At 39.2% G+C, this 281,769-nt stretch overlaps 16 protein-coding genes and 1 non-coding gene across 37 annotated transcripts in view; 7 read left to right on the top strand and 10 right to left on the bottom strand.

The window, feature by feature from the left end:
* Window positions 1-2,502: 2,502 nt before the first annotated feature.
* LOC124640211 (DNA-directed RNA polymerase III subunit RPC1) lies at window positions 2,503-19,871 on the top strand. Its single transcript, XM_047177878.1, has 27 exons — window positions 2,503-2,638; window positions 2,834-2,969; window positions 3,370-3,519; window positions 3,806-4,147; window positions 4,951-5,105; window positions 5,504-5,681; window positions 6,073-6,210; window positions 6,599-6,796; window positions 7,196-7,320; window positions 7,846-7,957; window positions 8,298-8,530; window positions 8,828-8,928; window positions 9,661-9,796; window positions 10,235-10,348; window positions 10,804-10,923; window positions 13,317-13,396; window positions 13,740-13,853; window positions 14,387-14,544; window positions 14,925-15,097; window positions 15,475-15,579; window positions 15,853-16,042; window positions 16,550-16,768; window positions 17,148-17,266; window positions 17,520-17,732; window positions 18,006-18,099; window positions 18,348-18,548; window positions 18,813-19,871. Exons 1-27 carry the CDS (start codon window positions 2,595-2,597, stop codon window positions 19,023-19,025), a joined length of 4,161 nt encoding a protein of 1,386 aa, XP_047033834.1. The 5' UTR covers window positions 2,503-2,594; the 3' UTR covers window positions 19,026-19,871.
* A 589-nt stretch (window positions 19,872-20,460) lies between these two features.
* LOC124639997 (retinol dehydrogenase 13-like) lies at window positions 20,461-34,607 on the bottom strand. 2 transcript variants are annotated; one of them, XM_047177550.1, is made up of 8 exons: window positions 34,437-34,607; window positions 24,191-24,274; window positions 23,729-23,855; window positions 23,105-23,241; window positions 22,691-22,847; window positions 22,191-22,359; window positions 21,404-21,608; window positions 20,461-21,018 (listed from the first exon to the last, which is right to left on the bottom strand). In XM_047177550.1, exons 2-8 carry the CDS (start codon window positions 24,262-24,264, stop codon window positions 20,886-20,888), a joined length of 1,002 nt encoding a protein of 333 aa, XP_047033506.1. In that variant the 5' UTR covers window positions 24,265-24,274; window positions 34,437-34,607; the 3' UTR covers window positions 20,461-20,885. The 2 variants fall into 2 exon arrangements, with proteins under 2 accessions (XP_047033506.1, XP_047033507.1); XM_047177551.1 differs by having other exon boundaries at window positions 24,191-24,269; window positions 34,437-34,606.
* On the bottom strand, window positions 27,769-34,427 carry LOC124639996 (patj homolog). Its single transcript, XM_047177549.1, has one exon. The coding sequence runs from the start codon at window positions 34,245-34,247 to the stop codon at window positions 32,238-32,240; it is 2,010 nt and encodes a 669-aa protein (XP_047033505.1). The 5' UTR covers window positions 34,248-34,427; the 3' UTR covers window positions 27,769-32,237.
* Window positions 34,608-42,848: 8,241 nt separating the features above from the next.
* On the top strand, window positions 42,849-78,647 carry LOC124640188 (thyroid transcription factor 1-like). The gene is made up of 6 exons (XM_047177854.1): window positions 42,849-43,123; window positions 49,681-49,874; window positions 65,339-65,487; window positions 68,691-68,786; window positions 76,766-76,852; window positions 78,301-78,647. Exons 1-6 carry the CDS (start codon window positions 42,897-42,899, stop codon window positions 78,538-78,540), a joined length of 993 nt encoding a protein of 330 aa, XP_047033810.1. The 5' UTR covers window positions 42,849-42,896; the 3' UTR covers window positions 78,541-78,647.
* Window positions 78,648-101,477: 22,830 nt separating this feature from the next.
* On the bottom strand, window positions 101,478-122,954 carry LOC124640158 (5'-3' exoribonuclease 2 homolog). Of its 2 annotated transcripts, none has more exons than XM_047177823.1 (17): window positions 122,764-122,954; window positions 121,339-121,578; window positions 120,636-120,865; window positions 120,194-120,300; window positions 119,719-119,877; window positions 118,767-119,074; window positions 118,190-118,387; window positions 117,844-117,930; window positions 117,130-117,293; window positions 116,287-116,455; window positions 115,702-115,791; window positions 114,993-115,149; window positions 113,993-114,188; window positions 113,453-113,643; window positions 112,826-112,951; window positions 103,255-104,111; window positions 101,478-102,260 (listed from the first exon to the last, which is right to left on the bottom strand). In XM_047177823.1, exons 1-16 carry the CDS (start codon window positions 122,836-122,838, stop codon window positions 103,600-103,602), a joined length of 3,009 nt encoding a protein of 1,002 aa, XP_047033779.1. In that variant the 5' UTR covers window positions 122,839-122,954; the 3' UTR covers window positions 101,478-102,260; window positions 103,255-103,599. The 2 variants fall into 2 exon arrangements, with proteins under 2 accessions (XP_047033779.1, XP_047033780.1); XM_047177824.1 differs by lacking the exon at window positions 101,478-102,260 and adding an exon at window positions 119,576-119,624 and having other exon boundaries at window positions 103,581-104,111; window positions 119,768-119,877.
* Window positions 122,955-123,238: 284 nt separating this feature from the next.
* On the top strand, window positions 123,239-133,000 carry LOC124640033 (ribosome-releasing factor 2, mitochondrial). The gene is made up of 14 exons (XM_047177617.1): window positions 123,239-123,448; window positions 123,633-123,761; window positions 124,137-124,274; window positions 124,612-124,800; window positions 125,203-125,390; window positions 125,724-126,044; window positions 127,111-127,200; window positions 127,571-127,760; window positions 127,976-128,131; window positions 128,456-128,678; window positions 130,658-130,775; window positions 131,076-131,171; window positions 131,582-131,728; window positions 132,147-133,000. The coding sequence occupies exons 1-14, from the start codon at window positions 123,322-123,324 to the stop codon at window positions 132,306-132,308; spliced, it is 2,274 nt and encodes a 757-aa protein (XP_047033573.1). The 5' UTR covers window positions 123,239-123,321; the 3' UTR covers window positions 132,309-133,000.
* LOC124640288 (AMP deaminase 2-like) lies at window positions 132,850-142,805 on the bottom strand. Its single transcript, XM_047178001.1, has 17 exons — window positions 142,684-142,805; window positions 141,988-142,150; window positions 141,401-141,602; window positions 140,530-140,637; window positions 140,128-140,211; window positions 139,538-139,739; window positions 138,940-139,065; window positions 138,460-138,658; window positions 137,976-138,107; window positions 137,242-137,405; window positions 136,998-137,121; window positions 136,108-136,274; window positions 135,614-135,734; window positions 134,424-134,597; window positions 133,952-134,062; window positions 133,456-133,593; window positions 132,850-133,029 (listed from the first exon to the last, which is right to left on the bottom strand). The coding sequence occupies exons 1-17, from the start codon at window positions 142,803-142,805 to the stop codon at window positions 133,015-133,017; spliced, it is 2,352 nt and encodes a 783-aa protein (XP_047033957.1). The 3' UTR covers window positions 132,850-133,014.
* Window positions 142,806-143,174: 369 nt separating this feature from the next.
* Window positions 143,175-199,855, bottom strand: LOC124640217 (AMP deaminase 2-like). Of its 9 annotated transcripts, none has more exons than XM_047177893.1 (18): window positions 199,665-199,854; window positions 172,321-172,462; window positions 165,597-165,759; window positions 158,693-158,873; window positions 157,299-157,518; window positions 154,350-154,475; window positions 153,990-154,083; window positions 153,793-153,897; window positions 153,265-153,396; window positions 152,731-152,894; window positions 152,225-152,348; window positions 151,738-151,904; window positions 151,227-151,347; window positions 150,610-150,783; window positions 150,077-150,187; window positions 149,581-149,718; window positions 144,662-144,695; window positions 143,175-144,066 (listed from the first exon to the last, which is right to left on the bottom strand). In XM_047177893.1, the coding sequence occupies exons 1-17, from the start codon at window positions 199,771-199,773 to the stop codon at window positions 144,663-144,665; spliced, it is 2,304 nt and encodes a 767-aa protein (XP_047033849.1). In that variant the 5' UTR covers window positions 199,774-199,854; the 3' UTR covers window positions 143,175-144,066; window position 144,662. The 9 variants fall into 9 exon arrangements, with proteins under 9 accessions (XP_047033849.1, XP_047033847.1, XP_047033846.1 ...); XM_047177891.1 differs by lacking the exons at window positions 144,662-144,695; window positions 199,665-199,854 and adding exons at window positions 176,580-176,759; window positions 180,642-180,781; XM_047177890.1 differs by lacking the exons at window positions 144,662-144,695; window positions 199,665-199,854 and adding exons at window positions 176,580-176,759; window positions 180,638-180,778.
* LOC124640216 lies at window positions 159,100-165,159 on the bottom strand. Its single transcript, XM_047177887.1, has one exon. It carries the CDS (start codon window positions 164,592-164,594, stop codon window positions 159,357-159,359), a length of 5,238 nt encoding a protein of 1,745 aa, XP_047033843.1. The 5' UTR covers window positions 164,595-165,159; the 3' UTR covers window positions 159,100-159,356.
* On the top strand, window positions 181,264-181,352 carry Trnay-gua. The gene is given in 2 exon segments: window positions 181,264-181,300; window positions 181,317-181,352. It is a non-coding gene; the product is annotated as a tRNA-Tyr (tRNA).
* A 4,074-nt stretch (window positions 199,856-203,929) lies between the features above and the next one.
* Window positions 203,930-205,018, bottom strand: LOC124640414 (ATP synthase-coupling factor 6, mitochondrial). Its single transcript, XM_047178183.1, has 3 exons — window positions 204,900-205,018; window positions 204,606-204,751; window positions 203,930-204,169 (listed from the first exon to the last, which is right to left on the bottom strand). Exons 2-3 carry the CDS (start codon window positions 204,749-204,751, stop codon window positions 203,998-204,000), a joined length of 318 nt encoding a protein of 105 aa, XP_047034139.1. The 5' UTR covers window positions 204,900-205,018; the 3' UTR covers window positions 203,930-203,997.
* Window positions 205,019-206,056: 1,038 nt separating this feature from the next.
* On the top strand, window positions 206,057-234,344 carry LOC124640088 (integrator complex subunit 1). Of its 3 annotated transcripts, XM_047177717.1 has the most exons (37): window positions 206,057-206,349; window positions 206,547-206,716; window positions 209,145-209,414; window positions 209,695-209,830; window positions 209,947-210,040; window positions 210,122-210,260; window positions 210,534-210,739; window positions 211,118-211,280; window positions 211,620-211,766; window positions 212,144-212,341; window positions 212,883-213,029; window positions 213,449-213,621; window positions 214,112-214,237; window positions 214,331-214,543; window positions 216,346-216,499; window positions 216,814-217,019; window positions 217,353-217,548; window positions 217,924-217,994; window positions 218,513-218,693; window positions 219,117-219,266; window positions 219,779-219,953; window positions 220,342-220,576; window positions 221,023-221,189; window positions 221,555-221,730; window positions 222,012-222,197; window positions 223,648-223,792; window positions 224,199-224,332; window positions 224,679-224,813; window positions 225,139-225,260; window positions 225,675-225,807; window positions 226,112-226,309; window positions 226,541-226,725; window positions 229,742-229,927; window positions 230,368-230,526; window positions 230,893-231,025; window positions 233,098-233,269; window positions 233,761-234,344. In XM_047177717.1, exons 1-37 carry the CDS (start codon window positions 206,199-206,201, stop codon window positions 233,970-233,972), a joined length of 6,144 nt encoding a protein of 2,047 aa, XP_047033673.1. In that variant the 5' UTR covers window positions 206,057-206,198; the 3' UTR covers window positions 233,973-234,344. The 3 variants fall into 3 exon arrangements, 2 of the variants coding, with proteins under 2 accessions (XP_047033673.1, XP_047033674.1); XR_006985522.1 differs by lacking the exon at window positions 233,761-234,344 and having other exon boundaries at window positions 230,893-232,504; window positions 233,098-233,211; XM_047177718.1 differs by lacking the exon at window positions 214,331-214,543 and having other exon boundaries at window positions 214,112-214,264.
* Window positions 234,336-236,664, bottom strand: LOC124640092 (viral IAP-associated factor homolog). Its single transcript, XM_047177730.1, has 5 exons — window positions 236,507-236,664; window positions 236,288-236,420; window positions 235,717-235,945; window positions 235,156-235,364; window positions 234,336-234,837 (listed from the first exon to the last, which is right to left on the bottom strand). The coding sequence occupies exons 1-5, from the start codon at window positions 236,510-236,512 to the stop codon at window positions 234,725-234,727; spliced, it is 690 nt and encodes a 229-aa protein (XP_047033686.1). The 5' UTR covers window positions 236,513-236,664; the 3' UTR covers window positions 234,336-234,724.
* Window positions 236,665-236,865: 201 nt separating this feature from the next.
* Window positions 236,866-238,465, top strand: LOC124640091 (transcription initiation factor TFIID subunit 7). The gene has a single exon (XM_047177729.1). It carries the CDS (start codon window positions 237,010-237,012, stop codon window positions 238,219-238,221), a length of 1,212 nt encoding a protein of 403 aa, XP_047033685.1. The 5' UTR covers window positions 236,866-237,009; the 3' UTR covers window positions 238,222-238,465.
* Window positions 238,466-238,890: 425 nt separating this feature from the next.
* Window positions 238,891-273,789, top strand: LOC124640089 (atlastin). 9 transcript variants are annotated; one of them, XM_047177720.1, is made up of 14 exons: window positions 238,891-239,131; window positions 255,831-255,884; window positions 260,680-260,715; window positions 265,447-265,670; window positions 266,109-266,255; window positions 266,756-266,911; window positions 267,274-267,423; window positions 267,726-267,864; window positions 268,558-268,742; window positions 269,158-269,379; window positions 270,208-270,422; window positions 270,794-270,860; window positions 271,085-273,619; window positions 273,761-273,789. In XM_047177720.1, exons 1-13 carry the CDS (start codon window positions 239,077-239,079, stop codon window positions 271,208-271,210), a joined length of 1,776 nt encoding a protein of 591 aa, XP_047033676.1. In that variant the 5' UTR covers window positions 238,891-239,076; the 3' UTR covers window positions 271,211-273,619; window positions 273,761-273,789. The 9 variants fall into 9 exon arrangements, with proteins under 9 accessions (XP_047033676.1, XP_047033677.1, XP_047033678.1 ...); XM_047177721.1 differs by having other exon boundaries at window positions 238,892-239,404; XM_047177722.1 differs by lacking the exon at window positions 273,761-273,789 and adding an exon at window positions 239,302-239,404 and having other exon boundaries at window positions 238,892-239,131; window positions 271,085-273,500.
* A 220-nt stretch (window positions 273,790-274,009) lies between these two features.
* On the bottom strand, window positions 274,010-276,145 carry LOC124640093 (acyl-CoA Delta(11) desaturase-like). The gene is made up of 4 exons (XM_047177731.1): window positions 276,015-276,145; window positions 275,524-275,729; window positions 274,758-274,943; window positions 274,010-274,280 (listed from the first exon to the last, which is right to left on the bottom strand). Exons 1-4 carry the CDS (start codon window positions 276,135-276,137, stop codon window positions 274,040-274,042), a joined length of 756 nt encoding a protein of 251 aa, XP_047033687.1. The 5' UTR covers window positions 276,138-276,145; the 3' UTR covers window positions 274,010-274,039.
* Window positions 276,146-279,894: 3,749 nt separating this feature from the next.
* Window positions 279,895-281,769, bottom strand: part of LOC124640366 (atlastin-like) — a 13,347-nt gene continuing 11,472 nt past the window's right edge. The window contains exons 9-11 of the mRNA XM_047178105.1: window positions 281,135-281,349; window positions 280,751-280,817; window positions 279,895-280,550 (exon numbers count right to left, since the gene is read on the bottom strand). Coding sequence (XP_047034061.1) covers window positions 280,512-280,550; window positions 280,751-280,817; window positions 281,135-281,349 — 321 coding nt within the window. The 3' untranslated portion in view covers window positions 279,895-280,511. The remainder of the gene's footprint in view (window positions 280,551-280,750; window positions 280,818-281,134; window positions 281,350-281,769) is intronic.

Raw genomic sequence — 281,769 nt, 5'->3', positions numbered from 1 at the left:
GGAGAAAACGTTAAACTGTAGGTCCCAGCTGTCATTGAAAATCCTTGGCAGTCGTTATGGGTAGTCAGAAACCAGTAAGTGTGACCAGTTTTACCAAGAGGTATTGGATTGAACGGGTAACCGGGTTGTGGAGGTCAGATAGGCAGTCGTTTCTTGTAAAACACCGCTCTTGAAGTTCCACATCAGGTGTTCCAGATCTTCGGTTTTTTTTTAAGTCAATAGAGAGTGCTTATTAGATTGAACAACTTTTGCTAAAACGTCATACCCGTATATGCTACAGAGTAGCTGGGCTCTTGGGGTTCCACATCAGGTGTTCCAGTTCTTCAAATTTATTCTCTCAGCCGAAAATGCTCATCACGTGAAACAATTTTTGCCATGGCACCATTTTTGTATCTCTTTTAGTTTTGTTGGTCTGTTGCAGTTCTGCATCAGGTCTTCAAGTTTCGAAGATAAATTATAACCTATATGTTGATCAGGCTTAATACCGATACAACAAAGAAAAAATCATTGAAATCCGTCCAGTAGTTCCGAAGATTAGCGTGTACAAACAAACCGACATACAGACATACAGACAAACAGACAGAATTTTTTTTTTGGATTTGTGCTCTATTACTGTTTCTAAACCCCACTCAATTTTTTTTTTTATTATGATGTCCTCCTAGCCGATTATCGGCTACGGCGGCTGTTCTCATGTAAGGAGATTAGCCAACTGCGCAGGACATATTATAGTGCACAAGCATTTGCGCAGACACAAGTGCACTCCCTATTCCTTCACTCTCATAGCCCGATGGGACGGCAATCCGACACGACCGGAAAGAGATCAGGCGCAGGACCGACATTTACATGCTCTCCGATGCACGGGTGAATCAATCACCAACTTCCAGGCTTCGGGCTGCTTTGCTTTTTTATTATATTCAATGTACAGACAAAGTTTTTTTACAGATTTATTATATGTATAGATAAGTCTGAAACATACTCTATTAGACATGCGCAAAATGTGTCATTGAAAAGAAATGAATGAAGTAGTTCTTTTCGCTCAACGAAGTAGTCCACTCATTTACTTCAGTACTTCATTTAGTTCACCAAATCTGAACGAGTCAATGAGTCACCCAGCTCTTAGGAATCATAATCGTAGTCTACTCATTTAGTTCAGTAAATCAAAACGAGTCAATCTGTAGTGTAAGGGATAAGTATCGACGAATGAATCACTTGATTTTTTATCTCGATATCTCGATTTTCCTTCATACTTTATACAGGCTTAGGACTATCAACCGTGAAAATATTAATAAACAGAAAATGATGTAGCTTTAAAGTAATTTAGATATATTTTAGTTTAGGTTGGCGTATTTAAAAATCGAAATATGTAGCCGATCCTATCTATGGAAGGATCCTGAACTAGTGAACTAAATGAAGTAGAGACACATTCGAAGGAGTAGTGAAGGAATGATATTTATGTTTATTTTCGGAAGTGAAGTAGTCCATTTCCTTCAATCGTTCGTGAACTACCCATGTCTATACTCTATCTATTTATTACATTTGAAAACAAAAAAAAAAAAAACAAAATTCTTTTTACTAATATCATCATCTCAGTCATATGCAGGGGGAGGACACTCCGTACATTTTGACAGCTAAGTAAACGAAGAGTCGCCACCTTTTATTTGGCCCGGAAACTATTTACTATCTAAAAGATACCTTAAATTACCAACAGATGGCACTACACTATAATCGATTTTGTTTGTTAATATAAAATTATTTATGCAATATTAATTAGAGAAAAGTATGAGGAAAATATTAGACACTTTAAAAAAAGATATAATAGGCGAATAAATTAAATACGGTTTAAAAAAGCACAAATATCAAATTTCATCTAAAAAGACCTGGTGTCAGTATTCCAAGTAACTTAACAAAACCGATCATAATAATATCAATATGGCGGTGTTTTGCATTCCGCATACACGCGTAAATAAAAAGTAATATATAATAATTATTTGTTTTCCTTCGACCTTTTACTATATTAACGATGACATTTTCTATTAGGGTAAGTAGCACCATGTAACTATAACGATAACCAATGTTATAGTTATATGGTGCTACTTACCCTAATAGAAAATGTTATGAATATGATGCATAATTATAATATTTTTATAGCTATAGCTATGTAGGTAGTTCGGGGCCAATTTAGAGAAAGATGGCGCATTGTCAAATTGGGTTGCAAGAATAACACGTGAGTGGGCTCTCTTTTCCCTATATATTACTTTACTCTTTGGTCATATGACATCCACAGCTGAGAATAAGCCATCCCGTTGATATCTAAACGAACCTCTTTTTTCCAAGTCGGATACCAATAGTAGTTTAATATTAACGCTGTTATGGTATTACTTCAAACCGCTGCATTCATAAATGCTCAATGTGGTTTCGATTAGATTTTTCTACTAAATTCTAATTATGAACGCGCAATAACAAATGTCAAACAAATTCCAAGCGGCTCATGACAATGGCTCATGATAACATGGGAAAAAAGCGTTTTATTTAATGGAATATAACAATAGTAACGTTGAATTTATGTTACACGGCTTCCTGTAAATCTATTCAAGATGCCGAAAGAACAATATCGCGAAACTTATGTGGGGAGAAAAATGTAAGTGAGGTTATGTTTACTTCATCATATGGTTTTTTGAACTTTAAATAAACACGTATTTCCAATTAAAATCTAGAAATCCTACTCAACCAATTTAAAATATCCATCATTCACTACACTTAGTGCATGTTTCATTGAATTTAATATATGAGTTTGGTACTTTTTTACATGGTAGTCGTGTGATGATGTTTTCAGTTCTCACGTAACGTTTAACGTGGATAGCGCGTCTGCTATCCAGCAGGCAGCTCACATCCAGGTCATAACCAAGAACCTGTACGCTCAGGATGGACAGCGAGTGCCAGCGACATATGGAGTCCTCGATAGGCGGATGGTATGGAGTTGCAACACTTTGCTTTTATTTTGATGATATCTAGGGTGTATTTAAGTTTAAAATATTAATCAGCTGATAGAGCAATTGATAAAAATGCTGCCCAAAACAATGCTTTATTAAACATTAATCTGAAAATTTACAAATCAACTTATACTTTATTTCTAAGTGGTTTCTGTACCACAGGAAAACATAAGTTTTTTTTCACACCCTGTCTTCTATTTACAATAGGTTTTAGCTACATTAAAGCCACTAATTTAGGCTGGGCATTTCTATGTATAATTATGTATGTATTTTATAATGTTTATTAGTTAACTAGACCCTTAGTACGAGCTCTGCTTAGCTTCTGACTAGAAGACATTCTGTGAATTTGTGAACACATATAATTTTTTTTGTTCCCCAGGGTACAAATCAGAAAGATGCCAACTGTGAGACCTGTGGCCTGGGGCTGGCAGAGTGTGTGGGCCACTACGGGTACATAGAGCTAGCCCTCCCTGTCTTCCATGTTGGCTACTTCAGGTCCATCATCACTATACTGCAGACTATTTGTAAGGTGCGTTTAAAACAAATGATAACAGGTGGAGCCTTTCCTATATTAAAAAACTAGTATTAATTAAGTATTTTTATTTGCAAAGTCTGAAGAATTTTTTGCCTTTGTCTAATCAACAATCTAACCATCATTGCTGAACTTATAACCTTTCAAAACATTTATAACATCTGACAAAATTATGTTGGAGCAACATCTTCTAACCAGCAAAAACATAAGGGTCTGTCTTTCATAAAATGGACCTTCAAACTTCACTTCTTCAAATAAATGACTTTTTACCAAACCCCAACAGGAATGCGCAAAAGTGATGTTAGCGGAACCGCTCAAAAAGTCATTTAGACGCAAATTCATGAACCCTGAACTATCCTACCTACACAAGAAGAACCTCCGTGCTGCTGTCCTCAAAAAGGCTAAGACTTGTACCAAGTGTCCTTACTGTGAAGCTTTGAACGGTATGGTGAAGAAGAGTCCCGCTGGTATTCTGAAGATTATCCATGACAAGTATAGGACTAAGAAGCCAACGGATCCGCTTGTGAAGAGGGTGCTGAGAGACTTTAATGAGGCGAAGGAGTCTAATAAGGAATTGGCCACTATGATTAATAGTGGGCTTATTATTGAGATGAGTCCTGTAGAGGTAAGTTGACAGATATTAAATAAATTAATACCTCTATTGAATAGTTTGTCTGAAAAGAGTCGTGGTGGCCTAGTGGGTAAAGGACCAACCTCAAGTACGAGGGCGCGGGTTCGATCCCAGGTCAGGCAAGTACCAATGCAACTTTTCTAAGTTTGTATGTACTTTCTAAGTATATCTTAGACACCATTGGCTGTGTTTCGGATGGCACGTTAAACTGTAGGTCCCGGCTGTCATTGAACATCCTTGGCAGTCGTTACGGGTAGTCAGAAGCCAGTAAGTCTGACACCAGTCTAACCAAGGGGTATCGGGTTGCCCGGGATACTGGGTTGAGGAGGTCAGATAGGCAGTCGCTTCTTGTAAAGCACTGGTACTCAGCTGAATCCGGTTAGACTGGAAGCCGACCCCAACATGATTGGGAAAAGGCTCGGAGGATGATGATACCTCTATTGAATAGTTTGGTGGATGCTTGGTGGATGATAAAATAACATTATATATATAGTAAAATAGTGTGCTTATCTCAAGTATTTTTAAGAAATCATAGAAGAATTAAATTAGAATGCTTCCACAGGATTTTCAGAACACGCAACAGATTTTTGACTCTTTGAATTTGTGACGCATAGAAAAACAACAAAATCAGCTGGTAGTAAATAGCACTGTTTGATTTGTCACTAGATCCACCAGATTATAAAGAGCGATAGATGCAGTCGTACTAATAGACCTTGAGGTCTACTACCACTTGTCATACAAAATAATCACTCTATTTTATCATTTGCTCCTACCATCGTCTTAACCACTCCTCCCAGGTACTGAACCTGTTCCGTCGCATCCCGGACGAGGACATCCCACTCCTGGGCATGAACGCGAAGCTGACGCGGCCTGAACACTTGATCCTCACGCGGCTGCCGGTGCCGCCGCTCTGCATCCGGCCCAGTGTGGTCTCCGAGATCAAGGCTGGCACGTGAGTTTGGACATCTATACTATCTATACTAATATGATAAAGAAGAAACATTTTTCTTTTGTGTTTCTTTGCTGAGTCCTTGCGAAACCTTTGGCACCCTGTCAAAAATTTAGTAACCTCCCATCGCTGTTTTCTCAGAGCCCACCGCGATTATTTTCGGGGATGTTCTAAACCAGGGTCAGTATTTAGGTTTCCATGTCACTTTGGGGGATGACCACCAAGTAGACCGAAGAAGAAGATATTGTTATATCGGTCTCATATGGTCTCCTAGCGGTGGCGGGAACTCTCTAAATCCGTCATCGAACTTCGGATTACTCTTCCGGATCACATTGTCCAGAAGTGTCCAGAATTTTTTTGACAATATTCTACGAGTTTTGAGGAATCACTCTCCTTTCTAGTAACGAAGACGACTTAACAATGAAGCAGTCAGAGATTCTCCTCATCAACGACGTGATCGCTCGCCACATCGCCAGCGGCGGCAAGAGCGAGCTGGTGCAGGAGGACTGGGACTACCTGCAGCTGCATGCTGCGCTGTACATCAACAGCGAGATGTCTGGCATACCGCTGTCTATGCAGGTATTGTATCATAATCTTCAGCAGTCTTCAAGTCTTTATAAAGACTTGCCATGTGGTCTTGCCATTGCTCAAAAGGGGATTTTAGAACTAGTTTTTAGAGCCGTCCATATGCTGGAACTAGCTGCGCCTACACTCGCGTTCCGTGGAGACTACTCCGCGCAGCCAGATAAAAAGCTTATATCCTATAGCCTATAGAAAGATTTTTTCAAATTAGACCAATTCTTCACCTTCGTAATATTAGTATGGAGATAGAACCAAACCTCAAAAGTAAACAGATCATTAAAAAATGGCTGGCTTTACTGTGTTACACCCATCATCTTGCCACTATTCCAATGTGTCCCCACCAAGTGTTAAAATGTGGTAAAATCATCCTGTTTACCTATTGTTACAGCCCAAGAAACCAGGCCGAGGTCTGGTGCAGCGGCTGAAGGGCAAACAGGGTCGCTTCCGAGGCAACTTGTCGGGGAAGCGAGTGGACTTCTCCAGCAGGACTGTCATCTCACCAGATCCTAACCTGCAGATTCAGGAGGTGAGCTTTTGTATGGATGATTTTGAGTCAGGTTTTTTATGCTGGCGAAATTTTTTATTTTACTACATAGTTACGGCCCGTGGGAACTTTGAGCACCCGGGTAAAAAGAAGTCTTTAGCCTACGATAAACGGGCTTTCTAACACTGAAATATATTTCCAAATCAATCCAGTAGATCGTTTTTAATTTTTTGCAAAATAGCAGTCATAAAAGTACTTTCCTAAAAAGCAGTTTGGAAAGTAAAAACTGCCATCCATGACATCAATACCGTATTTAAATCAATTTGTACATAGACTGCTGCCGTTCTGAACATATCCTGAAAATAACTTAAATTTTTCTTTTTGCCACCTACCTTTTCTTCTTCATCACAAAAATCCTCTCATCACTCAGGTGGGAGTACCAGTCCACGTAGCCAAGATCCTCACATACCCCGAACGGGTGTTCCCGGCGAACCTGCAGTGGCTACGTCAGCTGGTCTGCAACGGACCTGACGTGCATCCGGGGGCTAACTACGTGCAGCAACGGGGGCTGAAACATAAGAAGTACCTCAAATATGGTAATAGGGAGAAGATTGCTCAGGAGTTGAAGGTATGCTGTTGACTTTTTTTTTATAAATTACCAGTTTTTCATTGCTCTCATGGCCATTTACCTCTTAAGGTGAAAATTAATTAGGTAAAAAAAATTGCCTTTACATAGAAATACCTTTTTTTCGTACTTTTAACAGATGCCTTGAAAGGCTCAACCTAACCCTGGTTGAGAGTGCTGCGTGCCAATGTAATTTGACGTGAAAAAGTACTTATTTAATAAGCCTAATTGCCATGAATGATTTTGACTTTGGCCTTGCCTTAAAAATAAAAGTCTAAATTGCACCAACTGAACTTTTGGACTAGTTGTTTTGACTAGTGTCTTGACTAAAGTCCGAAAGATTTAAGATTTTCCCAACTTTGACATCTCATAAAGTAAATATTACTTCTCTGTTGCCATCAGTGCGGTGACATAGTGGAACGCCACCTGGTGGACGGCGACGTGGTGCTGTTCAACCGACAGCCCTCGCTGCACAAGCTGTCCATCATGTGCCACCGCGCCAAGGTGCAGCCGCAGAGGACCTTCAGGTATGTAGGAAAGAAGAAAAAGAGAGAAGAGAGTGAGGGAGCGGTGCAAAGAAAACGATGATCAATGAAGGGGCCAGAGAGTGGATCTACTTGAGTTAGTCAATGAGAGAGGATTCATGTTCATCTGCCTCATCATCTACTTAGCCTTTTCTCAACTATGTTGGGGTCGGGCTCCAGTCTAACCGAATGCAGCTGAGTACCAGTGTGCCTCATGGAGCGACTGCCTATCTGACCTCCTCAACCCTGATAAGATTGGATTTAAGACGTTCAAACTTCTGACTACCCATAATGAGAGATAACGATGCACTTGGTGTTCTACATAATATAAACTTTATAACAAATATTTGCATACCGAATGTAATGGTAGAATGTAAATGGGCCACTTTAGATTTAAGAACATACTCTGTACACCTACATTCTGGTTAATAAAAGACTTTGACTTTTGACTTTAAAGAGAGGAACTTTTCATGACAAGCTGGTCACTCATCCACAGACTCAATATTAATAGTATCGTGTTATCCGCAGGTTCAACGAGTGCGTATGTACTCCGTACAACGCTGACTTCGATGGTGACGAGATGAACATGCATCTGCCGCAGACAGAGGAAGCCAGAGCCGAAGCACTTATTCTTATGGGGGTAAGATTCATTATCCATTATTATTAATAGACCTTCAGGAACTTTAGTAATATGGTAGTTGGCTTTTTGGTAGAAGGAAAGCAACACGAAACTTTTTAGCAAAAATCATTATATGCCTAACCTTGTTGAGCTCTATGTTGGGGTCGGCTTCCAGTCTTACTGGACGTAGCTTACCAACTACTAGACTTATCTATCTTTCTGACCACCTCAACTCAGTTACTCCGGGCAACCCAATACCCTCGTTGATAAGAAGGTAGTCAAACTTATCTGACTTCTAACTACCCGTAGCGTAAGGTCACCAGAAAAAAAACTTTACTGACTAATATTTTTCCATCACCAGAACAAATCAAACCTCGTAACTCCTCGCAACGGAGAACTCCTCATAGCAGCCACCCAGGACTTCATCACCGGCGGGTACCTGATCACCCAGAGGGATTCCTTCTTCACCCGCGACGAGGCTCACCAGCTCGCCACCTGCCTCCTGTCGGGACCTGACACGAATATGAGGATCGATATGCCGACCCCAGCTATACTGAAGCCCAGGATGCTTTGGACTGGGAAGCAGATATTTAGGTAGGGTGTGGTGGAATGTGGTGTTTGTAGAAGTAATTTTGTCAAAAGTGAGAATGCAAAAAAAAGTTTATGATGCATAAGAAGACTGAATTATTTTTTGATAAAAGACCATTTTTTGTACATTCCGGTCCCTATACGCATAAATAAAAAATTGTACTTAGCGTACATCGATTTTTTATGATTTTCAGAATGCGAAACAATTTAGGTGACAGTTAACACTAGAAACGCGCTATTTAAGCTTTTCTAAATGATCACAAATTTACCTATTATGTCTTTAATTCCTCTTATTTGTTACAGTTTAATAATGAAACCTAATAAGAAGTGTGAAGTCAAGGCCAACTTGGAGACTAAAGGCAAGAACTACACTGGTAACGAGGACATGTGTGTGCAGGACTCATGTAAGTGTACCAAACAGCTTATATCGGGTGTGTCGTTCACAATCACATTAAATTCTATCACATATACTTTATGATATTCTATGGCGAATTGTAAAAAAAATAACCTAATCCATTCAGTGGTTTAGCCACAGGAGTCATTTTTCGTTTTTATAATTTACAACATCATGTGTAAAGCAGAGATAAAGTTAGGAGTATCGAATGTTTTGATCAGTTGACAGCTGTCAGTTTTCAAGGGAGAATTACAGTTGTTTGTAATGACTGACTTTTATATGGTGTTTTAATTAAATTTTCTCACATTTTTATTCTATTTACTTTGTTTGAAAAATTCATTTTTTTATTTTTACGTATTTTTCTTTTTTCTTTGTGTTAATGGACATATGTTAACCAGTATATTAACGCATTTCATTTAATGTGATTATGAACGACACACCCGATATATGTGCGAAAACTTACCGTTTATTGCTGCTTTAGTTATTATTTTTTGAGGCGAACTGTTTAATACTTCGATAGACTAACTTTAAAGAAGACAATTTTTGTTTTGTTTAGTAAAGTTTGCTCTCTTGTTTTATATTTATTTATATAGTTTTTTTTCTTAACATTATTTTCTTCTGTACTCTTTCTGTGGGTCTATTTTGTGTCAGTCAATGAGTTTTGTTTCTTTCTTTCTGTTTTAGATAATTATGTATGACGATAGTATTTGAACGTGATATTTATCTTATATTATTTTTGTAGATGTAATAATAAGGAACTCAGAACTCCTGTGCGGGTCCATGGACAAGAGTACTCTAGGGTCTGGCACCAAGAAGAGCATCTTCTACATCCTGCTGCGCGACTGGGGCGAGGAGTATGCCGTCAGAGGCATGTGGAGGTAAACTCCTTGAAAGAATGTTATGCTGTAATCTACTAAATACCTTGGTGCTTAGACAGTTTTCAAGGCAATCTTTGACATAAAATTCTTGGTATTTCTATTGAAATAATTTAAAACAGTTCAAAGTTTAAAACACTGAGCGGGTTTTATCACGTCGATAAACTTATCTTCTTTGGAAAGTAGTATAAACCCACATAGCTATTACAGGTCAGAATTTGACACACCTCAAAGTAGCTGCTAAAGGACTTACAAGAAAGTCTTCTACTTGATGACAGATTGCAAACCCTTTCCAAAAATATGCACATATTCCTAAAAAAGATTTTTTTTATTATTACAAAAAAATCTAACGTTAAAATACTTATACAAAATTTTCTTAAACACCTGTTTAACTTCATAGTCATAACAACATCTGCATAAGTTTTTATGTCTTTACGTCAGGTTAGCGCGCATGGCGTCGTACTACATGATGAACCGCGGCTTCAGCTTCGGCATCATCGACGTCACGCCCGGCAAGAAGCTCATCGACGCCAAGAATAAGCTGCTCGAGTCTGGGTATGTATTCGCTAGTCATCCTCCGAACCTTTTCCCAATCATGTTGGGGTCGTGTTCTAGTCTAAACGGATTCAGCTGAGTACCAGTGCTTTACAAGAAGCGACTGACTGCCCTATCTTACCTCCTCAACCCAGTTACCCGGGCAACCCAATACCCCTTGGTTAGACTGGTGTCAGACTTACTGGCTTCTGACTACCCGTTACCATAATATATCACTCTAAACTCTAAAATAAACAGGTCACTTTTTTGGTTGCTTCTTTGTACCCTAAAGAATCCGAAAATACTGAAAAATTATATACAGACCATATTTTATCTCGGTACGAGCAAAAGTTTCCCCGGAACGCGGGTGAAACCGCGGAAAAATAGCATTGCAAAAATATGTACATAAAACTTTTTTTTTTTTATATAAAAGCGATTGCAAATTTGTTTTAAAAGTGACCAATGACTCTTAACAGGTACTCCAAATGCGATGGCTATATCCTAGAGATGGAGAAGGGTACCCTGCAGTGCCAGCCTGGGTGCACCATGGAAGAGACACTAGAAGCTGTGATGCTCAGTGAGCTGAGTAGTATCAGGTATTTTGTACACATATAATTACTACAATAATCGTTATAATGTTATACATAACGGAGTACATTGCAAAGTATATAATGCTATACAACATGTAACTTAATTAACGCACATCCTGAAATTTGTTTGTTCAGAATCGTTTACTGAATCGATTTATATCATTTTTAATATCCCATACAGCCATTTTTGGTCGCAGATATGATAAAGATGTAACAAGTCGCAACAGTTTCGTAACTGATACGACACAACGTGACTGTGTAGGGATTAGCTTTTACGAGTTGTAACGGTTTAGTAAAAATGTGACGGAAACTAGATTCAGTAACTTTGTGTGGTCGCTGTGTCGATACTTTACAGCTTAATTTGTAACCACACATTTTAGAAACTTTGCGTTTGGTTTGTAACCAGTGTGCAATGTTGACACAATTGTGTTGTAACTGGGTAGTAACATGTGTAGTCGATGTTCCAGAACACTTTAACACTAACTTGCATATATAAAAACATGACGAGAGCCAGTTATTCTCAAACTGTCTATGTTTTCTGCCATTATCAACCATTTAATGAAATTTAAAATGAGTAAACAACCAAAAACCTTACGTAAATTCCGATGGACTTCAACTTTTTACAGAAGAGTAAAAGAAATAAGTACGTCCCAAAATATCTCAAGTACCTAATTGTACTCGTACACAAGTTTTTTTTTTAATACCTAATATTTTTTTCATGATGTGCATTGTTGGTAGGGCACATTGACGGATACCCATTTTATTGAACTTAAAACTTATTATTTTCTAGGCCATTTACAGGAAAACAGTACGGAATTTAGTGGAGGAGCTTAGTGGTATAGTCCCTAGTGCCAAAGTTTCAACTTTCGAGCTCCAAATCGCTGTTTTTTCGTTTTCTCGGCCAAAACAAGACGTCTTCGTCTTTAACTCAAGTACTCGGCACAAGCGATATTAATTCTGATGAGCATCCTTTGGTTAGAACAATGAAAAAAGGCATCTTGACTTGATAAAAACTTTGGGAAACACTGTAACCAAATATTAAGAGAAACCATCTTAAAAATCTAGTAATTTTGTAACAATTTACCGTAACATGTCGACACGTGTCGACACATTATCGTAACTTTGTGACTATTATAGTTGCGACGAGCATATTTTTCATAACAAACATCAAAAATGTTTTTTCATAGTTCATTATTTATCAATTTTATGAGTAAATCTTGCTAAAATAATTTGTATTAGGATTAAAATATTTGATATTGTATTTAAATGGAAGCTTTTAAGCACTCGATGTGCATAATTTTATATTTTTATTTTATTTAACATAAGTTTTTCTTTCGCCAGAATTATGAAAACATGATATTACGGTGGCGCGTTGGAAATATCAACATATTCAAAGAAATTACACAGTAAACTTTTTTTCCCAATAAGATTTGAGCATTATAAACCATATTAATTAATGAAAACTAAAACTTTGTTAACTTACCTTGAGTTCATCAACTCAAGGTAAGTAAACCATCATTATGGGATTTCTTGTATTTTGTATTCGTCGTGTCACTCACGCACGAGCCAACGAAATTGATCGAACGAATGAATGATTGAATGATTAGTGCTAACTCTGGTTAAAATATGGTAACAATGTTACGACACGGCGACGTAAATTAGAAACCAAATGTTACTTGTTTAGTGTCGAGATCTTCCCCATTTTTAGTTGCAGCGACGGCGCTAACACGGAACGTCGACGAGATTATGTTTCGAGATAGATCAGTGTCGACGCTAAGTGTCGAAACGGTTACGTTATGTTCGCAAAAATGGTTATATGGGATAGGTAATTTTTTATCCCAAAAATAATTAAAACTACGGCAATTATTGTCATATTAACCCTGTACAGTCAAAACAAATTCAAATAGACCGTAACTCAAAGTAATAAGACTTCGTGTATTGTCGGCTTTTTCCGTAGTTTCGTTATGTTGTTTCGAGTCTAGCGGCGTCTATATTTGCGTGCGTAGTAGTATGACCAAAAAGTTCTCCAAGAATTGGTATAACTAATTTAGTAAATAACAATGCATATACATGTTAAATTAAAAATTCAGTGTATGTATTATGATTATAACATAATATTCTAATTGGCGTGTTTGAGGGTGTGCGTTAATTACGTTACATGTTGTATATTTAACATAATGTAGCACAAACAGTTACATCAATTAATGACATGGACATGGACCACATTTATTGAAACTGTCGAAACAATAAAGAATTTTACAATGCATGCAGATAAAGACCTTGTTGCATTTGATTGTCATAGTTTTCATGTCATGTACATAGCACATAGCACAGAGTATGTATGTCGTATCATACATTATACATAGTACTATGCTAATACATTATGTGGGTAATTACAGAGAGTTGGCGGCTAAAGCGTGTTTCCGCGAGCTGCACCCTACTAACGCGCCGCTTATAATGGCACAGAGCGGCTCCAAAGGTTTGTCCTATTTTTTTTTAACTCAAACTAAGTAGCTGTTTTCTCCACCCGCGTCCTTTGGAAATTACTTTCATTTACTGGATAAAATATAGCCTGTGTCATCCTGGTATAGTATGGCTTCCCAACAGTGAAATAATTTTTCGAATTCAGTTCAGTGATTTCGGAGTCTATAGAGATGTGGCTATTATTTTATTCGGGTACGCGAAGTAGTTGGTCCGGGGCGCTGGTGAAACCTCAAGGTAAACAACTAGTTGATAGTAATTGATAACAAAAAATTGACTTAGCTAATATTGTTCAAAATATCTATGACTGTGAAGTTATAACATGTAGTGTTTTATCCCAGGTTCGAACATCAACATATCTCAGATGATCGCGTGCGTGGGTCAGCAGGCGCTGAACGGCAAGCGAGTGCCCAACGGCTTCGAAGATCGATCGTTACCTCACTTCGAGAGGCATTGTAAGTTATTCTAGCTGTATAAACTAGCTTGTAGTAATAATAACAAAGGAAACAACAAAACTACTGATAACTTAACTAACTGATTTTCATGAATACTAGAACACCAGGTTTCTATAGAAAAACGCAGCCACATTTGAGGAACTGTTCTATAGAACACTTGTTTATATAGCTAGTAGGTCTCACAACTGCGATTGTTGATTCCATTTGTACTTAACGTTTCCTGCAATATGGGGACGCAAAATAAGATATTTTTTAAGTGGTAAGTACTGAGAATTACTATTTTTAAACCCCTACGGTAACAAAAATGCTGAAATATTTTTTTTTCAAAATCAAAATCAAAAATCATTTGTTCAAACTTGGCTGCAAGACAGCACTTTTTGAACGTCAGGAATTTACAATAGACAGCCCCCAAAACGCCCATCCTTCACCACTTCCTGTGTTTTTGCAGGGAAGAAGTGGCGCAACAAACTCCCCAGCAAACCATGTGTGTCTGTAGGTTAGAAGAACCTTAACCTTTTACTAACTTCTTCCAGCCAAGATCCCAGCGGCGCGTGGTTTCGTAGAGAACAGCTTCTACTCAGGCCTGACGCCCACGGAGTTCTTCTTCCACACCATGGGAGGACGTGAGGGTCTGGTGGACACTGCTGTCAAGACTGCAGAAACGGGGTACCTGCAGCGGAGATTGGTTAAGGTATACTTTTTCTCTTTCTATTGGATGATAAGTCAGCGATTTTTTTTCTTGTGCCGAAATGCGAAAGATTTATTTTTCACTGCCCCTTTGAATTCTAACCAATCTTTCTTGTAGTCTTAGAAATTTAACTGTTTCTCAATCTTGAGAAGACCAAGCCGTTCTCATTTCCATAACATAATTTTTTACATTTTCCAACTTCCATTCCCTGTGAAATCTCAATTCTGACTCCATTTCCCCATAGTGTATTTAATAATACTCTATTTTCTTGAAGACCATTTTTATTTTCATACCGTTTGTCTCATTTTGCCTCCTCCGCCAGCTGCATCAGGTTAGACTGGAAGCTGACCACAGATGATGATGATGTCTGATTTTCCCCCCAGTCTCTAGAAGACCTGGTCCTGCACTACGACATGACAGTCCGCAACGCGATGGGGGAGGTGGTGGAGTTCCGCTACGGCAGCGACGGACTGGACCCCTCCTACATGGAGGGCAAGGACCGCCCCGTGGACCTCGCCAGGGTCCTCGCTGATGTTCGCGCTAAGTATCTGTCCAGGTAACAACATTGTTGATGGTACTCCCTAATATTACAATAGCTGTTTCCCACGATGTCGCCCGAGTCTACAGATAACTACTCTAGCACTGTCACAAATAAATAAAAAATAAATAAAATAAAAGTAGTTTATTTCGTCAACAAGTTTTTACAATATTATTTGGTTTTCGGAACTACCCAGGAAGCATGTAGTAATGCTTATTTGGGTCGTTCCGCTCCTCCTTAGGAACAATGCTCATTGCTGAGATACTTAATTAGATATTAAACCATAAAACAGGCTTCAGAAGTCAATCCAGTTTTCAGAAGTTGACAATCTTGTAAAGAAGCATGTTTTCATATGATATTCAGGGCACTGTTTATAAGCATATATTTTGCCACAGAGATGAAGACCCACTAGACGGTGATGGGATAGTATTAGCAGCTGAAGAAACTCTCGCTTTGGACGACTTCAAGACTTGCACGCAGGAGTTCAAAAATGAATTACTGTAAGTAAACCACTATAATACTACTAATACCAATAATAAAAATTGCCACAAGAAATTTGTACAAAGCACTGAAGTATTTGTAGAATAGAGACTTTAGTATATTGTCTATGCGTCTTCAATTCAGCAATAAAACAAATTTATTTCTTATCAAAACAGTGTAATTTGTTGACTCAATCGATCACGCGACAGTATTTAGAAAATCGGTTAAAAAGATGACAAAACTCACCCTAATTTTACCACTATCTCCATATAAACTTATTTTTATCATTCCAGAACGTTCCTCAAGTCCATAGCGACGAAGGTCCGCAACCTTCGCAGCCGGTACAGCCACTGCGGGCCCATAGTGAAGCAGCTACAGCGGCTGACACTCACACAGCTGGTGCAGTTCCTCCGAGTGTGTCATCACAAGTATCAGAGGAGTGTTATCGAGCCTGGTACTGCGGTTGGTGCGTTGGCTGCACAGGTATGTTGTAGTTATTTCTATTGTAGATGAGTTACAGGCTTTTAGGCGTTTAGTTTCCGTGAAAAATATGAATGTTTTAAATATTTCTCAAATATGTGCAAATATTTTAGTGTACTTGCTGATTTGATACACTTTTAGTCCCCGGTGTCTCAAAGAGGACCTTCTGGACAAGCCTGCTTGGAATACGTAGTTTTAAGAGCATACTAACACTAAGTACATACATAGCTGTAAATCTTCTACATTGTATAAATAAATTATGGCAGAGATTTTATCTCTTGGAAAATAAGGACTTTTTTGTAAAGTTGGGATTTTGGTCTATATTAGTCGGAATGTTCACTTTTTAAAGTAACACTTGACGCGGTATGTCCGTGGATGGGCGACGAATTTCTCCGTGTTTCAACTCTTGTTGGTTCACATTAAATTGTGAACCTTAGATGTGGTTACGTCCGATTCGTAAGAAGTCAGAAATGTGAGATTACCCCTCAATATTCTATCTTCATCCTACAGAGTATAGGGGAGCCCGGTACCCAAATGACCCTGAAAACCTTCCACTTCGCCGGCGTGGCCTCCATGAACATCACGCAAGGTGTTCCTCGCGTCAAGGAGATCATCAACGCCTCCCGCAATATCTCGACTCCCATCATCACGGCTGAGCTGATGCAGCCATTGGATCAGGAGTTTGCCAGAAGAGTGAAGGGGAGAGTGGAGAAGACTACGCTTGGAGAGGTGAGGTTATTTTTTCTTAAAGTGCATATCCGATTGCCTTTGTGGTCAATTGTTTTGTTGGTATAGATAGTATTTAGTTGGTATAGTATAGTATGTACTTTTGATGTTTATATGTGATAAATCAAAGGAGATTTTAGATAATGAATCACTAGGATGTTCGTTAAATAGTATTTCACCAGCTTACCTACGATTAAATACGATCTTTTATTCTATGATACTTTTATTAACTACGATCCAAAAGACGTCGAACTTACTTTCAGCTTTCATTATTATCTTTATTTATGTTTTTGTAAGAAACCTAGAAAATACTAAGCATACATAAATATCATTACATAAAACTGTATACTAAAACATATTTTAAACCTGTGTTATTTGACAGATCACAACATACATAGACGAGGTGTACTTGCCTAACGAATGCTTCCTGCTGATCCGCCTCGACGCCGAGAGGATACGGCTGCTGTGTCTAGAAGTTAACGTCGAGTCCATCGTCTACTCGTGAGTATATAGCAGTTAAACACCGCATGCATAAGAATCTATACACAATGCCACATGTGCACAAGACTTGATGCACAATGTGTCAGTTGAATGTAACGTCTGTACGTAATACGGAGTCTAGTTAATTATGTATTTTAAACTAGTTCCGCCCGTAGTTCAAATAAGGTCTCATTATGAAAACTAACCAAAAATCTCTTTTGAAATAGGTTGCTTAGTTTCAGATTAATTTTCACTCTTACCTCTATTTCTCCAGGATATGCACATCAAAACTGAAAATCAAGCCGGCAAACATCCACATAGTATCGGACTGGGCTATCAAAGTATCAGCTGAGCCCAGCAAGCACGGCGGCTGGCTGAACATGTCGCTGCAGCAGCTCGCGAGGCAGCTGCCCCCTGTCGTCGTCAAGGGGCTGCCGCAGGTGTCCCGGGCTGTTATCGCTTGTGATGACACTGACAGCACTGTCAGGTATGCGCCAGACTTTATGGCGGCTCGCTGCGAACTTCTGAATAGTGAAATCTATGTAATCTTTCAGAAAGGTTGAAGAATCTAAGCGCAAAAAAAATTGGTCGAGTCATTTCAATATACCTAACCAAGAGAACACCTATGGCGTTAAGTACGCCATTATACATAGAGCATAAAGTATAAATAAATACCTCAATTTTTCAATGTTTCAATGTTTTTATTATCTTAAAAGAATGTTATGACATGTCTTGACCCTGGGATAAACTGTATTTTCAGGTACAAGTTATGCGTAGAAGGCGATGGCTTACGTGATGTGATCGCTACTTACGGAGTCGACGGCAGAAAGACCACTTCCAACAATATATTAGAGGTAACATTTTAAAATATAACTGGTTGATTTTTAGACATAGCCTATCAACTTACGACTTACATTGGATGTCAATATATCTAATCTATCTGTTGTTCTGCTTACTTAAGATAGAATTTTGTCATTTACCCATAAATCGGTTTCGTTTACGTTCGAGCTCGAACTGGTATTTTCCGGGAGCTTTGGCTCGCGTTTTCGAAGTTAGGAACCGCTCCTAACAAAGTTTTAAACATCCCATTTTCTGTACCCAGGTGTACCACACACTAGGCATCGAGGCAGCCAAATCCACCATCATAACTGAGATCCAGGCGGTGATGGAAGGTCACGGCATGAGCGTGGACCGGCGCCACGTGGAGCTGCTGGCGGGACAGATGACGGCGCGGGGGGAGGTCCTGGGCATCACGCGCTACGGCCTCGCCAGGATGAAGGAGTCCGTGCTCAACCTGGCCAGTGTGAGTGTGCTGTAGCTTCCTTACCAGCACCATGGAGACAGACAGGTGGAGCTGCTGGCGGGACATGGACTCAGGTGGTTCGGGAAGAATATACCTGGACCTCTTCTCCATGGGACTCCATTTTAGAACCGTGCAACTAGTGTGAAGTTTCATAAGAGCCAGCAAAGGCGTATTTGTAATAATAATATTTGATTTTGATCATGTATATTTATGAACCTATAAATTTTATTTAAATGTACTAACCAAAACTTCTCCATCTTCCAGTTCGAGAAAACCGCCGACCACCTCTTCGACGCAGCCTACTACGGCCAAACGGACTGCATCGAGGGCGTCTCCGAGTCCATCATCCTTGGAGTACCAGCTGCCATCGGCACCGGAGTGCTGCAGCTGATGCACGCGCATCCTCGGCCTGAGCCTATAGTGCATCGGGAACTGCTGTTCGACAGACCAGAGTATCACAGCTCTATATGGGAGTGACCCGAGGCCTCTGGTCCGAGAAGGTCGGCCAGAAAGAAGTGAAGTTCTCGTGGACTCAAATATAGACTTGAAAGGTAGTGGAGTGTTGACTGTTATTGGAGAAAGACAGTTAAATGGTGTCTTTGAACATCCTTGACAGTCGTTACGAGTAGTCAGAAGCCAGTAAGTCTGACACCATTCTAACCACGGGGTATTGGGTTGCCCGGGTAACTGGATTGAGAAGGTCAGATAGGGCAGTTGCTCTTTGTAAAACACTGGTACTCAGCTGCATTCAGTTAGACTGGAAGCCGATCTCTACGTAGTTGGGAAAAGGCTCGGAAGATAATGATGGTTCAATTTGCCCTTGACTTAAATAGACATGAATTTAATAAAAACTATTTAGCTGTCTAAGACAAATAGCGAAGATTCAAAAAAAAGTCGTAGAGTAGCTATTGTAAATCTAAAGCTTGAATTTGAACAGTAATCCTACTTATATTATAAATGTGAAAGTTTGTGAGAATGTATGGATGTATGTTTGTTATTCAATCACGCAAAAACGGTTGGACCGATTTGGTTGAAATTTGGTATGTAGATAGCTGATACCCTGGATTAACACATATGCTACTTTTTATCAACACACCACGCGGGCGAAGCCGCTGGCGGAAGCTAGTTAAGAATATACAGACCCTATAAAGATATTTGGTTAACCTAAGGTTAGATGTAATTTATTTAGAAATAGGCTGAAAGTTCGACTGACCCAGTGTTTTTGTGAATTGAAGTTATGTATAGTGAGTTATTGCGGAATCTGATGTAGCTCTGTTAAGTTATTATTACGTTGTTTTATATTATTATAAATAAATACATTTAGGCGATTATCACACTGCCCCGCATGATGCAGCGTAGGGCGTGGATGCGTTTTTTTCCGTTGTATGGAAATATCTCCGTTTGTATGGAAAACACGCATAGTCCAACACACTGAAAATGCATCCACGCGCGTTCATGCGGATCACGCACATACATGCGGGGAAACACGCACCCCCGCGCGTAGGTGCGGGGCGAGACGCAAGGTATGGCACACTGAATCCCGCATTGCCGCGCGTGATTTTGAATGGGCGTGACGTGTATATTTGAAAATGGAAGCCGCCGTGCGTGGATCTACTAAACGCACCTACGCGCGTGAGTGCGTGAAAAACCCGCACGATGATGCAGATCTGCACTCCCGCAGGAACGCGCGTAGGTGCGTCGACACGCAAGATGCAGCGTGATGCGGGGCAGTGTGAAGATCACCTTACAGAAAATTATTTGTTTTTATTAAGGTTCTTATATATGGTTTTCACTAAGACAGACATGACGTCACACACTAGACCAGTAGCGCACTCTATTGCATCTAAGCTTAACCACGGGAGTGCCTTCAAATATATATCAACCAATGGATGAATTCAATGAAACAAATATATAATTTCTACATTTTATTAACAATAAAATCTATGCACTAAATAACACTATAAATGCTTAGACACACATTGTTTCATTCACTCAACAAAACAGATAATCTTAAAAGAAAACCCACCTTACTGTCATTCAATCTGGCAACACCGATGGTAATCTTGCCATATAAAAAAAGCAATCTACTATTTCTCAGGTTGCTTAAATTATGTTAAAATTACTTGTTCACTGAATTGTTCTGTACAAATAGTACCTAATACGTGAATGCTGAATTCTCAGCTACAAACCGACTTTTGAAGTTAAAATTAAAGGTAAATTGCGAATATTTTTATGGGCTGTAATTAAGTATAGCTTATGGCTTATATAAGCCCATGGCAATTGGAGGCCAAATCTCACGTCAATATTGTTAAAATTCTTCTATTTGAGCAGTATATATCACGCGGCAGTAGCTTTCGCGAGGGCAGCTTTATGTTCATCTAGTTTGGTCCACTTCTCGCTGACCTTCCACATCCAGCCCGCCAGCTCAAAGTCTTGAGCCAGCTTTGATGGCTCCTTCTTTTTCATGTCACTGAAATAAGGATAGATGGAATTGTAATTAGTAATTAGCAACGGTAGAAAGGCCCATTGAATTAGTGCTAACCTATCAGTAGATCTATCTATCTACAAAATGGAATTCAAAACTGACTGGCTTCTACATGAATTTTGCCGGATTCAAGGTAATTTTTTTCTGCTAAAATAGTAGAAACTTTTAACTGGCAATCCCAACTCGACAAACCGACATAAAAAATCATTTATTTCTTCAATGAGTTTTTACAATAGTACTTAGTTGCCAGAACTACCCTGGAAGCATGTAATAATGCAGTATGTAGTATGGTAATATGACTGCATTATTTCCAATTTTAAAATTATTCTATTCCAATTTAAGTCCCCAAATATACCACAGTTATACCCACACATAATAATCTCCCGAGGAGCCCTGCAGGGCAGGATCTAGAGCCGCATGGAGGATGACCTGTCCCCCGATATTGGGGGTCTTCATGAAGGGCCAGAAGAGAGGGTAGACGAAGAAACGCGAGACGCTCTTCATCATAGACATGTGGCGAGTGATGTCTGTGTCTGTCAGGCTCGGGTCTACTGCGATCACTGATACTCCCGTACCTGAGGAGTTGAAGAGAAATATGAAACCGCCTTTTGAAATGATATATGAAATACATAGTCTATATTGGCAACAATTAAGTGTCTCTTGAACACATCTGATAATGGATAAAACTGGTAGGATAAACCAATAACTTATAACTTTTTTTTTTGTATTTATTTTGGTGGCAAATAATCACATGACCCCTTTCCTTTTTGGGTGCAGCGTAAGGTAGTGTCAGACTCTTAAGCTGCCTGTCCACCGGAGCGGAGCTAGGCTGCGGAGTGGAGAAACTGAGAAATATTAACCAATAGGATTGCACAAAATCTCCGCTCCTCAATCCTATTGGTTAATATTTCTCAGTTTCTCCACTCCGCAGCCTAGCTCCGCTCCGGTGGACAGGCAGCCTTACTGACTAAAAACCACCATGTTCTTGAGTTCTTTTGAGTACCAGGGCAGCGTTAACTTGTGTGAATAATCCCGTAGCCCCGGCAATAATCTATATCTGATATGTCAATTGCTTGCTACGTTTTTATGTAAATATAAGTGCGCCCACACAAACATAATAATAAATATGCATAATTAAACGTAAACAGGAGACTCACCTAACGTCTTCCTCCCCAGTTCAGTAGCGAACAGCATAGTAGCGAGCTTGCTCTGCGCGTACGCCGCGTGAGCGTCGTACTTCTTGCTGAAGTTGAGATCCTCCTTGTTGATCTTACCGCCGAAGTGGGCGCTGCCTGATACTATGACTACGCGGCTTGGGGCTGACGCCTGGGGAATATTGATTGCTAATTTTAAAAATATTAATAAAATATTGCTGGAATTGAGCTATTTTTTAATTTGGAAAAAGTCTCATAACCATAAGTTTGTAGGTAGGTATAAAAGTTTTATGTTGATTTAACAGAATTACCAATGTCCAAAGTTAGTGTGTATTTATTGGATAATAAAAATGTATGCGTGAAAATAATCGAGCCAAAACATAATGGCTTTGTGACAGAAATGTGAAGATACCTAACCTTATACAAAAGATCTGCCTATGTACCCAACAGTTCAATATAAGTTAGCACATGTCTTTCACTTACTGTAGCTCCTTAGTGCTCACCTTTAGTGTATCCAGCAGCAAGTTGGTAAGCAGGAAGTGTCCCAGATGGTTGACGCCGAGCTGCGTCTCGAAGCCGTCCTTGGTGACGCTGGCGGGGGGCTCCATTACTCCCGCGTTATTTACTAAAACGTCGAGATAGGGCTCCTCTGACTTGAACCTGGAGACAACATTTTGGGAGTAACAAAATAATAACTAGAGAAAACTAAAGCCTATTAGGTTAGTCAACCTCTAGGCACAAAAATGGTAAAGAGAAGCCTATCATGAAAACCACTCATGCTATCGTTATCCATAAGATAGGGTTTTCAGACCATTTCTTGTGAAGAATACATTCGGAATTTAGCTTCTATGAAAAGTATCTACTGCGCAAAAAAAGCATCACATGGTGATTTTCTCCTGACACAGATGCTATCTTACCTCTCAACAAACTTCCTGATGGACTCAGTGCTGGCGAGGTCGCAGGGTCGGCAGTACACGTACTTGTTGTGCGTCTCCAGCACCAGGTCGCGCCGCACCTCCTCGCACTTCTCCATGTTGCGGCATGCCATGAACACCTGGGAACCACATCCTGGATATCGGTATTTTGCATATATGTACCTGCATATAGTCTAAATTGTGGACGCTAAAAGTAAACACTGATGTGCATGTGTATAGTATGTACCTACCAGTTTTCAGTTTTCATAATTTAAAATGGAACTACTGACCATATCGGAACTTAAAACTTGCTACAGTGGGAACCACAGAATATTGGTGTTGGTATACATGTTTGGTTTGGTGAGGCTGGATAATGCATCTACTGGATTTTTAGGTATAAGTAGCACCAATTCTTATGAAAATTATGACAAGTTCTGATGGCTGAATAAAATCCTTATACATACTTTGCCTTAAATCTTATGTATGATGTGATTAATATAAGCCCTGAGAATAAGTAGGTAATTTCTTTGGTCCCGGATCATTTATTTTTAGTTATTAGGTAGGTACAAAGAACTGCAGAATCAACTGTACAAAGAATCTTAGGTCTAGGGAAAAAGTAGTGTATACCTTAGCGCCTCTCTTGGCGAAGTCCCAGGCAGCCGCCTTGCCGATACCAGAGTTGGCTCCGGTAATGATGACCACCTTGCCGTCCGCTCTCGCGTTGCGGTCATACGGCTGCCCGCCGTAGAAGTCTCTGGAAGATTTCGAGGTATGCGTTAAAGAATTCAGGCCCCAGTTCACAGCACAATTGTCAGTTTTTCTAAAACAACGGTTTACCATATCTTTTCACATTCACAAAGTAAACTGTTGTTTTAAGAAAAACTGACGTCTGTGTTGTCGGCTAACCAAGGAAATGGGAGCAGTGAGCGATTGTTACCTATCTAAACAGTTTGTGCAGTTTTGCTGAAATACACACGATGTTACCATTAACTAGTTATAATAGGTAATCTCTATTAGTGCCATGTTACAAACAAGATTGCCGCGAAATATATATAAGAAATATAAATATCAAAGTGGTATGGTACTTACTTGAACAAACAGATGCCTCCGGCAGTGGCGGCCACGGTGGAGATCATCACCACCGGCAGATTCGGCACCCACATGCTTGCTGTTCTACCACAGATTATATAATAGTTACTACGTAACAGATAAATCACTCCATACAAAAAAGTCCATACCTACTGTTATAAGCACCTACAAGTTCCCCAACTACCTACAAATTCCTAGCTGCGTTATAAAATGAACCTTAAAAGCTCGAGCGCTTGATTGTTATTCCAATGCGATAGCGCACAGTTCAGTGACCGCAACCGTGCCGTGGCCGTGCTTAGGGTTGCTTCTTACAATTTATTAATATTTAAGTAGGAAAACAAAGTTACGCTTATTTTAAGAGAGCCATTTTTAAAACTGAGTTTTTAAATAAAAAGTAATATCAAGAATATTTTTCTTTAGTTAACTATTGTATTGCCTACTAAAATGGAGTATGGGTATATATTACTAACTAAATATTACCTAATACGTAAGCATAGGTAAGTACTTAAGTAAAGCTTTCGTCAAAATCAAAGTCGGTTTCCAACTATTTTTCGAGCACAAGTGCCATACCCCATATGGTACAACTCCGTCGAGTGTGTTGATACATACATACCTAAAATTGGTTTCTGCGTAGCGACACGCGTAATGTTCCGAGTTGTCATTAAGTTGGAACTATACCTACTTACACTCGAGATGTGTTTTGAGCTACAAAACTCACAATACAGTTCATATAACTAAGTAGGTATCTAAAGTAAAATAAGTACCTAATGATCTCTGTTGTTAAAATCATAAAGTAGAAATGTATTAATTTATAAAAAAAAATAGAATTACTAGATAAGTTCATACATATAAAATGTTTCTAAATCTTACAATAGTAGCATATAAACCAACACAACTCAAAATAATCCATCAGTTTGTGAGGTAGCTTAAAAAACCTTATAAAAACCAACAGCATAACATGCCATGAAATAAAAATAATAATATTAGAGCGCGCGCGGCGCGTGTGACTGTTGTGCGCCCTGAGCCGCGTGGGGCTACCGGTAACCCAGCGAGCGGTAGGCATTTATCGCGCGCAAGTACGTCGAGTGACAGAGGCCTGGTTCTACCAAAGATAAAAGATACATTTTCTACGTCTGGTGTATTAAAAGAAGAACAATCACCTAGAAATAACCGAGAAACGTTGTGAAGCTCAGGGTAGACAGTGATGGCCAAGAGATGGTGGGAGGTGGGCCATCTCTTCCTACACTCTATTCATCATACCTGGGTAGTTATGGTTACTTACTTTCCCTATGAACAGTCACATTATGGATGTCATTAAAAGGTTTGCGTACCTGTGTGCGAGTCTACATCATTCGATGAGTTCATATAGTAGTTATTTAATAATTTTCTGAAAACGTTGTACCTACTATGTACAGTGAATTTTTGACAGACATAATCTTCTAATAATATGAATAAGATATGTGTATATATACCTATGTAGACATAGGTAAGTAACTTAGACTAAGTAATGCTGCATTACCACAATTTCGCAGACAAACAGGTCACATTGCGGTCGTGCTAAAGTCCTAAGCTCTGTTATTATATTCCGCCCACAGACACAGCAGTGATTCGCTAAGCCTAGCTTATTTCATAAATGTGTAGGTGGACCTATATCTATAATTGTACCTACTTGTATGATGCAAGTCACTAGGGGACGACTAGGGTTGCCTCATCCAAGACTTTTCGAAAGCACTTTCCCATTTTCGAAAGCATTATTGCTGTCAAAAAAAGTCAAATAATGTATTTCATTTAGGCCTTTACAAGCACTTATGAACCTCTAAAATATAACTAGGTATGTAAGTTTGATTCTAGTTGCCCATTCCAAAAGTAACTTCCTATGGAGAAGAACGGGCAAGAAACTCCATGGTTACTCTTTTTAAAAGGCTGTGTCCTGAGGGTTACAATAGTGGCTTCTATGCCTCATCTGCCTAGCCTTTTTCAAGTCAATCCGCTAATTAGCTATGTATGTACCAGTGTTTTACAAGGAGTGACTGCCTATCTGACCTTGCCAGTGACGGGGTAACCGGATAACTAGTTCTGCTTTAGGTGTCAGACTTTCTAGAATTGCTTTGAATTTGAGAATTGCTACTTCAGTGAGTTACCAAAAATTCTGCTGCTTTTTGATAACTTGTTATGTCAGTCTAATGAAGCGTACCTACATAAGGAGTCAGTCTAATCTAAGGAGCCTCAATGATTACCCTCATTTAAATTACATCTAAGTGTCAGCCCTACGCGCAGTTAGCTTTGTTCACTATTTCGCACAAGTATGACGTAAAAGGTTTACGAGGCAGCTCCAGTTTTATTTCCAATTGTCTCCCTAGCCGCGGCGAGGGGACACACCTTTATAAATTATGCAAGGGAAACATTCACCTTTCTGTCGTATTGTTTTGTAGGTAGGTCGGAGATTTTCTCTGGTCTCTACGTGTTTTGAAAACCTTACCAATTCGATTTTTATTTTCTCTAATATCTTTGTAGGCTATTTATTTATGAAACTGTCTATTTATGTATTACAGGAGGTCAGACAGGTGGATACTCCTTGTAAAACGATGGCACTCAGCTGCATCTGGTTAAACTGGTAGCCGACCCCAACATACCTAGTTGGGAAAAGGCTAGGCAGATGATGATGTATGACACTGTTTTTGAAATTCCACAAATAATAATTTCAGATGTACGGTTTTGTCATGAGATCCTCTAAAGACTTTGTGCGACCCTCTACTTTTCTGCAATTACACAAAACGTTAATAAGATCCCAATTAGAATACGCGATTCCCATCTGGAATCCTTTCTATTCCAAGTATAGTACAAAATTAGAGTTGGTACAGAAGAAATTTTTACGTGCTATGAACTATAAATGTAATCGTTCAAAAATTCCTTACACACAATTGTTAGAACAGTATAATCTCCTAAGTTTAGAACATCGGCGCTTAGTCCTGGTTGCTATGATGTTGCATGGTTTATGTAATAATAGATTTGATTGTACAGAAATCACAAATAAGCTGTGTTATATAGTCCCTAGAACTGTTATCAGACGGGCGGCCCGCGTGCCCCGGTTGTTCCACGTGGATTCATGCCGAACTAACGCCGGGGCCCGAGTACCGCTACGTCTATTAGTGGAGACCTATAACACACACTTCATGGATCTAGATATTTTCTCCCTTCCTAGTAAAAAATTTAGAAGTCTTGCTATAAATATTCTATCACTAAATTATTAAATTCCTGATATAAATTTACTCGATTGAATTACTGATGTAAAACACGTCTTTGTTTCTTAGTTATCCAATTATTAACCCGTGGACAATGGTGTGGGTTATATGTTCACCTATTTATATTGTAAAACTTATAGTTTAAATTTTAACATATAACTGTTTTTTGTCCCCAATAAATAAAATAAATACTGTCAGACTCCGGGAATCGAACTCACGACATTGCAGCTATCGTAAGCATTGCCCCTAGAGACTAACTACCCAATAAAAAATTCTCCATCAAAGTTGGGAGTTTTTGAGTACGGTTGCACCAAGGGAGCAAAATAACAAAACTTATAATTTCTTATTTATATATTTATCCTCTTTATATTACATCTGAGTGTAATGCTAGGTGTGAGTCGTTTATAATACAAGTGCCGTAACTAAACTATGTATTTAATTTATATTATGTTGTTATATTCGCTAAGAATATGTGATTTTGTTTAAGCAAGAAAAAAGAAAATATTGTCAGAAAAATGTACGAGCCTTTATGTTATTTTCAACTACAAATCCGTAACAAGAAATACTCATAATTACTCTCAAAGAAATAAATAGTGAATTACGTTCTCGACATAACAAAATGTTACTTGAACACGCAAACCCGCCTTTACACTGTATTGCAAATAAATCTACCACGCTTAAATGAAAACCACATATTCCTAGATTTGGTAAATTAGACATTTTATATCTATTTCAGTCTGGCTGAACGGAAGATTCGTGGTGTGTTGCAATGTACATGAATGCCATTTTTGAAGATTGCACGCATCAGGAAACTATAGATAATAATATATTTTTTTCAGTTAAATTAAGTTACTAATGTCAATTTAAAATACAAATCTTAGTATAATATTTGAGGTGCACTGCATCATGCTCATATCCATGATGCATGCTTTGGTGATGCTGGGACGCTGCCTTTTCCAGAATGTAAAGTATCGTGTTAAAATCAGTCTTGCTGATGAAAAAAACCTAGAATGTAAGGATCCTTCTGCGTGCGCTCTCTTCTAGTTATCAACATTCGGCTATTGAGGTTCATCTTATTATAAAAATATTACTTTTCGCCCATTACAATGGAGCGCATAACATTATGTGAAGGTGACAAAAATATAAAAATTACAACATTTGTATACTTTATGTGCACTCGATTGTAATCGGCCAAAGATTTATTACAGCAAATGTATTTATATATTTATACATAGATATTATAAATGTACAGTAATGTTTGATTGCTGAGTGGTAGGGTAGGCCTGATTTTCAAAGGTTCATATTCTAAGTTCATAAAATACCTATATTCTATTAGTCCGATAAATCGGCGAACCTCTTAAATTAATTTTATCAAGGCTATCGGATCACGGCTCCCGAAATTAGTAAGATTAAATCTTTAGATGAACTTGATGGACTTTCAGAGACTCAATCATTTTTCTGTCACAAATCGGATTGATTTACCATTTTTTTGCATAATGTAATGACGACTTTTATCATGGAAGGATGGAAGGCAGGCAGGGATTAAGTTAAGCTTTCACTTTTTCAATACCGAAAGATGGAATATAGATGAAAAGTAGATGAAAGTGGCGACGGGTTTCTCTAAGATTGTGGTCACAGTACCAAAAAAGACTCATTAATAAATTAACAGTCTCAAAAGAGATCATGCATCTCACACGTGTGGATATAAATCCCACTACACCTACTGTTTCATCGATACTAAGAAACATCTGAGTATGCGTTATTTCCGACCGTGATAACATTTCATTTTGTTCAAACTGTGTAATCAACATTATTGTGCGACTGGCGGAGTTTACGACTACAGCGAGAACTCGTTAGTTGAGCTCAAACACGCACGCTTTTGCGGGAAAACTAATGTTTTGGAGCATGGTGTGGTGACTACAAGATTTTAATTTGATTTTTTTACTCAATAACTGAATAAAGTCTTTGAATTCCTTTATTCAATTTGGCTGTATCCCATTACATTCCCATATTATCCCTTCATTGAAACACAAGACTTTGTTGGATTTTAAGGAAGAAGAAAACAATACCTGTTACTTGCGAAGTTACCATTATATTCTGCAGTTAGTATATTGGTGTAGTGAGTACATATTTTTGCTCGCAAGTGTAAATAAAACCTTACAGAAATAGGAAATCCTCACGGCACATATTTCAGACAGATTTAAATAATAAATGCGATCTATTTATGGTTCAAGGCGGTGAACACATCACCTTAGATCCGATATTCTTATTATTTATAGTTGTATATCAAAATGTCTGTATGCTTCGATAGAATGAGCGTGCTTTTAAAAATAGCCACAGACGGTTCTGATAAATCAAAATATAATACTGTTTTATTGAATCTAGTGAGTACCTACTAGCCGTTTTCCCGCAGTTACACCCGCGTCCTGTGAGAACTACTGCTGGCACAGGGATAAAATATGTTTCTCCTATATTACTCGGGAAGAAGTAGCTTTCCGACAGTGAATTTTTTTTTATATCGATTCAGCAGTTTCGGAGCCTTTATGGTGCAAACAAAGTAACAAAAAATGTCGCCCATTTATTATACACATTGGTAATATAGAAATATCTATGAACCGTTTCACGATAGCCTTATTGAATCTTTTTTTAGAAAAAAAAATCGGGACTCATTTTTACTGGCCAAAAGTGTAGGTCCATTATTTCAATATTTAAAATCCTACAATTAGTGTTTTGTTCGATTCCTACTAAGTTACTTTTAGGGTTTAGGCAATATGTGAATAGTTTTTTTTTAAGTTTAGGTAAAATGCCTGGTGGTCGAATATTAAAATGGGTTTTTTTTAAAGTAAAAGAAAGTACCTACCTACATATTCTTTTTCAAATAAAAATAAAATTGACTATCAACAGCTCAATGTAAACCCAACATGATCAAATCTAAACTGCAATAAAATATTTACTGTTTTTTTCAGTATCACGACAATTTTGAGATCAAACAAACCAAAATTAAATTCATAAAAAACTTAAACGATTCATTCAATATCGAAATACGTTTGTAGGCCAAAATTGTTAGATGTTTCCACCAAGAATAAAACATCAAAAACATGAATACCAAATTAATATCAACACAAACAAACTTCACTAATTATAGACATGAATATTATTAATAATTTACAGAAACAATAAGACACGCGAAGCCTCATTTCGGTGGCCTATTAATTATTTAGTGATTTGATCGTGTGCATACATTAATGTGAACTGGAAAGCTTAATTATTTATTGTTACGAGAGAGATCAGGCGAAATAAATGAGACATGAAAATATTAAAAATAGGAAAATCCTCTTCTTTTTCAAGTAGGTTAAAACAGAAAATCTTATGCAAAGAAGATAACCAAAACCTCGCCAATTTTTATGTCTGGTATTTTATCAGTCTGAGGAAATGTTGGAATTTAAATCACCATTTTGCAAAAATCAAGCATTGGCTTGATGTGTTCATTGATATTGATACATTTTATTATTTAAAGTAATAGTTTGATATATTCCTCATCCTCCCTAGATCTTTGTGCTATACATTTTCAGTGTTTGCATTGTAATGGAGACTAAAACCTACGACTAACATTCATATCACATGTGCCCGCCTATTTAGTGCGAAATTATTTTTACAAACATACTGAAATTCATACTGGCATTGGTTTCTAAAGACATACCATTCAATTTACAATAAAATTAACGTACAATATTGTAGACGCTTTAAAAATAAATACAAGTATATTATTTATGATTGAAAAAATCTGTTTCATAAATAAATATGATGCTGTATACACTTAGGTTATTGCAAACTATACACAATACTTACAAAATTTTACAAAAAGGCAATAACTCAATTCACAATCAAATCCTTATTGTTTTATATAATTACATATTAATATTATAATACTATTTGATGCAAGTGTTGAGATTCAAATATCCGTATTTACATTACATAATATTTATTTTATATAATTGCTCCCTTAGGTAAATATCTACAAGATACGTGATATTACAATCTAGAGTAAAAAAAGATTGTCCAATACAGGGAACGTTTTGTGTAAAATTATTATAGGTAGGATAGCTGACTGAATGTTTTGAACTCTTGTTGTCCATGGCAAAAAAAGTTGCATTGAACAATAGTACCTACAAGGCATGTCTCTCAAACATATTTAAAACCTTGTTATTGCATTGTAAGTTTGATAAAAATTTCAATAAAAATAAGAACTTTACTTGTGTGTATAACTGTAAAAATGCATAATGTCTTTGTATGAGTCGGCGATTCGGTCACTACTGAGCTCTTCCGAGCTTACGCATACAAAGACAACATGCATGTTTTCCCACATAAGTATGGCTCACCCGTTTTCATGAATTCAAACATTCAACAGCACATACATAACTATTAAAATGTGCATTTAAAATGACATGTGTGTGTCTTACATAATACTATTTATCTAGTAAAGCGTTAATTATTATTGTATCATACGAGTTTGAGCTCTGTTGTGCACTCTTGTGATCATATGTCTACCAACAACCCTTGGAGAGATTCTGACATATATCTTGAGATTTCACCAACTCAATATAATGTACATGTTAAAACGATGCATATCTGATTAAAATCAACATCTAAAAGCTTCTAAAGCTATTTAAATTCGTTAAAAATGAGATAGAGAGCTACACAATATGTCAGATTCTTCCCAGCCAACACACTCTCCGATATGTAGACCCTAAAGCATACAGATATGACTCAACGTGACTAGTACGGTTTTAAAACACATTTAAAGATTAACTCGGCTTTGTGTTCAGTGTTGTGGTACTTTTAGACTTGGTATCTTGTGGGGGCAGTGGCCTTGCTACTCCAACCCTCACAATTCCTCTTGGAGCGCCCTTCAAAGCTTGCACGGCTTGGTCTAGGGTAGCATTTTTAATACTGACTCCATTTACAGACATAACTCGATCACCTGGTGAAATATCACCATGTTTCTCTGCTACTCCACCAGGCACTAAACTACGGACAACTATAACTGTGCCCTGAGGATCTATGGGGTCTTGATAGTCTAAAATGGAGAAACCTAATCCTTGGTCACCTTTGAAAAGCTCCACGATATCTTCTTTGCTCTGCCACATGGCTAAGCCTGATACACACTCCAGAGACCTTGACTTCTTTGAATGTCCGGAGTGATTGGTCAGTGTAGCTGTGCTGGATGTGTTGATAGAAGTGTCAGACTGGGCTTTGACTAGAGTGGTCAAATTGTTCAAGCTGCCAGATATAATCTTCCTTGCCTCAAACCCTTCTCTGTCTGAAGCCAAGTTAATAAGTGGACGGGGACCACTGTCTATGCTACTACGTGCACACACTAATCTCACTCTATTTGGAAGCTTCTTCAAAATATTCACTACTTCCATGTGAGTCAATCCGTGAAGCCTATACTCATTTGCCTCAAGGAGTTCGTCCCCAGCTGAAAGACTGCCTTCCTGGCCTACAGGACCCTCAGGGAGTACAGACCTGATGTAATGATGAGGCCTCACTTCCTGACCTCCCTCTACGTCAACAGTTCCTTCAAGACTGATGCCCAAGCCTTCAAGCTTGCTCACTTCACAAACTAATATTTCTTTGTCAGGCCCTACTTCTCCTTCCCACTTTTTCTTAATTTCTTCTTTATCAACAGCCAATAGTTCATCAAATCTCTTGTCTAACTCCTCCTGTGTAGGCTCTTGTGTCAGTTCTTGTGTATCAACAATTTCCAGAACATTAGAGTCTATAGTAGTGTTAGACTCAGGCTCAGGTTCAATTTCTACAGTACTATTTTCAGCTTGGGAAGGCACTGGGAACCAGGATAAGGTAGTTGCAGACGGTGACGGGGACGTAGGACGCTCCTCATTAAATATAGCTAGCTGAAGGTGCTCAAACTTAGGACCTCTCAGATATCTCTCTAACACTAAGTGCACAGATATGCCTGTGTTTCTTAAAATCTCTACTGCCTGTGGGTTAGTCTTATCCGCTAAAGAGGTTCCATCAACTTCTATTATTCTATCATTAATTCTAATTTTACCACTTTGTTCAGCACTGCTGCCTTCAATAATACTCTTGACAAATATACCGGACAGTTCCTCCTTCTCACACACATAACCAGCTACTGTTATACCCAATCCATACACGTTCTTATTCAAATCCACATGAACTATCTCAATCTCTGGCTGGTTGGGGATCTCCACCGGCACAGTGATTGTGATGGTGGGGGAGATGGTGTCAGATATGATAGGATGGTCAGGTATCTGCTGAGGATTATCACCAATAACACTGACAGCTGCTGCTACTAAGCTGGGCTCAGTAATACCATTTTGAGCATTGATGTAGTCAGTGAAGCACTGAGACAGGTCATACACAGCACCATAGCCAGTCTCGATGAGGTGACGGTCGAGTAATTCGGGGTCACCGAGGATCTTCGTGGGAACAAGCGCCGTGCCGGGTAGTGGCGCTCGCAGGGCCGCGGCGGGGTCGGCGGGGCGTGCGACTAGCAGGCGCACGGCGGGCCCGGCCTGGCGCAGCACGGCCGCCACCTGCTCCGACGTGAAGCCGCGGAGGTTGACGGAGCCCACCTGCAGGACGTGGTCCCCGCTCTGCAGGCGCCCGTCCTTGTCCGCTACGCCGCCCGGGAGCACGTACTTGATGACAACCCCGGTGCTGCGCCCGCCTACCAGATTAAACCCCAGGCCGTTGCCATCATTAGTGAGCTCGACGACTTCAACCTGCGCCCACTCGGTACTCAGCACCATCGCGGTTCTTCTCACCATCAGGGCACTCCCGTCGTTACGTGATGCAGCGAACGCGCGCCGCGCAGAGGTTATGAGCCCCCAGCGCCGACATCACTACGTTTACGTCACGGAAACCGACACAAAACACACGAACGCTCGTAAAATACTCAACGCGGGTCGTTGATAACGTATAAATTCGTAAAATATAATAGTATGACATTTACATACTTGCTGAAATTGGAGACAGCAGAATGTAGCCAGCTGCACGCAGGGGTGACCGACGATTAAATTAAAATTCTACTATTTTGATCTAATGGCTTTTTGTAAAATGAAAGCCATGATTAACTTAATTTCACAATAAATCTTTTTTGTTTTATCAAAATTAAATAACACACAGCTGATTTTATTAAATTTTCTTCTTGTTTACCATAGATATAATATTACTAAACAAGATTGCGCACGCTCAAAATATATATTTACGAAAATGAACTCTATTCTAACGCAATAAGGTACTAAATTGGTTGCATAATACACAGAGGCAAATCCGAGCCGAGAGGGATAGTTCGAACGGAGGCTGTTTGTCTCTTTCTAACACCTTGCCAGCATAAAAAAATGTTGTGATCAAAAGTTTTGTCTTCCCAAAAACAATTGAATCACTTATATTTTTATCTTATTTTAACAATTGTAAGTCAACAAATTAATAACAATCGCATTAATTTATTCGTATTTATTATTAAAACATAAACAACATAAATTTTTATTTTGCTTTTTTTTATTTTCTAGCGGTAACCCTGAACATTCTTGGCGCGTAATCAGCATTTAAAATTTTGTTTATATTTTTTTGTATTAAATCAATTTAAACTATTAAAACGGTGAAAAAGTGTTGCGTTTCTACTTGCAAAAGTGAATCCTATGGTGGTTGCAATATATCGTTCCACAGGTTAGCTAATAATAACATTTTCGTAAACCAAACAACTAGGGTGCCCATGAATTTTTGTAACGAGTCAAAATATGGGTGATGGATTTTAAAACTGTTGTACTATTGTTATAGCTTCCCAAAAAATGAAGAAAGGCGACATAAATGGCTCAGCAGTCTATATATGAAGTAGAAATACAAAAAAAACAGTCTTCACTTCGAATCTTCCTGCTTTTATACTGCTAATTTCCACTAATTATTAAAAGCCTTTATTAGTATCTTAAGGTCACAAACTGCGTAAGTTAAAACTTCAATACTAATCTGTGTTTAATAATCTTAGCAAATTCGGATTTGTCTCACATAGCTTAATCTCATAGTCACCCTATTAGAAAGGGACAGACAGCCTCCGTACTAACTGTTTCACTCGGCTCGTTTTTTGGGTTTATATGCGCAGTCCTGTTTACTAATATTATGTCTATGTTGTTTACACACACATCTTTCAAATTAAACACATTTTTTTTAAGCCATTCGTTCAATTCAAAGAACGAACGAAATCAGTGTAGATTCTAAATTGACATTTGACAGCTGAAGACAAATGACAGCATATTTTTCTCTCCACAGTTCATAGAGGGCACTGTGTGCTACGTGCTACTCGAATAGCAACGACATCTATGGATTCAGAAAAATAGCAGCAGAATAATTATTATTCTACTAGCCAATAGATGGCAGGGTGTACTAGGTTTTGGTTAATTACTAGGAGTAGAATAGAGAAACAGAGGAGGAGATTTAAGTTTGACTTGTAGATGTGAATGCATGATTATATTTATTTTTTATTAAGAAGGTAAGTACATAAATTATACTTACTAATCCCTACAAAACCATACTGATGTCGACAAGTAGATATATCGTATTATGATCGATTGTCTTACGTTTGTCTGAACTTCGAGAGAGAAATAAAATCAATTTTATTTTTCTGTAATTCTAGAATAAGAATGAGAATAGAATTCGACTGTTAGTTGGACAACAAACTATGTGCTTATTTAGTTATCTGGGGAGCGATTCTTTCTAAGTACATCTTAGACACCATTGGCTGTGTTTCGGATGGCACGTTAAACTGTAGGTCCCGGCTGTCATTGAATATCCTTGGCAGTCGTTACGGGTAGTCAGAAGCCAGTAAGTCTGACACCAGTCTAACCAAGGGGTATCCATCGGGTTGCCCGGGTAACCGGGTTGAGGGGGTCAGATAGGCAGTCGCTTCTAGTAAAGCATTGGTACTGAATCCGGTTAGACTGGAAGCCGACCCCAACATGATTGGGAAAAAGGCTCGGAGGATGATGATGGGGAGCGATTCTACTAATTTTACTTAACCGACATTCTTGATTACTTAAGCGATTCACATACATCCGGCTGAGATCCAATCACGACTCAATTACGATTGAAGCGTAGGTGTGTGACATTCCGCTATTTTTTATGGTTCCGTACCCTATTTCCGTTGCCGCACTTTCCGCTATTACAAGAAATACTGAAAACTAGAATAAAATACATATTACGGAACCCTTCGTGAGCGCGTCCGACTCGCACTTGGTCGGTTTTTTTCTTTTAAATAAACGTTTTTATCCGTTTCTGTGATTCAATAATGAATCATATTGTCTGCAAAATATTAACGATTGCAATATGATTGTAGAGCAAACTACCGTATAGACCAAAATCACCAAAATAGCAGACCAATCGCAAACCAATCGAATGTCGTTGGAATACGATTGGTCTTATATTATATAACCATTTTTGCGAACATAACGTAACCGTTTCGACACTTAGCGTCGACACTGATCTATCTCGAAACATAATCTCGTCGACGTTCCGTGTTAGCGCCGTCGCTGCAACTAAAAATGGGGAAGATCTCGACACAATAAACAAGTAACATTTGGTTTCTAATTTACGTCGCCGTGTCGTAACATTGTTACCATATTTTAAGCAGAGTTAGCACTAATCATTCAATCATTCATTCGTTCGATCAATTTCGTTGGCCCGTGCGTGAGTGACACGACGAATACAAAATACAAGAAATCCCATAATGATGGTTTACTTACTTTGAGTTGATGAACTCAAGGCAAGTTAACAAAGTTTTAGTTTTCATTAATTAATATGGTTTATAATGCTCAAATCTTATTGGGAAAAAAAGTTTACTGTGTAATTTCTTTGAATATGTTGATATTTCCAACGCGCCACCGTAATATCATGTTTTCATAATTCTGGCGAAAGAAAAACTTTTGTTAAATAAAATAAAAATATAAAATTATGCACATCGAGTGCTTAAAAGCTTCCATTTAAATACAATATCAAATATTTTAATCCTAATACAAATTATTTTAGCAAGATTTACTCATAAAATTGATAAATAATGAACTATGAAAAAACATTTTTGATGTTTGTTATGAAAAATATGCTCGTCGCAACTAGTCACAAAGTTACGATAATGTGTCGACACGTGTCGACATGTTACGGTAAATTGTTACAAAATTACTAGATTTTTAAGATGGTTTCTCTTAATATTTGGTTACAGTGTTTCCCAAAGTTTTTATCAAGTCAAGATGCCTTTTTTCATTGTTCTAACCAAAGGAGGCTCATCAGAATTAATATCGCTTGTGCCGAGTACTTGAGTTAAAGACGAAGACGTCTTGTTTTGGCCGAGAAAACGAAAAAACAGCGATTTGGAGCTCGAAAGTTGAAACTTTGGCACTAGGGACTATACCACTAAGCTCCTCCACTAAATTCCGTACTGTTTTCCTGTAAATGGCCTAGAAAAGAATAAGTTTTAAGTTCAATAAAATGGGTATCCGTCAATGTGCCCTACCAACAATGCACATCATGAAAAAAATATTAGGTATTATAATAAAAAAAAACTAGTGTACGAGTACAATTAGGTACTTGAGATATTTTGGGACGTACTTATTTCTTTTACTCTTCTGTAAAAAGTTGAAGTCCATCGGAATTTACGTAAGGTTTTTGGTTGTTTACTCATTTTAAATTTCATTAAATGGTTGATAATGGCAGAAAACATAGACAGTTTGAGAATAACTGGCTCTCGTCATGTTTTTATATATGCAAGTTATTGTTAAAGTGTTCTGGAACATCGACTACACATGTTACTACCCAGTTACAACACAATTGTGTCAACATTGCACACTGGTTACAAACCAAACGCAAAGTTTCTAAAATGTGTGGTTACAAATTAAGCTGTAAAGTATCGACACAGCGACCACACAAAGTTACTGAATCTAGTTTCCGTCACATTTTTACTGAACCGTTACAACTCATAAAAGCTAATCCCTACACAGTCACGTTGTGTCGTATCAGTTACGAAACTGTTGCGACTTGTTACATCTTTATCATATCTGCGACCAAAAATGGCTGTATGGGAGTAGCAGAATGCCCGATATGGTTAAAACTGCTATTGCGATCATATTGCGATTCGATTTCTATTCAATTTTGACATTATTAACTTAGGAGAATCGGGCCCCAGGAAGCTTATTGTTCGAGTGTACGTTATTTATATACATAAAGATTTTACCTACGAGGTTAAGCATACAATAGAATTTTTCCGCTCTACTTCGCTTTGGTAGTAGAGTCTGGCCTCTGTTTCAATCTAGTTCACTCAAGGATCAGTGACTGCATCTACGTCATGACCATCCACGGATCAACCTCACCAAGCTCTGCTTACCCTTTGATCGATGGAGACGGACCCGTCTGGCTGTTACGTAGCCACGAGCAATTTTAGATTTAGCTAAGTACCTTGCACCATACAATTGTCGAGCCTTACCTATGTGTAAAGGTCGATTTGATAATATCAAGTAGTAATATTATAAAGATGAAGATTTTGTTTGTTTGAACGCTCTAATCTCAGAAATCTCTCAAAAACAGTGTTTGATAGCTATGTATTTGTCGAGGAAAGCTAAGCATTGGCTCTACCGGATTTACCCGCTTCCCGTGGTAACTACTGCCCTTTCCCGGATAAAATGTAGCCTATGTTAGTAAATAACAATTTTGAAAAAACCCACGACGCGGCGACGGTAAAAATCTTATTGAAAAATACCTCAAAACCCCCGACTTAACCCAATTATTATGTAACTAAATAAGGGTGGGGTAGAAAAACACAATAAACACAATTGTATGAAATATTTATTTAATTATATAACAAGTTAAAAAACGTATACAAGGAATAGCATATGAACACAACAAATTCTTATTACCTACTACTAAGTAAGAATCTTAAAAAGAAAAGACGTATGTACCTTAACAAATATAAACTGAAAACATCTTGAATGCATTGAAATGTAATGACAAATTATGTACCTACTTAGGCAAATCGCTAGACTAGAATGCTTTTTAAATAGAATATCGTTTGTGAAATTGGTAGGTTGACAAGGAAAATGGTAGGTAATAATCGTTAACATTTAAGATTAGGAAAAATATAGACACTGAGGTACCTAAGTAATCATTTTATGAAACATTAAAAATGTAAATTAGTCGATTTTCACACGAGTAGATTAGAGAAGCGCGGAAAATCCGCTAGCGTAAAGTTGGGTCTTGTTATGCCTATGCGTTGTATCTTCGTTGTTATTAATTTGCAAACTTCCTAACCTATAGTCGATCGAAAGTTTGTTCGAGCTCGTAAATTAGTTAATATGAAGATGAGTAGTAACTCATATAGGTACCTACTCATATTCAGCAGGTAGGTACTGTAAAGCAGTTAGAAACTTCTTACTCCATAGATTTTATTTGGTGCCTGGCGGGACAACTATTAAAATGTGTTCTATGTAAAAAGAATAGCATAGCCTAGAGAGCATAGGTTTTTATATTGAAATTGTACGTCTTATAATAATTCGAATAAATCAAGATTTAAAGTTATTTTAATTCAAATATTCCCGAGATCCCGATCCCTAGAGCCCCACGCGCTACCTTCATAATTATGGTGGATACAGGTAAGTAAGGGATGATTTATATTAGGCCGGGCCGTGTCCGGGGCGTGCCGTGTACGTGGCTCGTACGGGGTATGGATGTGAAACGTTACATACATTTTGTATGAAGCCGTTTATATTATACAGTGCATGATCCGTGGCCCGTCCGGGCCATGTGTGACGCTCGTGTTTAGAATTTCGTAAAAACCCGGACACGGCCCGGCCTAATATAAATGAACCCTAATAAAGATCAGATAAAAATTGACAACCGTCGCCGTCGGATCAACTGTCGGCCGACTGTCAATAACAATTTAGGTATGTACCTATAAATAGTAATTATAACCTTTCAGCTTTTTCTCAATTATCAATTCCTGCTGCTTACTTTTTTGATATCCTTTACATACAAAGCAGGTTGAAAGAAATTTATAAAGAAAGAAAATGCATTAAATTGCGTCTCTGGAGACGCATACATATATCTACACAACTAGTCGTTTTGCCGTGGTTTCACCCACAACCCGTGAGAACTACTGCCCGTACTGGGGTAAAATCAACATGTTACTCAGAAAGAGTGCAGCTTTCAAACAGTGAAATAATTTTTCAAATTAGTTTAGCAGTTTTGAGTTCATACAATCATACATTACAAAGAAACAAACAAAAATACAATATTTTCCTCTTTAAGTATATTATTAGTACCTATAGATAAATAAACAGAAATAATATGACATGAGCGACCCCATGCGTTGATTTTTAGCGATAGCCAATACTAAGGAATAAATAAATAAAATACATTTATTTCAGGTAATCATAACCCATGGTGTTACCCACATTGTTATTGTTAATAGCTATACACATTATTTAAATTGACACATATAGGTACAAACTATTGCAATTTATCATAACAAAAAAAAAAAACAATAAAATTACGAAAATGTATGAGACAGATTATCTCCTACGTACCTACTTACTTTACGAAATCCAACCATTTATTTGTTATATCACAGATTGTCTATGTAGATTACCTACTTTTAAACATCATCCTCCGAGCCTTTTTCCCAAACTATGTTGGGGTCGGCTTCCAATCTAACCGGATTCAGCTGAGTACCAGTGCTTTACAAGAAGCGACTGCCTATCTGACCTCCTCAACCCAGTTACCCGGGCAACCCGATACCCCTTGGTTAGACTGGTGTCAGACTTACTGGCTTCTGACTACCCGTAACGACTGCCAACGATGTTCAATGACAGCCGGGACCTACAGTTTAACGTGCCATTCGAAACACAGTCATTGGTGTCTAAGATATACTTAGAAAGTACATACAAACTTAGAAAAGTTGCATTGGTACTTGCCTGACCTGGAATCGAACCCGCGCCCTCATACTCGAGAGGTTGGTTCTTTGCCCACTAGGCCACCACGACTTTTTCCTATATTACCTACTTTTAAACAAGTAAGTATTATTATCTATCTAAAAGTCAGTTTGATGTCTCAAACAAATCAAGAGAAGTTCATACAATTTTGTACCATCCAAAACTTAGGAAATTCTTAATCAAATTTAAGTAACAATCCAAAAAAAAACAGAACAATATTGACCAAGAAGCTGTAAGAATACAATATTTCACAAAATCACTTCGAACATTAAAAATAAAATCCACAGATCAATGTTATTGACTACTACAGCAGCTGCAGTTCGCTACGAATGCTACGGCTACGAGACGAGCGGCTACGACTACGACACGACTACGGAGTGCTACGAAATATGGCTACGCTCGTAGATACGTTAAAAGTCATGTTAAATACCAGATTATAAACTAGTAACTTTGTTAAAAAGCTGATACATTTATCTAACCCTCCTGATTAAGTTAACTATATGTACCAAACTATTGTTAAGTTCCGTACGGTTCATTGGTAAATAAGTTTAAATCAAAACCTTAAAACTAACAGTGGCAAAATGAAAAGGTTAGTCTTCTTAGAGTAAATTTACACTTGCACTAGAACCATAAGAATCAATTAAGGCAACATAACAATGCAAGAAACAGATCTGTTAATTTAAATAGCTAGGTATAGGCTATTGTACCTAGCGTCGAAAAAACGTCAGTATTTTTCTTTTGGTATTGCACTTAATTGATTGATACATACCATAACACACCCTTAAATAAAAAGTTAAGGTTTAGCAAAGTTGGATAATTATAAACTCAATTTGTATAAGCTATTTCAGGAAACAAGCAAGTCAATAACGCTAATTACAATCAATATCAATAAAAATAACACAGAATATAACTCCACGAAACGGTACAGTCAGCAAAATTCTAGGTACCTGGGTACTTATTCATAAGTTAAGAAGTTACCAAGTCATCTAACACTCTTCTTGGTTAAACCCAGTAGCACTAATTTCACAATCATAATCTCATTAAAACATATTACAGTCTTTAAAGAGTTCCTTATTATTCATACGAACTGTGATAATAACTGAAAGTCGTGTATTTGCCGAGCGACACAAAGGTACACATACAAATTCCAAACAGACAACAAACATAAACAATATGGATACATAAGTTGATTGTGACATGTAACCGTGCGCCCCCCTCGCGCGCTCTGCGGGCGCGCGCGCCGCCGACTGCCGGGGCCCGGCCGGGGCCCGCGGCCCGCCCGCCGCCGCCGCGCCAATCCCGGCCCCCGGCGGGCGCCATTCGCGCGCGCGCCGGCCGCGGGGCGGGGCCGCTCGAGTGCCGCAACCCGCGCCGGGGGCTCCGGCCGCCACTCTCGCCCCGAGAGCCACTAGAGGCTGAGCCGTCGAGTGGCGTCGAGTGTCGGCCGGTCGGATGTCCGCGGAGGGCGGCGACTACTCGCCGTGTCCGGCGGAGGCGCTGCCGGAACTGAGCGCTGCCGAGCTGGCGATGAGCCTGTCGCCCAAGTCGGCGCTGCTGCAGCAGAACCTGTCCCAGCTGCAGCTCCAGCACTCCACTCCGTTCTCCGTCACGGATATCCTGTCGCCCATAGAGGAGTACCGCAAGCTGGAGTTGGCGAACAATCCGCCGTCGCCGTACAGGTGCGTGGATCGATCGCCGGGGGGAGGGGAGGACGCGCCCTCCACCCGCTGATTTTTCGAGTGGCGAAGGTCCCGACGAGAGTGCTTGAGCGTCGTTCGTAGTCGAAGGATATAGTTCTGTGACGTTTGTTTGTGCAGGTATGTTGTGATTAGCGGTCAAGTGGTGTGTGTGCGGTCAACGATGTGGTGTAGGCGCGCGCGGCTCCGCTGCTGAGCGATCTCTCGTCTCGCAAGTAACTCCACTCATGAATGATAGTGAACTCCATGTAGCACCCTGCGGGACGCCTGCTTAGACCCTGCACGTTACAGTCATGCTGGTGGAAGACTACCATTATATGTAGGTATATACTCATAGTTTGTCCGTGGCTAATTAATACTCGAGTGTTTGTCAAATAATATCGTGAGTTGCTCTCAGTCACACTTCGTTGAGTTTATGAAACGCTTTTTAGCAAATTGTTTGGGAGAATTCGGTTGATGGTTTTTTTAACTAAAACTTCGTGGCAAGTAAAACAAAATAATACTTTAGTTTTATTAATTTTAAATTAAAATTCAGCACGAACATTAACGACACGGATGACTGCTATCTGCTTATACTATATTTGAATGAATTGGCCATTAATCGTTGCTGGGTCTCGAACCGGTCATGTAATCATCAACGTATCAATTAATGTAACATGGACCTTTAAACGGTTTTGTTTCTTTCAAATCCTACTTACCTATCTATATTAGAATTTATAGTTTTAAATAAAAAAAAAATAAGTAAATTACTAGTATTTAATACTTAGGATAAAAAAGTTACATTTACAAATCTTTGAAGTTAAAGGTAGTTTTTATTTAGGCCTAAAATTATTCAGTCATCAAATCCCAGTCATTGGTAGTGCACTTCGAATTTCACGACTTTAGTAAACAAAAATGTGTACATAGGGTTCTCACTTTATTTTAATATGACCATATTATTTTAATTGATCTTATTTACCTAGATGTCTGCCTGTCCCTGTCTGGTCTTTAAAAACTTGCTCAGTTTATCATGCCTGTCTTTTCCAAGCAATGTGTCCATGGAACTGTTTAAACTCCAATTTGAAAGGTTCTTAACCTTTATTGAATTTTGTGAATTTGTTATTGGTGTTCCTAACCATTCTTTCTGTAAGATAGATTTCTTAAAGTAAAATATAAAAATACAAGTCACTCGTGGTGCTAGTATCACTGCTGTGCTCTTCAATTATTTTGTTAGGAATGCCTTGGTACATAAGTGATCAGTCCTCAATAAACAAACATTGGAACCTATTTAGATTTGAATCATGAAATAAAAGTACTTACTTTTATATATTTTTTTTTTACATTCAAAAATATCCATCTTTTATCATCTGGACGGCAAAAGAAGAGCGTGCGTAGGTACCGGGATTTTCGGGTTCATTTATATAAAATCATTTCTAAAACTTGTGTTTATTTGGTTCGATGGCAGAAGTGACATATTGAATATCAAAACCATAGGTATTATGTATATTATTTTTTATAGAGAACGTAATTCAAATTATTATCCACTCAGAATTAAAAATATTCAACCTCCACAGTAGATATGTAGGTACCTACGTGTAAGATTTTACAATTAGGTATAAATTCGGCAAATCTGAGCAAATATTATTTAGCTTCCCATGCCTGAATTAAATCAATTAAAATAATAATAAAAAAAAAATGATACAGATTGAGGTAAAATTGTTAACGTACAGAACGGTGAAAGTAAAGTCAATGGAAACAACAAGTTAAATCGAACATAAAACCTTTATAATAATCAATTAATACGCACTATTTAAAATAAATAATATTAAAAGAAAACGACTGAAATAATCAACGAAAAATTAATATTAATAAACGAAAAAGCGGGGGCGTGTGACTGTATGTTACTCTCACGCAAGAACTGCTATGGACTTTGAAGAATCTTGGCATTAATAGAAATCAGATGTTATACTACTGAAATAAATCAAAAAGCTAAGTATTTTATATTATTTTATATCCGGGTGCGAGAAGTAATTCATCCGAGACGTGGATAACAAACTCATAGGAACAGATAATTCTGCAATATTTTGGCTTCAGGCTTAAAACATTAACCGTCTTACCACAAAAACTTTTTAACGTCAGTTTAAGACTTGTTTAAAAAAATGTCAAATTATGACGTTGACATATGGTTCATTTTGGAGCCACATTTTTTTTAGACAAGTGTAAAACAGTGGTTAAAGTTTTTGTAGTAAGGCCATAAATATCTATACTACCTTATATTATAAAGCTGAAGAATTTGTATTTGCTTGCTTGAACGCGTAATGTCAGGAACTAATTGTTCAATTTGAAAAATTCTTTCAGTGTTGAGGTTAGTCTGTATATCGAGGAAGGCTACTTCGGAGGACAACAGACTAGTCTTTTGTCTATTAGGGGGCTACTTATATTCGGGTTCTGGGTTTCCATGGGATGCGCGTGAAACCGCTGGAAGAAGCTAGTATTTTATAAAATTATAAATAAAACACTCATTGCGGATCTAGCCCAGGATATAGAGTTTCTGAATTTTAAATCATCGGAACACGAACTTAAACATAGCTTATAGCCAATTCTACTCAGTTAGTTACTTACCTACTAAAATAAAGCTACGTAGATCGATGACGGAGATAAAACATTACGCAAATTTACGTGCAAATCAATATCCGACATATTACCTAATTATTTATTTTTATTAATTGATACGTTGAGTTTCACGTCAGTCATGACGAATTGTATAGTTAATTAAGGAGTGACGTAATTCTAAGCTTTATTTATGTTTTTATGTAAATATTAATATTACCTGTTTGAGGAAGTGTAAAATTGTATTTTAAAATGTTTTTGTGGGCTATTGGAACGAATTTAATTTAATAGCAGTCATGAAATCAGCCGGGATATAAGACGGGAATAATATCTGGAAATTCCATCCATTACTAAAGATTTGATTGTTTACTTATTTGTTTGAATTAATGCTCTGGAATTACTGAACCAATTCGAATAACTCTTTCACTGTAAGGAACCTATAATATACCTACACTATCTGCGCTGAATATTGGCCATGTTTTACCGGGACGCGGGAGAAAACGTGTAGGTAGAACAACCAGTATAAAATACAATTTTAGTTACTATATACTCCCATAAGAAAAACTTACTGCTCTAGCCGTAGAAATAAATATAAGTGTAAGAGCCCCTGAATAAACTGTAGGCCGAAAGTTGGCTCGATGATGTGTTGATTATTTTGAATGTAGGTAATCATGATTCCAATCAAATTTTTCAATCAGTCTATAGATACCTCATCATCATTAATTTAAGAGCCCAGCTCTTGTCGGTGCAGCTCCTTCCATTTACACTTATCTAGCGCCAACTCCTGAACTTCCTTATACGTAACAACCTTCACCTTTTCTTTAACTTGCTTGATGTAGCTATATCTTGGACGACCCCTTCCTCTCTTTCCTTCGACCTTCCCTTCCACGATGTTTTTGATAAAATCGTCGTGACGTATAAGGTGTCCCATCATTTTTCCTCTCCTATTCTCTATATTTTGCAATAAGTAGTTGCCTCTTAGTTCCTACTCTGTTTAGTACATCCTCGTTAGTAACTCTTTCCGTCCAGCTAATTCTCTCCATCCTCCTCCAGCACCACATCTCAAAAGCCTCCAGTCTGCTAATATCCTGCTTAGTTAGCGTCCAAGTTTCACAACCGTATAACGCAATGCTCCAGATGTATGTCCTTATGAAATTTTTGCGAATTTTTTTGTTTATATTAGATCTAAATAAATATTTTTTGCTGTAAAAGGCTTGTTTGGCCATTGCTATTCGGCATCTGATATCAGCGGAACACCGAGAGTCAGATGTTATGTTGCTTCCCAAGTACTTAAAACTTTGAACTTGTTCTATTTCTGTATTATTAATTTTGACGGTCTACCGGCGGTCTAATATAGGTACCTACCGGCGGGATATCTATGTATAGGTAATATGTGCGTTCATAATGCTGGCCATACACGCTACGGTCTACCGGTGAGGTAATCTGCGCAGGTGCCTGCGCAGGTCAACTGAACAATGGTAGCGTTCAAAAAACTGCACAGGTCTATTCCCACACACATTGAGGTCCACCTGCGCAGGCATACCTGCACAGGTGGACCTCTCCGGTAGACCGTAGCGTGTATGGCCGGCATTAGTTACGTAAAGTTCATCATACCGCCTAATTTTGTAGAAACAAATAATCTTTCTGGATGAATGTTTTCTCCATTTCTTTGAAATAGTTAACGCTTTTTTGGGGTGGATTTGCCTGTCTTAATTTAAAGGATGCTTATCCGTCGGCAAGCGTATAAAACTCTATAAGTAGGTAGGTACAACCATTATAAGTTCGTCTAGGTTCTCTGGCACTCTAGAAAGTACTTAATTATGAAACCTAAATATAAAAAAATCCCTATTAGGTAGGTACTTACCTACTTAGAAATTCTTCATCAGATCAGAAAGTATTTTCTAATACACCTTTTAAGCAACAATAACAATAAGTACAATAAGTAAGATTACGAAGCACTTATTTCCTAAAATACGTAGATACCAATTACAGTGAGAAAACAGATTTTCATTACCTACCTAAAAACCATTTCTTAACCGTCTAAAATTCCTAACCTTAAAAAGTAGGTGACTGTACAATTTGACAGGCTGCTGCCGATGAGACAAGCATTAGATTTAGCTTGTTATAAACTAAACATTGCATGAGCGAGTGTTTGTTCTGCCTATGAGTGGTTCACACCTACAGATTTTTCCGCTACTGATAAATAAACACTGCTTAACATGACAAACAGGCGGCCATTATGTTATTTTATGGCGTGGTAACTGGGAAGCGGGAAAGTGATAGTGACGTTCCAAATTTGAACTTTGAAAGGCTTTGGAAAACTGCATTCGAATTTTAATTTGAATTTGAAAGTCTTCTGCGGTTTTGAAGTGTTGTGAGTAAGTAATCAGGGATTACATTGTGTGGTTTGTTGAGAGGTGATTGACCTTTCAGTTTGGTCACAGAACAGAAGAGTACCTAACTATTTCTCTGCTCTGTGGTTTTAGCAAATTGAGTTTTCAGGACGTGCCATTTGAAAACCACAATGCCACGTAGGCATATAGGGTGCTCATTTATGTGCAAAGTTATATTAAATACATTGTTTTAATACCCACTGTGGGATTATTATTACTGTAGGATTTAGCATCTTTTCATCCACCCAACTTACAAATTCTTGAGCGATTAATAAAGTCGGAGGAACCTACTAATTAAATTACCGTCTAACCAATTAAAACTTAAAACACGCTAAATTGAAAGATAACAATCTTAAAATCTAATTAAAATTAACTCCAATTACGCGAGGTACCAACTAAAACGGTTCGCGCCATAATTTCCCGCCCTGTCAAAACTCAATTTGTCAAACCAAACATCGTAATGGCGGCCCTGGGGGTGTACCATAGACAAGGATATATTTGCCGATTAGGATCTTCTTTGTAATCGTTAATGTGTGAATTTTAAGGTTTAAAATGGCTTGTAATTTGTTTTTCTTGGCGCAGGGATGGTTCGATAGGGAGATTAAATTGTGTAAATAGGGATTAGGCAGATAAGCTGTGTATTGTTTGAGTGACGTGTTGGCGCCTCGTCGGGTAACGGTTTAGAGATCTGCGTGTGGCAGATTTGGGTCAAATCTGTTTTGTCTGATTTTAATCTTTTAGATAATTTTGCTGATAAAATAAGACAAGTGTTACCGGAAGAAGGAATTGGATTTTTTGGTTTCTTCGTTTTTGTAGTTTTGACTGTTTTCTTGTGCCCATAGGTCTCTCTAGGTTCTGGCGCCCGGTTCTTGTCCATTTACTAATATTTATTGTCAAGTTTGCTCTGAGTCAAAGGAAATATTTGTTTTTGTTTTGTGGCTTTCGTTAATTTTTAACGGACTTCAAAAAAGAAGGTTATCAATTCGACCGTATTTTTTTTATATGTTTGTAGATGGATCTTTTTTTCAGTGTATTTTCCTTTAGACTAAGATATATCATAATATTTATTCAGTTCAATTTTCTCAGATTTTATTAAGAAGTTATGTGCGATGTGATTTTCTAACTATCCACGTTCATGTTGCTCCCAAAATTGGAAGTCAATGAGGGAGGCCTATATCCAGCAGTGGACATCATGTGGCTTTGATGATGACACAACAAAAGCTTTGAACTATCCAATTAATTACATATTACTTTTGCTAAAATGTCGCACAAGCTTCAAACTTTTTTCCCCCTCGTAGGAGCCTTCGCAAACTGTAGACTAAAATATCGGCTGATAGTTGACCCCATGGTCAGTTCACAGTTTTTTTTGAAAGTTATCTTGAATCCAATCTTTTTCATAAAACTTTATAGTGGCACCGACCTGGTCGTTGTAATATGCGCACTACAATTCATCTTCATCCTTATTTACGTCCTAATCAAACTATCAGTCGACCATTAGTTTGCAGAGTGTGAGGCTCTTACTATCAACACTCCATCTAACATGTTCTACTCTTCCAGATCGAACTCATCAGGCAGCAGCATCAACTCCCCACTGGGGCCGTCCTGTGGGATGGCAGCGAATCCGTACGCAGTGCCCCTGTACGGGGGCGCCCCAGTCCAGGGCTACGGCTGTGCCCCCTCGGACCTGCCCCACTATGGGGACATGCGGGGCGCTGGATGGTACCCCGCGTCTAACGACCCCAGGTTTGCTAGTGAGTCGGCGAGATTTTTTTTTTATATGTGTGGTATTTTTTAAGGTGTTGCCTGATTTTGAATAAGCATAAGATTTAAGTGTAAAAGAATTTTAAGACGGTTCCTTATCGGAATCGTACATAATCTGGGATAAATAGCATTCGGGCAAAGCACTCAGGAATATTGCAGTTTTCTATTAGTGATGTCCATTACCAAATGAACTTTCCATAGGGTGTAGGTAGGTTTTCTCAAGTCTTACTGTTCCGTTCCGTACACATGGTAACTCTATCTTATATCTAGCTACTTCTACGGAGGTCTATGTACCTTGGTAGGAAAATATCTGAATTTATAGTACTTAGGTACCTAGTCTACACACTTTTACACATTGTTCTGCTTCAAATGAAAATAAGTAAAATCTATAATCAGCATTTTTGTGTACCTATCACTTGTTTTCCAAATCTAAAAAGAAGCATTTTCCTTTATTTCTGCAAATTCTGCAACAGTGAGTTTAACAAATGACTGCGTTCTTAAGCCTTGCGACGGTAAAAAGTAAAGAGGACGAATTTCTCTCAAGACTTCTTCTCTTCGTCTTTGATCGTTGCATTTCTTAAGATTATCCACCCTTATGAAGCTTCTTGCTTATAAAGTAAAGAGCTGTAGTTATGATGTGAACCGTTAATTTTACAAATCGTTACGGTTTCAACTCATGAGAATCCTTTGCCTATACCTATGCCTACAGTAAAGGTAATTTAAGCAAAATCTTCATAAACTTAAACAAATAGTACCTATGTCGTCAATGTACACAAAACTCCATTAACAAATAAAAATTACTTCCACACACATAGTAATTCGTATGAACGCATTACAATAAATTGCCGTAATTCAAGATGGCGGACGGGCTGGCGCATGCGTACCGCGATAGCCTACTCGGGCACGTGAGGCGTCGGGTTACAAACGGCAATTTGATGAAACCCGATGCGTTTAGCTAATTCGGTATTTATTGGAGAACTGATACCGATTGTGTCTGTCAAGTGGGGTGCTAGGAAATGTGTTTAGCAATGTGATATTGGTACTTCCTAGTTAATATAACACTTAATAACTAGATACTTAATAGATGTTTAAATAGACCGAAAGTTCTGGTTGAAAGTTAGGTTGATGCAGAATTTAAAGTACCTACCTAAGTATATGCAATTTTTGTTACCTAGGTTTTCTAAGATATCCTTAGGTTAAGAAATTGAGTCACAACTGCTGGCATTATTATCTATAAGTACTCACAGTTGGAATTAGCTATATGGGGACCGAAAAAAAGTGTACGTTAAAACTATATTTAGGCCTAAATCGAGAGCTTTCCTGCTTTAAAATTACCCATCAGCTTACGTAGGTATTAATTTAGTAAATAAACCAAAGATTCCAAAGTCCTTAGCTACTTGATTACCAAAATAAAACTGTCTCAGATTGCGAGTTGGCAGAGCAAACACCATTAACCGACGGTGACAAAAAAGAGAGCTACGTGCTCAGCTACCAACCCACCATCTTAAGCTGAAGATCAACAATTTGTGACAGAGGCGTCAATGCATTAAAATATCCGTTTACCTATTTGGGTGGGTTAGACATAAGGTAAACGCGGGTGAAGTCGTCATGCCCCAATAGTCGTCAATTAATCTAAAAACATTTATTATTTTTTTCTACTGAACTTAAAATGGGCCGGTTTATATGTAAACATATTGTTGATATTATATTGCACAATTGAAATAACAATACGGGGTTTTAACAGTCACGGCTTCTAAGATATGTTATTTTAAACGTGTGTGCCCTAACAAAATCGTTTTTTCGTGAAGTTCAGCTGTCAAAAGTGAAACTCAGCACGTGGTTTTGTGTTTTGATTTACATAAATCCAGTGGGTTCTGTGGTATGTTTCTTTGTTTAATTAGATAGTTAAGTTTATTTGCTAACGATGTAATATGCAATTTGGAATACTTTTAACATAGAAGATATATTTTTTTAATGTGACATCTATTGGTACTTTAAAACTCCGATTTGACCCAAAACCCGTCAATTTTACAATTATTATGACGACTACTGGGACATGCTCAAAAGTTGCACCTAAACTCGTCATAATGAGGATATTTTGTGTTTTACAGTACAAAATGCAAATAAACAGCGAATATCGGGACTTTTACAAAATTGTTAACTGTCTAGAACAAACATATTTAAGATTTAGACTAAATTTGTTCATAAAACTGAGTTTCTTTTAAGCTTTTTCTTAGGGGTAAATTTTACTCTGCTGGTTCTAGATACACGTACACAGTCATGTTATTCAATTCAATTCATATGTTTCTTAATGGTTAAATCCCCTGTTTTCTATAAGTATGCACTTTCTACGAGTGTTTTTTTAGGTATATATTGACCGCTGTAGGCCTCCGCCATTCGATTAGGGGGATTAGGCCATTCGATGGGTACAAGTAACTCTAGCACTAGCCTTTGTTTCTACTACGCTTGGATTACAATTTGTGGCAAGCAAAAATCGACTGTTCTTATAGTTATCGGCACGAATCTTGAGCTCTGACCTTCGCCTGTGAAGAAGTAATTTATTGGGTCCCTTTTGTGGTATGAAGTGAGGCGCGGGGGCGGGTTAAAGCGGTGATTGGCCCGCAGTGCATCGCGTCATAGCCGTCACTCGGGATTGGTTCTTTGCTAATAAATCACTTCTGCGCAGATGTAGGTCAGAGCTCAAGATTCGTGCCGATAACTATACACTATACTTTTTGTTCGAAATAACTGCATGTCGTCACGCGTATTGTACCGCGTCTCCCTAACGTCCCTAACTAGTTTTGACGCAAAAAATATTAAAATCAGTTTTAAAACTAAGATGACATAGCTTCCATCGCTGTCACTTCTTTGCTTGTCGTATTCGATATTGATGGGTAAAGAGTAATCTTAAGTAAGTAATAAATAGTATAATTTTTTTATTTAAAATTGTATGTATTTAGTGATTGCATGATCGTAATTTTAATAGCAGATCATGACTGAAAGAAACTACAAGCAAGAGGGCCTTTGAAAATTCATAAAAGCTGTAAATCAAGGGGCCACACACAACATCAGATGCAGCAAGAAAATTTAAAACGCCCTTTTGAGACAACTTTAATGAAAAGGTGACACAAAACCGACGATTATCCCTGTATAAAATATACTATAGAAATAAACCCAAGGGCAATCCCCGGTTCTGCGCTAAACTATTTAATTGCTAGGTAACTGTGGAGGAAAACTACTTGGGCTATTGCGTTTTGATGTTAGTGGATTAGGATATAGGAAACTATAGGAACTATAGCACCTGGAAAAATATTCGTGGTGGCCTGGTGGGCAAAGAATCAACCTCTCAAGTATGAGGGCGCGGGTTCGATTCCAGGTCAGGCAAGTACCAATGCAACTTTTCTAAGTTTGTATGTACCTATGATACCAATGACTGTGTTTCGGATGGCACGTTAAACTGTAGTTCCCGGCTGTCATTGAACATCCTTGGCAGTCGTTACGGATAGTCAGAAGCCAGTAAGTCTGACACCAGTCTAACCATGGGGTATCGGGTTGCCCGGGTAACTGGGTTGAGGAGGTCAGATAGGCAGTCGCTTCTTGTAAGGCACTGGTACTCAGCTGAATTCGGTTAGACTGGAAGTCGACCCCAACATAGTTGGGAAAAAAGGCTCGAAGGATGATGGTGATGAGGAACTTTTGCACTTGCCGGTGACAATGTATGAAATACATGTTAAAATGGCAGGTGGGGCTCGCCAGCTCAATTACTGGGCCCCCGGGAATCAGTCACTGAATAGAAACCTGAGGGCAATAGGGACATGGGCGGCTGAAGGGTGAGGATACCTCGGCGGACTTTAAACGCAGAGCACGCGCTCCCTGTGGGTCCAGCATCACCGGCCTACTCGCCACTTACCACGAGGCACCTACTCTCCGAGCAGGGCTGCTAACCTTGCTCTAGCGACTCCACTCTGGTCGGCCAATGAGGCAAGCCAAGAGGCGGGAGACCTATCCCTCGTCATGCTTCACTCCGGCAGGCCGGAGATGCACTCGGTATATATAGCCTCGCGGGGTCGCTACTCCCCGTCATCCACCTCAGATGCCCTGCGGGGCTTATTAGATATTATTATTATTGGGTTTGAACGCTTAGTTGTACCTAATCATATATTTTGTTTGATTGATACCTTTAAGACAGTTTGAACTATCTATAGAGATTTTTGCAAATCGTACTAAGCATGTGCTAAGCAGTTCAGAAGTTTTGATGAATGACAACCTTACCTGCATATTTATGAATGTTAGTAATTATTTCGCGGAAAGCTATATAAATGAATGTGGCTTTTATTTTTTGTGAAAACTAATTATTTTATTTTACAATTTAAATATTTTAATAGTAATTTATTTTACTCGTGCTACAATGCACATGACTGCATGGTTATTATGATTAAGAATTACAACATATATTTTATAGACTGATTTTGTGACTGCGTTTGATGGATAGGAATATAAATTAAAATGCAACTATGTATCTGTTTTATTGAATACCTGCTCTTCTAACAGATTATGACCTGCTATTCTAAATAGGGATTTGGTCTTTTATCTATCTACTAACTAATGTTTCAAAGGTACAAGTATGCTTAACAAATTCAAGCACAAAAAAATGTACTTAACTTGAACTTTATGTTCAAGAGCAGAGAGTTCACATTAGCATTAAAAGTTGACGAGTACTGGGAATATTTGACGAGTATCCGTACAAATCAGACGACTATTGGTACAAATCGCCCTTTTTTTACTTTTGCCTTAATAAGTATATAAACCCATTAAAATTATTAAAAAACATTAGTTACTTAGAATAACGAATAAATACTCTATCACGTCATACAAAAATTTTCATTTTCTATTGAATATTTAACACACAGTAGTGCTTCAAAGTCAGTGATTTCCGAAATCCGACGAGTATTGGTACGTTTACCTTACGAATAGTTGATTGATTGGCCGAAATCAGTAGTCAGTTAAATCTCTTCCTTGTGTGTTAGGAGTTTTATAAATGAAGGATATTTTACCAGGAACATCAGGTTCCTGTTTCCCAAGGTCTAAAGTAAGAATTCAGGCAGATGTAGGTATTCAGTATGGTACTATTGTACTTAGTTGCTTGTTAGTAGGTTTGATATGTTTCCTCTGGAATATACCTAAATCAATACCGATGTATGTAATCAATCAATAAGGTAAATGTTACGATACAAACTTTGATAAGTCAATAAATTCTGAAACCTAAAAACCAAATAAGTTCTGAATAGAGTGAACTAAACCAAATCTATTGTCTTCATTGTTACTCATACAACATCATGAGGTTTATTTCGCCTAATTATACTTACTAACGCTTTCGTCACATCTTTTCCATAATCTATGTCTATGGTAATTCGATATGACAACGGGAGCCTGACGCAGGTGCACAGAGTATCCCCGATCATGCACACACTTCTATTTAATTTACTATCATTTGTTTACGTGAACCAACGCCGTTTAAACTCACTGTTTCTCGGGATTCTAACTTCTTTTCATGTTGTTTGGTAACGGTTATGTAGATTATAAAGCTATAGCTTTGTTTATTTTAATGTTATTCTACGAAAAGGTGCTTTAAAGTTCGTTTTTGTGGCTTGCGTAAGATGGTCGATGATTGTTTTGATGCTACTGCGCTTTCATTGGATGGGAATTAGGACTAAAGAGTTACCAAGTGTACCATAGAGTTGGAGGCTGTTCTTTTAATTCTATATAAAAAGAAGTCCTGCAGACTGCGATAGCTCAGTAGGTAAATACGTACAAAAATATATAGTACCACAATTTTCCGCGGGACTTCTTTCGTGAAATGAACTTTAACATCTACTTAGTCAATAAGTTATTTGACAGTTATATAAGCTGAACGAAAAAAAGAACCATGCGTTAAAATTGCGAAACCAGAAAAAAAATATGTTATTTTCTCATTTGGACACAAAATTCATAAAGTTTAAAAGATAGAAGGACCTCAGAGAACGGCATAGAAAGATCCGAATGGTTAAGTTTTACGATGAATGAAACAGTCTATGCAAGCATGATTTTACAACGTGATCTAGCAAAAATGCAATAAGAGTTGAAGTAACCATTCAATAGCCACGGTTGACACTAGACGAAGTACTACAACTAACACAATCACTCTATGTGCAGTCGGTACATACGGCTTGTTTGTTTTATTGGCTATTACTGCAACACGAAGCATGCAAGGCAATTTTAATAAAATGGATTTATATTTTTAGATTGAACGTAATAGTTTCTGGGACTGAAATAGATTTGTGATGGTAGAATATTGTAGTTTATTTGCATGCTAGCTTCCGCCCGCGGCTTCACCTGCGTGGTGTGTTGATAAAAAGCATCCTATTCATTCTAGTACCACCAAGAATATGTGTACAAAGTTACATGATGATCGGTTAAGTTTAAACGGACTTTTGCAATCATAACATTAGTAGGATTGGCTATTTCCCTTTTCCCTGTTTTTATTCTTTAAGTATTTTTATAAACGTTAGAAAAGTTCTTAATCTAATCAAGTCGTTACGAACTTTTCTGCACTTGCTCCACGCACTTCTTTATACGTAGAGGATTCTTGTAAAATGGATTAGGTACTTTATAATCTTAAAGCTAAAACATAATCTACAGAATTTTCGTCTTCTCATAAAACTAATTTCAGTAACTACAAACTACCTTAAGCTCTCAGCTCGCGATCGCAACGGGACACCACTCAACTCAAACTTAGTTGACAATAAGAGCAAAGACAATCTGTAATTTAATCTAAACTCCATGGTAAAGCCAGTAGTTGACGAGAGAAAGTATAAATAGATCTACTGTTTGTTGTTGAGGACTTCACGAAGAACAAAGGATTGGATTTTGAATGATTTGCTTTTGAATAGTGATGAACTTGTATATGTCTGTCTAGTTCTAACTAGGTTTAGTCAGTTACTATAATTCATTGATGACAGTAAAAGACAAAAAAAAAACTACAATTCGAAACTCATCATATTATTTAATTATATAGTGGTAAAATTAAGAAAATAATAGAGATACAATAAGGAATTTATCGATAGGCAAAAATGATTGGTTCACTAAATAAAACATATGATATAAACTTACTTAGATAAAAGTGGGATACGTGGTAATAAAAATATTTACGAAAGATTTCGATATCTTTCCTGGCTTTCCTTTGTTTTCAGTAAAATAATTGAGCGTAGGATCGCGTAACATACAATATAAAACAAAGATGGCGTCGATCTATTTGTTACGCGGAAACCAGGATCGTTCGATATACTATAAGTCGAATATAATTGGCCTATAAATATAATGATTGAATGTTGTTTAAGCTATAGAATCATATTTTGTACATATTCTTATGTAATATTTTTGCCTTTGATTTCTACTAAGTATAAAGGAATAAGTTACTCTCTACTCTACTATTATTGTACCTACTGTACAGGAAAACTGCAAAATAAACAAAGATAACAAGGCGATATTATTATATAACTTTACGTATAATGGCCGTGTCAATCTTCCGACAAAGAAAACTAAACAGTTCCACTTCATTACGTTAGTAAGCCTTTCTTTCCCATGCAATACTACACTGGAATAAAGCTTATTATCTCTCATAATAGACCGAAGAAGCAAAACAATCGAAACAAATCCAACAACTCGTTGAACGAAATTTACAAATAATTTTACACAATAATACAGCACGCTTCCGCTCATACGAGTATAGCTGAGATTAAAACGGTAAACTGTCGAGTGATGTCCAACGGACAAAAAACATCTCCAATACCCACCGAATTATTGTAAAAAAAGATTACCGAAGTGGTCCGAGGAGCGCGCCCTGAGGCACGCCTGTCGCCCGCCGTACCTGTTGTACTAGGGAGCTGTGTAGACAGACAAAATAAGCAATTCCATTTGATCGGGCCCATATTTGCCCACCACTAGAGTCTTGACTGAGTAAACATTAGGCCTCACGTCCGCAAATAGCGTGATGTCGGTGCATTCGAAGGCTTTAGCCGAGTCAGGAGAAATTATTTTACTTTATGTTAATGAATATGGTAATTGGTGCTCGATACTTATGTTCTTGGTTAGTGTGAAAGGTAGTTTGTAAATGTCAAATAAATACAGTAACTTGCGCCTTTACATAATACTCAGAAAGTCAAATACTTGAGCTAAAAATATTTAACTATTCAATGTGAAGAGATGAAGTATTTTGTGAGAGTTTGAGCTAGATGTTGTCTTGTTTCCTTAGTTTAGTTCAAACGACTTATTTATTTGATGCTTTTCTCTTTAACTAAGTTTAAACTTATTAATACCACTTGTATACAAAAAGTCACTTCGCCGTTATAGGTCATGAAGTCAATGATTTTTTTCATTGAGTAAAAGCATTTTATTCACCGCTCTATCAAACGCTAGTGCCAAAGTAAAAAAAATATACGTACCATTTCCAACTGCTCGATCCGCAGTATTTTTCAAGAGTGGCGACATCAAACGTAACCAGTACCCACGGTCAGCGGTAAATTAAAATTGCCGCGGGGAAAAAATAAGTGTGTGACACACTTAGTTTCCATGCAGGCGCGCCTAATGCGGGCCGAGTGGCCGCGTCACCGCCAGCCGGCCGCAGTTTATCTTCCTTAGTGTGGCAACACTGAGGGAAATAGCCGCGGAAATGTTTGCTATTTCATTTCCCGCCATCTTTGTTGGTTTGTTTACTTTTAGAAATGGCGACGATTCCGTTTTTGCTGGACAAGAGATGAGATGTTAATGTTGTGGGTCATTCTATGTTATTTTCTTGGGAATTTCTTTGTATGACAATTTCGTTCCTTCCAGCGTATGCTTTCTATTTACAATTTGACATTTCATTCGTAACAAAATTAGTAAAATATCTTAAGGAAACTCTTGGTAAATGTGAAAAAAGCAATATTCTAATTATTAATGAAGTTTTTATTAGTCTTTATTAATTATTTAAAAAAGTAAGCGCGTGCGTCTGTTCAAACATAAACATCGTTCATTAACAACAATGATTGGCAATCGATTTTGTCAGCCCACTCTGCTTAATTGGGCGTAACGACAAGCAAACATTAAACCGGATCACCAAGTGTCCGAGCGCATCTCGAATCTACCATACTACTAAGATTTTTCTTCCCTGATAACACTGTACCCTGCAGACCAAACAGTCAGCCGAAAAAAAAATCGTTGAAGAAAATTTTAATTCGAATCAAAGTTTTCAGTCGGTCTGATACCGGGTAAATACCTGTTCTTTGTAATGTGCGTATTGCCATTCATCTTGAAACAGATTTATGAGCCCAAACAAATTGTCAGCCAACTAAAAGTCTACAGTGTGCGGTTACTCTAAAAAGTATCTAATACTGCGTCGTTTTCCGATCGGTTTCCCGCGATAAAATCTCCTGTATTTTGACAGCGCACCCGGTTGGGGTTGCAACAATGCTGCTATTATAGTCAATGTTTATCCACGCACAATTTGCTCCCGTTTATTCAGCGCTGGCTACATTTTCTGTGAGGGGGCGATCTGATGCGCACGTATGGCGAATTCTAATGCGATTATTATGAACTGTTCATGTTATAAACTGTTCATGAGGATTATGAGCGTTTTAATGATAGACTGTAGCTTTTGTTGTCTGTTTGAGAGGATCAAGCAGTTCTCATATTTTATCGGGTTGCATACATCTATCACTGCGGTAATGCCTAAACACTAATGGTCTTGGTCTATAATGGGAAGTCATGATGATGAAGTAGGTTCCTACATAATATTTTAATTACCGACCGCTTTATCTATCCGATTGCTTGATTTCTGTTAAGGAAATCTTAGTATTTTTTTTACCTTATTTCTATTCTCATTATAAGGGCCAAGTTCTGAGAACAATTTTTTTTTAATTTACCATGTAAGCAATATTTTTCTTCCCAATTCTGAGAATCAGCAACGAAAATAGATCCGACCATAACACATCTCACAATTTTACTTTCAAATTCACATACACGACCCCTCGCTCGCAAAATCCATTAGTTGTAAGCAAATATTGATCCGAGCGTGACGCAGGCGCACGGGCCGAACGTTGCCGACGGTAGCCGAAGTGGCCCGAGCACGTTCGACTTCATTATGTACGCAGTATACGCCGATTTGAATTCCTAGTGCTTTGACAAACATCACGATAATTGTGATTCACCTAATAAATATTAGGCTTCTAGTTTTTTACTTATTTGTATTGTCAGGCTTAAATGTTTGTTGAAAACGGCAGAAGGATCCTTATTTTTCTATACTTACAATAGGCTCTTCTTAAGTAATTATTCAAGAGCTTTACTATTTGTACGGTAGACGTTTAACATTACCAAAATACTCTTGTGCGCCGGCGCAAGTTCTGCTCACAATAAGTTTCAACTTCATCGTATAATTTAAATTAAGCAGACAGTAATTTATTAAAGAAAATATTGTTCTTAGTATTCTCAGAATTACTTGACAAGTAAAAAAATAAAAATATTGACACCTATATAGAAACCGTCATACATACTAACAGTCTTACCTTACATAACACACACTTGCTATATACTTAAGTCTGAAGGTAGCTCGAAAGCAAACAAAACAAAATCGTCATATGTACCAATAAGGTGTTACCTAATATATTCAAGAAAAGGTCAATTTGTCACGGCTAGAAGATAGACAAACACACAGTTATATACATGTAATTGAAGCTACCTGAATTGTAAGCGGATGTTGGTACAGAAATCAGTAATGATGAAGAACAATTTGTAATGTTCATACATTTACAAGATTATGACGTCATTTTTATGTAAATGGATACATATTTACATGTTGATGGCGTTATAAAAGACAGGTTAAGAGTTAAATAAAATAGAGATGGAATCAATCATGTTAACGAGGCCATCACTAAAAAGGCCTTGCATAAAGGTAGAATGCAATATAATGAAATTGCCATAACGATCGCTCCACTTGATATTTGTCATCAAATAGATCTGGGCACTCGTAACTAAAGTAAAACTTACTAACTCCCAAAATCAGACATAACGAAGACCAAAATCACCCAAAACCAACTGAAAGCAATAATAACTTCACATAAACCGTTCGGCCATTAAAACTTTAGTGAATTTTCAACTAGCAATGTCTAGTTGGTAATTACTTGCGGTCAGCGCCGTCAGACGCACGACCCTCGCCCCGCCGCCGGCAGTTGGGGCCAATTTCACGCCAATCGTGTCATCAAATGCACGCGTTAGACCCAAGTGTCCGTATCATGCAACTATTTGTTTTTCTTCTTACTTTTGGTCGCGAAATGTGATTGTTTTTGTTTTGTGCTAGGTATTTATTAATATACGGTTTATTTTTACGTACATTACCCATTGGAGGATCTGTCTTTAGGTGGATTAATGGCGAAGACAGGAATAACAACTAGCGTAACATTTCCTTAACGAAGCTGAACGGGAATATTTAGTCGAAAAGAATTGAGTAAAATGAAAAATCTGCAATAAATTTTCTACCATTCTAAAATCAAAATTTTAATAGCAGCACCGAAATCGTTCGGCCGTGAAAATAGTTCCATTTACAGCGGTATATTTTAACGCCCCAACCTCCCCCGTCGTGGTCAGTCCCCCGGTTCAATTACCGGGGTATTTGTTGTCAAAATATATGCACATCTCTGGCCGACCCCTGTCAGACACGGAGACATAAGAGTGGATGTATTTTTAGAAAATTATAAGGTTCGCTACCTACATCGGTGCTTGGTGGGTGCCAAAATTGCATCAAATGCTTCCTTTTGCAAGCAATTGTAGTAACTGAACATATTGGTCTAATTTTATAACAAAGCAAAAGTGGTTGGCCCATCAGTCTATCCCAGAAGAAGGACATGCAACCATTTCTTATTGGCTGTCTGTAAAATCACTTATCTACCAAATGGAAGACATTCTATTGAACTGTTCTCCCCTGTTCTATCACCGCTATAACAAAAACTACCAACGGATTGCATCAATTATATTAAAATCTCATCGAACTATCTTGGGATGGCATTGAGAGATGTTTGTAAACATCCTTTTACGTGTCATTTAACGATTCAATTGGAATCTAAAAACGCCCATTCATTCGCCATGATATAACGCTACGTTTCAATTAAACCGAGATGCGCAGATAACAAAATGTCCAGAGGTCCATTGACAAACAAAGGAGGTTTGAAGAGAGCGTGTACGAGCACTTTTTTGGGGTCCCTTATATATTCATGCACCTAGTAAACGTTTTCTGAAGAAGTCTCTTTGACAATGAATGAGAGTATGACGGTAGTAGGTACTGATAGGATAGAGGCATATCATTTAAGGTCATCTATGTTGACACTACTTTTATAGACCACCGTCGCGTCGTAGAGTATTCATTCGTAAAAAAATTGGACATGGATTAAGAAGGCACCGGGAAAAGTCAGATGTAAATTCCTTATATGTAGGTAATTAAATCCTGTTGTAAACGTTATGACTTTGGAATATGATAAAAAGTAGCCAGCTTCTTTAGATGCAGTCCCAATGATAGGCAGGTTTTGTTAATTTGGTCTATTAAAATCGGGCACAGAACCCACAACTGGCAAAACTGATCGATGATCGAAAGATATCTCACAATACCACACACGCACAATAGAGTAAGACAGGATGGGGAGCAATATTTTATTGAAAGACCCTTTCCGTCGAGTGTTGTGTAAATACGCGCCGGATTCGGTGTGTGTAATGTGCCTGATATTGCTGCCAAAATGCTGATGTGCCGACCTTAGCGAATTCGGAGAATGAGCATTGCTTGATGAAAGAATTGGGAATTTATTGTTTTATGTGGAAGAAAATATCCCATATCCAGATAAAGATATACCTATGTCATAGAGAATACAACGATCACCAAATAATGTTCATTATCATTAGCCTATGAAAGCGCTGTTTGCTTATTTAGTTCTCTTAACCGATCTCAAAAAGAGTGGAAGTTCTCATTGAAGTTACTGTGTTAGGGAAATGCATACCTAATTTCCTTAATCCAGTACGTTTCATTATTCGTTTTTCATGAATCTGCAGAGCAAATATTATTCCGCAAAGCTTGATTAAGAGTAGGTACATTAAGTAATGTATGGATGCACTGAACGCAAAATGAAATCTAGCTATGTATTTGATTGTCGCATTTCAATAGATTGTAGGACTAGTCCCTATGCAAGAGGTTATCGACCTACGCGATTAGGTTGCCAATTGTTATAATAACGGATGACAGCAATCAGTTATTTTGGCTGTTGACCCTCGAGGCTTGTTAAAAGTGCTCAAGCAAGTTAATAACGTAACGTGTCAGGACACCTGATATAAGTGTTTATACAGGTATTAAAGCCTCTGAAAATTGCAGATAAAAATTAATAAAACTAGTAGGTTTGCTGTTTTGAAATTAACATTGAAAATAAGAAACTCCGTGTTACACCCGTGTTTCTTTTTCACATATAAGAATTTCAAGTGAAAAATTAATTCAGTTTAATAATTAATAAATTAATTATAAAAAAAAAATAAGTTTAATTTTACCTACTGTCGGTTAGTTGTGCTCGAGAGTCGTGGTGGCCCTAGTGGCCTCTCAAGTATGAGGGCGCGGGTTCGATCCCAGGTCAGGCAAGTACCAATGCAACTTTTCTAAGTTTGTATGTACTTTCTAGGTATATCTTAGACACCATCGACTGGGTTTCGGATGGCACCTTAAACTGTAGGTCCCGACTGTCATTGAACATCCTTGGCAGTCGTTACGGGTAGTAAGTCTGACACCAGTCTAACCAAGGGGAATCGGGTTGCCTGGGTAACTGAGTTGAGGAGGTCAGATAGGCAGTCGCTTCTTGTAAAGTACTGATACTCAGCTGAATCCGGTTAGACTGGAAGCCGACCCCGACATGATTGGGAAAAAGGCTCGGAGGATGATGGTTAGTTGTGCTCTTGCTTGTACAAAACGTATTAAAAGAAAATTATTATTTTAAGTTTCCTTCCACCAAGTGCAATATGTTGCATATTTAAAGTTACCTTATTTACGATGAAAACATTTAAATGTAATTTTATGTTCTCAAAGTGACTAAAATACGTTGCAAAGCTACTAGCGCGGGAAACCACGTCTAGTGTCATTAGGAAAATGGCGGGCGCCAGCTTAAATGTTGCCAGCGCTAAGAGATTAATTTCTACCGCGAGAAAGTATTAATTTTTATTTTCCCGCTACTCCCCTTTTATAATTTGCAAGGATGGATAAAATGTGATTAAAATGATGCAGTTGTTCCGTTTAAGTGTAGCAAACATGTTTTAAATTATGAGCTTTTTATGAATTTTAGACGACGGAAAAAAATATGTAGGTAGGTATATTAATATACGCAGTGTGGCAGAAATTACAAAAATCGTAAGCATGGAACCTTTTTAATTTAGTTAAATACGAGTTTGTATACTTAGTTAGATATGTATTCAGTATTTTCGAACATACGAGTACGTATATAACCTACATGTACAAAACCCGATCTGAACTAAAAATCTTGTGTGCAGTGTTTTCGTTTGCACTTATCCATAAAAAGTAGCTGAAAGCTTAAATCCTTACCGAGTAGAGCTAATCAGCTAATTAATACCAAAGATTTAATGAATTTTAAAGTTTGCCAGAGACAAACGCTTTCAGCTATTGAAGTGGGCGCCATTATGAAAAGCTGCTGAAACCCAATACTCACTTAACTTTAAAAGCTGAAAACCTAATTAATTCTTGTTAATTGAATTCCCGTTATTCTCATTAGGGATTGCATTTTGGCATTTCATAAATGATTTTAATTATTTGATATGTAATATGTGATATAATTGAAATGGTTAGGTACATAATCATTTAATTATGTACATCACAGGTAACATGTCAATGTTCAAAATAACGAATATCAATTGTTATAAAATCGAAATGAGATATCACAATTTTGGGCAAAAACTGATTAGGGCACTGTAGAACTCTTGAAATGTCTTTATGGAATAGGATTTTATATCTATTTACTCTTTATTCATATTTAATCAATGTATAGCTAAACTTATGTCTAAAAGAGGCAATGTTTCTGTGGTATCTATTAAGCGTGGAAAAGCTGCATTATTCCTGAGTGTAGGGTACCTACATTTTATGTGCGTAGACTAAGAACAATATTGGCAAGATAACCTGCCGAAATCATTATTATTGGAGGTCTCAACTATACCTACTAAAGAATCCTACAAAACTGAAATCAATATACCTATTTACTGATTTCTTACTGCTTAATCCGTTGTATGTCGGAGCGCAGATATATGCCAGACACAATTGAATTTCTATTGTTTTATAATCAGCAAAGCATCTGCCAACTTCTATTTCCATACCACCTAGTTAACAAAAGTGTGCGTATCTGAGCGGCTGCTTTAGTTTCCAGGCTGATGACGTCCACGTCCGGCGGGATGGGTCACGTCAACAATATGGGAGGGTTGGCAGCCTGCGCGGGACCTGACTCCAAGCCGATGCAGTTCCCTCTCGCGCAGAGGAGGAAGAGACGGGTGCTGTTTACACAGGCTCAGGTGAGTGTTGCTAGTGGGAAATAATTTTAAGAATGGTAGCGTATAAGGAAAAGATAATGAAATGGTATTCAAAGATATAATTTTACTGTTGATAGTGTTGATATTTAAAATGATGCAGCTGCTAGTCCGTCAATGAGCAATTACTTATGTGACAACTTGTTCCAAAAAGTAGGTAACTAAAAGTCGTCTTGTTTTGGTGATCATTGGCTAGGTAAAACGCTGGTAAATACTTTCGCCGCTGAATGCTTGGCTTCATTGATTGTCGTCATTGAATAATCCAATAAAGCAACATACTAATCAACTACATAGGTACCAGGGTACCAGTGAAAAATCTAACAAGAATCAATCAGTGGTACCTATATGGTTTAATTACTCTGAATTTTCCACATACCTGGGTATTCTATACAAAAAACTTCACCATAAAAATATGAAAAATCGAATCAAATGCCTTCGGTTCTTCTGCTAAGCCTCCGTATTTGTGAGGTGGACCCTCGCGAGGGGAGCGTTATTTGCCGATCATTTTACAAATAAATACCAGTTGGGGGAACTTACCTGTTTAATTCGTAAGCTAAGGCAAGTTATTCACTGTGCGAATGTAATTTAGCGTTTGTGTAAGGTCGAATAATAAAAAAATATACTAACCTTAGAATTGATAGCCTACTTATTTTTAGAAAGTCGGTTTAAAATGCGATCTACTTTTGCAACTATAATAGGTTAAATTAGGGAAACTAATAAAAAAGATAAGAAAGTGGTCTATTGATGTTTATTTCAAAATTAAGTCACGAAGAGAACATTTCAATCTAGCTGAGGAAGTGAAACATAGGAGTACATAAATAAATATAAGAAAATGACAAATCTATGTAAATAAAAATTACAGTTAAATCAACCTATCTCAAAAACTATAAGAGATACTTTGATCAAACCAAAAATCGTTGAAAGAGTTAATTAGCATGCATCACCTCTATTTTTTTTAGAATTTTATACCCCGTAGTTATAAAAATAGAGGGGGGGGGACATACTTTTTACGACTTTGAGAGCTGATATCTCAAAAACCGTTCACTTTAAGAAAAATGTTTTTTAGAAAACTTTATATCATTTTAAAAGACCTTTCCATTGATACCCCACACGGGTATGTACATCGAAAAAAAAAATTTCATCCCTCAGTTACATGTATGGGGGGCCCCACCCCCAATTCTTTTTTTTACTATTTAGTGTCATATTTTTGTAGCGGTTCATACAACACATATTCCCATCAAATTTCATCACTGTAGTACTTATAGTTTCCGAGTAAATCGGCTGTGACAGACGGACAGACGGACAGACGGACATGACGAAACTATAAGGGTTCCGTTTTTGCCATTTTGGCTACGGAACCCTAAAAATAATATAAAAACGAATTGTTGTTCGTTAGTCTGATTAAAACTCGAGAACGGCTTTGCCGATTGAGCTTATTTTGGTTTTAAAATGTTTGTCGTAGTCCAGGGTAGGTCTAAACGGTGAGCAAATAAGGAAAAGGCGGTACGAAGTTCGCCGGGTCAGCTAATATAAACTAAAAATCAGTTCATTTGTATAACAAATCACCTGCGATTCGACCCCCATTGTAAAGACAACAGAGGGATTTAACATCATCGGCCGTCGCACCGTGCACAGTAAGCTTTACAAGGGTGAATTATACCATGAAGCTTGACCCGGGCGCCGCCATGGTGACCGTGCTACTGTGACGGGTCAAATAAACGCGAAATCATATTGCAAGATTGATAAAAAAGGAATTTTTAAATCAGATTATTTTGTCATACATGCATAAATAGGTACATTGCTATAATATGAGCTGTTTTGCACCGGATTATTTTGTCACACATGCACACCCGGGCACCTATGTACATTGCTATAATATTGAGATTTGAGCTCTTTGATTTTTTTTCTAATTGAAACAAAAAAAATGCGGCATTTATTAAATTATTATTTATTTTATTAGATCAATACCCCAAACCCTACATTTGCTTTTGTGCTATATTTTGATTTTATTTTATTCTAATTCAACGTAACGACGGGAAAATTGTTTTGCTCATTTAACAGCACACTGTTGGCTAACATAATATCTAAATACCTACCTACTAATTGGTTTACAGACACATGGAATAATTCAATCAATTTGCATTCATCATTGCCTACATTCCATCACGAGATATTCATTTCCCCTAATCTAACATAACCGATAACTGTCACAAGGCAATTCAAATCTAGAACATTCCAAATCAACGACCCAGCCATACTAATCAAATAATCAATACAATTTAACAGTAACCATTTCACCTTAACCAAGCGAGCGAAGCATCAAAAGCCAACTAGAAGCTAAAGCCAAAATTGCGTTAGCTGCGAGGGCGGGACAGGGCGGGCGGGCTGGGCGGGCGGCCCGCCCTCCGTCACATACCAGCCATCAACCGTGTAATTAATTCTATTTCCACGGAATTTTCAAGCTGCAGTTTGATTTCAATGTTGCTGTATCTGTATGTTTGTGTGTGTGTGTATGTGTGTGTGTGTGTGTGTGAGGTTAGGTAGATGATGTTAGAGGGATATTAAAATGTGATTGGATGCGAAGGATTGTTTTAAATGTTGAGAGCTGTATTTTTCTTTATTTAGAGTTGTAAAATAAAAAAATTTGCAAGGTTTTCTTTTGGATGGGTAATGGGTAGCTAAACCCATTATCCACATACTTTTCAGCATATGCATATTTCGATTTCTAAACGCGATGAAAAAAATGTACATTCAGTACTTTCAAATAAAGGACATTGTGTGAAATAAGGCTCTAATGATAAAATGATACTTTTTTTACTAAGCAGTCCTTCTCCGTGTGAGAGGAGGCCTGTGCCCAGCAGTGGGACGATAAAAAGGCTGTAACAGTAACAATGCTTGTCACGCTCGGTCTGTGATGGGTGATAATTTGTTTCATGACCAAGATGAACATAATTTCATCCTTGTTTCAGAAGGCACGATATGTTGGTTGGTTAGTCTTACAACCAGTCTAACTGAGGTATCCGGCTGCCCATGCTATTGGGTTTAGGACTTAGATATGTAGTCGGTAGTTCTATGTACTCAACTGCAGTTAGACTGGAAGCCAACCTCAGTGTGATTCGCAAAAAGTATAAATTAAACTTTATCCTAGCCCACAGCTAAATAAATAACTAACCCACACCTTGGTCCAGGTATACGAGCTGGAGAGGCGGTTCAAGCAGCAGAAGTACCTGTCAGCGCCCGAGAGGGAACACCTGGCGTCGCTCATACACCTCACGCCCACCCAGGTAAAGTTTTATACTGTAAAAAATACCTAAGGCTTTATGGCTTTTGGGCCAAGATTCATTTTTCGTTGATAGAAGACGGATCACAATCCATACAAAATTGTCCCACGTCCTATAACAAAGTTACAATGTAAAAAAAAGATAAAAATATAAAAAAAAATATGGCATACTCTCTAACTTATTTTTTTTACACTTTCAAATGGAAAAATAGTTATTATGGAAACATCGTTCATATGATTATTTATTTATTTTGCGACAATCGAACGATTGTATTCGTTTTTTGCAGAAAATATAATTATACCTAAATACCTAAAGAAGATAGCAGTTTTCAAAATGATGGCTAATATTTATTTAGCTTAGTTATTTTCAATTTATTTTAGCGACTTTAAAAGAGGCTATTACATACTTTATTCCCATGTTTGAAAATAGGTACAAATTAGTTTAAAAAATAAGAAAATAAACCGCAGCAACACAAAATTTTTCGTCCCCTAAACCAGATTTTACCCACCCTAATTCAAAGGAGGTACTTACAGAGTAACAAACAAGGAAAATTCCCTACCGTAGCACTTATAAATCAAAGCGTTTCAACTAGTGCGGCCGGCTGTGACGACACGGCTTTAACGAGCTGTCTTATGTTGCCAGATTCAAAAATACAAATGCGTGTGGTATATTTTTTTAAGGATTTTAGGAGAAAGTTCGATATTGCGTGGAGCTCAAATCTGAAGAGCTTCAAAGTGATTTTATATACATACCTACAAATTGTATTTGGTAGTATGGATAGGTCTTGCAAACCGTTTGAAGTATTAATCATTCAAAGCTCGCGTCATCAAATCAAATAAACTTTTGAGTTTGTTTGTAGGTATTTTGCATAGTATGTTGGAAAATTACAAAATCAAATATTCGGCATTGTGTGGCGGAAAGTTATGAGCCGTAGCGGCCATTCGATTAAGCAGATTTAAGCTATAAATCAAAGCTAAATACAATAACATGAATAATTCTACAACCACCCTTGTTGCCACAACAACCCTTAAACTTTAACCCATGAAAAGAAAACCACGCAACCTCCTTATGAATTTCCTCTAACCCTAAAAAGCTCACGCCTTCTCATAATTTAGCATGCCCACAAACAGACATACATTATCAGCTACAAATGTCAATGGGGTCCTGTATGGGCGTCACGGCGTGCCACCGACAACCGATCGTAAATCATTTTGTAACCGCGCTCAGAACGCCTCCGGCGATGACCGGAGCGGAGTCAATTACAGAGAACGCCCACGGAACGCGTGTAGCCCTGCGGCCGTGCCCGTTTGAGGGTTAACTGCCGTTTGGCTGAAGTTCGGGGTTGTGGTTCTGTATTGAAGCCGATTGAATTACGTAATGGGTGTTTAAGTGAGCTTATTTGTTTCTGAGGTTGTGCTTGTTCAAACATATAAAATGCTTAGCCGTAGTGTATGCGTCGGAGATATTAATCTCCATGATTGTAGAATTTGTTGTATTGAACGATCAGAGAATTGTACAAGGTATTTTTTTGCGGAATTAATTCTTAATTAGTTTAAGTATCCGATGACGAATATTGTTAAATGTATCTTTGATGTCCTTTACCAGCGTTTGACAACTTATGTACATGAGTAGGTACTTCCGCTTTTGCTATTTACTATGGCAACCTGTAGGCATAATATATCCTAAACACGACTGCGTCTATTATCCTGTAAATTAACGCACAATCGTGCAGCATACAGCAGCAATCAATAACCTAATTAACCTGCGTGCTCCAACAATACAAACTACACGGCCCAATTATAATAACAACGCATTATCTTCGGCTTAACGCGCCGCCATTGTGAACGTTTGACGTTTGTTTTCGCGCCAAACGGCTGGTGTTGACACCGTCAAAATGGAGATTATTCATGGACCTAACCATTGTCGGGGTCGGGAATTTATGAAATTTATATCGTCACGGCCAGAGATTATTGACGCATTGTTGTAAAGGATTTGAATTTTGTGAACGAATGTGGGAAATAGGGCGCGTGCCGCTGACAGTTGTACTAATAATGGCGATGACGTTTTTTTAATGTAAATATTTGGTCAAATATTTCATGGATTGTTCTGATGTGTGACACTCTATTTGTGTTGTGTAATTGTTTCTGATCAAGGGAAACTGTCAGAAAAGAGCCTAAGGGTATGTTTTGCTACTGCCAACTGCAACTGTTAATTCGCTCTTATAACATAATCTATAAGATTGCAAATGCTAGGATGTATACTATCTTAATATCCAGTAACAATTTTGCTATCTGTCTCGTAAAGAAGCAACAATCGCTTCCCTCACTGAGCACGCGGCTAGCAAGAATATAATATCCATTGAAAATTCATTTCGATTTTTTCACACCATCATAATCAACAAAATTAACTACTCCCTTTTAATCGATTCTTTGCTGTTAGTCGTAAAGTGTTTTTTATTTGCACTCAAATCTGCTACTGCTGGACAGTCCGACGGCCCCCGGGAGCTGTCAGACGCACGCCCGACGCGTGCAAGCCGCGTTAAGCGCTGTATTATCTGTATTGAGTTACGACAAGTTCCTGATAATCTTTATGGACTTAGGTGCATTATTTGTGAAGGTATAAGTGTTTTACTGATTTTTTTTCGTACTGAAAATCAGTTTTTCCTTTCTAAATCTATACCTTAAAATTAACGTCAAATCATTTCATCTCATTTAGGCCTATACGAGCACCTGTAAACGTCAACCTTGCTAAATTATAGGTACACACACTACTCAGTACATACTACCTTGGTTTGAATAGGTGATAGACTCAATAGTAGGGGTTAGAGTTCTATAGTTGTACCAGTTACTTAACGAATTAAACCCTCAAATATTGATACGAAGTAAACTTAAATGGAATTTTAGAATTAAGACTTTAAAACTTAACTATCTACAGAAAGCCAAACGCTAAAACCGTGCATATTCATGGCATTTAAATAGCCCAGCAATAAGGACGGTCTCGGCCACAATATCCCAACTGTTTGACGTTCATAAGCAAACAGAGGGCGCATTCGTTCAACTTAAGTAAATTTCGATGTTCGCGCTCACAGCCACCGGGGCTTCTCTCAAATAAACTTTGATTTAATAATGCTAATGGCTATTTTAATGACTGCTATATATTTTGTTTGTTTTTGCGAAATTGCTGTGGTATTATTTTACCTCTTTCTGCTCATACAACAAGCGATTTCTATGATTTGTAATTTGGAGACAGATATTAAGTAATCGCTCCTTAAAAATAACAAAACACGTTCTAAATTTCAAAACCGTCATCGAAACCATGAGACCTACCAAAAAGGTTGGCAACAAAAGCATACAGTCATTGTCTATGGTCACGAACTCTATGGTCTTGTCTCCGGCGGATGCGCGCATGCGGGCGCCCGACACGTTTAATGAGAGGAATGAAATAATGGTGCTTCATGAAACAATAGCTGTCAGCGATGTTCGTTCACTGGCCGATTCGAGTAGCCCCAGGGCCCCGGAAAAATTATAATGTTTTTGTCAGACATCTGTTGATATGGGACCACAAATAATGTAATGTTTAATTTGACTTGGTACTTAAGATCTGAAAAAAATACTACCTCTTGTTGAGCGAAATTACAATTTTTTTTTGTAAGATCCGGTATTAACATATGCATACATATTTACGAACATCAATTAGATATTGTTGCGATTGATTCACCGAAGCTTCTTGCAAAGCTCTTGAAAAAACAGGCATAGGCCAAAGTCGTTCTTTAAATATTTTTTCTTCGATGTACTCTCTTGTGCCCCAATACATGAAGTACTACCGATGGGAACATAAATATTAAAAACGTTGCAGATTTGTCAGAAGCCATTGGATAGAATTGATATTAATTTCAATATGCGCTTAAAAAAGCTAATATGAAATAAATAAAAAAAATCCTGTACCAAGCCGTTTGTTGATATAAAATCATCGATATAAATCAGCTGCAACCTTTCTCTATTGCAATTAAAACATTTCAATTCAGCAAAAAAGTAACCTGGCCACTGAATTGCGGTAACTTCAAAAGATTTTTTTGAAAACCCCAAAGTAGGTGCTTTCAATAAAATAATATTTACATTGAAATCATAATTATCGACCGCTACCTGATGGAAAGCCGTCGGCGAATCCCTCTGAGCTTATAATTTACCAATAATCCCACTCGTGATTTTTTTAATCCATAATCGGCGTGGGATTTCAATAAGCTTCCCGTCAAGCACCCGGAATCATCTGCCTTATTTCGCTTAGTAATTTGTCTGGTTAAATGCAATGGGTTTGGAGTTGCGGATTCCGTATATTTTTTAGTTTGTATATCTCTTAAATCCACATAGATTTTCTGTTTTAAATCTGTATATTTTTATTATTAACCATGTTATGTATCCATGGTTTTGATGTGGATGCTAAAAAGTATAATTTTTGTAGCAAGACTGCAGTTTCAAAATGTGATATTTGACGAACGGTATGTAGTAATGACGTTGAAATACATATTGAAGTTTTATTTTTCTGTCATATCTAACAAGTCAAATCTAACCTGGACCGAAGCTAACAATTGTTTTCTCCGGTCTCCTTACAATTTCTAAAGTTCAATCAAATTGTTGTGATCCTAAAATTGTAAGAGGAACTCTAAGGTCATTATCTACGCTATCATTATATCCGAGTATTACACCAAAAGACCGCGGCCTCAATGCGGCCAACTTGTCAAAACAAATTTGAAAAAAAGTTTTGATTCGTTTCCCGCGTTTAATAACCGCGAAAATTATTGCCTGGCTTTTCGCTCGGGCTGCCAGCACAAAGCAATATATTTAAGATTAAAATTTTATGAATGGCAACGTTTTTGCAAGGTATTGTGAAGGATTACTAGTATCTTAAGCGGATGATACACCTGACACAGCCCTTTGTGGCACAGGTAAGGGGCATTATTTGAATTGTAATGCCCTATTGTAATATTGCGATGTTTGCGTAGGCTCTTAGGGGATCTTTTTGTGATTATTTCGCAAATTATTGATACCGAATTGGACAGAAGGTTTTTTCAGCCGGCCACATTTTGCGAGCATGCGTGTTTATTGAAGTAGGTTTTGAAATATTTTTTGGTATTGACAAACTAGCAATTTGTCAATTTATAATTGAAACTTTTTGAGATATTTATGTTTAGGTATTTTGAAGCCCGGATCACAAGTCGCAAATAAAATAAACGCAACAGAAATACAAACTATTTATTTATTAACTTCAATAACAAAGCATATTTGTCTAATCGCACGGCCGTCAAACTTGACAAGTAACATTTTAAAGCATCGTTATTACGCATACAACTTACAAATATTAATTTGGTGGATTGGAGTGTAAATATGAGCGCACAGTCACGGTCGACGGGCAGGGGTCGGAGTTACATTAAATGATACTTAATGCTTATGTACAGTTCGTATATTACTTACATCGGGGGTTTTATTTATGGAAACGAATATTTGAAAGCCTCAGAGGTAGATTGGGTTCAGTTATTGTTGAATACGTACAGATTTTTATAAAAGTTATGTGAGGTTTTTGGCAATGATAAAATATACCTATCAGTTAAATTGAACAAGAAAATAGGCAACTTGTATGATATTTAAGATTGTGGATCCTCTATTTTCTATGGGTGGTGCTTTTCATATTGGCCTGCAAATAACCTCATTTATAATTCCAAGAATCTGAGACACTTCCTATAGTCTTGTACACAATACATGTTGGAATCAAAAGATTCACTATCACCTGAAAAAATAGTCCACAACAATTTATTTGTAACCAACATTCACTCACGTACTTTTCCGCCATCTTTATTTTGCATCTGTCAAATCTAAGTTCACCGTTAAATTCGAAATTCATCTTTGGAATAAGATTGAAAATGGTTTGTTCAATAGTTTTGTGATTACATGTAGGGTTTTTTGCTCAATATTTTTATAAGTTACTAAATAAATGAAGCTCATTGATGCGCTGTCATGGCGCGGTGTTTACTCAGCGCGCCGTCGGATGCAGAGATTTCTGATACAATAATGTGCGACAGTCATCCATTGTGAAAGCTGCGGGGAATGACAAATCAGTGACACGCCGTACGTATCTAAATGAAGCGATGATGGGAGCGTTTATTTAATAATTCTAACGGTGCCTTGGGTATGAGATGTTTTGTCGAGTATCTATGTCGTTAATCTTATCGTGTGCGTTTTCTATTGAAAATCAACTTTTATGCCTCGGATTTTCTCGCTTCTCTGTTTATTTTAAAAACAAAAAGAAAATTGAATCCTCTTGTCTTTTAAAAGACCAATTAATAAACACACAGCAAACCAAAATACCCAATGTTTGTGCTACTGCTGCCCGTAAAATCCTAAGAATTGATTTACCAACACTCACAGAGCACACTCGAACACGCAACTGAGCCCAAATACCAGCCATTGTCAGCAAACGTTTCAAATATTAAAACGTCAAACTCATCGCTGGAAAAAATCACTGCAGCAAATGAAGAGCTAAACAAACACGAGTGCATCTTTATTTATAATAATTGTCGCTCGATATTCCGAGTCATGGTTCACAGAAACGGAACACCTACGCGAGGATCCATACGTCGTCGTACTATTTCTAAAAACTATACGAATAATTTTCAACCTTATTACACACAGAGAAGGTTTGATTCTGATAGCGACGTTTTTCTGACGAAGGAAAGCCATCGGCGCCAAAATTGACTCGTATTGTAAAGATGACAGCCGGCTGGGTGGCCGCTTTTTCGTTTTAATGAAGGTGATTTTTAATAGCACGAAAATATCTATTCGAATCCGTGAGAATGTCCCCCATAATTACCGAATAACTAAATAATTGAGGAAATACCAAAACGGATTCCAGTAGCCGGTTCCTCGTTAGCATAGCATAATAGAAAAACATTACGCTTGGCGGCTAAGTGGGTGTAAGCTCAAGCACGAAGGCCCTCGGACACACCCGAAATGTCTCATCACTCGACGAGTAACAACAGTCGTTTAGATGTAAAACAAATAAGTGAATGGCGCACTCGGGCGTAGAGTGCGTGCGAGCCAACACCGGGCATTATGCACAAGGAGATTGAAAGAAAGTACTCCACACGAGAGCGTCCAAGCCTCGGCGGAGTGCAATAAGCGACGCCCGCCGACGGGGCCCGTTCATTAACTCTCACCTCCTCCATAAATAACCTAGCGAGCATCATTCCTGAACGCAGCACAAAAGCGCGCGTCACTGCTGCCAACGTTCCCACAACGAAGCACCACAGAGTAAACAGAAAAAACGCTACCAATAAGTGTAGTGGCCAGTATTTAGTAACTATGTAGCAATTTGTTTTTATAACGGATGTTGCAACAATAAAATGGCGCGGAGATACTGTAATGTTTGGTATCGTAACGGGAGGAGGTCTTGGTACAGGGGAGCACACATCCATTTCAAAGAATAAACACGAGGAAACGCTCTCGATGTATAAATAATAAATAAAGTGTACATTTCGCTGCGTCGGGAGCGTGCGTAGACAAAGGCCGGCCGCTCGGTGGGGCAAACAGCGCATGTTTATTCTTTCGTCATTAAGGTGGAGTGTTGACCGGGTCGGGCCTAGCGCTAATTTCAGGGAGGCACTGACTTCGCCTGTTGACTCGTCACGCGTTTGCGATAGGATTAGCGCGGTAATTGCTATCGTTCCCTGAATTATTGCAACGTTTGAACGGCTTAACTGGCCGAATGTTATTGGGGCTGATCTCAAATCAAGGAGGGATATAGGTATGATGACTCAGTATAGGAGTTGTGGTGATGTTACAATATGCCTACGTACAAGTGTGACTCATTGGCATATGTTTGTATGTGTTGACTGTCGTTTATAGTTTTTCTAACTGAATCTCAGTTTTTTATTATTTAAATAAACTTTATGTTTAAATCATGATTTACTATAGCACATCCATTTGTTGCAGGTCAAAATATGGTTTCAAAATCATCGCTACAAATGTAAGAGACAGGCGAAGGAGAAAGCGATGGCGGAACAAAACCAACACAATCAGGTCAGTAATTCCTTTGTTAAATTAATTTGTAGGATTAAGTATAACTTTTCAGTTGCAGCTTAGGATAAGTGAAAATGGTGTGAATTTGGTAAGTTTAGGGGTCTATGAGTCCTCTTTGGGATAAATGTTTGGATTATAATTGGAGGACGCAAATTAAGACTCTGAAGAGACTTTTTGTATAATTTGTATTTCACTAAAGGAAAAAAGGTACATGTTGTGCAAATCACCATTATTTTTTAGTATGAATTTCCGCCCCAACCCTTAAAAAGTTTTTATCATAAAACTCCGCAAAACTGATCTCCCGACGCGAACGTGCGACGTGACTTTATTAATTCAAAATTTTTCACAATGCTAATGAATAATGAATATTAACGTGTAAGCGATAATAATCGTTCGCTGACGTCGCCCAGGGGCCCGGGCCCCTGTTTGCGAAGGCGATAGACTTTGCCCACTCGATAGCAATCTCCCGCTGCGACGCTCAATGGGAAACAAAATACGGGACCCGCACTTTCTAAATCTGGCAACCCCGTGACAATTAGAATTATATTTCGCTGGAAATAGGGTTACCTCAAGGTTCAGTGCAAAAGAATAGCCTTATGAGATATTATCTAAAGCCTATTTAGATTTGCGGATAAAAAACATCTCACAGGACCAGGATGGAGATTTCATAAATGTTGTCATCTAAAACATTAATTTGAGTATTTTCTGTATTTAAACTAGAAAACGTTTTTTAGTTAATAAGAGCATATTATGCCAAACCAAAGCTTTGGCTCCGAATTTTCAACCGCAGTATTATAAATTAAAGCTACTTATCAATTTCCGTGACTTACGCAACAACCAAATACATGAATATTCTTCAAAATATTAGCTATAGTTGCTTAGATTTCCCACAGTACAGCAGTAACCCTGTCTGCAGTACATTGGCTCAATCAGCGTCAGGGGCGGGCGGACCTTCTGATTGTTGGCGCCGCCCGCCCTAATGACGTGCTCGCTTCCATGTTCATTTCATTATTATTTTCATGGTTTAGATTTTTTTAATTAATCTTGGTCTTATTAGGGAATACGGCTTAGAAATTATTTTGTTTATATAATTATTTATTAAGGTAACTATGATCCACATAAGGTTAGAAACAATATAAACTTCGTTAGTAGGCTCGTAAAATACAAATTATTTTATAGATATATCTGTAGTTCTACACCTACGACTCTTTTCATTAAATAAAAAATATTCAAGATGTGATAAATAAGTTTATTGGAATAAACAGTTACTCTATTTAACGATTCAAAGATTTTTAACAGAAATATTGTGTTTTCTATGTGCTATTAATATCGGTATGTGCCATTTTCATTGTACCTACATCTAACTTCTTTTTACCGTGAAGAAGTTTACCCATGTGCATTTGTAAATAATGTAGGTAACTATGACTAATCAATCTCTTCGTCAACAGTCATCATCATCGCCCCGACGAGTAGCAGTTCCCGTCCTGGTGAAGGACGGGAAACCCTGCGGCTCGGGGGAGTCTTCCTCCCCCGCGCACAGTCACTGCGCCACCCCCACGTCGGGGTACTCGGCCCCGCAGCCCTCGCAGGCGGCCTGCAGCAACCCCCTGGTCTCGTCCTACCGCCAGCCGGCGGCCTACCAGCAGCAGTGCTCAGGGTACCTGCCGTTGCAGGGCCGCGCCTGGTAGAAGTTCCCACAGCTTTACCACGAGACAATGTTCAAGGAAGAGATGTATTTCGATTAATTGTCTTTAACTATGGTTCTTTTTTTATTTTTAAATTTTTGTTATTGGCAATATGGTTTTTTTTTTTTTTTAAAAAGTCGTGGTGGCCTAGTGGGTAAAGGACCAATCTCTCAAGTATGAGGGCGCGGGTTCGATCCCAGGTCAGGCAAGTACCAATGCAACTTTTCTAAGTCTGTATGTACTTTCTAAGTATATCTTAGACACCATTGGCTGTGTTTCGGATGGCACGTTAAACTGTAGGTCCCGGCTGTCATTGAACATCCTTGGCAGTCGTTACGGGTAGTCAGAAGCCAGTAAGTCTGACACCAGTCTAACCAAGGGGTATCGGGTTGCCCGGGTAACTGGGTTGAGGAGGTCAGATAGGCAGTCGCTTCTTGTAAAGCACTGGTACTCAGCTGAATCCGGTTAGACTGGAAGCCGACCCCAACATGGTTGGGAAAAAGGCTCGGAGGATGATGATTGGCAATATGGTTTTGTCTGTGCCATATTGCAAACTTACAATTACATTTACTTGAATACAAATTCAAGTGCTGCAGTTTTAAATATTCACCCAGAAATTGGGGTAATTGTTGCTCATTCATTTTTTCATAACTGCTATGTCTATTCTTAATAATTAAACTTTCAGTTTGTTTATCCTCTTTTATGCCAGATGTATTAGCATATTTCGAATATTTACGCTTGATCTTAAAGCCAATCTCCTCTAAGAACACTGTCTCGGGTGAAGCGTCGCTGGCCGCAGCTACAAAAACGAACATTGATTAGAAAAATAGTGAAATTTCGAAAGTGTTAATGTGAAATGTGGACATGTCGGTATTCACCGCAAAACGGGAGGAGGGTAATGTGTAAATATTTAGTGATAGCTTTAGTTAAGCACACGTGAGGATTTGAATTGATTCTTTGTGATATTTTTTTACTGACATACAAAACCGAAGAAAAATATTTTTATTTTTTCAGTAGAATTGTAGTTCTTTTTGAAGGTGTTTTAATAAAAATTTCTTATTTTTCTCTAGATCTCTCTCAGATGTAGTATCAAATATATTTCTGTTCATATTTCGAATGAGTGCTAAACATCCAGTTTCAAGATGTCTCCGTTTTATACGTACAAGCACAATCGTTTTGCTTATACATGTGTAATGAATTTTACGGAGCTTTTCACCATCACATTTTATTTATATTTTAGAGATTGAACTATAAGTTTTAAATAATTTTTCATTTCCCTCTTCTTTTTCTATAGTAGAACTGTAATTTTTTTCATAAAAGCAATAAATAATTAATTTATAATTTTATATGATGGTGAAAAACTCCGAGTCTGTAGGTACATTACTGTAAATAACTGATAAAGAAGTAGATAATTGTTGTGTGAATAGGAAATAATTTAAAAAGAGTCAGTGTTTGCGTGTGTAGATACTATCTAATGTATATAGTTGTGATCGCTCGAGCTATGACGAGCGGGTACGGGAAGCATCCCTTGTGCAATCTCTGTCGTTTTAACTTGGCTGATTCTGAAAAAAAAATACGCATATGTGGTAAAATTTTCACTTTTCTCAGATAATTATCCAAAATCTGTTAAAAATGTTTAAGAAAAATGGAAAATCAACCAGGTTAAAACCTTTCAATTGATCTTTCAAATGGTTATTACTTTTATCACAATAATAATAAAACTATTAAACAACGAATTTATAGCATAAACACATGTATTTTCCATTTAATTGAGATTCAGATTCGTTTTTTTGCTGTCTCCAGTTGCACTAGCACTGTCATTTTTTAAAGTTTAGTAAATGTTTTCGATCACTCTATACTTACTTATAATTTCTTATTTTGTACTTAAATCAATTTTATTTTTTTACTAACAAAATCCTGCGAGTTGCTGCAATGTAAATATTAATTAAAATTATATAGTGGAGATTTTTTATGACAGCGTCGGTAACATCGGCAAGATGGCGGCTCTTCCCGCTCAATCCGACAATGAAATAATAGCAATAAGAATTCAATAAAAAATAGATTAATTCGTCAGTTATAACACAATGGAGTTGTAATTAACGTTTTTCAACTTAATTTATATGTTCTGAGAATTTAGGTCGATGTATAATTTGTAGGTTTAGGGGGAGTTGATAATTATTATAATAATTATAAATAATAGTATTAACGAAAAGGAATTTGTAACTATAATGAAGGAGGAAGGTGTAATGAATTTCGATTTATAAAATTAATAAAATTAATGAGTTTTATTTGGTCTTTCATTCGAGAACTTTCTTCAGGCCCTTTGATCCTCAAGTGGACCTCAAAATGGTGGGGTCAAGCCTTCCGAGAATAGACATTTATATCTAGGTAGAACACTCGTGTCTCAAGTACTCGTTTCAAAGAGAAAATGCTTACTTCGAGATGGTGAAATTTGCATACAAAGGGATAGTGCTTAATTCTTGTCTAACTAAGTACTTTCCGTATTGAAAATATAAAAGAGAGAGGGAACTAAAAAAAGATGGTAGACACCCATTTTTAAAGGATGAACTGAACTGGATACTTCAAGAAGAAATAAACAATTTGAGTGCATTCATACTACCCAAGTACATAGAATTATATATAGGCCAAAACCTGTTCCTACAGTTAAAATATCATTTACCTACTCTTCTTTTTTACTGTCAGCTAAAACAGCAATCTAAGTCAATCACGGCTCTCAAACAATAAAAGTAACAAACGCACACCCCCATTCTAAACGTAAGCTCATTCTTATTGTCTTCAATATTCCCAGATTACGCCATAATCTTTCATAACTCGTATTACAGTTTATTCCGCATGGCAACACCGACTTTGAACGTCAGTCACGGCCCGCCAAAACGAAATAATAACATGGCCGCCCGTGCCTTTGGCTTCACAAGTGAGATTGCGTAATTTGGGAATTGGTGCCTTGAGCTAATTGGTATAGGGTAGATTTTTACTTGTATCAATGTGGGGTTGTAACATTTCGTTGTTGAGGGATCATTTTGATAGAACAAAGGCGGGTTAGGGTACACGTGCGAGTCGTTACGGGCCTCGCTAATAAAACGTTTGGATTAAGTCAAACGTACAGGTGAGGGGCGAAATTGAAAACTATTGGCCTCTCGAACAGATTATGCGAGTATATTGCTAGGATTTGTGTCTCAGGTGACGGGTGGGATGAACATTCTTGTAGCGTTCATAAGGGGCTTATTTTGGGGACTATTTTGTTTTATTGTGCCTTTTACAATCAACAAGATTGTGCTGAGCTGAACAAAACACTAAAAAGCAAAAAAAAAACTATTTTTAGGTGCATCGGCCTAGAATTCGGTGTCTAATGGATGTTACTAAGTTAATTTTGCCACCGACTTCTAGGCCGATGCACCTAAAAATAGTTTTTTTTTGCTTTTTAGTGTTTTGGGAAGTCGGTTTAATTTTTTTGTAAAGTTTTTTATTTAAAGCTTTTCAGTGATACGTATAGTTGTCACTATCCATACAAGTGGGAAGTTCTCATCAATACAAAGAATATAAGTTCAAATACGAGGTATTTTACATATTCAGTTGTCGAGTTCCCTCGACTTTCTCTGGTCTCCATCATCAGGTCAGCTTCAAACCTTCACTGTTGCAAAGGTCTTGTCCATACAAATAATTTAAGCCCAAACACGAGGTAGTTTACATATTCAGTTGTCGAGTTCCCTCGACCCTCTCTGGTTTCCATCATCAGATCAGCTCCAAATCTTCACTGTTGAATAGTGCTTTTAGGCGTACACCTGAGTATCAAGTTTTTACCCTATGTATGCCTACAACTTTCGAAGGTTGCCCTCGATTTCTCAGGGTTTCCATCATCAGATCCTGACCTGATGACTATGGGACCAACTGGCAGCTATTCCGAGTCGAACAAAAAAAGAATCACGTAAATCGGTCCATAAACCTCGGAGTAATCGATGTACATACATAGAAAAAAAAAAAAAAAAAAAACATACCGGCCGAATTGATAACCTCCTCCTTTTTGGGAAGTCGGTTAATAAAATGATTTGTTGTTCTAAAATACTCAGAGAAATTGTTATAGCTTAAAGCCTTCTTACAGATTCTTAGGTACTTAAAATTGGGGGTTTATGCAGTGCGCCTATAAATGCACTGATTAATGAGAATAAATAATGGAACCATCGTTAGGACAGGATGAAAGTAGAAACCCAGTTCCAAGTCGATGTAGATATGTACCTATTAAGAGAGGGAAAGACTAGGTATTTACCTACCTATTCAAATCACAAACCTCGAAATAACAGCAAAAGAAGAAGTGACAGCATCTCCGACAGTATTTCAATATACGTAACAATTTAAAAATTGCCACTGAATGACCACACCATAAACAACATATTGTGTAATTCTTCCTCAAACAAACCAAATTATTTCCGTGTCCGGATGTTCTGGCGATTACAAAGATGGCGGGAGCCGTGATTGTGAGCGCCATCGATCGTCTGATAGGGCACGTGTGTCGGGACCATTGTCACTAGGTACCTACTATGGGAAAGGGTAGATTATCTAATAGTTTAGTTTTTTTAAACAAAGGTTTGTGGGCACGTAGTGTCAAGGTGGCATTTTAAACGCCTCTCTCAGATAGTGATTCTGTCTTTCTGGCTGTCTGATGCGTTTGTAAAGTGCATGGTTTTTTGGATCTGAGAAAGATTCAAAATAAGGATACCACAGGAAACAGCTAATATCCCTAAGTAGGTACTCGTATTTTTCTTTACTCAACTTTATCCTATTGCTGCCTTATTTTCAGGTTTTTAAGTTTTACATAGACTAGGTACATAGTTTGGTCACAAGAAAGCCCCAATGCTGGGATATATACCTATTTAATTATAAATCATTTGGATGCCCAAAAGAACTGAAGAAGAAATAAGAAGAGCCAAAGCTCTGTCTATGTAAGTAGGTATTTCTAGGTAGGGTTGATCATCATAATTCATTAGATAGGGAAAGTGGATGATAATAAGTTCAGATCAATCCACGGGTAATGTGCACAAATACATATACTTCCACAATCTGCGATTTCTCCGACGGCGATATTCTCGACACATATATCGTGGTCGCTTTGGGTGCCAGTAAGATCTATAGAGTGTATTGTCCTACAGAGCAAAAACCTTACGCTTTGGCCTATTTAATATAGGTTAAGATGAAGGCTGTGAAGTGTTCGGGATGAAGTAAATAAATATTTGATAGATAATGACCGTTGATGATAAGTCTTATTAGAATCTAGGTACTATTACTACAGAGTATCTCACAACTTAATGAGTTGTAATTAATAACATCTATAGATCTAGAATACTATCAGCCTATCTACAACCCATCGGAACCCGCAAAAAAAGAAAAACTGCAAAAAAAAAAATCTCCAAGGAAAACAAGCCAGCTCTCCCCTATTTCTCCCTCGCTGAAATTCCTCGTATTTTGCGTAGGTACACGATCTGTAAACAAATTTGTGAATATTATTCGTATTTATGGTGGGCCATGAATACGGGAAGGGGTGAGACACCATTACGCCTTAAGATTTCCATTCATGGGGTTAAGGAGGCCGTCTTACTTTAAATGCATGGGGAGGGTTCTAATAATTGCTGTAATTATTTTGTTCTGGCGTTTTCTTCGGGTTGTGTTTTTATTATTATTATATTTTTCTGACGTATTATGCTCATACAGCCACTGGGATTGGAACTTCTTCTTCAATTTAAGAGCCCAGCTCTTGTCGGTGCAGCTCCTTCCATTTGCGCCTATCTAGCGTCAACTCCTGAACTTGGATTGGAATTGGAACATTATGAGGTATTTCAAATATTAGGTAATAGCTGTATGTAGCCCTGTTACAGATGTAGTGAACCTAATCTATCTGGCTACCGCATACAGATACAAGATACATAGGGACAAGATTTAACATAGAATACTGTAGGACGCTAAGGTATATTAGTGGTCAAATTATTATATAGTATAATGTACTTACGTACTTATGTATACTTACATAAGGAATAATGAAAGGGATGATTACAATTTTATCAGAAGTAAGTATACCTAAAATAATATTTTCCAAAACTCAATAAAGCGTGGTAAGACTTTTTGTGATCTCAACAAAACATTGGCGACGCTATCGTCGGTGGCAGGAGCGCAGCGGAGGTCGAGAGCCTACCCTGACTAATTAGAACAAAAAACGCGGGAAAACACAAGTACGCTTGACAGTGAGTCAGAGACAAAGAGCGCGCAGTTTTCCAACAAAAAGGTTTTATACCCTCCTTGAACAGTGCGCGATAGCCAACTCTTGGGCCGAGGGCGTAAAGTCGAAATTGGGGATCAGGTTTTAACATTGACCGGAACATTTATTTTTCGGGTGATTCGGATTTCAAACGTCTCATCTCCTTTGTTATACATTTGAATGTCGACTCTCGCTCCATGCAAATAAATCCCAACTTTGTTTACCCCGAAGCTGTTTCTACATCATTTATGTGTGTCTAGGGCTGCGTAGAGAAGCGCCATCGCATCGATTGTCTCTGGCACGTTCGGGCAAAGAGGCCACAATCGATAGAGCACGGGCGTGCGTCGTAATGAATTTATTAGGGAACCTAGTATTTTGACGAGGATATTCGTTGCTTTATTTTTATGTGAATACTGAACTGAACTAGGATAAGTCAAGAGCATGGTTTGATGCTGGCTTGAAGTTGTAGCTGGTAGACTCGATGTTTGGGAAATTATATAATCATTAGTATAAAATCATGGCTTAAAATGGTGTAGCCAGTACCTACCTATTTTGTGTCAGTAGGTTCATAACATAGTTATTGTGACTCAAATCAAAGAAGACCCATCTGCTCAGGTGCGGTCCTAAAACTTTAAACTTAAAGTAACAATCGTCATCATTACGCAAAATGTTTAGTCGTCAAAAAATATAAGGTCCCGAATGGTATAATTGTAGGATAGGTTGTTAACCAGATGTTTTTAGATGCTCGACGCTTGGCATCCCGAGTTATTGATATCAATCCAGTGTTAATTACCCGATTTGCCACAAACGATAACTATTCCTAACTAGGTACATTAATATCACCTCCCGGAACTAAGGCCTGTCCCAAACATCCACAGCCACATAACAACAGCACAATGTAGGTACAAACTGTGAACATTTCACACATTGACACGTGTGCCGAGCGTCTGGTGGCGGACCTCGTTATCTCGCCCGCCTGTCTGTCACGACCACCCTGCTTCGAGTTCCTGGTGTGGTTCCGTGCACAATTTAATATATCTACGGTCAATCGTAGTAAAGTTCTCCGAATAGGTCGTATTGCTTTGGTAATGATTGAAGCTGCCACTGCTGCCAGGATGCCTTACATCACTACGTATGTACTATGTACTATGTGAAGCAGTCGAGATAGGCCGCTGGTTCACACTGGATGAAAATGATCCGTGTTAGTAAGTACCTACGTTATAAAGTTTTTAGAATAAAAGCTAGTTTGGTAGCAATGAAATGAAATGAAATCGTTTATTTTTGAACAAGTCTAGCCTTAGGACAAGTCGCGGAAATAAACTAAGTATATCATAATCATTTAAGAATCTACTTATAAAGAAACGTAGATAGACTGCATTTAAATTGCAAGCTAGTTGCAAGACTGCTCGGAGTATACCTATTTTTTTTTTTTTTTTTTTTTTTTTTTTTTTTTTTTTTTTTTAACAGGTGGAAAATCCTCATGGACTACCCTCCACCTGGGGTCGGTGGAGGGGGTGTGCCGGACTCTTACCGGCTAAAAACCCACCCAGTGTTGCCACCAATTACCTTGTGTCGAGGGCACGGGTATCGCCTAAGCATTCTTCCGCACCCCCGACAGGTATTGGCCCGCCAGATGTTTGAAGGCGGGCCCCGTCACCGTAAGTGGCCATCAGCCAGCGGCCACAGTGAACTCAACTAGGAGAGGCGCGCGCAACACTACGCCACCGTCTCGAGGCCTGTTTCTGTTCGGACGACAGACGCCCCTAGTCTGTCGCCCGCAGGCCGCGCCCTATGGTGGCCGGAGATCGGCCACCCTGCGACGCCCACTACGTCTATTGCGGGCGGGGAGAGTGGTACTAGTTTCCCTCTCCCTTTCCGCCGTCTCCTTTGCGACCATCACATCCTCGCAAAAGGAGGCGACGGCGTTCCACCCTTCTTCGCTGCCGACCATGCAGGACACGACAGCCGGCAGCGAAAGACTACCCGCAGCATCTACTGCTGCTGCCAGGTCACGGCGCTGCGTTGCCCATGCTGGGCACTCCACCAACGTGTGCAGCGAGGAGTCCTCGCTGCAGATGCCACAGTGGTGGCATTCGGGCGTAGGCTCCCGGCCTATGCGACACAGGAACTTTCCGAAACACCCGTGTCCGGTAAGAACCTGCGTCAGCCGGAAGCTGAGGGCGCCGTGGCGTCTCTCCAGCCACTCCTTTAGGATGGGCCTTACCGCTGCGATAGTGGCGTGCCCTGCCGTGGGTTGCGCAAGTCGCTGCTCCCATTCCGCAATTACCTCTTGCCGGAGCTCTGCCCTGCGCGCCTCAACTTGCCGAGGCGCGAGGCGCTCACCCCGCCCCACCGCTTCCTCGCGCCATGTATAGAGTGACGCGAGGGCTTTCCCGTCCAGGTCCCATGGTGGGGATCCGGCTAGGAGGCAAGCCGCTTCAAAGGAGATCGTGCGGTATCCCCTTATGGCTCTGATGGCCATCGCTCGCTGAGGTCTTCTTAGCACTGCAAGGTTGCGGGCCGTCAGGGTGTTCGCCCACACTGGCGCGGCGTACAGCGCCATCGCCCGCACGACCCCCATATAGAGCCTCCGGCAGGAGGAGTTGGGCCCCCTTAGGTTGGGCAGCAAGCGTGAGAGCGCCGAAGCCGCGGCCAACAACCGAGGAGCTAGCCGCTGGAAGTGCGCCCCGAAGTCCCATCGACTGTCGAGAACGAGTCCGAGGTATTTCATCGTCGACTCTACAGTGATGGTGAACCCTCCTACCACGATGTTGGACCCCGGAGGTGGCTTCTTCCTCGGCCCATGGAAGCAGAGGGCCTCAGACTTGTGCAAGGCCACCTCGAGGCCAAGACGCCGGATCCTACCCACGACCTGCGCGACACTGGCTGTGGCCCGAATGGCCGCCTGTCGGTACGTCTTCCTACGTGCTGTAACTAGCGTGTCGTCAGCGTAGCATGTCACGCTGACGCCGTGGAGAAGCGCACCGCGCAGGACCCAATCGTAACCAATGTTCCACAGGAGAGGGCCAAGAACCGACCCCTGAGGAACACCGCACGTCATCTCTCGCCGCCCCCAACCTTCTCGACCTGGGTATATGACAGCTCTATCCGATAAATAGGCCCCGATGATGCGAAGGAGGTACCCTGGCACTCCATGATACCGGAGCGCCTCTATGATGGTATTCCAGGGCAGGGTGTTAAACGCGTTGGCGATGTCGAGCGACACGGCCAAGACCACCTCGCCCCGAGCGACTGCTTCCTCCGCCAGGACCCTCACGCGCATGATAGCGTCAACCGTTGAACGCCCCTTTCGGAAACCATACTGGTTCTCCGCCAGATCCGGCCCCTCTCCGGTCATGTGCTGAATAAGGCGGTCGGCGATGATTCGCTCAAAGATTTTGCCCACCTCATTCAGCAACACAATGGGCCTGTAGGCAGATGGTGAGTCTGCGGGGCGTCCCTCCTTCTTGAGCAGGATCAGCTTTCCGATCTTCCACAGGCGGGGAAATTGACCCTGCTCCAGACATGCGCTCAAGAGTCCTGCAAGTCGGGGCCCAAGAGCCTTTATGGCCAGAGCCCATACTCGGCCTGGAATGCCGTCGGGCCCTGGGGCGGTGTTTTTGATGCGAGCGACCGCCACTCTCATCTCTACCCGGGTAACCTCAGGGACGTTGTCGTCGTCGATCTCTGCGTTGCGCATAATCCAAGGCGGAACCATAGCCGGTGGGTTGTGCTCTGGCCTTAGGGGGAAAAGAGCGCCAACCACCTCCTCCAAAAGTTGTGGCTGTAGAGTCTGGGACAGAGGGGGAGCCCACTGGCGCAACTTACCCCTTACCATACGGTAGGGGCGACCCCACGGGTCGCGGTCTAGTGTCGCCAGCAGTTCCCTTTGGGCCTCTGTTTTGGCCTTCCCGATGGCCAGCTGGAGAGCGCTCTTTGCCTCCCTGTAGGCCTCGTAGAGTTCCGCCTCTTCGGCCGTCGCTGTAAAGGGGCGACGGCGTCTTCTTCGGTACCTGGCATACTGGCGTCTCACTTCCACGCACGTGATGCGCAGCTGTGCGATCTCCTGTGACCACCAGTACACCTGGCGTCTGGGTGGTATCGGCTGAACTCGGGGCATGGCACTATCGCAAAGAAGATGGATCAAAATTGCCCCACGTCCTATAACAATGTGACGTATCTCAAAAAAAAGATAAAAATGTTTAAAAAAATATGGCATACACTCTAATTAATTTTTTTTACACCTTCATACGAAAAAAATGCTTTAAAAATTGTTCAGGCGCTGTTATGAAAACATCGTTCATAGGACTATTTATGGACTATTTTATTAAATTATTTTTTTGTTTGATAGGGTATATCTCACAGGTGATCCCATAATCATCAGGTCAGGATCTGATGATGGAAGCCCTGAGAAATCCAGGGCAACTTTTGAAAGTTGTAGGCATGCGCAGGATAAAAACTTGACTATAAGGTGTATGTCTTATAACAATATGCAACAGTAAAGGTTTGGAGGTGACCTGATGATGGAGACGAAAGAAGGTCGAGGGAACTCGACAACCGAATATGTAAAGTACCTCGTGTTTGGGCTCATATTATTTGTATTGAATAGACCTTTGCAACAGTGAAGGTTTTAAGGTGACTTGATGATGGAGACCATAGAAGGGCGAGGTAACTCGACAACTGAATATGTGAACTGCCTCGTGTTTGAGCTTATATTATTCGTATTGATAAGAACTTTCCACTTATGCGGATAGTGATAACTGTGCTTGTCACTGAAAAGCCAAAAAAAAAAAAAACTTTTTACAGAAAAAACTTCCAAAAACACTGAAAAGCAAAAAAAAAGTAGTCTTAGTAGCATCGGCCTAGAAGTCGGTGGGGAAATAAACTTAGGTACATCCATTAGACACCGACTTCTGAGGTAGTTTAAATATTTTGTTGTCGAGTCACCTCGACCTTCTCTGGTCTCCATCGTCGGGTCAGCTCCAAACCTTCACTGTTGCAAAGGTCTATTCAATACAAATAATATGAGCCCAAACACGAGGTACTTTACATATTCGGTTGTCGAGTTCCCTCGACCTTCTTTCGTCTCCATCATCAGGTCAGCTCCAAACCTTTAATGTTGCATATTGTTATAAGACATACACCTTATAGTCAAGTTTTTATCCTGCGCATGCCTACAACTTTCAAAAGTTGCCCTGGATTTCTCAGGGTTTCCATCATCAGATCCTGGCCTGATGATTATGGGACCACCTGTGAGGTATATCGCTATCAAACAAAAAAACAATTTAATAAAATAGTCCATAAATAGTCCTATGAACGATGTTTTCATAACAGCGCCTGAACAATTTTTAAAGCATTTTTTTCGTATGAAGGTGTAAAAAAAATGAATTAGAGAGTATGCCATATTTTTTAAAACATTTTTATCTTTTTTTTGAGATACGTCACATTGTTATAGGACGTGGGGCAATTTTGTATGGATTGTGATCCGTCTTCTTTGCGACATACTCTCCTTAAGCCACTCCGCTTCCTCTTCGATGTTAGCAGGCCTGTCCGGGTGATCCAGCCAGGCCTGTACGATAGCGGCTTCCACGAGAGCGTCTCGGTCCATACGTTTAAGCGCCCAGCGCGGGCCCTCTCCAACGCCTACCGGGTCCGCTTGAACCAGCCCGTTCGAGGTATGAGTGGACATACTGAAACGAATGTACCTATGGTCCGACAGCGTCTCCACCCCCTCCAATACGTGCCAGCCCTGGACACGGCATGCGAGCACAGGACTTGCGAAAGTAAGGTCCACTATTGACCCACCTAACTGTCGCACGCACGTCTGCACGCAGCCCCGGTTCAGGAGTAGTAGGCCTTGTTCGACCGCCCACTCCTCCACTAACTCGCCCCGCACATTAGTAGTCGGGGAGCCCCATGCGGTAGACTTTGCATTGAAGTCCCCAAAAACGAGAGCGGGGCGAGGATGGCTACGGCTCACAATCGTGCCCAACTCTAACATAATCACCTCGAGGTCGGCGAGAGAGAGACTGGGGGCAAAGTAGACCCCCGCAATCAATAATTCGCCCCACACTGCTGTGACATAGCCCCGCCCACGGGTAACGTCTTCAAAGGGCGGGGTGTCCACGGCTACTCTTGTTATGAGCGCCACCGAACCATTGCAGTCACACACCCAGTCATCCCTGGGTGGCACATAATACGGCTCGGAGACGACTGTGACGTCGATCATCCACTCCGCCATGCTCTGGAGCAATAGATCTTGAGCCCTGGCGCAGTGGTTGATATTTGCTTGGAGAAAACTGTGACTGGCCATTATTATGTATCCATGGCAGTTGTGTCCTCCTCAGTAGCCGATGGATCTACCTGCACAGCCGGTGGATGAACCGGCTGTGTTGTAGTTCCTCCTTTCCTTGATTTGGGCCTCGCACAGCGCTTAGCTCCAGTCTGATGGTCGGCTGGTTTTCCGGATGCCGCGCAGAGTACGCAGTGCGGATTAGCAATGCAGGAGGCCGCTTTGTGTTCAGGCTGACCGCAGCGGAAGCACAGTTGGCTGCGATCAACCTCCGAGGTACATTGGACACTCACGTGTCCTTCTTCCAGACATCGGTAGCAACGGAAGGGCTTAGGTGCCAGGAGTGAAACCTGCGCCGATGTCCATCCAACAAGTAGTCGCCTTCCATTATTGATTCTGTTTGCCACAGCAACGGGACATCTGACTACGACCTTCCCGAGACCGGATGGGCCTCTTCGTATCATGCCCGCTTTTATCTGATCCGGTGGGCAGTTTCCAGCCTTTGCTATCGCAGTGGCGACTTCGTCCGGGGTAACTGAGTCATCCAGGCCCAAAATGCGCAGATCTGCGCACTTGGTGGGCCTGGACACTTTAATTATATCTGTGCCTAGTGATGCCCTTAGTTTCTCAGCTAGGGCGTCAGCTCTGGGGCCACTGGTGGCCCCCGAGATTTCCAATTTTCGAGCACCGGTGACCGTTGTTTTGCACCGAATGCCCGAGATGCCGAGGTCACTAAGCGAGATGTTTTCTTTTGCTTTCGCGAGGACTTCGGCATAAGTTAAACCCCGCTCTGCCGCTCCAGGCTGGAGAGTAATGACCACAGCCGTGGAACGGGGAGCACGAGGCCTTGCAGCCTTCTTTTTGGCGGCACCTTTGCGCTCTTTCTTTTTGCCGCCTTTGGGTCCCACCACCGTCCATTCCGCATCCTTTTGCGAGCCCGAATCCTTTTGCGAGCTGCTCGCCGGGTGAATGGCTTGCTTTGGCGGTACTTTTGAGGCAGCCGCAACACCCGACTGTTTAGTCTTCTTTGGTTTTCCTTTTGATGTATAGGAAGGTCCACCAGGGTTTGCAGCAGCTGCCTGTGCCTGATTACCGGCACGGGGCGCTGCTGCTTTTTCCGCGTACGCAGATACTGGAGCTGTTAGCGTGTGTTGGTCAGCAGCAAGGGGAGGACGTAATATCCTGCCTTCCAATACCGAGAACCGTGCATTGAGGCCAGCCATCTCTCGTTGCACGATGCGGGTCAACGTCGTCTCATGTGGTAGCGATTGTGATTGTGGCTGCAGCTCTGGTAAGCCTACCTCCCGTCTGAAGTGCTCGCGGCGGAAGGACACCATCTCCGCTTTGAGCTCCTCATGTTCCTTGCGCAGCTGGTCCATCTGCGCTGCCAATTTCGCATTCTGCATGCGCAGCAGTGCTGTTTCTTCTGTGGTGGTGCGAGACAAAAGGACCTCGGCGCTTTCCAGTATCGAGGCCGCAGCCTCTTTGAGTGCCTTCTTGCACACACCGTTGAGGCCCTTGGAGACTGAGCCAACCCGTTGTATGGCTGCAACTGCGTCAACCATTTTTTGATTTAAATTGGAGGCAGGTAGATCCTCGACTCCTGTAATCAGTTCAGAAGCGGCAGACGCTGACTCCATGAGTCGTGTGACTCTTGCTTCTGACACTTTTTTTGTCAGAGCTGCTATCTGCCGCTCATCCTCCATCTGTTTTTCGGCGGCGACTGCGGCCTTCTCGGCAGCCGCAGCCTCTCGCCGAGCTTGGCCAATACCGACATACTTGCCGGTTGTCACCGGCCTGCCTCTCCTCTTAACTGGTTTGGCACCGGACTTATTGGCCGGCACCGTTACTTCACTCGGGGCCGAATCCGACCCTGAGTCATCGCCTGTTCTCGGGCGCTTGCGCAGACGACTCGAGCTGACGCTAGCTACGCTCGCCATGCTGTATAGGCTGTCACTGTCGGAGTCCGACAACACGCCCACGCTCTCCACAAGTACCAGTGGTACCTTTCCGCCCACACTATCATCGTTTTTGGGTTTTGGTTTTAAAAATTTCTCCATTTAGATCCCACGAACATGAGAGCAACTATAATGTCCATCCCCGGCAGTGGCCTCATACCGGGGCAAGCCTACATACTGTTGGGGGCGGCTGGCCCTAACAGGTGGGAGCGCTATCGACCGTGTCCCCCACGGCCATTCATCCCCTCGCCGCGCTCCCGAAACTTGGGATTAGGTGGTTTTTTTTTCTAAGAGGTGTCCTTCCTCTGGGCCGGGCGGTTAAGCCAAGCCCTCGGCGGCGGCATTAGACATGCCTCCGTCTGCTGTCCGGCCATCCCAGCTCAGCAAACACGCCGAAAGGTTTGCTCATCGTTGAACGAGGAGACAAACGAGCGCCGCTTCGGTGCGCCTGCACCTCTGCGGGTATGGCCGCATCCTTGCCAGGTCCACGAGCGTCGACTTGGCAAGAGCGGCCCCTCCCTGGGTCCCTCTTCGTCTGGCCTCTCCCCTGAACCTTTCCGGCATGAGTGACTCTACCGGCAGAGCTCCAGGATCCTAGAAGCACGCAAGCCCCACCACGACGACAACGTGGAGACACCATCGGTGGGGTCGGAGTATACCTATAGAACAATATAGAATGTATGTAGAATATCCTATCCACATGAATTTGGGACCATTTCAGCAAAATTGCTTTTAGATTAGCAAATACTTAAATAAGTAAGATTCAAACAATAAAATACCACCACGAAGCAACAAAAATGGTTTTTCACTAATCCCACGCATCCCCACAGCCGTCGATGGTTCAGAGATGACTGGGCAAATTGCTCGAATGTTCAATAAACCTCCTTTTATTTTAGTCCATTCTGTTCCAACGTTATTTTGACAACTCTCCACGCGATGACAGGTGGCGTCAGATACTTGATAAAGGTATCTTCATAATGGTTTGAATTATTAAACCAAGCAGATTGTTTGAACAAACCTGGTTCTTGCGAGTTAAGCTTAAAGGTCTGAAGCTTTCCTCAGTTTAATTGGATATCATTAATGAAGAAAACCTAGAACTAAAACTGGAGCAAGAATTGGTAAGTATATAAATAAATTGATGATGAATTATCTCGTTAATTCTTTTTATAATGATTATTTTGCAAATCAAACATAGATACTTAATATGCAAAATATATATATATACTTATATTCCCTTGGAAGAACCCATCTTCCTTTAGTATGGGACGCAACCTGTGTCGATACTCTTGCGCCATCACACCTTCCAAGTTCTGCGTGCTGTGCTGCTGCTGCCGCTGCGGCTGCGGAGAACCTCAAGCGGCGGAAATATAGTGGCCTTGTCGGAAACTATATTTTCGAACCGTTTGGGGTTGAAACCCTCGGGTCGTGGGGTCCGAATGCCCACATTCTATTTAAAGATCTTTCTAGGCGACTGGTTGACGCTTCTCGTGACCAGAAGGCTGGCTATTACCTCGGACAAAGATTCAGCATGGCGATCCAACGAGGTAATGCTGCCAGCCTCTTGGGCACGCTCCCAGTTGACAGCGATGGGGACGAATTTTTTGACGCTTTTTAGTTGTTTGTTTTACTAGGATAGTTTTTGATTTTTATTGTAAATATGTATTGTAAATATTAGTATTGTAATTAATAAAGAACTTTCCTTACCTATACGTAAATTCCGCCACAAAGTTCTAACGAGCAATGAATTCCCATATGCAAAATAATTAACGAACTTCTTTATCGGCCTTGCTAACTCTCCTTGCGTTTTATATCTGTATCAGACGAAGTATTCGTCCTCACGTCAGATTTTTAAAAAATAATGAAAATAGGCTTAATTTAAAGATAGAAATGTCATTTGAAAGAGGTTCCACCCATAGATTCAAAATAGGTTCGCGCCCTGTACATTCCATCGTACATTCTATATCTATGGTACCTACCACCTAAATATTTAAATACTTAGGTATTTCATAACTTCTCATATATTAGGTAGGTAACTTATGAACGCAGCCTTAAATTTTTTAGAGCGCTCATTATAACAATTCATATCATCATTCAAGTTTTAATGAATCTAATTTGAGCGTCAAATTGATGTTTGTTTTGATTCTGTGTTATAGTTCGGCCATTCAGAGAATGCGTTCCTGACACGTCGCGATTGAACTGACGACGTAATAACATTCATTGATTATTGATATAATAATGTTGTTTTAATGCTCCTCAATTGTTAAAACGGTAAACAACCAGCAAAAATATTTTTATCGTAACTGCAACGCCATTGCAAAGTTACGTCGTCAGTTCAATCGCGACGTGTCAGGAACGCATTCTCTGAATGGCCGAACTATAGTATATCAAGAACTTTGTCTATGGTTCGAGAGTCATTATTGGTTTTTGTTGGATTTAACCTTGAACCTTCTCAATTATGTTGCAATTTTCAAATTAATATTTTGTAAGCTCTTCCTATTGTGGATTAACTAATTTAGTAAGAATTCACGGCAAAATGGTAAAATCGATGTAGTTTCTATTAAAAAATAGTTTTATCTTGGTTACAGGTTATGGATGGATATTTTTCGGTAAATAAATCACGCGCAGCATCCATGTGATACAGAATTCTATTTCTGTTTCTTGTAATGTTGTAAGCACCTAGTCTCTAAAATAATTGCTTGGTCCCGAAATCTGCCATTTTTTGATATGGTAGCAAGTTTTTGAGTTTGTGAGGCCAAACTAAAGATCAGCCATGGAATATATAGCCATGGGATAGATATGCTTATATAATACCTACATCGTAGTTTGGTTGGGTTGGTACATTTTCAAATGTTTAGTAGTTTTATACTGGATATATAGTCACGAAGGAAGTCGATTTATTTACGTAGTTGAGTAGCTTAGGTAGGGTTATATGCTATATCAAACAACCTATGTATTTCCTTTAGACTTGCGTAGCGTCCTTGACGTTCGTATTTTACGTACGGCCCTTGATACCTACTCCAAATAAACACAAAGCGAACGGACATAAAGGATTACTTTTAAAGGCAAAGGCACGACTTTCATCCTCTTGAGGGAAAATGGCGCGCGATCTGACAGCTGAGAGGTTTTGGCGCGCTTTCATTTGCACGATTGTTGCCCGCTAATGGCGCGCACCGAAACAATGGGGAAATATCGCGATCTTTGCACACAAAGGACATTACGTTTGATGTCGAACGCTATTGTGGGTACGTATGAATCGGGTTAACGGACGCGATTGGTGTTTTATTTTTTAGGTTGGTTATATGTATTTTCCTGTATGAAAAACATTGCAGAAGTTCCAATGTAATGTGTTATGTGGTTTGTAGGTTCTTGATAAACTTGCACTAGAAAGTATAATAATGATGGAACCACTACCCTTTCAAAATTCTTGAATGATATCAAGTCGAATCAATTTTCATGCCAAAATTATACAGAAAGGAATTCTAAGCTTTAGGTACATCACGCACGGGTTCGATTCCGTTTACGTTTAAACTTGTGTAAACCCTTAGGTATTCGCCCTCGGATTAAGGCTCTGACAAAATATCGATACAAAAATTACAAAATTATCTAGTTTTAAAAGTTCTGCAGTTTCTGTAAAGTTCTACCTACCTACTACTTAGGTAACTATATTATTACTATTGCCGATAACAAACTCAGCTATTATGTTATAGATTTTGGTTTTAATTTAACACAATGAAACTCACACACACATACAAGCCTACATCACACGCACACATTAAACCACCACATAGAATTTATTGAAAAACGCAACGGTGTTCATTGTAGCTCATTACCTACATAAGTACATGCGTTGGCACCTCAGCCACATGCCATAATTGTAGTCCTGCAGCCCCGCTCGATGGCACTTCACGCTACGCCGGGGGAGATTACGAAACAATGGATTTTTTCCAAAATACATAATAATTCACAGCGTCAAACGAGCCAGCTTTTTGTTGGACTTAGAGTTCCGTGTGACGGTAGCTGCTGAAAGTCTGTTAGACAAAGTTTGAAAAGAATTTCCTTTTTTAAACTTTCAGATATTTACTTTTTATTCATATTCACATTTCAGTCAGAAAACAATATAATGAAATAGTTTATACGAGACAAAGAAAATGTGGCATTTGCCTACTCACTACTTACTTAGTAAGAAAAGTTAAAAACGACATACCTAAATGTAGTCACACCATCTAAAGAAGTATTTTCTTTCATGATTCGCTTGTTTAGGCATTCCAAAAACAGAAGCAATTTGATACATTATTACATAATCACTTAGGTACGGAACCCCGATAAATTTTGTCAAAAGTACAGCAACACATGGGTGGATTTTTGAGATTTTTTGGGTCCGTGCTCGAGTGGAGTGCTTGAGCGTCGACCGCTGCGCCGCGCGAATTATTAAAAAGTAAAAAAATAAAAAATATATGACCCTTGAAAGTGAGGTCGCCTGTGAATTATAACATGCCAGCTTACTCCCGGACAAATGATTATTACACATTACAATTTAACATCTGTAATCATGAATAACTAATTTATGTGAAAAACGTTAGATACTTACTAATCTTTCACGGTTGTTACCACCAAAAGAGATTATTTCATTAGAGGTGTCATTTATAGTGTATATAGTCAAAATTTATAAGCATTAACATACATTTCGTTAAGTTTTTCTTAGTAAAGGACTTGCCCAAGCGATATGCGAAGGGTGTTGGAGATTACCTAATTCCTGATGGAAAATGCTGAAGCTGTAAGTAGGTAGGTACCTACAAAAAGATTTGAGCGTGTTTCCTAGTCGGACAGTATAAGGTATTTTTATTGGTATGAACTTGACATCACTTTTTACTCAACACAACAACACTAGTGTTATAATCAGACGAGCAAATCTACAAGATGCTTCAGTGATAAAATCTTTCTAAATATAATACCTACCTACCTAATCTAGTAGCAAATTATTAACCCTGTTAATACTAGGTGTGATTTAACCCACCCATATTATTACAAAGAGGTCTTAAATAAATATCTACTCAAGAACCATTAACAGCTATCAAAATACTCAGAAAGCCCATAAAAACCATATCAGATCATTAATCATTATTATATCTTTTACTAAAACAACTTTGCAAAAACCGGTAGTCGCAAACAAAAGCCGGGAATGAGTTATCTCCCCTCCACGTCTAACCAACCGCACGACAAATGAATTAGGCGAAATAATACGAAAAAAAAAATTACACAATAGCTTTTTCAAACCGGTTGTGGGCGAATTTGTTACTAAAATGTAGCAACATCTGTCTAGAGGGGAGAGCGTTACATCCTTGTTTCTAAACTTGGATTTAATTGCCAACCAATATAGCACCCTAACTTCAAGCTCAAAAGATTGAATTTCGATCAAAGCAATGAAGAACTTAGAACATTCTTTGCCGGCAAGGGTAGAGTTAACGCCATTACTGTCAAATTGTGAGCCAATCGGCGGCGAGTGGGTCCGACCAATCAGCGGGAGCCGCTGTTCGTGTTCCGAATGTAAAATTTGGGGGGAAACTGTACCGTTAAAGTTTTTGTGTTGACTCGGGGAGAATTAATTTGTTTTTGGGTGAATGAATATGGGTTAATGTTAAACGCCTCGTGTTTGTTATTTTATTGCTTGTACTTATTACATTTTAGATACGTTTTCATGTATTTACATGGTTAGTCTTGTAGGCCTAAAAAGGTTATCGAAGAACGGATTTTCTTCACCGTTATTTGTATTGAAGGAAAATAAATAGCGGAGAAAATGTATTTTCTGAAGGGTTCAACCAAAATTTTTCAGTTTTACTACATTGTTAAATCAATGATTGCCTCAACATTGCATACCTATCTAACTGTAGAAATGAAAATTCCTGAAAATATAATGGAAAGTTGTAAAAATTATAAAAAAGATTTCAATATTGATTGATTGAACAAAGCTTGTTCCAGACTATCATCAGTGGCCGTCAATGTCTTTTCCTTCTTATCTCTTCTCCTTCCTCGATACTTTACGTACCTTACCTAATAGGTACCCCTAAGTTCTAAGTTTAAGAGGACCCAGAGATATAGGTAGAGAACTTACCATGATATTAGCAAACTAGAATGTAGAGGGCATCTTCGTCCATTTGAAATGAAAAGATAGGATACCTAAGTAAGCCTATCATATAATTATTCGATGTGTAAATTAGCGCTCATGCAAATAAGCAAAAAAGATTTGTTTCAAGTCATGAGGAGTGCAGTTGCCGTAATAAAACAAAAATTTGCAATCACTCGCTATCCCCAACCATCGGAATGTAACAAATCAGTCCCATATTCCCACATTCTCACACACATCTCACCTGAACCGTAAACCTTACAACTCTGCTCATTTCCCATAAACCCGGCTAAGATCTAGAATGTTCACTTTACCATGAACTAATGGTGTCAAAGGTTTGTCTTTTGTGCGAGTGTGCTAATGGCGCGGGACGCCAGCGTGGCGCCGCCGACCCGCGGCGCTCGCGTGACTCTGTATCGCGACCCGCGGCGCGCGCGCAGCATGCTTCCGAATTCAAAATTCAAATTCCATTTGACAGATGACTTTGATTTCCCAGTCTTGAGAACTTGAGTGGCGTTTCTAAGTCGCCGGAGTGTGAATGAGCAATTCCCAATTTGATGGGAATTTGACGGATCTTGTATTGTGAGGTGCGTTGAGAAGGTCAAGTGGTCGCGATTCGCTTGACTCCGACGCGGACGTGATCGATTGTTCGACGGCTGTGTGAATGTGGTGAGTGCGCAGATTCTGTCAAAAACCATTAGTAGTTTACAGTTCGATGGTTTTCGCGTTTCTTGTTTCATGGGAGTTTTACTTTCTTTTCTACATGAGTTGGCTCTTTCATGCAGTTAGGTATTAATGAAATTAGGTATACATGTCTACATATTACTCATAGAATATAAGTTGTAAGTATACACCTACTATTTACCCACGGTTATGGGATGGATCCTGAGAGATGTCGGCATGTCAGCATCCCTTTTCCCATAAAATATTATCTAAGAAGTCGACTTCCGCATGCAGCAAAATTTTTAATCAACTCATCATCTGGTTGGACCCTTCCTAAATCATGTTAGGTACCTAGGTAATCACCTAATGCTACTGGATAAATGAGTGAAGCCGAAACAGTAGTAAGACCTACTCAAGCAGGTATCTACCTAGTTATCAACTACTAGCTTCTGCCAGCGGTTTCACCCGCATCCCGTGGGAACTACTTCCCGTACCGGGATAAAAAGTAGCCTATACCTTCCTCGATTAATGGGCTATCTAACACTGAAAGAAATTTTCAAATCGGACCAGTAGTTCCTGAGATTAGTGCGTTCAAACAAACAAAGAAACTCTTCGGCTTTATAATATTAGTAGGTAAGTATGGATGTAGTCGAAGTGTTTTGTAAGGACAAATCTAATATGAATATTTTCTTGCAGTATTTCAGCGTTAAAAACTCACAGTGAGACTCACTTACGCACCTAGGTGGGTGCATCGGAGTATTTTTTATCAAAGAATCTTATGAGGAAAATCTTCATATGGAGTAAATGCTAATTTTCTTTACGTGCCCCTTTTTCTTTGTTAACTTTTCAACAATTAGGTAATAAAAAACGAAAACCTCGGACATAATAAAACGCACATTAGCGAACTAAACGCGACGAATTATTTACAGTCCATTACACGCTACCTGGACAAAAAGACCTTAAAAAATCGCCGTTAACTTCATTCATACTTGAAGAGGCTCCTTTCATAGCCTACCTTCGATTGTGAGAAGAATAAAAACTATTGATCGTGCACAAACGCGCGCCACTTGAAAATCTTTTGTCCGCCATATTGGAAAACGTTTTGACATGTGCACTAACGTGTTTTAATTTATTTATGCATTTCATATATAGGTATAAAGGGCTTGCTATGTAACGGCTGCATCGATCGATTTGTGCGGTTAAGACTGTTTTTCAAGGTCTTCGTTTCGTCAATAAATGATTAGCAATTTTCTTAAATGGCACAGAGTTCTGAAATCCTTTCTCTAATGGTCGAGCAAATAGTCTGGATCGTCTAACTTCTTTGTGTTTTACTTGGCTTAGAGTAGGGTCTTAATTTTGCACCTTTAATAGAGAATACCCTTTATCTCACTTGATAGATTTGATAAAATTTGTTACCTAGTTTACACGTACAGCCTTTTTATCGTCCCACTGTTGGACACAGGCCTCCTCTCATACGGAGAAGGATTGAGCATTAATCACAACGCTTGTAAAGTTGTAACCCCTTGCACGCACGTACATCTTGGAAGTCGGCAATATCTTATATGACCCATGCCGTTTTTTAATCTTTCTTAACAATACTTTTAAGTTTATATGAAGGGAGATATAAAACAAACAACAAAATAGAGGTGTAGATATTTTTATTCAATTTCTGCCATAACGCCGAATTCGTTTGTTTTTATACAAAATTAATCTTAACTATTCGTGTCATAGCAATATTGTGAAAATCGAGACACGAGACAAATAATTCCTATTTACGAAAAATCATTGTTTATTTTTACAGTCATTTTACTATTTTAAAGTAATACACTAATTCACATATTATGTCATACAATGTTGGATGCACGGTAGAGTTCCGCCAAGTCCGTAGTTATTTTTGTAGCAACACTACAATAATATATTTTTTATATCATATTTTTGTATTAGGTACTATTAATTGCTCGTATTCTATAACTATTAATGGATAGTTATAAACTTCTATAACATATTAGACAAGGATTTTATGAATGTTAATGAATTTGCAGTCTTAGAGTAGTCATTGCTATGTTGATTTACATTACATATAGTTAATGAGATTGTCAGAAGGCAATATACTCGCTAAGTGCGATACCATTAAAACTGTGATAATTAAAAATGTGATAATCATACTTTGTCACATTGCAAGGATTTAGTAGAAGAGGATATCAACATTTTCACCGAAATAATACTTCTAAATAGAAGTATTCGTTGAAATTTCTATCAACAAACAATTCAATTTTATTAAGTTTTCCATGTAATTTTCTCATTTACAGTCACAATTAACATAAATCAAGCTTCAAATAAAAGAATCAAAAACATTTACATATTTATGAACTAATAAATTTGAATTGGTAGGACACAATATACACGACATAATATTTTTACAATAGGGTTGTTTCCAATTTTCGGAAATCTATTTAGATAGCTTCTAAATAATTTTAAGATCACCCTCTCTTTCATTTTTCGTCTCAAATCTTTTTATTTTTTATGTATTACATGTTTTTCTATTTGTCTTAAAATATTGCTCAGAAAACGCTAGATCACGTGACTGTGACGTCAACGTTGTCTATTCATTCCTTTACATTTTAAAGCACATCTAACTAGAAAAAACTAACATACCAACTAATGGATTTCTTAATTTTAATAATGTATTTTTATAAAATAGCTACAAAAACTATAATATTTTATACATATAGATTATTTTTATACATTTGCACAAAAATAAAATACCTCAAATGTTTTGAGTTGTGTACGCGGAAAAATGAAATGGTGCAAAGAAACGTAAAGTTTGTGTTTATTTATGTTGAGGTTATGTTTGTGTCCGCGTTCGAAAAGATTTGATGCTTTTTCAAAAAACTTAAATTAAATGAATGTCTACAAGGTTTGTGTTGTGCGAGACTGTGGAAATACGACCATTAGTGCTCTAAATAAACTGTTCATCCACGTACCGCTGAATAAAAATCTTGGTTATTGGCAAAGAATTGAGCGACCATAAAAGAGTCTACTCTTGGCAGATTGGAACTATCAGCTTTCATAAATCCTTTCTCCATAATTCTTTAGCAGTTGTATCACTTAAATGCAATTAACACACAGAACTTCACAGAAGCAAATAAACAAAACATTAATTCTGAGGTTATTTCGATATATCTGTCACTGTCAAATACTTATCATTGTCAAATATAGAAAGGATGACGTCATCGGTCTCTTCTCGTCGTTTTTAATGGCGTGACGTCACAGGCTCAAAATTAAAATTTCATAAATTAATTAAAAAATATATGGTCAGTTATAAATAATATATTATAGCTTATCGTGTTTCTAGTTTTGTGAACTTTCGGTGCATTTATTTAATTTTAACTAAATGAATACTAGGAAACAACCCTATTATATAGGTATTTTTTGTGAGAACTTGTCTCAATTTTTACCATTACCACATTCTGTCATTGCTGTCCGCCTCCGTCCGGTAATCGGTGACCGACTTTTTGTAAGAGAAAAGTAAAACACTGAGAGCAATAGTGCAACACTCGTCCTACAAAAAGTTGGTCAGAAAGTACTAAAAATCGGTCCGATTATCTGTCTTACAAAATGTCTGACATGGACGGGCAGCCTTAATCATTATACAGATGTATTTACTCTATCATACAAAATGCTGTCTCTGACAGGTCACAGATATGCGTCTAGAAAATCTTGTTTATTTAACTATTTTTATTATGTAAAAAAAGAACTAATTTTAACGCCACGACCCCCCTTGACTTGAGCCTTGGTACCTTCTGTTGGATCCTGACTGCGGTTGATCACTATTGTACCTATTCCTCGCGTCCCTGGAACCTTGCGTGCTGTAACCCTGGGTCTGCCCATACTTGCCGCTGGAAGAACTGTAACCCTGGGTAGGCTGGCTGGTCTGATGTCCACCGTACTTCTGGTGACCCTGTGACTCGTAACCTCCACTTTGACTCCTGTAACCCGAACCTCCTGAGTTGCCGAATCTGTTCTGGTTGCCGTAACCGTACCCTGACCTGCTTGGACCTTGGTTAGATTGGTTGTAGCCCTGGTTTTGGCTGTAACCTCGGTTGTTCTGGCTGTAGTCTTGGTTGCCCTGGTTGTAGGTGCGCGGGCCGTGGCTGTGGTTGTTGTAACCTCGTCCCTGTTCCTGGCCGCCTGAGGTGAAGCTGCGGCCATGTTCCTGGTTGTTTTGGTACGGTACGTAACCGCTGGGCCGGGGGCCGTATGATTGTGACCGATCTGCAACAAAAGATGTCACTTTAGGTATTTAGGCTGCTTTATTTGTATAGTATCTTTTTTTGGAAAATTTAAAGAGAGGATGTTATGGGTCAAATTAAAAACTTCAAATCCGTTTGAACTTTGTTAAGAGGCGAGCAAATAAAGCCATATTTCCAAATAACCTCGGAGTGAAGCCGTTCTTTATTTTAGAGCTTTAGTGCGGGAATCAAACGCCATCTTTCATCCCGACACTTGCGTGAATATAAACGTTCCCTTTGAGCACAAAAGTCGCGTATTGCGACACTCGTCTAAAAGTCGCAGCGACGCGCCCCGCGCGAATCGCACCTCGAGTGTTTAATCGCTCGCTTTGTCAAGATGTAATGCCAACTCAGATTATGTGGCCCTGGAAGGGAGCTAGGATTTTATCTGATACAGCAAACACCACTACAATGAATAAATCATATATTATAAACCACAATTTGCATATTTTTGGCACAAGTAAATTGTGTAACGGAAGTTTGGTAGTGTATTTCTTGCCATGTTTAACTCACTTCTGTAAGGCTTAATTATTCTGGTATTAAAAACACTACAGTATAATACATTAGCTGTCCATTTCTACAGTAAGAACTCAAATCAAACTGATTTATACAAGAAAAAATATACCCCTAACACATTCTATGACTTTTTGAAACCTATTTAATTTCCCAGCCACATCTAGACACGCAGACTTCATGGCAAACTACAGAGTCGTAATCCTTGCACGTCCAAGTAACTGTGAGCTGTTTGGTACATCAGAAATTTGGCGCGTAAACCGATTGCGCCAAGTGGCTCAGCGTGGCTTCCTGGCTCAGTATCATCTCAAATAGATTACGAATATACTTTATTTGCATTTTGTATTTTTGTGTAATACCTTTGATTCTTTGAGAAGGCATTTGACTGGTTTTAAATCTGCTATGTATGTATGTAGATGTCCTTGAGGAGGTTTTAACCTTTTTGTGCAGTGAAGTGGAAGTTTAAGTGTTAGAGCTAGATGTCAGTTTGTATTGGGTCAATAAATTCTTAGGCCTTGGCCTCATGTCTCAAATATCTAAAAAGGGGATGGATAAAATATAAAGATCATATAAAAAATCTAAAGATTAGATGAGGTTGTCTTACAGCCTAATAAAGCATAGGCAAGTAGTACCAATATTAGTAAGATACATTTCTTACATGAATACTGGAAGCTGGCGTAATTTTTGAGCTTCTGCAATCATCCTCAACTTTAGCGACAAGCAATTGAGCGTACAAGTATTCAGTACAACCGTAATTTGCAAGAGAATAGTCTATTTGTACCTGTCACACGTAGCAGTGAAGGCATTAATAATGGCGGGAGTTGAGAGCGTAACGACGCGCCGCCATTAGCCGGCATTGTTGAGCCCAGTTGGCGCCCAACGTGGGGCACGTACACCACCATTAATTCCAAGTTTATGATTGTGGCTTGTACGTAGAGGGTCAAATTAGTAGTGGCTTTTGTGTGCGCATTATTGGGAAACTTGGGAAGAATCGACGGGCTTTTGGCTTTGACATTTATTTTTATTCGGATGTCTGGAGCAGAGGGAATAAAATTTTTGGTGCTTAAATCACAAACTAATAACACTTTGTGTTACAGGCTACACGCAGTCCATTTCTAAAACAGGAAATACTGTTTTCAAACACCCATTCGTATATTTTAATTACCGATCCTATGAACACGTCTGGCGAAATGTGAGCTATCTTGAAAGACGCTAACACGCTGAAGGCGACAAGACTGTCAAAATTTCCTTTTCAGGAGTTTCACCACGAAATCTTTTCATGCACTCCCGAAAGTTGCAAAGGGCTCGTGACCACTATGTCGTAACTAGCTGGAATATTTTGTGAACCGGGAAAATGCGCTGGAGACAAATTGATTCAAAACATTCTAAGAACTTTGGTGTAGGTGGAATAGAAACATATTTCGATCAGTTTTTGCTTTTTTATACTGATCAGAAAATAAACATATGAACTTAAAATTTGATTTTTCTAAAATAAAATATTCGTTCCAAAGACACTTCAAAAACTTTCAAAAACCCGTACTCATATTTTTGCATAGGTTAGAGTCTACAGAAAATTCAGTGCGAATGTAAGGGCATTCATCGGCAATCAAAAATTGACTATTTCCCAAAAAAACATGTTACACTACAGTGCACAAAACCTTTATGCAGAGCAGTGGTAAAAACTAAAAAATATGAGAGGTAAGAGTGGGTAGCAGACATAATAGGCACCTAATGGTCTCGCGGCGACACATTCAGCTGAGCGAGCGACGTCGCGCGCCCAAATTATAGCACCTTCGCGGAATATCCACAGTAGCTAGTTTTATATGTGTAAATATGAAGGTTTTTATGAAGAATGTTAGGTGTAATTTAAATAGCATATTTTATTTGTTTATTGGTTAATGTCTACCTAACCTATACCTTTTTATAATCTTGTGAATAAAATTGTAAGTATAGTTGGTAAATTTTTGTTGTTTATCTCTCGAAATATTTGAGTTATAGAAGCATATTTTGATTTCCATGTTTTAAGTGTGTTTAATTTAATTTTGAATTTCTGTTAGGGTTTTTCGAAGCCAGATCTTTCATGGTAAAGCTTAAGTTTGATATGCCCTACAATTTTCTTTTATCAATATTTCATCTTTGTCTTCCTTATCTAAGGAAAACTGACCATAAAATCTACCACAAAGTTATATATCCAAAAAAAGATAGCAACATGAAAAAAAAACATTTTTAAAGAACGTGTATTTTTAATAACGTCTTGTCCATTTCTTTTTTATTATTTTGAAGAACGCTGTAGATTGCCAAAGGCTAAGAAATGCCTTTGAGGGGAAGGAACACGAATCTCAAGCGGCCATGACAGTTGACAAGACATCACTCGGGAACATCAAGTGGGGTTGAATATCAACGATTCCGTAGGCATATATTTTCGGAGTCAACTATCTGGATTTCTGTAACTTATCCGTTATTTTGTGATTTGAGATTGAATACAGCTACACTAATATACCTAATAAGGAGGAAACATTATTTGTTTGTTCCTTAAATACTTCGAAACTACTAAACCGATTTGTAATACTTTCACTGGTGTCAAGCTATTCTCTTCCCAAGTAACTGAGCTATACTTTATCACGGTACGGGTTAATCCGCGGGAAAACGACTAGTCATTTTTATGGAACTATTGTCAAAAACTATCTCTAATCGCATATCGACGGATGGATAGGATATAGAAATCCACGGTATTATGATGATATGAAATATCGGTCAATCTTTTTCTAATAATCTTTTGTGTTATTTATACTCGTGGAAAGCTTTGTGTGGCACTATAATCGACCTATTGAAGTTCGGGTATCTTTTGTCCTATCAAATATTGTCTTTAGCTTGCCATCTGTAGACACACAAAATGTAATTGTGAACCTTTAAAAAATATATATTAGATTGCCTTATTCACGCAAATGAATTTCCTTACGTACCCTACATCTTTGGAGAAAAAATATAGAAAACATAGGTATTTTATTATCTACCTATCTACTCAAAAAAACACAAGTAGCGAAATAAAACATTTCACATTTAAAACGCAGCAGCTTTGTTCAACACAAACCTGACAGCTTTACAGGCAACTTTATGACGATAGTCGCGGAAAAAACAAAAATAGTTATTACTGAAATAGGAAACTGACAAGCGCGAGTCGCGATACATCTGTCGGGTTCCGTAGGCCAAACTATCAGTCATGATTTTTTTGTCGGGTTCCGTAAAGCTAGACTATCAGTTTTAGAATGTTTTTTTTCTAGTTTGAGTGTACTCGAATGATCGCTGTTTGATTGGATTTGTTGATGAAACTGTCAGTCTGTATGTTACAAGAGTTGAATAATATTGGTTTCATAATTGTTTTGTTTTATATTTTTGTTGGTCTCAATCTGTAAAGAGTGTGTAAGGGAAATAATATTGAACGTGACGTGTAAGCTTCAGTTGCAAAATTGTTAAGAGGTTCAAAATTACCCAGTCATTTATTTGAGTTGGCATGTCTATTTCTATTTAAAAGCGAAATAGGACTGGCTGAACAGCCAATGTTGGAACATAGAAACCTTCCACTACATTCATACATACAAGATACGAAACCTTTCTTGACAGTCGGACAAAAAGACACATTTAACATTTCCTAAACCACATGAAAAATGACCGCCAAATTTTCTCCACCCCGCGGATCCCCGAAGGTAGCACCGCGCACCAGGTCCCACTTGAGCACGCGCGGCCGCCGCCTCTAATTACCGAGCCGGCGACAATGTGGAGTGGCGCAGACGACTTCGTTTCTATCTACCCTCGCACCCCCCCTGGCCTGTTCCTACCCCCCCTCCATCCAGCCAGAGTCACGTCGTTATGCGTGATGCGTGTCTTACGTCACAGGTTTGTGATTTGCTCTGTGGTTTCAAATTTTTGTATTTTCTTTCGGTGTAAATTTTTTTTGGTGGGAGATTTTGAGATTTTGACGGTGAGTGTAGGGGAGTAATGTCAGGTGGTGTTTGATTTTGATTTTTGGTTTGAAATATGGAGCAGACCCACCACAAATATTGTACAAAAAATGTGGATATTTGGGTCGCCTCCTAAAAATAGAGGTAATTTATGTTGGATACTAGATATGTAGTATCAGTAAAGAAAAAGTTCCTAAAAAATAAACCGTCTTAAGAAAACCTGGACTTTAAAGTCTGAGCCCCGCTGAGCAAGTGTGGTAACGAAAGGTCATTCTTTTTCGGCAAAAGAAGTCTGTACCCTTCAGTGGGATGATAACAAGGCTGACAAAGAACTCAATTGATTGAATAGTACGGAAGACGATCACAAACCTAAGCAACCAGTAAAACAAGATAAAAACACGCACACTATTTATAAACACATCAATCTTAAAATAAAATAACCGTGATCAATTAAAGCTTCCCTTGCTTGGGGTTGATTCATAATTGGGCCGCGTGCACCTCTCTTGTTTCAAACTGACATGCGAAAATCACCCTTACTACCCTTATAATAAGAGTGACTACATGATTTTTTATTTTAAATTAATAGAATTATAATTGGAAGTTTTTTAGAGTGACTTTTGATGGGTTTGTCAGCGTTTGGTGTATTGTGATATTGATGTACTCCTGTAGTTACAAATGGTTTTGGAGTACAACTTGAGTATTATTTCGGAGTTATTATTGTGGGAGGCCTTTTGGTTATTTATTGATCACCATCTAGCAAGCTTCAGTCGATCGCGGTAACTTGCTGTTTCTCTTAAGATTTCAAGAGGAATGTATTTGATCTCGGGTCTTATTAAGAAAGCCAGCCCCACACGCTATTTCATTTTTTTTCGGAAAAGTCATTTTTTAAAATTTATTTGCAGTAAGTACAATTTAAAACAACACCGTATTATTTGAACACTTATTTATCAATAGGTACCTATAACACAAAAATTTGTTCAGCTCTTTTTTAACAAGTTTACAAAACTTAACAAATCTCTTTATTCTTATTGTAAATTCTCGTAGCATTAACATATACCACCAACGAATTAACTGGTCGACAATAGTAACTGATATGCTAGCTAGCAATAAGTGGGCGTATTTGTGTTCCTATTGAAACTTGATATTGACATGCACACCGTTTCAGGTTGGTCTGACGCCGTCCAACACAAGGCGGCGAAGGAAAATATTTTGGTTTTTGCAGTACATATAATTTTAGACGGATAAAAGTATGTTTAGACCAAACGAACGAAGAAGTTGAGTTAAGAGTGTTCCTTCGAGAAATTTTAGTGTTATCATGTATCAAATGCAAATAGACGCACAGTGCCTATACTTTTGTTTCGTTTTCTTTCAAATACATAAGTTAAAGGCGGGGATAGAATGATCATTATTATATTCCATAAACTCATAGAAATGGAATTTTGCATTATGATGAATATACATTGATAACGTATCACAACAGGTGGCTACGAATTTATCTACCATAGACGTAGGCTAGGCCGCAAACTGTAGATCTATTTGCGGGTGCAATATTATTTTATGAGCAAAATTGGCAAAGATATAGGATTTTTTTTCTATTACTTAAGTACATCCGTCCACTATAAAAATGCATTTAAAAACGAATACACACTTTTAAAAATATTTTCGCCAAAAAGTACCTACTCGAGTCCATTCTTTAGAGATAAAGAACCATCACACTTAACACTGCAAAATAACCCACATTTAAAGATCACAAGATATCTTTATCCGATTAGACAAAAAAACGCCTAAATCTGGTATTAAAACACCTGGTTAAAGTACACAAAAAAATTAAAAAAAAGTTGAAAAAAAAAAAACCGACATTGTATCGGTAATCCTCTATAGGAAGCACTTGAGCTTCGATATTTAAAAAAATCCGGCTCCCATTGTTGGCAACCCTCTATAATTATTATTTTCGTAGCTGGCGACACGGAGGCACACAATGGCGTCCCTACGCACTTCCTGTTTGCCCTCGCGCGCTATTAAACGTGAATGCAAGCGATTGGCCAATTTGAATTTCGAATGGAATACATTTGGCGGCTATTGGTATGTAATTTTCTTTTTTCTTTCACTAGTGATGGGTAGTTATTAACTATTTAGAAACTGGGCTGTTTGTTGATGCTCTCTTTGTTAAAATGTTACAGTTTTGTATTGTCAGATAATTGAGGAAGTAAACATACTGTTTTGTGTCTTTTTTGACCGAGCTAAAAGACCAGGAAAGATCAACATACCAATAAGATGCTGTCAGTCGAAAAAAAGGGCCTAAGATGAGAACTTTCAAATTACATACAGCAATTATTTAAGCAGATCAAAAATTACAACAAAATCAGCCGGAGCAACTTGTCGAATTACATCAAAAACCAACCCCAATCCAGATACGATACTCCATTGACATATAACAGCAATAAAATTACACAATTTAGCAGCCTAGAGCTACATGTTAAACCAGCCCCCAATTATCGGTAGCTGAGACTACAAGCCCTTAGGATCATAGGGGCGGGAGACGATGTACAAGCGATTATGTAAGGTACGTATTTCTTATAACTATAGGGTGCTGGCGTTATCTTTTTGGAGGTCTTATGGAAGGTCAAAAAATATACAAAAATATCAATAAATTTTGGAGGTCGCAGTAACGTTCCTAACTTGTGTATTAGACAAATTAATAATATAAATAAATCGTTTATTAATTCCATATATGTACAATATAAGAAGAGACGATGTGTCACCGTAGCGTACTCAATTTTAGATCCCATCTCCCGAGCCTTTTCCCAACTATGTTGGGGTCGGCTTCCAGTCTAACCGGATTCAGCTGTGTACCAGTGCTTTACAAGAAGCGACTGCCTATCTGACCTCCTCAACCCAGTTACCCGGGCAACCCGATACCCCTTGGTTAGACTGGCGTCAGACTTACTGGCTTCTGACTAATACTCAATTCTAGATATGACACTCTATTGATATCTAACACCAATAAAATTACTTTAACAGCCTAAAGCTACATGGAATACATGTTAAAATAATCCCCGACAACCGGTAGCAATGATACATAGCCTTAGGCTAAGATAGGGGCGTTATATTGTAGTGGGAAGAATCAAATGATTTTATTGTGGTGTTCTGACAACTACCCTGAGGCGGTATGGTTATTCGTACCATGATAGGGTGTTAAAGCGATGTGTAATGATAGATCTCAACTAATGTTATGAAGCATTTGTTTGTTTGTAAAGTCAGAAATTATTGGACTGGTCTCAAAAATTCTTCCAGTGTTAGATAGCCCATTTAGTGGGGAAGGTTTTTATCCGGGATTTTTTCGGCGGAGTGTTTAACAATAGAAAAAACAGCTCTTATACTTTATGTCATCATTAGTAGCAGGTATAGTATGCTTTCTTCGACAGGATAGATTTGACTTGAACTTTAATATCCTAACCCAACCCTTCGCAGTCGGGCAAAAAAGGCCAACGCCCTTTACAAAAACTCAAATAAACTACAACCCGTCAATCACCAGTGCATTAACCTTTCACAAATTACGTGCGTTCCCTCCGACGGCCAATTATCGACTGACGGGTGTTCGCGGGGGTGAGGCACGGAGTACGAGAGGGGAGAGGGTAAGAGAGGTCACGTGACTCAATTAAATCGCACGCTCCTTGTATTGTGGGCGGTCGTGACGTGCGCAAGAATTAATTTTTAATAAACTATTATTATTGTACGTATGTTTATTATGTTTGACGGTTATTAGTTTGTGTTTAGGATTATGCATGAGTAATATTTTGTTTGTTTCTTTGTTTGCAGGTTGATTTTGTTTAACGAGTTTTGCTTTGCTTGAATATGAATTTTTAATAAATGTTTGTTTTATTTGGTAATTGTTTTTAGATAGTTTTCCTATGTTCTGCTGGGATGCACGGGTATTCGAGTTCGATTCCAAGGTCGTTATTACCAACAACAAAAAACCGGAAAAGTGCGAGTCGGAATCGCGGAGTAGAGTTCCGTAAAATATTATTGTGTAATAGTTTTCAGTAATTCTTATTATAGCGGCAACAGAAATACATAATCTGTAAAAAAAATACTGTCTAGCTATCATGATTCATGAGATACAGCATTGAGACAGACGGACAGCGAAGTTTTAGAAATAGTCTCGTTTAACTCTTTGGCTACGGAACCCTAAAACACTTTTACAAGGATAAGGATGTGTACTTACTATGATGACCAGCATGTTGCGGTGGTGGTGGCACTGAGCCGTAAGGGGTCTGCCTAGGCAGGTGGTGGCCTAACATACGTCTGCCGGCAGCTTCCATTGTTGCTATCGTGTTAGATCGTACCATACCTGTGGGTAATACTACTTGTTAGCATATGTAGTGCATAGTTTTTAACAGATATTTTGTTCATGAATTAAAATTTTACATCAATGTTCATTAATATATAATACATACTCATACTTATACACTATGTTACATACTCTAAAATTGGTCTTGTGTGAGTGAAATTGTGAAGATTCTGATTTGAGAAAATAAATTCTTCAACCCGAAATGGAATTGGTAAATTGCTTGTCTAGATTGGAATAATAATGAGGAAATATTTGTTTGTACTCTGCAAAATAACTGAACTGATTAGCAAAACTGTTTCACTATTGGGAACTACACTATCCCCGAGTGATATAGTTGTATCAGAACCCGTTCGGCAGTTTTAGCTGCAAAAAATTCTACAACTATGAAAAAAGACGGAGGGACTTTCTTGGCAAAGCACAACTTGACCTCTGATCGTGCCCTACGATTATATTTAACCACAAACTTGTCAAAACACAAACTTAGATGACTAATGGACTTACCGATTTGCGGTCTATAATTCCTATTCTCTTCATGTCCGAGATGCCCCGGCTTGAGCACGCGGGGCGGCTGCACGGCGCCTTCCAGTCTTCGCGCCGGGAACTCCTTGTCATACGAGGGGTCCAGGAACCGGACACAGACCACGTGGTTGCCGAGGACTGGTTGAAGACCTATCACGGGTGATGGCAGCTGGCTGGCGGAGAAATGGGGGTGGTTAGATTTTCATTTTGTAACTATCATAGTAAAGTAATACAAATATTGAAATTGGGCGTAACAGATTAATATTATAGAGGCAAAAGTACTTGTGTATGTTTGTTACATCTTCGCGCGCAAATGGCTGGACGGTTTTTGATAATACTTGGCAGTAAGACATGAATATTTTATCTCCTCCCGGTAGGTAGTTACCACAAGAAGCGGGCGAAGCTCCTGATGGAAGCTAGGCATCTGGTATTTTTTGTAAATTAATTTAATAATCATTGTGAATGGCACATACTAACTTAACCCTTTCCTTTCTGTAAATCCACCAAATGATTTAAACTCACCCTCCAATGACAACGCAGTCCTTGCTGAGCATGACTTCTCCGGTCACTCCGTCACTGATGTAGGGGTACTTCTGCTGCTTCTCTATGAGACTCCTCAACTTGCTGCCAGCTTCACTGTATAAGCCGAGAAGGTAGTCGTAACTCTTGTTAGCAGTGCCAACGTAGAGACGGTCGTGGCCGCGGATGTTGCGTTGTTCTGGGAGAAAAAATATAATTATAGTGGTACATCATGGCCTGTACTAATATAATAAAGAGAAATATTTTTTTGTTCCTTAATACACCAAATCAAATCAAAAATCATTTATCCAACTTGGCTGCAAGACAGCACTTTTTGAACGTCAGGAATTTACAATAGACAGCCCCCAAAACGCCCACCCTTCACCACTTCCTATGTGTTTTTGCTGGGAAGAAGGAGTGGCGCAACAAACTCCCCAGCAATCGAATCGATTCGGCACCGAATCTACCGAACCGATTTGGAAAAATTCTTTCTCTGTTGAAAAGTTGGACTATCCCGAGAGTAACATGGGCTATATATTTTCCGGGTACATGAAGAAGTTTGCCCGGGACGCGGTTGATACCGCGGGAAAACAGCTTATACTCAAATACTTTGTATTCCAAATAGTTGCAGTTCTTATTTAAAAAGTATACACAAAACTTCCGCGTGTGTGTTCCGCTTCTAGCCTAACAAGAAGCAGCTGAGTATCAGTGTTTTATATTGAGCGACTGCCCATTTGACCTCATCAACCCAGTTACCCGGGCAACCTGATACCCCTCGCTAAGACTGGCTGTCAGACTATCTAGCTTGTGACTAGCCATGTATGTTCAAATGACAACCGAAACCACAAGTCTATCGTGCCTTCCGAAACATGGAAGAACTCGCCATGACAAGATGGTCACCCATCCACAGACCGACCGTGCCAAGCGTTGCTTAATCTTACGCAGGATCCACGCAGCTTTTACATAGCCGAAGTTCCTTTAGACTTTAGAAAGATCTACTTACTTTCAGCCTCAGTCAATTCTCCATAATAAGGCTCCAGAGCCTTGAAGAGCCTCTCTTCATCCACGAAGGGTAGCAGAGCGACGCCCTGCCACGCGAACTTCTTGCCGTTCAAGTCGATCTTAAAGTCGATCGGGTAGAAGTCGATTATTGACGAAAACTGTAAAGAAGGAGATAAATTAATATAATGTCATGTGAAAATAAAGTATATTATATAAGTCTACGTAAATAATAAAAAATATTAGTCATAAACAACTGGGATTTCTGTCTGTTGACTGATTATTAAGACTAATGATTGATCATCATCATCAACATTTTGGGACTTCAACTTTGTAAAAAAATGGCTCCTTCAAGAATTCCCACTCTGTACTATTTTGGGCTGTTTTGCTGCCATTTTTAAAAAGATCAAAGAGTAAAAAAATTTTCAAGGACTTTGGGTATTTTCAGAGAGTATTGAGTTACTAAAAACTTGTTTAGTAAATAATCTGAAATCATTGATGAAGTTCTATATGATAACTAGCTTACTCCCGAGGTTTCACTCGCGTCCCGAGACTTCCCGTAGCCGGATGGTGGCAAAAAATATCCTATATAGTACGTCCTTCTCCCAGATCTTTCCTCTAATTTTCATCTTAAACGATTCAGCCATTATTGAGTTATAAAATGTGTAACTAACACGACTATCTTTTATATATATATAGATGTAGGTACTTACTGGATCACTCATTAGCTTGGCCCAGGGTTTGGGCACATGCGTGGAACTGGCGGCCGGGAACACTCCCATCAACTGCTCTAGTGGACGGAACTGTAAGGAAAATGTTGTTTATTTATATGGCAATAAGGTTCTATATTTAATGTCATGTAGTCAGATTTAAGACAAGAATCTATCATGATCCTAGTTGTGTAAGCTCAAGTATCTTATACATTGCGGTTATTTTATCCGATAATATTTGATATTAAAATGGATCTTAAAATAAGTTTGAATGAAAATATATCATTTAATATAAAAATATCTTGGCAAAAAAAATATTCTGCATGTGGTAAGAACATGCAGAATAACAAAATTCAAATTTCAATATAGAAACCTACTGTACAAAAAAAAAACTCAAATAAATTGATGCCTATTATCATAAGTTTATGGGTATGTATAGAATACAAAATACAAGTATCTCTAGGTTTAAGGTTCGCTGGTGTATTTTCTATCTAAATGGTTTAGATGTCCTTGTTCTGTTTAAATTTAAATACAATAAACGTTTTTTTTTTATCTAAACATTCAAAAGTATAATAAAACAACTCTCACGGGCTGCGTCCCCTCCTCGAACTTGGTGCTGAGTCCGCATATATTGACGAAGTCGGAGGCGAAGGGCGCGTAGTGGTAGGGGAAGTACCACTTCCAGCTCGCGCAGCCCTGGTAGTAGTAGCGCAGCACCCAGCACAGGCCTCGCACGTACTGCAGCGCTACGCGGTACCTGGGGGGAAAAGGGGGGGATTCAGTTGGTGGGAGAAGTCCTTGAAAAGTTATAAGATCATTATTATAGGCCTTTTCTCAAGTCCTATAAGCACGTAGGGTGTTCATCATCTCCGGAGCCTTCTCCCAACTATAATGGGGTCGGCTTCCAGTAGGCCTGTTCTTGTTTTATAAAAATGGAGAGTTAAAGAGTTTGTTTCCTTGAATGCGCTAATCTTAGGATTATTGTAAGATTTGAAAATTTCTTTCAATGTTAGGTATTAGGTATTTATCGATGAAGGAGCCTATAGGGCTTTATCCGGGTGCACGAAGTAATCCACGTGACGCGGGCAAAACCAGATCGGAAGAAAGTCTATATTACATAGGTAGATCAAAACCAGTATATGCATTAAGGGTCAATTCCCACTGAAAGAGCAGCGGCCGGCAGCGGCCGTAAGGGCACGGACAATGTAAGAGCGCGGCGCGCCGCGCTCGCGCTCAATCACTTGCATTCATGGCCGCTGCCGGCAGCTGCTCTTTCAGTGGGGATTGACCCTAAAAGTGTAGTTATGCGTTATCCAACTTCGAAGCTAACTGTTTGCGCAACTGTTTTTCCGCAATTTTTTTACATCAGGATATCGCATGTACCTATCGGAGCTACTCGTCAAGCTGTCTACCATACTATGTGCATCTTACCTGAACTCCAAGTTGTCCCTGGCGACTTCGAACTTGCTCTCGTAATACCGCTCCTTGAAGCCCTGCTCCCACAGCCGGACTTCATCGTTCTTGTCATCATCATCGTCGTCATCCAGTCCGGCTGCTTGAGCTGATCGCTTGCGGCCGCGGCTGTCTTGTTCTTGCTGGAAGGAGTTTGAAATTTTAAATGTACATATTTGTACTGGTGAGATTCCACCAAATGTGTTCGCACACAAAAGTTGCAGTTTCACAGACATTTTTGTTAGTTGTTAGTGAGAATAGACCAAAAGAAACATTTGAGTGCATTACGAGCGCCACAGTTTGGCACTCGGGTGGAAAATCGTCATAAGTTGTTAATAAAAGTTTATGTCCAAAACATGCGCTAGGAAGCGCAACGCGACATAACGCTTTATTAGAATTTTTATGTACCCAGGAAACATTTTATTTATTTAGGTTGGCTCTTCAACAATGAGTACACGGTTACATCTATAATTATACATTTAAACATATATCTAAGTGCCTCATCACTTAAAGAAGAGCACTGCATGCACTATAATTTGCACATAAACCTACTTAACTATGCAAAAAAAGAAAAGAAAATGAAACAGTGAACAAAAAAACAAAACATTTTTTTTTTACATTTGGTTACAAACATTTCCTAGAACACTGACAGTAAATAATTTGTATTACAAATGTTTTTATAGTTAAACTTACCGCGGCTTCATTCTGCATGCCGGCTACTCGCATGTTAGCAGCCTCTTGTCTTACGTTCTCTAATGGTTTGGCGTTCTGTCCGATGGGCTGCAAAGAAAACATAAGAATTATTTACCGTAAGGACACTTGTTACACGGAAAATCCCTTTAAATATAATTGTGCAAAAATTTTATATTTGCGCAAACTTGCGCAATATTTTGCGCAAAATTCCAAAGAGAAAATAAAAAAACAGAAAAACTAATTTTACGAATATCTTGTGTGAACTCTCCAAAAATTTTTGCGCAATGCATTTAGAACCTTTTTTTCCTTAAGAGATATTACTAAGCCATTTTTATATTTTACTCACCATAGGCGCAAACTGCGTCTTCTCCAACATTTCAAAGTTGATCCTCTGCTGCTGCCTCTTCCTGGCTTTATCCTTAGCCTTGAAGTTGATCTCGTTCTGATGGCGACGCTTGAAGATCTCGTCTTCCATGTGGCCCAGCTCCGTCATAATGACCTGGACTCGCTCCAGTTTTACATCACCGGAGTCTGTGATCCAGCCCTGGGGAGAAAATGCAGTGATTAGAAGGATATGGAGAAAATTGCTAACATTATTATCTTGATGGAAAATAAGTAAGATTTTTGGCAAAGTTATATTTTCGACATCAAATCATCTAAATATATATCCATGGAGTTTCTTGCGGGTTCTTCTCTATGAGATCATCTCTTCGGAACCGTGCAACTAGTTTGACGTTTCGAAAAAGCTTTTATATGCCTATTTGAAATAAAAATAATTGACTTTGACTTACTAATATTTTATGTAAAGCTTTAATGAACAACATAGTAAATATGTTTTGATTATATAAATGCCAGAACGATTATTTTTTTCATTTAAAGACACAACCTTACACCAGTTTGCACATTAAAAAAAATGTTCTCACCTTAGTCTTATAAACACATTTCTTATACAAATTGACGAGCCTATCAACAGCCCCTTCTCTAATCTCCAAGCTAGGCAAATGAGGCAAGAAGTCATTGCCCACGAAGAAACACATGAACACCCAGTCATCCAGGGCCCTCTCGAAGTCATAGGGGAAGGGAAGGTCAGGCATCTGCAGTTCCCTCTCGAGATACTCCCGGAGAACGCTGAGGCGCACGAAGATGAAGTTGTCCTGGTTTCCGAAGGCAGGGTCTGATCGGACTAGAGCTGCGTCTGGGTTCGTGCCTGTGCATTCTTTCATTTCGTGACCTGGAAAGAAAAATGAAGGCTAGTACTCATCATAGAAATATATTTTTTTTTTACGTCTGCTGCTGACTTAAACGCCTCACGCATGCGCTTGCGCAATAGTTCTTTGTTAATAATTTTGTTGCTTATTGTGAATACAACAGAAACCAACTTCGGAAAAGCAGACTTTCTCGACATTATCTTTCATTCTGTATGAACAAATAATATGCAAGGAGTCAAGTGGCTAACTTCAGAATTGCAAAGTTATATGGCGGGAACGTTACCGAAGAAGTGATGGTTGGTTCACGGGTGGCCAGCCCTAACATGATTTGATCACCTCCCACTGTATATCCCATCCCTATTCATTGCAGTAATGACTCACCAAACTGTCAGCACACGTCACAGGGTCTGGGGTTGTTGGGTTTGAACTCCTCGCGGATGATGGTGAAGTTGGGCTCATGGGTGGCCAGCCCCAACATGATGAGGTCACATCTATATGACTTGTTCACTGCAGTAATGACTCACCAAGCTGTCCGCACACGTCACAGGGTCTGGGCTTGTTGGGCTTGAACTCCTCGCGGATGATGGTGAAGTTGGGCTCATGGGTGGCCAGCCCCAACATGATGAGGTCACATCTATATGACTTGTTCACTGCAGTAATGACTCACCAAGCTGTCCGCACACGTCACAGGGTCTGGGCTTGTTGGGCTTGAACTCCTCGCGGATGATGGTGAAGTTGGGCTCGTGGGTGGCCAGCCCCAACATGATGAGGTCAGCGTCAGCGCCACAGAGTACATGCTGTGTGTTCGGATCGTGGTCTGGTTGCACTGGAAGTGTATAAAAATATGAGTTGTTAGTGACAGATATGTTTGGCAATGCTGCAAATATCCACAGTAGATAAAAAGTAGCTTATAACTTTCCTCAACAAATGGGCTATCCATTGCCAAATACTTTTTAAAATGGTTCCAATAGTTCCCGAATTTGCGCGTTCGAACAAAAGTCTCAAACTGGATAGCATAGTTATGTTATATCATATACTATTTAACTGATGGCAGAAGGTCGAAATATTCTTGAGTTGTCTACACACATATATGCTATACGTGCAGCTACTAGCACAAACTAGTGTACTAAACTGTTAATTACCTCTCTGTCTCCTTATGTAGTCCATAATCTTATGTTCACCCTCTCCGGGCACGTTGGCATCTGACAAGATAACTTTGATGCCTTTCCAGCCAGGGTCATTGTTTAATCTGAAATACAAAAGATTTGCCTTTTAAGACTCGTCTCAAAAATGATACAGACAGCTTTTTCATTAGCCCAGTCCAGTGCTCAAGCTGCTTCTCATTTAGACAAGGATTGAGCGATAATCACCATATTTAAGAGGTATGTGATTTCAGACTTTAAAACAGGTGGAGAATCATCTGTGGAGATCTAAGCCTATGTTCAGCAGTGGATGTCTTGTGGCTGAGATGATGATGATGATGACTCGTACTTGAGAGGCCGGCGTTTTCATCACTAGGCCACCACATAAAGAGACATTGTTTAATCAACTATATAGGGAATATGTTTAATAAATTATACAAACCTATCATGTATATAATAATGCAGGCATTTACTGAGCCTGTCCATAAAGGGGGTGCCAGGCGTGATGCAGTTGGAGTCGAAGTGCGCCTCCTTGGGTCTCTCCGGAGGTAAGTATGCGCCTTTAGCGAGCAGCTCGTCACGGATGCGGGCGATTTCGTCTATCTTCTCCTGGGTTTCCTTGGAGGCGCGGAAACGGCGGGAACGTTGCTGGTTCATCTTCGCTCTCGGTGCCTGGTGGGAATAGAAGCTCTATTTTATGGAAGTACATTATATACCTCGATTTAGAACATATGTACAAGTTTGTACAGTGCAAATTTTCTGCAGTTTTACTAAGTAACAAGGAAGGACTATTTCACCCAGATAATATAGAAATTGATATCAATTTCTACTCATTTATACTATTGAGCACTGTGCTAATTTTTATCCTAATCTGTCATCTATCATCTAATTTGATACAGCGTAATATAGTAATTAATTTAATTTTAACTTTGTAATTAATTAATTTAAGTCTGTAAATTTATTGTATAATGTTGTTTCCTTTAATCTTTTTCTATTATGGGTTTCTTACCTGAAATAAATGAATTTTATTTTATTTTATAGTAAAAATATGCATAAAAATAAATTTATTTACATGCATGTCACTCATTTACCTCTTAATTTGAAAAAGAAATAGAATTTAGTTTAAAACACCATATTCTACTCACCACTCCATCGATAGCCATGTACAACAGCTTCCTGGGCCGCACAATACGGAACAGACGGTCGATGCACTCAAAGATGGCCACCATCATCTCATCCTCATCCTTCGGCGGAGGCTTATCCTCAGGATGTGTGCACGGATGGATGATACCGTTCATGTCCAAGTACAGGTTGTCGAACTCCACCCCATTGGGGTTTGGGAGTGAGGAGTCTATGTAGATGAGCTGGCCATCAACGTCGGTTGGCTGAAAGTAGTTTAGTAAAATAAGAAAAACATACAGGAATGAATTTTATTCAGTGTGCAAACTTTGTGAACTTATAGTTAAATAGAATAGATACATATTATACATACATAGATAATTTTGTTGTGTTTTAGTACAGAAAAGAATAGTTATTGATAGCGGCGGCAGCGGCGGCAACGCAAAACCGGTTTACTGACGCGAGCACTGCTCGGCGCGCGTAAGAATAGTTTGTATCCATATTTTGCTGATTTAAGGGGGATAAAAAAATTAATGATGATGATATGTTCTGTTAATGATTCAGGGCCACCAGTTATTTTTCTGCACTGCTTAAAATTCATTCTTGTATATGAGCTGGTCCTAACGATTCCATTGACATTCCAAGGCGACTATTTCCCACACCTGGAGAAAAAGTAGCCTTTTTTCTGGGAGTAGACTATCTGTGTGTCCAAATTTTATTGTAAGTAGTTTTGGCATGGAAGTGCGACAGACCATTGCTTATGTACATGCATGTTTAGAGATTGGTTGTTGGGCTGGATCCCTAATTGAGTCCTGCCTCTTTTGGTTGTGGGGTGCAGGGTGTTGAAAGAAACACAGTGTTTGGATACCAGATATATTTCACGTAAACCCTCAGAACCGTTCTATAGAACTGTCACGCCTTGCATGCCTCACGCTCTCACACATTTTTGCTTACCTTACATGTGTCCCCACACACGCAAAAAAGTAAGGATTTGGCAGACTTTCACATTTAATATGAAAAGACTAGGGAATGCTATTGTGAATATTATGGGCATTGAAAAAGCTTTCAATTTTCATTTATAAAATAAATCTGACTAACAAGAGATCATGCATGATAATTGTACATTTGAAGAAACATACTTTGGTATTCATTGTATTATTGTACACATTTGATAATAACAAGTTAGAATCACTTGCAAGGTGTATTTTTGTTGGCGCTAGTTAAGGTCGAAAGGAAAATTTCCATTGAAGACTAAAAAATGCACAGGTACGTGCTAACTTCGAATCGGCATAGACATACCCCTCGCATTCCCTAAACGAGGTTTCCGTCAAGACTAGGAAATACCTCCATAATACTATAAAATTATTGAGTAAAGAACCAAAATATGCAAGCCAATTACAGGCAGTATGATTAAACCGATTAAACATATCTTTTTGAGGTTATGTTGTTACCTTCTGTTCAACACATTCCACTATGACGCTGGGGTACTTTCTGCTCAACCAGCGGAAGAAGGCTGGTACTCCCATCTTGAGGTCTCACTTCACGATATCCGGGTCTGATTTTACACTTAGTTTATATTTTGTTACGTATTCAACACAAACAAATCGACGCAGATGCCATTTCAAAGTGAAAGAGACAGAGAAAATATGAAAGTGAGACAGAAAGAGATGGGAGATTTAGAATGGTTTCGTCCAGAAACACACTTTGGTTTGTATCAAATTTAATAGCAAAACATTTTTCTTAACACTTTTGTTTTAAGATTTTCCAAAGATCTAAAATGATACAAAATTATTAATATGTTTAAATTAAATAGAGAAAATTGTGTTTTCAGATGGAATAGGTATTTCCAAAAACATGATGAAAATTTTCTGAACGTGAACGTAGCATTGTCAAAAGTGTCAATGTCAGCTGAATGTCTTCAATGTCAAATGGTCAGCTGGGTAGTTGTGGGCATGGGATAGATTTATATTTAATCTCATTATTTATCTTAATTAAGGACATTTCATAACATGAATCGCTACCGGAAATTATTTAAAGTTTCATCTTTTCGAAGATGTTATTCCAGTGATGGAGGAAAGGATCGAAACAATGTCGAAAACATTCGTAACATCGGCATCTTAGCCCACATAGATGCAGGTTAGTAAATAAGTCAATGTTATTATATAAAACCTCAATTTTTAAAAGAACCAAGAATTACAGCTAATTATATAATCCAGAACTAATTAAATCCTGCCTTTGTAATATTATCCTCCTTCATTAATTCAACAGATCTCATTTAAAACTTATATTTAATTAATATATTCACATATTTTACCTGTAGGTAAAACGACGACTACGGAGAGGATGCTCTTCTACTCCGGCACCATCAGGTCGATGGGGGAGGTGCATCATGGCAACACGGTCACTGATTACATGGAACAGGAGAGGCAGCGGGGAATCACTATCACATGTTTGTATTTTATTTATTTTCTATGTTGACTAGTTAAACTAGTTTATTTATTTTATCCTAAAGGAAAAGGGTAGGTCAATAGCCTATGTAATCTATCCTATTTATAGTTACTTCTTTTTGTATGTTTTTATTTTAAATAGGCAAATTGTCTTTCTGAATTTTTTGAATATTTATTCTGTATTACTATATCTTCATGTATACAGGAACAATCAAATGATTGCAAGCTGTGGAGACACAATGGAGAGGCTTTGCCCAGCAGTAAGACAGTTTGAGCTAAGAAAAAAAAAACTATTTTGTAATAAATTCAATATATGTACTGCAATATTTTTCTCTAAGATCTTGAACTGCTCTTAATCTTAAAACTCCTCTATATAGCTGCGGCTGTATCATTCCCGTGGCAAGACAGTCAAATCAACCTCATAGACACGCCGGGGCACATTGACTTCACTATGGAGGTGGAACAGAGCCTCGCTGTGCTGGACGGAGCTGTTATTGTACTTGATGCTTCCGCTGGTGAGTCATACACCATTTGTCACACTCTGGACTAGATATAAATAATAATAACTAGCTAATCCAGCAAACTTTGTATCGTTTAACCCTTCCCTAGACCTCTACAAACATTTTAAAACCAAAATAGGCCAAATTAGTCCAGCCATTCTCAAGTTAGTGAGACTAAGCTGAGCTAGTAAGTCTATCAACCAGTGTTACCAGTGAGGAAGTTAGTATGCAGTCGCTCCTTGTAGAATTCTAGTACTCAACTGCATCTGGTTAGACTAGAAGCCAACGTCAACAAATCCTTAGTCTGTGATTGAAACACGTTGAACCACATTATTTCTAACTTCCCATCCAGGAGTGGAAGCCCAAACCCTCACAGTGTGGCGCCAAGCAGCCGGTTACCGCGTGCCCCGCATCTTGTACCTGAACAAGATGGACCGCGGCGACGCGAGCGCGGCCGCCTGCGCGAGCTCTGTGGCCGACAAGCTGCACGCGCAGCCGCTGCTGCTGCACACCGATGTTAGGCATGATGGACGGCTTATTGGTGAGTGGAAACTGGAGCTGGAAGAATGTGTGGGTACTGGTCTTTTTGTATGCATTTACGTAGGTAAATGAAGGAGTATACACATAGGGAGAGTAGATAGGGGAGTACATATGGGAGGAGATAAGGAAGTACATAATCGAGTTTATGGTGGTAGTTCATAAGGGAGGACAGTGCAACTAGTTTGACGTTTTGAAAGAAACTGATTTTGGAGTACATAGGAGGAGTACGCAAGAAATAAGTGAGACATCACAAGAAAATTATGGTTGTAAGTAAACATACCCACTACGGTAGATCTACCACTGGTACTGCGGACCCGCCTGACCAACATCCAAGAGCGGCTAGAAGTATATAAATACAATTTTCGACTGTAAAACCAGCCTGACAAACCATGTTTACTTTCAGGCTTAATAGACCTTATAACGCTAGAAGAAGTGATCTGGACACAAGGGCGCGGTCACAACATACTCCGGCGCAAGCTCACAGAGGCGGCTGATGGCCACAAGTGGGAGGCAGCCGTGGCTGAACACAAGGAGCTGGTGGACACGCTGTCCGGCCTGGACGATATACTGGCTGACAGCATCATACAGCAGGTATGGGGTATATAACCTCAGACTACCTCACTGATCCAGCTGACTCCCAGTAGTTTTCCTTGACCCAGTCATGTAAACGCATTCTGGCTTACCCGGGCCCAACATCTGCCAGATTTGACGTGGGAGAGATATCGCCTCACTAGCCCTTTATTTCATCGTACTTCGACCTCTGCTCACTAAAAGCTAAAAGGTAAAGCTAATAGGTTTTATGTTGAGGTTTTTCCAAAGTAGGTATTTACATAAAACCACTTTTCTAATATTACAGCGGCCCTAGCACCTACAAAGTCATCAAAATGTCAGTTTCTTTCCCTAATCTATGCAACCTTTTCTCAGGAAACCTTAGACATGAGCACCAAAGACCTTCAAGACGCCATCCGAAGATGTACCCTCGCCATGAAAGGCTTCCCTATCCTCTGCGGCAGTTCCTACAAGAACATTGGAGTCCAGACCCTGATGGACGGCATCATAGCCTACCTGCCCAGCCCTTCTGAGGGTCACAGGCTGTACCGGAGCTTCGGAACTGATTTGGCAGCAAGGGCTTTTAAAGTCCAGCATGATGATCAGAGAGGAGTGTTGACCTTTCTAAGGCTTTATAGTGGAGAGATCAGTAAGGGACAGAAGATATATAATTTGGCGAGAGATAAGAGTGAGCAGGTGAGTTCAAACTCAAACTCAAACTCAATTTTTTTTTATTTCAAATAGGCCTATGAAAGCTCTTTCGAAACGTCAAAGTTAGGTGCACGGTTCCAAAGAGTTGGTCTCATGGAGAAGAACCGGCAAGAAACTCCATGGACACTCTTTTTAAAAGAAAATAAAAATAATTACAAACATACAGTTTTCTATCTAGTCCTGAGAATGTTATACAATCCAAATTGAGCTAAAAATGTATTAATAAATTATACAAAATAATTTTAGTGCAATCGTTACTGGAAAAATAATTTATACAATTCAAAGAAAAAATATATTGGGTAACCAAGTTATTATATAATGCAATTTGGGGTCTTGCTGGCTTGGGCTTGGCTGGTCTGGGCGGAGGCACTCCCGTGTCCCGGTCGCCGGGGAAGCCACATGTGCAGAGAAAAAGAAAAAACAATATTAATTTAACGCCAGGCATTACTGTCATTAATGAATGTATTTTCTTCTGAATTTGGATTACCGGTTTGATTTATAGGAAAATACAAATTTAGTGAGGGAAGGGGGGAATGTAGAAAAGAAGTTGTAATAGCGTGGGTATCTTCCTCATATTTTCACAACTATGTTCAGGTTAGCCTCTAGTCTAACCGGAGGCAGCTGAGTACCAGTGTTTTACATAGAGCGACTGCCTACTTGACCGCCTTAATCTAGATACCCGGGTAACCCGATCCCCATAGTAAGACTAGTTGTCAGACTTTCGGGCAGGTCTCAAGCGTGGGTATTGAAAGTGGAATTAATATTTGAGGGGTACTTCTTCTATACTAATATTATAAAGAGGAAAACTTTGTTTGTTTGGTTGTAATGGATAAACTCAAAAACTACTGGACCGATTTCAAATATTCTTTCACCATTAGAAAGCTATATTATCTGCGAGTAACATAGGCTATATTTTATCCCGGTGCGGGCAGTAGCTCCCACGGGACGCGGGTGAAACCGCGGGAAAACGGCTAGTTGGTAGATAATGGGGTATAGTTGGGGGGGTTATTATTTATATTTCATGTTGCTAACAATAATATTAACTTATCAGACTGGAGCATTATACGTGGCGTTAGCGGACGAGTACCGGCCGGTGGAGACGGTGACAGCTGGCAACATCGCCGTCGTCAGCTCGCTCAAGGTAACTGTCATGTTGGGTTCAAGCTAACACCCGTATTAGGGGAGTTTGATGAAAGTTGTTGGTCTTTTTCTCAAGACCCGGAGAACTTAGGGATAATGACAGACACTATACTGTTCTTTTAATTGTTCTTTGAGCTCTCTAATATCGCGGTGACAATTCTTTTCAGGCACCGATATATAAACTTCATTTAACACCATAAACATTGAAATCATGTATTTATTTAATCGTTTATGTACACAGTTATACACATAGAACATCATTGCCAAGATATTTTGTGTTCAAATAAATCCTGGACAGCTGAATATCTGACCAGAGCCAGCTGATAACCAGTCGTACCATTGCCGTACAATAACATATCCTAGTCCACCAGGCTACCATGACCGGTGACCTGATAACGTCTACCCAAGCAGCCGCCTCCCGCGCCAAGAGCCAACTGGCAGAGATGATGCAAGACCCTGAGAAGGTTGAGGAGCTGGTCCTGCCGGGAGCTCGGCAGAGGCTGCAAGCGATGGAGACGCAGCCACAGAGTGAGGAGCTCGCTGATATGCTGTTGGGGATTGGTAAGAGACTATAAGTTGCTCGAAATATTTTTAATTTGCGTAAAAGCGTGACTGACTACCAAATATGCAACCACAATACCAAATTGACCTTGTCAGGATTCCTCCTATATTATTATTTTTCTTTATTCATCACTCACTAAAGATAGAAAACACACAACAAGTTTATGTACAACAGCAGATCTTCTTCATATTGTCAAGTTTCTCTTCCTCACCAGGTACAACAGTCCCAGAACCAGTGTTCCTCTGCTCCATCGAACCTCCCAGCGTCTCCCAGCAGACAGCCCTGGAAGTGGCTCTAGCAGAGCTGCAGAGAGAAGACCCGAGCCTCAGGGTCACCACCGACGCCGACAGCGGACAGACAGTGCTCGCCGGTGCGTATGCTCTCCATCATCAGCTAGCAGCTGGCACTGCAGACAGCAATTTAGTCTGTTCTAATAAAAAACTACACATGCAAGAAAATACCAGTTATAATCATCAGGTTTAAGACATCAGGATTTTGGAATTGTCTTCTAAGCCTATGTTTATTAATTCCTTTCGTCATCATTAGATTCTGATGTTCAAAGTAAACGCCCTATGCAGTACAAATTTATATTTGCAGAAATCCAATGTTGCACTTTCTAACCCGTTTCTTCAGAAACTTTAACCTCTTCATCTCAAAGTATACGCTGAATTCTAACCACCTTCTCACCTTCCAGGAATGGGCGAACTTCACCTAGAAATTATAAAAGAACGGATAATCCGAGAGTACAAAATCGACGTGGAGCTCGGCCCCCTCCAGATCGCGTACCGGGAGACGCTCGGGGGCTCCGCCAAGCAGACCCTGGCGGTGGACCGCAAGATAGCCGGGGCACGGCAGGTGTGCAAGGTCGTCATGTCTGCGCAAATGGTTAAAGGGATCGCGCAGGATAAGATTTTGAAGTAAGTGGTACTGTTTTATATGCTTGGTTTTTTATTAGAACAAAACATTTTGATGTTGAGTTAAATATTTGAATATTCTGAATCTTTCGTGCACTTGATAGCTGTAAAGGAGATCATTCAAGTGTCGAACATTTTGTACCCAAAAATGAAAGTGCCGGCCAGAAGAAAAAAATAGTAGATTCTTATAGAGAATAATGCCCTGAAGATTTTTTACTATTACAAGAATTGTCTACAATTAACCCCCAGGCTGCTATTTGACTTTGAAAATACCAAAAAATCCCACAATGTTTGGTGCATTAGGGTGCGTCCACATCTGGCGAATGCGCCGCGAATGCGCAGCACGCGAGCCGATCGCGAGCTGTCCGCGAGCTGCGCGCGTGCATTTTTGTTCGTGCGCCGCTTCTGCTTGGCCCGCGCGCAGCTCGCGCGCGACCTAAGCGCCGCACGCGAGCGGCGCGCAGGCGGCGCGCGACGTCTGCCATCTTCGATAGTACTGAGCCAATATACGGAACTGTAAGGGCGAGAACTGATTGCGCGCAGATCGCGCGCCGCTCGCGCGCTCTATACGAGCCTTGCGTGAGTTGCTCTAAAGAGGCGCACCGAACTATTGCAGTGACTGCACGCGCGCAGCTCGCGGACAGCTCGCGATCGGCTCGCGTGCTGCGCATTCGCGGCGCATTCGCCAGATGTGGACGCACCCTTACATTACGGCCATTAACTGGAGAAGCCAGCCGCTGCCTTCAAACGACTCCTGCCCGGGGAAGTCTGACTCTTACTGACTAAAACCCATCATGGGGGAACCAGGGCCGCGATAATCCTTTCGAAGAATCCCGCAGCCTCGATAGGCCTTGTCCCCGCAAAAATACCGTAGGATTCTTGTCGAGGATGCCTTGAAGATTTTTTACAATTATAAGGAGCGTCTTCGGTTAACCCTCAGACTGCTATTTGAGTTTAAAGTGTGAGAACCGTGAATAAAAAATCTATACTTGAATGTTACGGCAAATAACGTCAACAGTATTTTTTAACTAATCATCATCATAGCAGGTATATACCTGCTACACCGAGGGTAGAGGTTCGATTAGTTAAAAAAATACTGTAAATTGAGGGTAAACCGAAGACGTTCCTTATAACAGAAAATATCTTCAGGGCATCCTCGACAAGAATCCTACGATATTTTTGCGGGGACAAGGCCTATTGGGGCTGCGGGATTCTTCGAAAGGATTATCGCGGCCCTGGTTTCCCCATGATGGGTTTTAGTCAGTAAGAGTCAGACTTCCCCATAACGAGAGGGGGGTCATTTGATGACTTCTCAGGTCGGGCAGGAGTCGTTTGAAGGCAGCGGCTGGCTTCTCCAGTTAATGGCCGTAATGTAATGCACCAAACATTGTGGGATTTTTTGGTATTTTCAAAGTCAAATAGCAGCCTGGGGGTTAATTGTAGATAATTCTTGTAATAGTAAAAAATCTTCAGGGCATTATTCTCTACAAGAATCCACTATTTTTTTCTTCTGGCCGGCACTTTCAGTTTTGGGTACGAAATGAATGTTGTCCTTTTCAAGGGAATTTATCATAGCATTTTTTATTTCTAAGGACTGTCCACTGTGCAAACACACAAACAAACGGTCATACCATACTCAAAGTGGGTTATTCGTCATCTCGACACACTTAACTCACCACGAATGTGTCCACTTGGTGAAACTCAAAATTTGAACATTTATCATGTCGTCAACTCGACACGTCAAGATTTTGATTCGTGTCTAGTTAGTTTAACTTAAATTATACACTTTTATGTTTTCACCAAATCGACACATTTTAGCAGTTTACCTGATTTCAAACAAAGAGTACAGTCGACTACATTCATTTTCTGTGTCACAAAAAGTACTAGGGAATCCACTATGTCCTTGACCAGAGAAAACAATTGAATGGTTTGACCATTCATTCACCCAAAGACCCGACCCCTAAATTCAACACATCTTCCAGACTAGACAAAAGCGGCGAGAGTGCAGCCAACCTGTCTCACTTGCACCCTCGTCACCTGCAGGCCATCAGGCAGGGCGTCAGTACTGCACTCATGCATGGCGCTAAACTCGGCTGTCCGGTATGTATTACATATCAGTGTTTGTTGTTAATTACATACATTAAAAACTGTTTCTAATATAAAAGAAAAATAATGAATTAAACTGAAGTTGAAATGTCGTTTTTGAGGCCGTATTCACCGACAAAATAATTTGGCTTGTTGGATTTATTGTACTATTTGACAGTAATGGAAGCCCTCACTTGTTATTCATTGAGTGTCAAATGTCCGACAGCAATTTCTATAATTTGTAGAACTGATAGCAGTTCATAAATACATATACTTCCAGCCATTGTAATTACAATGAATGATTTTCTTCATTAGGTGGTGGACGTACGAGTGACGCTGCACTGGTTCGAGTACGGTCGCGGCACGTCTGACTCCGTCATCACAGCAACTGTTGCGCAATGTTTAAGAAAAGTAAACTTTTACAAATTACATAATAATAAAGTTGTTCGAGGCCGATTGTCGGCCAAAGTGCCAATACTCTCTTAGGACCCACGTCCACGTCAGAAAATCGGTGACCGATTTTTCTTAAAACCATCAGACACGTCCTACAAAAAATAGGTACCTAGCCGGAAAAGGACGTGCAGCCTAATTAAGGAGATCAGCCAGCTGCATAGGATATATTATAGTGCATAAGTAATTTGCATTAAAAATACAAATAAAATGTTATTTAAGTTAATTTGGGCAACTCAACTGGGAAAACGGAAACCATGTAAAATACAACTACTTTGACCATGTGTTTTTGTTTGTACGAAGTTTATCTAAATGCTCTTATACCTAGATAACAAGTTAACTTTTTCTCAATGGCTACACTCCATCCCCAGGTGTTCGAGGAGTCAGACCCCATACTCCTGGAACCACTCATGCAGTTAGAAGTGGTGTGCCCCGAGAGTCACTCGTCGCGCGTGATGGCGGACCTGGCGAGACGTCGCACACAGATACAGCATATACATGTCAGACATCAGAATAAGGTAGACTGTGAGGTTCTGACTTACCTATAAACACGTTAGAAAATTTCTTTGAAGTCGGTTCAGTGATGGTTGCTGTAAAATCGTAAAAAATATGATAGTTGCAAAGTTGCTTAGGAATGTATTACCTATAGAGTTTTATATTTGTACTCCTCGAGAACTCCACTTTTGCTTCTTTTAATTTAAATATTTACCTTATGTAATCACAATCAGGTTACGAAACTCGGCAAGAGAATATTGCCTTCACAGAGACTGCAGTTATAATCAAAATATCTTCTATGGATCAATTCATTAAGTTTTTGCAAAGGCCTAAATGAAAAAAAGTCATTTCAAGTTTGACTTTCAGCCGAATAATGTTACTTACCATTAAATACCTACCTGATACAAGTAAATTATCTTCAACCATCTATGTTGTCACCAGGTAATAGAATGCCTGGCCCCCCTCTCGGAGCTGCTGGGCTACTCCTCCACCCTGCGCTCCCTGAGCTCAGGACTCGCCACCTTCTCCATGGAGTTCCACTCTTACAGCCAGATGACACCACTCGACGAGGAGAAGGCCATCAGAAGTATTACTGGCTTCTAACTGGACTCAGGAAAATTTTAGAAAGGAATTTTTGGATTGAAAAAATGTAATGATTGAGCAGAAGTTTTATTTGTGTATAAGTTTGTAAATTGGTTATAAATGACCACAAAATGTTTCTGGAAGTATATTAGGAACAAAGCTGGAACTCCAGTTTTTATCTATAAAAACCGTTTCCAAAGTGGTTCATTCATTTAAGGGCTGGTGCCATACAGAGAGTCACGTAGCAGTCAAACTTACAACACCACACTTTTGCATCGGGGTCTAAAAAATACGATAAATACTACAAAAATGGGGCACTATCATTAAGGTCTAAAATTCTGAGTCCTGTGTCCTGTATCGAAACAATAGTAGATGTATGGTCTAACCATTTAATAATGCAGTTGACAGATATACTTTCTCCCTTGAAAATTGACAACTGTCAACTGCACAAAAGATTTGGTACATCTGCATTTTACGTCTCTATATACCCATACTTACGCACACTACTAGACCAATGACGCAGTTTACTGCATTAGTAAAATTGTAAATAAAACTAATTATAAATGTTTGTAGGTATTTATTAAGTTACGTTTCACAATTTGACTATGTTTTAAGTTGTGTATGTACAGTGATTATTGTATTGTTATGGTTATAATCAAGTACCGCGTCTGCTATTGACTATTAATATAATAATAAATATTTACTGTACAGTTTTGTTGTGTTTTTCTTAAAACTTTGGTGCCTGGAACAAAATAATTCGTCTTTCAGTAATTACATTTCGATCTTCTATACATCTGCTAGCCAGTTTTATCAACAATAAAATTCGGAATCCTCAGCGACCAATGTCGGCACGCAAAATTAAGAATTTAAAAAATATAGTATAAAAATTAAAATCAATAAAGTTGAAATTCAAATGATGAATGTTCCAAAAAGTTCTGTAGTCGTAAGGTAGGTTTTGTACTTTAAATAGTTTTTTATTTGAATCTTATGTTCATTAAGTTTCATTTTCTCTATCGCCAAAAAAACCTTGCCCTGATGCCCTTTGATTCCATTTATAAAAGTTAGGGCAAATTAATTAACAGTCAAGGATCCGTGGAGAATTTTGGTGAATATTGACAAAAAGCTTGCAGTGGCCTATTGCACCAAAAAAGAAATCGACCAATCTCACCCGGAACAAGTTCTCGAGCTCATCCATCCAGGTCTCGTGTCGGAATGATATCCGCACGTCGGGCACGTTGGTGTGCGTGATGTCGTTCCCGTCCGGGCCCTCGCGCAGGTACTCCGGGCCCAGCCAGTGCTGCTTCAGCTGGAGCAATAGAAAAAAATAAAACAGACTTCACTATATACCTACCTAAAATCAGCTCTTAAGTTTTACAAATACCATGTTGAAAACCGCCTCAAAATCACAATCATACAGTGTCAAACTGAGAACCTCCTTTTTTAAGCCGGTAAAAACATCAAAAAGTTATTATTCAAATTGTGAAAAAATCTAGTCGATTTGCACCAAAAGTTCGTTTTGGTTCAGTACCAGGCACCGGTCAATCGATTGAGTTGATAAAACACTAGCTGTTCCCCGCAGTTTCAACCGCGTCTTTAGGAAATTACCGGACAAGAATCTTGCTTTTCCTCAGGGTCTACAAAACCCAGTTTAAAGGCACACTCACCTCATGCGGAAAGCCAGACATGATGACGGAGTTCCTGGCCAGCTCGCACATGTCACACGCGCTGAGCTTCCACGCCTGCGCCGCGATGCTGTACTCTTCCATCAGCGCCTCCTGAAGGACCAGAAGATTATAATCCAAATGCTCTATGTGACTTTTGAAGTCACTCTGGTCAACGTTGGTCATTCACTGAGTTATTGAAAGCGAAATGATCTACAGGATAGGGGTGTATTCAGTCTGTAGATTTTGACCAGTACCTTCCTATATTTTGGATAAACTGGAAGTTTTGAAACTTCTATAATCAAAAAATCGAATTTATAGTCGACGACAGCGAGATAATAAACAGATGGCCCTCAAAAAACACAAAATTCGTTATTTTTTAAGCGCGTATCAAAAACCGAAACAATGAAGAATCGAAATCTCCATTTCTTTACTGGTCCCTAACGGCAGATCCCACATCAAAATCTCGACAAACCTTAGTGTAATGGAACTGCAGTGGGTCGTCGGTACTGAGCGTGACCCTGAGTCCTCGCGCGAAGTACTCCGGCAGCGGGTTGCGATGGTACCTCAGGAACAACGAGTTGTTGCTCAGAGGAGACATCGCTATGAACACCTGCGCTAAGTAGTACATGTACTGAAGGACTGGTACCTGGAAACATATGCAAAAAATGGATTGAAAATCTTCTTCATCATCTTTGTTGTCATACTTTTGACAGAGCGGTCGTGGCTGTCATCATCGACAAGTTTTCTGACGCTCCCAAATATTTTTTTATGTTTACTATTCTCAAAGGACAATGGGCGATTCCGGTCCAAATGTCCACCACAAACGAGACCTATATGGCTAGATAGCCCGTTAAATATAGAACATTTTTTGTTATGAAAGTAAAAAAAAATATAATGCCAGAAAAAAGTTATAGCAAAATCAAATAAAACATTTTATAGATTTTTTCAATTTCATTTTTTCAATTACTTTTCGTGATGTTCGATTTTCGAACTTTTTGTAACTTCTGACAAAATAGAATTGTTAATTATCAGAGAGAAGACACCACCAGTTACATCGAACTTTCTTAGATCCAGGAACCGGTGAGTATATTCAAGCACTTCTGGCGCCTCAATTGGTTAGTGATTCGTACATCAATCGGGCAAAAAAAATGGGCTGTTTATATGCAAATGTGTCTTACTCATCTTAGTTTAAGATAAAGTGCGGAAATGGAAGTGGAATAAAATAAAAAATAATAATGATAACATACAAAAACTACCGAAAATTAAGAATACATTTTTGGCTATAACTTTTTTTTGGCATTGTTTTTTTTTACTTTCTTAGTAAAAGTTACTCTAAATCAAGTGGACTATTTAATTATATAGGTCTCGTTCGTGATGGACATTTGGACGAAACTTCATACATTATTGCCCAATCTCCTTTAAGAAGATTATCCTTAGCTTGCAACAGAACTCCAAAAAATTCGCGACTTTCGTTGTGGGCTTGAGGTTGAGAAATGTACCTAAGGACCAATCACTAACCACCCAACGAGCACAATCATTTACAGTGCACTGTGGCTAAGAAATTGCCCTTTTTACAACACTGCTCAATTTTGGAACTGATCGTACATGGGAGTAGGGCTTACCTACCTAAGTCCTGAAGACTGTAGATCGTGGAAGACCTACCTTCCTTAACATGAGGCCGTGAGATATATTTTCAGAGAGCAGGAACGCCGCGGACAAATGGACCGGGGGTCCCGCTTCTCCGCAATGGGGTCGGAGGACAAACGTGTTTAGTCCTTGTTCCCTGTGAATATAATCATCAGTTAAAACAAAAAAAACTAGGATATAATGGATGCAGTCGAAAAACGTAAATTACATTTTCAATATGCTTGAAAACTCGAAGCTGTAGCAAAAGACCATGACAAATCATGACATGACGTGTGCCGCATTTAAAAAGCAATTTCGATGGCGAAGTCTAACAACAGGCCGAGTTTTGACGAAGAAGTTGAAGGAACTAAGAATAGGACTTTGAATGGTGGAATACAGTTTTTTCAACCGCCGCAGGCTATGTTGTGGTGAGAAATGTGGAATATGCTTTAAGAAAGGTATTGAGGATGAATGTGGATAGCTGACGTTTGAAAGACGCTATGTCTGTACAGAGTTATAAATATACTTACTTCCTCAACTGGTTAAGCACGCTCATGTTGGCGTACATGTAGTACAGATAATATGCGTAGGGCGGGTTCTCTTCGTCGTCCCACATCTCAGGAGTCTTCATGTTCTCCACTATATTTGAGATCTCGGGCTTCGACTCGTCGTCTACGCTGTCGAAGCCGATCACGTGCTAGAAAATGGTGACCTGATAAATCTATGGGTGCGTCCACATCTGGCGAATGCGCCGCGAATGCGCAGCACGCGAGCCGATCGCGAGTTGTCCGCGAGCTGCGCGCGTGCAGTCACTGCAATAGTTCGGTGCGCCTCTTTAGCGCAACTCACGCAAGGCTCGTATAGAGCGCGCGAGCGGCGCGCGATCTGCGCGCAATCAGTTCTCGCCCTTACAGTTCCGTATATTGGCTCAGTACTATCGAAGATGGCAGACGTCGCGCGCCGCCTGCGCGCCGCTCGCGTGCGGCGCTTAGGTCGCGCGCGAGCTGCGCGCGGGCCAAGCAGAAGCGGCGCACGAACAAAAATGAACGCGCGCAGCTCGCGGACAGCTCGCGATCGGCTCGCGTGCTGCGCATTCGCGGCGCATTCGCCAGATGTGGACGCACCCTATGAGACACAGACCACTTCTGAATTTTGGACTTAGTAACAATGCAGGTGTTTTGCAGTAGGCAGTTGTAAGTATGTAAGAGATATGAGATGAGAGTCATCCCAAGTCTTAGATTGTACAATTAAATAGGCAAAAGAGACATTTCATATCATGTCTTCTCTCACACTTACTCGCAATATCTGAAAATAATAATAATTATAGAAGAGTTAAATAAGCGTACTGCATTTCTTTTACAAAAAAACACTTATAATACCTACGAGTCGTTGCTTGTAATATATTAGGCAGCTAGTGTACCGTGAGAAACTTGTGCAGGTCGGGGTTGGAGCTGGGGTTCACGGAGACGCGAAACAGCGGCTCGAACAGATTCGTCAGGAACTCCTGGAAGTTCTTTATGAGCTTCTTGTAATGGTATATATCACTGAAGAACAAAAGAATGTATTTAATTATATTCTAGTTGTATAATGTTCAAATTACCCTATTCCAATAGTACTCAGAATTTAAAACTTTCACGAGGTGGAGAAGAGAAATGAAGACTTACTAAAGCCTCGGCACTTGCACGAGCCACCTGACATGCGGGGAGTGGACATCATTCTTCAGCGCCCACGAGGCGAGCTTGTTCCACTCGCTCGCTCGCTTGCAGTAGATGGAGATGCGAGGCTCCGCGAACGTGTACCTGCTCTCCTGAAGTTCTTGCATTACCTCCTGCCAATCATATTTATTTATTTATTTAATACTTTATGTGCCTACACACAGAACACAAACAAGAAAAAAAATAGGAAAAAATGTACAAAGGCACAGCTTATTTCATTTCATATCAAATCTCTTCCAACAGGCCCGTTATGGAAGAGTAAGGGTCAATTCCCACTGAAAGAGCAGCGGCCGGCAGCGGCCGGCAGCGGCCGTAATTGCAAGGGATTGAGCGCGAGCGCGGCGGGCCGCGCGGCGCCGCACCGCGCTCGCGCTCAGTCACTTGCATTTACGGCCGCTGCCGGCCGCTGCCGGCCGCTGCTCTTTCAGTGGGAATTGACCCTTAGATTTTATAAAAGATACAGATAGACTGTGTGTGTAATGTGTCTATAATTTAATATAAAATAGAAGCTATTTATACATATATAGACCCTCTTTGATATCTTTGTCCAAGTGCCAGGTTAAGTTTAAAATACGAGACGAAAGTGGAAGGTATCATCAAAATTCTGATTTGAGGAATTTCCTCAGAATTACATTTCTGACTTCACAATATTTCAAAGTTCTGATAAAATGCAAAATACTCACCTTAATGATCATTGCGAAGTATTTCCCGTTCATATAATTGTCAGTCTTGAGGAACACCTCTCTGAGAGAACTCTCCCCCACCGGGTTGTACTTCGAGTTAAACTTGTCGAAACGGAGGAATGTATTGCGATCCTGTTATTACAAAACAGCAGTGAGCAAAAACTTAATATTTCAGTCAAAAACACTGGAATAAGAAATTTAGAAATAACGCCGTTTTGTGGAAAATAACAAGAAAGACTCGTATACATTTTAAATGCCGTTTATTATTTTCCGAGAGTTGATCAACTACCTAGAAAATTAATCAACTTACGAGTCTTGTTATTTTCCGGTGACAGACATGTAAGGAGTGGATATACATGCATATGTAAAGGACACAACTTTTGTTTTTTTTTGTGTCGACTGTCATCAACTTTTGCTTCAACAACTGAACTTAAAATAATACCCATTACGATGCTAAAATACATTTAAGTACTACAATTCATACCGCATGCACATCCAAAATGTCCACGTTCAGATCGTAGGCATCCAGCTGCATCTCTTCGAAGACAGTTCTGAGAGTCATGGGTATGCCCTCACGAATGTTCACCACGACGTCTGCCTGAGACCTCAGGATGCGCTTGATGAAGCGGAGCAGATGCTTCTGGTTCATGCACGACGCCGCGTGAATGTGGGTGTCTACTTTCCTGCCGACAATTGGTTTGGACACTCAAACTCAAAAACGTTCATTCAAAGTAGGCTGAAAATCAGCACTTTTCGAACGTCGAAAACAAAAACAAAAGACAGCCCCCAAAATATTACCACACTTCACCACTTACTTTGTGTTTTTGCTGGGAAAAAGAAGTGGCGCAACAAAATCCCCAGCAACACATGTCTATTAGGTTGGAAGAACCAGATCTATATAGAACAAGTCAAATAGATATAATGTTCAAGTACAATCATACAGCAGCCGTTATAAATCCCTTACTTGACATTGTAGAAGTCTCGATGAGGCACAGCCTTCTGCAACGCCAGCTCGTGCAGCTCATTGAGCAGCACGTGCATGTTGAACTTGGACGACAGGTACGACAGACGACGGTAGCAGAACGACTTACTGTTAACAGAAGTTTCAATAAAATCATCGGTATAAGGTACCTCTATACAGAAAGCTGAGGGGATTGTTCGAAAGAGTTACCGCGGCCTTGGTACATAAAAGGCCTACGACGGAACACGATAGATTTTTAGTCAGTAAAAGTCTAACACTCCCTCATCGCTCCTAACCCACAGCGGGAGGGGTCATTTCATGATTTTTGTCATCGTTAAAAAAATATCGTATACCTATTGAAAAAAGGTGGCCGTCTGTTCTGAAACAGTTACAGAGGACTGCATCTGCTGGCTTTATGTAACTGTTAGCAGAATATACTTGCGCCGAATATACTAGTGATGGTAGATCGGCGCCGACAGTGCCCACAAGGGTAAATCCGCTACTGAACCAACCAAGCAATGGACTTCAAGGTGAGATTATAAATCAACGAAAAAGGGCTTTAACAGTGGCTATAAATCTAGACATTTTTACAGCAACTCACAGTGGTCCATCGCAGATCATGAGCTGCATCTGGGCCAGGTCTTCAGCGTACTGCTTGAAGGGTATAGCTGCGAAGGGTAACGGCCTCATAGCATCCAGGTCTTCCTGGTTGCGGTAGAGCGCCATCACGCCATCCTCCCATTGGTAGATGTAATGCTGGTCGGGAGGGTTGGGACAGGCCCAGGGATCCAGCTCCATCAATTCTAATGGTGAACACATATTTCAATATCACGAATAGGTTGAAGAAATCACATGTGTTGTTATCTGGGACTCAATATGATTATTGATGATATTGTCTGTGGAAATCAAAGGGGGAGGCCTATGTTTAGCAGTGGACGTCCTATGGCTGAGATGACGACAATGATGATGATATTAAAATAAAGTACAATAATAACAATATTATGTTGAAGATATCACTACAGTTTAAATATCACCAGTTATATAACTTTGGATTAAAATTGCAACGCATGCAACAAAAGGATTTCCCTCCCATCGAGGCAAAGAGGCCTACTGATATGAGTAAAGTATGTAACGTAAATCATAACGTCCCAAAAGAAGTTGCTTTACAATAATAAAGGTTTTGAAACGAACTGGCTATAGTCGGCAGTTCCTCGTAGCTCTCGGTGACTCCCCGCAACGCATCCGTGGACTTCGCCGGCAAGCCGGTAGCCATCACTACAACGTGAAAAACAAACATTAAGTAACAACAAATATTTTGGAACACAATGTGTGTTATTCTTACGCTGTGATTCTGAAATGATCAGAACTCAACGCCATCTGTTATCGAATAGCGGTACTAAACTACGAACATTGTTGACTTGTATGTGTTTTGTATGGCAGTTTTATATATTATTATAGTAAAAAGTAATGAAAACAAAATAAAGATTTTGTCTAAAAAAAGGTGAATGACTTCTGTCTGTCTGTATGTCGGCAGACTTGATTCCTGAATTACATAAGTTGTCAATGTTGCTTGAAGAGTGATACGAAACTTACTTCTGTTTTCTGAGCGTTGTGGAGTCATTTCAGAGAGCTTGGTGTTCGGCCTCACCAGCTCATCCGAGGAGCATGTAGTCAGCTGCATGTATCGGTCAGCAATTACACCTGAAAATATCACAAAGCTACCTTGATACCTAGTCTTTATTTCTAGGATGTAATAACATATTCGGTAGTTTGAGGTTTATTTGAAACACGACTGATGTGATGATAGTGGCGAAGAAAATCCAGATGCAGAAACGTTGATATAATTACTCTGGAGGGATGAAATCTCCTTATCCGAGTTATTATCAAGTGTGCTGAATATTCTCGTGCTAAAAGAGACGAGCAGAGAGAGGATTTTTGGAGGCTTATCAGGGCCCCAATTCTCCTAAGTTAATAATGTCAAAATCGAATAGAAATCGAATCGCAATATGATCGTAATAGCAGTTTTAACCATATCGGGCATTCTGCTACTAATAAAAGACCAATCGTATTCGATTGACATTTGATTGGTGTGCGATTGGTCTGCTATTTTGATGATTTTGGTCTATACGGTAGTTTGCTGTACAATCATTTTGCAATCGTAAATCATTTGCAGACAAAATGATTCATTATTGAATGACAGAAAAGGATAAAAACGTTTATTTCAAAGAAAAAATAGCGGAATGCCACTCGACAATCGTAATCGAGTCGGGATTGGGTCTCAGTCGAATCGAGTCGAACGTCAATCGAAGGGCGCGTAAGTAAAATTAGGAGAATCGGGCCCCAGGTATAAAACTAGACCAATGTTCGCTAACGCCTACTTTCTTAATAGGAAGAATGGAAGCGGAAGACATATTTCGCTGACGCTGAAGAAGAAATTCGCTAACGTTAATATGATATAACTCACTATCCTTGTTAATAGCGTCTATTTCGCTGTAGTCTGCGTCATCTAACTTGATGTTGGAGAACCTTTCACGATCCTTCTGGCTATTGAGGTACGTGTGTAGCATCGGGGAGAAGTTCTGATTGGAGTTGATCATGTAGCGCTGTCGGAAGCCCAGGGCTTGCAGCAGCAGCTGGGCCGAACGGATCAGGTCCTCTAGAGGCACCTGTTTTCAACAAAATTAGTCATGTTCAAATCTGATAGTTTTATTTAGAGATCGGCATTACGGTTTTGGTCTTAGGTAGTTCAGGTTTTAATAACGATAAATATGGCGATGGATGATACCTATTCTTATCATTTATCGTCATCTTGCCAGATTAAAATCATCTACTGCTTAGCTGTCTTCTTTAAATAATGCTACGGAATAATCTATTAGTTACGCCTGATCTTAAATATTTATTCAAAAAGTTATTTCAGAGTAAGAACTATGGACATTGTCTTGTATATGTCGGATCTGGGGCCTCATCATTGCCTCATAGTTGTTCCTTGGTAAATAATAATTCCTGATATCTCTAGTGTACTTACTACTTACGGTGTGAAAGCATACGAACCCCGGTGACGTGTATCCCGCTGACGGAGACGCGTTGGAAGCGCACCTCGTCGCCGGTGGTGGTGCTGTCTCCGGGCGCCCGCACGCGCGTGCGGTTGCAGTCCCGCGCGGCCACGCGACTCATCTCCTTCAGGTTGCGCACAGAGGGCCCGCCCGCTGGGTCCCTATATCATATGTTACTCAATATTTTAATGCGCTAGTTTGCGCCAGTGGATCTAGCACGAATGACTTAAAACATTTAAAAAAATGACGTTTCCTACTCACTTAAATATATATCAAGAATGAAGCGTTGCTTCCTCGATTTGTCTCGTCCATATTTTTTATATCATCCTTTACTCTAATTGTTTTCAGCACTTTTATAAATGTATATGGGTACACCAAAGTATAGAAGTATTCATTCCTATCTGATAGTACTTAACTGAAATGGCCTAAACTGTATTTTTTAACCAGAGTCCTCTATAAGACAAAAATGGAGCTGAGTACGTGGACGAGCATGTTCGCATTGGCTCCAGAATACCAGAGCTCTAGGCCTGGGTAGGCTTTCTTTGACTGGACGGACTTTGTTTGCCTACATCAACAAATGAGTCAGTATTATATTAATTTAACGTGTTACTTATGATGTTTTCTTGGAATCAATTTTGGTGGAATCTCGCCACAATATGATAAGGATAAATAAATAATATTCGTTTTAGGTTACCCTGGTACGCGAGACTTGGTCCATTTCTTGTATTCCTTGTGGGGCCCCGTGACCACGGTCATCTTGGACATCTTAGATGTCGTGGCCTGGGTGTTAGACCGTGCATTGTGTGCCCGCCTCATCGTGCTAGTTTTGTTACTATACCATTAAATTTTATCCCATTTTCGCGGCACTTGTCAGAGGGTGCACGCTGCGGGTGACAAGAGTTTGAAATAAAATGCGTTTTGGACATGACAGGACTTTTTTAATGTCGTCTATTGATGATAAGCAAATAGGTTTAATTAGTTGTCGATACCTACACTCTTTGGGATTTATTTTCTAAAAGAATTCATACCCTCTTATTAAATAAACAGATAGGTACTTAAGGAATATAATAAGGATCCTAAATCTCTCTTCGATACACATCTAGGTAGTAAAATCAGAATGTAGATAAAAACTATACTGCGGTCAAATAAGGAATTAAAGAGCTTGCATAAATAAAACTTCAAGAATTGTCACGATAATATTTTATTTAAGTAGTAAATAATTCATAATAATATATCAAACTTATGTTCTAAACCTATTAGCCACGTCCGCACAGGCAGGCTTGCTCATTCCCTATAGCTTAGCGAGTCACCTCGTGCCTCTTTACAAATACCTACCAACACGTTTGTTTGCGTGTCTGTGTCCTTAATAGTTTCAATTTTGAGGATTTCTTCTATGATTTAAACACATTTTAATGACACTCTGATGAAGACCTGTGCGGACGTGGCTTTACTGATTACTGTAACTGCTTATACACTAAAAAATCCTATAAAATGCAAGAGCTATACTTAAAAAAGTTTTAAACACTCGTGTAGGCTAACTCGGCACACTGTGCATTCAATAAAACACAGCTCATTTAATATACGCAATAAAATATAATACTTTAACCTTATATGGTCAACAAAATTTTGGGGACACGATTTCTTATTTGTAAACCTTTTTAATTTAGACAAAAATAAGTAGGTATCTTATCTACAAAAGATTTATTAACATATGTAGGTGCACCTGTGTAAAGCACTGGTACTCAGCTACATCCGGTTAGACTGGAAGCCGACCCCAACCAACACAGTTGGGAAAAAGGCTCGGAAGAAGATGTAGGTGCACCTGTTTCAAGCCTATAATGTATAGGTAAGGCATATTTGATCACATTTTTAAAACAATATCAAAGTAGAGTCCATGTTTGAACCTCCTTCTTTACCTTTTAATATATCTAATACGTTATTTTTCAATTCCGATAAGTTACACAAGTGATGGTCTCTTCAGGCTGACGATGGGGGCCTTCAGGTTGGGGATAGCGGGAGACACTCCCCCGTTGGTGCCGCTGAACGTCATGGGGGCCTCGGGCAGCGTGAAGCGGCACTGTGGACGTTAGTGCAATGAGGTGAGGAGATGAATATCATATGGGTTTAAGATAAAATACAACATTGATGAATGAATGGCTGTAGTAGGTAGGAATATGGATTCTAAACTAGATGCTTACAAATTGTTATTTAGGAATTTCATTTCATTCCATTATGTTTAAGATACATTAAAATCTTGAAAAGTTAATTAAGGTGGTAGGAGTCCCAAAATGTACACGAAGTAATGGATAATTTGGACCGATATGACTAGACTAAATAGGTTATATATAGAACTGCAATACTTACCATCCCCAATTGAGAAGAGTTTAGTTTGAGATTGAATTGTGTTATAAGATAACGTATACGGCAGCACACAATTATTTACAAATTAATTACAAATGAAAAACTCTGTTCACTCCTTTCTTTGGGAATACAAGTTTAGTGGTGTGTTATTGGTATCCTGGTATTTTTGGGGGATACTTTCAAATTTGAGATTGAACTATCCAAGTAATAGAACAAAATTACCAAACAGTTTCGTCCCAAAGAAACTTTGCTACTGAAGCAAATGCTATTAACACAGATGATGATAGTGACACACACACAACACCCTGTACCTTAGAAGAAGAGTGGTGAGCCACACCGCTTTAGCTACAGACAAATATTTATACACTTTAGAACCTCATAATACTTCCGAGAAGAGGAGATCAGAACGGAAGAGGTGGTGTACCAAAGATAAACTGATGTAAAACTAGTAGTCAAGGTTTTCAGCTAATGGAAGAAGGGTTTCAGCAATAAAAATGAGGGTTTTAGTGTCTGATACACCACCATTGTTATATCGGTCCAGTCGTCCCATATTTTTCCATCCATGGTTGCGAACTAGTAGCCTTGAGGCAAACATTGTTCCCTGCCCGTAATATGACTCAAAACTGGATTATCTTGGCACATTTAAGCCCCCATAATAATATACCAAAGCCCTTAGATAATAGAAAATTGCCCCATTTTGCATGTATAGTTTATGTGTAGCAAGAAAGCAAGTGTATCATTGTATTAACAGTGTGTGTATGATTCTGCTCAATAAACCTTTTGTAGTATTGTGTGGACTCTTATTTTGGCTAGCACTTCTGCAGTTATAGTAATTAAATGAAAAGTGTATTATATAGTCATGGTATATGGTTCCAATTATTTTGGCGATATTCCACCAAAATAGTTTGCAGACATTTAATTGCTAACTTAAATATATGATATATATGGTCGCCTCGAATCCACTGATAGCATGTGTTGGCGCACGAAAGATGCAAAGTTGCGGACGATGTAGGAATGTTCGTATGTGCTTTACGGTGCTGCACACCGGTGGAATCTCTCCTTTTCACTTTAATACAACTTATAAAATTGTTAGGGTACATAATTAGAAAACAGTTCCGGTATGAGAGTTTTTATTTTCAACAATGATAACATGTTATATTATATTATGGTTTATAAATATTGGTACAAACTTAATTCACAAGTCGTGTTAAAAGTTAAGTACTACATAGCTTAGGAAATTCCATGCAAATGTTATGTGGATCATGATTTCTTGGAATAATATTATTTACAAGACAAAATGGAGGGTAGAAAAATAAAATTCTGTCAAAAATATATTGCTGTCTCTTGTTGTGAAGAGTTTGTAAAGAAACCCGTTTGATTCCATTAAAAACTGCGATTCTGTAAAGATTTAGATGCATTTCAATAAAAAGACCCATTTTCAAATAGGTGTAAAGATAATAAATTAGAGAGGACATTTCACAATCCCATACCATTTGAACAGAAGCACAAAATGCGTTATCAATCACTGAAATTATAATCCGATAAACAAATGCAATAGAATTCTCAGGTCAAGACCTTTAGGAAGATATTGGATATAATTTCAATGATGATATATAAACAGATGTATTAACAAAATGATATAATCACAAATAACACAAAAACGAACACAGCATTAGTACGATACAACCAGTAAAGCTTGTCCCACAGCTCACTAAGCTAAGCTAAGATATACAAAATTTAATACATATTTTGTCCTTAAGAATAATAGAGAAAACTATACTAAAGAAAAGTTCAGAAGTTGAAGTTTTTGAGGTCGTTGAAGTTCTTTGATAAATAGGAGTAATTAATAAAGTAGAAACAGTAGTATTATAATTGTAAGTAGAATTACTGATTCGAATATTTGATTTAAGGAAGTTGATTTTGATAAATATGTTAGTAAAAATACGATTGGCGTGAGCTGTGGTTTGTATGATAAGGTATAAAAATTGTACAATTGATTAAGCTTCACAATAAATTCTACTTAGTTATACAAGATTTTAAATGTACTATCAACTGTGAATGTGGAAGTTTATGAAGGCTCTGATATCCTAACGGCTAAGAATAAATGATTTAAAGAAATATTCATAAGAGTCATAATTTGATAAATGCCAACTTCATTCAAAAAATTTCATGGCAGTATTCTTGTCGATTAAGGTTAGTGATAAAATTCTTAATAAATCGTTGCACAATTTGCTTGTTGCAATTCAGATCTTTCGTAGGAGTCTTGGAAAATTGGGTTACTTTTGTAAGATAGGGTACCTACTTATGGCGAAATTGTTCTCATACACATAAGTTTGCTAAAGCGAGTGCCACACATGGGTAAAATCTCTTCTACTTATATAATCATTAAAAAGTCAGCCACATTCACAGTCCACAATACCTATTCTAATTCAATAAATTCAAGAGCAGCAAAACATTCATTTTAACAATGAAATGGCACTTTCAATCTTTCATTTTCGCCTAATTATCACAAGGGGTAATCTATAGGATCTATCCTTATTACAATAAACTTACTTTTTTTATTTTGAGGCACTATAGCCCTGGTTTTACGTAATTTTTATATATAAAAAACAATTATTGATTATTATTAATATACAGTCTAACTTGCTTTTAGTAAATGTTAAAAATTAGTAAAGTTTTATAATATTAATGTTTGTTGTCATTTGCAGCATCCACTGTCTCATTTGTGGATGTTTATCTCCGAGCTGACATACCGTCCTGAAATTATATGTTGTTTTTTAAACATTATGACGATTTTTTTAACCAGACTACATTTTTACAACTGGCATCAAATTAGGATTTTTATTGCTTGCAATGGAGCCGAGCTCAGCATAGTTGGGAAAGACAAGGGCAGATGACGATGGACCTTACTTTTATTTAAAAAATGCATTCTGGTTCTAAAAGAATTGAAGGAATGTACGAGAGGTTAATTGAATTCTTATTTAGAAACATATAGTTTTAGATACAAACATAAACGAAAGCACAAGATCAACATTTAAAATGAGTTTGAATACATTGAATAAACACGCATGTTGTGCATGCGTGTTTATTCAGTTCATGCAATATACAGACATTCAATATTTTTGTAACGAGGATCTAATGTTTAGGTTAAATAATTTTTCCTATATAACTTACTTGGCTTGACAATCCAAACTGAGTTTAACAATCTACTTGAATTTTATCTACCTACTATCAAGTCATCTACCTAAATAAGAAATTGTGTTACTTTATATTACTATGTACTATTGTGTACCTATTATGTAGTGTGAAAATATGTTCCTGTATTGTAAAATAGTACGCGTAAGTAAGTAATGCATAAATGTGGCATCATGTGCAGTTTTTACATGTATAAAGAAATTATCTACAGCTGACGAAACGTCTGCGCTATGTCTGCCAATAAGCATTATAAGCAAGTATAAAACAAATAACTAATGATACCATAATAAGATATGACCACGTCATTAATAGGGTCTTATAGGTAATTTTTAATTGCCTACAGTTTTCATACTGATACATAACAAAACTACAAAAAGAAGCCCAAAAGTGTGCTGTTTTGTATACATACGTGTGTGTGTAAAGCCCAACACTGTGCAATATTATAAGTACACACATCAAAAGTGTCTAGGGATCAAGCATTTTTATGCGGATTTCTTGAGATTGAGATGTGGCTTTGTAATAAATTTATGATTTTATAAATTTATATGGATCCTTTTTGGTGCATTTCATAATTTGAATCAGGAACTGTGAATCAAATTCGAGTAAAAGATGAAAATCAGCTGTCAATATTTTCCCTATAAACACATACAACGCATTGAAGACATTATTAGTGCTACTGTTTCCCTACTACTGATTAAAACCAACGTTATTATGGAGCGGCGACGTCATTTAAGCAGGGAAGAAATGCTCAGAGCCGTGGGAATGATAGAAGCTGGTTCCCGGCAACGTACTGTGGCTTTAGCTCTGAATACAAGTCAGAGTGTTATCAGTCGACTTTGGACACGTTACCGAAGCACTGGTACCGTAGCTGAGCGCCATGGAGGACGGTATCGCTGCACCACACGGAGACAAGACCGATACATTCAAATCTTAACTCGAAGAGCTCCAACAATAACCGCCATGATGTTAGCCGTGAGGCTTCATCACTCTTCAGGGAACTTAATTAGCGACCAAACAGTCAGAAACCGCTTGCATGAAGTGAACCTTCATTCCCGAAGACCGCTACGGGTACCACCTATAGCAATGCACAATCGTAGGATTCGATATCAATGGGCTCTTGAACACAGAAATTGGGCAGAAGAACAATGGCGTTTCGTGTGCTTTTCTGATGAGTCTCGTTTTGGTATGAGACCGGATACAAGACGTATACGACACTGGAGAACCCCTGGACGCCAACAGCGATTAAAATCCTGCCAGGAAGTCCATCCTTATAGTGGTGGAACCATCATGGTATGGGCGGGTATTTGGATCGGCGGAAGAACTGAGTTGATTTGGATCAGAAGCAACCTCAACGCTCAAATTTATGCTGAGACGATTGTATCAGACGTCATCGTTCCTCTACAAGTGCAAATCGGTCCCTTATTTCAGTTAATGCATGATAATGCACGACCGCACACCGCAAGAGTTGTAAGACAGACTCTCGCGGCAGCTAACATCAATGTCCTGCCCTGGCCTGCTCAGTCGCCAGACTTGAACCCGATTGAGCATGCATGGGATATGCTACAGAGAAGAGCTCTGCCGAATATGGAGGGTATCCAGTCGCAAGAAGACCTTTTTTTGTTGTTGCAACGAACATGGGCGGCCATTCCACATCGTGATTTGGATGAACTCATTTTGAGTATGCCAAACCGATGTTCTTGTGTTGTTAGTGTTCGCGGTAGAAACACGGATTATTAATTGTTTAAGTTACCCAATAAACTTTTAAAGAAAACTGTTATTTCAGTCTTTTTTTTCGAACTTTTGTGTTAGTGTTTCAAATGTCAAAAATCCCTTTATTAGGAAAATGGCAAATTTCTTTATTAGTGCAAAGGTGACTTGGTTTATCGTTACTGTGACAAACGAAAACACTTTATTTGATGAATCCTTAAAGAAAATTTTAATTAATATCAATCAGGAGAAAAGTTATTGCAAAAATATATGTTGATCCCTAGACACTTTTGATGTGTGTATGTTGTTTATCTCCAAGTTAATGTACCTTGAATATGTTGGTGAGCTCGTCGAGCAGGGTCTCGTGTCGGAAGGAGATGCGGATGTCGGGCACGTTGGTGCGGGTGATGTCGTTGCCGGCCACGCCCTCCTTCATGTAGTTGGGGCCCAGCCAGTACTGCTTCATCTAGTTTTTGGAAGGTGAAGGCCACAGGTAAGATATGTGAGGTTAAGGTAGTGTTACTGGTGATATTGAATACATAAATTTTCAGATAGTTTCAGCTAGCTTAATAATTGTAACATGAATCTCACTATTCGTTAACAAAAGTAGAGAGTAAAAAGGTCCAGTTGTCATAAACTGAATGCCGATCCGCCATGATATAATTTACTAGCGTATGTTCGGTAGCCCGTGGCCTGTAGCCCTTTCCCGTATCTCCACCACCCGCTGATACCTAAAGGTTTCTGTGAAATATTCCGTGATGACAACATTTTGGTAACAATTTCTCTAATTGGTCGTCTCTATATGAAGTGTAGATCGTGCTTACCTCGTGCGGGAATCCAGACATGAGCACAGAGTTTCTGGCGAGTTCACACATGTCACATGAGCTGAGCTTCCACACTTGTGCCGCGATACTGTACTCCTCCATCAGCGGCTCCTGTGACAGGAAAATATTGGTTCGTAGACCTAGTAGTACCTACAACGGTGGACCATAATAGAGCGATTTGGTGGTGTTATTATAGCATTATGTTCCAAAGGTCATGAAACTGAGAACTTTGTTTTTATGCTAAGTACGTGTTAACTTTAGGAATTCAAAAATTACTTCCGTGTCAGACAGTCTTTTTATCGAGGAAGGTTAAATAAGCTTTTATTCGGGTGCTCAGAGTTGTTGTTATGGGACGTGGGTGGATGAAATCGTTGCTGGAAGCTAGCTACATAAGGTACATATTTCTTCCAGTAATTTTGCTAATGATTCACTTTTTCATTTCTCTCGTAATAGATCGTGTAGTCTCAAAGTAAATCATTAATTCCAAGGACAATCCAAAAATTCTATTTTTTTTAACTTTAAAGATCTCTTACCTTGGTGAAGTGGAACTGCAGCGGGTCATCAGTACTGAGCGTGATGCAGAGTCCTCGCGCGAGGAACTCGGGCAGCGGGTTGCGGTGGTAGTTCAGGAACAGCGAGTTGTTGCTCAGAGGAGACATCGCGATGGAGATCTGAGCTAGGTAGTAGAGGTACTGCAGGACTGGCACCTGGGTAGAAATGTGGATGTTGTAGTATGAAAACATCATTGACAAAAAAGAATTAATATATAATCTGTGTGCAGGAATATAACATTTTTAGGAATATAAATCTGTGAGAGTGGCAACTAGTAAAAAGCAAAAAAAATATGAAACCTTACGAGCGCGTCAATGGAAACTTCTACAAGAATCATTGATCAAAAATATCTCCTCTAGCTATGCAATAAATGCTGTATACTATAATGCAGGAAAAATTATCAGATTTTACTAAACCAAACACATCCATCCTTTTGTAGCTCGTGTTGGTATGGTCACAGTATTAACTACTCTTCCTAACACTTGCATTTGTTTTTCCACAATACCACCTAACTCTCTCGAATTTAGATTCAACATTTTCAGACATTAACCTTACAGTATTTTTCAATTTCAATATAGAAGACAGACAAAATCCTCACCTTCCTAAGCAGCAGTCCGTGCGAGATGTTCTCGGCGAGGAGAAAGCCGCACACGAGGTGCTGAACTGGACCTGCCTCGCCACAGTGAGGGCGTAGTACGAATGTATTCAGGCCTTGTTCCCTGGATAAGTTACACAGTTAGTAGGTAAACCTTATACATAATTCTTGAAGAAGTTTATAAACACAGTTCTGCAAATCACGATACAAAAGCCAAGCCTCTTCTCCAGAAGTTGAATTTTCACTTGTTTTTGTAAATTAGCTAGCTCAGTTTATGTTGCCTGGGCACAGTTGTACACTTCTGACAGCCTCTGAGAAGAATGGTAACGAAATAAAACAGTGTCTGCAGATCTGTTAAATGTCTTCTTTAAACCGACTTCTAGAGCCATATCAGGAGTTTTATTTTATCCCTTTCAGAGTGTTTTGTGAATTGAGTATCTGCATATTTTTGGAAGTGAATTGAGGCAATGTACAATCTATAACAGCTAAGGCTAAGTATATAAAAAGCACTAACTTCCTGAAGTGATTCAGCACGGTCATGTTAGCGTACATGTAGTACAAATAGTACGCGTACGGCGGATTCTCCTCATCATCATACTCCTCAGGGCTCTTAGCGTCGGCGTCCAGCATCGGGTTCTCTGGCTTAGACTCGTCGTCTACGCTGTCGAAACCTACCACGTGCTGGGGAAATAAAATGGAATTAACTAAATAGTAATGTAAGGTATTAGGTATATTAAAATTGTTATCTTTGTGGGATAGGCGACTGATGTCTGTGTGTTTTGACGATAGTTATAATATTTTTAATTCAGGAAGAAAAAGGTTTTTTACCAACTTCAAAAAAGGAGGTTCTCAGTTTGTTTCGTGAATGAAATTCTCACGTTTGGCTGAATGGATTTTGGATCGGTTACATATTACATATTAATATATCAGGCTTCGGAGAAAGTAGTATATTATGATTAAATTCTTTGATTTAGTCAATCAATATTGTTATATAGACTTACAGTAAGAAACTTGTGCAGTTCATAGTTGCTGTTGGGGTCCTTGGTGACCTCGAACAGCGGCTGGAAGATGTTGCTCAGGAACTCCTGGAAGTTCGTCATTATCTTGTTCGACTTGAAGATATCGCTGTGAACAGGAAATCTTTTGTGAGAACATTGATTTACTTAACACTATTCCAAGCTTTGTTTTACTTTAATATGAAAGAAACCTAGAGTGACTAGAGGAAAGGGGATAAAGATAAACCCAGGTTGGCATATAAGTAGCAGGAAATATAGACGCCAAAAATTACGAAACCGCTTATACGGGATCATAAAAAACTGGAAACTTTTTGATAAGATATATGTATCGTATAAAAGGCCTACGTTCACCAGTTGACAGCAATTGGCTGATGTGATGATGATGACACTGATGAAATCGTACAAAAACAAATAACGATTACTTTAGACTAGTTTAGACGGGGAAATATAAGGAATTTACTACCTTGCAGATATAGCTAAATATAACTCACTATAGCCTAGGGATCTGTATGAGCCAGCGCACGTTGTCGGAGTACACGTTGTACTGGATGGCCCACTTGGCGAGCTTGGCCCACTCGCCCGGGCTCTTGCCGTAGATGGACAGCCGTAGTTCTGCGTTCTGGTACTTGCTTTCTTCCAAGTCTGATGCTACTTCCTGGGAAAGAGGAAATTCTATTGTTTAGAAGGTAGGTATGCAAAAATCAAGTCATTTTGTCCTCCATGGCAAAAATTTACAGGACTTTAGTAAGAGATTTTTGCTATGAAACATATTGCAAAATATGCTTTTTGAAAAGCAGTAACTTCTTCCATTCCTAATTCTACGATAAACCCTCTGTGGCAAGGTATAAAACTTACTGCATTCTTAGAGAACTCAATACGATCCAATCTGTATGTGTCGGTATCCCCTAGACAACAAACGCATCCTAAACAAATTATTAAGTCAAGGTTCTCAAAAATAAATTGGACCTCTTAAAGTAAATAACCCTTTCAAATAAGGACGAACAAGTTCTGATGTCGATAATTACCTTGATGATCCTAGCGAAGTACTTCCCATTCATGTAGTTGTCAGTCTTGAGGAAGGCCTCGCGCAGTCTGCTCTCGCCGATGGGGTTGTACTTCGCGTTGAACTTGTCGAAGCGGTGGAACGTGTTGCGGTCCTGTACCAGACAATATATCATAATAAATATAATATGAAAATAAAAATAAATATTCAGATACTATGTTGATGATCTTTTGAAGACATACATAAGCAATTGGAAACGAAAATGTTTGTTGATCACTGTTTCTTCTTCATAGCCATAATACCAGGAAGTGGTGAAAGGGGAAATTTTTTGGGAGGGCAGTCCAATGTAACTCAGCTCCCGAGCCTTTTCTGTCCAAGCTTTTAGCTGTCCAATGTTAATGACATAAATAATAATAAATTAACTAGAATAATTTCAATAAACATATTTGACTCCCTAAATGTATTCAGGTTTTTCAAAATGACTATTATATATTTTAAAATGGTAATTTTGACTCTATAGAGAAATACGGGAGTTCCAATTTTCACTTACCGCATGTACATCAAGCATATCCACAGTGAGGTCGTAGGTGCTGAGGTTCATAGACTGGAACACTGACTTCAGCGTCATCGGAGTGCCCTTGTGGAGAGTCACCACCTGCAAACATCTCATAAATATTGTAGCAAACCATCCCAAAATGCAGGTACAATTCTTATCAACGAGTGTTTAAAGAAACTAGAAAGACGTACCTCATCAGCATGATTCTTCAAAGTTTTCTTGATGAAGCGCAATAGGTGTTTCTGGTTCATGCACGAAGCTGCGTGGATATGAGTATCCACTTTCCTGATGAATATAAACAAAAATGTGTTAACTGTGAAAAATATAGGTATGTAGGTAAATTTTTTTTTGGTGTGGCGGTTAACAAACTGATTCATGCTTCATTGCTTACGAATTATACGTAACCTTGAAAGATTCTACATATTAAAAGACAGATGAATAAGAGTCAGTGGAATCTTTTGTCTGTTATGTATCATCGTTACAAACTTTAGAACCCATTGGACTGCCTTCTGAAGCTTTCTGAGTTTTTTCAATCTTCATGTAATGGTTACCTGATGTTATAGAAGTCCCGATGAGGTACAGCCTTTTGGGAGGCAAGCTCCCGGAGCTCGTTGAGCAGCACGTGCAGCTGAAATTTGGACGACAGGTACGACAGACGACGGTAGCAGAATGATTTACTGAAATAAGGAAATTGATATTAGAAGGACTTGAGTCTATACAAGGTGTTGATTTGCATTTGTGCCATAGTTCAGGAGGAGGACATACAATACGTAAATAATCGATTGGAATTACAGTACATGGGAAATAACTAATATGCACTGCTTTTTTTGTCGTTGTAATGTCGTGGTATTTCAGAAGTAATCCAATTTTATGAATGAAATTTATGAGTGATCGTTGCGTATGCTTTGTGTTTGCGTTTGTGTGAGGGTGCAGCACGGTTTTAATGCCAGTAACATACGTGCCAAGTTTAAATAAGGCTAGATGACATTTACGGAATTCCGAAAAAAAATTAAAGAAAAAAAATTACGTTAAAGTTACGTTTACGCCAATTTTTTTATTGATTTGGGTCGAGAATCATTAGCATAATTACCTCCTTGAATATGGCACGGATGCAAATCAACAGCTTGTATAGTAGTCTCAGTGAACTGGATGGTCATCAAGCCGAGGTAATAAAAAAGTTTGGACGAATAATGGCGACTAAATATGGAGGATGTGGATCTAAAGAACAGTGTAATTGCCACCGAGTAAAAGTTTCCAAAATTCAGCCAAAAGTTTATACCTAAGTTCTCGTCTTATTTGGGACCTCAAACCTATCAACTACAAACTAGGAATACATAATGAAGATGAACTAGAATTATTGAATAAAAAAAATATCATGAGGTTTGTTTTAGAATTAATACTCACCAGCCCCGGATCTAGGGGGGGGCAAGCCGGGGCCTGTGCCCCGGGCGGCAAATTCAGGGGGCGGCAAAATCAGGCGGCTGCCAAATTCACCCTTCACAGACCAATGGATAACGTGTTGTAGGTTCAGAGTAGTAGATAGATGGATAACTCATCATTTATTTAACTTTGACCACGGAATAAATAATAGCACAAGTACAGCTATTTCATGGCCATATCAACTTGACCGATACCCTGCACCACTGCACGAACATTTATTATTCACGAGGCGAAGTTTTAGCAAACTAAAACTGATTAAAAATTATTTGCGATCATCTATGAGCCAGGAACGCTTATCGCATATATTTATTTTTATTTTAAATCCTACATCACAGATTACTGTAATGGTTAGGTACCTACAGCGCCATCTTAACCTATGGTGCAGGGTGTGCGCATGACCCGGGCGCCTTGCTCGGTCTCAGGGGCGCCATGGGACGCCCCACCACCAGGAAATTTCGATGAAATTACATTTCGATACTGACAAGCAAAGTTTCTAAAAAAGTCGCCTTCGCTTTACGTGGCTACTTGTTGCTTTACAATGTCCTTTATCAGGTACTTTTGTGTCGCGGGCTCAAAAAATTTCGCGCTCGCTTCGCTCGCGCAATATTATACGTGCATTGCCTCAATGACTTTATAACTAAAGTCCACACTGCCTTAACTTTTATAAGTCAAATGCAGTAGCGGCGTAAGCGGGGGCGGAGGGTGCGGTCCGCCCCGGGTACCACATCTCGGGGGGTGCCATCTTGGTCGACACATATCTGCATGACCAGGATGGCGCGGGCAGAAGGGACAAGTCACATTCTTATCTGCGAAGCCTAGGTTCACTACCATTTACTGTTTCATTTTATTTATATTCAAATTTTAAACAAAACTACGACAGAGCATGCGCGAGACATCGAGGCGGTCACCCCTCTCAGTCCGACTGTCACCCCTCTCTTATATGTTTGCTTTATCTGATTACTTAAATTAATTCCTCAAAGTTAGAAAAAAAAAATCCGCTCGCTTCGCTCGCGGTTCTTTCTTAATTTCTATTTTGTTCTGCCCTTGTTTTTTGAGTACTCAATCTAACAAAAATTTAAAGCACCGAAGTAGCAAAAACAACTGACGCTCGCTTCAGTCACGGTTTCTTTTTATTTGTGCTTAATTCAGAGTTAAATTACAGTCCTCAAAAGTAACAATTAAAAAAATTCACTTTACAGTGGTTATTTTTAAGTTGTTTAGGCGCTATTTGTAAGCGGAGGTGGAGGACTTTGGTATCCCACATCCAAACAATTTTGCGCAGCTGCCTCACTTTCCGGTGTTTTTTTTTTTCAAACTTGTTTGAGTACTTTTGTGTTAACAAACTCAAAAATTTCGCACTCGCTATGCTCGCGGATTCATTTACCGTTTTTTTTTTTTAAATTGGGATCTTTTGTGTCCTACATCTCGAACATTTCTGGGGCTCACTGTAGGTTTTTTTTTTACTACGTGATTATATTCTGTCGTTTTTTTTTGGGGAGGCGGGGGATGCTCGATAAGTAGTCCGCCCCGGGTGCCACCCGATGCTACGCCGCCACTGGTCAAATGTAGTAAAAAATATATATTTATGGAGTCCTCAAAAACAAAAAAGTTTGCTTGCTGCTTATTACAGCGCTTTTTTAAACTAATTAACTTTTTGTGTCCCAAATTAAAAAATTTGCGCGCTCGCTTCGCTCGCGCTGCTTTTTACATTTACATCGTTCTGTCTCGACCTTCATAACTTAGACCGCCAACAGTTTGAGCCTACAATGAATTTGACAAATTTTTTGAAGTCCTTTACCTACCAAATAGTGCACTTCATTCGAACGTTCTTATTTATATTCCTTGTAACTACTCTAAGTACTTCAATACATAGATGGCGCTTGGGTGATGATTGCAACCAGGCGCTACATGAGCTAGAGACGGCCCTGCCTGCCTACATATTGATAGCTAAAATTATATGGATGATAAAGGTGAAAATAAACATAAGTAGGTAGGCGGGGCGGCATTTTGCAGATTTTGCCCCGTCTAAAAAAAATTGAAGATCCGGGGCTGATACTCACAGCGGCCCATCCGACATCATATTACACATAGTATTCTTGTCCTGTATAAACTGCTGCAGCGTGATATACTCGTACGGCAGCCTCGTCTCCTGTCCGTCCTCTCCTTTCTTGTACAAGTTGAACACCCCCCGGTCGGGCCTGATGATGTAGTCCACTGGGTCAGGGTTGTGGCACTCCCACGGGTCCTTGCCCGCTCTGAATGGGGGGTGGACGATGTGATCTGGATAGAAGAATAAAATATTTTATATGGGAGAGTTCTAAATTGCTAGAGAGATGAAGACGCCTGTGTTGGGCGTGGATAGGCTGTAAGATAATAACGTGGGGAATGGATATGCAGATGATGATGCGATTAATAACTTGGCAAAAGGATAACCTATCAGTAAAAGTGTTTATGTAGATGCAATAAATGTGAACATAGCTTGTTCTTTGTGCTAATCATTCCTGCTTTGCTGTACTTATTGATTTTACACCCAACTACATCCATGCAGTTTTCAATAATTTAGCGAATAAGGCAACATTTTTCACGTGTCGGGCAGATATGAATGAAAGAATTTTCACTTCGTAACGCGAATAAAATTTTCAGGCAAGTACCAATGCAACTTTTCTAAGTTTGTATGTACTTTCTAAGTATATCTTAGACACCATTGACTGTGTTTCGGATGGCACGTTAAACTGTAGGTCCCGGCTGTCAGTGAACATCCTTGGCAGTCGTTACGGGTAGTCAGAAGCCAGAAAGTCTGACACCAGTCTAACCAAGGGGTATCGGGTTGCCCGGGTTACTGGGTTGAGGAGCTACTTAGCTGAATCCGGTTAGACCCAACATGATTGGGAAAAGGCTCGGAGGATGATGAACGCGAATAAAATTTTCAGTTTTTAAATCTTTATCTTAGATCACATAACCAACGTACCAGCAATATGCTTCTGCACGTGCACGCTGGGCACGTAGGCGGGCGCGTTGACGTCAGTGCTTCGCACGAACCGCGCCGTGATGGTCGCGTAGCTCTGCTGCGACATCTCCATGTATCGCTTACGCATCTCCAGAGCCTGCACCAGGTACGAGGAGGCCTGCTGCAGATCTTCTAGAGAGACCTGCGAGGAGACAACTTACCAGAGATGTGCTTCTACGCCTGCACTGGGTATGACGACGCTTGCTGGAGGTCTTCTAGAGGGACCTGGACGAGATAATGAAGAAAACCAACGTACCAGTAATATGCTTCCACGCCCGTACCAGGTACGAGGAGGCCTGCTGGAGATCTTCTAGCGGGACCTGTGAGGAGATAATGAAGCAAAACAACTTACCAGCAATATGTTTCTACGCCTGCACTAGGTATGAGGACGCTTGCTGGAGATCTTCTAGCGGGACCTGCAAGGAGATAATGAAGCAAACAACGTACCAGCTATATGCTTCTGCACGTGCACGCTGGGCACGTAGGCGGGCGCGTTGGCATCAGTGCTGCGCACGAACCGCGCCGTGATGGTCGCGTAGCTCTGCTGCGACATCTCCATGTATCGCTTGCGCATCTCCAGCGCCTGCACCAGGTACGAGGAGGCCTGCTGCAGATCTTCTAGAGGGACCTGGAGAAAAGTAGCTTTGTTAAAACCAGCAGCTTTTGCCCATGTGAAGTGATGGTAGCAGGAACCCTGATAAGTATTGAAGGCAGTAGAAATTATTTTTGCAGCCGATATAGTACTAAGAGTAGTCGCAAAATTACTAGACTGCTTTCGAAAAGCAGTGTGTTCCTCTATACCATTGGCAGTGGTAAGGTGGTGGTGGTTGTTTGGAGATGAATAAAAGATCTTCTTCGATAGTAATAAGGCGTGTAATCAGCGATTGGTTTACAATAAAACAAAATTTTGTTATATATCGTGTGCGCAAGTGTCGAGCGAATTTGCCAGTGCATGAGGCGCGGCGCGCGGAGGAATTTGGAACTAAAATCGTAACGCCATCCAGTGGGGCTCGCAGGAATCGCAGGTACATGTTCGATTGATGACGATGCGTAGACATGCCGCCCGCCTTGGAGTGACAGCCTCCAACGCAGAAGTAGAAGTTGGGAGAAGTTAAGGTTCTTCCTCCTGTAGTAGCGGACACAATCTGGGGTATGACCGTCGTATTACTCCGTTAGCTGTTTTGATGTCAGCTACACGTGCTAGTCCATCCTTCCCAGGGAAAGTGGTTATGACTCGTCCAAGACGCCATTTTAAGGGTGGCAAATTGTCATCTTTGATGAGCACTAATGTATTGGGTGCTATTGTGCCGGTGTTGTACTGCCATTTGGTCCTTGTCTGCAGTTCCGAAACGTACTCCTGCGACCAGCGTTTCCAAAAATTTTGCCTCATTTGTTCGATGCGCTCGTAGCGGACCAGGCGTGATGTATTCGAAGCTGTGAGGTCTTCGCAGGCAGGTGCAGTGAGCGGCCGGCCAATCAGAAAATGGGCTGGTGTAAGAGGGAGTAGGTCGTTTGGGTCTGAAGACATGGGATACATAGGTCTGGAGTTGAGGAGGGCTTCAAATTGTGCTAATAATGTTGAAAATTCCTCATACGTGAGGTTAACGTTTCCTACGCGACGGAGATGATATTTAAAAGATTTGACCCCTGCCTCCCACAAACCTCCAAAATGTGGGGAGTACGGAGGTATAAAGCTAAACTTAATATTTTCATTTGCTGCAAAATTTAAAATATCATTTTCACTATGATTTAAAAAATCTGAAAATTCCTTGAGTGCGCCTACGAATGTTTTTCCGTTATCGGAAAATATATAAGCGGGTTTTCCGCGACGACATAGGAACCTTTTTAAAGCAAGTAAATACGCCTCAGAAGTTAAACTTGTGACCAATTCTAGATGTATCGCTCGAGTGGTAAAGCATATGAATAGGCACACATAACATTTTTCAAGTTTTGAACCCCTTCCCTTCCGATTCAATATAAACATAGGTCCCGCATAATCCACACCGCAGCGCAAGAAAGGATACCCCGGTTCCAATCTCTCAAAGGGTAAGTTACCCATTTTTACTGATAGTGCCTTCCCTTTCTGGCGAGTACATATAATGCACTTATGTACCGTCTGCTTAGCTAAATCACGACCCCTGAGTGGCCACCAACTCTCTCTGATAGTAGCCAAGAGAAGCTGTGGACCAGCATGGAGTAGACGTTTGTGTTCAAATTGAAAAAGTAGTCGCGTGAAGGTATGTTTTGAACATAACAATATAGGGTGTTTTTTACTGTATGGGAAGGTGCGTGAATTTACTAATCTACCTCCCACTCTTATAATGCGATCAGAATCCAAGAACACATCAAGACTAGATATGTTTCTCATCGACTTTACAGGTAAGTTATTTATCAATTGATTCAAAATGTCTGCAAATGATGCATGTTGTGCTAAGCGTACTAAAACTAACGTTGATTTATTTAATTCATCAGCCGTTAACGGACCAATGCTACGTTCCGTTTTACTTTTAATTCGTGCATTATTAATGAATCGTAACACGTAAGCGGCTGCACGTCTCATGCGATTAAAATTTGAAAAACGTTCGAAAATAAAAATACTAGTATAAGTCGACTGTGTAAATAAAACCTTTGATTTCATTTCTGGTAAATCGTTTAAATTTATAATTTCATTCTGGTTGTCATATTTAAAATTCATGTGCATATCCTTTAAAAATGCTGGCCCGTGCCACCAAATATCTGTACTTTGAAGCGCGTCGAGCGTGAGCCCGCGAGATAAGAGGTCAGCCGGGTTGTCTTTACCAGCAACATGTAACCACGGCAACTCACCAGTCAGTTCGTTGATTTGCACGACTCTGTTCTGCACGAACGTTTTTAACAAATTAGGTGACATTTTAATCCAATTTATGACAATCATTGAGTCAGACCAAAAATATATGTGGTTAAATTTCAATCTCCATGACTGAACAATTTTTTGATACAGCTTGGCACCAACTAACGCTCCGCACAGCTCAAGACGCGGTATTGTGACTGGCTTAATTGGTGCGACTTTGGTCTTGGCACAAAGTATCCTAACTGTAGCTGGTGAGTTGTCATTGTATGTACTTATAAAGGCACATGCACCATATGCATCCTGTGATGCATCCGAAAAAATGTGTAAATCTGTATAATTTGTATTTATTTCCCTGACATGACGAGGAATTTTTATGTCTTGTAAGTGTTGAAGAGTGGCAATAAAGTTTTTCCACGTAGACAGAATATCATTTGGTACTGGATCGTCCCAACTTAATTTACAAAGCCATAGTTTCTGTAAAAGTATTTTCACAATTATAATTGCGGGTGATAACAAGCCTAATGGGTCATACACCTGTGAAACAACGGACAAGATAACGCGCTTAGTCACATGAGTAAAGTTTTGATCAATTTTTGTCGTAAAATATAATAAATCTAAATAATTTAACCAACCAATACCCAGAGTTTTAGTTAAACAATTTTCTCCTAAAGATAAATCTTTTTGTTGATCTGTTGTAGATGATTCCGAATTAAACAACCATTTACGTAAATGGAAGCAACCAGATTTTAAAGTATCATTTACTTTGGTACAAATATCTAATAAACATTGTTTATCATCATTACCTGTAATTAGGTCATCGACAAACAGATCTTCGTTGATAACCTGTTTTATGACGTCATCCTTACATTCCGACGCCAGCTGTTTGATGCAACGAATGCTTAGATAAGGAGCGGACGCGGTACCGTATGTCACCGTATTAAGCTGAAATACACCGAGTTCATCGGATTTATTTTCTCGCCAAATAATTAATTGAAGATTTCTTTGATCCGGTTGTAGATTAATTTGCCGGAACATCTTCTCGACGTCGGCGCATGCAACGAATCTAAATTGACGAAATCGTAACAAGATTGAGAAAACATCATTATGTAAACTAGGGCCAATATGCTGAATATCGTTAAGCGATTTACCCGAAGTTGACTTCGCACTACCATCAAAAACAACCCTAAGTTTCGTAGTGCTACTATGAATTCTTAAAACACCGTGATGCGGTAGAAAATAATTTGGTGATGGATAAGAATTGACTCGACTCATGTGACCTAAACTCAAATATTCATTCATGAAATCACAATATAACCTTTTATATTCAGGCGTAGATTTATCTAATTTTCGTTCAAGTGCGTGAAAGCGATTAAGTGCGAGCGCATACGTATCTCCCAGTGTATCGCTGGGCTCGGCTAATGGAATGCGCACAAAAAACCGACCCGTGTTATCGCGGTACGTAGTTTGTAAAAACAAGTTTTCACACAAAGACTCGTCATTAGTTAATTTATTTTGCGGAGGTAGTTCTTCTAGCTCCCAGAATTTCCTAAGTTGAGCGTCTAATGATTGTGAGTAATTGCATTGAACTCGATTGTTGCGTGAAGTTTTTTTATTCAGCAATGGGCCAGATATTACCCATCCTAACTGAGTATTCTGAAGATATGGACCACTACTTAGGCGAATCAGTCCATCAGTTAAAAGTTCCCAGAATTTATCTGCCCCAATTAATAATTCGATTTCTGATGGCGAATAAAATTCCGAATCAGCTAACTGTACATGATCAGGGATATTTATGTTTGAAGTTGTACCTAAACATGGTAATTGAGCTGTTATTTGATTCAAAACTAAACACTTCATGCGTGTGTTATATTGTGTAGTTTTAGATCTCAAATTAATTTCACAAGATTGTGTAGAATTAGTCACCGAGTTACCTACTCCGGAGACTTGCACAGTGGACTGTATTAAATTGAGTTTAAGTCGTTTACATAATGATTCCGCTATAAAGGAATGCTGACTACCATTATCTAGTAAAGCGCGAGTAGTGTGATAGTTATTGCTTTTATCTGCAACCTCAACTAAAGCTGTAGACAGCAGGACAGTCTCTAATAATGAATGAGTAGTGCTCTGATGTGTCGTATGAGATGCAGAATGTAATGTGGCAGTATGTAAAGACTTACCACTAGTTGTATTCTGTGACGATGCCTGAGAATTATGCGCAACGACTGGCGAGGTGGATACACTCGCGCTATCGTCACATTTATCATGAAGTAGATTGTTGTGTTTTTTGTTGCATTGCTTACACGGACCAAACCAACACTCATCTGCCGAGTGATTAGCGCGTAAACAATTGCAACATAACTTCTTTTCATTAACGAATTTTATTCTATCATTAATATTTAATTTTAAGAATGACTCGCAAGAATAAAGCGGATGATTAGCTTGACACATAGCGCAAATACGAGGACGTTTGGAATTTTTATTATTAGGTTGTTTATTTTGTGTTGATGTGTAACTATGTGATTTGTTTGATTGTTGTGACTGTGACGGTTTTTTTATGTTATTATCTGTGTATGATTTACTATGTGCAAAATTAATAGTTTCCAGTACGTCAGCCCGATTTTTAAGAAACGTTATTAAATCATCAACCCTTGTACGTGAAATTGACTGATTTTGACTATTTATAATTGAACTTTTGTGAGTCTCCCATTCTCGTTCAGTAACAGAATCTAGTTTAGATGTAATTAAATAAATAATCAACGTGTCCCACGACTCAGTTGGTTCGCCGAGGTTTTTGAGGGAACGTAGATTTTTGAGAACGGTATCAATGAGTTTACGAATTTGATTAGGTGATTCCTTATTAAGCGACGTCATAGAGAATAAAGCTTTAACATGGGTTTGCACAAGTAAACGGTTGTTATTGAATCTGTTTTCTAATAACTCCCATGCTACATTGTAATTCTCTGAGGAGAATTCTAAGGATTTAATAACCAATAATGCACTGCCAGAAAGAGAAGATCGTAGGTAATGGAATTTTTGCACATTATCTATTTCTTTAGAGTTATGTACTAGAGAAAGGTAAGTATCGCGGTACTCCAACCAATGATCATAAGATCCGTCAAAGGATGGAAGTGAAATTGTAGGCAATTTAACTTTACTAAAAATTTTTGAACTGTTTTGAACATCATCTGCGTTAATAATACACTTAGCTTTGGTCACATAAGCGTAGTAATTGGTTTCAAAAGATTCCCTCTCAGATAGTTCTTTTTCTACTTGACTATCAGGTATTTTTAAGTCTATTTCATCCTGAATTTCTGTAAATTGCTCTAGTAGTAAGTCTACTTTTTGTAAACGAGTTTGTAATTCTGATTTTATGGTTTCAGTCGTAGTCATTACTTCTACCGAGTCCACATATTTCATGAATAGTCTAAATTTACCGCGAACAACACCTCTTCTTTTGTTTAAATCTTTAATTAACTCTTCACTACTGCTACGACTTTCCTTTGATGGAGTTCTAGTCATTTTGTAGTTTGTGGAAGGCAGTGGAAACCGTTATTTTGTACTTAAGATTAACAAAGGATATTTTTATATTTTTAAGTTGAGGGTAGCGACGAGACGAAAGAAACTTACGCGTTTTTAATTATTTAAGTATCAACACAACACAACACAATACAACACTATCAACACAAATGAAGCACACAATAAAGAAAAGGGCTAAGGATTGATAAGGATGATTGGCCTGACCTTTTTATGCTGGTACCATGGGTCCGTAGATGTTCTTGCTGGTGACGTCGTTCGTGCGTCCGATTTATGCTGGTCGCAACGATTTCTTCCGCTGCATCCGGCTCGAAGGACCAACTTATGTTTGGAGATGAATAAAAGATCTTCTTCGATAGTAATAAGGCGTGTAATCAGCGATTGGTTTACAATAAAACAAAATTTTGTTATATATCGTGTGCGCAAGTGTCGAGCGAATTTGCCAGTGCATGAGGCGCGGCGCGCGGAGGAATTTGGAACTAAAATCGTAACGCCATCCAGTGGGGCTCGCAGGAATCGCAGGTACATGTTCGATTGATGACGATGCGTAGACAGTGGTTAAATAAATAATATTAAAGTTCGGCCATTCAGAGAATGCGTTCCTGACACGTCGCGATTGAACTGACGACGTAACTTTGCAATGGCGTTGCAGTTACGATAAAAATATTTTTGCTGGTTGTTTACCGTTTTAACAATTGAGGAGCATTAAAACAACATTATTATATCAATAATCAATGAATGTAGTTACGTCGTCAGTTCAATCGCGACGTGTCAGGAACGCATTCTCTGAATGGCCGAACTATAGTTCCTAACTCACATTAGCTAAGCGAAGCAAAAATAGTTATGTTCCTCTACTTATAGACATAAAGTATGTAGCTATAGGCTTTGTGTATCAACAAACCACTGACAAGTAATGTGGGTTTTAGATAAAGCACACTTTCCAATGCAATACTGGACCCTACAATGCAACATGTTGTATCAACTCACTCCAGAAGTATCCTCCCCACTGATAGCAACTCTCTGGAAGTGTGGCAGCACGAAGTCGGTCTCCTCATCATCAGCCGCCCGCAGCCGCTCGTCGAACACTGCGCCCGCGCCGCCCGCCTCGCTGCCGCCGAACGATCGCACTGATTGACCGCATTCTGCCGCCCTTGGGACAAAAATGTTAGATTTTGATTTTAAACAACATTTTTTTTGTAAATTCTTTAATCAAGTAAATAATACAAACTATATAATTTACAAACTTAAAATTACTTTCTATTACTATAAAAATCTACAAACTACACAACTATACAAGAAAGGACGAGTTAAGATTCAGTGTTGTAAGAACCAAACTACGAGTAGATGGCGTATCGTTACGGACTTCCGAGCGTTTTTGTGGTCATTCCAATCGCCCTCGTTTTGTTTCTTTAATTGTTTCTACATAGCCAATCACGTAATGTCCAGACTCCAGACCCATCATTTTCTAGGTATATTATACGGTAGTTATAGTTCGGCCATTCAGAGAATGCGTTCCTGACACGTCGCGATTGAACTGACGACGTAATAACATTCATTGATTATTGATATAATAATGTTGTTTTAATGCTCCTCAATTGTTAAAACGGTAAACAACCAGCAAAAATATTTTTATCGTAACTGCAACGCCATTGCAAAGTTACGTCGTCAGTTCAATCGCGACGTGTCAGGAACGCATTCTCTGAATGGCCGAACTATAAGAGCTAATGGTCCTTTTTGTCAATCAATTAATAAACAATTTGGAAGTGTAACCCAATATTGCCAAAGCACCATCAAAGTCAATACAGCATTACAAATGAACCCTCAAATGATTGATGTCCTACAGATGAGACAATATGGTTGGAGTCCTCGCAATAATTGCTCAAATACTCAAATGTACACAAGTCATTACCATTTGCGGTATTTTCGTTAATTAAGTATTTCAGTACATTACTGCTGTTCTATTCGGTTACCAGTAATTAGGTTGTGGGCAAACGGGTCTGTTTTAAAACACTGTAATAGTGGTTATAACTATTAGTTTAACTTTATTAGTTTAACTAGGAATTATATTTCGTCCTATTGTTATGGAATAGGCAGAGAAGAAATATTGTTACGGGCAAAATTTTAATTTCCCTTTCTAAACACGGATGAAATCATGACATATGTAGGGTACATGGTCAGCCATCCTAAAATCGACCCGCGAGGCGGTTATTCACTTCTCTACAAGATAAAATATGCAAAATATGTACTTGTAATTTAATACCTTCATCCTCCGAGCCTTTTCCCAATCATGTTGGGGTCGGCTTCCAGTCTAACCGGATTCAGCTGAGTACCAGTGCTTTACAAGAAGCGACTGCCTATCTGACTTCCTCAACCCAGTTACCCGGGCAACCCGATACCCCTTGGTTAGAATGGTGTCAGACTTACTGGCTTCTGACTACCCGTAATGACTGCCAAAGATGTTCAATGACAGCCGGGACCTACAGTTTAACGTGCCATCCGAAACACAGCCAATGGTGTCTAAGATATACTTAGAAAGTACATACAAACTTAGAAAAGTTGCATTGGTACTTGCCTGACCTGGGATCGAACCCGCGCCCTCATACTCGAGAGGTTGGTCCTTTACCCACTAGGCCACCACGAATTTAATACCTTAATATCCATTATTTATATAACTAATTAAATTCGATATATTGTCTTAGATAAGCTGAGTCCATATGCACAGGAAGCAGTGGGCGTTTCAGGTAACAGTATGTCACTGAATAATCAGTTATTTGATACCGGTCCATTAATTGACACTAGGTGCAATTTGATACATATACATAAAGGTGATAAAAATACCTTTCCAGCAGTCGGCTAAATATAATTCTAGTTTTCAGTATTTGTTGTTATAGCGGCAACAAAAATATGTACATCATCTGTAAAAATTTCAGCTCTCTATCACGGTTCATGAGATGCAGCCTGGTGACAGACGGACGGACAGAGGAGCGAAAACAATAGGGTCCTGTTTTACCCTTTGGGTACGGAACCCTAAAAACGCCAATGCTAGCTATTTTAAAGGAATAAGTTAAATAATTCAATATATTTTAACTGATAATAATTTAATGAACAAATCAAATTCACACGCTACATTGATAAATAACAATAATTGCCATAAATAAAACTAATTTATATGAACATAAGTTTGCCCGAAATCAATTTCGTCGCAAAATTAATTTTTAAACTTAACCACACAAAATGGCGTGAATATTTTTCTTTTTTCCTTCCTTCAAATTAATTTCCATATTAACAAATATTACGGAGTTTCAAAAAGCAAGTAACGAGTTACGTACAAGCACACTAAAAAAGTTATAAGCACAGATTACTAAATATATAAGCGATTACTGTATAAGTAAGTATTACGTAGTAGAATAAGTTTTTTTGTTGTAAAAATGCCACTTTAAATTCACCGTAGCCTTCTCTCCGGATGTTTTATAACAACACTCGTACGCATCGGAATTTGAAACGAACGAATACAAAACATCGGATATCCGTTTTTCAATAACTCTGAGAATTGGACCCGAAAATTGTCGGTAACATACAAAAAGCCTTTTTTTGCCAACTACTAATTGAGTAGGTACCTAAGGATTCATTTCAAAATTTAAAACATAATTTTACCGAAAAGACGATTTCCTCATCGATGTCCATCTTTGACATTCGATTTTGCTTCCAAACATTATAAAGTCAACACCACAGACAATAAAACTGTCACAAATTCACATCTCCCGCCAAATCGGCACAAGTTTTTGAATATCTAAACGGTGGCAATGACACGGACGCGTTCTGCCAACGACACGCGTTGCAATGCAATCAAATTACAAATGCCGCGACATCCCCCGCGGTAAGGGTTACTGTCGCTTCAAGGTTAATCCAATTACTTCCCACTAATAATATCGAGTCTCAGCGGTGTATCGCATGCCTCGTGTAAACGTGGCGACCGCAAAAAGAGGTTTATCGATGGCTTTAGAGAGGAGCTTAGGCTTTGAGAATATTTATAGACTGGAGGTGGCAGAAGTCTTACCTCTAATGCCTTTGGAACAATGGCGGTACTTAACGCCTCTTATACGGGCAACGTAACGTTTGTGACGTTTATACTTGGATAAAAAAGGCAAAGATGATAATGTTGATATCATCATCAGACAGATGATGAAAGCTGATGACTCAGTTAATGCTTCGAGTCATATTTGAAAATGGCTTAGGTCTCATGATGTAATTTAGATAAAACATGATCAAGTTGAGAAAATGCTTAAAGTAGAAGAATTCAAAGAAAAGCCAACGCTATGTCTGGGATAATTCCAAACCCTAGTCTAGATTATACAGTAATACTTAGTTACTGTTTTTATTGCCTCCATTATGAGCTAGAGCAGACGAAATAGCTCATAAAAGTAACGAGAGGGCGAGGCAATGTTTATGACAAGCAATGACAATTGACTCATAGCGAACGCTTATCGATTTACATAATTGCTTATTGTTAGCGAGATAATCAGTTATGAATGGCCTACAGTGTATTACTCGGCCTAATTACTTAGTTAGTTAGACATAACATAGTGTGATGAAGTTCGTTAAAGGGAAAGCAGAAGATAACAAATGCTTAATTCTTAACAGACCATTTTGTTCTGTTAATCACATAGGACCAAGACTTATTCCTAGCAAATTCAGATTTTTTTCCAGGCTCAAGAAGTAGTTAGTTCCCTCGGACGCAAGCTTAATCGATATAATCGATAAAATACATAATCGAATCAAACCCTAAATAAAGTCTTTAGCCTAAAGTTGTGCAGTGCACCTACCTGACGTCACCCATTGTGGAAGTGAGCGCGATAAATGCAGTCAGTTCCAGCATCACCATTTTCTTTTATTGAGACCCCTCCCCCAAGACAAGGGCCTTGGAGAATACCCTAGATAGGTACGTTAAACCGGTTGGTCCTGTGTCGTATCTCCCCAGGCGTATCGGATTGACGTCTTTCGGGCTATGGAATTGAGATAATAGACGAACGCATGTGTGTTTGCGTCCATTGTAACATGAAACTTGTGGTGGATTTTATAATTAGGTACCCGTGGCGTGATAAACAAGAACACTGCTTACCTACTAGCCTATTAGACGACTAGGTTCCACCTACGATCCCACCCGTGCCGTGGTAATTACTTCGCACACTCAAACAAAATTAAGCATAATCTTCCTCGATGAATGTCCAATCTAACAATGAAACTGAAACAGTAGTTCCAGACATTAATGCTTTCAAACTAACAAATTCATGAGACAAATCATTTTATGCAGTTTTACTAGCACTATAGTTCGGCCATTCAGAGAATGCGTTCCTGACACGTCGCGATTGAACTGACGACGTAACTTTGCAATGGCGTTGCAGTTACGATAAAAATATTTTTGCTGGTTGTTTACCGTTTTAACAATTGAGGAGCATTAAAACAACATTATTATATCAATAATCAATGAATGTTATTACGTCGTCAGTTCAATCGCGACGTGTCAGGAACGCATTCTCTGAATGGCCGAACTATAACTGTATTACAGTCGATATAAAATAACCGAATTTGAACAGCTCCTAAGCGAAACCCACACGTGACGCGTGACCCTGACTGAAATCACGGCCACGCAAATTGAATTACACAAACACACAGGCATGTCAGTCATTTTGTACTATACCATGTGTTTAGTGGTAGGAGGCACGAATGTTTTAGACTTTTGGTAGACTGATCAATAGGTACCTACTTACAGGTGGATGGGAATTTTCGGTAGATACGATGTTGAAAATGGCAGCAGACGTATGCAGCATTTAAATATACCTACGGTCAAAAGTAGAGATCCGGTCATAAATAGAGATCACGAGTGTAATGTCAAAGTATTACGATTGAGGCTCTGCATTGTAACTACAGTTTAGTAATCTGTGACGCTTAGGACCAAATTCTTCGTCCTTTAACCACTGCACTGTCCACGATACAGGCACAAGAGTTAAACAATGTGCGTATCACATATGACTCATCAACTCATGGGACAGGGAAGTAATTAGGTAGGTTAAGGTAAACCGGAATGTACAGCATAGAACTTATACTAAGACGAAATAGCTCATATAAGAATGAAATAGGTAAAACCTTTCCTATTTATTTTAGGCAAAAACATAGGTCAATTGCCCAAATCGTCCAGGCTTGACGTATTTGTAATTGAAATTGTATTGTTTACAAACAATGGCTTTTCTATTGTAATCCGTTTTTATTTTGAGCTCAAATAATAAACTTGTTCAGTATTGAAACGTTTTCAATGCCGATATAACAAAACTTTCGAAATCGATAAACAATTTCATATGATTCTGAATCTATTGTGTTGTGTATGTTATAACTTTTTCCATTGACACGTTTGCATGGAAGCTATTTAAAGCGTTCTATTTTTTATGACTATCTATAGCAACTATGTATTGATGAAGTGTAATGGCGTCCACGGCCGATTTCGGCCACGGCGGCTGTTCTCATTTGAGGAGATCAGCCAGCTGCGCAGGACATTATAGTGCACGAGCATTTGCGCAGACCCAGGTGCACTCCCTATTCTTTCACTCTCATAACCCGATGGGACGGCAATCCGACACGACCGGAAAGAGATCAGGCGCAGGACCGACATTAAGAGCGGGGGCACACGATGCGTTGCGGCGGTGGTGCGGCGCCGGACCGGAAATATCTACGGCATGTCACACGATGCGCTCCGGCGCCGCACCGGACTTGCAACCACCAAGACGAGGCGGGGAGGGGTGAATGCGTAGCGACGTCGAAACGGCACCGCTCAGTTGTTTTGCGTCACGAGGAAGGACAACATATTGTCCAACGCTACGGCGCCGCTGCGACATAATAACGTTACGGCGCCGCACCGCTCGTGTGCCCACTGACACGGTGAAATCTTTGCGGTGCGGCGCCGCAACGCATCGTGTGCCCCCGCTCTTACGTGCTCTCCGATGCACGGGTGAATCAATCACCAACTTCCAGACTACGGGCTGCTTGGTGAAAGTTTAAGAAAACCCACAAAGCGATTTCGGCCCGACCCGGGAATCGAACCCGAGACCTCGAGCACAGCAGCCGCGCTTGCGACCACTAAACCAACGAGGCAGTCATGAATAATGAAGTGTATGGAAGACATTAATGAAAAAAATTATGTCACTGGCGCTAGGACCCTAATTAAATTTGAATAGAGACCGGAGGATGAGCATGATAACTTAATACTTCCAAAACAAACTTTAAATAGATCCACTTATATCAAAACTGATTAAAGGAGGTTCCAGCTTCCAATCATTAACAGCGTTTGTTTAGTATTTTTTTACAACACGAAAGTCTGTTCACATAGCATGTAAGTTGACCTAAGATCTCCAGTCACACCCAACACTTCAGAAGCAGCAACAGTTACTTGACACTAAGCTGCCTTATGGAAGATGTTTTATTCTCCGAAACCGGACTCTCGGTAAAGAAATAAACCAATGGAGACATTGAATATCACCACTGGAAATAGGGTAGTATAGTAGGTAGTCATTATTTGTTTTGTATACATACACGTACGTATGTATGAATTTGAAGGCCCCCTATAACTTCGCTAGCACTGATGTATTTTTTTTTGGCACAATGTCGAGGTTTTTGATTCCTCTAGCATATCGAAGTAAAACATGTTTTATTTTCCACTTACTTGACATTAAGCTGTCTCTGAATAAGCAGCTTCTTCTCAATCTGCTCTATGGGGAACTGCGGCACCTCGTAGGGCGCCGACAGTTCGTTCGGGAGCTCCCGGGGAGCCTCCGCCCCTACTGCACTTGTTGGACTCTCGCTGCCTGTAACAAGGAAGACTATTGCTTAATATGAGTCAGATACTGAGGGCAGAAATAATAATAATGGCTAAGTACATATATTAGGACAACATAGTAAGTATATTAGTTCGTCTGGCCAACAAGGTGGACAGGCGACCTTACAAAGGTCTCCGGAAGACGCTGGATGCAGGTCGCCTCCAACAGGTATCTGTGGAGATCAAAGGGGGAGGCCTATGTTCAGCAGTGGACGTCCTATGGCTGAGATGATGATGACGATGATGAAGTATATTAGAACCTTCGTAAAACGTTAAACTTGTCCTAAGAAATAATGAAACACTCAATAGAGCTGATACAAATGAAATTATTTAATAACTGTGTTTTTAATTTCATCAAATCAGACTTGATAGGCTCTGGAAATTAAATCAAATCAAGCAATCTAGCTAGATATTGTTAACCGTTCAGACAATAAATGAATCAAAAACCAATTTATGAAACAAGCATATAGGCGAAATAATTACAATTGAATAGAATATAGCTCAATAGAGCTCAATGCTGAGGTTATAATAAATGGGAATAAAATGATACTGCAGTCACCCTTGCCAACATCGGCCCAGTGACAGAGCTGTCAATATATCGAATATGCTTATTTGTATCGTGTTGTAGGCGTTAGATCAACTCTGTGCCTATAGGAACAGATAAATTAATAACGAAGTTCTAGGAAATAAGTAAATAAAGAGATAATACTGTGAAGTGTCACAGACTTGTCAGACATTTTCTCGTAATCCTGGGTGATACGGTAAACTTTACTTGAATAGTTAAGTTATCGGCATCAATCTTCTTAGAATAGTAAGATTTGATCGTTTTGTTATGTTTGCAGTCACTAGAATAGAGCCACATTATGGATGAATGAAAAGTATTCTTCAGAATCTTCAGATTCTACTAGATAGGAACTAAAGTTGCCTCAACTTTAGCCCATGTGTGACTAAATCCATACTTCATTCATAGTTAAAATGTCATCATCCATCCAGTGTTTTGAAAACTAGGTTGAGGACAGTTTTCAGCGAACCTAAATGCTCAACATCAATTCTTTACATGAGATGACCTCCACAACCTACAGGAGCACAATACTAGCAAGTTTGCATATAGGAACTTAGCCACTTAGTACGTCAGTAGTTTTTACTAGACTTCAGGCTTTTTTCCCACTGTTCATACCATCTTATCATGTTATTTGTTCCACTGTAGGGCACAGCGTCTTCTCTGTATGAACAGAGAAGGAATGAAAGAATGAGATAAGAATACCATGTTATACTATGTTTTAATACCTTCTGACGTTACGGTAGCGCAAGCTTAAATGAAAAACTTTATAATTTCAGTTCCTTACTTCCAAAAATGACACCCTTTAAAGTTTTAAAGTATAATGAAAGAGACCAAAGAGCAATGTTTTCAGTATTAAATCCCCTTTCAAGTAAGCAGTAAGTTGACACGTCTGGCGTCGAGTAACGGCCAGGGGTCACGAACTTACGAATCCGCTCTCAATCGATTTGGGGACTAATTAGCAAAACTGTTATTTATCTCAGCTATGTGTGTAGTAAACTGAGGCTAATGGAAATCTAACATTTTGTAGACTATAGTTTTGTTTTACATTCTCATTTAAATAATGATGATTTAATTTATAATTGCGAAAAAAAGAAGCCGGTTTCATACTATCACTTTAAGACCAGCCTATCACACGCGCCCCGTGGGATCTATCTCCTACCGGATAAAATGAAGCCTATGTTTCTTGGGAAGATTGAAGCTTTCCAACAGTGGAAACAATTTTCAAATCGTTTCAGTAGTTTCGGAGCCTTTAAACAAACAAAAAATATTACCTATTAATTATCTTAGCATAGATAATATTGGCTGCTTTCTTCCACATCGATATCTATCAAAAGCATAAAATGCAAGCTTCAAAAGACATCTCGATTGGAGTTCTCGATACAGCTTCACTTGATACAGATACTCACTCACGAGGAAGCGGGCAGACGGCAAGATAGTTCAGAGCACACGAATTGATACGTTATGTTTAATAGAGCGAGAAAATAAAAGCAGTTTTGTATAGCTTTTCTTGGAATATCAAGAAAATGGTTGATAGATAGAGAGTGACTAACAGGCTGAATAAATGCGAAAGACATATCACTAATTAGGACAAAACAACCTGAAAAGACAGCATTATATAATTCGAACGCATAAGTATATAAAGCTTTTTAACACTCACAGAATTTTTCAAATCGAACCAGTAATTCATGAGATTAGCACGTCCTACCAAAAGAATAAACAAAGTCTTCAACTTGATAATATAACAATCTGTTAAAGCCGTAATGTTAACAGAATCCTGATATTTTGTTAAAGGGGTCAAGAGACTAGATAATAATGTTAAAAGTCAGCAAACATCTACTTAAAATTCTAGGTTTAAACGACGTTACACTTAGTACCTATCTAAGGGTGCATCTACACGGTGCAAGTAGCTTGCGCATGTTGAGGCACATGCGCGGGTGACATGCATTTTATAAACGTGCGGGTCTAGCGACTCGCGCATGTATCAAAGCAAAATACCCACCCGCGTGCTCTTGTCACTTGTCACTTGCGCATGTTAACTTGCTGTAGCTACAAGCACCGTGTAGACGCACCCTAAGATACTTCTGAGTGGGTCTAGGTAACTTAACTAGCTGCACTTTAGAATTCACTATCCGGTCCATCCCATGGGTCCTATAAGATGAGATTACTGGCTGGGCAGCATCGTTGATAACCTTATTACGCAAAGGCATCCCCTAGCTACGCCTTACAACTACTTAGGTAATATTTTACTCAGAAGGGACCACTATGTAATTGCTCCTAATTAGGACATTTTGTGGAATGTATTAATTAATTAATATTTCGAAATTGGTTTTATTTTTGCGTCGATTTTGTAACGAGAAGAACATCTCTATGTTAGGCCTAACATCTCTATGTTAGGCCCAAAATAATGGATACACTACGGGAACAATGGTTTTTGAATATTGTGGGACATTCCGGAAATATTAATTGATTTCAATTTCTTGTATGTAATGTAATTGGTAGGTATGAGTATAATAATACGCGTTACACGAATGTAGTTTCAATTTTTCATTATTTTTCTAAACTGTAAAACAATTGCTGATAAAAATCAATTATATTTATCAGCGTTAGCAACCCAAATAATTTAAAAATGTTCCTTTAAACACATTTTCTCATAATTGCATCTTTGTCGATTTATTTATATTCATAGATTTATTTGCTACAAAAGAAACTTATTTATCAGCAACATAGATAAAATTAACTGTTTCAGCTATCGATCCACTAAAACATAAAAAAAATGCCGAACGTATGTAGTAGTGTTCTGCAGTAATCGTCAAAATGCCCGGCTCGCAAGCACGCGATTTACTTGTGCGCAATGCGTAAGACCATATATTTACTGCTAGGATGCGAGCGAAGCCAATTTTATGATCCTGATGTGTTATTAAAGTGATTTGTGGTTTATTTCCTTAATTCCGTGTTGTATTTACGTGTTTTAGGAACCTCGTTGATTTGATTTATTGGTACATCTCATGCAATGTCATCATTTTTATGGGGCAATTTTTTTTCCGTGATTTTGTAAGTAGAATTCAAAAGGTTGCTGTAAGCCATTTTGTATTTATATGCTATATTTCCAATGAATTATTTCTTATTCGATGTTACAGTGCTCAAACGAAACTTAATTCACATAAGAACATGGATTGTAAATCTTTGTTCGACGGAGAAAAAATATTTTTTCTAATTTAGCTATGCGAAGCTTTCAGATATTTTTCATAAAACTAAGTACCTACTACTTCGACTTCTCACAAATTCCCGGAAAATCACTTCGAAAAAACGTAAATTTCAAATCCAGTTCGCAGAAAACCAATCACGAACGAACCACTAGCACGGCTTCATGGAAAAAAACAACGAGCTTACATTCCATTTACAGAATAAAAACTTTTATGCAGTTTCATAGCAAGTCTTCCAAAGCTTTTTCATTAAGGCTTCGCGTTTTAATTTTAATATTGCCCTGCATTTCTGAAGAAGAAATCTGAGTTTTATTTAAAAAAATTATATAAACAATATTTACGTTGTCTCTCGGTAGAAGCAGTGTTTTGAGTCTCCTGAGAGTCCTGAGACTCCGAAGGTCTCCTCACATGCCACAAATCCTTATCGAAGCTATACATCTTCACAAGGCACTTATAACACTTTGTTCTCACAGTACTAATATTATTTAACAAGCATAAATTTTGAAGTTAACTCATTATCACTGAAAGGTTATCGATAAGTTAAAAACTAATGACACTGTGTAAGGCGACCGCTCGCATCGACGTGATATTGTTGAATGAAGTAAAATATTCCAAATATGAATGTTAAGTGGGCTGGTGACTGGCCGGAAATCTTCGCGGCGAATGATAGCCACTACATTAACGGAAGTATGGAAAAGTAGTTGATCAATAAAATGATTCATCTGCACACCACTAGCGATAATTTTGTTTGATATTGCTGTTAGTTACGAAATTGTATGAAACATTAGTCTCTAACGCAGTCACTTTTGCACATCGCAACAGATTATGTTCCTAATAAAAATATGACGAAAAGTTAACTAACAATTTCGTACAGAAATAACCCTATTGACCATAATTTCGGAAAATTTCGAGACATTCTCACCCCACGACCTTTCAAGACCGTCATAATACACGATAAAATGTAATAAGTTTATAAACATTTAAAATGAGAACGCAAAATAAAGCGGCATTGCGTCACGAGATTGAAAGGCGCGTGGCAACAGATTATAATGTTCGACCCAAATACGACCCTTGTGTGGCCCGCAATGGCGACCAACAGCTGAGCGGCTACGTCAGCCCTGTTGAGCTACAACGTATGACCTTATAAAAGTACTGCTGCACAAAGAAGATGCATTTGCATGCAGTTTTAAGGATAAACCTTAAGCTACTATTATTTTCCTGTAACTAAGTCCTTGAACAGTTTTAATCTTCTTGCATATGGCAAGATTTCCATCAAATAGTAAACAATGACTCAATGACTATAGTTCGGCCATTCAGAGAATGCGTTCCTGACACGTCGCGATTGAACTGACGACGTAACTTTGCAATGGCGTTGCAGTTACGATAAAAATATTTTTGCTGGTTGTTTACCGTTTTAACAATTGAGGAGCATTAAAACAACATTATTATATCAATAATCAATGAATGTAGTTACGTCGTCAGTTCAATCGCGACGTGTCAGGAACGCATTCTCTGAATGGCCGAACTATATCAAGTTTTTCACTACATCATTATTCATTGTAACAAAATGTTCCAAGCTGCTGTAACATCATATAAATCGATGTGGAAATCTGATAAAAACAATACATACTCAGAATTATATCGTTTGACATTTTAGCATCCAATTTGAGTATTTTGTGCGTTTGTTAACGTATGAGTGTTAGGTTCGTGTATTATGTTGTATTATGTAGGTTTGCTATGGCATCACTTGTCTCTGGTTTATGTGAATTCTTTGCAGTGTCACACATAACACGGCAAATATATTACAATTCCAATTATGTACCATTTATTTTCAACTCCCTCACTCTTAAAATAACCCAATCATTGCTAAAATTTGAAACACCTTGAAAGATCGATGAATAGCAGCATATTGGTTAACTGAGCTTTATTTTTATAATATATTGCCCATTCCTTCACGTCTCGTTCTAAATTTAACTCCGAATCTAATTTGAACAAATGAGTCATGAAATTCATAAACAGATTTTGATATTTCTTCCTGTTTCAGTAGGTCATGATGGTAAGTATGTACTTATAATGCAGTCAGTCCGGTGTCTTGCCGTCTTTAAATAATAAGTAAATTTTCCTTGAATCCTTCATCCATTCTTCATAAAGTAATCAGATAGAAAACTTGTAGACCACATTCTATTATACACACCTTATATTAACTTTCAGACACACACAATACACTTCACACTCATAAACACATCACACACCACATACACATAAAACCCCATTTTGTTTTTTAGTTTTAAAAATTTAGTTTTATCTTGGTTATTCCTCTCTGTACGTGAAGGCTTTTATGTGTTCGAATTAGTACATAATAGTATTATTTGTTATAACTTAAGAGGGTGAGGGCCTGGAGATCTGTCATACAGGTCCCGTACCCACTATGGACTCCAGCTCTCACAAAGGTGACAAACATGATTTGACATATGACATGAACCAAACTCTGTACCTTTTGGAGAGAAATAAATCATTTATTATATTATATTATATTATTATTATATCCTACCATTTAACCGTATAAGGTTTCCTGTTGGCGATTAGAAACACTTCGCTGCCTTTTACTCGATTCGTATTCCATCGCAAAGTTTAACGAACCTGCTGCACACTTTAACTCTATTTCACCAGCTAACGATTTATCGAAACTAGATACTGATTTAGTTATAGGTAGGTAATTGAATTTAAGTACACCTTGATATAATATGAAGCAAATATCATAGACTAGGTTTCAACTCTTCATTACGACATTAAAGGACCACAGGATACTATAATCCAAGATTACAATAATTGTTTTGCGATCGGAGATGGAATTTTGATGATGATGATGAATATTATTGTCATGATGTCCCAAAAAGATCTAAACAAATGATGATGTACCTACTCATAATAAGGTGACTAAACATTCATAGATTGGCACATATATCTAACGCTAATAATCAAGATCCATTATACGCGTATTTTTATTGAGCTGCCACAAACCTAAGGCTAGCCCTAACAGCCCACTTATAGCTAATTTATGAGTCTGAAGCTATCCGACGTCTGCACGACAATGGCGGCCGATGACGGAATTTTTCCATTAAAACATAATTAGGTGCAGAACACCACAATTACGAGGACTGAGGTTATTGGAAAATATTTAGTGTTTATATTAGTTATGGGTGACTGAGAATAAATATTTGGTCATTTAGAGGAAAGTAACGATATTTTGGAAAGTTCATTAACATGGTATATAACACTCAATTTTTTTGAAGAAAATAGAGATTCGACATAATTCACTGATCCTGAATGAATTTCTATTTCATTCTATGGATTTTGTAGTACTTTATACCTACTTTAAAGATTAACGTATTTTTACTAGACCCCGAGTAATCGAAAGCAAACAATGCCATATTGTGTACCAAAAGCATTAGAATAAATGAATTATTCATTATGAACGAATGTAGACAAGTTGAAGACTTAGGCAGACAGGCAGTATAGTTTTTGCGATTTATAAACATTTTTTGTTGTTTGTTATTAATATAAAATGATTAACGTTAAACAATAATGATTTTCCTTGTCTACGGAGGTCTGAGTTTTGTCTGAGTCAACAACCATTCAAAAGACACTTCGATGTTAATTTGCTAGCGTATTGACCACTTAATTAAATTTTGTTCTCACCAACACCCTATTAGGAGTTTTCGTATAAGTAACCACTAGATTAATATTTTGGCTATGATTTATTTGCCAAAACATTCTTCGATCTACAGCTGACTGAACACGATATCACACACAGCAGCGAATTCATTATGTCTGTCACCGGTGTCGTGATGTTTAACATGCATATGTTCCACCACTTTATTGCCCATAAACAGTTAATCCCAGTTTATGTTTCCCATGAAACGAAGAATTTATATTTAAATCATGAACGAACGAGTTTTAAAGGAATGATTGCGGAAAAACTTTCACTACTTCGCTTTTAGTTTCTACGCGAGTTGCTCGATAAATAACGCTAATTGCCACTAACGTTTGGATACCCTAAAACTGTGCAACTTAATTAAATTCTCCACTAATTAACGATACTCATTAAAATGCAAAGTTTGTGATTTTATGCATATAAAATCCACGTCATCATATTTGAGGGCCTGCTAGCCATTAACCTACATTCGTTAGCAAACAAGTTAAGTGAGCCACCTATTCTATTTGACTGTCTAGCGTAAAACTGTCAAAAACTAGTCGACAAAGTGACCTAGTCTCAGCACAGCTGTGAGTGCTAACTACGTTGCAAATAACTCAAGTTATTTACTTATTCGAACTTAATTATGACGCAGTATTGAAAACATGTGAACACTAATGAACTTTCTAACTTAAGAATACAAACATGCCGTCTTATCACAGTGTCATTAAAAAGAAATGTCGAAATTCCAATATGGAATGCCACGCGCCCGATTACTCGAAGTGCAAATGCGCTCGCAGCGCTTAGTGCGGCCTCGGGAACGGCCGGCGACGGTGCCGACGGACGCGGACTGACAAACGGACGCCGGACCCCAGCCGGCGAGACACATCGCCCCACACACGCGACCCGCCATTGTAAACAAAAGATAGGATTTAAGGTGACTTTCTGCGCCGACTTCATGCCATTTGTCAATTTATTCGCGCAACAAAAACAACATATTGCTACATTTCTGATAACTGGGAGAAGAAAACATTGTTGTTCTACAAATAAAAATTGATAACAAGCATTGTGACCCTGAACGTTAATACCTATCTAACATCCGACAATATTATAGTTAAGTACATACATATGTTACGATGAGGAAAAATAACAAATATTATTACGACTCGTAATATTAAGATGTTGGAAATTTAAATATGTTCTGCGCAAAACAATGGTTGAAGCAACAATTACGTAACACTGTATCAACTATGCTTAAAATTGTCGTCACCCTACTATTTGACGGCTGCCTGATACAGAATCTAAGCCGAAATTTCGACAGCCCTCTCGTCCCTTCGATAGCTCAGTTGGTAGAGCGGTGGACTGTAGAGTATGAAACATTGGTATCCATAGGTCGCTGGTTCAAATCCGGCTCGAAGGAATCTTTTTGATGTTTTTACTTTATTTTCTTAAGGTATTTATTTTTCTTTTTTCCTTTAAATTATTTATTTGAACTATATTTTTTTTATATTTATTCTCACTCGAAGTGTTGTCATAACATTTCCCTTGAATCTTTCAGAGAGGATGTTCCTAATATAGGTCACGTTGAAATATGCATCGCAGTTTCGCGTCGAAATTGTTTCTTTATTCGGAAACAAGAAGGTCGATTATAAATTCTTAAGAAAGTAACTGACTTCCAAAGAAGGTCAAATCACGTTTTTCGGGTATAATCACGGACTCGCTGACATTTGTAAAACACACCTATTAGTAGATTCAGAAAACAGTGATCAAACATTATTTCTAGCCAGGTAATGCCATACAAATGATGTTTTAGTCCTATTATGAACTACTCCACGCACCCAGATAAAAATGCCTTTTTCCTTGATCGATAAATAGCCGAAGAAATTTTTGACTGAAATAATCTCCTACTACTAATACTCCTGATATTAGCGCGTTCAAACAAACGAACAAACGTTAAAAAATCGGCTTTATAATTTTATCTAGTGCCTATATGATAGTAGGTAAGATTATACCCAAATAAAAGAGATGGTAATACTGGCAACATACATAGACAAACAAAACACAGGTGATACGAAATGTCCCTTACGTTGCCCGCAAAATTGATCGCGTGGTTTGAGAAGCCACATCTCTCTCCTCTTAGTATCTACCTATCGCTTGTGGTTAAGTTTGGTTATATTGTCTTCATGTGAGACTAGAATTAGAATTTAAACGATTTTCCGAAACAGCTACTTATACTACGATATATTTTTGAATTTACCGAAAATCTACCGGTAACCGATTTATGTGGAAACCGGCCGTCATGTGACGGGCGTATGGACGTGTGATGCAAAGGAATAAGGATCATGGATTTTAACCAAGCATGAAACAATGTTAAGGCAGACAGTGGATGACGACAGATAGAAGATTAAGGAAGCAGAAAACATGTCGCTCTGATCTCAGATAAAATTGTGATAAGGGAAGGAGGATGACGATCCGGGCGTGGGAAGTAGTTTCTCTTAAATAGAATGAATAAATAATAGATTTCCAATCAGTTTCCTGTCAGCTGTGAGAGCAACATGGCCGCCTTTGTGAGTTTCGCCATGTGTTCAAGGCTTCCTCGCTTCACTAGCTCCAAGATATAATAGATTGATCATAGAAATAGCTATACTCTATCCACGGAAGCAAGAGCTAAAAGGTAAACAAAGAATGACACTTTTTCAAGATGGCGGTATAACCCGACCGATGACAAAATCACAGATACTGCGAACATTTTACACAAAAATGTGACGTTTTGTCATCGGTCGGGTTATACCGCCATCTTGAAAAAGTATCATTCTTTGTTTACCTTTTAGCTCTTGCTTCCGTGGATAGAGTATAGCCTTTTATCTAGGACTTTAGAAAGGCCAGGTTATTTTTTACTGAGATTTTTTGGCTTTTCCAATCAATATATTTTCGTTCTACATTAGCGCTTATTTTGGAGTCAATTTCGATCGATCTACCTTTGAGTTAAGTCACCATTAATTATTCCCAAAAACCACAATCTTCCAAATAGTTAGCAAGTTACAGAAGATATTACTAAAGCTACAGCCACACCACACACAAGTTTTCTTACCATCACCATCATCGAAGAAGGAATCAGTGATGATCCGCGGCGACCTGGAGCCGTCTGGAACGCCTCTTATAGACATCGCACTGGATATTGTCAGTACATTTCACTTTACACTTATTTAACTGCTTATTAAACAATTTTCACAACTTATTAAATAATCCACGATTTTGATCTAAAAAAATGTAATTTGTAAGGACAATCATGGATTAAAAGGCGTTGAGTCCTATTCGAGTGTCTCTGATGACCAAAACTGTATAAATTGCAATGAATCTTGTCCCTTATCGAATTTCTGAGATTTGCAATAATATAGTTATCCGATAAAGTTTGATTTGCGATATACCTTATGTTACAGGTGCATTTGTGTGTTTGTTTGTCACTAAGCTAGCAGACGTTGATCAGCTCAACACGGGAATTTCTATTGAGCATAGGTAGGACTTTTGATTATGGATTTATTACTCCCTTTTTTATAATTAATTGGCATACTGGCCGTCCCTATTTAATATTTTGAAATAATATACAGTGTGCCGAGTGACCGGGATGGTTGGCGTTCCTTGGGAGGAGGCCTGCGTTCAGTGTACGGCAATTGGCTGATCATCATCATGATGATACCGCGTGCTGAATCAATGCTGCACAATTTCAGAAACAAGACAAAAATGTATCCAACACGACGCGAAGATTCAATAATGATCTATTGATCTAATGATCTATTCTGGGATCTCAAAGATACCTACATCAAGTTTTTGTTAAACGAATGAAAGTTTTCCATCAAATATTTTGATAAGCTTTTGGTAAAATAAGTTTGTTTTCACAACAAAATCAGGAAAGTTCCACGAGTGCTTATCGGTTTTATTGGACCAACAGTCACTTAATTAAAATATGGGTACGGATTACTTTGTTAAAATCCACCACCCACAGTTCTATTAGCCGGTTACTTATTTTAATCTGAATACAAGAATTTTATCTCTTTTGACGGGATACGAGACTGGGGAAGATATAGCAGGAAGACCTAGAGGCTTATTAACGAGTGGAACCACCGAAACACGAGGTGGATCCATTCAAATGATCAGATGTGAAAACAAGATAAAGAAATTAGTATAGGAAATAGAAGAAATAATCTTTACTCAACAGTAGGATAATTTAAGCATGAAAAAATCAAAGTCTGGAATCGAGGTATTTTGGGACATTCCCGCATACAGCCAAATAGACCAAATATCTGCGATATGGTGTTTTAAATTGCTGAATTCGTGGATGGAAATCACAAGTCAAGACACGGTATATGACTAAATTTTTGCTTTATTGCAAGATATCGCCAACAGTGATGGATGAGCGTTCTTATCGCATATTGTGACTTAACCAGTAGATAACCGGAAAATTGCACGTATTCAAGACAATAATGCGATAAGACTGTATTTGTCGCTGTGTATTTAAGTTTAACTAAGTACTCCTTTAGATCCCACTCATTAAGATGTTACATGGTACTAGTATGTTTTTCAAAGTTAATCCATTTTAATTAGGTAAGTAAGTATACATATTGGCATCTGCCATCAAAGCTATTCGTATCAACAAATTCTGCAAACTTGTTACCTTTGCATCGGTATTCGATTCGATATGAAAGCATTTCCATGAACCAATATCATGCTGCAACCGTACATATAGGTATTACTCGATTCCATTTATTGTGGATATCTTTAATACTACCTACGTCTGTGTATGAACTGTTAGTTACTTTTTTAAGTATGATTAACTTATTATGGTATGTCCGTTTTTTGAGGGCACATCTCATAATTTTGACTTCGACTTTGTAGTAGGCTTCCTAAATGAACTAGGTGATTCTGCTTTGACACCTATCTGGACCGATTACATTTTTCAGTGTTTCATGTACCTACCTACCTACCTACTTACTCTAAGATCTCTAGGACGATAATTGACAAGAATTGTGCCTTAAGAGCCATTGTACGAAATTATGGATATCATAGTTAGGGGTAGGATAGCTTTAGATATGATTTTATTTAGTACCTATCCATTCGGGTTTCAGAGCCGACTCTGAAAAGTGTTTCTTATGAACACTCCTGTTTCCGTGACAAGTTGACTGATAATAATTATAAATAAACTCTTACGTACTGCTGTGCCCTGATCAAATCTAAGAGGTCTCCAATCAATGTAACCCATTTATGTAAAAGATTGAGGATGTTCATTTTACGATTATTTACGATACAAAATGGCGATTATAATCGCCATGTCAGTTGCGTCCGTTTCAGAAATAATCGCTGGCATTTGATTAAGAGTTTAGCGATAATATAAGTCTGAGAATATTCAAGGAGAAATCTGTGATCGTGCTAATAATAGCCAAGGTTATGAACTTGAAAGTTGTAAACGAGTTTTTTATTTCTTTGTTGATTGAAAACGTATTAGAAGAAGAAGTTTCCTAAATAGGAGAAAGGAATATCATAAAGGTAATTAAAGTCACAGATTCTGTCAAAAATTTTGGATAAAAGAAAATGTTCCGGATTCTACAAGATTTGCTCTACAAACCTCAAATGTATTTGCCAAAGCCAAAACTGCACAAGTACTAGTGTCCATTATGTCCAGATAATTAACTAACCATGCGACATAACGCCAGTGCAATAACTTATATTACAAACGACGTGCATACGCGACATTAGCGAACCATCAATCTTGTGGCGCGGCCATCATCCCGCGGTTTGTGGTCGCCAGACAGAATTTGCGGTAGAACAGTGACAGTAGAACAGTTAATTATTTTACGATGCTATAAAATTGGGGAATTGTGAGAGATGTCAGTTTAAGTGGCAGTGAGAAATTAATTGGTATGACTTCCACTTGTCAGTTTATCTTCCAGAGTTCCTGTCTTTTGAAATTGAATGGCAGTAGTTGAGATCGTAAACAAGCCTGCAATTATCTAAGTTCCAAAAATGGAGTCAAAGTAAGTCCTACTAGCAAAACCAACAAATAAAATCCTGATTTAAAAAGTGAGCACAGGAGTCATAGTAGGGACACACTATTCATCAACATTACGAGGTAGCCAATAAATCGGCAAAAGTACCCAACATATTTACTGCCATCAATCAGTACGATGCGCACACGCATGCAAACAACATTTTGCATTTAGCGCCATCTTAAATTATCCCGCCAAATTGCCGCGCAGGTACCAGTCTTGACAACGACAACAAAGTGTGTGCTATTTTCGGCGGGAAAGCTGCCAACCGCCCTCAGAAACCACTACCACTCAAAGTCAAAGACCTATCACACACGATTTATATGAAGACACAGTTACCGCTTCCAGTGAAAACAGATGATTAATCCGTAGGTACCAATTGCAGATCGCAAGGCCGATTTTTAGACGAGAATAGCCGAATGTCTTCAGTTTTTGCCAAAAGTTTGTTTACTCTACATTCTGGAGATCAAGAAGTGTACCTAATTATCGGCATACCTTAGAATCAAATTAATTTATTTGCGAACTGCCAGAGTATTCGTAATAATTCTGAACGTCACAGAAAGGAACGAAATACAGACATTATATTGCACATTTTGAAAATTGTAAGACACAATCTCAGCAATAGCGGTGGCTTTGTTATCAGAAATCTATAGTAAACCCACACGATTAGTTCCGAGCTAGTTTATCGGCAAATTGTACCTGCCGTAAAACGTAACACATGAGTTTTACCAGGTTTTCGTGCCACATAAAAACTACTTTTATTGAGCGAAAGCTGGTCAATCGATGGTGTCAAGGACGGTGTTAAAAAGTGTGGTCGCGTTACCTTTGTTGTTGAATATCGCAGAATTGTCACTACCTATTCTATCAGGCCTAACAGAATCATTATTTCTAGCTCCTAGGTGTATTAATTGAAAGATTCTTGCGTGTCTATACGACAGGCAAACAGGCGGGCAAATTGCAACCACGAGTATCACTGACGTCAAGCCGTTTGGAAATGGAACACTATGCACCTGTCACACAATATTTCGTTCTGGAAAATTCCGGCACGTACAGAGGACACTCGCTAGGATCTCGTATTCCACTGTTTAGATGGATCACTGTAAATACACTATGTTATTGTGGCAATGTTTGGCCCAAGACTGAGCTTGGCACGACGCTCGTTTCGACTCTTTTGTTCGTTCAGTTTTCAGTGGAGCGTCACGCGCGATCTATTATGCGTTGTCGCTCACAGATTACTGTGTAAATTACTCTCTTGGACGTTTGACATGCTATTTTGCATTTTCTGCTGTTGATATTAAAATTTGATTTACATTGAAGTGCAGTTTATTAGCATCATATTTATCATAGTTTAGTACCTGTTGTAAACGTTTGATGTTGGATTAAGAGCCATTGTTTACTGTTTGAAATAGGTTAAACTTGACACAGTTTTCAGACCGGGCTAGAGTTCATGAATAAGAGGGCTTGCATGGAAAGTGGTGGTGCATGGTACAGCATATGATAGCTTAAACCATCGACATGTTCTTGCATATTTTAGAGACCTTCACCTTGGGTTTCATGTTCAGTTGGTTGTAGAAAAGAGTCTGATGCAGGACTTTTCTTTTTTTAGGGTTCCGTACCTCGAAAGGAAAAAACGGAACCCTTATAGGATCACTTTGTTGTCCGTCTGTCTGTCTGTCTGTCTGTCTGTCTGTCTGTCAAGACCCTTTATCTTAAGAACGCGTGAACGTATCAAGCTGAAATTCACATGAAATACTCGGGTCTATTGTCCCTTTAAGCTGTGAAAATATCAAACTTCTAAGCCAAGCCAATCAAAAGATACAACCGATTATGTTGATATTTTCAACAAATTTTCGACACTCGCAAAGGAATCAAAACCTACAGGGTACTTCCCGTAAACTCAGAATCTTGAAATTTGGCATGAAGCATTGTCATATAATGCAAATATAGGAAAAATTGCGAAAATCACATTTTTTTTGTTATACAAGCTGTTGATTTGCATCCGTGCCATATTCAAGGAGGTAATTATGCTAATGATTCTCGACCCAAATCAATAAAAAAATTGGTACGTAATTTTTTTTCTTTATTTTTTTTTCGGAATTCCGTAAATGTCATCTAGCCTTATTTAAACTTCGTGCGTGTGTTACTGGCGTTAAAACCGTGCTGCACCCTCACACAAACGCAAACACAAAGCATGCGCAACGATCACTCATAAATTTCATTCATAAAATTGGATTACTTCGGAAATACCACGACATTACAATGACAAAAAAAGCAGTGCATATTAGTTTTTTCCCATCTACTGTAATTCCAATGGATTATTTACGTATTGTATGTCCTCCTCCTGAGCTATGGCACAAATGCAAATCAACACCTTGTATAATATAATAAAAATATTTTAATAAAATGAAACTTACTACCTTATTTCTCACGAACGAATAAAGGTACCAAATTGAAATTTATACCAAATACCTAGGTCTATTGTCCCTTTAAGCAATGAAAAAATCAAATTTCTAAGTTAACGCGATCAAAAGATACAGCAGTTTTACCGACACCTTAGACGAATTTCCGTCACACGCTAGGGAATCAAAACCTACAAGGTACTTCCCGTGAACTCAGAATCTTGAAATTCGGCACGAAGCAACGTTATATAGTACAGATAAAGGAAAAATTACGAAAATGATAAATTTGAAGTTACATAAAATATTAAAATAATATTATTTTTGCTTACATGACATAAAATATTTTTTTAAGGGTATGATTTAAGCTGTCACCAATTTAATTCATTTTGTGTTTCTTAAATAATAGGGTTTGCCCTCAAAATAGTAGATTTGTCACCAAATGTAGTCACCAAACAATATAAAATCATTTCCACAATAAATTACCGAAAATCATGGAGATATGGGGTCAAGTACCAAATAAATGATTTTGTATGTATTATAATAGATTTGTCCTAATAGTATTTAAGCAAACTGATTTAAAGAGATCACCAATAAATCATATATTATATCACTAGAAAATTTCATGAAGGTCTAAAAATGTAGGGTGGTCGTCATCATCATTTCAACCAAAAGAGTCTACTACTTAACTGGCCATGTGCCTCCCCCCAAGGGCTTTAGTTTCCACAGGTAGTATAAATATATTTAAATTAAATTTCTAGCTGAATAGTAAATAAAACAATTAATCAAAGTCAAAATAATCAATATTTATTGTTAAAAATCTCACTGCCCGCGCCCCGCATCGTATGATCGTACCTACAACCAACCTACAACCCATTCGTTGAGGCCCGAAAGCGCGCCAATTTGTCTCCCTTCCCTTCCTCTTCCCTTTGAACATATTTTTATTAAAATTATAAACTGATGTATTAAATTGGTAACGAATACATTATTTTAATAACTGAACGAAATAAAATGTAACTACTGTATTGGTGACAAAATAACAAATAAAAAGGAGTCGCAGTCAGGGATCGATTAATCGATTTATTTGGTGACAGATCTACCATTTTGAGCACCAAGCTATTATTTAAGTAATAAAACTATTATTATAAGAACGAAGTTTATATTCATGTAATGCACTACAATTTTATTGGTAATCCATCTCATATTTTACACATTATATTAACAATAATTTGCTAATTCATACCTGGGAACACTCTTTGTTTATCTGAGAACGAAAATATTTCGTGGCGATAGATCTATTTATTAGGTGATACAACTTGATGACAAATATAAATTTTGGTGACAAAAAATATAGTTCCCTTTTTTTAATAATTATAAACTTACTACTTACCCTTTTTCACATGAACGCGTAGAGATATTAAAGTTTTGATAAAAAGTGAAATTCATATCAAACACTTCTTAAATATAATGGCCTCTAAACTGTGAAAAATTTTAAATCATTCAAAGGTCATTGGGCACCTTAGTACGAAATATAGCACAGTATAATGATAAAGGCTCTGATTTACTATGGCATTAGTCGCATCAATGTGAACCATGGGAATCTAGAGAAAATCAGGTGTAAACATCAAATATTTTCCTCATTTCAACGGGGAATTTAAACGACCACGTTTGACGGATTTGAGAAATCATTTCTTTGTAGTGAAAGAGTATACTCGCCGTTTATTTCCATTGTCATCAGGTCAGGATCTGATGATGGAAATCCTGAGAAATCGAGGGCAACTATCAGAAATTGTAGGCATGCATAGGATTTAAACTTGATTCTCAGATGTATGTCTGGTGATACTATCAAACAGTGAAGGTTTAGTTAGAGCTTACCTGATGATGGAGACGTGAGAAAGTCGAGAGAACTCCTTAACGGTATGTTTTTAGTTACGTCGTGTTTATATTATTCGTATTGACGAGAACTTTTCACAAAAGTTAAAAATAAAAACTTTTTACAAAAAAAAAACAACTTCTAAAAAGAACAAGAAAACTGTTTATATGCATCGGTCTAGATCTCGGTGGTTAAATAAATATAGATGCATCCTCTAGACCGATGCACCTAACATCTTTTTAATTTCTTTCTTGCTTTTGTTTTCTTGTTGCTTTTTTATGTTTGAAGTTGGATTTGTTTGTAAAATGCTACAAAATAAAATAAAGCCGACTTTATAAAACAAAGAAAGGGACAGAATTACACTTTTGTCAAGGCTCTAGAAACGTAAAGCCAGCAGCCCCGAATCCTACTCTCTAGCAGTCGTTGTTACAATTCGACAGCTACAAGTCGTCAGGCGGTTTCGAAAAAAACCTGAAACTGGGGCTCGTTAGGTGATTAATCCCTCAAAAATAAAAGATCCCATTCCTGCAATGGCTGCTTTAACCCAAGTTAGTAGTGAATTCTCGTCACCTAAAATAAAATAAGCTCCAACACAAGGTTACGTTATAAATTGTAAAGGAGTTCCCATAACTATATCTGATCTTTGCTATCGATCCCACAATGGCAGTCAAACCTATCTATGTGGAAAGTCTTCGCCAATACGAATAAAATAAACCCAAACACGTGGTAGTTGCAACATACCGTTCAGGAGTTCCCTCGACTCTCTGTAGTCTCCATAATCAAATCAGCTCCAAACCTTCACTGTTTACCAGTACCCTCAAAAATACACTCACATGTCTGGTTATGACTCGATGCGTGCCTACAATATTCAAGAGTTGCCCTCGATTTCTCAGGGTTTCCAGATCCTCATCAGATCCTGGTCATCCGAATTGGCATCTTCCTTCTTTATGAAATTTCTTTAACAATCAAAACTAGCATTGCAACCTGTACAATCCTCTGAAACTGCTTGTCTTTTATATTTTTCAAACGATCCTGGATATTCGTCTCGATGGAATTTTAATAAAATATTATATTCAAAGAAACGTCATACCATTCTCCACGATTTAAAACTACTTTGATTCATGTCCGCCACTTTTTACAAAGCGGGTCAGATATGCCCAATGACCTTTAAGACATAATTAGTTATTTTCAATCAAATTTCTGAATGATGACTATAAAATGTTGTATATAAATAACTTTAATAAAATAACTTTTACAAGGTACTGGCCTACTATTTTAGTTATATTATAAAATAAAAAATATTAACTATTTTGACTCTCACGAAATTACCATAACTAAGATTGTTCTAAACTTAACGGTTGGCGCGAAACTCACTTTTTATCTATACAGAATTTGTACGGAACCCTCGCTGCGCGAGTCCGACTCGCACTTGGCCGGTTTTATTTATTTCTTCTTTGTTAAATTGCATTTGAAACTAGAATTTTACATATCAGCATACATAATCGAAGTAATTATTCTTTTCTTAAATATTTTAGTAACAAACACTCAGACAATCAGCATTTAATGAATAAAACAAAAGACTAAATTCCATATTGCAAAGTCATACCACAGATCCTAACTGCATGACTATCTGCGTCACTCTGATGACCGGTGATGACAAACTAACGTGACGCTGAGGGCATCCTCGGCGATTCAGACATTGCCGCGTTACGTTGGCACATCTACTTACTGCTAAATATAGATCTTCTGGTTTATCGTGACCTATATCGCTAATCGGAAAGGAATCTATTTGTACGTATAGACCTATAGAATTTGGATTGCCAATTAGTAATGACTGATGTACAGCAAATCCCAACGTGCTTGAGAACAGCCAAAGCAGGTACCGTGGATGTTTGGCTGCGGGATTGTTCGAAAGAGTTACCGTGGCCCTGGTACAAGAAGGAACATGGAGGGTTTTAGCCAGTAAGAGTCTGGCACTCCTTCATGCTGCATCACGGGAGAGGTCATTTGATGATTTCCTTTCCCATAAAAAAAAGAAAACAAAAGATGGTGTGAATGTTTTGATTTCTGACACTTACGCGAATATTAGACACTAGCTTCCGCCAGCGGCTTCGCCCGCGTGGTGTGTTGATAAAAAGTAGCCTATGTGTTAATCCAGGGTATCACCTATCTAAATGCCAAATTTCAATCAAATCGGTCCAGCCGTTTTTGCGTGATTGAATAACAAACATACATCCATACATTCTCACAAACTTTCACATTTATAATATAAGTAGGATTTAAATAAAACTACTTTTACGGATTTTATCGCGTTATATTAATATTATTTAATCCCAATTATTTAAACATCCAAATTTCAATAGAGAAGATGGCTGGTGCATACCACCTGCTTGGAATCCCATCATAGAAACTATTAAATCAAAATCCAAGCCTACAACTGCTCGACCTATGGATACAGTGAGCTCGTTTTGCGTGAATCGGATTGTCAATAATAATCAACAAAATGTAGGGTAGCTGTTTGTAACTAATATATCAAGACGACCAACACCTTAGTCTGCCCGTGACCATGGATGCTGTAAAGGATCCGAAACATCGGGATTAAATAATATTAATATAACGCGATAAAATCCGTAAAAGTAGTTTTATTTTGGTGTGAATGTTTTTAATGTACCTAAGTACAAGAACCTTATTCAATTTGCAGTAACCATCCAAGTTTAATTGAAGACTACTACGAAGATAGGAAATTCTATTATCATGTTCTAGAAACGACAAATTGAAGACGAAAATAGACTGCAATGTAAAAGTTCGCGTGGGAGGCGCCATCACGGAAGCCCAGCCAAGTTCATCGTCTCTATTTACTAGGTATGGTTTTAGGATATTGACATTTACCTATTTACGAGAATATTAACCTGCTAACTGATACAAATCGTAGCTATGTATTGTTACAAAATATTTACACAAATACTTCACAGTTCGAAACAAAAGGAAGTTTTTGTAAAGTTGTTGTTAGTTTACGTACGGAATGTGATTATTTTCAATACTATTTAGAAGTTCTAGGGATGTCTTACAAGGGAATCTTAGCGATATAATATAGAGATTTCTTCTTCAGGCGAAATGGCGTAAGTAGATAGCTTTGCGCAGAAGTGGTATTTTGTCAAAAGAATATACCTAGGTATACTTATGTAAGAGTAGGAGATGTAAGAGAGCACTTAATTAACTCCTATATAATTTTAATTTTCTGTAAGTTTCTTTACCGATACACAAACATCAGCCCCGGATCTAGGGGGGGGCAAGCCGGGGCCCATGCCCCGGGCGGCAAATTCAGGGGGCGGCAAAATCAGGCGACTGCCTGATTTTAAATCCTACATCACAGATTACCATAATAGTTACCTACAGGGCCGTCTTAACCTATGGTGCAGGGTGTGCGAATAACCCGGGCGCCTCGGTCTCAGGGGGCGCCACGGGACGCCCCACCACTAGAAAATTTCGATGAAATTACACCCGTTTGATAAGGAAGTTCCATTGTATCATGATACTGACAAGCAAAGTTTCAAAAAAAGTCGCCTTCGCTATGTTTAATTGATCATTTTGATTATTTTACTACTAACTAAGTGAAAAAATTCTCGCTCGCTACGCTCGCGGTTAAATTACCGTTTCTGTACTGTTTTTCTGATGGTTTATTATTTTTACGCACCCAATCAACGAACACAAATAGCACTCGCTCTAATCACGGTTTCTTTTTATTTGTACATGATTCCCAGTTTAATTTGTGAGTCTTCAAACAAATAACTTAAAAAAAGTTCGCGCTCGCTGCGCTCGCGGCTACTTGTTGCTTGACAATGTAGGTACTTTTGTGTTGTAGACTCAAAAAATTTCGCGCTCGCTCCGCTCGCGCAATGTTACACAGACATTGCCTTGTTGGCTTCATTAGTCTAATCCGCGCTATCTTACCTTTTATAAGTCAAATGTAGCGAAAAAAAATATTTATGGAGTCCTCAAAAACAAAAAACTTTGCGCTTCCGACTGCTTGCTACTTTACAGCGCTTTTTACCTACTTATTAACTTTTTGTGTACATTAATCTGTCTGTCTCGACTTCATAACTTAAACCTGGCGAACAGTTTGAGCCTACAATGATTTGGACACATTTTTTTAATTCCTTTACCTACCAAAAAAGTGACTTTCGTTGGTGAAAATAAACATAAGTACGTAGGTAGGCGGGGCGGCATTTTTCAGTTTGGCTGACAAACATTGAGAATAATAAATGATTCTTAAACTCCACTCTTCTCTCAAATTACATCCGCTATGCCGCGAACTGTTCGATAAATGCAAATGTTTCTGATGACGATAAGATAAGAACAAACTATAACTTCTTTATCCCCGCGTTTATCTACTATCTTCCCGGAATAACAGCTCTTCATTGAACTAGAACAGCGAACTGTCTCGTAGTTCTCGTAAATTGGATCAATAGCTAGATATCTTTGATGATACTATTAATTCTAGGGAGGTAGATACGAATCTCGTCTGTATTACTGTTGCGTCTCTGATCTATAGGTAATTATGCTGAATTTCTAGTAAGTACCTGAGTGATCCTACAATATAAAACATCTTTATTTTTCTAAACAAGCAGCTGCAGTAGTTTCCAACACTAACCGAGAGCGGAAGCTAGTAAGTACATAGGTATTTTATTTGTCATCTTATCTAGAAGCATTTCTAACATTACTGAGTGATTAGTGAGAGAGACTGCGCTTAGGCATCTTTAAAAATACTGCCAAACTTGTAAACACAAAGAGATAGCATTGCTCAAACAATAATATAGGTGCTATATAGTAAAGAAAGGCTAAAACAGAAAGTTCTGTTATTCTGTCCTATAGGAGGACTGATAATAGTGGGTTATCTTCGCATAAGTAATGTCAGTATTTGCACTTAAGATAAGATATTGCATAACTAATTAAGTAGTAGGTCGGCTTTCTGCTCACGATAACATATTCTTCATTCTTTAGATACTTATATCTATTTATACACCAAGTGTTTGCTTGCTATACTTAATGTTGGCAATCAAACATGTTTTCAACTTTAGAACTTTCATAATTTACAGTCCACTCGTTTTAAAAGACAACAGTTTCTGTCAGCGGTTTCACCTGCATCTAGCAGCAGGGCAGGTACTAAATTCGTGAATTTCGATAGGCTATCTAACACTAAAAGAATATTTCAAATGGACTCAGTGGTTGCTGAGATTAGCACGTTCAAACAAAAATATAAACTCTTCAGTTTTATAACTCTTGTACCTATAGCTAGATCTAGACAAATCTGCAGGACCCTGCATAGCCAAGTAACAAGACACACACATTTTCAAAATCAGCTAATCGGAGGGAAGAGACCTCATTGTTAGGTCACGTACCTCCTCTCAAGGAACGCAATAAGGTCATCGTCTAACAACGTTATGGACACGTTTTAGCTTTTTCCAATCCTTTTAAGTACTTCCTTACAGTAACTGCAGAACAGGTTTCAAAGGAATTTAGTTAGGGGACACTACAGATAAAAATCTAGTAAAAGTAAAGACTATAAAACCATTTACTTTATGAGTAAAAGTCATGCAATTTTATTCGCATACGTAGTACTTCAAATACCTGTGCCACCATTTGCAACATTAACATCGCCTGAAAATGGCCGTTAAGATGTAACCAACATTGGTTATTAAAATCTGAATATTTTATAGTTTGAGTTTAAAAAAAAGCCACAGGAAACATCAATATACTAAATAACTAAAACATATCTAAATAAAAGATATTAACTCCCTTTCACATCATCAATAATCCCTTCAAACAGAGCACTATAGATATTCCTAACAGCCCGGTTGCCTAGCTCTGATAAGCCGGTTCCGTACTAATGGTAACATTATCCTATCTTATCTGGTGATGGTATCTGTGGTTCTGAAAGCACCGATAGATAGACTCGTCAATGTGGACAGAGCTGTCAATGTTAGAGGCCGGATAGGATACCGCAGATCGGCGATAGACGGCGCGATCAAGATTGTGAATCTATAGGAAATGGAAATAAATATGTAATGCTGAAATATAAGGTTGCCTAACAAAGATACCTACCTCCTTGTCTGTGACACTGACGTGTGATAGTAACCTTTCTGAACTTAGAAGATCACGTATCTGATCCAGCACCTACTTTGAAGCTTCCTTTTATATTTTTTTTTTAAAGAGATTCTTACTGGTCCTCCATAAGACCCACTCTTTGGAACCGTGCAACTAGTTTGACGTTTCGAAAGAGATGTTATGTTCTTATAGGGCTATTTGAAATAAAAACAATTGACTTTGCTTGAAAAAAGTTTGCCAATTTAAGGAACAAAGTACATAATATAAACAGATAGGTATAATTGACGTAGTTAGGTATACAGTTATCAACCCACGAGTGAGTCTAAGGAAATAGTTTCCCATATCTGTATGAAAAGTTTCACAAGTTTCACAGTTCCGTATCTGGCGTGACCTCATAGATTGAAATCTTTACTCGACGCGGAAACTACGCCGTAACGCCGTATCGCATTCTAAACATAGTTCATGAAAAAAAGAACTCCTAATTTTCCACAAAGCGCTGAATGCAATGGAAAACTCCATTACACAACTTACAGTTAAAGTTTTTTGATTGCACTTCGATAATAGATCGCAGATAGTGGTTTAAATATCTTGTATTGAACACAAACCTACTCATCACCATATGCCTGTCCTTTTCGCAACTTTTCGGGTTCGGCTTCCAGTCTAATCAAATGATAAATCGGATGCAGCTGGTGGGAACCAGTGTTTTACAAGGAGCGACCTCTCAATCCAGTTACTTGGGCAACCCGACATCCCTTGGTAGGACTGGTTGTTAGACTATCTGGCTTACTAATACGATGAACATTCAGATTGGCTTTGTTCACTTATGTATGTGTGGAGTACCTCCGAAATTCATAAGGCTTGCAGTATCAGTGGCAAATAGTTTTCTCCAAATATCAAAAGTATCTATTGATGGTCAACTATTGTAAATATGATCACTAATCTACTTAACCCTCTTCTTTCAACCGAGATCTCGTCTGACTGCATTTTATCTTCGTGTAGGGTAAACTGGGTACGGTTGTGCCAGGGTACGGTAGTGACAGTCGCAATTGTAACGAAACTATACGTAATACGGGGGAGGGTGTGAGGGAGAAAGACGTGGCTCACAAGCCTAAACACGTTCCCCAATATTGCGTTAGCCGGCGCAGGACGTTGACGTAAGCAGGAGCCCACATTGCTTTTCAACAATCAAAAGTAAGTATTTTTGTTCGATTTCTTTTCCTATAGTTCGGCCATTCAGAGAATGCGTTCCTGACACGTCGCGATTGAACTGACGACGTAACTTTGCAATGGCGTTGCAGTTACGATAAAAATATTTTTGCTGGTTGTTTACCGTTTTAACAATTGAGGAGCATTAAAACAACATTATTATATCAATAATCAATGAATGTATAGTTCGGCCATTCAGAGAATGCGTTCCTGACACGTCGCGATTGAACTGACGACGTAACTACATTCATTGATTATTGATATAATAATGTTGTTTTAATGCTCCTCAATTGTTAAAACGGTAAACAACCAGCAAAAATATTTTTATCGTAACTGCAACGCCATTGCAAAGTTACGTCGTCAGTTCAATCGCGACGTGTCAGGAACGCATTCTCTGAATGGCCGAACTATAGTTACGTCGTCAGTTCAATCGCGACGTGTCAGGAACGCATTCTCTGAATGGCCGAACTATAATTACTGTTATTTTTATACATAAAGATTATCTTGTTATTTTTTTCTTTAAAAGTTGAACATTAACATTTAATTACAAGTGATTTCTTTTTACGTAAAGTATTTGGCAAAATCATGGCGATTTTTTGTTTTCAAAATGATGCGTTGGGTACGGTTGTGACGAATATCTATACATATAATAAATCTCATATTATTATTTTTTGCTTTTAGATGTCCAGAATACGTTTGTGGAAGACCGAAAGAGTGCAGTGTGATATCAAAAAATATAAAGATGCCGATGAAGAAGTGAAGCAAGGGATTTCGTATGTGTAGCTCAAGCTACAAGCCTTTCTACAGCTACAAGTTTTAACACAGTAAATGTTTTTTGTTGATTGTTAAAATTATGTTTGTAAGCTTATTATGTTAAACATTTCTACAATAAAAGATATTATAAACCATTTTGATATATGTTTATGCATGTCACAACCGCCCTTGGTATTTGGCCGGTTGTGACACTTTCCCATTTTTTTTTAAATCGATCTTATGGGTAAACCATAGTATTAAGGAGCAATATATTAGTGTTTTTACGTACACAAATGTCTAAATTTCGATACAAGTTCCTTTTTTGCGAGCTAATTAGTAAAATAACAAAATTATTGGTGATCAAACGAAAATTGGCACAACTGTACCCAATCTACCCTACCTACGGAGATATTATTATAACGTAAACAAGTCTTCTATAGGGCAATTTAAAAATAGAATGACGACGTTTGACCTATTTCTGTCGGATTATCAAGTGAAGTAGAAACTACCCTCAGTACTAAGAAATAATGAGACCTGAACTTTTCCACGTAGAAGTCACATTACTTTTTAAAGCACCTGGACATTAAAAAGGTATAGACTTTACCATCAACATAATATCCAAGGCTCTCGAGATAATGGAAAAGTATAATCCAGCGAATTGCCTCACTGGCTCACCGCCCGAATATCAATTAGATGACTAACTTCCTTTACAGTTTGATATCAAAGATTTGCGACAGTTTTAGCTGTTTTATGAACATAAACCATTCGACACAATAACTCACACGAATGTATAGACACCACACGTATACAAACATATATACATTCATGTAGTTATGTGGTCCGCAACACGAGTCAGCTGAGAGCGTATCGATCCTATAACCCGACGAATTAGAAGAGCCCCCGGTTCAAACGTTCGTGTTTGTGACACGGGGTGATTCTCAACTCGGTCGGGTAACGTCAACAAAACAAGCGACTGCCGCATTGGAGTGTTCCGGCCACCCACCGGAGGAATATTGTCTGTCATGCAAATTGAAATGGACCCCGTGTGGTATTTCAGACAGCCATTACTCATGCGGATGTTATTATGTACAGCTAGTTTTTAACCACGAACAAGATATGTTCAGGTTACATTTATAATGCTTATCACATTGCAAAACAAAATGCAAGGACGTATTATAATAGGTTTTATATTGTGGTTTTTCACTGACTGCATAATAACGATCACCTGTCTCACTCCAAATACAAACTCAAGTACAAATAAAACTGTAATCAAACCATAAACTATACAAACCGTGCAATTAACCCTCTAACGCGAACATAAACAATAATTTGACGCAGATAGTGTACACAATACTCACCGATGCGCTTATTGAGGCGCGGAGTACTTCGTCCCTGCTCATCTTCTTCCACATCCACGTCAAACGAGAATGGAAAACTCTTCGTAGAGCCTACAAAACCGGTCGCCATAACGACTGACTTCGCATGGAAACACGCGTCATGCGTCGACAACCCTCCGGTTCTGAGATATGACTGGCTGGAAACAGCGTCGAACGAAACTAGCGGGAAAATTTCAAGCGCTTCGCGGAAATTAGACCAATCACGGTATAGTTATCGCGCACACCTAGCGAGTGATTGGTTGCTATAAGACGCCGTATTTTTGTATTTTATTTATTTTTGATTAGGCTTGCTGAGTCAACATCAAAAGGAAATTGGACACGATTGAATGGGCGCGAATTTGTTCGATGTTCACCTTCACACATCACTAACCATTACCGATAAAGATATTCCGATACTAAAAATATGTGACAAGTTATTTGCAGGCACTTTGCTACCATAAAACCCTTATTTTTAACCGAAATTGTCGCTACTGAGAAAATCTTTGTTTTTATCTAACATCAAAAGATAAGGCCTAAACACATCTTTAAAACTCAAGTATGTTGATAACTGTAGAATTCTCGTCACATCTACTTCTAATAAGATCCGCATTGGATTATTATGTCAAGATAATGCTTCATCTACTGAACGCATGTTCTTGATGAAAAAAATATAATAGTCCCACGGTTTTCCCTCGCGTGAAGTTTCGACCATTAATCAATGTCTTAGTTAGAATCACGGAACATGTTCTTGGTTTTCTATTACTTGATTAGAACATTGGCTGTTTCTTGGGGTTTCACCCGAGTCCCAGGTGAACTTACTTTCGTAAAAATGTTAAAAACTAGCCTACATTCAATAAACGTTTTTGACTTGAACTATCTCAAGCTCTAAAGTCTAGACTACCTGTGTACCTAATGTCATATAAATGGGTTCAGTAAGCACGTGTTATCACAAGAACTAGAGGAATACCTACTAAAAGACAGTAGGTACCTATCAAACTGACACATGCTGAGCAGGTGAGCTGGGGCCCAATTCTCCTAAGTTAATAATCTCAAAATTGAATAGAAATCGAATCGCAATAGAAGTTTTAACCATATCGGGCATTCTGCTAGGAATCGTAATCGTAAGACGAATCGTATTCCAACGACATTCGATTGGTTTGCCATTGGTCTGCTATTTTGGTCTATACGGTAGTTTGCCCTGCAATCATATTGCAATCGTAAATCATTTGCAGACAAAATGATTCATTATTGAATGACAGAAAAGGATAAAAATTATTTCAAAGAAAAAATAGCGGAATGCCACATACGCTTCAATCGTAATCGAGTCGTGATTGGATCGCAGTAGAATGTGAATCGTATGTCGCTTAAGTAAATTTAGGAGAATCGGGCCCCTGGACTCCCTGGATTCTTAATTTCTGTTTATATTTTATGTCTGTCTTTCTACCCACTTTTTGTTTTGTTTTATTTCTTACTAGCGACCCGCCCCAGCTTCGCACGGGATTAGGTACCAGTATTTCCCCACTATTTAATGGATGTTATTGCACATATAAACCCTCCTCTTTAAATACTCCATCTGATAAAAAAATATCGCATGAAAATCGGTAACGTAGTTTTAAAGATGTAAGCGTACAAAGGGACATAGGGACAGAAAAAGCGACTTTGTTTTATACTATGTAGTGGTTGTGTATCTTTGTGGTGTCTTTTTGTTTGTCCTGAATAAACGTTTTATCTATCTATATATATCTAACTTAGTTGCAGACTAATCTACGTGACTTACGCCTAATATCCTCATCCCTGGACAGGTCAATTTCTGGCTTTTGGTGAGGACTATCACGCAATACGTCTCATGTAAAAATTCATATGTTATAGTTCGGCCATTCAGAGAATGCGTTCCTGACACGTCGCGATTGAACTGACGACGTAATAACATTCATTGATTATTGATATAATAATGTTGTTTTAATGCTCCTCAATTGTTAAAACGGTAAACAACCAGCAAAAATATTTTTATCGTAACTGCAACGCCATTGCAAAGTTACGTCGTCAGTTCAATCGCGACGTGTCAGGAACGCATTCTCTGAATGGCCGAACTTTAATGGATCGCGTGACAGTAAATAGGTCACGTGACATTACTTTGTCGATCTTAATAGTTTTCTTTCATAAGTACTTCAAGCAAAACCACTATAGTTCGGCCATTCAGAGAATGCGTTCCTGACACGTCGCGATTGAACTGACGACGTAACTTTGCAATGGCGTTGCAGTTACGATAAAAATATTTTTGCTGGTTGTTTACCGTTTTAACAATTGAGGAGCATTAAAACAACATTATTATATCAATAATCAATGAATGTTATAATTTTGTGCCAAACTGAGTGTCAAATAACTTGGTAAACAATATTTTTCTAAATCTATACTGCGCTATTACAAGGTTATGTCAGCGGTTTATATTTTGTAGTGCTGTGCTAAAAATAACAGGCAAGTATCGTAATCTGTTCTTATACAGTTATAATATAAAATAATACGTTTTGATTTTCTTTTTAAGAATTGGAAAATAATGGACTATAAGACTTAATTATAACGTTTATGAAATATAAAAATAAAACTATGACCAAACCGCATTTTTATACTTAGATTAAAAATGGTAACCCCAAATGGCGTTATGGGCCGCCATTTTGTGACGCTAAAACAGTCGTCCGTTGTCGTTTCGTGCGCATAGACCACGTTTTTCAAGTGTTTTCGATCTGTTTTTATTTGATTACCCGGCTTTTGTTAGACCGAGATATCAGGATTGATTCTGTTATTGATAATAATATAATTATACATGTAGGCGAAGATGATGATGAAGACACCACCTCCTCAAGCAAATCGGAGTCTGATTAATATTCTGTTCGCACATTCAATTCAATGTACTTGTAACAAAGAATAAATAAAACAATTTTATTATATGAATATTACCTTTTTTTGGTTTCCACTTAAATAACTAAAATATAAAACAAATGATTCCGCCAATTTAAAACGAAAATAATCTTAAAATAATGCGGCGGTTCATTTTGAAGGAACGGTAACGAACTCAGTGTTATGTTGTGCCCATCACTAGTCGTGACTAACTGATAGGTGTCAGGAACGCATTCTCTGAACGGCCGAAGTATAATAGGTAAATTGGAAACGGCTAAGCCAATTTTGATGGACCGTTTCTATAAACTACCGCCAGAGAAGTAGCTTTCAAATAAAAATCCTAACTAATATTATAAATGAGAAAGTAACTCTGTCTGTCTGTCTGTCTGTCTGTCTTTTCTTCACGCCTAAACTACTGAATCGATTTGTGTGAAATTTGGTACAGATATAGTTTGAAACTTGAGAAAGGACATAGGATAGTTTTTATTACAAAAAAATATAAAAATAAAATTTATTCCGGACATATAGCGCCACCTATTGGTCAAACCAAAAATCTACCGGAAGTTACTATTCCACGCGAAAGAAGTCGCGGGCAAAAGCTAGTAAGTAATATCTAAATTATAAAACAATAGAAAATCTATTACTTTTGTCTCGGGCCTATCTGGTTAAAATATTAATATATAGGTACTTTACAATCTATCTAGTCTAGGTGTTCAAAATGATAACTATCTAAATCTATCGTTGCGCCTAGTCTTCTTTCTCCTGCCCTGTTCCCAAATTTTACTTGGGGTCGGCGCAATATGTCCTTTTGCACCTAGTCTAAACGGAGAGAAAGCTGCAAATAGCCTCTATACGTGTGTTGCTATCAAATTTAAACTAGGCGCATAAATGCTTGCTTAAAATGCGAACAAAAAAATGTCTGTTTCGGGCTTTCACACAAAACTGCTGAATATATGGCTATGTAAATAAAATAAGGTAAATAGTCTTGATAGAGCCCGAGAAAAGACATAGGCTAGTTTATACCCAGTTGCAGAAAGTGGTTCTCTCAAGACATGGGTGAAAAGCATAAAGTACCTAGCTACTTTGTAATTTGGTGGGTACGTAAATGAAGAGTTATATGATGGTTTATAGCTAATTCCATTATATGGGTAATCCAATGAATCGCATCCATTTTAATAAACCATTAGTTCCTTGATGCCTCAAGATTATTTTTTTTACTACTACTACTTGTCTTTTAACAGGTTACAAGTCAGTGAAACCCCCAAAATAATGCCAAAGGAGAAGTTTATTTTCAGAACATTATTTCCAATTTCTACTAACTACAATAAGAAAAAGAAATAATACACAAAACACAGACTGTCTAATCCAATGACTTTATTATACACTTATAAATATACCATGACAGAGCGCCCTAGGTTGTTCACTTGGACAGAGGCTGTTCGTTGATGGGGTCCAGCTTGGGTTCCTCGAACTTGAATGAGGGGAATGAGGTCATGTCGACTCCGGGACCACCACCGTACTGCTTCTCGAGCTTCTCCAGTTCGGTCTTCATCTCCTTGGCGATGGCTGGGCTGACGTCCAGCTTGCCGCTGCTGTAATATCAATTGGTAGTTTGAAGTAAGTAAATTAAATGGAAATTGATTGAGGGTATTTGTTTTTTATTTTGGCTACCTACAAATGTGAATCAATTAAAGTAGTAATTCAAGTATAATATACTTCTTATTGGATAGTAAAACAAGTAAAAACAGTATAAACTGCAATAGCAAAGCAAATAAAAGATTTTTGTTTGTATTGGATATCTAATGGATACTGAATATGGAATGAGATCACTGTACTTCATTATCATGTAACCATGCATAACTGTTTTATCTGGGCAACTTGAATACCTATTTTTTTGTCTTATTTAACTGGAAAAACGCAATTAATCTTCGCCGACTGCGCGAAACACTGCACAGATCATGATGACACTAAGACAAGAAGAATTAATTAAGCTAACTTTAAAGGAAGGTCACAGTCAATTAATGTTACCTGCTCTTCTGCTTGTATTCCCTGATTTTGTCGAGGAACAGCTGCTGGATGGGGTCGGTGGCCTTCTGTGCGGCCGCCAGGTTCCTGGTGACCATCACAGAGGTCTGCGCCGCCTTCAAACCGCCCATAAGTCTAGTGGTCAGCATCTGAAACCAACATAACCTCTTACATTAGTTACATAACTTCGGTAATCAAAATCGGTAAATATCATTTCTGTGAATGATTGGACAGTAATAATCAATTAGTTCATAGTAAATTTAATCCAAAATCAATAATATAAATAGAAAAAAGTACCTTTTTGTACTTTCGTCTGTCTAGGACCTTTTGACAATTTTGACAGTCCAACTTTTTTAACGAAGTCAAACTTCTAAATTCAGACTGGCAAAGGCATAAAACTTTACGATTCCTAAAATCATAAAGGAGATGGCCAAAAAAAAACCCAGAGTCGACAGAAACTTCATATGTATGGTTGGATTCAGTATAATGTGTAGATTACAAAAAGTATTTCATATCATCTAAAAACCATGGGGTTCTCTTTTTACAAGGTTTTTTCGATGAAGATTTTAGTACTAAAAAAGCTTAACTTTTCTGTTTGCTGTTCATTAGAAATTGTGCATAGGGTAAAAACTTTACACTCAGGTGTATGTCTGTTAGCACTATACACGAGTGAAGGGTTAGAGCTGACCAGATGATGGAGAATAGAGAAGATCAAGGGAACTCGGCAATGGTAAGTATTAACTACCTCATGTTTGGGCTTATATTATTCGCATTGACGAGAACTATTCACTAATGCGAATATAATGACTAAACAACTAAATATAACTTTCTTTTTACTTTTAATTTTATTTTTAAATTAACCTTTGCCAGTTCAGAAGTTTACACATAACAGGAAAACCTCTTCATGTAGGTAAGGTCGGTACTTAGTCGTAGGTATCTGGAGTGGTTCATGTCAATAGTGCAATGGGTGGGGGTCAAACTCAAGACCTTTTAATTACCAGGCAAACTCTGTAACTATGGTGATGTTACTCTTCGCATGTATAATGTTAGTATACCTTGTTTTTTATGGTCCTTTATGTACCTAAATAATCTTTAAAATCCACATAAATTCAACATAACCTATATTTGTAAAAATATGATATAGCTCCTGTACCCCATGGATTTCAGACTGGAATTTTTGGCACCATCAAAGGTCTATCATAATGAACCCATTGGTACCCATTTCGTTGCGGTCGATTCTGGGTTTTTTTACTATGAAAATTTGGCCATCTCCTTTATTACTAATAGAATCCGGATTTCGATATTAATTAACATAACATGGTACATATACTATATTTCTAGTTTGCAACTGTAAATCGTGAAATATAAGTGTAAAAATCTTGGAAAATCAACAGCCGGGTTTGACAAATCATGAAAATGTCAATGTCAAACGAAAGAAACGTCACTTATCACTTAGTTTATTTGTGTATGTTGTCGTCGATGTTTAGCCGCAGCATTTTACAAATAAAATAGCAATTATAACAGAAATCTGCTCACATGTGCAATAATCTAGGAAGACTCTACACACCAGAAGTAATATATAACATAAATTGAAGAATGGAAAGAGGGAAAATGCCGTCAGCTGGGCGAGGAGCGAAGAGTAAGGCTCCGCAGCACCCTCAGGATATCTTTGCGCTGGGCAGCAAGTCTACCGTGGTGGTCTCCAGGGACCCTGAAAAGAGGAATATCCACAAACCTTCCTCTAGTGGTAAGTTGAACTATTCAACTTTTGGTGGTTTTGATAGGTAACCTCTTTTCGAGGACATTACAAACTTCTCAGCCCAGATTTGCTAGCAAAATTAATTTAAATAAAAGTCTTTATGTGCTAGAGACTCAGCATCAGATTTCTTAAGCAGCATGAATATACATATGCTATGCAAATTCAAATACTATTCTGTTTTTTAGGTGTAGAACGTAAGAGAGAGACCTCAGGGTTTGGCAGCCAGCCCCCCAGTAAGAGGGCTAGGATTGGCTCACCTGCGGAGGCAGTTGGAGGAACATCCCTAGAAGTAGACCCAGTAGATCTGGTGCCAAATGTCCTGCAGGCTTTGGATACACATAATTCTGATAAACTGGTTAGTATTATAAGGAATTGCTACACACTATACTTATTATGTTTTACATAAAAGATTCTTCCTATCATTACACTCTATGGCAATTTAAAACATGGTTAAAGTTATATTGGTTAACATGCTAATTATTATAACAGATTAAGTAGACTCAAAACATGTCCTGTATGCAAAACACAATTGCGCTCAGCTAAGACTTGAACAGGTCTTATCTAGACACACGGCAGTGTGTCCGCCAAGTTCGAGCAAAAAAAGCGACACACCGGCCGTGGGTTATATTACACGAACCATTTCGGGCCAAATTCGACCCCCCTGTAACTCAAAATCTATTTTATTTACGCATATCAAATTTATAGTACAGTATCTATTGAGACCCCCTCACTTATCTAAAATACAAAATTTCATTAATATACCTATTGAAGGTCTTGAGATATTGACGTCAGAAAATCGCTATTTTTACTATACACTCACTGACTGACTGATTCACTGACTCACTCATCAAAAACCTAGACCACTTCCAATGGTCGTATTGACTTGAAATTTGGCATGGAGGTAGGTCTTTATGTCAAGGTAAAGGGAAAAATCTGAAAATGGCCAAGTGTGAGTCGGTTTCAAAATAATGAAGGTGTTTTATACCCGGTGTAAATTTATACCCCTAAGGAACTAAAACGAACTAAATTTATCTATATTTATATAATATATCTTCGAATGGTTTGTATTTAGTTTAGTTAGAAGTAAAATAGTGTAGTTAGAAGTAAAATAAAAATCTGAAAACGGCCAAGTGTGAATCACTTTCGAAAATAACGAATGTGTAACTTTGATCCACGAACATAATATATGATAACATGTCATGTCAGTCAGTTGGTAAATCTAGTCCATTTAGTTAATCTAGTTCATTTCTTTGTAAGAAACATAGTGCATATTAAAAAATCTAAAAGATAGTATAAATGAGACATTCCTTTAACTAACTTCATCATAAGAAAAAAATAAAATAAACAACCTTACAAAAATAAATGAAATCCCACCCAAAACAAAAATGTGAAAGACTGCCAAGTTCGATAATATGGGAATGCAGGCCCGCCGTAAGCGGGCGTGCAAGGCGTGCACCGCACGCGAGCGGCACGTCCTAGGGGGCGGCAAATCGAGCGACTTATCACGTAATATTTAAAAAATACAATATCTTTTTACCAATGATTGGATTTCAATATTTCCGAACACAGCAATAGCGCTAAGAATATTAATTACACTGCCGGTTTCAGTTTCATCTGTTGAAAGATCATTTTAAAAATATATTTTTTTAAACGATTTAAGATCAGCCAGTAGCGTAGCGTGGCAGGGAAGGGGCAAATGCCCTGGGTGGCACGATTTAGAGGGCGGCAAAAGTAAACCATAATTACGTAATAAAAATATGATGAGTAGATTAGCAATAAAATTTCAGAAAAAGCCGCCCACTCGCTTTGTTCGTGTGCTGTCAATTTTGACGGGTTCACCTTTACATCCCCAAAAAAATTCGCGCTCTCTTCGCTCGCGCTTCCTTACATATGCAATGCGTCTTACACACATTGTTATAAATATTTATTTCGTTGGTTTGAGTAACCCATAAATCTGTTCTAAGAACTTTGATCTACATTATGTTGGTTCCTATTAATCACAATTTTTCAATACATAGGGTCGATTTGGGTAATAATTGCACAAGGGCGCTACATAAGCACATTTACATACATTAGCTAGAGACACCTTTGGCTCCAATTACTTTTGCAGACCATAAACTATAAAATTTGCGCGCTCGCTTCGCTCGCGCTTATTTATGGCTACTTCTCTCTTGCACCACACCAGGCGCACTACACAGAAGAGTTAGGTTTTTGTAATGATTATGTGGCTCAGTTTTACACTTCAGTAAACAAATATAATTATTGTACCTAATTAAAATACATATTTTATAATCTTAACGAATTTTTCTTTTTTTGACAAAACCCAGTATAATATTATGTAGTCTTAGGGCGGCATAATCAGTTTTGCACGCGGGCGAACTAACAGCTAGCGGCGGGCCTGTGGGAATGCTTCGCCTATAAAAGAAGTGAGATCTGAATAAGTACCAAGTTCCATACACATACCTCAGTTAAAAATAGTTACTTTTTAATGATGTTACTTGGCAAGTTTTAATAGAAAATTAAATACTTGATTCATTGCATTTAGTAGGTTTATAACAAGGTGTATGAAAACTTTCCAAGTAACATCATTAAAAAGTAACTATTTTTAACTGAGGTATGTGTATGGAACTTGGTACTTATTCAGATCTCACTTCTTTTATAGGCGAAGCATTCCCATATTATCGAACTTGGCAGTCTTTCACATTTTTGTTTTGGGTGGGTAATTTATGTTCAATTATGTTGTAGTTTTATTGTTATCAACAGTAAACGTCTTTTTGTTACAGCTGGGCCTCCTCACAGGCTCAATACGTCTCCTCAAATCGCAACGTTCAAAACCGGACCCCATACTCTGCATGAGCCTACTCTACTTAACAAAGATACGTCCCAACATGTTCGCCCACGAGACTGTAACGCAGAGTCTTTGTACGTTACTCAAGAGGGAGCAGGGTGCTGCCTTCAAGAATAAGGGAAACCCACTGGTGTATATACTGGCTTGTAATATGCTGTATGCTGGGCACAGAGAGAGTAATAACTGGCCTGATATATTTATTAAGGTATGTATTTTAATTTTAAATATACATATATTTTTTCTGTAATTTAGTTACCTAACTCCTGTGAACTATGAGAACTGGTTTGGTTGCGATTTTATATGTATTAGTATATTTTAATGGGTTTCAGGATGATTTGAAAGTGCATTCTATAGACTAGAGTACTAAAAACTAAAAAAGTTTACACTTTTTCATGTCTTTTTTACACAATGGTTCAAGAATGCTTCTTAGTCTATTAACTTCAGATACCATTTTGAGTATTATTAAAACCTTGTCATCTTCACAGGTATACATAGAAGATGCTCTGAATGAGCGTTGTTGGGTGGAGTGCTCCTGGTGCAAGTGCTTTGTGGAGAATGTGGTGACAGCCTTCAGCACCAAACAGCCACCTTCACATCTTATTCCTACTGACAATACACTAGGTAAGACAAAGGCAAACTTCACCATATACATAGTTGTTCTAATGTTATATGCGAGTTCCTTGTCCTATGAGGTTAATGTACTTTGGTATACTATACATAATTATCTTCCTTTGTAGGTACAATGTCACCATCAGGATCTGGTTCTCCTCTGATGGGGAGCACAGAAGAAGACACAGATAATATGGAGCTGGATTACTCTGTTTTTCCTAGGTAAGGAAGAAAGAAGGACTCTACATGTTAGACCTATAACATGTGACTATAGATAACTTATATTTAATTGATCTTTCTCAGGTATTCCAGTAGTTATGAGGCTGTAGAAGCCTTGGTGTTGGAAGCCATCAAAGAACAGATACAAAGGCGATCAGCCGCCCCCGACGCTATCGGCAAAGGATTCCTCAAACTGCTGTCTGCTACTTGCGGCTTCCCTGAGGTGAGTAACTAGCATTGAACAACTTATCTTTATAAATAGGAGTTTAAAGAGGTTTGGCTATCAGACGACCATCATCTTCATCTCCTGAGCCTTTTCCCAACTATTTTGGGGTCAGTTTCCAGTCTAACCGAATGCAGCTGTGTACCAGTGTTTGTCAAGGAGCGACTGCCTTTATCTGACCTCCTGTCAGACTACCACATAGGACAATTTTCTTTTTTTATTTTAGTCTTGTCCAGCTCAAAATCCTCAACAAAAAATTCTTCTACCTCGCAGATCCGCATGATATCAGCGTCCCGCTTAGAAGCATGGCTGCACTCGGGCAAGCTGTGGCGCTGTGCCCAAGAGTTGTTGGCATACGTGTGCTGCAACTGCGATGCGTGCGGGCCCACCGCCGCCCGCGACCACGAGGTGCTGGCCCAGCTCGCCCGCATGCGCCTCAAGACCAAGCCGCTGCAGGCTGCCTACCAGGCCTGCTTGAGGTAACCAGGCTAGTTGTGCCGAGGATCTGATGGATTTTTTGGTCTGATACGATTTTTTGGTCTCAAAAGCCATACAGGGTCTCATGACGTGAAACGGGAACAAGATGGCGGACTTTTTAAGAGATGCAAATCCCACGTTACCACCTCGAATCCCAAAAATCTGATGATGGTAAACTTTGACATTTTCTTCGTCTTTATCCTGTCGACGTATCAAAGTCAAAGATTTTTTTTCATATAGACCTATTACAGGTGCTTAAGAAACAACAAGTTAGTTGCGCGGTTCCATAAAGTAGGTCTTATGGAGAAGAACCTGGAAAAAATTCCATAGACACTCTTTGCAATCTAGCTTCCTTTAACATCCGTTCCTCTCCTCCCCAGAGAGATGGTGTCAGACAGCCCGCCACTGCTGCGCAGCGTGGTGACGCACACGATCTACAACGAGCTGTCCAACGTGCGCTCGCCCAACAACATGGCGGTGCTGGCCGCGCTCATACAGGCGCAGCCGCAGCAGGTGCCTGCCGCCATGGCTGATACTTACCAGGTAATGAGATGTGTCAGACAGCCCGCCACTTTCCCCCCATCTTCCCTTCTTCATTCTTGGAAATAGAGAGTCGTTTTTAAAACAATTACATTAAAAGGTTACTGTGACCATAATTTGTTTTGCCATTTAGCGTACGGCGCCCGTTCTCAATTTTCTATTTACCTTATGTTTACAGTCTTCTATCTTATTTACTAGAGATAGGAATTTGACTTGTTATTTCTTTGGGGCTATTGTCAAACTTCTGTATCTTGGATACGGCCATCGGTAAGCCAACTTCTTAATCCTTGATCACTTCAGTCGCTTTATATAATTGCCAAATATATTTTGATCACTGTGCAGGAGCTAGTACTACGTCCGGAAGACTACCTGCGTCCTCTCCGCGCTCTAACGCGCGAGGTGGTGCGGGCGGCCCGCGCGGACGCGCAGGCGCTGCTGCCGCTCGCACGTGCGCTCGCGCAGCCGCCGCCGCACGAGCCGCCGCAAGAGGTACCACTATTATGCCACTAGTGTATTTAACATAATAATTGATATTTGAAAAAAATATTGAATATTTTATACCGACTTCTAAAAAAGATCAGGTTCTCATTTCGTCAGAATCTTTTTTTTTTTCAAATATTGCATATGTTAAGAGTTGTTGAAATTGTAATTTTTATCGACTTCTAAAAAAAGGAGGAGGTTCTCAATTTGTCGGGATCTTTTTTTTTATTTATTTTTTATGTATGGTCACCGATTACTCAAAGACGCCTGGACAGATTTACAAAATATTTTTTTTTGTTTTATAGGGTATTTACTAATCAAAACATGACACTAATTTGTGGGCTCTGGCCTGCTCAATACCGAATTCCCTATGTTACTCTTCCTAGGTCCGCGAACGCGCCTTCTCATCCCTAGCCGACCTGTTCTGCTGCTGCTGCCTAGTCACAGCTTCCCACAGCAAGCACCTGGCCGAGTACCGGCAGCAAGTCTGCGTCATCCAGGCGGCAGCCCTGGGCTGGTTGCTGGACACCGCCATGCCTGTCTACCGGCCCAGTCGACATGATTACCAGCTGGCTCTCAATAAGGTAAGGTGTTAGGTTAATATTGAGCAGCTCAACCAGACACTTACCATTAGTTGCAAAAAGATCCATTAAAGTTAAAGCTTCTTTAAATCTATTGCTGACTCTTTCTTCGTCAACAAGTTAAAATGTGTTAGCAATAGATTTAATGAAACTTTAATTTTAATGGACGTTTCTGCAACTGACGGTTAGGGCACTTGGCCATAGTAAATGTATGTATCGCTAAATCGGCGCCGTCATCGTTGGCGGTGCATAAACGGCCAAAGGATGTAGCACCTCCAATTGCCAAACTACACCAGTCTTTATGTGTTTTATTGGAATGGCCGGGAGTAGTCTCTTCACACCCGACGCCTGTATGTCCCATTACTACCACGGTAGCTAGGAGGCTTCTTAAGGAGTGATCTCTCACCAGAAGGAACAAAGGTGCAAAGGTGAACGGCAGTTGCGCTTGCGACTATTAAACCAACGAGGCAGTCAAGGAGATATCTTTTCTTTTGTAAATTCATTGCGACTTTAATATCCATTTTATTTCGTATTCCCCTCTCAGGTGATGTTCGTGGAGCCAGCAGAGACTTACAGCAAGGTGGACAACTGGCCGCCGGAGTCTGAGCGGGCGGTCACGTACCGGCTGTGCTGCGAGGCGCCGCTGCCGCAGAACACGCTGCTGCGAGTCATCTTCATCGGCCTGTCCAAGGTAAGCCGTGGAGACGTACAGCAAGGTGGACAACTGGCCGCCGGAGTGCATATGGGGATTACATAAGGAAGTACATAGGCGGAGTACATGAGGAAGTACATAGGTGGAGTACATAAGGAAGTATATAGGCGGAGTACATAAGGAAGTTCATAGGCGGAGTATTTAAGGAAATACATAAGGGAAGTACATAGGATGAGTACATAATGAAGTATATAAGGGGAGTTCATCGTGAAGTACCTAAGGAGAGTACATGAAGAAGTACGTAGGGGAGTACTAAAGAAATACGTTCGGGAGTAGGTACATAAGAGAGTATAATATACAGGGTACTTCTTAATAATAGTAAATAAGGGAGTAGGCAGGGTCTAGGGGAGTAAATCACATCTATCATGATCTAAAACACATTGCATCAATATGTACAGGATATACCAGTATCTCCAGCGGAGGTGTTCGAGCTGGTGGAACAGCTGGTCCGTCGCGCATGCGCCCTGCCTGCTGAAGAAAACCCACTGCAGGTGGACAAGTTGGAGATCGCTGACTACATCTTCCAGCTGTGCCAGTTTAACCCACCAGATAATATTACTCTGCCTGCTGGGTGAGTGGACTTGTAGACTTCCATTTATTTTGATTTATATGAATTTTTGGGCGGAAATAAATAGCTCTAGCTAATGTACAAATGAAAGGTGGATAAAGTGAGTGTGTAAAAAGAGATGTATAATCTTGTGAAACAGCACACTTTGGAATGGACAGATTGTATATAGAATTAGTAAAAAAAAAAGGATTTCAAGGATCGTCGCGCATTCGCGGATTATTATGTACTCTTCTAAACTAAACCAATTCTTCAGTCGGCGCAGGCCGGTGGGCGCCGGTTCTAACCGGTTTGTGCGTGTCGGTTGCACGGCGGGCGGCATCGGCTAGAGCGTTGACTCCCTACATAACTTATTTTAAGTGCCTATGTACCTTTTGTCAACTCATAAATTAATTTGTTATCTGTCATTTACCAAAAGTGATGCTGATATAATTTTGACAGCTTTTCGCCAATGAATATTTATTTTTTTATCGTATGTTCGTGCTTGTCCGCACAGCTACACTCCGCCAGCGCTGGGCATCACGTCGCTGTACTGGCGCGGCTGGCTGCTGCTGACGATGCTGGCGGCGCACAACCCCAGCCAGTTCGCCGAGCGAGCCGCCGCGCTCTACCCCACGCTCAGGGCGCTCATCGAGCTCTGTATCACCAAGTATGTCTCTAGCTACACCCCCAGCCAGTTCGCCGAGCGAGCCGCCGCGCTCTACCCCACGCTCAGGGCGCTCATCGAGCTCTGTATCACCAAGTATGTCTCTAGCTACACCCCCAGCCAGTTCGCCGAGCGAGCCGCCGCGCTCTACCCCACGCTCAGGGCGCTCATCGAGCTCTGTATCACCAAGTATGTCTCTAGCTACACCCCCAGCCAGTTCGCCGAGCGAGCCGCCGCGCTCTACCCCACGCTCAGGGCGCTCATCGAGCTCTGTATCACCAAGTATGTCTTCTTACAGGATGGGATATCATAGATACACCTACCCTGCCGTCGGATCTCACTTAGCACAGACAAAAGACATTCGTTAAAAACTTTCACAAAGCAGCTCGGAGTTTGGAAATCAGTATTGGTACACCCGAGCCTCGAAGTGCCCCTAAATGCCCGTCATTCGCCGAATCTCTAACCTTGTCGGATTCACCATGATATCAGGCTAAAAGAGTGAAGGAATAGAAAGTGCACCTGTCTGCGCAAATGCTCGTACACTTAACATTTTCCAGGCATATATCTGATCTCTTCCGAAAATATGGCCTCTCAGCCGAAGAAACTTTACATATACATTTTCCTGACTTCGAGATCGAATCCATCCTCACCATAGACATAATATAGTAAACAGGACTGCGCACTTTTACCCAAAAAACGAGCCGAGTGAAACAGTTAGTACGGAGGCCGTCTGTCCCTTTCTAATAGGGTGACTATGAGATTAAGCTATGTGAGACAAATCCGAATTTGCTAAGATTATTAAACACAGATTGGTATTGAAATTTTAACTTACGCAGTTTGTGACCTTAAAATACTAATATAGGCTTTTAATAATTAGCGGGAATTAGCAGTGTAAAAGCAGGAAGATTCGAAGTGAAGACTGTTTTTTTTGTACTTTTGCTTCACATATAGACTGCTGAGCCGTTTATGACGCCTTTCTTCATTTTTGGGAAGCTATAACAATAGTGCAACAGTTTTAAAATCCATCACCCATATTTTGACTCATTACAAGAATTCATGGGCACCCGAGTTGTTTGATTTACGAAAATGTTATTATTAGCTAACCTGTGGAACGATATATTGCAACCACCATAGGATTCACTTTTACAAGTATAAACGCAACACTTTTTCACCATTTTAATAGTTTAAATTGATTTAATACAAAAAATATAAACAAAATTTTAAATGCTGATTACGCGCCAAGAATGTTCAGGGTTACCGCTAGAAAATAAAAAAAAGCTAAATAAAAATTTATGTTGTTTATGTTTTAAGAATAAATACGAATAAATTAATGCGATTGTTATGAATTTGTTGACTTACAATTGTTAAAATAAGATAAAAACATAAGTTGTTTGGGCGGTAAATGAAACCGAACTTTTGTGATTTAACGCTTGTATTTTGACAATAATTACAAAAAGAACAATATTTCGTAAAATAACGATGCGTTTCGTTCGAGAGAAAAAAATGGCAGTTTAGTTGACCGGAACCCCCCCGCACACGTCGCCCCGCGTAGCCGTTCCGTTTCACTCGGGTTGCGTTCCGGCGTAGACATAAATGATTCAATTGTTTTTTTTGGGAAGACAAAACTGTTGATCACAACATTTTTTATGCTGGCAAGGTGTTAGAAAGAGACAAACTGCCTCCGTTCTAACTATCCCTCTCGGCTCGGATTTGCCTCTGTGTATTATGCAACCAATTTAGTACCTTATTGCGTTGGAATAGAGTTCATTTTCGTAAATATATATTTTGAGTGTGCGCAATCTTGTTTAGTATATTATAGTTCGGCCATTCAGAGAATGCGTTCCTGACACGTCGCGATTGAACTGACGACGTAATAACATTCATTGATTATTGATATAATAATGTTGTTTTAATGCTCCTCAATTGTTAAAACGGTAAACAACCAGCAAAAATATTTTTATCGTAACTGCAACGCCATTGCAAAGTTACGTCGTCAGTTCAATCGCGACGTGTCAGGAACGCATTCTCTGAATGGCCGAACTATACATCTATGATCCTCACTAAATGCTCTTCACCTCTCCCAGCAAGCCGAGCATAGAATGGAACACCAGCTCAGCAGCTGAAGCTGAGCGTGCAGAAGCTGAGCGGGCTGCTATCCTACAGTTGGAGACGCACCTGGCCGCCGCTAGTAATGCCAAGCTGCCTGTTACTGAACACTCTTCGCGGCTGCTTAGTCAGGTATGTTGTGTAGTAACTGGGAACTGGGTTAAAGGAGAATCTTTATATGGAATGTGATATAATAAACAGGGTTACAGGAGAACCTTTGGGAAGTGATGTGGACTGTGACATAATAAATAATGCAGTGTTAATGTGGATGCATACGAGTATGTATAATATTGAAATTGGGGATGAGATGGAAATATTTAAAATGTCTTTGTTGCTTTAGAAATGTTTGATATTTCTGAAGTCGACTTGGACAAAAATCTGTATTAGGTGATAAAATTGAAGTATCCATTGGACCCTAGCCTTAATTATTTGCATTTTTCTTACAGCTCACAACCCTGGAACCTCTCGGCCCAGCTCGGAAGCCACCCCAAGCGATCATCGAGACCCTGCAGGCGATGAGCTCTCAGATGCGGCTGGGCAAGCTGCTGTGCCGGCAGCCCGCGCTGCTGCTGGAGCTGGTGGAGCGGCACGGCACCCGGCGCGCCATGCCCTGGCTGCACCAGCTGCTGAGACATGACCAGCTGGAGCTCAGGTAACAGTGGATCATCGACACCCTGCAAGCGATGAGCTCTCAGATGCGCAAGGGCAAGCTGAGCCTGAGGCTGTGGGCACATTCATTATTCAAGGGGATTTCATGAGAGGGCGAATAGGGGGGAGTGCATAGGGTAGTAATTTCATAAGGGAGTACATAGGAGTTAACATAATGAAGAATATACCGGGACTATACTTCCTTATGTACTCCTTCATGTACTTACATACACGAGTATATCTATAAAAGAGTAGAGAGAGAGTATATGTTGACTGCCTCCCCTAATTTACAACATTGCGGAATATATTCTAATACAAAGTTTTTGTTTCTCTCCAGCGTCCTCCCAGTGCAATGTCTATGCGAGTTCCTATCCGCGGGCGGGGCGGGCGGCGAGGTGGGCAAGGCGGGCGAGCTGTGCGCGCACCTGCGCCGCACCGTGGCCGAGTCGGAGGAGGGCGCCCGCGCAGTCCTGCACTACTACATGCAGAGGCTCGCGCATACACATGCGCCGACACGAGCTACTGCTAGCAGGGTATGTACCATATAGTGGATATATAATAAACCTAGCTTCCGCCCGCGGTTTCATCCGCGTTCCGAGACAACTGCTTCCAGTAGCTGGATAGTGACTTAAACTATCCAAAGTCCCCTGTACTTCTCCCTGATCTAAGATATCTAATATTCAGTTTGATCAGTTCAGCCGTTCACGCATGATGGCGTGACCAAAGGATATAGGGATTCATTTTTATATATGTATATATACATAGATGTAGGCTCCCCACTAGATGGCCAAAGTGCGAACCTTGGGGTGGCCTTTCAGCAGTGGATGTCTTTCAATTTACATGGCGATATAGTGCTGTATTTTCGGAACTCTCTGTTAAAAAAAAAATGCTGCCTTTCCGTTTCACAGGGACTGAAACTCGTCCTGCAATCGTCGGAAGATACATCGGAAACGGATTACAACGCTGAAGTTAGCCCCGAGTAAGTGATACTTATTTTTTTTATTATTTATTTTGTTCCAGATGAATCTGTAACAAGAATTTCAAATTACATAATTAATTTAATATTTTTTACCAGTAAAACTATAACTTGTATGAAAATTTTATTTGACGAAAATTGCATAATTTGATAATTGATGTTTAATTATATAATAATGGAAGATTTAGATAATATTTTGTCCATTTAAACATGCAAATGTCACTACATAAAAAGAAAAACAATATAAATATTTTCTTTACACTTTTTGGAATGGTTCATAGCTGACGGAAAATACATAGAGCGTGTCGTCAATGTATGATCGACACACTGACGGATCGTGGCTTCGGTATGAGTTATTGAATGTTTAAGCATATTGTAATGTCTGTTCTGACATTACGCGATCGATAATAAGTGACGCATGTTCTGTCAGATATGACCCTTCGAAATCGCTGTTGGGACTTAAAAACCTGGGACTGGTGGACTGGACATTCGCTTGAATATAACCTATTTTCTTTTCTTAGGGAATGGCTAGACCTACTATGGGATCTCCCTCACTGGGAGTCAGTCCGCGAGGAGGTGGTGTGCCGCATCCGCGCCGCGTGCATCGTGGAGTGCGTGCCGCGCCACGTGGCCGCCTACATCGCGTTCCTCGCCGCCTACGTCAGCCGCACTCCCGCAGTCGACCATACTGATCTAGTGCTGGTGAGTGTACTTCAAAAAATAAGGGAATAAATATCGTCAAATAGGGAAACATTGTTAAAGAAACAATCTGCAAATCTAACCATGCCCTAAGTTTCTTTCCAGGCAAGGAAATGACGAGCATAACAACTCTTAAAGGTGGCGTAATTTCTAAACTTTTTTCGCATTTCGAATTCAGAATTTTTGCTCATAGAAGATTGTTTTCCCAATTAGTACATAATTACCTTTAGTCTCTAAAATCGTAAATATATCCCTATCCAAACTTCATTGACTGCGGGTTCAAAAGACATACCGATGTCCTGGACCACAAAGGTATCTAGATAGAAACATAAGCTGGTTTTATCTTCTGCCACCAGAGCTTATTCAACAACATTCCCCCAAAAGACCCACTATTTTACCCAGTATTAACCCCCCTTTCCTCCTCAGGATCTAAGCCAAGTCCTGATGGAGCGGGCCACAGTGATGGGCAGCGTGGTCGGCACGGGCGACCGCCCCGACGAGCCCACCGAGCCTCAACATGCTCAGCACAGAGCGCTCTACTCCGTCACCAAGATACTGTATGAGTATCTGCAGAAGGTCAGTGGGGAGAAAACCCTGTGTGGTGGTGACAAGGTTGTTAATTAGATGAATCGAACGGCAAGGGTACTGCATGTATATCCGCAGAAGGTCTGTGGAAAGTGTATCTTGTGTAGGTGGAGATAAGGTTGTGAATTGAATGGTGGAACTTATCTTAGTGGAGTGTACTGTTTACTTTTCTTCGACTTTTTGAGATCGTATAGGCTTCATTATGTTAAAATAGGTAAATAAATAAAAGTATTTTTTCAAATTGTTCACAAATGCAGAATGTTCTTCAGTTAAATGACCTATTGTTATTATATATATATTATATTTTGTGATAATTTTATTCATTTCATTTTGAGATACATATTGTTTACAATGTGCACATTTGACAGTTTATGAACAACAGAAGAAAAAGTACATAACCACATTTAACAGCAACTTCCCGTTTTCACATTGAGCCGCTACGCCACCACAACCCACGTAGCCACTACCTACGGCGTAGCAACCTCGTAGCATCCCCTCCACAGGTACGCACGTCAGACGCGGCGGCCCCGCCCACTCCCACGGAGCCGGCGGCCGGCAGTAGCGCTTGGGCATTCGGCGAGCGCGTGCTGGTGCAGTGGCCTAGTGGCAAGACTGCGAGGATACACCTCGTGTTGGCACATGCGTATTTGAAGCTGCTGTGTCTTGGACCTTCTATATGTGAGTAGTGATGATGTTTTGCAATTTTTAGGAAACCTAAAAAAAGAGAAGATGAAAGATGACATAAATAGGAAGGGAGTGAGTGACAGGGAAGGATGGAAGCGCAAGACATATTGCGCCAACTCCGAATAATGGGGTACAAAGTAGGAGGTAGAAGATGATGTTTTGTAATTTTACGATGTTTTAACCCCCAACGATAATATTTTACAGGTTCGATAAATTAGGAATAGGCAAAAGAGACAACATGGAATAACTGACAAGTCCACGTATTCAGTTTCGCTCTCCTAGCCCTGTTCAGACAGAGTCAAATTTTCAATTTACAAATCACAAGCACAAATAATTAAATACCTATTCCATCTTCGATTTACCAACCCATCTCACTTCGCAGACGACACAAACCAAGAGATGTACTCCTGGTTAATGTCAGTGTGGGTGGGTAACGACGCTCCGCAAGCCTTCACCCTGGACACGCAGGAGGAAGCCCTGCTGCTGCCGGACTGGCTGCGCCTGCACATGGTGCGGTCCGCGCGGTCGCCTCTGCTGGAGTCGGGCATGAGAGCCATGACGGCGCCCAAGCTGGCGCTCTTCATACAGACTTTTGGCATGCCTGTCACAGCAATGAGGTAGGTGCCTGAAATAAGTGCATATTTTGGAGATTTCTTAGTCCAAAAGTTTTAGATTCAAAAATGTTTTTGACGCGACAATATCTAAAAGTCGTCATTCGTTATTGTCCCGTTACGCTCGATGTCCTGTTCCGCAAGCGAGAGCGCAGCACGAACGAGAGAAAGGCAAGATCGGCTCGAGTGGTCGGCTCATATACTACTGTCATGTTTGACGTTGTCAAACTACCGACCATAAAGGGCTTATTACACTTGACTAAATTCAGTCGTCTAAATGATTCAGTCACTAAATTCAGACAATGTAATCGCATTTAGGAAGGTAGGTTTCATTAAATCATTTAGAAACCTAACTAGACAAACCTAATTAGGCTACTGAATTTAGTCAAGTATAATAAGCCCTTAAACCGACTTTACAGACAACCAATTTTCGCCGTTTTTTCTATGTTCAGTTCGTTGCTATGCGCTCTGGACGCGTGCCCGGCGGGCGCGGTGGTGCGGCTGGGCGTGGAGCGCGCCTACATGGCGCAGCTGCTGGCCGTGCAGCGTGCTCGCGGCGCTGTCGGCGGGGACGCCTTCGCTGCCGCGCTGCGTCTCGCGCTGCCCGCTTACCCGCCCGGTATGTACACTTGGCAGTGAGCAGTGAAGCGTTAAAAAACCTTCAGGAAACCGTCTTAAAACGCCAGGATAAACAGCCAATCGTAGGCAAAAATTCAAAATGTAGACTACATATACCACAAGAAACGTATGTGCGTAACAATATCACTACATAGTATAAAACAAAGTCTGAGTCAGCTTTTTCTGTCCCTATGTCCCTTAGTACGATTAAATCTTCAAAACTACGCAACCGATTTTCATGCGGATTTTTTTTATCAGATAATGTGTTTCTGGGGGAAGGTTAATGTGTATAATACAGTAAAGAAACTGTTACCGAAGCGAAGTAAGGGCCACTAGTTGTTTAATAAAACTGTATCCTCCTGACAGACGACACGCTTTTCGTCAAAGAGGAATTACCCGAGGAGCCAGCAGATGAGTGGGGCAGCAGCGTGGTGCGAGCGCCGCTTCAGCCGGAGCTGGTGGCGCCGCTGCTCAGCACCGTCTTCACCGGCGCCAACACCTTCGCCGGAGATGTTGATTCCGCATTCACTGAACTTATATCGGTAAGTTGGTCACTTTTATGTGGATGACTTTGTGAAATCGCGAAAATTTTTAAGTTTCTTTAGAAGGAAAGTTAAAGCAATATAGAGAAGAGAACATAAATGGAAGTGAAAAGAAAGGAAAGGTGAAGATAATTTGTGGACAATTGTTGTTTTCTATGTGAACAAATTTTTTTGTGTGAACTTTTGAGAGTGCTGGTTGACGCAAATAAACGAACTAATACATATTTTCATTAATAATTTGAGATCTACTGTCGAATGTCAATTTTCGTTCTGTTCTCCAGCTTATAACCGAATCGATAGCATCAGGAGCGACGCTATCGAACACTGGGTACGTGGGGCGTACATTGTCTTGGCTGCGCTCCCTGGCCAGCAGCGCGGGCGGCGCCGCCGGGCTGGTGCGGCGCCCCGCACACGCCGCGCCGCTGCTGCGGGCGCTGCTGCCGCTGCCGGGGGCTGCTACACTGCAGGTACAGTAGCTGATGTCGCTAGGGTAGCATCAGCAGCGCGGGCGGCGCCGCCGGGCTGGTGCGGCGCCCCGCACACGCCGCGCCGCTGCTGCGGGCGCTGCTGCCGCTGCCGGGGGCTGCTACACTGCAGGTACAGTAGCTGATGTCGCTAGGGTAGCATCAGCAGCGCGGGCGGCGCCGCCGGGCTGGTGCGGCGCCCCGCACACGCCGCGCCGCTGCTGCGGGCGCTGCTGCCGCTGCCGGGGGCTGCTACACTGCAGGTACAGTAGCTGATGTCGCTAGGGTAGCATCAGCAGCGCGGGCGGCGCCGCCGGGCTGGTGCGGCGCCCCGCACACGCCGCGCCGCTGCTGCGGGCGCTGCTGCCGCTGCCGGGGGCTGCTACACTGCAGGTACAGTAGCTGATGTCGCTAGGGTAGCATCAGCAGCGCGGGCGGCGCCGCCGGGCTGGTGCGGCGCCCCGCACACGCCGCGCCGCTGCTGCGGGCGCTGCTGCCGCTGCCGGGGGCTGCTACACTGCAGGTACAGTAGCTGATGTCGCTAGGGTAGCATCAGCAGCGCGGGCGGCGCCGCCGGGCTGGTGCGGCGCCCCGCACACGCCGCGCCGCTGCTGCGGGCGCTGCTGCCGCTGCCGGGGGCTGCTACACTGCAGGTACAGTAGCTGATGTCGCTAGGGTAGCATCAGCAGCGCGGGCGGCGCCGCCGGGCTGGTGCGGCGCCCCGCACACGCCGCGCCGCTGCTGCGGGCGCTGCTGCCGCTGCCGGGGGCTGCTACACTGCAGGTACAGTAGCTGATGTCTGAGAACTGGATATCCTTCTACACTGGGTTAAGCTCGCCATCTTTCTGTTTGCAGTGTGTCAAATGTATTTATGTGTGCAATAAAAGAATAATAATAATCCTTCCGGAACTTCTCGGTCTTCGGCCAGCCGAAGATACGAAAAATAGGCATCTGTAAAGTCGGTTTACGGACGGTAGTTTGACGCGACAACGTCAAAAATGACAGTAGTATATGAGCCGACCACTCGAGCCGATCATGCCTCTCTCTCGTTGGTGCCGCGCTCTCGCTTGCGGAACAGGACATCGAGCGGAACGGGACAATGATGTCGATTTTTTCGTGCATGCAGCCCGTAATATTCAGTTATTATACGTGGTCACGTCAAAACTGCGAGCTAAACTACTTTCTTCCCAGAATAATAAATAAAAATACACACACATAGATAGTATATAAGTACATTCTTTATGTATTATTATTATGTGAATGTTTCGTTCCCCTTTCTGCCCTCCGCTTACCTCTAATGCAATGTAAATACGAACATTATTTTTATCGTTATATTATCATTTTTTTAGGAAGCCACAACACTCACTTACACATACCCAAAGTTATTTATCATATTGAGGTCTTGAGAATCTTGAACATACTTCTGACTACATTCTTCATATATTTACTCTAGATCGCAGACACGCTACTCATGCAGTGCAAGCTACAAGCAGGCCCAGTGCTTGACGTGCTACGTGCCATGATGCAGGGCGGCACTGCCAAGCGGGATCGTGACGTGCCGGTACCACCTGCAGCTACCAGGCAGCAGCTTATTGCAGGTCAGTGCTGGACAACTAGAATAAGATCTTAGTATCCCTGACAGGTTAAGCCTTCATCATTATTTGCTGAAATGCTGTTATTCTTTTAAAATTATGTACAGTGTGCATTTTGTTGGTAACTGTTCTGTAGGTGTACGTAAATATATAAATAGTCATGGGGCTTCCACGGCTGAACATTGGCCGCCCCGATTATTTTCCAAAAGGACCGATTGGAAGCGGCCTGTTATTACTACTTCTAACGTGAAGATTTTGGTGATCATATTAGCTACTGCTAATATTGTCATCGACATAAAAATGTGATTATATGTCAAATTCATATTCATATAATTATTGTCGCTTATGGTTTAATCTATCACTCTTAAAACGGTATAAAGCAATTAATTCAAAGGGTTTTCTCCCTATACAGCCTTGGAGACATCATCCCCCAGCACCCTGGAAGCTCTCGGCAACCGCATCATCTCGAGCCAGGACACTCGGGTCATTGTGGATGTCATCACGCACATACTCGAGAAGAACCAGGAGGGGCACTACGAGTCGAAGGTTTGATATACCATAATTATGCCATGCTATACCTTCCCCCCCCCCTTCTCCTAGAACGATTCCCCCCACCTCCCCCTCTGGTCCCCTTGTCCTTTCTCAGCACTCGGCACCCTGCAAATTCTGAGCTTCTTTATGATCCCAGAACAGGCGGTGTCTGTGACACTGGCACAGACACAGGTGCGAAAGTAACTCTATTTGTCTTTTGCCCTTCTTTTTCTGATGAGGCGATTTAAATTACTTTTGGTATACAGATAATCATGATACCGCAGATAGGACGTAAGATACTTTTAGTGGAGAAACCGCTGGTGGAAGCTAATGTTTCATAATGTTATATGTATTTGTGCAGATTAAACACGAAGACGGCACATCGGGTCCGGCGCACGTGTTCTCCCGCGGCGGGCTGGGCGTGGGGCTGCTGCTGGACTGGATGTCCGAGCTGCAGCGCGAGGCGCTCGGGCCCAGCGACCAGCGCCAGAGACAGGTGCCCAGAACTGTCCCCATTAGTTATCAAAGTGCCTTTGCCCAATTAGGTTGTAGTCGGCTGCCAGTTTATCCAGATGCAGTTGGGTACCAGTGTGCCACATTGCCTTAACCCATTTACCTGAGCAACTCGATACTCCTTCGTAACCTGGCTGTCAGACTTTCTGGGTTCTGTCTACCTGTAGCTACTGCCAAAGATGTTCAAATAACAACCGGAACTAGTGGGTCCCGGCTGTTATCTTTATCGTGCCTTCCGTAACACGTCATGACAAGATTGGTCCATCTTCTTATTGCGCTAATATTAAAGTATACTTCCCTATGCATAGATGCAGCTGATGTTCAGGTCGGGCTGCGCGGCGTGGCGGCCGCTGCTGGTGACGCTGCTGGCACACCGCGCCTCCTGGCGGACCCTGCACTACTGCCTCACCACGCTGCTGCAGCCCGAGGGGTAAGGGAATGACTATGAATGATAAGAAGAAAAACTGTTAATTCAACGCAAGTTAGCAACAACAGAAAAATTAATCAAAATAAAACAAGTAACAATGAAAAATATGAAATAAACTAAAAGTATATTTTTTGCGTCATTTCTGCGCGACACATTCATCATCATCATCCTCCGAGCCTTTTTCCCAAGTATGTTGGGGTCGGCTTCCACATTCATTAAATTCAGGTACGTACAACTGGGAGAACTAAATAAGGCAGAATATGATTTGAGTACATTAGGTAGTATAAAAGGGGAAAAGATAGTGGAGTATATTTTGAAAATGTTTGAATAAGGAAATATCAGTATCAGGGTACATAAGGGGATTAGAAAAGGGTCACAAGTTTTTGCCCTTAACTAACAATATGTTTATTCCCACAGTGGTTGGTCTCCTACTGCAGTGCTGGACTTCGCGACCACCCTGACGGAGAGCCCCCGCGTGTGGCAGGGCCGCGACAAGACCACGCCCAAGCACCACGTGCCCACTGACACGCTGCGGCTTGATCATCATCAGGTTTGTACTAATATAAAGCAGATGCTTATTGTCTTGTTCATTCTTCCTGAGAGAGTTGTCGTGGTTGGTCGATGTTCTACGGCATTTTTGGAGCTTTTCCGACCTTCTTTTATCCATACAGTGATCCACTGATTTTATAAGCTCCGTCCAAAAATAGGTGATCGGACTTTACTGATTCATGTAAGATCTCAATTGATTATGTTACGATATTGTTGAAGCCAGCAAATATTTTAGATAAAAAAACCTTGTCGAAATACGAACCTTCTTTTTTGAAGTCTGTAAGTAATGCTTTTTCTGTACTTAGCTGGGAGTGTTAGTCCGCTACGTGGCTGAGGAAGCAAGGCAAGTGGAAGCACAAGACGGGCCGGAGGCAGCTCGGCGGCGCGTGGACGGGCGCCTGGCGCTGCTGCTGCGCTGTGCGCCGCACCAGCACAGCTTGCTGGCGGTGGCGGCGGCGGCTGAGCAGCATGACCCCTTGCTGTTGCTGCTGCTGTACATGAAGGTAACACCCTGAATGACACATTTTCAATAGATAGGGTTACGACAACACTATGTTTTGTTGTTTTTTGTAGATTGCACCTACAGGAAAAAAAATGGCAAAGTATGAACTGAAATGGTTAAGTTGAATTTTTTTTAACAGTAATCCAGATTGAGAACTTCGTCCATCGGGAAGCAGGTCAAAATTACCTGAATTACCATTCACAATATCCTAACACGTAATCAAATCTCCCAGGTACCAAAAATCCTGCCGCTGCTCCTACAATCCGGCCACCGCAACCGTCCGCCGCAGTTACTAGCGTGCCGCGCGTCGCTGCGCGCTGCGGCGGCATCGTCCACTAGTGCGACGGACAGAGTGTCGCATGCGTTGCTGACGGCTATTGCGGCGCCGCATCCACATAGCAAGGAGCATACGCACAAGTATGTGGCTTAAACTATGGAACTTATTTCAGCGAAAAAGAGACAAAAAGTGACTCTATCGATCTTTCACAAAATTACATACAATTAAAATTTGGTACATAGATAGCAAAGTGTTTCGGAAACGACATTAGAGGAAAGTGGTTCACTCGGAAAATGAATCAAACCATATAAATAATAAGTAATATTTTGTCGATATTAAGTATAGGCAACATAAAACTACTTTAAAAATTAATTACTACAATGTTCCTCAATTGCTATACAAAAGCGGTTCACCATTTTTGATGAACCGATACTTAGAATGATAATAGCAAGCGTTATCATAATGGGGAGAAAAAGCGCCAATTTCTCTCGGTAGGTTTCGTCTTGTCTTTGGTACCTGACACACTGTCAAAACTTGGTCAAAACAAAACATATGTTTTATGTGACTAAACTTTTTGCATTATAAAACTAACTAAATGCCGCGATGCTGTGCTTATAATTGTGAAAATGTTGGAATTCATCGTTTTCCTAGAGACAAAAAATGCTTGCAATCTTGGATCAAAGCAATACGTCGAAAAATTTGGAAGCCGACTCCTACTTTATTTGCAAAACATTTTAAACCAAGTGATTATTATGAAGGAAGCAAGTATACAGGTGAGATATTCAATCAATAACAGTAAAAACATTTATTAAGAGGAAAAATAAGTACCTATTACATGATATGTATGCATTTATTTACAGGTATTAAATTGGAAAAGAAGTTATTAAAGAAAGGCGCAATTCCCTCGATTTTCTCCTTTTCTAAGTGTGAGAAGCAATCTAAATCGAGAAGATAATATGGCAATATGGTTTTCGAATTAATATCTTTGTAATGTTCATTTGGGGGTGCAATCATTTGGACATCATCTTCATTATCCTCGGTTACTGTATTAAAATTTGAATCATATGCTTCTAATCTGGAACAATAAATACAGAAATTAATTATAAACGTTGTGATTTATGTACAATAAAGATAATGGTGTCGATTTTTGTGTAACCGCGTCGATCACAAAATACTTATAAACAAACTAAATTCTTACGGAATAAGAGGAAATGTATTGAACTTAATTGCATCCTACCTTCGTAACAGACAACAAATAACATTTATTAGTAGAATTTGTAAAAATAACGAAATTACGTATAAGTCTAGCCAGAGAACGGTAACTTACGGAGTACCGCAGGGAAGTGTGCTTGGCCCGACTTTGTTTATTATTTACATTAATGATTTCCCAATGTCATCAAAATACCCCATGACAATGTTTGCAGATGACAGTACCCTACTTTTTAATAGTGACGACTTACATTCACTGGAGGCAGATATTAACTCTAATATTGATTCGGTTGTTAATTGGCTAATAAATAATAATCTAGTTATAAATTTAGAAAAAACAGTATTAATGAAATTTCAACAACGACTAAATAATAAATTAAATTTAAATATTAAATACAATGACAAAATTATTAATGAGACTAATGTAACTAAGTTTTTAGGACTAAATATAGAAAATACGCTAAAATGGAATATACATATAGACAAAGTATGCAATAAACTAAACCAATACTCTTATGCTCTGCATATGTTAAATAAAACGGCAAACCGAAAAACAGTATTAATGGCGTATCACGGTTTAGTAGCGTCGACGTTGAGGTACGGAATTATGTTTTGGGGAAACGCAACGGGTAAAGAAATGGTGTTCAAGTGTCAAAAAAGGTGCATTAGAGCTATCTGCAATCTAAAATCTACCGACAGTTGCTACATGCATTTTAAGAATTTAAAAATATTAACAATGCCCTCACTATACATTTACGAAACAAGCATGTTTGTAAAAAATAATTTAAATAAATTTGACCAAGTAACCAGTCAACGTCGTTGTGATCAGTTACATGTAATAAGGTCTAAGACTACATTTTATAAAAACAGTATTTTTTCAATGGCTCCAAAAATTTATAACAAACTTCCAAAAAGTATAAGAACTGAACAGAATATTAGTATTTTTAAACGTAGATTAAGTACATTTCTAATAGATAAGGCATATTACTCAGTTGAAATATTTCTAAATGATAAAATAGAAACACTATGATTTTATATAAACTCAATAGGATTAAAATTATTTGTACACCAATTCCATTTGGTAGAACATAGAGCTCTAACATGTTTAATTTTAAGACCTATCTGTATACCTATGCTCACAAATAAATACATTGAATTGAATTGAATTGAATTGAAATATTCAATACCTACCTAGCTACGAGAACAGCCTTCTTTCTTATTGTTTTAGCTTTTCTTTTACGCAACTCTTCTTTTAATTGAGCCACATTCAACGAGGAATACATTTTATTTTACGAAAGACACACAGGAACACCTAATTATTTTATTTTGAGAACAAAGTATGATTAATGCATAACCCCAAAGAGTTGCGGACAGCTGAATGAGGTACCAACGATTGTCGCGCCATCTGTAATCGACTTTGCCTTCGCCTCCCCATTACTTAGTGCATTGCTACGTATTCATTTGTAAGGTAACTATGTATTCGGGATTCCTTTTGGTCATATGTCGACGATTTGTGGTTTTATAAAAAATAGGTGGGTTCCAAACAAGGGCTTAAGGGCGGAGCCAGTAACGTTCCTCGTAAACAAACACATTAATTTTGGCGATGTAATTTTCTAAGGCATGTCTTCGTTATGATATGTCCTTTTGTTCGCCATAGTACCTTTATAGTAGTAGGTATAGTTCGGCCATTCAGAGAATGCGTTCCTGACACGTCGCGATTGAACTGACGACGTAACTACATTCATTGATTATTGATATAATAATGTTGTTTTAATGCTCCTCAATTGTTAAAACGGTAAACAACCAGCAAAAATATTTTTATCGTAACTGCAACGCCATTGCAAAGTTACGTCGTCAGTTCAATCGCGACGTGTCAGGAACGCATTCTCTGAATGGCCGAACTATAACAATGAAATGTCAAGTTGTGATGTCCTTTTTCTCCGGCAGACTATGGCGCATGGAATCCGACGTGCGCTCGGTATGGGCGCGGGTGGCGGGCGCCGGCGCCCGGGCGCTGGGGCTGGCGGCGGCGCTGCTGCGCGGGGCCCAGCCTGCTGCTGCGCGGCACCATGCGCACGTGCTGGCCGCGCTCGAGGTGCTGCCCGATGCTGAGTTGTTCCATGCTGATAACACGTATGTGTTTTGAGTCTAGATTTGTTTTCAGTGACATGGAAATAAGGCGCTAAAAGATCTTGTTGATTAATATGTTTTCCACAATTTTTATGCGAACGATCAATCACTTTCAATCTTTTTAGAGTTTATTTCGTCGGAAATTATTTAGATTAAAAGCTATATACCGTAACCAAAAAAAAAATTTTTCCATAAAAAATCTTATTTAGTACTATTCTTTTTATTAATATTTTTATCGTCAATATAATCAAACAGATTCCTCAATTTCGATATGTACACACGGCAACACATCAAGCTGTACAAAACCAATTTGGCTTAGACTCACTCTGTATAAACTTTACTAGTTTTGTATACATTTCAAAATGGGAGAATCTACGTTCAATTATATTAGGTAAACTTGACACTGTACATATTTTAGTTAATACAACATGTCTACATTCCAGTGCGGAGCTCCACAGCATCCTCGAGTGCTTCCTGTCACTAGCACGTGCACAGGCGGGCGGAGTCCTACTGCACCGCGTGGGTGCACTACTACGGAGGTACCTCGCCTGCCGTCCACAACTCGCCGGGGCTCTGCTGCACGCACATAAAGATACTATTGCGTAAGTATACTCATGTAACAAGCTGAAATACAATACTGGTATAAAACTATTTTAAGATTTATGGAAAACAAAGTTATATAACTTTTCAGAGAGGAACTCTTTTTTCCTTCTAGCCCAATGAGTAGAAATTAAAATGTAGGAATCAAAGACATTGATAAGTCGATCGCCTCTTTCGCCCGCCAGAGGCGCCGCCATCTTTGGGGCAGATAAGAGCGTTACACAACCGTGCGGCGACCCTATTTCCTTGGCGCCTGGGTGCATTAAGCACACTCCTAATTGTGCCGGCTCTGAGTATCTCCGTTCGGCTATATAAACTCAGTCAGATTAGCATATCAGTAATATTAAACTTGCACATTTGCTCCCCAGCAACACGCCGGCGCTATCGTCGCTGCAGGCGGCGGACGTGTCGGCGCCCGCGTCGGCCGCGCCGCCGCCGCTGGCGCTGCAGGCGCTGCAGAGGCGCTACGACGAGCCCGACAACCTGCACTGGCTGCTGCAGGTAAGCTAGCTCCCCAGCAACACGCCGGCGCTGCAGGCGCTGCAGAGGCGCTACGACGAGCCCGACAACCTGCACTGGCTGCTGCAGGTAAGCTAGCTCCCCAGCAACACGCCGGCGCTGCAGGCGCTGCAGAGGCGCTACGACGAGCCCGACAACCTGCACTGGCTGCTGCAGGTAAGCTAGCTCCCCAGCAACACGCCGGCGCTGCAGGCGCTGCAGAGGCGCTACGACGAGCCCGACAACCTGCACTGGCTGCTGCAGGTAAGCTAGCTCCCCAGCAACACGCCGGCGCTGCAGGCGCTGCAGAGGCGCTACGACGAGCCCGACAACCTGCACTGGCTGCTGCAGGTAAGCTAGCTCCCCAGCAACACGCCGGCGCTGCAGGCGCTGCAGAGGCGCTACGACGAGCCCGACAACCTGCACTGGCTGCTGCAGGTAAGCTAGCTCCCCAGCAACACGCCGGCGCTGCAGGCGCTGCAGAGGCGCTACGACGAGCCCGACAACCTGCACTGGCTGCTGCAGGTAAGCTAGCTCCCCAGCAACACGCCGGCGCTGCAGGCGCTGCAGAGGCGCTACGACGAGCCCGACAACCTGCACTGGCTGCTGCAGGTAAGCTAGCTCCCCAGCAACACGCCGGCGCTGCAGGCGCTGCAGAGGCGCTACGACGAGCCCGACAACCTGCACTGGCTGCTGCAGGTAAGCTAGCTCCCCAGCAACACGCCGGCGCTGCAGGCGCTGCAGAGGCGCTACGACGAGCCCGACAACCTGCACTGGCTGCTGCAGGTAAGCTAGCTCCCCAGCAACACGCCGGCGCTGCAGGCGCTGCAGAGGCGCTACGACGAGCCCGACAACCTGCACTGGCTGCTGCAGGTAAGCTAGCTCCCCAGCAACACGCCGGCGCTGCAGGCGCTGCAGAGGCGCTACGACGAGCCCGACAACCTGCACTGGCTGCTGCAGGTAAGCTAGCTCCCCAGCAACACGCCGGCGCTGCAGGCGCTGCAGAGGCGCTACGACGAGCCCGACAACCTGCACTGGCTGCTGCAGGTAAGCTAGCTCCCCAGCAACACGCCGGCGCTGCAGGCGCTGCAGAGGCGCTACGACGAGCCCGACAACCTGCACTGGCTGCTGCAGGTAAGCTAGCTCCCCAGCAACACGCCGGCGCTGCAGGCGCTGCAGAGGCGCTACGACGAGCCCGACAACCTGCACTGGCTGCTGCAGGTAAGCTAGCTCCCCAGCAACACGCCGGCGCTGCAGGCGCTGCAGAGGCGCTACGACGAGCCCGACAACCTGCACTGGCTGCTGCAGGTAAGCTAGCTCCCCAGCAACACGCCGGCGCTGCAGGCGCTGCAGAGGCGCTACGACGAGCCCGACAACCTGCACTGGCTGCTGCAGGTAAGCTAGCTCCCCAGCAACACGCCGGCGCTGCAGGCGCTGCAGAGGCGCTACGACGAGCCCGACAACCTGCACTGGCTGCTGCAGGTAAGCTAGCTCCCCAGCAACACGCCGGCGCTGCAGGCGCTGATGAGGCGCTACGACGAGCCTGACAACCTGCACTGGCTGCTGCAGATAAGCAATCAGCTACATCAGCGCCTATTACTAATAGAGAGACCTAAGCTTTCACACAACTATACTCTCAATAGTGCGGGTCAGTTGTACTGCAGCGCTTGCGACCGGGTCTTTAAATCTAAACTTGGTTTCGCCAGTCACATCAGGGCTCGTGCTAGGAGGTGAACTTGAAATAGGTCGCCGTTATCGAAATCTATAAGAAGGACTATACATCAGCTTCAATGGAAGCAAGATTTATACGACGAAAAGGTTGATTAGAATAAGCACTTTGTTAAAGTTCGTTTCGTCAGCATTATTTACTTCATTGTTTTATGATTTGTCGACAGTTGAGGACCCGATGATATGTTTTTAGGATACGAATTTGAGTCTACCGGCTCAATTTTAACTCTTTACTTATTTTTGCAGGTTACATAAACTTATTAATTGTTAGAATAACATCTGTATCATCTACTTTGGGGTAACGAGTTAGGTACAGATTATGCTCATGATTCCTTCTTCTCCTGCAGGAAATCGAAGCATGGGGTTCTCGTCGCGGCGGCGCGTGGGGCGGCTCGGGCTGCGCGGGCACGCTGCTGCGCGCGGCGGCCCCGCACGCCGCCGCTGCGCACGCGCCGCTCAGGACTACTGCGCTCGCGCTGCTGGCCAAGCTGCTGCCCGCTGTTACTGATACCAACCCCGGTCAGTCATACATTCAATATTTCGTATACCAACAACCTTTTTATCGTCCCACTGCTGAGCACAGGCCTCCTTCCACATGGAGGATTGAGCGTTAATTCAATATTTGACGAGTCAAATTCAATACTATTAATGAACTGACAAAAACGGTTGCTTTCTATGCAATTTGCATAAGAATGTGAAATATGACGTCACAGATTTTTCACATCGAACTGTGTACTTATTTTCCTTAAAACAATAATAAAAATGGGCATTTTGAATGCTCTTTTGTAAATTTTGATGTTCCAAAAGTGCTGTTTAGCAGTCATGTATAAATAATTGATTTTGAATTTATCAGTAAATTCATTCAAATTGTGGAACAGTAGCTTACGAAATCAATCTATGCTAAAATATTATTTAAAAATCAGAAAATCTGTTAACTTGCAATAGCAATTCTAAAATCTTTAACATTGCCACTCACAAAACAAAAACTAACTTATGTACCCTATTTCCAGGTCTCCAAGCAGTCCTAGAATGCCTAGACTCCCACCAGCCCGAAGTGACCCAGTCTCTGCTAGACAAGTTACCAGAGATAGTCGTGGGTATGCAGGAACACGCTGCCAAGGTGCTGATGCGCGTGTTCGACTTAGGGCTCAAGTCGCGGCACCCGGTGGAGCCCTGCATCGCTAAGTGTGTTACTACTATCAACTTGCATAGAGGCTGTTAAATGCACCCTTAAGTTCGGAGATTCATACTGAACAAAGTTCTGATGTCGGTAGACTCCAAAATGAAGACTGGTTTGGCAATGGACTGAATCGGTATGTGTTGTAAAAGTGTTATGCTGGACTTGGACATGATATGACTGAAGAAAAATTACAGACCAATTTGATGGCTCTTATGAAAAATCTATTGGCTTTTTAGCCGTATAAATCTCTTAGTTTCGTTCTGGGGCAACCATGGTGCAGATAAAATATGTCCCACTATGTTTTTTCAAGATGGATTGTTTTATAATAACGAATATTAAAATTGTATTAGTTCTTAGACATAAGTGTCCCCTGTAAATAGTAATAAACAATAAATAAAAAAAATCTTATGAAAACACTTTGTTTTAATGTTATTATTCACACAATGTACAAAAATGCCTTCCTAAAAATATTTTTAGAACTTTTGTGTGAATACAATATTAAATTCAGACAATTGTTAACTTTAATATTACAGTAACAAAAAATGCACTTTTGTGATAATCCAGACATTTGATTAATTTATCAAAATATATTTACTTATTGAAAATAATGCTTTATACAATGAGCTATATGTATTTTGTAGTAAATAAAATAATTTCATTACATAATACTTAAACGTTCACTAATTAAAAATAAATAATTTGCACAAGTAAAGCACAGAACCCGCACCAAGCGTCGACAGTCCACTGGGAGCATTAATCACCAGTAATCACCACACAACACTAATCACCAGTTATCACCAGTCATTAGAGCCGAGGTCGGTGAACAGTTTGTCCTTAATCTTTGGTCTGGGGTCCTCTGTTATTTTTGTATCTACAGCTCCAACTTGGCCAAGTAAGTACTCAAACTCTGAAAAGAATATAAATCGTGATGTTAACTTCCATTTATTTACAGCTTAACAAAATAGCTGTTCAGGATGCAGACACACTAGTTAGTGTGTGTATCACATATAACTCACGGGACAGGGAAGTTGTTAAAATGATAATTTTATTTTAGTACATTTTTACAGTTAGGTATAATTTTACATTATGACTATTGTTTTTTCATATAATGCAAAGCCCAGAACAATCCTAATGCAAATTATTAAGTGATATATTTTACTTCAGTCAAAAAAACTATGATATTGCAGACTGATAAAATCAAAACAGTTATTAAACAACTACATACCATCAACAGTGAGTGAGGTTCCTCTCAAGTCAGCAGATCCAATGAACTGCTTCTTCATGTCACCCTCGAAGTACACAAACACGCTGGGCAGGTTCCTCTCTGGGAAGTTGGGGATACACGTCTGAGCCACTGCCTTCAGGAACTTGGTGTAGGGGAACTTGGCTGCTAGCTGGCGCATGAACTGGTTGATGAGGGCACATTGCTGGATGCTGGAAGATTTTAATATGATGTTGTTATTTTGTGACTGTTGTTGTTTTTTTATTGGGTTTTTTGGGGAATAACTGACTAGCCATCTAAAGTTATAATGTGGTCAGAGCTTGTAACATTAGCTGTGTTGCTGTTTGTATTAGTTAGTTTTTATTACAGAATTCAGATGTTAACATGTTTTATATGACTCATTCTACCTATGACAATGAGGAGTGTAATATAAAATTATATAAAGGCAAGAGGAAGCACTCCTGTTTCCTGCCTCTATTAACAGTATTTACAATTGATTTCCTCAATTAAAAAAAAAAAAAAAATTATTCATGTATCATATCAATGGCATTTAATATTACTCACCCTTGTTTATACAAGTGTATAACCACCCATATCCCTTCCCCAGCTTTATTGACTTCCTGCACATAGTCCTGGCCCGACACCTCCCGGATATCTCCGAACCTTGGCTTCTCAGCCAGTCGCTTGAGCTCGGCTATGCGTCGCCGCCTGTACTCCTCTATGACCGCCTCGTCTTCTGAATCTTCGAGCTCATCAAGACCGTCCAAATCTAGTTCTGATAATTGCTTGTCCTCTGTGAAAATACGAATATTAAGTTCAATAAAGTGGCTTATAAGTGTTGTAGATTTTTCACATATTTCTGATGAGTAGTGACTTGAATGGTATTTAAATAATTCTAAAAAATATTTCGAGACTTTACAGTTACTTGAGACTATGTACAGTTGCTCAACTGGAACAACTGCTTTATAGATGAAACAGTTATAGTTATGATTGAAATTATGATGCAGTTGCATTTATAAACAGTTATTGATGACATTTTATGAATAATCTAGTGGTTTTTAGAATGTAGTACAGGATTATTTGCCAATTTAGGCAACAGGTGTCCTCCTAACCTATAAGTATTGTTTATACTGACTTTCAGCCTGTTTCTGTTGAATGGTCTGCTCTATCATGTTAACTATCTGGTCCTCTGATATCTCCGCCTCCTTCGGCGGGATGATTCCTTTGGCTCGGAGTACATCGTTCCATTCTGTATCCTCATTTGGATTCTAAAAATAAACACCATGTTTAACACTAAATTGAACAAATACAACTTCTAAAATACGATTATTTTATACCCGAGTTGTTGATTTACCTGCATTTTGTGTTAGAACTGTTTGATTCTGTTATTTTAATTTAGAATTATAGGATTTGTTTGTAGGAAATCTGACACCTTATTAATAAAAATGAAATGACAGAACTGATGAGTAATGTGACCACTCCTGTAACTTTTTGGAACAAGTGTTGCTCTTTGCGTGTGTCCTGTGTTTTTATTATTGTATGTAAAAGACGTTATAAACCGTATAAAAGACTATAAAGCAACTGAACATCTACACTATCATTTCTTACACTCAGAACTAAAGTTTAATCTGATTGAAATGGCTGGACAGTGCGAGTTTCAAAATTCTTCGAAATCTCTTTTGAGTTTTTTTTAGCATAGCAACATTTGATTCTGGAAAGTCAAACAAAAAAAAGTCAAATGTCAATTTCTGGAACACACAGCAGCGAAATGTTTATGTTTTCTTTAATTTAATATTATTGTGAGTAATACAACTACAATCTGGTTATTTAACGTGGAATCAAACATTCGTAGCTACCATGAATCGAGAGAAAAGGGAGCCAGAGTACCCAACGGAGCTGGAATCACAGTTCGTGATGCGACTACCTGAAGAGCCTTCGAAAGTACTCAGAGAAGTGCTTAAATCTGGAGAAAACTTAAAAAACCGACTGACGATACAAATAGAAAATGATATGCGCCAGGGCGAGGTGAGGTTCGACCACTGGCTGATGCACGCCAAGATCGTGGACCTCCCCACAATCATAGAATCATTGAAAACAATCGACAACAAAAGTTTTTACAAAACCGCTGACATATGCCAAATGATGATATGCAAAGAGGAGCCCGACCAACCGTCTACCGAAGAGGAATCGCCAGCAAAAAACAAGAAAAAAGATCCCTACAAAGTAGACAAGAAGTTCTTATGGCCGCACGGTATCACGCCACCTACTAAGAACGTGCGCAAGCGACGATTCAGAAAAACGTTGAAAAAGAAGTATGTTGAAGCTCCAGAGATCGAAAAAGAAGTAAAGAGGTTACTGAGAGCTGACAATGAAGCTGTCAGTGTAACCTGGGAGGTCATCAAAGAGGAAGATGATCATCCCAAACAAGAACAGAATGCACCCATCAATGTTAAACCAGAGAAGAAGACTAAAGCTGAGCGCAATCCCAAACGAGAATCGGTCTCTGTTGATGTGTCCAACCAGGAGTCCTCCAATGTTGTTGACATATTTGGAGGAGCCGTCAGTGACTCAGACTTGGAAGATGATAACATCAATGTTGAGATGGAAGACAGTAGGCTGTCGGCTTATGACAGCCGCTTATCAGACACAAACTCCATGCATGGTGAGGGACCATCGAAGAGGGAGCCTCTACCAACTCAATTCCGCTCGCACATGTTCCAATCTCCACAAGAAATGGCTCCAAAATCATTCCCTAGCCACAGTCGAGCAACTACACCAGCTGCATCTGGCATATCCAAGAGTGGAGGCCTGTCTTCTGAGGATGATGGTGATTACCAACCGAGAGACATGTCTAAGGAGAATATGTCAACAAGGATTGAGCAGCTGAGCACTGAACTTGAGGAGTTGAAACAGAGGCGACAGAGAACTCAGCATGAGATTGCTGGAATGGAGAACTTGGCTCTGAGACAGAGATTCCAGGATATTCTGCACACACTCAACCAGGATATCATGTATAAGGAGATGGAATATCAAGGCCTCATCACCCTGCAGAACTCTGATGATATCTAGGAGTAACTTTGTTAGATATATCTAAAGTAAAGAGTAAAGGTATATCTAACAATAAATTCATCCTGAATGATGGTGTGTTAGCTCTGTAAGATGGATTTGTTAAGCTGTATACTTTTATGTAGTAAGCAAAATAAAAATATTGATTGAAATATAAGTATGAAAATGTAACACAAACTTTATAATTTTAGAAATGTGAATGCTATTATGTTTAGGCCAAATTGATTGAATAAAGTTATCATAAAAATTTCAGCTGTCTAACTTTAAGTGAAGACTACATTGAGAGTACATATTCTGCAAAATAATAAATGAATTCAACACCTAAGGTATCAAACCAGCAAACATCTGCTCCTCAGAGTCAGCCACGGTATTTAGAAAAACATAAAGAGCTGTTTTTGTTCATGTTAATTATTACCTAGTTTTATTAATTAAAAGTAATTTATTTCATTCTCTCAAAAATATTTTTATGGTTGGTGTTGCCATACCTATTGTGTTCTTTATTCGATTGTTATTATATATATATTACTTTACTCTTTGGATTGTTATCTATGACATGATTAACATTTTGAACGTTAACACGAACGCACCATTTCTTCAAATTATTTACGAGATATGAGTTTTGCGTGAAAAAATATAAACAGTATCAAATATTGACTGAAACGAACTAACGTGCAAAAATTTGCTTATTTTTTTACACAAAAATAAGTTAAACTTTTTGAATAAAATAATAATTCAACTTTGACTTTGACAGTATGACACGTCTTTTTTCCTCCGTAAGGTTGTCAACTTGCGTCGTGTTGGAAAAATTTTACGTCGCTATGTTCAGTCCAGTCAGATCTCGAAATAAATAAATTGAATATGGCTGAAGTCGAAGGACATAAACATCGAGAAACTAATTACCATGAGGGAGAAGGTAAATTATGTTATGATATTTATGGTTAGAGCGCGTGGTTAGTGAGTATCGCGGACGTCAGTGCGGATCGGCTGCGTCGCCGAGCCCCGTTACCCTCGTGTTACCTTTGTGACATTGAAATTGGGTTCTTTTTATAATTGCTGCGTGGATTTGTGGTGCTGGGCCGCCAGGAGCGGAGTGCGCCGCCCGCCTGACGCGTTGAGTGGTACCGTTGCACGGTCGGACAGACTGTAGTGAACATGACCGGGGGCGCGGACAGGAGCCTCCACTCAGGTATTACATTGTTTTGTTGTAATATTCGATATTAGCTGAGGTTAAGTGCGCTAAAACGTAATTAATGTTGTTTATTTGCGCGGGTTTAACCTTAGGCAACGTGTTGAACTTTACTCTTACGTCGAGTGTTATTGCATTGTTTTAGACCACAACACGGACGTTAAATATTCGAATGTTTCCTTTCGCATCCAATTAGAATGTTTCACAGTGTGTGAACAATCCAACTCTTGTAACTTGCCAGTCATTAAGTGTTGACAATTCATATGCTGATTTTTAATTCAAAACATGGAATAGCTTAGAGCACAAAGAGTTTGATTTCAAGGTTGATATTAATGGACTATGAAATGTTTTGTTAATAGCAATGTTATTGTTTTATCAGTAGAGTGAGTGTAATTCCACAACGTTGTAATAACAGTGGTGTGATTGTTACATTAGTTTCACTCGCGAACATTAGGATTTCCTTTCTTTAACTACATATATGTATTTGATCAACATGTTAATTAAATAACTTGTTGATATTCAAACTGTTGCTGATTCATTGTTCACTTTCTAATGAAAACTTTTATTCTTTATTCACATGTACGCAAAGGAAATTACTATTAAAATAAAACTTTTTACTAAGTAGGACAATTATTCACCTGTTCCTTTTTTAAGACAGGTAGAAAATGGAATTTGAAAGTTTCATAAATATTTAATCAACCAAATCTTTGTCCATATACAAAAATTAATATAGTTTTTATGCAAACCTTTACTTACTATCCGCTAAGATAATATGTTCTGCGTTACATTTCATATGCAAGTCGGTTGCTTGCAGCAGTTAACATTAATTGTGCATAATCTGCCTTGAACTTTATAAAGGTCATGATATAATATGAAATAACTATCTGTATTTATGTAGAATAAGATTTAACTGTCAAGATTAACCTGTCCGCGCAGATATTTGCGAGACACAATTGATTTTCTATTGTTTTATAATTATCAAACATGCAAGCGTTTAAAGAATTTTGTATTTAAAATCTAAAAAGTGTTAGCAACCAATTCGGTAATCGGGTCCGTTTAAACAACAAAAGTAACTTTAAAAAAAAAAGATTCTAATATTGATATCAATTGCATCATTTTGCTATTTTATGCAACATATTGGACAGATTGCATGAGATCTGTTCTAGTAAATATCCGTAACTGTTGTGCAAAGTAATTTTAACTGAGTCATTTAATCACTTGATGTGTGTGATACCTTAGATAATTAAATCAATTCAAAGTTCAGATCCTGTATCAAATTAAAATGACCATGTAAAATACACTGCATATGCAATTTCTATCAATAACCAGATATTCTTTATTTGAAGGCAATGGAATAAACCAGAATATGTATTATAATCAAAGTAGAAAAACCTTATAGGTGATTATTTATATCTATGGTACAAAGTTTACCAAACTTGTTGTGTCGAGCATACAGATTTCAACCAGTATTTTTATACAAAAAAAAAGCTTACGCCAGCAGTAACACATACAAGTTTTTAAAGCAGTTTTTTTGCAGTTTTGTAGCTTATTATTTTTTTATCCTTATCTTGTTGCCAACATCAAGAATTAATTTCTGTTTATGTACAAACTTGTTTGATCTCTAGAACGACTGTAGCAAAAAGTATAGGTATTTGTTTTTGTTATGTATGGTCATGTTGACTGTGCATTTGAGTCATATGATAATATCTATCCTTTAGTGTCAATTTTATTAATAACCAAGTCATCATAATTCATAATTACATCAGCCTTAAATAAAAAAAAAATCTGATTTTAAATAAGTTTTTCACAAGCATTTTGAAATCAGTTTTCCCGCCGAAACAAAGTCGAGTCACATAGGCTATATTTTGTCCCTGTACGGGCAGTAGTTCCAACGGGACGCGAGTGAAAACGGCTAGTGTCTCATAAAATGAAAAAAAAAAAATATATTACCAAAATTACAAACGCACTCACATTAGTCATTTAAATATCCACGATTGAATATGTTCAAATACATTGTGTGACAAACTACGTGAACTTCGTACTACGTATTATTCTAAGCCACGTATGTTCAACAATGACATATCATTTTCGTAAAATAGATACATATAGGTACTTACTACACCCAACAATTAGCCAATATCAGCTTTCATTATGTAAACGTAAATATCAGTAATATCAGTGCTCTATTTACACGAGAGGAATGAGATCGCCTAATTATATACTTTTTTTTTCATAATAAACATTGGTACTGAGATAAAAAGTGCGCGTATTGTTTATTTTTAAACAATTAAAGCGCGTTCGATTTAGGTGATCATGCCATAGATATCAATCAGGCGTATTCGTTTTCAGGCTCGGATTTTTTATTTATTTTTCACGGGTGACTTGTCTCATTACCACATAATATTTCAGTAAATCAGTCTCAGTGAATATTACTCAAGGGAGTCGCCCACAAGCCCACATAGCTAAATATGTGGGCACAAACAATGCGCATTAGGTCTAAAATAAATATGTACAGTTGGGGTTCAATGACCTTTTAATGTGTGCTAGACGTCTGTTCTAATAACTTATTACTTAGTTTTCGGCTAACAAAACTTAAATTATTTATTCGATAAACCATAAATTTAATGGCAAAACGCGACAGCAATAATTTGGAGGTCCGCATTTCTTCTTGTATGACGCAAGCGATTTTTTGTCGCAATTAATTTTAGACCGACTCTAGCTAGAGTTAATTAAACAAAACCTGATTTGTAGACACTGTTGTGGCAATTGCAAATTGGTGGCAAGATTGTAGTAGCTAAGCAACAATTTAACTATCAAAGAAAAATATGTCTACGCATTATGAAGTTGCTTTTTGAGCACCTTCAGGTTTCAGGAGGATCTCAAATCCTGGGTCTTTTATTTCAGTAAAAACCTGTGTCCCAAAAGAACTTTATGACGCAATTGGCGGTCTCCTCAGACCCAAGTATGCGGCAGTGATCCCCAAACCCACTTTCCTCGTGCAGTCCCGGCCAGTTGCCAAGGTCCGCTTGCGTAAAGGTCGGTAGGTCGGTTCCCGCGCTCGTTAGGCCGAGAGGTTCCTATTTCAAAACTACTGTCTATGGACGCCATGTGGCTTGTTCGCGGAACTGGCTGATTAAGTGGCCGTTAAGTTGGTATTTTAATGAGCTTTGGTTAATCTGTTTTGTGGTAGAATCTGGTTTATTTTTTGTGGGAAAGGTTAGGTTATAATTGGTTACTAGTTTTTTCAAACTAGAATGTATTTGTTGGTCCTCAAAAGTTCTCTTAAAAAGTGCAATGAATAACCCAAAAATCTTGTCCCAATGCTTTAAAAGTTATTGCTTTGAGAAAATAAAAAATCTCCACAGTTGCTTAAAATCGATAATTTTCATACATTTTCACGTGAAAAAAAATTGTGACCTAACATTCTTCAGATTTTTTCCTGGTATTCCCTAACACTAAGTTTCTTTGTATCGCCAACACCCACGTGAACTATATTGCTATTTTCACAACCAAACTATAGTCAGGTATAATAAATACCGCTAAATATAACTGTATCTGGGTCTGGCTGAGTTCTAGTTTGTTTTGCCAAAATTCTAGACATGTAATAAGTCCGTTTGTTCGGTTGTTTATACAAAATACTTAGGTATTGGATATATCCGCTTTGATTGGTTTGTTTATTTTTGCAGTGTGTCGTCCTTCAGTGGGAACAGGTTCTGTTCCTATTTCACACGTATCGTCGACATTCTTTCATCCTATTAATGGCGTGGATTGCACTGGTGGATTCCCGTACTTCCACGTGCATCTTGCGGAAATCTGCTAGATAAAAATCGTATTGATGGCTAATTTAGAAGACAAAAAAGACCTACACATATCATATGACCTATATTGTTGGTTGCCAGTTAGCAATATAACAGGCGTCCTCAATATTATATCTACATGTGGATTTGCTTACAAGAGAAAATTAAAGTTCTCATCTCGTCAGCAAAACAACGAATATATAAAATATTGGGAACATCCGTAAGTGGGTAATTAAAGTTCTGCAGTTCGTTGTTACCGTGACCCCACTGGCGTGACCCCTTTGGCGCATTGCGTGGTCTTACGTCCGTCTGTCACGATCCAGTGAAAGTGTGCGAAGTGCTGTACTCCTAATATAGGGTCGTGGACAACGTGCTTCATATTGTTCTCGATTTTAATGCTTCTTGTTTAGGCTTTGACTCTCGTTTGTGGCCAGTTTCAACAATACAGGAGATGTTCTGTGTATTGAAAGGATTTGCCAGCTAGACTACTGAAAGTATGCACGAGGTAAGGTGTATGATTTATGGCTGATTTGTGATTTATGATCCAAAAACCACAGCATAGATCAAATAAACTATGTTTTGAATCATTATTCAGAAATATTTTAGTCTCAAAAGTAGCTTAATACTAAAGAATATTAGTTGTGAATAAACTTGCGATGTTTTCCTCAAACTATATGCGTTCTGACCGAGACAACTTTATCATATTTTGCCGAATCATCGTCCCATTTTATTGAAGCCAGTTTAAACCAATCTCCGTTCTTATGTTATATCTCCCCAATGCCAAGCTTTAACAATCTCCATTCAACTAATACATGGATATCGATTAAAGCTCGCTCGATAACCAATTGAAGGCCGTATCGATTAAAAGTAGACAGTCGCAAGCGCACGGTATCGAAGTTTTGAAATCTTTTGTTTGATCTAGGTCGTAAGTCATATTGTTACCGTAATATCTCACATATTACCATAGGAAATACAATTAAGTAACTTATATAAAGTTCCAGATACTTTTTATTTTTATTGAATTTGTGAAACATAATTTAAAAAAAATATTGGGCTGAAAACCAAAACTCTGAAGCTCAATTTTACAAAAGACAGTCCCAATCCCCAACAATGCCATTCACGACTTCTTATGTGTTTTTGCTGGGTTAAAGAAATGGGAAAAGAAAGTTTCCAGCTAAATAACCCAATCTTTGAGTTCAATGTGCAAAAATCATACGATTATTTGTGCATATCAATGTCCAAGATATTGTTTTCGTAATCTTATCAGCAATGCACTCGAACGCCTACTTATCCAGTCCTTTGCCGGTCAGTTACCTTCCTCCGCCAATCAAATTCCTTACTTTACAATTAGCATCGTAATGATCCTGTTGAAAGTTAGAAATCGCAGTAACTTCTGCAAAAATACTTTTAACGTCAAACTTCAGAACGGCAAAATTATTTGACGAGAGCTGTAGTGTTATTCGTACAATAGGTATTACATATTTCTCTCACCGGGATAAAAAGTAGATTATAGTCTTCCTCGATAAACGGGCTACCTAACAATGAAACAATTTTCCAGATCGGACCAGTACATCCTGAGATTAGCACTTTCAACCAAACAAACTCTTCAACTTATAATATTAAGATTTTGACTGATGCTCAGTCACTAGAACCCAAGTTCAGGCCGGCAAAGTTAATTAACGAGGACTGTAATTATTATTGAGTGATATCGTAGGTGCTCGGCCACGGAATGTGACTGCATATCAAGTGGTGTAGGAACAGTATTCAGTTACTTGCGGTTAGGAAGTGCACTTGATCATGACAATGTCAAGTGCAGGCTTATTATCGTTCACAGTGATTATTTTGAGCCCGTGTGAATTCATAATTTTGCTAATTTAGTTTATCTTCAACTTTTTTGAGGCATAAAAATCTTCGATCCAAATACCAACAACCAGCCTTTATACTGTGCCTTTTGATGGCTTCTCCCCTAGTGGTGTATCACATAGTTGTACCTACCTTGAATAAAAACTGATCTCAGAAAAAAGTACTTGAAGTTCATCATCATCCTCCGAGCCTTTTCCCAACTATGTTGAGGTCGGCTTCCAGTCTAACCGGATTCAGCTGAGTACCAGTGCTTTACAAGAAGCGACTGCCTATCTGACCTCCTCAACCCAGTTTACCCGGGCTACCCGAAAAAGTACTTGAAGTTAAACTACATAAAATGGTTAATCTTCTTCCATAACTCGTATACGCAGTCATATGATCAAAACTGGCTTAAGCTTCGTCATGATTGCCATCGTCCTGCAAAAACGTCAATCGCGGAAGAAATCATGGCAGTAGTTCTCAGTTAGTACATCTGTCGGTATGTCTGCTAATGACACCATCAGACCCGTTGATTTAGAAAGCTGTGCTTGCATAACTTACATCGCCAACACATGTCCATTTCCGACTGGTGTGCGTAAGTGATTTGACTTGCCTTACTTAGGTTTTTAGAGAAAGTGTTTTTGTTAAGGATATGTGTGATCTTGTTGGCTTGACCGCGCTAAACTTTGAAATAGCCGACGAATTTGTAAATTCTTACATTGTTAAGCCTCGTGCTCAAAGAAGGCTATGTACGTTATATCCGGGAGCACGAGTGTAAGCAAGTACTGGTGGAAGCTGGTGTTAACATACATGTACACTCCTTTTTTATTCATGTCATCTTTCCGACAAACCATCATTGTCTTATGGACATTCTCATTTAATATTATTGTATGCTTCTTTGTATGGGCACTAGAGAGACGAAAATTGTACTATTAGACATATTATGTTTCATGTAGGTAATAGAAATATTCACAATACATGAATTTTCCTACTTGCAAGCCGAAAGTTACGACTCCTAAAACTGCTCGTCTGCCATGAATACTTACAATTTCTGAAAGCTTCAAAACTATCTTTTGTTTTCTGTAGTTTTCACCTTTTGTTTTTGCAAGTTTTTCTCCAAAGTAAGTCTGTACACGGTAGATTCACCGCCATGTATAAATAGCTTTTTTATTTTTTTATAGGCAGCTCATCTGCCTAGCCTTATCCCAACTATGTTGGGGTCGGCTTCCAGTCTAACTGGATGTTTTACAAGGACCGAACACCTATCTGACCTCCTCAGCTCAGTTAACCAGGCGACCAAATACCCGTTGGTAAGACTGGTTGTCAGACTTTCTGGTATCTGACTGCTCGTCACGACTGCCAAAAATGTTCAATTGACAAAACAAACAAAAAGTAGCAAAATAATATCCAATCATCCTTCTGATTTTCTGAGTAGGTTATCGATACAAAAGGATGGCAATCCGGTCGGTTTCTTTCGATCGTAAAGTCCGTTCCACATAGTCATTGGTTAGGCATGGACAGGCACTCATTTACATAAGCCGCATGCAACTAGCCGTTACATGTGTTTCTTACCGTATATATGTGTATGTGACATAAATGTAGATTACCGTATTGACTTTTTTATCATTGTATTATACCGCTATATTTGTATTTTTAATCTTTTTGCGGCGAATAAACAGATAAGCGACATTGGATAATAATATTTTTATAATAATATATTTTTGGTTATTTATGATAATATTAATTTTAATATTAAAATATGTCAATAATGTATTTTTTTAACGCTTGTCAACGGTAAATTTGTTTGAATTTTGTATCTACTTATTAAAAAAATATCTAATTGCAATCTAGACATTTTGCATTTTTACTCACATGCACTTTATATTTTCGCGTACTGTAACATTCATGTTGTATCTTACCTCCTATTATTTAATTCTAGGCTTGACTGTCAGTTTTACTGGGTCAAATAACAATAGCATTTAGCAATAAAACCAACAAGCCGAAAGATCGCACAGACCATTGTCAAGCAATTCTATAAATTGATGATGCGTTGACAACTGAGCGTAGCTGACTCACAACCTGACGGATAGGATTTTTAGAGATCCATATTAAAATTTGTAGTTACTAAACTTAACTTTCTATCAAAAACACTAATTTCCTAAACTTTTTAAGAATACTTTTAGAAGTTACGTCGGAGTCGCGTCCCATGGGAACTACTGCTCGTACCGGGATAAAATATAGCCTATGTTACTCGGGAAGAGTGTAGCGCCCCAACAGTGAAAGAATTTCTCTCAGTAGTTTTGGAGCTTTTAGGGTACAATCAAAATAATGTTCCCTGTTTATTATATCAGCATAGCTGATTGAAACTGACAAAATCAATTTAATTTCTATCAAATATAAAAACTGATTTCCCAAACTTTATTGCACTCTGCACCAACCAGAGTTTCGAATAACGTTAACTTCGACAATAGCCAGGTTCAAGATTAGTGTTACCAATACATTGCAGGCGCATTGCGATAACAGAACCTAGCCAGGCTTGATGCATTTCTATTATAGTAAATTCTAAACCAGTTTTATTAGTGAACCCGTTATCTTTACAAGAATGCGAAATAGAGGAGATATTTGTCTGCGGTGAATACGGTGGAAATATTTGAGGTATGTCTGAGGGAGATTGCTGACGGAATTTGTTAGGACTGCAAGACGCATAATGCATGTCGTTTGGATCAGTATCCATTGTGGCGATCGGACTTTGATACTTAATAATTAAAGCTTGTGGCACATTATAGCGGCACGGCAACAGCACGGCTCCACACCAGCATTTAAGTTGTCATTCAATTTAGAGCATTAAATCGTGTATATTATAATATATTTCGTAATGTCAATATGAAAAAGCCAACGGCGAGCAGTCAGCGTGCTTGCCGCTTCCACACAACTCGACTCGCCGCCCGCGTGCTGCAAGCGAGCGGTCCTCATGCGTACAGCGCGCCGACTCCGAGCCGGCAGCGAAACAACGTCATTACGTCGTGTTCAATCATAACATCAATCATAATCGTCTTAAAATAATATTGAGTTTGCGGTGACAGCAAGCTTACACATTGCGGCCGGCGAGCGGACGGCGCGCCGACGGCGAGCGGACAGCGCGTGGTTGGCGCGCTGGCAGCTAGCCGTAGTCTTAATTCGAGGCGACGCCGTGCTGCAGCCGTGCTGTTGCCGTGCTGCTATAATGTGCCACAAGCTTCATGCTACTAAAGTAGCTTTTATTTTGAGACAGTTTGTGGTTCCGCATCTCGGAAACTTCAAGTCATCCCTCGAGCATTTCCTTGGCCTTCCTTCCGTCATCAGGGATCCATCCATTCATTTCAGAGTTTTAGAATAGAAAAATGTGGATTTTTCCCTTTCGTCATGTCATCTAAATATTTTCCATTTATAAAAGATTTCTAAAAATTGATTTCAAAATAATATTAGTATAGATCTGCCATCACCAGTCTACATAAACCCTAACATTATCTTTAAGAATGTTTCCATTTAAAATAATTGCCTACAGTAAATAGGCTATTAACATATTCTGCAGCAGTCTACAAGAGTGTCGTTACCCCAGTTAGCACAACTGCCCTGCAGTTTAGTTCAACACTAATGTTCAGGTATGCCAAGTATTTCCTTGCGGCTAGACTACGGATATCGGCTTTCGAAACCTGGGTATTATCGGCTCGGTTTATTGTGGTAATTATTTGTGTTTGGTCTTGGATTATTTGGAGTTTGTTGATTAGTTTCGATTTGTGGTATTTTGTTGGGGAGTTTGTTCCGCCACTTCTTCTCCACAGTAATAATACATAGGACGTGGTGAAGGGTTTGCGTTTTTGTGGGCTGTCTCATGTTATTTTGACGTTCGAAGAGTGCTGATTTTAAGCCTACTTTGATAAACGCTTTCTGATTTTTGATGTCACAATAAATCCAATATAGATACTAGTCCATCTATTTTGACTAACTGGGTCCCATCCATGGTTAAAATAGAATATATCTTATGCCTTATTTTTGCAGTTTTGCTTATGTAAAACTGGTATAGGACCACATTAGGAATTTTTAATTAATGATAAAATAATTATGTCAACGCTATCACGACAAACTTCATGAATATTAACCGAATTAGTTACATTTGACGACTTACGCGTTTCAAATGTCCAATGAAATTGATTTCACGGTTGAAAGTTTTTTTATTGTTGCCAGTCGATAAAAAACGTACCGCGGCTGGCGCTGTAATATTTATTATTGCTTCTGATAATGTGACAAGAAAAACATGCATGAAAATGATGAGTTATGCCCAATTCGTCATTTTAGTGATTTGGCATCCATAAAAAACGTGTCCCAGTTGGTCATTCGATAAAATATTTTATTTTGCTTAGTCTCAATTCGTCATCCGTATTTTATTTTGTAAAAAGTACTGTCAACAAGAAAAGCTTTACAATATAGTAATAGGTATGTTTTTTTTATTTATGTTGGTTATGTTTTTTTCGATAATGGCAAGACGCTATTAATAAAATCACGATTTCAACGGCGTCACACAACGCACGGCCAAAACCAAAATACCAGGATCGCATAAATCAGATGAGTAATATACCAATCAACGAGTGTCCATGGAACTGCCCACCATGTACTAGGACCGCATAACTTACAGGAGTATAGCAGTCAAGAGTGTCACGATTTTATGATATATAAAATAAGGTAATAAAACAGAAGCCAAAAGGTTTCTTTTCTGGAAAGAGACAAAATATAGAAGAATGGGCAAAGTATGGTCCGGTTTAAAAAAAAAAAAACATGTGGTGTAAATGCATTATTAGTTGGTTGTTGAGTGCCCTTTAAAGTGCATGTGGTGACTTAGTAAAAATGAATACCGGAAAAACAGTAAATAGCACAATTTGTGACCAAAACTTAAGTACATTTAAATAAATAAAATAAAAATAAATATATTTTCTTAATTGTGTATGGATGGTAATTGTCTATTTCACCAAAGCCCTGAGGTAGACTGGTAGAGAACGCCTAAGGCGTTAAGTCCGCCGTTGTGCAATGTGCAAAAAGTATTTTAAATAAATAAATAGTAAGAACAAGAAGTTTAAGAAGATAATTGAACTGAAACGTTCTGTTTATAAGAACAAGGTCCAATTAAAAAAAAAACTGCAGTATGTGCAAAACAACTACTGACTAGATTCAAATTATTTTTGGATATTTATTTTCTTGTTTGTGAATATTTTTATGTAGGTATACAATCTCTTTGCTAGTTATGGGCTCCTGGTATCTACTTTTGTTACCGGTACACAAAAGTATCGAGTCACATTTTCGGGTTTATAAAATGCCCATGTTGTCTTCACCTGTGTTTTAATGTAAATTTTATTATATTTATTTATATGAGAGCTATTAAAACCTTTACCTACATCGAAGTTTTTCATTTAAAATTTCTTTTAACACTTTTATTTCTGACGGTACTCTGCTACGTGAAATTTTATGCGGGTGACGAAACGAAACTCAAAATTTAAATATTAAATTATTTATTTTGCTCGAATGACCAATTGGGATTTGGTGTATGGAAAAAATAGTTGGTGACCAATCGGTACTAATGACAAATTGGGAATAACTCAAAATGATTACCGATTACATGTATACCTAATTTGTATCAACTAGCCGTTTTCCCGCGGTTTTCACCCGCGTCCATTAGGAACTACTGCTTGTACGGAGATAAAATAGCCTATGTTACTTAGAAAGAGTGCAATACAATATAGTTCGGCCATTCAGAGAATGCGTTCCTGACACGTCGCGATTGAACTGACGACGTAACTTTGCAATGGCGTTGCAGTTACGATAAAAATATTTTTGCTGGTTGTTTACCGTTTTAACAATTGAGGAGCATTAAAACAACATTATTATATCAATAATCAATGAATGTAGTTACGTCGTCAGTTCAATCGCGACGTGTCAGGAACGCATTCTCTGAATGGCCGAACTATAGTGAAAGAATTATTCAATGCGGTTCAGTAGTTTCGTAGCGATCAGGGTACAAATAAACAGACAAAAAAATTATTCCTCCTTATTTTATTAGTACACTGTGTACTCACAAGTCCGAATAGGAAATTATTCTTTAATTTCATCATGTTACCGATTGACAAGTTATCGTAAAAGTAGGGCTATCTTAAGCTGGCGTATCAAATGGTAGCTTTAATTTGTAATGTGTAGAGATTAAGCAATCATTCGATAGAGGAAAGTAGATAACTTATCGAAATAATGATAATATTTTTTAATGAATATTATGAGGGTTATTTAACTTATTTTTTTTAGGATGAAATTTAGCACAGATCACAGGCGTCCCGTGGGAACTACTGCCTGTACCGGGATAAAATACAGCCTATGTTACTCGGGCAGAGTGTGTAGCTTTCCGACAGTAAAGATTTTTTTTTAATCGGTTCAGTAGTTTCTGAGCTTTAGGCAGAATCAAATAAAAATGTCTCCTCATTATTAGATTCGTATAGATAATATTATCATACTTCATTTAAGAAAGAAAGTCGTGGTGGCCTAGTGGGCAAAGAACCAACCTCTCGAGTAAGAGGGCGCGGGTTCGATTCCAGGTCAGGCAAGTACCAATGCAACTTTTCTAAGTTTGTAATTATGTACTTTCTAAACATACCTTAGACACCAATGACTGTGTTTCGGACGGCACGTTAAACTGTAGGTCCCGGCTGTCATTGAACATCCTTGGCAGTCGTTACGGGTAGTCAGAAGCCAGTAAGTCTGACACCAGTCTAATCAAGGGGTATCGGGTTGCCCGGGTGACTGGGTTGAGGAGGTCAGATAGGCAGTCGCTTCTTGTAAAGCACTGGTACTCAGCTGAATCCGGTTAGACTGGAAGCCGACCCCAACATAGTTTGGGAAAAGGCTCGGAGGATGAGGATGAGGATGATTTAAGAAAGAAAGAAAGAAAAAACATTTATTGACACAACACAAGACATACATATAATAATAAAAAGTACAAAAAAAACAACAATAGTAGGTTGCGCCAAATAGCATCCAGTTCAGCATTATGCCAGACAGCTAGTGCCTGACGCTGGTTTTCAACTGGACCTATGAGGAGTTGCGGGTGTCAAACGATATGAAATAATTTATGCTTTATGGAATTAAAAAATAAAAATAATAAACTAATAACTGACTAAAAAAAAAAAAGAACACTAACTAATCTTTAACTGACAAAGTAACTTTAATTATTACAATACCTAATATCAATTGAGCAATAACAACCATTGTTACAGACCTTATGAATGTGATCAATTGTCGAATTTAATTGATGGAATATTTTTCCTCTCATTCAATAACTACATATTATTATGTGCAATATCCTCATTATTGAATTATGTTATCTCATAAACTTACTACATATTGATGACCATGACCAATTCTGTGGATTCTAACACAGTTCTTGTTATGTTTGAATAAGACAAGTAGACACGTTGAATAGACGTAATATTTATGGTTCTTTTGTCATACAATATACAATATTACATTAGGTAGACATTTTGTAGAATACCACTGATCTTCATACAAATGTTCACAGATGTAGGTATAACTATTTTCTTATCACACCGTATCTAACGTATCCAAAAATAGTATTGTGTGTGAGTGCTGCACACAAATGTTTCTTTTGATTTACAGTAATACACTCTATTCTTTAAATGTTCGCGACATTGCAAACATTGTGTGCGATCATATTATGTTAGTAGAGCGACCACGCGTACTTATTGTTTGCGGTCAATTTGCTGAAATCTCTCCTTACACATGCGTTTTACATGTTTACAGTATCTTCTTCCTCCGGCTCTGTTCCCAATTTTATTTGGGGTCGGCGCGATATGTCATCCTCTTCCATTTTCCCCTGTCACTCGTCATACTGACACTTACTCCCTTCCTATTCATGTTTACAGTAATCTGTTACCAACGTATAGGGCTACCATCCGTCCGGGTTTCCCCAGATTTGTCCTCGTTTGGAGGCCGTCCGGGGGCCGTCCGGGCGGGGTTTCTAGAAGTGTCCGGGGAAAACCCGGACACTTTTCATGTAAGGAAGCACCTCATTGAATTTAAGTGTATGGTAATAGTAAATGGATTACAAATTGGGTATTATTTTGTTTAAAAAAAACCGTACTCGTTCGGGGAAAAAATGCGATTTAAGCCAAATGTCCGGGTTTTTTTATGTTTGTCCGGGTTTGGCGAAATTCGAGATGGCAGCCCTACCAACGTATAAAAACAACGGAATGTGGAGCATAATGACATACTTAGTTTTGGTTCAACGAACTCATTTGAATAATCTGAGTTTACATGATAAAGTGATAATTTATTCCGCCGGCCATTTGGTTATTTATAGCACAATATCTCGCGTGTTCCAATGCTTCATATATGTTATTTATTTGACACAGCACATTACGCGAATTTTAATTTGAAGAACGTTTTGCCAGGACGTAAGTAAGCGAGTAGAAATATTGAGTCTAATCATTCTTTAAGGATCTCCCATTGTCATAAATAAAAAAATTTGCTTCCGTTTGCAATTGCGCCCGCGTCACTTAAGAACTACACCAGGTTATAAAGAATTCTTCGATAAATAGGCTATCTATCACTGTAATCGGTTTTCAAATAGGACCAAAATTTCCTGAGATGAACCGGCTAGGTTCAAACAAACGCTTCGGCCTTATAATTTAAGTTTATTAGAGGAGAGATTTAATCAAATCCACATTACTGTTCATACTCTTGAAACATCATACTTCATTCAGCTACTTCAACATAATTGAGTGACAAAATATACTCTTACTTACGTAATATCATCATTTCAATTGTTCCGTGCGAGAGAACGGAAGCCGCAGATTGTTTAGATATTATACTACCATTACTCTCACGGACTTGTGGGAAGAAGAGCCGCGTGACAATCACATGTTTTTCTTCCCTAGATATCTTCTTGTGTCCTTAGATGACAATAGAAGCCGTTGCATGTTTGGAAATGTAGAAATCAAGATTTGTCGGTTGAGTTTTTGTACTGAACTTGAGAAATTTCTTGAAGACCTTTCATTGAAGGCAACCTGCCTTCTTTTCGTGTAAATAAAATGAAACCAAATAAACACACTTCACTGTTTCTGAAGGTTTTTGAAAGGCTTCTGAAATACGATACCCACTGAAGTGTCGGAATTGTTCTCTGCTATTATACGCAGCTTTGTTAATTACTTATTTTCATGAATTACTTTAATTAAACGTTCATTTTACGTGTTCAGGTTTTTAAGCAGAAGAGCCTTGACCTTCATGATTACGAAAAGCTAATTAGGCTCGCGTTACAGGACTCCTTTCCCTGACCTCTAAGCCTGCGCTTAATATCAAGTGGCCTACCGAAATATATTCTCATTCACTCCCGTATTAATGGCTTCATTACATTAGCTGGTAATTTTGTCGGCTTGCTGCTGTGTTATCCCGTTCAGTTTTGCACTTTGTCGATTCTGATAATGTTAATAGTTTCTTCCGACACTGTTCGTTTAAACCGTGTTCTGTTCATTAAAAATATTTATTACACTACTATATTTCTTCATATCTTATCATCATGTACTTTCTCAGTTTTATGATGAAGTTTATCGCAACAGGCCTTAGATACATTTCCGCAACGTTTTCTTTATCAATGTGTGTGTAGCTTCTGATGTTCCATTTAAAAATCTAACCCACTCAGAATTGCAAAACAGACTTCTTCTTATCCACGTGCTGTAAATTACATATATCAGTGTCGAAAAATCAAAGTACGTATACGATTCGCGTAACAGAATTATTTTCAATCAGCGCCCGGTTCCCGGTTATTGGGTGCATGCCAGTTACAACATACTACACTATACAGAGAAACATGAATCATGTAATGCCGTATTGGAACTTTTTTTTCTTGCTGTAGTCGGCAGAGGTCCAAAATGTGCGCTAGTAGTTCTAATGTTCTTTGAGCCGACTAGAGGGCATTTTTCTCCAGTTTCCAATAAAGGCAAAATTTCGCCGTTTTCAAAATTCTTAGCATGAGTAGTTCCAAACACAAACCTTCTCAAAGCATGTTAAATAAAAGTGAGAAGGATTCATCCGTATGACACCCATACTTGGCGTGATTCAGTTGAATCTTAAAAGATGTCATCACATCTAAGCTACGTGTGGTTGCGTCAGAAAACGAATTCGACTCTTCCTGTAGTTGGATTGAAATAAAAATATGCCATAATATAAACGTCACCGCAGTCTTGAATCAGAGGGATTCAATGCCAAATCACGCTATTGTATCGATGAGCCTCATTAGGAAGAAAGTCAATAAACCAGCATTTTTTTCTGGCTGACGAATAGTTTTCTAATATTTCCGTTATAACAGTCATTGGAACCGGTCCAAGCAGGTTATTGACATAATTCGGCTCAAGTTTGGGAGTTCGCCAGACCTGTGTTTCGAGTGCATCAGTAATTTTTCATTCAGTACATAATTACTACTGTCAGTGTACTGTGAGGTAGCTTTAAGACCCTTATTATGTATAGGGAAGGAGAATTATCCAGAATTGATATCCCACGTGTATCTTCTACCTACTAAGCTAACCGAATACGTATTGGACTTGATCGTAAATAATATATCATACTAGATTTTAATTCGATTAGATTATGAATGAAGGAAGGATTGTTGCCCATTCTGATGAATATTTTTAATCTCAAACTGCCGCATTCTTTCTTCTTCTATCGTTCGAAGTATGTGAACTGTATGACTTATGTTCCAGGCAGTGAGGTGGTAGGCAGGCTGAGCTTGCGTGTCAATTATAAAGACATTCAAAGTAAGTGAGCGTCTGTCTGTCTGTGTGTTTAACTTTCCAATGTGGAGTATTTTAACATCTTGTGCCGAATGTTGTACAAATCGATGTCTTCGCTTGTAAATATCTGCAACTATATGTAGGTGGCCCCGAATTGTTTTATAAACTATAACATTGTCTTAGTTCACTTGTGATAGTTCTTTATCTTATCTCTGATGTTTTTAAGAGTGATACACTCGGAACTAGGTCTCTTAATTTAAATTCTATCTGTGTCCGTATGTGTGCCACTTAGTGTCGTATAAAGTTTTTCTCTTGTAAATATTCAGACTTGAGAAATCTTGTTAGATGTACCCAGTAAAATAACTGCGTACTTCATTTATCTTCCTGAAACTTGCCGCTCAAACTTCTCTAAGTGAGCCCTCATAGTTCACCAGTAACTGACGAGACAAATCACATGTCAAACTTACTTCAGACAAGATATAGGTAGGTTTAGGACCATTTCAAGTGAATACTGGAAAGTTCAAAGTAATACAGTGTGTTTCAATTCGTTCTGCCCTACCTCAGTGGAACTCAGATCTGTTTACAATAAAGTAAAAGTGCCCCAATAGTCTGCGAATGCTTGGCACAGTATGATGCGCTTGCTCCGGTCGCATGTCCGAAGTGACAGCTGTGATTATCGTGCCACAAGATACATTAGCTATTAATGTTGTTGGTATTTACGAAAACGTTGTGTAATGCTACATATACATACATGTGTATTTACTATGCTACTAAGAGTATGAGTATCAGGTGATTCTGAATATCCACTTTATTTAAGTCGTCTTACAAACTCATGACGTTTGCTTTCCTCGGAAGAGGTTGACAAATGTGTGACTATTACTCATTACACACTTCGCTAAGATGGGTAAGCTTATTGCCATCAACCAGACAGACCAGAAAATCCTGAAGATTGTTTACTTTGTCAATTTTGAAAATATTTTTTTGTTTGGTAGTAAAGTTCTCGTTCATTTCTCGGTCTATTGTGTTTACGTACACAATAGAAATGGTCGATAAATATCAGATTATGCCCGATTGAGGATCCAAGTTATAATGCAAAAATTAAATGGGTCTGTATGACGAAGAGCACTATCCCTTTCTTGATGAATGCTTATCTTTACTTCTTCTTGTTTGACAATTAAAATATCTTCCATAGTTTGTGGTGTTGAATCTACAGAATTATTGGCAAGTCTCATTAGAATTTTTCCATTGAATGGACAGCTTATTTCTAAATATGGTATGTTTATAATTAGACCGTATCTGCTAAAATCTGTGACGCTAGATCAGGACTGGTCTAGATTGGTCTGGCAATTCCACTATCATGGTTGAGTTTCCGTTTGATTGTAATTGCACTAAATAAGTCAATTGACCAATTTCGAAGGTTATATAATAACAGCGTATGATTTCCTATATGTCATTGTTGTAAAGTTTTTCCGGCGAAATTAGGAAAAACTGCTAAGCCATAACAGCCAAAATAGGACACCAAAAATGATCAAGTTAGTCTAAAGAGGAACTCTTTCTTTATAAGGATTTCCTTCAACAAAATGCACGTAATTTCCAAATATAGCTACTGTAGTCTTTATAGCGGACAATTGCTTAATGTTCTCTATGATAAATGAGGGTCTTAACACTGAACCTTGATCTGTGACCCTCCAAGTTGTAATAGGATTACTATCATAATTTCTACGATGATGCTACATGTTTTTGGGGACAAATCTAGACACACGGCAGTGTGTCCGCCAAGTTCGAGCAAAAAAAAGCGACACGCCGGCCGTGGGTTATATTACACGAACCATTTCGGGCCAAATTCGACCCCCCTATAACTCAAAATCTATTTTATTTACGCATATCAAATTTCTAGTATCTGTTGAGACCTCCTAACTTATCTAAAATACAAAATTTCATTAATATACCTATTGTAGGTCTTGAGATATTGACGTCAAAAAATCGCTATTTTTACTATACACTCACTGACTGACTGACTGACTCACTCATCAAAAACCTAGACCACTTCCAATGGTCGTATTGACTTGAAATTTGGCATGGAGGTAGGTCTTTATGTCAAGGTAAAGGGAAAAATCTGAAAATGGCCAAGTGTGAGGCAGTTTCAAAATAATGAAGGTGTTTTATACCTATAAAAGAAGTGAGATCTGAATAAGTACCAAGTTCCATACACAAACCTCAGTTAAAAATAGTTACTTTTTAATGATGTTACTTGGCAAGTTTTAATAGAAATTTTTTATATATTTAAGATCTGTTCTTACCTATGGTTCACAAATAAATGTTTTGATTGATTAATTGATTGAAAATTATGTACTTGATTCATTGCGTTTAGTAGGTTTATATTTTAACAAGGTGTGTGAAAACTTGCCAAGTAACATCATTAAAAGTAACTATTTTTAACTGAGGTATGTGTATGGAACTTGGTACTTATTCAGATCACACTTCTTTTATAGGCGAAGCATTCCCATATTATCGAACTTGGCAGCCTTTCACATTTTGGGTGGGTTAATAAATATTCATTTACCAGTTTTCGAGAGGCCCCTTTCGGACCATTTGTCCTTATGAGGTGTGAGACTTTCTTGGCGCCTTTTTGCGACGATGAAAACTATGTTTGATCAAATCTGAGACTCCAAGAACCCTATTATCAGACATAAGTTATTTAATGTATAGCATCCAATATCAAATTACTATTTATGACACAAATACATGTCATATTCAGCGAATCGCTTACTTTGTGAAGTACCGAGTGTGCAGTATATCGTAAACTACGATATACTCGTAAATTATCATTCCTGAAACACATAAACAGCGGATTTTCACCTTGCCCGTTGCCAAGTCATCAGAGAGAAACCATAGAACACTGTTAAGCTGACAATACACGCGCAATACTTGCACGGAAGCTAAGTTGCACATGCTTGGTGCTACACGTGTCTCACGTTGACAACAAATAAAATAGCTAGATATAAATAGTCACATGAACTCAAACTAAAAGTTGTCAGCAAAACAGCACTTTTTGAACGTCAAAAATGTACAAAAGACAGCCCCAAAACGCCCACCCTTTACCACTGCCTGTGTGTATTTGCTGGGAAGAACTGGCGCAACTAACTCCCTAGCAACACATGTCTGCCCGTAGGTTAAATGAATGCATGGGTATACAATGGGTATATTGCAGTATACAATATGCAATATTGACATAAAATTAAATGTAACCATCAACCGTCCATGGTCTTTGGTCACAATGACGAAGAGTCAGGAAATTATCATTGAAAGATGATGGCGGTAAAAACAGCAGCGAATTTTTGCAATAGTGAATGCTGCTGTTAGGTGCTAGTTTTTTTTGATATGCTTGCATTGTTGTCTTTGTTGTTACGTGCCTTTGTAAAGCTTATACATTGTTGTGCTTCTTTATATTGTTGTTAGATATTATTACCAAGGTAGTTTAATCTATTGCTATTATTAGTAGCAACCATTTCACACTCTTCCACTGTTTTATCATTTTGAAGTTACGTAGCGTTCTAGAATGGCTACTATAAATCCATCGACCGTTGTAATGTATCCTTAGTTTAGTCTTTTTTTCATACAGCCCTCATTAAAGTTCACTTGAACTGAAATGTCAATTGTCAACCAATGATATTCAAGCTTCTGTGCACAGAATATAGCTTCTTATTTAGTTAAGAAAATTATTCGTTTTTGACGGATATTAAAATAGTCCGTGTAATCGCGATCTTATGTAATAAGCCATTTTCAGTCTGGAACCTCAATGTTAAAGGATAAATTCGGACGTATAAACTACCGGTTTCTTTGTAAGAAGATCGACATTGACAAAGGCTAGTAATCCTATACGTGGGGAGGATTTATATATTAGTTTCACTCAACTGAACATTGACCTTACAGAGCCTTTATGGATCATTCTACATATATCTAATACCATTTCGAATCGCTAGAAGCGTTATCATTATTACCAACGACCTTTTCAGATATAGCCTTAAATATTATCTCATCCTGAAAGCCCTTAATCGGCTTTATTTTTAAATAACAAGTTAAGAGGATATAGGAGATAGGAGGTCCAGACTAAGCGAGGTATGTACGACGAACGGCGTACAACGAATGTCTCTACTAGAGGAGTGTTCGAAAATACACCAACACTGGTCGTTTTCCAGCGGTTTCGCGGTTTCCCTCTTTTTTGGGGCCACTTTTCCCGCACCCGGACTATAACGTCAGTTAGTCTGGGGTAGTGTTGCTTCCCAACAATAGAACTATAGATGGTCGAGCCATCATCCGCGGCATATGTCTTCCAAAGTCTGGATACTACTTTATTCACGTATCCAAATATGTCCAAATAATACGTACGTGGTCGTCTTGACCTTCGCTCCGTCCACACGCAACGCACAAGTACGAATTATCCTTAATTACCACCGCCGAGGATACTCATTGTTACACGTTTCCGCGTTGCGATTTCGTTCCTAATGCTAATGTTGTAGTACTAGTGACCCACTTAGGTGTTTCTTGCTATGTTATCGATTTCTTGTTGCATATTATTTTTTGTATTACCTACTACTGCGCTTTTTACAACTTTAGCAATTTATATCCTTGATGCCTTTTCTTGTATTTTTTTTTTTCAATGATCAACGACGCTTTTACAAAAGATGACACCCAAATTTCGATAATTCGATTCATTTAACTAGGTAAATACCTTTTATAAGATCTTCGCACTTCTATGTAGATAACTAAAACTAGTTTTTTTCTTAGATGTTAACGTATATTCTCTTATTGTTTCTAGCGTTATCACAGCCTGTTGCCAGGGTCGAAGCTCCAAGTAAGTCTAGTAATTGAACCTTTGTTGTAAACTAATAATACTTAACAAATGAAGTGTCTAACTAATAGCAATCAGTAGTTTAACTCAACTTTTAATATTTACCAACTGCACCTAGTTCAGTATACTCACAATACTATTTTTGTTTTTAAATATAAAGGTATGAAAGCATGATCTAAACGCCTACATGTGCTTAATAACTTTGTTTACTCTTAACAATTAACTAAATCAAGAATAAATCTATTCCAATCTTAACCGACATACAAAAAAAGAGTTTATTTTTATCTGAAATACAGTAGTACGTTTCAAAACATGATACGACATCCACGGACGTGCTTTATAAACTGCGATAACTATATCGCCTACTACAACATGTCTTCTTTATCGCTATCTCGCCTATCTTGAGTGTAAAGTTTCCCGGATTTTTTTGCATATTGTATCTACCAAACGCACTCGTATCATTTTATCAGCCCAACTGCAACTGTTAGGTTCTCCTATTTGGCTCAACGACCGATTATGTTGGGTCCCGATAAATCCAAAGCCTATGAATTTTGGAATTCAAATTGGCTTAGGCTAAACGTGTTGTAGTTGTCTCATAGGATTTCAAAAGGTTGACCAGACCAGCGTGTAGTCTAAAGTCGAATTTATTAGATTTGTTAACGTGGGTGAGACCTGAAGACTTAGTAACTCCTAGTCAGATTAGCCCATGCAGATCTTACGCAGGTGCGAACTTTACGTCAATGCGATGAATAACGTCAAAGGCTAATTATGTGGACAGAACAGTCATACCTTAGCGAAGTCATATTCTCCCTCACGGAGATGGAACACCATAGGAAAACAACTATCAGACTACAAAAATAACTTATGAATAAATAATATTGGAAATATTCCATCTAAAAGAAACATCAAAAACTTTGTACCTATATCATTGAACTCAGGTAACATTGGAATCCCCACTTAGTGACGCTAATAACATAAGTTGATTATTAGGATGCGAAACAAAACGTACGTATTTTTGTCTGAAAGTCACGACCTTGACACCAAACCAGTATCGGCTTACAATGCTAGGTATCATACGTTAACAATCAAGTATTAAGATTTTTATTTTAACACTGGATGAAGAAGAATTTATTGTGAATGCCAGAATCTTACTGAATTGATTTAAATGTTTGATGAAACATACATTGAAATAGAAGAAGTAGCTTGGACCATAGAAAAGACGAGATTGTTCTTTAGATCTTGGTACACGGGGGTCCTAACTTCAGAGTGAGTGAATCAAATAGCCTGTAGCGTTTACAGGATAGTAATTTTACACATAGAGAAGGATCTAGATTGGTGCGTGGGTCTTCTACTAAGAAAACCATATAGTTTGCCATCCGTAATTGGTAACAAGGGGCTTAAATAAATGGTGTGTTGCGAACAATTGAATAATTGCAATACTTATCAACGATGAAACAACAAGATCTCTTGCATCGCATGTCTTTCATGTTTTTCTTATAGATTTTACACTGAAATGTGATTGAGCAGAATTTTGCAGCTCTTAGGGACCCGTTCATCCCTTTTGCCTATAAACCAGCGATTGTTTTTTGAAGCGATTTGTTTCTGGTCTTTCGCACTCTGAAATTGCGGCGTCCCATTTAGTTAGGAAACAGGGTTCTTCTGCCATTATCGTAATTATTGTGAAAGCTTTTCGATCTGTTTCTAAATGGCGGTACTTCATCAATCTTATAATGGACTCGACCCGAAAGGGTATTTACGGCCGACGAAAAATCATTTTTCTCATATTGTACGAAAGGCTTTTTGGACCTAGAAGTGACAAGATAGCTTTTTGGAGCTAGACTTTAAAACTCTCTCGCATTGCTTCCCAGGCTTAGTTGCAAATCAATAGTATGAACAGCCAATAACTTGACCAATAAGGAACTTGGGATCAATATTATGCTTTTTTTTTGCGTTGAGTTTTGTCCCCCCGTTATTTGCAGTTTATAATAAAACATATTTAGTGGCCATGTAGGGATATCGCTTGTTATTTGAATGTGTGCGGATATGGTAGTCTAATCCGGCGCTAATTATGCAGTCGCCGATAAGCACTGAGTTATCTCTGTCTGCATTAACCACATTTGGCATTATTTTTATCTCATTCACATAGCGACCTTCCGATACGCGAGGGAGGTCAGCGCAAGAGATAAGTTATTCAATATAACCTCGCACTTTTACTCACGTATTGCTCTGGGAATTTCAATACTTTATGGACGCGTTAACTGATATTTTCAGACAGTTTGCCTTGAAATGTCAAGATTAATAAATAATATGAAACTTGCGGATTATTATATACTGTAGTATGGATCATTTGTATCGTTAATTGGTATTCAAAACTTTATAATGTGGCTATTAAATAAGTTCGTCAAGTGGTAAGTAGCCACTTGACGAAGCTGACCACAACAAGTGGAGAAGTCGTTTCTTCGGTGCCGGCAGTCCTTTCGGAAGTGGAAAATTTCTATGGCCGGTTATACGCATCGCATGCATCTCGACCTGATCCCGGAAATGAGGATTCTAGAGCCACATTAACACGCCATTTCACCGAAGACCTGCCAGAAGTCAGCAGTGGCGAAATCGAGATCGCTCTGAGACAGCTCAAAAATGGAAAAGCCCCTGGCGAGGATGGCATTACAACAGAGCTTTTAAAAGCAGGAGGTAAGCCCGTACTGGGGGAGCTCCAGAAGCTTTTTAATGCCGTCCTGTTTGAAGGGAGAACTCCAGAGGCGTGGAGTAGGAGTGTTGTCGTCCTGTTCTTCAAAAAGGGAGACAAAACCCAGTTGAAGAACTATCGACCCATTTCCCTCCTAAGCCACGTATATAAGCTGTTCTCAAGAGTGATCACGAACCGACTTGCGCGAAGACTCGATGAATTCCAACCACCGGAGCAGGCTGGGTTTCGGAGCGGATACGGCACCATAGACCACATCCACACAGTGCGGCAGATTATACAGAAGACCGAAGAGTATAATCAGCCCCTGTGTCTAGCATTTGTGGACTATGAGAAGGCCTTTGACTCGGTTGAAATCTGGTCTGTTCTGGAGTCCCTGCAGCGTTGTCAAGTAGATTGGCGATACATCCAAGTGGTGAGATGTCTTTACGAAGCCGCTACAATGTCCGTCCAAGTACAGAATCAGCAAACAAGGCCCATACCGTTGCATCGAGGAGTGAGACAAGGGGATGTTATTTCCCCGAAACTGTTCACTAATGCAATGGAGGATATGTTCAAGACGCTGAACTGGAAAGGACGCGGCATCAACATCAATGGCGAACACATCTCTCACTTGAGATTTGCTGACGATATCGTCATCATGGCGGAAACGCTGCAGGACCTACAACAGATGCTGAACGACCTGGCTGAATCTTCTCTACGCATCGGCCTACGGATGAACTTGGACAAAACCAAGGTCATGTTCAATGAACATGTTCTACCGGAACCGATTGCGATACACGGCGCCGTTCTCGAAGTTGTTCGGAAATATGTATACCTCGGGCAGACATTGCAGTTAGGTAGAAACAACTTTGAGGACGAGGTGAATAGGAGAATTCAGTTGGGTTGGGCTGCATTTGGGAAGCTACGTCGAGTCCTAACATCGTCGATCCCACAGTGCCTAAAGACAAAAGTCTTCAATCAGTGCGTCCTACCTGTCATGACTTACGGAGCCGAAACGTGGACACTGACGGTACGGCTGGTCCACAAGTTCAAAGTCGCTCAGCGGGCTATGGAAAGAGCTATGCTCGGCGTTTCTCTGAGGGATCGCATCAGAAATGAGGTAATCCGTCAGAGAACCAAGGTCGTCGACATAGCCTACCGAATCAGCAAGCTGAAGTGGCAGTGGGCTGGCCATATTAGCCGAAGAACCGATAACCGTTGGGGTAAACGAGTTCTAGAGTGGAGACCACGCCTCGGCAAACGTAGTGTAGGACGTCCTCAGGCACGGTGGAGTGATGACTTGCGCAAGACGGCTGGCAGGAGCTGGATGCGAGAAGCCGAAAATAGATCTCAGTGGCGTGCACTTGGAGAGGCCTATGTCCAGCAGTGGACTGCGATAGGCTGATGATGATGATGATGATGATGATTAAATAAGTTTGGTAGTTAGCCAACTTGCTAGTAAAGCTGTCCACTGCTCTATTAAACGCTTAATTGTGATTTACTTTGCCATTAACTCATACATTTTGGTTAGTTGGTTACTTTACTGCTAGTAAATGTGCTAGTATTGTAGAAGCTTCAGTTTTTACCCATATTGTTGTTTATGAAGCTATAGTTCGGCCATTCAGAGAATGCGTTCCTGACACGTCGCGATTGAACTGACGACGTAATAACATTCATTGATTATTGATATAATAATGTTGTTTTAATGCTCCTCAATTGTTAAAACGGTAAACAACCAGCAAAAATATTTTTATCGTAACTGCAACGCCATTGCAAAGTTACGTCGTCAGTTCAATCGCGACGTGTCAGGAACGCATTCTCTGAATGGCCGAACTATAATCTACAGATTATCTTATCAGTTGTATCAACATTTTTACATACATTATTTTGTTTTGTACACTAACAGTTAAGCCTATACGTAATCTATTTTTAACCATTTTAAAATTTAGCCAATTTGATCTGCCAATCAAAATTTTCTTTCCTACGACTATGACCCATTATATCCTATATAATATTATTCTCTCGTCTAATTGGTCTTTAATCTCCAGTAACAGAAAAACCAAGCCCGCCTCCCCGCAGCGGGCCGCACGGGGTGCAAGTAGTGAATACAGGCCCCGACCACACGTTCAGCCTCGACGAGGACGTTCTCAAAGACCTGCTGCTGCAGGATGACATCAAGGACAGGCCGGTTGTGGTGCTTTCCGTCGCCGGCGCCTTCCGGAAGGGCAAGTCCTTCCTACTCGACTTCTTCTTGCGGTATTTAAATCATAAGGTGAGGTTTGGTATTTTTGCAGAGTGGTAGGAGAACTGATGTAGTGTTGAATTGTGAATTGAAAATAGCGTTAAAATGTGTGTGTGTGTGTGTGTGTGTGTACATACACTGGAATGACTGTACTAAATACTACATAATGAAGATATTGCGCCGATGAAATCCGACCTGTGATTTAGAAGTTTAGGTGACACCCAGGCAGAACTAACGCTTTCTATTTTTGCAAAATAAAACTTGATCTATCCCGCCGAATTGCTAGCTAGCTAAACCCTTAGATGTTCATTCACAACAAACAATTAATTACTTTAAGATTGCTAGAAACTTTTCCCTTATTTTGGAATTTCTCTATACGACATATATATAGAAGTACCTATACTTAGGTATTTTGAGGAAACTGTTGGGTCTTATTAAGGTCCTTAACATGCTCTCTCCTCGTTCCAGTATGGGTCGGACGGCGGCGCGGACTGGCTGGGCGGCGACGAGGAGCCGCTGCGCGGGTTCAACTGGCGCGGCGGCTCCGAGCGCGACACCACCGGCATCCTCATGTGGTCCGAGATCTTCAAGGCCACGCTAGATAATGGAGAGAAGGTGGGTTATATCCTGAAAAACCACAAAGGGTAGTTCGACAGCAGACTTTTCCAATATCTATTTTCAGAAGACCAACATTCTAAAGCTTTTAATATGCTCTAATTCTTTTGACACAAATGTAGATAAATTCTAATTAAAGCAGTATTGCTAAACTGCTTTCACTTTTTGGTGTCCCAAGTTCAAGGCGTAACTTCTTTAAAAAAAGTTCCCGAAATATGCCCCCTATATGATCTTTAATTATAGCCGAATCGCGGAAATTTCTTCATCCTTAAATACGTCCCATATATCCATACTTTTTTTAACGACTCGCCAAAAATCATCAAATGTCCCCTTCCGCTGTGGGTTAGCAGCGGTGAGGGAGTGTCAGATTTTTACTGACAAAAAATCCATCGTGTTCCTTCGTAGGCCTTTTATGTACCAGAGCCGCGGTAACTCTTTGGAACAATCCCGCAGCCCCGGCAGCCATATATCCATATTAACATGTAATTCTGATGTTCCAGGTGGCGATAGTTCTGCTAGACACGCAAGGCGCCTTCGACAGCGAGTCCACGGTGCGCGACTGCGCCACCATCTTCGCGCTGTCCACCATGCTGTCCTCCGTGCTCATCTACAACCTCTCGCAGAACATACAGGAGGACGACCTGCAGCATCTACAGGTTAATACTGGACTTTTGAAAAGGCTTATCTGTGCCATAAAGCTGCTGGTTTGGACGCGATAATCTCAAGACCTATCGGACGGATCTGAAAAATTAATTCAGACAACTTATTGACGAAGTGTGTGAATAAGCTAGTTTTTATCCAGGTGTGCGGTGTAGTTCTCACGAGACGTTTGTGAAACCATTTGTGGATGTTCGGTTTTATATTTATGAATAACAGCTGCATCAAGTCTGGCTTAAAGCCGATACCAACAAAGAAATGAAAACGAGATAAAAATATATTTACTTGTGAGCAAGACTATTACAATTTTCTACTTAATTTTTGCACTGATTTTAACCCATTTCCATTCATCATCTCGCAGTTATTCACGGAGTACGGGCGCCTGGCGCTGGAGGACAGCGGCCGCACGCCGTTCCAGCGCCTGCAGTTCCTCGTGCGCGACTGGAGCTTCCCCTACGAGGCGCCCTACGGCGCCGAGGGCGGACAGGCCATCCTACAGCGAAGACTCAAGGTATGCTGACGGATTTGTTACATGAGCTGATGTTTAGCCATATTGAGATCATGTATTTACCATCTCAAAAATGGGCTGCTTAAGTTCTCGTTGAGTAGCTTGGCTTCTCTGGAGTTGGATATTAGATATTTCACGATATTCAAAATGAACGAATAAAGATTCTACAGAGTATGTACTAGGTGTCTTATAGCTAATTTCACAATGACAAAGTTGTTTGATGAGTCTATGCAAAGAAAATGGTCTCCACGTGTGAAGGCACAGTTCATGTGGAACCCTTGTCTAACCCTGGTGATTGTGTTCAGGTATCAAACAACCAGCACCCGGAGCTGCAGTCCCTGCGCAAGCACATCACGTCGTGCTTCTCGGAGATCGCGTGCTTCCTCATGCCGCACCCCGGCATCCGCGTCGCCACCAGCCAGGACTTCGATGGACGAGTCAAAGGTAACCAGCTCTGACCTTTGATGGGGTTCAAACTTTACGTTCGGTGCGAGTCGTTCCATAGGCTTATTAAGGAGTGTCAGCCAATGTCAATAAAACCCCAGCGGGGCCCACCAGGGCCAAAGTCTGCCGGACTTACCGTGGCCCTGGTACATAAAGGGTGCAAGAAGGAACATGGTGGGATTTAGTCAATAAGAGATCAGTCTCTTATTTCTGCCCGTTTTCACCAACAGTCTCTTAAAGTTTCCCTAACTAAGTGTCACTTAGAATAAGGGCTCCCCCAATAATAAAGGTTATAAGCGATACTTAAACTTTGGTGAAAACGAAATTCGTATTAAGTGTTCCCTAAATGCTGTTAGGGGATCCCTAAATTTAGGTATTTGTTGGTGAAAATGGGCATGACACTCCCATCACGCTGCACCCACATCATGAAGGGTTCTTGATGACATTCCAACAAAAAAGTTTATTTAAGTGGGTATTTATCTTTCGGTAAACAATCTTGGTAGGACTTTTTATACAAATTAATACCAAACAAAAAGTTAGTAAAGTTATATTGATTTTTAGATGTAAAGTGGATGTTGTTTTTTTTAGATATAAAGTGTCTACTCAAATGGAGGAATGTTCATTAGTAATATGATGTACAAACACAACTGTAGAAAATCAAATTTGTAACATTTTTCCTATTTCTATTTCTAGACATCGAGATGGAGTTCAAGTGCTCGCTGCAGCAGCTGGTGCCGATGCTGCTGGCGCCGCACAACCTGGTGCCCAAGCTCATCGCCGGCCAGCGCGTCCGCGCCAAGGACCTGCTGCAGTACTTCAAGTCCTACATGAACATCTACAAGGGCAACGAGCTGCCGGAGCCTAAGAGTATGCTTGTGGTCAGTACATGCATTTCTCTAATTCAGTTCTGGGTTTAGTGGGAGCGAGCCGGGGCGGTCGGTCGGAGCCAAGGACAACAAAATGACTAGTAGGAATGTCATAACGCAATATCTCTTAAGAAACTAGGAAACGAAATATTGACTCTATTTTCAAATTTTTACTCGAATGTGTTACACAAACGAGGTATTTATTTATGTGTAAAATATTATCCATCAATATTACAAAATTGAATTATGTAGAGGTATATTAATTTCATACAAAACAACTTAAAACTGCACACGAAACGTCGGCATCATGTCACGCTGCGAGGTGTCACGTAGCTTTCCTCGGAATCTCCGGTCGACTACATTGCGGCCCAAACTCTTCCTTGAGAAAGGTTTCTGAGCGTTATATATCGAAATATTTACTTTCCAGGCGACAGCAGAAGCAAACAACTTAACAGCGGTAGCAGAAGCGAAAGAACTCTACACTAAGTTAATGGAGGAAGTGTGCGGCGGGGCGAAGCCCTACCTGCAGACGGCGCTGCTGGAGGCGGAGCACCTGCGCCTGCGCGACAAGGCGCTGCACGCCTTCCACGGCAAGCGCAAGATGGGCGGCGACGAGTTCAGTCAGAGTTACTGTAATCAGTTGTTGCTGGTGAGGGGTTTACTATCATTTATTTTTGAAAAATTATTGATTCATTTTGTGGTAGAATCAAAAGTGAGTTTATATACGAACTGAAATTGAAAATAAGTACAACAGTTCTTGAGAAAATTCAATTTTTGTGTCATAGATTTTCAGTGTGGAAAAATACCATAATTATTTTATTGATTAACATTGAAAATCTGACGTAGTTCCATAATATTCTGTATGTCATTTTCTCAATAGTTGAAACATATTTAATACTATCTGCCATATAAAGGCTGCTTATAATTTTTGCCAGATATTTCAATCTGAGACCTGTGAAACCAAAATGTTATAGTTTTTTGTCAAGCAAATTTCTTCAAGGCTATCAGAGACTATCAGTAACTGATGCTTGTCATCGTGGTGTAGCAATCGGTTTCACGGCATACGAGTATGCCGCTACACACGGGGAGGGCCCGAGCACAGGTGACGCTCTACGAGAAGGCTTGCTCTCCCCCTTGCACGATCTCCCGAGAAGAGTCTGGCAGTCTTTAAACAGACTCCGAACACAGGTCGGCCGGAGCAAAGATAATCGATCCAGGTGGGGCTTCGCGGGCGGGACGGACCTTGGGTGCGAGTGCGGGGCTGCAGTGCAGACAATGTCCCACCTAATCGCATGTCCACTGTGCCCTGAAACTTGCTCGCGGGAGGACTTAATGAGCGCATCCGGCCGTGCTCTCGCTGTGGCGGCATATTGGGCTGACATAGTGTAGTCTCAATATATGACATATCATCGACACGAAAGAAGAAGTAACTGACGCAACTAGCCATAAGTTTTAACCTAGCATCTGTTCTCCCCAGGACCTAGACGAGCAGTTCGTGCAGTTCCGCGCACAGAACGAGTCGAAGAACATCTTCAAGGCAGCGCGCACCCCGTCCGTGTTCTGCGCGCTGGCGCTGCTGTTCTACGTCGTCAGCGGCGTGTTCGGGCTCGTGGGGCTCTACCCGCTCGCCAACCTGTGTAACCTCGCCATGGGCATCGCGCTGCTCACGCTAGTGCTGTGGGCTTATATCAGGTAACATTACATACTGCATAAATACATGCCTGTACATATAATATCCATTCCTTCTTTCCCATTATCATCTCCCGAGCCTTTCTCCACCTACGTTGGGGTCGACTTCCAGTCTTAGCACATGAGTATTATATGGAATGACTACCTGTCTGACCTCAACAAGCCATTTACCCATGCAATCCAATACTTGTTAAGGCAGTTGATTGCCAGATCGATCCGAAACACGGATGAACTAGACCACATAATGATCCACGGAGTGACCGCGCCAAGCTTGCTTATTCTTATAATTCATTTCCTCATTCTCATATCTCAATTAGTACGTGTCTCTCAAGCGTATTTGTTGCATTTTTTCATTTTTTTTTCTTTGTCCTCAGATATAGTGGAGAGATGCGCGAAATCGGTGTCACAATAGACGACATCGCGAACGTGCTGTGGGAGAATGTGAGTACTGTCTATTGCAGTTTCTACATAGTTGTCGTAAAAAAAAATATCCATTTTACATCTCGTGCATTTGCAGCAGGGTTTTGTTAGTCCATTATGACTATTATGAGTTCACTAGTAGCCAACTTTAGCGGAAATGTTATTGGACAAGAACTGTAACTAGACATACTTTTACCATCATCTTATGTAGTAAGATATTTAATTAAACTTTTATTCTTCTTCAGCTAATGAAGCCGATGTACCAGACATGCATCGAGAAGGGCATGGAGCACGCGGCGGCGGCGGCGGCCGAGCGAGCCCTGGGCCCGCCCGCGCCGCCCGCCGCCAACGGCAAGCACAAGCTGTTGTGATGCCCGCCCGCTGTGTGTGCTACCGGGACTGCACGTGCTGGGGGACACTGGCTTCACTCACTAACACAACAAATTTTTGTACATACTACGCTAAATTACAACTAAACATTGTAATTTTCATTAAATTTAAGCACACTCTTTTTGAGTCTCGAAAACTGTAAGTGTTGAAGTCATGCGAAGTTTTCTGGTAACGTGGATTAATTGTAAAGGTCCTTGTAATTAAAAATGCGTGGTTAAAGCGCTTAAAAAGACGCGGTGTGCATGAACAATAATAACTGACTATAGTCAAGTGTCGAAACATGGTATTTTTTAAAATAACTCGATTTTTACAGTCTCGATAACGGACCAATAGACACATTTCTCTGTAAAGCAACGAGCTTAAGTTAACCTGAATATCATGTGAACAGATTAGTTCAAGTAGAAGAAATTTCTGGCTAATTTCATTGTAAAATAGCCCATAGACTTATATTTCGGGAGCCAGTAAGTAGTGCCAAGGGAATGTGACACACTACCGGTCGGACTCTAGTCAGTTTTGATCGAAGAATGTTCGAGACGTAGCCATCAGGCCTCTACAGTGGCCTGCTATTGTGTATATGGTATAAGGGAACTAAGCTAACGCTGGTCCGACCAGCCGACTAGAGAAGGATGGAATACGATATTTTTGACTAAAAAGATAAATTATTTTTATATGTACATGCTCTCTTTTTGTTAACTGGTAGTTTAATAATACACCTTCAATAGCTCGACTTTGGTAACTACAGATTTTGTCCATTTGTAGTCAATAAAGTGAAGCTGAAGGTTACATAATGATAACAATGATAAATACTGTATGATAACTTATCTTATTTCATCCTGATCTCGGTGTATTCTTATCAGTGACGAAATTATTGTCCGTCATGATTTTAAACAACGATTTGTAAATTCTGATTTTTAATAAGACCGATTTACAGTTTCAAAATGTCTGGAACATTAATTAATACTTAGCTAAATTATTGTTATTTATATATATTGTCTGAAAGTTTGTTTGTCGTTATTTTAAATCATGAATATCGTTACTAGTTAAATTTTATCGTTGACGTACACCGGTGTCTGTAAATTGCGACATTTTGCGATCTTAGTTTTTTACTACTTTGTTACTAACAGTTATAGGTCCTTTGTCGCGTCGTAATTTACGAACTACCCAAACTATGATTGCCACATCCTGCTCATGTGATAAATCTACGAATATTTGAGAAATAAGCAAAATATGATACATTTTGCATTTATTCTACGAAAAGGTCCAAGTAGTGTGCCGCGGTGACCCGGCGTGAGTGACCGCGGCACACACGGCGAGGGAAATTCTTATGGTTTTTACTATTTACAAAGATGGTATAGGTTAAATAAAGCAATAAGATAAAATAACAAATCTAATAGTTTAATGTATCAGAGTAATAACTGTGTAATTATAGATTTAAATTATGCACAAAACAGGTTTATTTTAATCACTTTTATTTTGTCTCGAAACGTATGTCTAACACTTGTTGCCTTGCACTGTATAAAGATCATGTACTTAATTCCGTCATATTGAAAATTTTATTTTTGTTTTAAATCCGGGATACGAAATTAATGTATAGTCGTGAATCATGTTCTAAAATCTATTATACTTTTATTATTTTGCATTTTATTTTCTTTTTAATAAGTCTTCGTGTGTTCAAAATTTTAGTCGTTATGCGTTATGCTCAAAATTAGGGATTCTTCATGGTTTTATGTAAATGGTGATGGTGCACTGTTACTTCAGGCGGGTGACACTTACGAGCGCATACACTTTGATAATAACTTCACTATAAGCTAAGATTAAAGTACAATGTTTGTTCAATTCAAGGCATATCCGCTTGCTTCAGTAATGCTCTGTACTTTCACTAACTCGCCTTATCAAAGTGTAATCGCTTCACAAGTGAGCTTGCAGTGCAGTGAGCCTCGCCACTGTATAGTACTAGTGTGTACAGTAAGTTAGCAATAATGAATAAACGTGAACAAGTGAGCACACAGCTGTCGTTTGGTTAGAATCTCGCATCGCTCGGCCTCCGGACTCCGGACACATCGCAACGTCAACCCCGCCATTGCTAACTTACGGACACGCCCACTTAGTTGTTTATAAACATAATGTAAATAAACGTTTTATAGGAAAATAGTAACATATCGTGAAATTTTTATAAATAAATAATTATATGCATGTGCCAATCGAAATTCATTGAAAATGAATGTTGTTTCCGTTTATTTGGCATGGGGATAATAAATAATTCGTTGACGAGTTGATAGTTTATTTTGTTGATAACCTTACGTATGGTATGTGTTCAATACCAATGGCGGTTGTGATGAATTATATTATGTTTGCGACGCCAACAGGGGAGTTTCGTGTAAATATTTGTTTTAGGGCTGATTTTTCAATCATCAGTTAACTTCTATCTGAGGAATAATTATGGCGGTTTGACATATTTTCTATACAAAAGCTGTCAAAACGTCAAACATATTCCTCTGATAAAAGTTATCTGGAGATTGAAAAATCTGCCCTTAATACAATAAAGTTGACTAAAAATAAAGCTTTTGTTTTACTGGTACTCTTATAACGTACCCTAATGTAGGTCGTAATTTAAAAACAAGCAAAACAAAGTGCAATCATAAATCCTATGAGTTACATACCTTCAAGTAGCTATCTCCGGTCTACCTCCTTTATTTGTAGGTAAGTGAAACTCAAAAGTTACAGACAGTCTGCCTTTGTACATTGTTTTTTATTTTGTAAAATGTGTGCAAATAAAATAGTATAATTAATATGTAAACCTATATTCTATATCACGTCGCAGCAGACTTCCCGAGCCTCTCCATCAGACCTTTCACCGACTCTTCAGATGCCTCCTTGAGGTCATACGCCCAGCCGATGCTGCGGAACACCCGTATGAAGGCCGTGGACAGGTTCAGCAGGTCCCAGGTCTCCGCCGCCTTGTAGTCGAAGGGAAACGAGTGGTGGTAGTTGTGGTAACCCTCGCCCAAAGTCGTGAGAGACACGTACCAGGATTCTGCAGGGGGTATTGTGCTGGAAAGAATAGTGATGGTTTTTATGATGTTAGAAGATATAATATTATTGTAACTGACCTAATTTTACCTATTCAAGTTTACTTAGTGCTACTGCTCGGTTTAATTAATCTTGAAGAATGTTAAGCCTACCACTATCAATTGAAAACATTAATTGTAATTGCAATTGTAATTCTTTATAAATAATCCTTATTAAGCTTGTTATTAAAATAACTAATAATATGAAACAAAAATTAGAATTATTAAATACACCACTACTAACTACCCATTGAAAATTGAACGTAAAAAATCATAATAAACAGTTTTTTAAAGAAAATTGTTGTTTATGTTATCGGTGAACTTATCTAAATCTTCATCCTTTTAAATCACTTTTAACAATAGGTAAGGAGTAAGGTAAAATGCCTTTTGATAAATATTCAATCAAAGTCAAAGGATTAAATGCCCGTGCCCTTGATTTACGATTTTGAACTGTACCCACCTGTTATAAGGCCTATACCCATACGCATGAGCGAAGCTATTCACAGTGAACTCGCAGTGGAAAGCAGAAGCGTAACGTATGAAGCACTGCCAGGCTACCGCGGTGCACCAGCGCTCGTTCCACAACCACACGCCTGCTAACGTGGGCAGTATGAAGCAGCAGAGGCCGTTGATCCAGAGGATGTTTCTGAGAAAGAGAAAGCTTTTTAAGGAATAGATTCAAAGTGAAACTTGCTTTTTGCCTGTTAAGGTAGACTCGTGCATCACTTCTGGGCTGCAAAACTTTTATTGACTGGAAGTTTAAGTTTTGCAGGGGTGGCAGCCCTTTAAAGAAGGTTGTGTGCCGAATCCAGTTTTCGAGCCAACAACCAGAAGATGAAGGTACTTTGAGATTTAATAAGGTTACCACTACCATTACAATTAATGAATTTAACCGGGAGTGTATCGGCGGTTGTAACTAAAAGCTATTTAGTAATGAAATTATTTATTCGCCGAGATATGGTTTACACAAAAGGTGGTAAAAACAAAAAAAGTCGCTTAACATATCTCGCCTTCAGTAGGCATGCGAAAATTGAAACATAAATTATGCTTAAACCTATAACGCTTACATATAAAAGTTAATTTCTATAATTAATATATTCTTCTATTGTGTAGATTAAATGTTAATCTGTGCTTAAAGATCCCCGAACTGCTCTTAAATTCGTCTCTGCATTTTCAGTTTGTTAGCCAAGATTTATCATACAAACTGTATTTTTTATAAACCTCACCTCTCATGAAACCTCAACAGCGGATCGTTCTCAATATCACTGATGTCTATAGTCTTCCCCTTGGCCAGTGCCTCAGGGTGCTTCTTCATCATGAGCCAGCCGATGTGCGCGTAGAACAAGCCGCGGCCCACATTGTGCGGGTCAGCGTGTGTGTCACTGTGCTTGTGGTGCAGGCGGTGGTTGCGAGCCCATAGGCGGACTGATGTCTGTGAAAAGAGTGAACACTGACTAAAGTTCATACAAAAAACTGATTAAAATGCACTCTCAATTTCCTTGACGTAATTTTAATCAGTGTTTATTTAGTAAAAAGAGGTAGTTCCTCTTAGTTTAAATTCAAAATATTCGCAACGGTTATAAAAATAAGGATACTCTTTATGTACAGTCAAAGTCGAGTTACCTACCTCCGAAAAGCGGAACTGAGCCGGAGTCCAAAAATCGCGGACTTCCGGCAACGCTTCTATATAGGAACATGTCAATTATCATCTTCTCACCTGACTAGCACAGGAGAACATGAAGAGCAGCAGCACTTGAAGCGGCAGCGTGGCCTTGTAGGAGCGATGCGTCCACAGCCGGTGCGCGCCGCATGTCACGCCCAGCCCGCTCACCACGTACATCACCAGTGCTGGAATGTGGGCATGCTTGAGAACATGGAGGTGGTATAGAGAAGCAGCTTTCAGAAGTGGCTTTTGCAGGTGACTACAACTTCATTAGTTGCGTGCAACTTGACGGTCGATGCGCGCCATTTGATTGACGGTAGATGAAAGGTTTTCCCCTTCCGCGCGCCTGACGCTAAATTAAGTTGACGTGACATAAAGTAGACATCCTACTGATTATTTTTAAAGTCTGTTTGTAGGCAAGCTATATCTCATGCATGGTAGTAAGATTGCTCTCCTAGTTGCTCTGCCCTTATTACCAGGACAACTTAACTTTACATAGTTATAGACACTAACCTCCCCACTCAGAGACATTTAATGATTACTTAAGTCACTCCTTAATGACGGAATGTCATACAAATCCTTCACTAAGGAATGGCTTAAGTAACCATTAAATGACTCTGAGTGGGGAGATTATCTCACTAAGTTCAGCGCAGCGCATCCCCTCTGCTAAAGTATAATTAAACAAACTCACTTACCGAACACCACACTCTGCGACTTAACGGGTAGGGCATAATGCCAGCACCAGTACACACCCACGATATGGTAAACAACTATAAAAATCGCGTTCGGCCATTTTATTTCAGTCTGAAAGCCGAAAAACTCTTCAATTTTGCGAGATATATTCCAGCCCTGCATATTGGGCTAACTTACAAGTACTGATAGTATTATTATTTCTTTTAACATCTTTATGTGAAAGGTTGTTAAGGGCAAAATGTCAGCCCAATTCATTTATGCTAATCAGGTACTTCATACTATAAAGTTGATGAGTATGTTTGTTTGAACCAAAATGTAAAGTAAATGGTCTGGGGCCCGATTCTCCTAAGTTAATAATGTCAAAATTGAATAGAAATCGAATCGCAATATGATCGCAATAGCAGTTTTAACCATATCGGGCATTCTGCTACTAATAAAAGACCAATCGTATTCCAACGACATCCGATTGGTGTGCGATTGGTCAGCTATTTTGACGATTTTGGTATACATATACGGTTTTGCTCTGCAATCATATTGCAATCGTAAATCATTTGCAGACAAAATGATTCATTATTGAATGACAGAAAAGGATAAAAACGTTTATTTCAAAGAAAGAATAGCGGAATGCCACATACGCTTCAATCGTAATCGAGTCGTGATTGGATCGCAGTCGAATGTGAATCGTACCTATGTCGCTTAAGTAAAATTAGGAGAATCGGGCCACTTGTAAAAATATCGAATACTATCTGGGGCCCGATTCTCCTAAGTTAATAATGTCAAAATTGAATAGAAATCGAATCGCAATAGCACTTTTAACCTTATCGGGCATTCTGCTACTAATATGTATAATACCAATCGTATTCCAACGAAATTCGATTGGTTTGCGGTTGGTCTGCCATTTTGGTGATTTTAGTCTATACGGTAGTTTGCTCTACAATCATATTGCAATCGTCAATCATTTACAGACAAAATGATTCATTATTAAATGACAGAAAAGGATAAAGACGTTTATTTCCAAGAAAAAATAGCGGGATGCCACATACGCTTCAATCGTAATCGAGTCGTGATTGGATCGCAGTTGAATGTGAATCGTATGTCGTTTAAGTAAAATTAGGAGAATCGGGTCCCAGAATTTCCCGCGCTTTCACCCACGCCCGAGGGGACTACCCACTTATCCTATCAGGATAAAATATAGCATTCTAACAGTGATTCAATCGTTTCAGTAGTTTCAGAGCATTTAGAAGAAGCAATGAGGGGCGACAGCGTCAAGCTGTCGACTGCACAGTGAACTGCAGAGTTCTATTGACGCACATACACGAAGCGGTTGAGCAGTTGCAACTGATTCGGGCCGTCACCAGCTTGAAGCTGTTGCCTAAACCGGTCCATGTAGGTATTGCCGGCCATATACCGACTTACAAACAATAGTTATTTGTTATACAAGAGTGCAAAGTTGGTTTTTAACCGCGGGCTCAATTTTGATGACCGAGCAAGCGAAGGATTCTAAAATTGAAACACGAGCATAGCGAGTGTTTCAATAATTAGAATCCTGAGCGATAGCGAGGGAATCAAAAGAGCACAAGGTGAAAAATCTTTGCACTCGAGTGCAACACGTAACTTTTCATCCCACCTCATCGAGGAACTTTCTAAACTCACAAAAAGAAGATAGACGTGCGTGCCGCACGTCACACAAATACATATTAAACAAATAAAATACTGCTTAAAACAATTATTCAATGATGAAATTATTATTTTTTATTGTTTTGAGCTCGATTTTAAACCTCATTACATTTTTAAACTGAGTTTTTGCATAAATAAATTTTAATAGGTAAGTACATCTTTTTTAATTTTCCACGTGTGACGTGCATGCCATTTTCTTTTTTTGAGTTTAGAATTTTCCTCGATAAGGTGGGATGAAAAGTTACGTGTTGCACTCGAGTGCAAAGATTTTTCACCTTGTGCTCTTTTCATTCCCTCGCTATCGCTCAGGATTCTAATTATTACTAACTACTAACTTTAGAATCCTTCGCTTGCTCGGTCATCAAAATTGAGCCCGCGGTTAAAAAGCAACTTTGCACTCTTGTATAACAAATAACTATTCCTCTATATTACCTATCAGTAAGTAAGAATAGATTAAAAAGAAACAAAATCCTATTAAAACTAGGTACAACTGTTAAAATTTGAATCGCGATTGTTAAGTTAATCTACGAGCGAAACCGCGGGAAACTATAAAGCGTGTGTGATAATTAGGTACTTCATTAAAATAAGAGGCCCAAAAACAATGAATTATTGGATAATTACCTTAATTTTACATTACATTTATTCATCATAGAGGTCAGTTTTTGTGGCTCGGAATTCCTTTGTTTATTGACCATTGTAATTTAAGACTGTAGGTATGCAAGTAGGTACCTAGTATTACTAAGATCGCATTGAAATCTTGGTGATGTAAGGAATAAAACAAAGGACAAACAGTACAAAATCTATCATTTTATTTACAAAATATAAAAATCACAAATCGCTGGTCAACCGTTCATAAAAATATGTCTGTAATGGAAAGTTCTCAATATAATAAATACACATATTATTTGAATCATCTGCTATCACTTAGGGTACATTTCCAAACCTCGCGACATACGCTTGCGGCTGCGATCGGCTGTCAATAAAGTATAGCGCCGTATCCTAAGTATACGACAGATTGCTGCTGCGTGCCTATTGCTTACCTCGGAAATGCACCTTTACAATATTCAAGGCGTTGGACAATACAAATCGCTAAGTACATATATTACAATTATTTGCTGTCTCTATTCATCCTCCGAGCCTTTTCCCAACTATGTCGGGGTCGGCTTCCAGTCTAACCGGATTCAGCTGAGTACCAGTGCTTTTACAAGAAGCGACTGCCTATCTGACCTCCTCAACCCAGTTACCCAGGCAACCCGATACCCCTTGATTAGACTGGTGTCAGACTTACTGGCTTCTGACTACCCGTAACGACTGCCAAGGATGTTCAATGACAGCCGGGACCTACAGTTTAACGTGTCATCCGAAACACAGTCATTTGGTGTCTAAGCTATACTTAGAAAGTACATACAAACTTAGAAAAGTTGCATTGGTACTTGCCTGACTTGGAATCGAACCCGCGCCCTCATACTCGAGAGGTTGGTTCTTTGCCCACTAGGCCACCACGACTCTCTGCTGTCTCTATTCTAGCGACAAATACTATAATATCACATAAATATATTTATTTATATCATCAGTTTATATGAGGCTCATCCTACATAATTTATCAATTTATCAGACCAATACATGCCTAGCAATTTTATTTATTTGTGGCATTTTATTTCGAGATTATATTATTATCATAGCAAATGTACACCGTTAACAATAGGCATACGTCTTATACTAAAAATAGATTTTCAAATTAAATGTATAACATTGAATATTCAGTGATTTCTATTGCCAGAAATGTTTACATTTATTCAAATTGAACACTCTTGGTAACAACAGAAAAGCTTGTGTCTATTCAGTGGTCAGTGTTTGTACGCAAATCCGTCACATGTCCAATATAATTATTTACATTAGAATGTTTATTACAAGCTATTCTGACTTTTATAACTAAAACTTAAGTAGTTAAATCTATATTTTAGCTATGGCACCTACTTGGAGGACTCTTTATTTACCGATTGAGCTAAAGGTTTTTATGCGGTTCAGGAAATAATTTCCCCTCGACGGGGAAAAAATTGTAAAGGTAAAATTTCAGGGTCGATTTAAGACTTAAGAAGTAAGTGCCATCACTAAATAAATGACCAGTTTATAATTGTAGACATAACAATTCACTCGTAATCTGGTGATGGCGACACGTTGTTATGATTCCTTTAGCGATGGCTCTGCTCGTCTCACCACCTGCGTAGAAAAAGACTCAGTTTAGTCACCCATATTTATTTTTTATTTATTTATATTGCTGTTTAGATTTAGATGATTATATACCTATTAATTTTAATAAAATGTGGAATTCCGATCTTAAATAATAGGACTGATATGGATCTATCTATATAAATATTAAATTAAACAAATAAATAAATATTAAAAAATTTGATACTCACAAAGGATCGAATCTTATTGGCGATGTCATCAAGCTGCATGCCAACTTCTCTCAGATTGCCTGTCATTCTGTAAAGTTGAAAAAACGTTTCAATAAGTAAGCTTCATGAGTGTAGAGGCGCTCTTCGACTTTCTTGGACGTTCATCCAAAAGATTTAAAAATAAGTAGCCGTGGTAATAACTATGTACCTATTTAGTAATCTGTGTTTGCGAAGATAAGTAGGTATATTTAACTAAGGATCGACCGAAATGAATTTCAACCTTATTTCGTTAAGGTACATTTCTATAATCATCAATTTAGGCAAAGGGCGCCGGTAACTCTTACCCTGGAAAACAGAAACTCGCAACGCAACATCCAATCCAATATAGTTGTCAGATACACTAACCTGGTATAACCCCAAGCGGCCAGCATGCCAGCAGCGGCCACAGTCACAGCCTGCCCCACAGCCACCAGGGTCTGCACCCCGAAGGTGTTGCCGAGCACGGTCAGCAGGTAGCCCAGCAGGAACAGCGCCGCGAACACCGCCGGCGTGCTGAACATGCGGTATAAGTTCTTGCCCTCGTTGTGGGCTGATAGTTGGACGTATAGGTCTTCGATATCCTGAGGAACAGGTGAACATATTGATTTCTCACACTAACGCAAATATTTGATATTTAAATAAAACTAATTTTACGGATTTTATCGCGGTTATATTATTATTATTTAATCCCGAGGTTTCGGATTCTTTACAGAATCCATGGTCACGCGCAGACTAAGGTGTTTGTAGTTTTGATATTTTAGTTACACTGTGTAAAATGTAGGGTAGTTGTGTGTAACCTACACACAACTACCCTACATTTTGTTGATTATTATTGACAATCGCGATTCACGCAACGTGAAAATGTTTGGGTTTATTTTCGCGTTATTTTCGAAATTCGTCAGATTATTATTTGCCTAGAATTACCTAATTATATTGGGAACGACCTTCAGTCGGGCCAGATGGACCAGAGTACCATTGGTTGTTAAACTTTCTGATTACCC

The sequence above is a fragment of the Helicoverpa zea genome, chromosome 20 (genome assembly GCF_022581195.2).
Source record: "Helicoverpa zea isolate HzStark_Cry1AcR chromosome 20, ilHelZeax1.1, whole genome shotgun sequence".
Taxonomy (NCBI): domain Eukaryota; kingdom Metazoa; phylum Arthropoda; class Insecta; order Lepidoptera; family Noctuidae; genus Helicoverpa; species Helicoverpa zea.
Note: the sequence above shows the minus strand (reverse complement) of the source record. Positions and strands in the feature narration are given on the sequence as shown.

What these genes read in the sequence shown, in the direction of transcription:
- LOC124640211 (XM_047177878.1), top strand. Translation starts at nt 2,595, where the DNA reads ATGCCGAAAGAACAATATCGCGAAACTTATGTGGGGAGAAAAAT. An exon ending in GCATACCGCTGTCTATGCAG is followed by an intron (nt 5,682 to 6,072) that starts GTATTGTATCAT and finishes CTATTGTTACAG; the next exon opens with CCCAAGAAACCAGGCCGAGG. An exon ending in GACACTGACAGCACTGTCAG is followed by an intron (nt 17,733 to 18,005) that starts GTATGCGCCAGA and finishes CTGTATTTTCAG; the next exon opens with GTACAAGTTATGCGTAGAAG.
- LOC124639997 (XM_047177550.1), bottom strand. Translation starts at nt 24,264, where the DNA reads ATGTGGGTGCCGAATCTGCCGGTGGTGATGATCTCCACCGTGGCCGCC. An exon ending in GGAGGCATCTGTTTGTTCAA is followed by an intron (nt 23,856 to 24,190) that starts GTAAGTACCATA and finishes GAAATCTTCCAG; the next exon opens with AGACTTCTACGGCGGGCAGC. An exon ending in TGCTGCTGGATACACTAAAG is followed by an intron (nt 22,360 to 22,690) that starts GTGAGCACTAAG and finishes AATATTCCCCAG; the next exon opens with GCGTCAGCCCCAAGCCGCGT.
- LOC124639996 (XM_047177549.1), bottom strand. Translation starts at nt 34,247, where the DNA reads ATGGTGAGAAGAACCGCGATGGTGCTGAGTACCGAGTGGGCGCAGGTT.
- LOC124640188 (XM_047177854.1), top strand. Translation starts at nt 42,897, where the DNA reads ATGTCCGCGGAGGGCGGCGACTACTCGCCGTGTCCGGCGGAGGCGCTG. An exon ending in TGCTGTTTACACAGGCTCAG is followed by an intron (nt 65,488 to 68,690) that starts GTGAGTGTTGCT and finishes ACCTTGGTCCAG; the next exon opens with GTATACGAGCTGGAGAGGCG. An exon ending in TACACCTCACGCCCACCCAG is followed by an intron (nt 68,787 to 76,765) that starts GTAAAGTTTTAT and finishes CATTTGTTGCAG; the next exon opens with GTCAAAATATGGTTTCAAAA.
- LOC124640158 (XM_047177823.1), bottom strand. Translation starts at nt 122,838, where the DNA reads ATGGGAGTACCAGCCTTCTTCCGCTGGTTGAGCAGAAAGTACCCCAGC. An exon ending in GCATGCAGAATGAAGCCGCG is followed by an intron (nt 117,294 to 117,843) that starts GTAAGTTTAACT and finishes AACTCCTTCCAG; the next exon opens with CAAGAACAAGACAGCCGCGG. An exon ending in CCAAGCTAATGAGTGATCCA is followed by an intron (nt 115,150 to 115,701) that starts GTAAGTACCTAC and finishes CCTTCTTTACAG; the next exon opens with TTTTCGTCAATAATCGACTT.
- LOC124640033 (XM_047177617.1), top strand. Translation starts at nt 123,322, where the DNA reads ATGAATCGCTACCGGAAATTATTTAAAGTTTCATCTTTTCGAAGATGT. An exon ending in CTGACAGCATCATACAGCAG is followed by an intron (nt 125,391 to 125,723) that starts GTATGGGGTATA and finishes ACCTTTTCTCAG; the next exon opens with GAAACCTTAGACATGAGCAC. An exon ending in TTGCGCAATGTTTAAGAAAA is followed by an intron (nt 131,172 to 131,581) that starts GTAAACTTTTAC and finishes CTCCATCCCCAG; the next exon opens with GTGTTCGAGGAGTCAGACCC.
- LOC124640288 (XM_047178001.1), bottom strand. Translation starts at nt 142,805, where the DNA reads ATGAGGCGGGCACACAATGCACGGTCTAACACCCAGGCCACGACATCT. An exon ending in ACATTTTGGATGTGCATGCG is followed by an intron (nt 138,108 to 138,459) that starts GTATGAATTGTA and finishes TTGTAATAACAG; the next exon opens with GATCGCAATACATTCCTCCG. An exon ending in ACCTGCACAAGTTTCTCACG is followed by an intron (nt 136,275 to 136,997) that starts GTACACTAGCTG and finishes ACCATTTTCTAG; the next exon opens with CACGTGATCGGCTTCGACAG.
- LOC124640216 (XM_047177887.1), bottom strand. Translation starts at nt 164,594, where the DNA reads ATGACTAGAACTCCATCAAAGGAAAGTCGTAGCAGTAGTGAAGAGTTA.
- LOC124640217 (XM_047177888.1), bottom strand. Translation starts at nt 199,773, where the DNA reads ATGGCGACCGGTTTTGTAGGCTCTACGAAGAGTTTTCCATTCTCGTTT. An exon ending in GCGCCTCAATAAGCGCATCG is followed by an intron (nt 172,463 to 199,664) that starts GTGAGTATTGTG and finishes TCCTTGTTACAG; the next exon opens with GCAGCGAGAGTCCAACAAGT. An exon ending in TGTCTGGATTCCCGCACGAG is followed by an intron (nt 149,719 to 150,076) that starts GTAAGCACGATC and finishes TCCAAAAACTAG; the next exon opens with ATGAAGCAGTACTGGCTGGG.
- LOC124640414 (XM_047178183.1), bottom strand. Translation starts at nt 204,751, where the DNA reads ATGCTGACCACTAGACTTATGGGCGGTTTGAAGGCGGCGCAGACCTCT. An exon ending in GAATACAAGCAGAAGAGCAG is followed by an intron (nt 204,170 to 204,605) that starts GTAACATTAATT and finishes TTGATATTACAG; the next exon opens with CAGCGGCAAGCTGGACGTCA.
- LOC124640088 (XM_047177717.1), top strand. Translation starts at nt 206,199, where the DNA reads ATGGAAAGAGGGAAAATGCCGTCAGCTGGGCGAGGAGCGAAGAGTAAG. An exon ending in AGCAAGGAGCATACGCACAA is followed by an intron (nt 226,726 to 229,741) that starts GTATGTGGCTTA and finishes TTTCTCCGGCAG; the next exon opens with ACTATGGCGCATGGAATCCG. An exon ending in TTGTTCCATGCTGATAACAC is followed by an intron (nt 229,928 to 230,367) that starts GTATGTGTTTTG and finishes TCTACATTCCAG; the next exon opens with TGCGGAGCTCCACAGCATCC.
- LOC124640092 (XM_047177730.1), bottom strand. An exon ending in TCAACAGAAACAGGCTGAAA is followed by an intron (nt 235,946 to 236,287) that starts GTCAGTATAAAC and finishes GTATTTTCACAG; the next exon opens with AGGACAAGCAATTATCAGAA. An exon ending in ATACACTTGTATAAACAAGG is followed by an intron (nt 235,365 to 235,716) that starts GTGAGTAATATT and finishes AAAATCTTCCAG; the next exon opens with CATCCAGCAATGTGCCCTCA.
- LOC124640091 (XM_047177729.1), top strand. Translation starts at nt 237,010, where the DNA reads ATGAATCGAGAGAAAAGGGAGCCAGAGTACCCAACGGAGCTGGAATCA.
- LOC124640089 (XM_047177720.1), top strand. Translation starts at nt 239,077, where the DNA reads ATGGCTGAAGTCGAAGGACATAAACATCGAGAAACTAATTACCATGAG. An exon ending in TGCGGTATTTAAATCATAAG is followed by an intron (nt 265,671 to 266,108) that starts GTGAGGTTTGGT and finishes TCCTCGTTCCAG; the next exon opens with TATGGGTCGGACGGCGGCGC. An exon ending in GTGCTGTGGGCTTATATCAG is followed by an intron (nt 270,423 to 270,793) that starts GTAACATTACAT and finishes CTTTGTCCTCAG; the next exon opens with ATATAGTGGAGAGATGCGCG.
- LOC124640093 (XM_047177731.1), bottom strand. Translation starts at nt 276,137, where the DNA reads ATGTACGTGGTGAGCGGGCTGGGCGTGACATGCGGCGCGCACCGGCTG. An exon ending in TGTTCTCCTGTGCTAGTCAG is followed by an intron (nt 275,730 to 276,014) that starts GTGAGAAGATGA and finishes CTCTTTTCACAG; the next exon opens with ACATCAGTCCGCCTATGGGC. An exon ending in GGGTATAGGCCTTATAACAG is followed by an intron (nt 274,281 to 274,757) that starts GTGGGTACAGTT and finishes TATTCTTTCCAG; the next exon opens with CACAATACCCCCTGCAGAAT.